Source organism: Astatotilapia calliptera, chromosome 8 (assembly GCF_900246225.1).
Source record: "Astatotilapia calliptera chromosome 8, fAstCal1.2, whole genome shotgun sequence".
Classification (NCBI taxonomy): domain Eukaryota; kingdom Metazoa; phylum Chordata; class Actinopteri; order Cichliformes; family Cichlidae; genus Astatotilapia; species Astatotilapia calliptera.
Genome location: NC_039309.1, coordinates 19,010,372 through 19,253,796, shown reverse-complemented (window position 1 = coordinate 19,253,796; position 243,425 = coordinate 19,010,372). Strand labels below are relative to the sequence as shown.

At 39.1% G+C, this 243,425-nt stretch overlaps 5 protein-coding genes across 10 annotated transcripts; 1 reads left to right on the top strand and 4 right to left on the bottom strand.

Annotated features, from left to right (window-relative positions):
- Positions 1-14,435: 14,435 nt before the first annotated feature.
- Positions 14,436-23,918, bottom strand: LOC113027646 (somatostatin receptor type 2-like). 3 transcript variants are annotated; one of them, XM_026177305.1, is made up of 4 exons: positions 23,881-23,918; positions 20,254-20,939; positions 19,522-19,847; positions 14,436-18,558 (listed from the first exon to the last, which is right to left on the bottom strand). In XM_026177305.1, exons 2-4 carry the CDS (start codon positions 20,633-20,635, stop codon positions 18,127-18,129), a joined length of 1,140 nt encoding a protein of 379 aa, XP_026033090.1. In that variant the 5' UTR covers positions 20,636-20,939; positions 23,881-23,918; the 3' UTR covers positions 14,436-18,126. The 3 variants fall into 3 exon arrangements, with proteins under 3 accessions (XP_026033090.1, XP_026033088.1, XP_026033089.1); XM_026177303.1 differs by lacking the exon at positions 23,881-23,918 and adding an exon at positions 23,223-23,640; XM_026177304.1 differs by lacking the exon at positions 23,881-23,918 and having other exon boundaries at positions 20,254-22,186.
- Positions 23,919-48,088: 24,170 nt separating this feature from the next.
- LOC113027645 (somatostatin receptor type 2) lies at positions 48,089-51,098 on the bottom strand. The gene has a single exon (XM_026177302.1). The coding sequence runs from the start codon at positions 50,663-50,665 to the stop codon at positions 49,652-49,654; it is 1,014 nt and encodes a 337-aa protein (XP_026033087.1). The 5' UTR covers positions 50,666-51,098; the 3' UTR covers positions 48,089-49,651.
- A 12,127-nt stretch (positions 51,099-63,225) lies between these two features.
- On the top strand, positions 63,226-230,812 carry slc39a11 (solute carrier family 39, member 11). Of its 2 annotated transcripts, none has more exons than XM_026177301.1 (10): positions 63,226-63,281; positions 66,067-66,184; positions 68,296-68,334; positions 98,087-98,245; positions 166,259-166,379; positions 212,754-212,921; positions 228,396-228,465; positions 229,785-229,883; positions 229,967-230,125; positions 230,232-230,812. In XM_026177301.1, the coding sequence occupies exons 2-10, from the start codon at positions 66,077-66,079 to the stop codon at positions 230,308-230,310; spliced, it is 1,002 nt and encodes a 333-aa protein (XP_026033086.1). In that variant the 5' UTR covers positions 63,226-63,281; positions 66,067-66,076; the 3' UTR covers positions 230,311-230,812. The 2 variants fall into 2 exon arrangements, with proteins under 2 accessions (XP_026033086.1, XP_026033085.1); XM_026177300.1 differs by having other exon boundaries at positions 166,259-166,400.
- A 5,386-nt stretch (positions 230,813-236,198) lies between these two features.
- Positions 236,199-239,200, bottom strand: LOC113027816 (uncharacterized). Its single transcript, XM_026177635.1, has 5 exons — positions 239,136-239,200; positions 238,253-238,367; positions 237,254-237,527; positions 236,983-237,105; positions 236,199-236,855 (listed from the first exon to the last, which is right to left on the bottom strand). The coding sequence occupies exons 2-5, from the start codon at positions 238,351-238,353 to the stop codon at positions 236,502-236,504; spliced, it is 852 nt and encodes a 283-aa protein (XP_026033420.1). The 5' UTR covers positions 238,354-238,367; positions 239,136-239,200; the 3' UTR covers positions 236,199-236,501.
- An 887-nt stretch (positions 239,201-240,087) lies between these two features.
- Positions 240,088-242,746, bottom strand: LOC113027643 (ankyrin repeat and SOCS box protein 12-like). Of its 3 annotated transcripts, none has more exons than XM_026177297.1 (3): positions 242,675-242,746; positions 241,053-241,823; positions 240,088-240,427 (listed from the first exon to the last, which is right to left on the bottom strand). In XM_026177297.1, the coding sequence occupies exons 2-3, from the start codon at positions 241,813-241,815 to the stop codon at positions 240,276-240,278; spliced, it is 915 nt and encodes a 304-aa protein (XP_026033082.1). In that variant the 5' UTR covers positions 241,816-241,823; positions 242,675-242,746; the 3' UTR covers positions 240,088-240,275. The 3 variants fall into 3 exon arrangements, with proteins under 3 accessions (XP_026033082.1, XP_026033084.1, XP_026033083.1); XM_026177299.1 differs by having other exon boundaries at positions 241,053-241,820; XM_026177298.1 differs by lacking the exon at positions 242,675-242,746 and adding an exon at positions 242,315-242,657.
- Positions 242,747-243,425: the final 679 nt, after the last annotated feature.

Sequence of the window (243,425 nt, the reverse complement as noted above, 5' to 3'; positions counted from 1 at the left end):
ACTGCAGGTGCAGAAGCTTATCCCAGTGTGCATCCCTGGTCAGACCACGCAGAGAGACAAACAAGCCTTCACACTCACATTCACATCTACGGCTGATTTAGAATCACAAATCAGCCTAACATGCATGTGTTTGATCTGTGGGAGGAAGTCAGAGCACCCAGAGAAACCCCACACAGGGACAGGGAGAACATTCAAACGCCACACAGCGAAACCCAGGACCTTCATCTATGGGCGGCGCTGCTGTATATCATGGTCATCTATCAAATAAATAAAGTCAAGAAATGACAACCACAACTTTGAACGCCATCAGCCCGTAGGAGTGCTTATTTCACTTGCAGGGTCACGGTACCACACTGGCTTCCCACTCATCGAAGCCTGAGAAACTGACTCAGTCTCTGACCCTGAGGCTCTGTAGCAGAAAAATCCAACAATCTAGAGCCAGTCCTGCACAGTTCTACCAGAAAAAGAGTGTATAAAGCACTTTATACAACATGTCTCATTCATCCAGTCAGACACAAGCATTCCCCACCCCTGCTATATCTAAGTGTTTTCTAATGTTCACTAATAAATGCCTTGGAGAATAATTTGGGGTTCAGTTCCTTGCCCAAGAGTACTTTAGCATGTAAACTGAAGCAGCTAGGGATTAAACCACCAACCTTTTAATTTCGTAGGTGCTCTACTGCTTTACTGCTCGAGCCACAACCACATAAATCTGCTGGGCCTTGAGTTAGAACCAGTAATGTGCAGGAAATAGTGCAGGAAACCTCTAATGATTTGCAGATGCAGTTTTTCATCCAATGAAATGTGTCACAGCTTCTGTTAGTCAAAATAATTCTCAAAGGCGTTCAAAAAGTGGCCTGGTTTTCAAAAGGAAACAGGCAGGACCTTTGCACCAAAGCCACACTGGTGGAAGGTGTTTGTTAAGAAAGACTGACAGAACAAAGCCAATCAATGGCTACATAAACAAAAGAGGAAACACGGCCATTAAAAATGCATATTAACAAACAAATTCATCACTGGGATTCAAACTACAGGAGCATGCTTGAGCAAGTGAGCCGTAAATAATCAACTTCCACTTTGGCTACATCTGTATGTAAAACACCTAAATGCAAGTCACCGTGTGAGAAAAAAAGAAGCAGAATTTGAGGAAGAGCTGCACATGGATGACTCGGCTCCATGTTGACTCACAGTGAAAGCAAAAGATTGGTCATCAGATTTGATCTAATCTGCACCAAAGTGTTAAATGCAAAATAATGGAGAGAAGATGTCAAAGATTTAAACAAAATCAAAACAAAACAAACAAAAAACAACAACAAAAAAAGAAGAAATAGTTTGATAGGAAATATTTTTGCATCACCAAGGTGGTTCCCATAGAGCTATTAGCAAAAAACATCCCATATAAGTGATTTACAGTAGATGAGCTGAAGTATCTGAAAGTCATGTCCCTCAAAAAAAGGAAACAAAAATCCAACAAACACCTGACAGGACCATAGAGATGGACTCTTCAGCTGATCTATCTGCAGTTCACCCAAACCTCTTAATAGAGGGGGGTCTTCTTAACGAAGAGAAACAGAGGGGGAAAGCCTCAGGTGTGCTAAAATACACAAGAATTGAACTGAAAATCAGTGGCAACCGGTCTGTTGGAGAGATGAGTCCAAATTTGAAACTTGTAGCTAAAATCAGCTTCAAGGATGGAAGTCAGGAAAGATACACAGCAGTAAGTGTCATTGTTCCATTGTTTCATGGAATTATGAACACAGAAAATTATAGTTCGATTCCGCTCCACCACACAATATGATGAAAGTCTCTGATTGGCTATAGTTTCACTCTTCACCGTGACAATTCAGTTCAGTTTCTTTTCAGTTTTAATTACACAATGCCAAATCACAATTTGCCTTAAGGTGCTTAATGTTGTTTTTATACAGAAAAAAACCAATGACATCTGGCTTAATGGATAGAGCTGGGCATCATCTGCATAGCAGTGAAAATTTATGCTATGGCTTTGAACGATAGTACCTAAAGGAAGCATGTATAATATCAACAGAATTGGTCCTGGTGAGGAACCCTGTGGAACATGTCAATGATCCCAAACATACTGGCCAAACAGAGAAACACACATTACACACTATTAGTCATGGACAAGCCTCTCCAGAGCCCGGACTTCAACATTATTGAAGCAGTCTGGGATCAAATGGACAGTGAAATGAACAAAAGGCAAGCAACATCCGAAAACTGCTATGGTGTGGGTCTAGGGACCCAGGGCTCATGTATTTTTGTATTTTGTATGTTTATTTTTCCATATGTAGGGTTTTGGTTGTTTTAAATAAATCGACTCTCCTTCACAATAAGAGTCCAGCGTTTGGGTCCTTCTTACCTCAACTCCACGGTCTGCCATTGCAATCCGTGACAGTTTAATCCCGCCATAATGGACCTGGCGGACTCAAGTGTTGCCTCAGAGAAGGAGTTGTTCTCCCAGCTCTGGGATTACTGCTGAAGCATAATCCAGACTGCGAGCAAACACCAGAGACAAATAGAGGTAGTGTTTTTTGATAACTTCCTGTCATCCTCTACCTTTTCTGTGAGCTTTTTGGATATGAGAGTAAGCTCCAGCTTTGAGCTGTTTGGTTTGGGCAGTCTGAGCAAGGAGGATTTGGCTGCCCTCCTGGGAGCCCTTGCTTCCTGTTTTTTTTCTGCATCGACGGACGGTTTTCCCACCGTCGCTTGCTGCTCACTTGTTGGAACCTCGGAAACTAAAGACTGTTTCTTCCCCGTTCACTGGCAATGCTAAGCCTGCTAAATGTGGAGAGAGAGCGGTTTTGGCTAACCTGTCCACTGTGGGTTTCTCTGAGTCAGTGGGCCTAGAGACTGTCAGTGGGCCCTGTAGCTACTAACTGTGAATCTGTTATGAGTAAACCAGGCTGAGGCTGCCACACCACCATCATCACAGATGCTCATGGCAGCTTCTCCACCATCATCTCCACCACCTGTGGCTGCCACACCACCATCGCCATCGCCTCAACCATCTGCAGCTGCCGCCCCGCTTGGGGGGACCCGCACAGCCCGAGCTGGAGGACAGCACGCCGGGGGTCTGTGGGCCGTCTGCTGTGCCTCAGGATGTCAAGGCACCTGGTTCTGCCTCGTCTGGCCATGCATGCCGGCCATCCACCAAGTTGCCCGGGCCATAGCCTGCATTACCTGAACGTCATGGAGCGTCTGCTGTGCAACGCTGCCGCCACTGGACCTGCGGACGGCCACCTGAGCCGCTAAGTTGCTGCCAAGGGATCCGCGGCCGTCCACCAGAGCTGCCATGTTACCAACACCAGGCCCGTGGCAGGCCACCTAAACTATTTTGCCACAGTCGCCGCCCACTGGGCCAACCTCCAAAACTGTCTCACTGTCGCTGCTGGACCCGTGGCATGCCACCGGAAGGATCTCACCCGCATCGCCACCGGTTTGGTGGGCCACCTGAACTGTTCTGCCGCCACCATGGAAATCATGGTTTGTGGAACTGTTATGCGGCCTCATCAAGAGCGTGCTATTTAAGAAGGTGGCAGAGCTCCAGTCAGCGCAGGATTATACTGCGACAAACCTGTAAAGTACCTCCGTTGATGAGTGTTCGTGAACAACATTGCTGCTGTGGGTGTCCTGCTGAGCTGCGTGTTTTTGTGTCACCAGGAGACAGGAGCGGAGAGCGTCGTCAGGAGGGGAACTCACGGAGCTGAATTAGGTTTTGGAGTTGTCACCTTTTTACTGTTTATGGACACGTGCACGTGCACACGTGCAAAAAAACGAGCTTTTAATGTCCTCTGAGAATGTCATTTGATACTATTGGCTGATCGTGCGAATAGGTCCCTTCAACATTAAACTCTACAGAGCTAAGATTGCCAAGAAATACTCATTGTGAAGAAAGGCCCAACGAAGAGAATTTGTGTTGCTATACTGAAGAAAGTTCAAAGTTAATTGAGTTTGTAGATTCTTGTATGCTGGATGTATACTACATGCAAATAACACCATTAGCCATGTTTTACTTTATTCTGACATTTACCATTATGTGGTCATCCTGTTAAATAGACGGTTAACAAGATTGAATATTTGTTATTTTTGCTTTGACTAAGCTGCCACATAAAAACATTAAGCGAACCCTCAATCATCGTAGTATAACACATTATTAAACATCAGGCATATCATAATAATCCACTGTGAAGGCATTTCAGCTGATTTGGTGCAAGTCAAAGGGGCAACAGGTGCAGCAGGGAGGCAACAATAAGACCAACCTCCAAGAAAGGAAATAGTTTTGCAGGTGGTGGCCACAGACGATTGCCCCTCCTATCTAATTTTTCAGCTTTCTCTTAGTTCCTGTCACAGCTGGCAGCACGTGATGGTGCATACAAGGCATTGCACAGGTAGTCCAACTCCTCCAGGAGGGGACACCCATACATACTACGACCAGAAGTAACTTCAAGCACAGTGTGGATGAGATACCAGCAGACGGGCGGTTATATGAGGATATTTGGACAGGCTGTAGAAAAGCATCAACGCAGCAGCAGGACCAGGAGGAGGGTTATCAGAGCCCTACAGGATGACCTCCAGTGGGATACTTATGTGTGTATTTCTGACCAGACTGTCCAAAAAAGGCTTATGTAATGTGTTCACCATGGTTTATGCTTCCTAGCTGGACAGATTGAGATCATTGATGTGTACTGACTTTGTTTTATACTTTGATATATTATTGCTTCATGTTTAAAAAGACCAAGAATAGTTTTAAGTGTAGGTTTTGATTAAATGAAAGCATGCTTTGCCATATATGTCCTGGGTGTGAATCTGTAGAGCCATGAAAAAGTATTTGTGTCGTTCCTGATTTCAGATTTTTTAAAAAAGTTTTTATATATTGTCACTCTTAAATGTTACAGATCATCAAACAAATTTTAATAGTAGACAAAGACAACCTCGGTAAATACAAAATGCAGTTTTTATATGATGATGTCATTTATTATGGGAAAAGTTATCCAAGCTTACCTGAACCTGCATAAAAAAGTAACTGCCCCACACTGGGAAATTACTGCACTGTACTTTCCCAGTGTGGCCCATTGCGAAACTGAATGTGACACTCCTCATTCAGAGAACTATGAAGTTACGTGTTTTTGGCAAGTCTGGTATTACCTGAGGATACAGCAGTGACATTATCTGAAACTCGAGCCACGTCTAATATGAGCACTCGGTATGTGAAGGTAAAGTATTTATTAGTATCCATGAATAAAGCCAAAAGGATTTATGGATTTAAATACATGCATTTGTTTTGATAAAAAGACTCACAGCAGGCGAGAGGAGATTTCATAAAGAGCAGTTTGTTGTTGGGGGTTTGTATTGTTGCGAAAAGTGTGCCGCAGATGGCGAACAACTGGTTCGAATTCTGAGAAAGAAAAAGGAGGTTGCTGTGCATTGTGGATCACACCTTTAACCAAATAACCCCTGTCAGAAACCTGAAGTCACCCAGAATAGATTTGCTGCAGGTGGGTAGTCAAATTCTTCAAAGGGAAAAGGAAGCCAGCTCACATGATTAAAACTGAAAACAATGAAAAATAGTCCAAACAGGACTAAATCAGCCTTGGTCTGATTTGCTGAAATATTTCATGCACAACATTTAGAAATGCTGGGTAGCAAGAAGAGTGAGTTTAGTTCTACATAGAGTGTTATCTTATTAGATATTCACTTGATTTGACTGCTTTTCACTGTTGACAATGATAGAAAATGTCGAGTTGTTGCTCCTGCGAAAGCATGGTGGTGTAATATTTTGGTGGGCACGATGAAGAAGAAATACAAATAAAGCCTGCAAAAACATCTTTGTTCCCATAAACCACTGGGATTTTTGTCATTTTATAGGGAACACAAAAAGCAGCAGACTCTGACCAGCAGATGGAGTCACGCTACAGTATATGAAAGGATAATCTGCTCTGTGCACGTTCAACAGTAACTTCCAGCCTGGTCTATGTTCTGTTCAACATGGATCGCAGTGGTTTACACGCACCATCTTTTTTCTTTCTTCATGCCACTGGAACACTTTGTTCATCAGTTGTAATCCTCTTATGAAGGTGTTGAAACTCTACTTAGGCGCAGGTTTGAAGAGGATGAAAGTAGGCTCAGTATGTGATGAAGATAGTATTGACAGGTGTATGAAGATATGTGATCAAAGGATGAGAGCTCATATGTCGAGCAGAGCTCTCCTGAAATGCCTCTTGGACCACCGAACACCCAAGAGGGGCGTCTTTGCTAGATCAAATAGACAGCGTTGCACAGTTGCACTCTCACATTTACTTTCTTCAGTGACGGTGTAGCATCTGTTTTCACTTTACCCATGCTGGGAAACACGATGTTCATTACAGAATAATGGAAAACCCAGACATCATCCTTTGCTTTGTCTATGCAGGTGAAAATTACTGTATTTACAACCAAGTGCTGTTATGAATACTAGATGGTTAAAATGCAACTATGTTTCTCTTTTCATGCATTCGTCCTGCAGAGGCTGTTATAATGAACCGACATGTTGTATTTGCACTATTTTCTACGGTGTCTTTGAAAGGTCAAACACACTGTGAAAACCATACAAAACACAACAGAAGTAGGAGAAAAAAAGCTAAAGAAAACCAAAAAAAAAATCCCAACCAAGGTAGAAAAACACTGGCTTATGATATAAATACTCATTCTCCATTTATCGCATTCAGAAGATTTTCAGAAAACTTGACCTCTGACCTTAAGGTCAAGGTCAAAGTTCAAAGTCTCTGAAATTCAAACTCATCTGAAAATCATAGTGGATGCACCTTTGGTATGAATTTGAATATGTAACATGAATGCATTCACAAAGTTGGGTATTCACGCTGTCCTGCAAGGTGACAACACCACATCACCCTTTTACCACAGTGGTTGAAGGGTGATGTGGTAGTGTTTTTAAAACCCCCAGGGTAAAAAAAAGGGTAGAAACTATTGCAGTGCAGCCCAATGTAAGTAACTGACACTGTAATTAATGAAAAAATGAAAGTAAATGAAAAAGAGGGAGGAATCATTCACGACTGCGTGACAAACAAAGTCACTTAAACTTCATTAAACTTTAATCTGCCATCAGCCATTGTCAGCCCTTATCCTTCCTGACTGATCTCCTTGTCACTTGTCACCCATTCAAATTGGCACAGGTAGTTCAACTCCTCCAGGGTGGCACAGCGTACTGCCACAACACTGTTTGCTGTGTCTCCCAGCACAGTCTCATAAGTTTGTGCCATTATACAAGGAGAGTTGGACAGGGCATCAACCAGGGAAATGGACCGGTGTCTGCTCCTTTGTGCAAGAAAAGAGAGGAGGAATGCTGCCAGATCACCACAAAATGACACTGCAGTGCAGTGCAGTGTACATGACCGGTCACTTGTAGTGACAGGAAATTGTCAAATGCCATTTGTGTCTATTTTTCTGTTTGTTTTAGTATCTTTTGGCTCTTTGTTTTCTATTTAGGAACCCTCACTTTAGCTTCTTTTTTCCCTCTCTCTGCTCTTGTGGTGTCATCACTGTAAACTACCTACAACACCAAACAGTGAGTCTAGTTAAAGCTAACAGTTAGCTGGTAAATGCAATAACACTTTTGGCCATTAAATGCTTCCTCTCAGAGTTAAGGGAGACAAAAAAGAAAGGAACAAATGCAAAATAAGACTTACTATGGGACTTATTAATCAGAAAAAATAGACAGACACATCACTTGAAAACACAAAATCTAATGGTAATTCTATCTATTGCTAACATGACAAATACGTGATGTTGGGGTTTTAATAGTGAGGTGGAATGAGTAAAACTGCATGTCTGTTATCACAGCATACCGAATAATATTTCTTTGTTTTATGCTGATTTTGTGTGTGGCCACCTCTTAAACTCATGCACCGCGGCGTTGAATATATCAGAGTACGCTGCAGGAGCCTTTGACAACATTCTGAGCAAAAATAATTTATGCATGAATTATGTAAAATGCTTGTTTGTGAGTATGATTAAAACTAAGCTGAAAGCTGGCTCTTGAATGGATGATATGGCAAACTGCAAGGGAAACTAGGGCCATAGTGTTCTTTGACTCTTCACTATGTAAACAACAAACCTTAACACAGCGATTACTTATGTATTACTCATGTAAAAGCTTCTTTTAAGAATCCTTTTATGGAGAATCTGCTTTTCTTAAGTGCTGAAGTGAAGTGATGAATGCAGTCACGACAGCTGAATCTTGGTGAAGTTACATTTGGCAGAAGAGAAAAGCACAGAGCTTTGGGTGTGTGAAAACTCAAAAACTGTGATATAAAACGTGCGCTTTGTGATTTTACATCCCAATTTAATCTATCACAGAAACCCACCAAATTTCCATTTATTTTGTCAGTACCTAATTTTGTGGCGTTTCTTATGCTGATTGCATCTCAGCCTACTTTAAATTCACATTATGCAACAGAACTTTTCAAAAGACGTACAAGGAATGGTTTGATCGGCCATTTTTCCATCTGGTTATCGAAAAGGTCAGAGAGGCGCGATTATACCCCTCTGAAGCTTTGGCACAGTGCTGACCTACAATAATAAAACCAGGGGAGCATGGTCAGCGCTCACTGACATTTTTTAGATTGGCATTCAAACCTAATTCTCATAAAGCTTCAGCTGACGAAATATGGACATGAAAAATCTCCCTCTACTCTGAGCATTTAATCCTCATTTCCATCCTCTCACCTGCCGCCACCACAATAAAACACCCCCGAGCACGACATTCATTATAGAATACATTACTTGTTTTTCGGAGTGGAACTGCAGCGCAGCCTGGCACGCCGTTCTGAGTCGTGAGTCATTCGGAGGCGACTCAGGCTGGAGAGAAAATGAGAAGTGATATGAGGGAATGGTGTTGCACGTAGGCTCACTGGTGTGTGGAAGGTAATAGATTGAGCTTTGACTGTTTCTTCTTGCCAGGGAATGTCCTCATAACCCCACATGAAACTAAATAAAACACACATTTTGACCTTGTCACAATAAACCTAATACGAAATAATAAATGAGAAGCTGTAACTCAAGTTTCCTAATTGCAATTATGTTCTTGTAGTTTGTTTGGGGTTTTGGGGGGATTTTTTTTGCAATTTTGACCTTGAACAATAGTTCTCTAGGCTTTTAAGGTCTTATAAATTTTCTTTTGGTCAGTTTTGGGTTGAATTTCAGTCAGTGGTTTTGGAGATCTTGTCAAAAGTGATGGAATGATTATATTCAGCTTTTGGTTTTCCTGTATTACCATCTGGAACGCATCAAATTGGACACTATTTCCTTATTCTACATGAAAATTATCCCAAACACACTGTCAATACAGTAAACGCATACCTGGATAGAAACAATGGAATACTATCAGTCATGGATTGTCCCCCCAGAGCCGTGACCTGAACTTTACTGAAGCAGTGCTGCATTATTTTGACAAAGAAGTGAACAAAAAGCAGCGGAGATGTCCTTCAAGAAGACTGGAGAACTATTCTGAAGTCTACATATATTCAACTTGTTTATATGTTAACAGGAAGTAGTAGGATTTTTCTATCAGGAGTAGCCCTGCTCATTTGATCTCCTTTAGAACAATAAGAAATCTTTTCGAATGTTACTCTCATGTCACAAAACCTCCCCCCGAACACACAAAAAAGACCAGATCAGCCCTGATACTGTAATTGAGTGCTAGCTCCCTCTTTACAATTAGGGCAACTTTATGATTCATAACTGGAATCAGAAGATTTTAAAGTCTTATAGAGAGCAACACCCAAATTTCCCTTTAAACAAAAGCCACACTAACAGCACTAGTACTGACCAACTGCTAATGTGAATATGCACACGTGAAGAAGTTCCAACTCAAAAAATGGAATAAATGTCAAGTTCAGAAAAGATTAACAAACAGTTACATTACATTTCATTATTTTTAGCAGTGTAGCCAGGGGCAGACTGAAACAATGCGTGAAGCCAGGAACTGGACTCCATCCACTCTGCTCACACAAACCCCAGAGTTCCCGTAATTATATTCCTGGATGTCCACTATGTGTTTTCCCTCTTTTTTGGCAAATAAATAACATTCTAAATGAAGGCGAAAGAAAATAGAAGAGTCAATAACTCTGGAAAAGCTGTCCAGAAAGATTCATTTCATTTTTAAATATTTTCCGTGCTGAAAAGAAGGACTAATGAGCCTGTCAGGCCACATAAAACAATTAGCCTATGCCTTATAGACAGAGAATGAGATGCAGATTTTACACTAATACAATGAAAAAATCTATATATTCAGTTCAGCTAAGTATCAGCTGTTTTACACACTTTAACTGAAACTGAATAAGCCCTGACAATGCAAATAAGCTTAAACGGTAAATTACATAGCTAGTATTTTTGTGTTAGTGTTTCAGCATACATTTCTTTTATTTTTCCCTCTTGCCTCCACCTTTCCTTTGACTTACTCAGCAACGTATCTAATGTTCAGTAGAATTCGGTTTGATTTATATAGTGGCAGGTCACAAAAGTGACCTCAAGGAAATTCCTATTGTAAGGTAAAGACAGCTAAAATGTTAAAAACGTTGCACCTGATGTGTGGATTGCAGAAGTTCTTATTTTGCCAGAGCTCAGGTTGAATAGCTCAGGCAGGTCCCTCACAGGTAGTTTGACAATAGGACTTGTTATTTAATCTACACACATTTTTTTATGAAATAGAAGTAGAAAAGTTAGACCACACAATTGTCTAAATTATATGAATGTAAAAATCTGTTTTCATGGCTGTTGTTTGTCATGTTTTGTTTTAAATGACTTGTGCAATTTTACTACAATATTTTTTCCTAGCTTTAGCTAGAAGATTTAAACCTAATAAAAGTTCTAAGGCTAACATGGACCTCAGTCGAACAGGGATAGAGACCTGTCAGCGACACCATGGCAACGTTGCTACCATCGCTCCATCGCTAGAGAAAAATGGTGTGAGTGGTCGCTGTGAAATCAGTAAAGAACCAGCCATGGTGGCCTGGAGAGCAGTCAGTGACCCTAAGCAAAAATGTGCAATACCTAATGGGTTGAAGAGATATTGTGGGGGGGGGTGCTCCTGTACCTGCATGAAATTGTTGCCAACAGGTTGTGCTACCTAAAAACTACATTTCCTCAGAGATTGTATGAAAAACGCTGACTTGTCTGTGTACACATTTACCAACTACTTGCCATTTTGTAGTGAAAATGTGAAGAATGTGCTACGGTTGAGATTGTTCGTTGGTGAACTCGTTGTTGTTTGTGATTAGGCGCATTTTTTACTTTTGGTAACCCCCCCCCCCCCCCCAATATCTCAGTTTTCGATTTGTGTCACCATTTTTTGAGTTTGACTTGGTGCGCAATTAGTATTTGCCAACAAGTCGGTGTCTTCCATACAAACTAGATTGATGACAGCAATCTGCTAGCACCGAAAATGTTTTTTGTTGAGTGACTTTACTCAGTGACAGCCAGGAACTTCCAGGAACATACTGCCAAGTGGTCAGTGAATCCTTTATTTTGCCTAAGTGATCGGAAATCGCCAACTGGTCTCTAGGCTCGTGTGACGGAAGCAGGATTTATGGTCCTGCGAATGTGTCGGTCTGTGTACACGTTTCCATTCAGACGGCAGGGTTTACCCACCCCAGATCTCCTAAAAGTTGCTGTCACTGGAAGCAGATGATGTAAACGACTGCGACAAATGTTGGAATGTTGGCCAGATTAGAGATGGGAGTGACAGCGCGGATCTGGGAGCTGTGAAAGAAACTTCAAAGATAAAAAAATGCATCGTGCCGTCATCTGTCACATGACCCAGCCCTTGCAAGTCATTGTTATCTGTCAATTTTAAGCTCACATTGCGACATTAACATTTAGGAAGCCTTATTTGCCATGACTACTATCGCAGAAGACGACGCTAAGGATGGGGTGAGATGGATGCAGGTAATCAGCTGTGGCTCCTGAAAGAAGCAGCGAGAAGATATGAGGACGCTAATTAGCTTAACATGTTACGGAGATCCTGGTAGTGCTTATTTGCACAAACACAAAGTTCAAAAACATAAAAGAGGAATCATAAATGTAATACCTAGTCAGACAAATACATATCAAAACACTATCTCTGAAATGCACTAAAATCAATGCTTAAATGTTATATCACAAATGCATTTTTTATTCTCAAATCAATGGTTTAGTGCTTTAAATGTTTATCTTTTTAGAAATACAGCTCATATTTTACAGTTTATAACAGCACTTACAGTAAATGCTGAGTAAATGATTATGGAAATCTCAATACGGTTGGAATCAGACATCCCCCCAGACAACAGGAATGTTAATAGCTAGGCAGTAGTCCACACTAACACATACTCACAGCCAAACGTGCATTCAGTAACTCACAAACACACCAGTTTAACCATGGCCCGCATTTTAATTGCAGAGACAAGGACACTGACCTGTCCATTACAATCATTGATCACGTTATATTCTACAGTATGCAACAACAGAGTCACAAATAAACATCAGCTTTTGACATTAAAGCACACAAACAGAAGCTTTGTACGCTGGGGAGATAGCAGTAAAAGTAATACACTCTACATCTCTGTTATGTTTTAGTTACCAACATCTAGAGTACAAAGGCCTTTGGTTGGTTGGTGTCTGGGGAGTAAGGGTGAGAATGAAGTTTTGTTGTACACTGATGTCTTTACATGATTGGGTTCAAGGCACATCAATAAAAGTAACAGCACAGAAATGTACATAATCACGTCTGCACATGGCCGGTATCAAGCAGTTTATTACTAGTTGGTGTAGTCAGGATTATAGTGTGATATTCACCCAGAATCTCCTGATTTTAACCTAAAATGACAGAAAAGTATGGCCTATTATGAGACTAGGGTGCATGTTTATGCATTTTCTTTCTGTGTATTACCAAAAACGAAAAAAGCATCACCTAGTAAAGTGTGTAACACTGGTTTTGGTTGGTACTGTGATGCAAAAAGTGGAATATTAAGCCACCATCCCCATGCAGGAACAAACAGAAGATACATACTGAATGTTTATAACGAAAGGTGCATCCTCAGGAATGCACTATTAGCCCTTCGCAAATTAACGAATGTTTCCAAGGAAAGAAACGGCATACAAGAAGCCAGAGGTCTCCCGTGCCTCTGCTTCTGCCTCTCGTCTGTACACTATACAGTGATGGGCACCGGCCTTGAAAGGCAGACGATTGCCCTTTTCACATTAGGTGCTGAATTGTACCCAGCAAGTAACTAACCAAGATACCTGCTAATTTATTTATTCATTTTTAAATTTTTTTGTGAATAAAATGACCTAATTCCAGGTCTTGACTTCACAAAATGACAAAGAAAGCAGCTACTACAAACAGCGTCTCATTCCCCCGGCTCTCCTTTGAGCACTACATTTACACTGGCTTTGGCACAAACTATCTTCACCAACATCTATTAAACACCACGATGGTCCCGTAAGTACATTTAGCGTGTCCGAGTAGCCAGTGGAAACGGTGTTTTGTGTGTTTTCTTCAGTATGGTTCAGTACATTTCGTCGTTCACTTTAGGTGGGTGTAAAAAGTGCGTCAGCTCACATTTCACTCCACCAGCCGTGAATGTGACTGAAAGACTGAGAAAGAAACAGACAGAAAAACACAGAGAGTTCAAGTAATTAACTCTGGATGATGGGAGATCAGTTCTCACACTGCAGGCTTGAAGACACTAAATACCTTAACTGCAGTGGGTGAGGATCTGAAATGAGTCTTTTCACCGCGGTGCACATGTTATTTAGTAAAGCAGAAAAAGGAAAACATACTAAAATATACTGCATGTTTCATTACGGTTCCTGTTTACTGTTCACTCTTTGATTGCTGTTACATACACAGTCCGGTCGCCATCGTCATTTCATGTATTTTTCAGACTATAGTACAAGGATGTCTGTGTGACAGAGTATGAAACAGGGCTAAAGCACATTAAATCACAGCATGCCTACAAACTTCCATAAACATGATTCATAGGGTATCTTTGTAATCCTGTTCTGACCTGTTACTGAAGGTGCGACTGACCCTGCTGGAAATACTACCTGCAGCAGTGACAACACAGACAGAATGTCACGACAAATTACTGGGTGTGTTGCCTGCTACAAACTGGGACTTGCCTCTCTGTGTGTGCAGAGCCTCACATTAATATTATTAGGAGTAGCCTCTTCTACCTCATCTCTTTTGATTGCATTGATTGCGAGCTTCCGGCCTGACTGATATACTGGAACCAACTCAATCTGACAGTGGAGCGTGTACCCAGCAATCTTGTTGTTGCTGTAGAGGCTTTGACAAATAGTCTGGGAACCAGGTGTTGTGAAGGTGTCTTGTGGAAGTGGATGTGAGTAAAATCATGATAGCTAGAACAGAACGGGATGTGTTCTGTGGACGTGGTAAGGGTTTCTAAATTCAGGCTATTGTGAAGATCTTTTTGCTGAAGCCCATACAGAATAAATTATATCTATATTGGTCATGTTTTTGCTAGCCAGTTGCTGTAGGTAAGTTAAAATTAGTAATGATGGACGATATAAACACTATCTGATATATAAGAAGACTTCCAAATCAAAGAGGCTAAACATATCCTGTAGCCCTTGTGGCTCCATGGCTTTACTTAATCTAAGCCCTGACTTTAGCATGCTAACATCTTTACATTGATAGCAGTTTATTATGCAGATATTTATTGAACATTTTTACTCCTTGCTAACATGTTAGCTTGCTAATGTTTCTGACTGAGTTGCAAATTCAAGGAAAGCTAGCATGCTAACATGCTAAACACAATGTTAAAAGGTTAACACACTCGCTAAATATCTGTATAATATAATTGTCAGGATGTCAGCATCAATGAGCGCCTACTTTTCCAAGGGCTCTAGTTCCAGAAGGGAATTTCTCCAAGAAACCTTCATATTAAATGTTTGAAGCCTTGACCCAAGCTGAGCAGCTACCAGGTGAACTGTAACATGAAAATCTGTTTATATAAATACTTTGAATGGTGAAGGAACTACTACATTCCTCAGCAAATATCTCCCAAACTTCCTGAATTTAATCCTTGACATTACTGTAGTCTTTTTGAATGAATTTTATAATTTGTGTTGTGTGTGTTTGGGATTAGGGTTTCTTACGTTTCATGCTCATTAAGTGTTAGTGGGTTTGAACATTTCCATTACAACACCAGCTTTAACTAATCAGAGGCATTGCTGTTTAAATTTTGGACATCTACTTTTGACTGATTCAGTATTATGTAGGTCATGGTCAAAATCCTGATGAAGACTATGAATGGAATTGGCACTTTTCAAAACTCACTATTTTATTTTGGGCCTTATTCTGGACAGAAAAGTCATGTTTCCCTTATACCATGCTCTCTATTCAGCTCTGTATGTTCTGGAACACAGAGTATCTAACTAAATATGTATACAGGCGTTTAAACCTGCTGAACCAATAACTTCTTTCCATTAGTTTTGCAGGTAATTGGATTTTAAACCACATTATCAAATAGTGTAAATGACAGACCTGACGATGGCAATTGATGGAATGTTAAGGGATCGCCAAAACATCTTAATTCATCAAAGAGGTCTGATCAATTTAGCAAAATAGTGAACTGACAGACCAACACTGCCGAGGCTTGAACCACCCTGCAAGCAACCCAGAGTCTCAAAATATAGATCTAAATATATATAAATGTCCGGTAATAATAGACTTGGTCGCAAATTTGAGCTATAGCTGTCTACTTATTATTTCCGCTCTTAATTCAATGCATTAAATGCAATTCAGAGATAGTGAAATACTATTCAAAATATGTTGATCATAATGCTGTTTGCCATATACCGCAACAACAAACTCTAGCGACTGTGAAGACCAACTACATGTGGTTTTAAATTTGTTTTGACCTGATATTTTCATATATCTAAACTTTGCTGAACTGTTCATTTGGACATAAAACTTGAATGTGTCCGGAAATGTGTGACATGTTCCCAGCAGCAGTGTCCTTGATTTTAAAAGAGGGGCTATTATGCTAATTTCCAACTCCATGTCATGAATTATTCTTGGGGTTTACTAGAGTAGCTTTGCGCAGTAAAAGCTCAAAATTATACCATACTGAGCATTGATGCAGCACCTCATTTCACCCTCTGTCTGAAACAAGCTCTAGTGCCAGTTTTCTTCTGATTGGCTGCCCCTCGCAAGCAGAAGGTCTGAAAAGGCAGAGCTTCGTGCTCACAGCAAGAGCTATAAGCCTGAGATGATAATTTTAGGAATATTCCGTCTCACTGACATCCTAGAGAGCCGATTCTAGAAAAAACTAATCACGAAGACCAAATGTTTGGATCTTAGATGTTACCTGTACATACACAAGCCTCATTATTTCAAACTACATGTTTAATATGGACATCCATCACACAGGAAATCAACAAAAGCACTCCATTTAATATTCCTTAAAAAAGGACTTTACGGAAGTGCAAATGCATCAATTGTTACTAGACTATGCTGCCTCTCGTGGTCGTGTTTCTTATTACCATTTAGCAAACAAGTCCACGACAAATGACTTTTTAAATGTAATACACTGTATAAACTGCATGTTTGAGCTATCCTTACATTTATTTATGAAGAAATACATCCCGGCTCTGGAAACACTGTGTCTTTGAAGAAATAATGCATTATTTTTCAAGTTGTCACCTTGATCTCTTCCTGTCAGTCATGCTAACACAGCACACTTCAGTCTTCAAAGCATTGTCCTCACGTGTGTTGTGTTCTCAGCGCATACACTGCATCCACAAGCTTTAGTTCTTTTTTTATGTCTCTGCGTCTCCTTATCCATCCATCTCTCTCTCCTTCCCTGTTCGGTTACATGACACATTTGTCCGCCTTCTGTGAAATTTCGGCATCTTTGCAGGCACACGCTGGCTGAACCAAATGTGAGTCTGAGCAGAGTGTTACGACATTAAATTGGGAACTCTTACATTGCCAAAACACAGCACTTTACACTTATGGGGGCTCTTTACAACGGCACAAAGTAATGTAAAGTTCAGGATACGGTAAAAATACTTTTGATGGGACTTTACAAACTCAGCAATACACAATGTAATAGCAGGTTTTTCCTTTAAAATTGTTTTTGATTTCAACACATCCACATTTGTGAAGTTTCCCAAGAGGTTGAGAGAAAGCCTTTTTCCTATGCACAAAGTCAAACTGTTGTAAGGGAACAAGGTTAGAGACAGACACAGTTTCCCATTCTTTCACTAAATCAATAATCCAGGATGTAATATTCAGAGGTTTGCAGATCTGTAGCTTCTTCCATCTTGATACCAGCTAGAATGGAGAGAAAATAACATCCTTTGTTTGTCGGCTTTGCCGTTTCGTTGCCCCGCTGATCATGTAAGACCAGACTAATCACCTGATATGAATAAAATATGAGCATGAACCTTCAGGTTGTAGACTCAGATTCTTATCTTCGAGGCTCTGGGGAATTACAGAGCTGGCTGTTTTCAATCAAATGTTTTGCCTACTTCTCTCCATGGTACTTCCACATCCGGAGAAATCGTTGCCTAAAGTTTTTTAGCTAACACACACACACACACACACACACACACATTTTAAAAAAGAGAAAAAAATCAGTCAACTAGAGCAAGGATGGTACTCGGTCCCCTCAGACTTCTCTCTGCCATTGGAGTACTATCCAAAATATTTCTTCGTCCTTTCCACCACGCTCCACTTTCACATCCTGCCTCCTCAAGATCATTTCGGGCAACTCCATAAAAGCTTGAAGCTGGCAAGCACAAATAGCATTCTTATAAATGTTTCATGTCACTTATCTCTGAAAAGTACTTGAGTAAAATACATATTCTTGCTCCGCCTTAGGGTTAATAAGCTCAAGTTGCTTCATTAACCCAATTAACAAGAATTTTGAGCTCGAGTCAGTGCACTTCCCCTGACCTTTAAAAAGATTAAGAAATTGTTTATTTTTCAATTCGACTTTGCTCATGCATCAGTGTCCACGAGCAGTTCTTACATCATCCGTTTTCTCATTTGTGTTTTAACTTGGGGTTACCACAGTACACTGGCAGCCTGTCAGTCTGTTACTGGCTTTAAATGCTGGTCTGCAGTTCGCCATTGAGCAGGGTAGGATTGTGAGTGTACAGGTTGGCATTAATAATCGAAGCTTCGTTAATCATCTTGCTCCTGTCTGCCCTGCTGTCGCTGCGCTCTACCTCATCCAGGCCTGCCACCTTTTTCAAGCACAGAACATTCTGAAAACTCTTCTTGAAGTTGTCTGACAGGAAGGCGTACAAGATGGGGTTGGCGCAGCTGTTAGCGTAGCCGAGCACCACCACGAAGTCGAACGTGCTCTTCACAGCAGAGGTGGGCTTGATTGAGCCGGTGACAGAGGTAACATTGAAAATGTAGAAAGGCAGCCAGCAGAGGACGAACACCGCCACCACGATGGACACCATCCGGGTCACCTTGCGCTCTGAACGCTTACGCTTTGTGGAGCCCACACGCAATCCGGATGACTTCACCTGGCAAAAGGAATGGCTGTCAGTGGCTTAAAAGTTCCCAAATAAAAAAGTACAGTGTTTCCATAGAAACATCCTAGTATTATCGGGTTTTTTCCTAGCTGGGCTAGGTAGCCTTTCAGGACTAGCTAGCCAAAATCAAAGTCCTATTACCCTGTTGTAAAAACAACAGTGATCTATGGGTTGATAAAATTGTGTCTACGGACACGTTTTATTGCAAGCCAACATTAAACTAATGACAGAAAAGTGTTTAAACAGACATTATTAACATATTTACATGTTACATGTTAGCCGCCTAGCTTAATTGATTCTGACGATTGAGGACTCTGGAATGTACTAATAAAAGTGCACACTCGGTATGCACAATGGCTGCCATCTTGGCAACGAAACAGAAAGGAAGACACTACTAATCAATTTTCAGCCACTAGCAAAAGGCTGCACTGTAACTGAAAATAGCGAGTTCAGTGCTAAATAGCTAGCTAACTACCAGGGAACATTTTCAGGTTTCAACACTCTATGTGTTGTGGCATTATTTGATGTTTATGCATGATAAAGTGATTTAGTAATATGTATCTTCAAAAGACTGTAAATATTCCCAAAATGCTGTAGCTGGGAAAAGAACCAGATTTCCCAAATGCAAATCATGTGGAAATTACTTCAATCACAAAGAAGTATTTAGTATGCATAGTGTCATAAGTGCAAGCATAGGATCAAAGGATCTGGATTAATGTTCTTTTCCTTTATGTATGTACTGCATATTAGTTGAAGCAAAAAAATCTATTTAGTTAAAAAAGAAAAGGAGACTGTTATTAGCTTTTTTTCATGAGACAGTGGCAGTGTTGTTGATTTCTGAGCTAACATTTCAAACTAATTGAAGTGGACCACCAAAACGTTGAATCTGCAATGTAACCAAATCTTGTTGGATTTTTGTTGTGTAATTTAGAGCGTGCAGTTGCGGACTCTTACCTTGACTATAATGAGCAGGTAGCACATACATATAACTGCCAGCGGCAGGAAGAACCCAATGAAGAAGGTGTAGAATATGAAGGCCGTGTAGTAGACATCCTGAGGCTCCGGCCACACAATGCCACACACTGGAACCTTGTTCAGTCCACTGAAGATCAGAGTTGGCAGGATGACTAACAACGACACACCCCATACTGTGAGGTTAATTAGCTTTGCTACACGGGGTTTCCGCCATTTTGTAGACTTAATAGGGTGAACCACAGCCAGGTATCGATCGATGCTCATTACCATGAGACAGAAGATGCTGGTGAACTGATTGAGAGAGTCTGGGATGGTGTAAAGAATAAGAAAGAGCAGAGGAGTGGAGAAAGGTAGAAGTTGAGTTTAGACTCAGTAACACTTGATTAAAAAATACATGTATGCTGCTGTGAGAACCGATGAAAAAAACGAACACAACCAGTTTTTGCTTATAGTACAGACTAGAAACAAGAAATCATGTAAATGCATCACATTGTATCTATTTCATTACCTTTCTTTAGCAAATGGAACACTTTAACACCAGGTCTGATGTGACTGAGCACCAACTACGTGTTGGCACGACTTCAGTTATTTAAAACAGTTTTTAATCACATTTTTCAACCGAGATTTGACATCTCAAATGGTTGTTCAAACAGCATCAAAATGTTTGCCGAGTTTCCGCTGTGAACCATTAACCATATGCTTTTCACCCACCTACGCTCAAGATCATTCGGCACAGAGCCTCTCCGAAGGGCCAGTGCACCAGCGCCAGCTGCAGGGCGATGAATGGCAGGCTCATCATGCACAGAACATCTGCCACTGCCAGGTTGAGGATGTAAATGTTGGTCACCGTCTTCATTTTGGCGTAACGTAGAATAACATAGATGACCAGGGTGTTACCACACAATCCCACAGCGCATACCATGAAGTAGATGAAGGTAATGACCACTGAGCTGGTCTTGTCCTGGTGATGCTCCTTGTCTTGGGAAATGTTGAAGCCCAGGTCGGAGTCATTCCCTTGGATGTCGTACCAGAAGGGCTCAGGGATGGAATTGTTAGGGGAAGTTGGGAGGAAGGGCAACTGATCCAAGGCCATGACTGCTGAGAGCAAAGTGGTCTAATTTCCTAAAGGGTTATGGGTTTCTCTAATCCAGGGTACAGTGATGATGGGAAATATTAATGAGTCAAGGGTTCAAATGACATGTTTCAAAGAACTGCTTTTACTAATAAAAGTTACAGAAATACATTTAAAAGAGGCTTTGAGTGATGGATTCAAGGATAAAGGTAAGAGCCTGGGGTCCTGGGAATATAAGACTTTGACTTCCAAGGGTGTGGGGCTCTAGGGATAAGGATGACTCAGAAATTTTCACATAGGAGGAGCATCAATTATCACATCTCAGCTGCAGAGAGACAGTAAAAGAGAAGGGTGGGTGGGGAGAGAGACAGCAGAATAGAAAGCAATAAGTTGGGTTGAAGAACAGGGACCATTTCGTTTGACAAAAAATAATAACAGTCCTCCAAGATCCATGGCAACAGTTGCAAGGTTACTTTACATAACTGCTTTCACACCTCACCAGAGCATCATGTACAATATTCTCTCTAGAGAATCCTCTAAATAGTACCTCTATATGTTGTGTGTGATTATCCTTAATGCTGCTTATTTCGCTCACAGCAACATTTTTGGCACGCAGCAGCGGAGAGGAGATAGCCAGCACTAAATTGTACATGATGTGCAGTTTCATAAATATAACATTTTTGCCACTTTCTCCTTAATTTGACACAAAAAGAAAAACAGTAAGTAAACCAACTATGGGACTGGGAATTACCTCAAACATCAAGCTGTTTACTTATTGAAAAGCCAACATTTGCATTTGCACATTTTTGCTCATATGTCAGGCAAGGGTAGCACAGCCGACAGGAAGAGATCAAGGTGACTGTGTGTTTGAATTTGATGCCTTTTTTTCTTCCTTTCTCACTCAGACCATAAATCCTGTGATGCTACAGGTCGGGGGAGTGTGCTAATATGTGTTTACGCCTCCCCCACCTATGCATACATGCAAGAAAGAAAAAAAAAAGGACGCCTGAGCAAGAGAACGCCAAGGGCATCGGGGAGCTGAAGACAAATGTTTATTCAATTGATCTCGAGGACAAACAGCTCTGACACTGGAGCGAGATCACTCACTCTTCCCCATCCAGTGACAGGTCTGGTTCAGCAAGGACAATAGTCCACTTCTTGCTTTCATTATTTACACGAGATGGGCCTGTGTAAAGCTGTTTAGATAATCCACTTTGAGTAAACAAGGTCATAAAAGATCACAGGTATTCAGGAGATGGCAAGTGAAATGCTTACATCTCTGGATCACACTAGACATCATTCCACAAACTGATTTTCTTGCAATTAACTGTTTAAGCCCTTAAAACCTTGCCTCGCCTTCCTCTCATGGACAGTTTAACATGTAAAACTTACTAATTTCAGATTAGTTTCAGTGTAGACCTTCAGTGGAATCCTTTGTTAGACTAATTATTGGTGTCTACACTGTTGTTTCATGAACATGGACTGTGCTAGGAATATAAATTTGGAATCTATTCCTGCTTAGTGGTCCTTGTTTTAGCGACACTTGTGGTTACTGGTGGTAACTGCAAGCGCCGGAACGGCGACTCAAACTGCTACCCCCCCCCAATCCCCCCCCCCCCGAAACCCCCCCAAAACTACTGAACAATAAAAAAAAATGTGTTTTACAAAAATCACGTTTGAAATTAAACACGCAAAACTGAGATATTCAGTTGAGAAAAAAATAAATAAAACAGCAATTCTCTAAAATTAATATTAGCATTTGTTAATAGATGAAGCTCTGCTCGCCACAGTTGTCTGTGAGGATGGAGTGTCAGAGAGAGATTTTATAGTGTTATTTGCTAGCAGGAGGAGGGATGCGCAATTAGTAGCTTTTTTTGTAATTTAATTATAAAGCAGGATAATCACATTTTTAACTTAAGCAGGGGGATTTGGTTTATTAAAATAATTGCAAAAGAAAAAACATCCAATAAGCTTTGCTTCCCACAAAAAATGCTGGATGGGTGTCAGGAGCTGCGTCTTGGCTCAGCTCTGGCTGTGCGAACAGTGATGCCGAGGAATCGGCAGTGGCACGGCTCAGCCTCACAGCTTACCTGCAAACTGCGCGCCCAACAGGAAACTTTCCATCACATCGGCGCGGAAAACAGCGGCTGAATAATGAGCAGGTTTGGTTTGTCTTTCATCTCAGTGACAGGGGGATGAAACACGGCACCGAACCTTTGACTTATTAACCGACAGATAGAGATATTTATTTGCCAAGCAGCTGCTGTCTCTGGATTGCACCTGTTCCAATGATTTTTGCATGATTGCCCTAATCATTAAAGAAAATCAGAAACTATATCAGAAAGAGACGCGCGGCAATTTTTTTCATTTTATTTGAACATTTTCTCTTGCCAAAGACTAAGCAAGTAGAAGTAAGTGAAATTCCTCCATTATGTGTATGCGCAACTTCATCATAGCCTGAACCTCGCCAAAAATATAACTTACATCAGACTCCCACTAAAGTGCGCACAAGCAAAGCAAAGTGCGCACATGAATGAACATGATTTTTTTTAAAGATCATAATAAAAATCGGATCAGTCTCATTGCCCCCACCAATTTCATCACTTACTTTTCCACAGAAAAATACCATCCTCATATCACGTCCAGAGTAGCAAAAGTGTCCCGAGAACCCGAGAATGCGAAGTCCTGCCGCCCCCGAAGCGGCTCTGACCTACTGGAAAGCTGCATCCCGCCAGCCTCTCCATCCACCTGCTCCTAACTTACGCACGGCGCCGGCATTCAGTCGCCCTAATCAGAGCTGCTGATCGCGCTACATCTCTCAGGCCATTGTTACCTCCGAGAAATAGTCCACGTTTGTAAAAGGAAAGACTAAAACAAAAACAAAAAAACACAAGAGAATGAAAAATAAAATAAGGTGGCGTGCGCTCGCGAGTGTGTGTCCAACAGGAAAGTCTTGGCGAGGAGTCAGACAGAGCGGCAGGACGCGCGCAGCACCGAATGGAGAGAGAGAGTGTTTCTGACAGAGAGAGAGAGAGAGAGAGAGACGGGTCGAGTGATAGATCAGCAGCAACGTGTCACTGTGCGTCGGTGTCCTACAATTTGCTGATTTCCATGCACATGAGCTGGCTCTGCTTCTGCTGTCCTTTTGAAAAACCCTGCACAACTCCCCAGCTGCACGCTGGCTTCTGTATCAGTGTGTCTAAGAGGTATATTTAAAAAAAAAAGGAAAATTAATAAACATTTGGAATATGGAAAATTGCACATACCATTTTGCAGGGAGCTTTTGTTCTCCAGCTGTGTTTCCTTTTGTGATGTGATGTACTCAAGGAAAAGGAAAAATCAACCCCAAGCTGCTCAGGAAAAAAGGAGGTAATCACGCTGTCCCTCCAAATTCATCAGGTTCAAATGAAGTGATCTCAAGAGCTTCACTGTCCCTTTCAGGCGCCCATCACAGGCACCGGTGCACCCCTCTTGTCAGCCAACAGCGATGGCACTCGGATTTGAGCACTGAAGCCAATCCAAGAGCCAATCTTATGTCTTTATATAAAGGGAGCGTTTTCGAGAGAGTGCAGATGGCGGGTATCTTCTGTGACCTCTCTCAGTGGAGAGCTCCGTGAGAAAATGTCCCGCCACTTGTCTCAACATAGCAACACAAAAGTGCAGCTATTATTACTGCTGTCCTATCAAAGATTAATAGTTCTATTTATGTCCAAATTGAGGGACTGGGGCTCCTCAAGGAGGTCACAATGTAAGAAAGTAAGTGGAAGGGGGATTTTTGAGGGGTTCCTGAGGCAGAGATAACCCATCAGTGTATCAGTATACTTTCAGACAGGCTACTGGTTCAAGTGCATGTACTTCAAAGAGTGCTGTATTCTGCTTCACCAAGGATAGCAACAACTCAGCAATATTTACAGTTCATTTTTATATCATTTGTAAGGTTGGAGTGGTTCAAGTATCCCTGTATCCTTCTAGTATGAATAGCCACAAGATACATAAAAAAAAAGATTGATACTGGTTCCACATGTAAATATTAAGCTAATAACATAAAGTTATAGTCAGCACTTGGAACAATAACAGAAACTTGTACTTGTCTTCAAACTGAATGGAAGCCAGTCTAGCACCGTGGCCAGTTGTTACTTATACACTTTTTTAGCAACACCCATTCAGCTGCCTCTTTATGCAAATATATGATCAGCCACTCACATGACAGCAATTCAACACATTTAGATGTGTAGACATGGTCAAAGTGACCTGCTGAAGTTCAAAGTGAGCATCAGAATGGGGAAGGAAGGCAATTTAAGTGACTTTGAAGCTCTTCAGAAACTAACAATGTACTGGGATTTTCTTTACACAAATATCTCTCAGGTTTACAGAGAATGGTGTGAGAAAGAGAAAATATCTAGCGAGTGGTAGTTTTCTTGGTGAACATACGTCACTGTTATCACAGGTTGTAGGAAAAAAATGCCCAGGCGACATTGAGCTGATAGGAAGGTAAAGGCAAGTCAAATAAACACTTGTTACAACCAACAAGAACAAACTCAGTCTGCAGTTGACATGACTCATTAGAGCTGGACTACAGAAGATTGGAAAAAACGTTCCCTGGTTTGATGAGTCCAATCAAACCAATCCAGTACTAAGAAGGTCATAAGGAATCGAGTGAGGGTATGTCCATATCTTAGCTATAAGCTAAGCTAGCAAATGAGTGCACATCCATAGCTTAGGTAAACCTTCTTTGGTTAAAAATTCACATTTTGTTTGATCTATCTTGTCAACAGTTTTACAGATATGGATGACCCCTGCGGAAAATGCTTTTCTGGGGTTTTAGGGGATATTTTTCCACTTTTGTTTTTGTTTGTTCTGTTTTTTGCTAAGGTTAGCTAACAAGCTCCTAGATGTGGCCTTACTGAAGAAACAGAAAAGCATGATTGTGCGGGGTTTTCTCTCTCTTAAACTTGTGACATTATAATCTCAGAATATCTCAGAATATTATTTATTTTCTCCCTAAATCCAGACTTTATTCCAAGGATTCCTTTTCTTTATAAGAATATTTCCACATTCTGTCGTAAGCAACACTTTTAGAGCTATTGGTAGCTTTTTTCCTCTTCTTCTTTTTTCTTCTCCTTCTTTTGAGTGAGTGAATACTGTTATATTTTTGTGTACAGCATATAAATAGAAGAGTAGAAACAGTTGACATTTTGGTGGCAGACAGTGAGATCCTAACGGGAATATAACTTTCTCTGCATCTTTGTCAACAGCGAATGGTGCCAGGCACAAGAGTGACGAGCTGGAGTCATTCCCTCTACAGCTTGAATCAAGAGGGTGGTTCTGAGACACAGCATCACTCAGAGCAACGCAATTATTTCCATTTCTGAGCTCTGTGTTACGACACTTTATTTAACACTGTGCAAATTAATCTAGCTATTGTTACCGATTTCCACTGCACGGCAAAAGCTAATTAGTCTGTTTGCTGTGTGTGTGATCTGCAAACCAATGCTTCTTAAAAAAAGAAGAAGAAGTTTGTTTTTAAAATTGATTGTCAGCTGCTCAATAACGCCGCCCCGAGAGGATCCTGCTGTCAGAAAATGATCAAAAGGAGTGAAAATAGTCGAAGCTGAAACTTTATTGAATGCTGTGCTGTTTGTTGAGCCATGATCTTATCTGCTAACGTCACACACAAACACACGTATGGCCTTGAACGTTCATTGGTTAACCCCTCTCTGCTCGGCCTCAAGCCCCCCGTCCAACACACGTTTGAGTCAACACGAAGCCTCGTTTGAAGTCCACTCATGATAAGGCCTAGAGATCAAATGCTGAGATCAGCTGACTTGCACAGACAGGAGAATCCACTTCTGTTCACAAAGCAGTTGCAGACAGTTTGGACTAAAATCTGTGTTTTTTCATAGAGTCCAGGATCGTCTACTTTTGGGCTGTGAGAGAATCTGAACAGATTCCAGGGCAGACACTGATGGAGGACTGTAGCTGCTGTTGTTGTGTTGCTGATGCTTTGTTTTTGCTGTTCGTACAAGGTGTTGCTGGATACACTGACGCAGCTAAAGAAAAGTATCAAAACCATATACACCTCTTTTTTTCCTTCTGCAGCCCAGCAGCTTGCGCCTGTCACCCTGCCATAAGATATTCTTTCACCTTCATCCCAGGCTCGTCGAGCACACGAACACGTGTTCAAAGTGAACGAGCGACATATACGTCTTGACGCCCTCGTGAAACTCAGCCAGAGAGAACGCAAGCATTCCCTGTGACACATTTTATCTGCTGTTCATCACCTTGACTCCTGGTGACATCTCAGTGCTCTGGCGTGTAATAGCATGTCGTTCATGTGACGTCACTGGTGCCAAGAGCAAGTGCCAAGGTGCTGAACATCGACCGGATCACGCGGCAGGGGCAAACAAAAAAACCCTGCTGGTTTCAAAGAGTTTTGATGATTCTGTGAAAATGTTTCTGCATGAATGAGTGAGTTTCTTTTCATCTATCATAACAGCAAAAAAACAAACAAAAAAAAGATACAGAAAAAAAGACTGCTTTAATTTGGCATTCATGCTAAAACCACTCCAGACCTTTTTTTTGCCCCACATGAATCTTTAAACGTTATCAATATTTTGGTGCTTTAGCACTCTGCAGAGCAGATTGTCAGTGTCACCTGAGGTCAGGGGAAGTTTTTGCATCATTTCCTTTTTTTAATATATCTTTGTGGTTTTGTTTTTTGACATATTTTCTGTTTTTAAATAGAACATTTATAAGACAGGATGATGCTATTTATCTTTTTCAACAACCCATCCATGGCTCCTCTTGAGATAGTCCCGAGAGGCCTGTTCAAGAGATTTTAAAGCTGATTTCTCAGTGCAGACATTTTATTGTCTGAGGAGTTGGAAGTTGGATGTTCAGACTTAAGATCCTATTCATTATTAAATGGAAGGCTGAGAGCAAGGCCTTGTATAGATGTGTTTTTCAGAAGTTTCCCAGGCCAGACAAAAGTGGAGAGAAATGGAGAGATGCAAGGCCCTTACATGCTACAGTGTGCTTTTTTCTGAATTGCAGGACCCCTCCCCCTGCCTTCAGTTCCCTGGAAATAAGCATGGCGGAGGACCATGGTGGTCCGCCCCAGTACCAGTTTGAGCTGCTGGCTCTACCCCAATATTGCCTGAAGCCAGAGCTTTCAAAGCAAAGGCAGTTGAGAAGCTGTCCAACCATCTGCAGCCATTCCTGAGCCATATGAGGGCCTGAAGGGTTTGGTGGTGCTTTTACAGCTGTTAAATGTAAAATACGATAACCATTGTGCCCAAATTTAAAAAAAAGTATGTTAAAGACTAGCAAAATTTAAATAAAATACTATGAAAATGGTTTCATAAACACACAATCAAGGCTCCATGTCTATCTCTTATTATGCATTAACATGGGGGAAAAAGTAAGAGGTGTGGAGGAAAGGAACAAAACCCCCAGCAAACAACAAAGCAGCCAGATACGTTAAAAAGACAAACACAGCTCAAAAGGATGAGCTGGTGTGGAGGTGGGTTGCAAAGTGGCCTGCAGATTTCAGCAATGGCTTTGGCATCTTAAACTGGGTTTTGGTATTTAAAAAAAGTACTGAGCATTTACAAAGTGAGTGTAATGGCAAGATTGTGTTTAAGAGATGGAAGTTCAGCGAGTAAGTAAGTAAGTAAGTAAAATTTTATTTATATAGCACCTTTCAAGATAAAAATCACAAAGTGCTTCACAGAAGCTAAAACCTAAAAATAACAATCAACCAAAAGCAAGGATACAGGCTTTTCCAGCGGAACATTGCCCAAAGCATCACACTGCCTCCGCCAGCTTGCTGTCTTCCCATATTGCATCATGGTGCCAGGCGTACCCCAGGTAACCAAATAACACCCACCCACCCATCAAGGTGATGTAAAAGAAAAATGATTAATCAAACCTTCTTAAATTGCTTTGTAGTCCAGCTCTGATGCTGGCACATTGACCAGTCCGCAACTATGCAGCCCTGTACACAACAAACTGTGATCCACGGCACATTTTAACACCTTTCAATCAGAACTAGAATGAACTTTTTCATCAATTTGAGCTACAGTATCTCATCTGTTGTATCGGACAACAGGCCAGCCTTTGCTCGTCACATGCATCAGTGAGCCTTGGCTCCTGAGATGCTCTGATTGAGTGGTCTAGAAATCACAATTTGGTCTTTGTTAAACTCGCTCATCCTCACATTTGCCCATTTTTCCTTTGAACGCACCAACTTTGAAAGTAAATATTCACTTGCTTCCTAATACACCCATCCACTAACACGTGCTACGATGAAGATATAATCATTGTTATTCACTTAACTGGTCAGTGGTCAGAATGTTATCCCTGATTGGTGTGACTTAAATCTGGAACAGCATTTTTTACTAAACAAAATCCAGTAGAGAAAATGTTGGTGGTAGTGTAAACACCATGAGTCACAGAGCACAGAAATAAACTGTCCATCAGGCATTTCTGGTTCATTTTATCCCTTGAAGTCATGTAAATTGCCTTTATACAAGAATGCTACACAATACAATTTCAAAATTCTATTGCACGGCTTACAGTCCGACATTGGAAGCTTGTTTCCATTATAATGACTGTTTGCCAGACTGCCACTGTAGGCCTACATTTAACGTACACATGTATGACCTACAGTGTGTTTACATGCTTTTCTGATTACAAGCTGCGCCCTGTCCTGTGAGTAAATTACCTGCAGCTAAATATCATCACTTAGCCAATCTGCCAAGAGTTTGCTGTGCAGCTCTTGGCAGATTGGCTATGTCATACTGAAATGAACAGACTTCACTTGTGTTTACAAAACTGTGCTTTTTTGACAATCACCTGCAGAAATATCCACACCTATCAGCGCTATTTGGCGATTGCGCTCATCATTATTTTGCACCCATTTAGTAAATCTGGCCGTAAAGTGTTAAAAGGTATCAGCTGAATGATTAGCTCATGTGGATCAGTGGTGCAAATGGCTGTTGGGTACAGCATGTGGAGCCATCAAATTAAGACTTTTTAGAAAGAATCTAAACATAACACGTTTCATCACAGTGCCGTTATATCGTTTAAAAGTTTGGGGTTTAAAAAAAACTATCCCAGGATTTCAAAATGTCTCTTTTGCTCTTTGTATTTCTGATTTCTCACTAAACATTCCCTTTTATTTCTGTTTTTGTTTAAAGTTCTAAAGCACTTTGCAATCACTGGATTTGCTTCAGAAATAGCATTTCCTTTTGTTGTTATCAGCCCTGAAAATTGGCTGTTGTACAGGTGAGTGCACACACAGATGAAATTTTAAATGCTTATCTTCCAGGTAAATGCCATGTGTCAGGTCAACGCTATCATGTGCCGATTTTTTTTCTTTTTTTGAGGTGCACTGATCCACTCTTTTGTGTGAGTGTACTTCTAACAATGGCACACTGTGTCTGTTACCTGATGAAGAAGTGTGGGCAGAGTGGGGCTGGAAATTTAATAGTGAATGTCATGACACTGTCTGCCCTTTTATAGCTGAAGGTTTGAGTGCAGGTTTGGCTATTGTTCAGGTCCTACTATTTTTGGAGCTCGGACAATGCGATGGCTGAATAATGGGGTAGAATAAAACAGTTGAGAGACTCACGCAAGCAGATCGAAAAAATACAGATGACTGATGCGAGAGAGTTTGCACAGTGATGTTTACATGGCTCCCGCTTCTTTTTGTGATTAGAAGAATGTATTCCGTATCATGCTGTGTGAGTATACCCGAGGAGGAAGAAAAAAAAGGCTAAAAATGTGAGTTTTCAGCATGCGGTGCGTAATTGGCAGTCTCTCTGCTATCTCCTTTACTGGAGTGTGCTGATTCTACCTCTGTGTGCAGAATAGCGAAAGTCTTGATCAAGATCAGTGACCGGGGTTTGTGGCGTAACGGAGAAGCTGAAGCCATTGTGATGGAGTGTAGGGTTTGAATTTGGTGGCAAGTGCAGTTTTTAGGAGATAAAGGAGCTTAAAAAAGACTGGCTAAAAATGGACACTATAACACTGCCACCACCTGAAAGTGAAACACTGGAATCCACCTGCACATCCTTGCAAAATAAATATTGCTAGACGTTAATGGCTAACACTTTTATAGTGTTCAATAAAAAAAGCTCCAAAAAAATGGCCATTCAGTGGGCCGTTCAGTGGGTCAGAGGCCAAAGGGGCTGGGGGGGTTGGATTCCCATTAATTTTTCACTTCACTTTTGACCTGGAACACCACAGATATAACAAAGTTGATTAAAGCACTCAAAATTCACTTTTATATGTTCAAGTGTATAGTGTGGATGCCATTAGGCCTTGAGGCAATCAGATGTAAAACAAAAATTTATGAGTTTTTAAATTTGTAAATCGGTCAGATTTGACCCGAACACCACAGGAAGGTTTTGTAGAAGCTTAAGTCGAGACTGGAAAGACTAAAATTAGCCGGTGTTGTCAAGACAACATGTGGTGAATGCACTTTATACAATTTGCATGTCACTGGTTTGTTATGGTTTATGCAAAGCATCATTCTTCTGCATGTGTTCAATCTAATTAGAAATCCACTTGGCAAAACCACATAGGAAAGCAGTTGAATGTGGCCAATAGGAATAAACAACTGAGCGTTATCTGCATAAAAATGAATGTTTAGTTTATGTAATGATGGTGGCATGTTGTCAGGATCCTGGGTCTGCTGACCCAGCGTTTTTAGTTCTTTGTGATTCATGTATTTTGTACTCGTGTGATTTATTCTGTGGTTTCTAGTTTTGATCCCTTGCCCTTCATGTTTCTCTGTGCCCCCTCTGTTCTGTGTAAGTCTGTGTTTCTTGGTCAGTGTCTTCGCATGTTTTGAGTTTCTTGTGTTTTCTGTCTCTCTGTATTGTGAATTATGTTCTCATGGTTGGTCTTTTGTTACTCCCTCGAGTCTAGTTTCTTGTGTTCCATGCTTAGTATTTCCCTCTGTGTATTTTGGTTCTAAGAGTCCTCTGCTTTATGGTTTGTCTCTGTGTTCCTTAGTTGCTCTGTCTCCCCTAGTCAAGTCTGCATCTGTGCGACTTCCTGTTTTACTTTGAAGGTCTGTGTCTCATGTGAGTGTATCCTACTTTGCTTCCTTGTCTCGTCAGTTCTGATTTCTCCCAGCTGTGCCCTCCTTCTGTGTCTCATTCCCCTCGTTACTTCCCAGTGTATTTAAACCCTGTGTTTCTCTGAGTCAGTGTCGTGTCGTCCCTTATGCTGTGTGGGTTGCCCTTTGTGTTAGTTTGTGGTTTCCCAGTTTAGTTTAGTTTAGTTTGTGTTGTATACTCATTTTCCCCTGCCAGCAATTAAAGCTGTGGTTTTGAGTTCATCCCTGGTGTCTGAGTCCTGCATTTTGGGTCCAACTCCTGCCTGCCACACAGCGCTTCATGACACATGTAGTGAGACAGCAGTAAAGTTCACATGATGAGTGTGACAACTTCACAATAAAAGTCCTTTTCTGTGCAGATATCAGGGTTAAATCTATGAGATACAGCAGAGATCAGACCCACTGTGGGAGTCAGACTCATGTTAAGTGTACACAGCCAGGAGGAACGCTCCCAGAACTTGAATTAAAGTTTAAACACTCTTGTGCTCAGTGTCTCTATAAGCAATATTTTAGAGATGCTGTGCAGAAACATTTCTCAAAATGTGAGTCATCCCTCGATACCAACTATATTGTATGCTTCTGTGGTTTTGCAGTGGCCAGCCTCTGACCTGAGTGTGTCAGTGGACACGTTTCCAGGGCCGGCACGATGCACTCATGTGAAGTGCCACTTAAATCCCTTTTATAAAGGAGCTGATGTTTTCTGCACCTGAGAGTCCCTATAGTTTTCAGTTAATTTTCACACCACTGTTATAAGTACAAATTGGGTTTTGGAATTATTTGGAACACAACAAACACAGAAACCAAAGAAACACAAATCGCTAAACCTCAGCTGAAGCAGACTGACCTGGATTATGATCAACAACAGCCAAGCATCAAGCTCAGTTTATGTTTCCTGCCCCTCTCCCACATTCAACACACATATCGCTGTATTACATTAAGTATCATATTACAACTTACTAAATGCAAAAGTTCATTTTACTATTATGTGAAATACTTCAAAAGGATCTTTCAGTTTGATGACATGTTTGCTGGAAGGAGTAAATCAACTAGAAAATGTGATTTGATGGAGCATGTGGGCAGAGGCAGGACAACAGCTGATCCTGAAAGATACCACCATCACCTCAGGGAAATGGTGGTATTCCTGTCCTGAGCTGAAGCTCGAGAGGAAAACATTTGCTGCAAAGAGCGGGATTGTTTCATGGCAGGCTCAGAAAATGTGGAGCTAAAACTACAGCTGATCAATCAACGGTTCGGAGAAGAACTAGCATCCTGGAGATAGTGTTTGAGTTATGGCTGTTCGGCTCTACATAATGCAAGTTAAAGCTCTTTGTTACAGCCATTAATCACTACTGTCTCCTTTATAGTTGTTTTGATTGTTCGGAAGGTAGAACCATTCATGCATCGGTAGGAAAAAAGTCCAATACTTGTTTTTTTTAGGGGGGGTTAAAGATGGCTGCAGCAGATTCATGGATAGACCCTGTTAAATGGTCTGTGCCTAGATTATTCTGCAGGTCACAAATACAAAAAAGTAGTAGTAGAGATTCAGCTTACTGTTTACGTTCACTGCTGTCATCTTGGACTGTTAACTTTGGTTTGGAGGGGGTGCCCAGACTATCAGAAATCCTAGCTGGAAATTGTAATTAAGGGGACATTCCAGATAAAAATTCCAACTGGGAACTCAGAAGCTTGCATCTTAACCTGGAACACATTATAATTATAGCATCTGTTTTAAAAGGCTGTCAAACTGTCACATGTGAACAGTCTGTTGCATGACTCTTTATGTCATGTAACGGCTGTGTGGCAGATGGAGTGTGGAGCCAGATGGAGGACTCGGGAGGCAGGAATGAAGTTAGAAACTCAGCTTTGTTGCCAGTAACTCAGCAGCAGCAGATCAATCTGGAAACACAGAAACAGGAAGCAGGGAGACGCATGAACATGAGGGAGGATGTGACAACTAATCACAAATCTAATCACATAAGATAACACAAGGGAAGTAGACCTAAATACAAGACCCGGTGAATAACGATCACCAAAATAAAACAGGAAGAGAGGCACGACTGAAAGGCGAGACAAGATTAACTTGGCACAACTGAACTTGGAAAGAAGAAAGACAAAGGGACAAATGCAGAGACAAGAGTAGAGGAACTGAACAGAATACATAGTCTAAGGAGCTTGGAAAGAAAAGCGTCTTGACTTCTTTGAGTTGCTTGAAGACGTTTCACCTCTCATTCGAGAAGCTTCTTCAGTTCCAGGGTCAAATGGTGGAGAGTCTCAAATTTAAGTCCTAGGGGACTTTCTCCCAATAGGGTCATGAACCCCCTGTTGATCCTCTACCTAATCACACGAGCCAAGGTGTGAAAATGGGTGTAGGTCACAATCAGCCAAGGTTTCGAGTGATCCCGCTGTGAAACCTATAGCCCCACCCTATCATGTGATTTCCTGAGGTCAAATGGTCCAGGATGTGAGTGGGAATTAAGGCGTCTGAGAAGGGATCTCAAAACTGGATTAAAGATTGCAGACAGTTGGTGTGGTAAGCCGCCGCCTCTGTTCAAAGATGGCCGTTCACAGTGGACATAGATGGCTTGGTGATGAGAACCTTCACAGACAACAGAATACATAATCAAGATACAGAGACCCAATTTAAACACAACCTAATAAGTTAGACTTGAAGGCAAAATAGAAACAGAGACTGGTGTGAGGTATATTAAATACCATCAATAAAAACAGAAACATTATAGTTGATGATTCATAAAGGAAGCCCAAATACACAGACATTTAAAACCCTCGGTCTAAGACCTAAGTCCCTGCTAGTTCTGGGCTACCTGTCGCTGGAGATTTTGTAAAAACATTAGCAATACCCAGAAAGTTGATTTTGTTCATCTGGACGTTGTGTTTTCAATGGAGAATTTTCACCCATCCAAGTGATTTCTTTAACTGGCTGCAGGTTCTTTACAGTGTGCGCTGTTGTAACTCACTCGTCTTATTCATAAATTGTATAAAACCAGGGCAGTGGGCCAGTAAAGGTTCTTTTCATCTGCACTCAACTCACTGATAGGTGCAGTCTTTTTGTAGTATTGCCGGTATCAGTCTCTTGTTTCATTTTTATTTTGTTTCTGGCTAACTGAAGCTCCAAAGTTGGCGTTGTAATGATTTACACAATTCTCACTGGCGCTTGTGCCGACTAAACCCACTTAGTGCGAGGCAGGTATTCCTTGTAGAGTAGTAATGAAAGCGCCGACCATTCTCCCTATGACAGCATTCACCTCAAAATGATTTCTGAAGCTGTAAAATTGTTTTTTTTCTCCCCTGATTCCATCTCAGCTGGGGAGTCGTTCAGTTTGGCATTGGTGCATGCACTGAAAATAAATTCACCTTTGTGGATTTAGGGAGTAATTACTGAACAGTTTTAATGCATTTTACATCTTTTCATCTTGAAGATGTGAAAGTGTAATGACTTGAGTGTCTTAATGGATTTAAATGGATGTTTGTCATTTTATGTTTTTTAACCCAGTGTTATTTATTTATCTGCAAGTTAATGCACACAGAAGAAAACAAAGTATAGCCAGCATGTAGAATTAAGCATCGACTTTGGAACAGCTGGGACTCCGTTGGACGTTCTAAGGTTTGTATGGGGCCAGCATTTGCACTATGTAGCTCGGGGCTATATCCACAGAAGTGATCATTAAAATCTTAAAATCAATTCTGAAACATACCGGGAGCCATTGGAGAGAAGCTAGTATTGGGGCTATGTGATGCTCTATGTTGAAACCAGCGAGAAGCCCAGATGCTACATTCTGAGCTAAAGACGTTAGAGTCATTTTCCATTTATGCCCAAAAGCTGGAAGCCAGATCTCAAGAAAATAAAAGCATAAATGATTTTTTCTAGGTTAGGGTGAGACAGCATTGATTTAACTCTGCAGATGTGACTTATTTAAAGGAAAGAAGAATGGAAAACATTTTCTGTGCGTGTCCTGCAAAAATTAGAGCCAAATCAAACTCCTATATTTTCAGCAACAGGCTTTAAATTAAGAGACAAGAGACTCATAATAATCTAAAGAACTGTGATGCATTTTAAGTGCTTGGAAGAAGTGCAAAGAAAAAGGCTCGGTCTGATAGATAGATACAGTGATAGTTATTTTAGCAGGTATTTCATCTATGAGTATATTGTACAGTCTGACTAACGTTGGGATGAAGGACCTGCGATAGTGCAGTAACAGTCAGGGCTCCCACTGTCTCATGCAGGGGTCCATAATGGACATCAGCCTTTTTTCACCCACGTCCTCTATAGAGCCCAGAGGAATGCACCAGACAAAGCTGGCTCTCTTCACCAGACTATTAAGAAATTTCCTGTCCCTCTCCATGCTGCCACCTCCACTGCAGACAATGGCATAAAAGATTGCAGAAGCCATCACAGTGTCATAAAAGCTCCCCAGTAATGTCCTGAACACCCCAAAAGACCTCAGCCTGCCCAGCAGATGGAGCCGACTTTAGCCCAAAGATGTCATTGGTTACCATGGGGCGTTTCTGTGCCGTATAAACTTCTGAAAATGGACTAAAGTCTCTTGAAGATGCACATGAGAGTTCACAGTGAAACTAGGAAAAATGGAAGTCTGAAATCAACCTGGAATCATTTTCAGTGGGCTTTTTTTACTTTAACAGACTGAACTAAAGCACATTTGAATCTTTTAGGATATTAGCGGAGAGTGGAAAGGCTTCTCAGGTATCTTTTCACATCTGATAGATGCACTTGATTTCTCAGCTGTCTTAAGTCATAAATCTCATGAGTAAGACACAAGTTTTGATTAAAATGTGTGAGCAGGAGGGGTCATAGATCCCTTATACACATGTCACAGATTGTAATATTTGGTAATAAATGGAGTTTAGTTTAAAAGTTACATTTAGTTGAAAGACTCTCAATAAAGTATTTGTTCACGCAAGAGATTTTCTTTAAGGTGAAGAATGTGAACCCCAAACACAAAACTATACAAACTGAATATCAAAAACAGCTACTGTCCATATACCAGTTATCCGATATTAAAAATTAAGTGAAATTAAGCTGATGACATTTGTGCCGGTCAGGCAATATTCCTTTATGACCTTTTTCAGTGGAGTCCATGCTGTGGTATGTGTCATTCTCAGGATGACGCCAGCAGCGTGACAGTGACTTTGATTCGGCCCCCATGCCCCAGAGAGCTTTTCAATGGGAGAGAAGAGCAAATATCTGCTTGAACCGAGTGACATTATCAAGGCCAACATGAGATGTTAACAGTATGTCTTTATGTTCAATTCTCAGAGAAGTTTGACAATGCAGTGGAATTAGGGTCAAGGTCAGCACTGCTTGTAATATATAACAATGTTATAATAAAGAACGACGAGACACACGAAGATTTAGAATCACATAAAAAATTCATCGAAAAAATTCAAGTATTCTGAGAACTATGTTTCGCCTAAATTAAACTTATCTCTGTTTAAAAGTTGAGCTTGGACATTAATCAGCAGATGCTTTAGAAAAATATTTCAAAGGAAAATACATTTTAGCCGGATAAAGAGAGCCCAGGGAGGACAATAGAAAAATACACTGAAAATAGATATAAATTTATTGGGCTGGCGTAGGATTTTGGAAGTTGGAACAAGTTTTGGAAATGAGGTATAAAATAGGTGAAACCTCATAATGGAAAGAAACAGCTGAGGTTCAACGTACCCTGTTTGACCCAGAAGTCCACCAGACACTGCTGACCTCAAAAGACAAGGAAATCATTGACAGCCTATTGATCACGTGAATGGTACCCGCAGAGAGAGCAGAAAGGTCAGGCTTTGTTCAGTTTGAAATACTACCTCTGAGTGCACAGTTACAGATACAAAGAAAAGTAAGAGCAAATGATTTCGACAAAACAATTTTCCGCATCTTCAAAAAAATTCCCCTGCGGGAACAACTTAACCTTCGGTGGTGGTGGAGTCCTGTCATGTAACAATTGACAAACAACCCTCCAAATAGTCTGGCTGAGAGCTATTTTTCTTTGGTGAACATACGAGTCTTTGTCCTGCTATGCTGCATTTATGCCGCTGCAATTTCAAGTTAATGAAGCTGCCAAGCTGGACTGAGTTAACAGAGAGGGGCAGGTAGGAGTTTTGGTCTCTGTCAAATCCAACTAAAGATTAAAAGATCTTGTTATTTATTTATTTATTTATTTTTTAAATAAAATTGAGAATCAAACCTTAAAACCATTAAATTAGATGTTATAAGTAAGCATTAAGAAAATAGGTGGGTAACCATGAACTGTAAATAAAAGATGGACATTGGCAACATGCGTACCATTTTGAAGCCTTGAGTTTGGCATAAAGCAGAATTCCGTTGTAGGCATTATTTCAGTGTTTGGCACTGAGCATGCCTGACATTTACGGGTATTTTTGCTGATGTAATTATCATTACAGCAACCTGTAAGCTAGCAACGCCAAGCTAAGCAGTTATCATGACTGAGCTACCTTCTTCTTCATTTTGATCTCAAATGACAAGCTGTATGACGTGGATGTGCAGATCCTGATTACTGGCTGTTGTTACCTTGGATTTTGGAGCTCAGAGTGACCATATATGAAGAAGATGGTGGTGTAAAATAGCTAATGTAAGCTATCTCTCTTAGCAAGGTTCATTTATTATATGGGCGCATTGCACAGATACCTAACAAATAGTGTTTAGACGTGAAAAAAAAAATAACACCAGTGTTTTCCATAATATAAAATTACAAGAGAGGAGTTTAAAAAAAATCTTCCATGATTGTTATCAGAAGAGAAATTAAATTGAGAAACTGAAAGTGTTTTTCTAGTACCTTATAAACATGTAGTAACTCTAACATGAAAGCCTTTAGGGACTCATTGGCTTCTGAAACCAGCCTCAAGTGGCCATTTTTAGAACTGAGGAGGTTTTTGGCATTTTCACACTGACTTCACCTTGAGTTTTGTTAACTTGTAGTTGAATTAATTGGAATTATTACTCTGGTTGCCTATCAATCCTGTTTATCGGTTTTTGCGCATGCGCTACAATCAGCTGATTTTAGTTGCCGAAGCAGGGCATTTTACAGTGTGGATATGGGCATTACTTTTAATTTTATTGCATAAAAAGACAAGAGCACAATAGTAAAATGCAAACTGCATCCAGGACAGAAACAATTGTATTATGCTGCTAAGACAATTTCACCTCTTTGCAAGCACCTGCACAGACAGCAAGCTAATGCTAAGCTAGCCAAAGCCCAGAGTTACGCTAAATCTGAGTGAATGTTGAACCCAGCCCAGGACTGTGGCCAAGAGAGCCTTCATTTGTGAGCAGTGTTGAAGCCATCTGCTGCTGAACTTTATCAGGTAACAAACACATAAGCAGTCATGCTGCAGCCTTCGTTTCTACAGAAGAATCACTGCTGCAGTGACTTTGAAGTGTCTTTGCGCTGGTTTTCATCTTTGACTTGTGCTTTTGGCTTTGTGTTCATACATTAATACTAAGAGGAAGATCATATGTGTGTCTTCATCAGGATAGGGATTTGTGTTGGCGTGTGAGATTGTAGCCTCGGGTTTATATTGTTATATTGTAATGGTAATTATGAGACAGTGTGTGTCAGGTCATTTTACACAGTACGGTGAAAACAATGTTATGTGGCATATAATGAATTCTTTTCTCCCTGGAGTAATTAAGTAACATACTGCATTACTTTTAATAAATTAGCTTTTTGTAATTTGAATAAAATATTACTTTTTTGAGTAATGACCCAACACTGATTACAACAAAGAGGAAATACATCCTACATGTGCACAAATTTGACCACACAACATGCAGTTAATTTGCACAAATGTACTGTCTTTGATATGCTGCTTAATGATGGTGGTAACTGTCAAAGCAGAGCGTGTGAGACCCCAATGAGAATCGATAAGGGAATTGATAAGAAATTCAATCGATGAGTAATATTACTAATGGAATCTGAATCGCTAAATTCTTAATGTATCCTGTCACATTTTTTTGCAACATTAATCTTTAAACCATCTCAAAAATGTCCCTCTGTCTGTATATTTTTATTCGGATCATGAACTTTCAGCAAGACAATCTGATTAAATACCAACCTTTACCACTGGGAGCTTTAAAGCCAACACTTGCTTTTAGGATATAAAACACTTGTCTCGATGAGAAGGGTTCCCTGTGACAAATACAAGATGAGAGTTCTTATCAGTGATGCTTTCGCTTTCTCATAAGAATGAAGTAATAGGTGAAAAACTATATACTCAGTCAGACAATTAGCACTAGGACTTTCTTGGATGAATACCAGTAATTCTTGGCTGTCTGACAGATTTTCTCTCAGGTACACATAAGCAATAAAGATGTCAAGTGACATTATGTAATCATGAATATATTGCCTCCAATGAGCCCTCAATAACACTTGCGCAAAGCACTCTCTGAGCCAAAACACTATAAACACCTCTGCAGTTATGTAATGTCTAGTACTACAGCATAAAGTAAAACAACTCCCTGAACTGTTAGTGAAACTCTTGTCCCTAACTTTGATTTCTGGCAATTTATCACAAATAAAACCTGTCATCAGGTATCTTTTAAATATACTATTGTATTTTTATGTAATTGCAGACAGTGGTTTATTTTAAAGGTGGGGTAAAGACAGACGAATGTTTGTTTAATTTCTTCCAGTTTTGGCTGGTAAAGAGCAAACCATTTAACCTGAAAACATGTAACAACGGTATCATTCACCAACAGCCAACATGCAGTCATTGTAAAAAGAAGGTAAACCTTCTGCCTGGTCGTTAGCAGGTCTTAAAATGAAATGTTGGTACTTATTTAACAAAAAGTTCAGGTGTGTGTTAATACAATGCCAATCAGGAAAGACATCAGCAATGCCCACAGAGAAGCCATTATTGCTGCTTAGAGTTATGAAATCTTTTCCAAGCAATCTGAGGTCCATCATTATGCAGCAAGAAAGATCATTCACAAGTACACATTCAAGGGAGTTCCCAGTCTTCCCAGAAGTGGATGTCTAAGGTCAGAATGTGCAATCCTCAGAGAAAGTGCAAAAAAAACCAAGATCAACATTTCAGCTACAGGCCTCAGTTTGCATCTTAAATGTTAAAGTTACTACAGTGCATTTAGAAAAAGACTGAACAAGTATGGCTTGCTTGCAGATGTTGCCAGGATAGAGATTCTTGCCTCGAAAAGCAACATGGCAACACAGCTTCAGTTCATAAAATTGTATCTGTATCTGGTCTTATGAGATCTCTGACTGTAATGCACAGTGCCACATTTGGCAAAAACCAAACACGGCACATCAGCACCTCATTCAATCAGTGATGATTCGGGCTTGTTTTGCAGCCACGAGAAGTGGGCACATTGTAGTCATTGAGTCGACCACGAACTGATCTGTATTCCGAAATACTCTAGAATCAAATGTAAGTTCATCTATCCGACACGCCGAAATTGGGTCATGCAATAGGAGAATGATTCGAAGCACACCAAGGTGTTGCAATGGCCCAGTCAAAGTCCAGACCTTGGTGGGACCTGAAGTGGTAAATGGACTGGTTCTGATATAGCATTTTCTAGTCAACTTGAGCACTCAAAGCACTTTACACAGAATGTGTCATTCACCGAATCACTTTTTTTTACAACAATTTTGCACTTTGATCAACACCTCACGATCAACTTGAGGTAAAGTGGACGACCCAGGGATCAAACCATCAACCTTCTGATAAAAACACGTCCTAGTCTACCTCCACAGCCACAGCCATCCCACGTCAGCTAAAGAGTTAATGCACACAAACTTCAATGAACTGAAGCATAAAGTAGAGTGAACGAAATTCTTTATATTATGCCCAGATAGATAAAAAAATTTCAGCTGGATACATTATTTCTAATAATGATTACAGAAGGTAGAGTAAACGAGGCTAACCACAGCTGCTTTTTATTTTACCTTTATCAACATTTCACTTGATTTAAGAAAAAAAATATCTTATTAGTTGTGCTGCATCAACCGCCTAGAACATCATAGTGGTGCCTTAGCTTACTGGGAAGAGATAGTAACTTACTATATTTATCATATCTGGACATCCTTATACCTTATCACTGTGGGAGTCGGAGCATGATGGGATCCCCAGCACCTAAAAACAGCTCATTGATAAGGCTCATTTCTTCCTATGCACTGCCCTTTGCATGAGGCTGGGAGTCCTTCCAGTGGGAATTCAGATTATGTTGTTTCCCTCCTGACAAGCACAGGAGCCTAATTGAGATGGATGGTTCTAGATACAGAATAGCGTGGAAAACATGTTTTTTAGATTACTGAAACAGAAAACAAAAACATTCAGGGAGGGGATGGAGAGCGGAGTACGTGCTTTCACGTAGATGCCACACACATTGTAAAATAAAAAACAGAGCCTCATTATTCTTTGAGTCTTTGTGCTGCATTTGAAGGAAAAAAAAAAAGCCGATTAGTTATTTTGCGAGTGTTTTACGCCAGAAAAATAATTTTAAGCCCAGGCTTTTACCTACTTTATACAGTCTCGTAGAAACGTGTTAAATCATTTGCTTGGTTGACGGTAAAATTCACTATGGAAATGTCTACAGTGGACTTGTTTTTGCTTTAAGAGATGAAAAACAAAAGTCAGGAGTAAATTGCAGCGAGCCTTTTTCTTTCAGTTACTACAACCCGTACACTCAAGCAAAATGTCTGTATTGTTTGTAGCCTTGCCTATACATGACAGGGCACTAATATATGTGTATTCTTTTAGGTGTACACACAGCACTGAATCTCTGTGACCTTGGACTGCTGCGAGCTTGAATCCATTTCTTGAGACAAGCCTCATTCATTGAAATCCATTCATTTGAATTATTATTCATATACAACTCAAGTTGAGGGACAAAACTGGCCTAGAGGGGAGATATGTGTGTGGCGAGTCCTGCTTATGGGTCTCTCTAGAGACACGCTTCATTTTCAGGGTATATTCAACAATATTTTTTATGTATAAAAAAATAACCTTGGATCCTTTATATGATCTACGCTCATTCTGCCATGACTTTACACACGTGAAAAAATAACACTTTTCTTTTTGTCAGAATTAAAGGAGGCGCCTGTTCAGTATTCCCATTTAAACTTTAAATTCTATCCTCATTATGTGAGGATCTTATCCTTTTTTCTTGTTGTTTTGTATCACAGTCGCACATATTTTCCCATGTAGGTCTTCACCTTTAACACTCACAACCTTAACATTCATCCAAGACCGTGCAATGTTCTCAATCTGGTTCAAATGCATTAAAAATGTTAACTGAGAAACTAGAGACGTCAGGATAATTTACGCATTTGTAAAAAGTGTTTTTGTAGCAGGAAATTGTTAAAGCACTTTTTACGTAAATCCCATTTTTGTGCTTTCCAAGAACACGGGAATGTCATAATTCTTGGCAATATCTGTTCGCTGTCTGTTCCACGAAATACTCAAACCCTGGATCAGCAGTGTCTTGTTAACATGCAAATTCTGGACAATTGTCAGTCCTGTTGCACAATCTGAATGGAATAAGAAAAAAAAGCAAGAGGAGATTTAAAGAGATAAATCCATTGTTGAGAAATGAGATGAGGTATCAACAGGAAACGGGGGAGGTGGCCGAGGATAAAGAATAACGAGGAGGCGGCAATCAAGACAAAGACATAGGAAAGTGATGAGTAAATGCCTGACAGAAATGTAAATTGCCTGATGGAACCTCTCATCGTGTCATGGAAAAATGCACACACACACACACACACACACACACACACACACACACACACACACACACACACACACACACACACACACATATATTTAGTATCTCTCAGGGGTCCCATCAATATTCTTTATTGAGAAACTGCTCTGGCAGTTTGCATCTGGTCTTAATTACACTTACAGGGTGATGGCTGGATCAGGCAGAGTGAAGAGAGCCAGTGAAAATAACTGCGGTCTGCCACTGTCTTAATCAGGACCAACACGCACACGCCGAACATGCACAAACACACACCAAACACCGCAGACCTATTAATTAGCGTGACCTTTGGTTGTGGTGAACGATGCATTGTAAATCTTGTTTCCTTCAGCACATTCAGTTTGAATGATAGGCCGATTGAACATTTCATTACATTTTGTCTGACCAATAAAAGCGTCCGGTCCTTTGGTTTGGGTCCATTGTTTTTGTTCTTCTTGCTTTTCACCATGAATGGTAAATATGAAAGTTTCAGGTTTAGTCTTGCAGAAAAACAGGAGTCTGTCTTTGTCCATAATTTGAAGCTCCCTGATTAACACTTTAATTCTGGCTTGTTTTCTGTGTCAGCTGCCATTGTATAGGCTGCTGTGGGCCAGGCTGTTACTGGCTGTGAGCGAGTGCTTGGTTTCATATTCAAGATTTAGCATGTTAATTAGTCATATTTTAGAGTTCCAACATAACGGATGGATGTGTTGGTTTCCCCATATACATCTTCTGTTATAGTCCAGATTCCCCTCTGTTCTTTAGCAGGCTGTTTACACTGAGTCTGCATTATTCATGGCCAACTGCTCCAACTGGCTGGAAGAATGCCACCGGGTTCACTGCCAGCCAATCAGACTACTACCTGGTAAATTTCCTTATGTCGTATCTTTACTTGGTGTAAGGGCAGCACCTGGAGATGTCAGCTTGTATATATGAACCAGACTCTGACTTGACTGGGAAGGCTACCTTCTGTTGCACTCCTGAGACTGAAGCAGGATGTTTGAGAACCGGAGGGTCATGAGTGCAGTCAAATAGTCACGTTTGGGCAGGGATGCTCCAAAGTAAGTGAACTGACCCAGAAGGATCTCTATGGCAACCAGTATAAGAGCTGTTTGAATTCTGTAAATACCAAGGAAAGGTGCATCAAGTGCTTCCTTTATCATCTTTACCTTTACGATTGGATACAGAAAAACAATGCGGTCCAGTAATTCATAGCAACACACTATCCAACTATCATTTTAAACAATTAACATAACAGAAGCTGTTCCCATATAAAATATTGATAATTGCTAAAAAAGTTTTTTTAGACGACGTCATGGTTCTGGGTCTAGGACCCAGGTTTCACATTTTGAGTCTTACAGTGAACACCAGTGAGTACTGGTTATTATTGTGTGTTCCAAGGTAAGGCAGTGATTTTCAAATTTAACATAATCTTAATAAACAAACAAACAAATTATTATTAACAACAACAACAATAATAATGTTAATAATAATTCTCAAAATCCATGTCACAAAGTGCTTCCTTTTTTTCACCATCTGCAGCAAATTTAGTGATTTTCTCTGCAATTTGGAGCCATGACAGCTTTCACAATAACAGGTTGACCAGAGGGAGATATTTCTGGCACAGCTGAACTTTATAAGAATATAAAAAATGAGAATAAAATAAAAAGATAGCATATCATGCTGTGTTGTTAGAGAGGAAACCATTTTCAGATTGCTTTTTTTGTTTTTCTTAACCAACGTTTGGCGAAGTCACAAAAAGATGAAGCTTTGCCTAAAAGTTGCTTTGCTACTGCAGCAAAACATACTGTATATTGTATATATATATATATATATATATAAGGCTGGGATTATATTCCCATTACAGGTGCAAGGAGACTGTGGGCACAGTTATTCACATCATAGTACTTTGTTATCTGGTCGTAGGAAGCAGGTTAAATGGAAACCTCTGGAAAATTGTGGGTGAGCTTAAAAGTCTTCCTGGTGAGCACAAACTGGAGGATACACAGATACCCACATGGAGCCTTGCCTATACTGCAGGATGATGAAATGTACTCACTGACGTAGAAAACTTAATGCTGGCATAAGGAGGTTTTTGTAACATTTTTAGGAAACAATCACAAAATGACCCAGTGGAAAAGGAAGCAGACATTAAAAAGATCAGGAAAAAGAACGAGGGAAATAAAAACCCAAGAGCCACATGGAGAAGAGTGGAACAAAGATGGTGACATAGGCGGTGCAGAAACAGGAAATTCATTCAGAGACACAAAGGAAAAGAAACAATGTTTGTGTGATTAGAAGCTTTTGTGAAATTATTTGAGTAATATCAAAGCTTGCTGTGTTTTTACTTCGGTTTTGGCAAGTTAAAATATATTATTAGTTTCTTAGCGCTAAATTAGCCTGAGTGTTCATACAGTTTATGGAAGCAGCTTGTTAGCCAAACTTGCCAGCTCCAGTTCATGACTTAGCATTCCACCTTCTAGAGTAATGCAGAAAAGCTATAATGCTCTTTTATATGACCATTATTTTAATTATTATTATTCCATAAGCAGTGTTTTTTAACTGCCTTATTGTCATCTTATGTATAAAAGTTTATATTTTGATTTATTGAGAGACAGGATTGAATTCCTATCAAAAAAGTTCATCTTACATTAGATGAAGTGCCAGCATCTAGTGGTTACTTGAAAGAACTGTAACTCAGTCTACATGGTCAGCTGTGTGACTGTTTGTGTTACAGAAATGTGTAGTGCAAACTTTTCCCCTTCATGAACTCCACCACCCCAACCCACTCCTGCCTTGGTGTTCAGTGACTCATATAACCGATCTCTCAGTGACCTCCTCAGGGCCAACCTGCAGCTACTTTCCCATCCAGCAACCCTAAAGGATACAATCCACAAGAAACAGATGTCTCGTTTATTTAGAACTTTTTCTATATTTAACAATGTTGACAGACAAAATTGACAGGAGAAAAATATTCTTTATTTATTGACCTATTTATTGACTATGCTAGAAATCATGTTAGCACATCTGAATATTTTATTTAGACAACAAAACATCCATTTCAGAAGAAAAAAGCCATCAGCTGTTTATAGTATTGCATTAAAACATTCTCTCTCTCTCTCTCTCTCTCTCTCTCTATATATATATATATATATATATATATATATATATATATATATATATATATATATATATATATATATATATACACACACACATACATTTACGGTAGCCATGCCACCAAACTAATTGAGGACTGTTTTATGCCTTTAGGCCAACTCTGACACACCACTGCTGGTCAAGTCTTTCTTTGCCTTCAGCATTTCAAACATTTTGGCAGAGGTTCATTAGTTCTTAAAACTAAGCCGGCAGATACAAGTGGGTCTCAACAAGCAGGCCTGACATTTACAGGATGCCCTTCGAGGGACGGTTTCGGAGCAGACGGTCAAGTCAAGACGCTCAGTTTGCTTCACCTTAGAGGAGATGGATGAGGCAGAGATGGTGTTTTCGGAAGTGTTTGGAAAAAGATTAATGCTGCTTTTAAAATCAAACCTCGGCGGGGTTTGAAAAATGGTTACATTAACTGGTAAGATGATCGTTACAGAAAAATGTAACAAAACTTGGTGGTGATTATTTTCTTGGCACATAAATATAGTTAAGATACAGAGACTGAAATAAGCTTAGAATCAAGAAAGTTTCAGGCTAATTTTTTTTATTCATATAATTTATTCATTTATAAAACATCAGAAACAGAATGTGTGATTTTCGACTGACATATTAATCTCATTCATACATACTGTATCATTGATGATTTTAAAATGTCTCTTTCTTTATATGTGCAAAAATGCTGCTTCTATGAATGAAGTGGTTGGCTCCTTCTGTGTATCTTCCACAATTTGTGTTTTCATGTTTTCTGGTTAAAGTTGAAGTAAAAGAGGGGGGGGAAAGCACTGTGAGCAAGAGGCGTTATTGTTGTTAACACGTGTTTTTGTTAACTCATAAAATGCATTTCACTAAGTATTCTTGGGATTGCCCAGCGGGAGTGCTTATGGAAAGATGTAGGGAGACAGTTAGCAGCTGGACGGCTTGAAATCTCCTCAGCCTTTCGTGAGCTGATTTGAATCTTTCTGCGGTGTGTTGGTGGCCGCTCTAATCTAACCGCTCTGATGACACGGCCGTGCTGGATTCCTGCACTCGAGTGCCGGGGTAACACATGTAAGCAATGTCTCAGTGTGTCACAGCTGGTGGAGGTTAATGTTAAGAATAGCTGTCAAAAAAATGAACGTTTAAAGACGCATGAAGTTTAAAAGCGGTCAAAGTGAAAGAGAGGTAAAGGGAGGGGGTGTGTGGTTAATCAAAGAATTACTGAGTGAAAGAAGCAATCAGGAAATATCACTGGTGTTCAAAGAAAATCCCCTGTTTTCATGTGTATGCATTTGCAGGATTGATTGGGATTGATAGATTATGCTGGTTTAAAAAATCCTGTTTTTGGATTACATCATAATTCAGACTGAGATGAAGAAACTCTGGAGGTTCCAGGTTTCCACCCAGGAGCGGGGTAAAGCATACATTTCCAGAATGACAAAACACAGAACAAACATTGGAAGTTTTCATATACCACACAGGCGTAATGTTGACTTTATGTAGTGATTTATGCATCTTTCACCTAGTTAAGGGTGTCTTTTTGTATGTCACCATTAAACAGAATAACATAGGTGCTTGCACACAAAAATGCAAGTGCGTGCTCGTGGCCAGCCGAGTAGAAATACATTCATCCGATGCCTTCCTGCATGCACAGCCACTGGGACATAATCCAGCTGTGGGAGATGTGGAGATGCTATTTGCTGAGTGTGTACGTGCATGTATGAGTTGGTGCTGTCAAAAGCATGTGACCCGTGTTATTCTGTTTACACTCCACCTGTCCACACTTCATCCCTGTTGTGCTACATTTTATTAGCTCTGCTGAAAAGCGCTATAGCAGGATGTGCATTAGAGCATTTCGTCTGAATTTTCTGAGCTCTCGGCTGACAAATTATACAACAGGTCTGAGTCAGACAGACACGTGATATTTAAACCAAGAGAGTGGTATGGAAATCATCTACTCACATTTAGTGACAGTGTCTGGTGTTTTCTGTTTTATCTTTATGCTTTTTAAGAAGTGTTTAAGCCTGCATTTGATATAGTGGTGAATAGAATTAACCCTTTAAAGTCGCAGCTCAATGCACAGTCAGAAAGGCATCAAATCCACACACCCAAGGCTACAAGCTTGAGCATAAAATGTACATTTCAAGTGGAGAAGATTGAACAAAAAAATAAAAAAGGGAAATTTGCCAAGCTAGGCCATGTTTGTGAAAAGTGTAAACCCGGTGTATTTTTTGTAGCTGCAATTTACATAAATGCGTCAGATGTAGGCAGTCATAAAGCTCTTGTTTTCCAACAAAGTGATGCTATTATAAAGATACACTCTCTGCACGTGTCTGTGATTGCTCCAGTTCAAACTTGGCTGTCCAGAATGGGCAAAATGGGTTGTTACAGCACATCCAAATTTGTCACAGAAAACCAAAGACGAGAAAACTACAGTGAAACTTGTCCAGTTGTCCTTGTGACGACTAACTTTTGAGTTTTGGGCCATCAGCTTAATGGAATGTTGGAAGAATTTTAACAGTTTGGATGACTGGGTTAAAGCTGTTTCAGGGTTACAGTTGTTACAGTTAGAGATTAGTTCAGCCCAGGGTAGCTGCATTAATGCATTAATGTCAATGAATGCCCACTCAAAGAAAAGCGATTAACATATCTGTGTATGTATGTATGCCTATCCCCCCTACACACAGAGTGGAGCAGTCAGCAGTCCGTCTAGTGCAAACACTGGTAGCAGAGAACAACTTTTAGTCAAAATATGAGAATCGCTCATCCAAATGATCTGAAAGTCAGCACTTCACTTACTCGGGTTGTCAGCAGAAAGCCAGCCAAGTTTAACTCGGATTAGGCAAACAATTGTGGAAATAAACAAAGAATATAGTGGCTGCACATACAGTGATTTCCTAAGTCATTGTAGGTACCTGCAATGCATTATTGGAGTAACTAAAAAGAAAGAAGTCCAAAAGTACCGTGCAGTGCATCATAATAGGAAGGGAATTAAAATGCAGCCAGTATTCGTTTGGCTTTATGGGGTACTGGTGCCATCACACACAACTGTGTCATTTAGGTTCTGCTGGTCAGTGATGCACTGCATGCTGGAAGAAGACTTGGTGATGGGGCAGAGTAGGGTGCGGAAGTGCCTCCTGAAGGTGTCAGAGAGGCAGGCGTAGAGGATGGGGTTCGCGCAGCTCCATGAGTAGGAAAGCAGGACCACAAACTCGAAAGCCCTGTAGAAGGTCACGGCGTAGCTGTTTTGGTATGGAGAACAGAAGTTGAAGGTGTAAAACGGCAGCCAGCACAAACCAAACACAACCACCACCGCGACCACCATTTTGGTGACCTGTTGCTCCAGCTGCTGGCTCTCCAGGGTCACCGCTGAGGTTCGGAGTTTCTGACCCCACAAGGCGAGCAGCATTGCCACGTAGAAACCTGTCATAACTGTAAATGGTAAAGCGAAACCCAAAATAAAGGTGTAAGAGAGGACGCCAAGCCACCGGGCGTCGGAGCCGAGATCCGGCGTACAAAAGCCGTGATCGGTCGAGAAGTGAAGCGCCATCGGGAGGATGGTGAGGAGGGAGAACAGCCAGAGGAGGGATGAAACAATCTTGGCACAGCGTGGGGTCCTCCAACGGGCAAAGCGAAGTGGCTCCACCAGCGCCATGTAGCGGTCGATGCTCATCACCGTCAGGCAGAAGACGCTGGTGAACTGATTGATGCCGTCCAGCACCATGACAGCTTTGCACGCCACATCTCCAAAAATCCAGCGGTTCATGAAATTCTGACTCGCTATAAAGGGAAGACCAACCATGAATAGTCCATCGGCCAGCGCAAGGTTGAAAATGTACACTGTGGTTGAAGAGGACAGCTTGTCAAACTTTAAAATGGCGACGATAACGAGCGCGTTTCCAGCTAGCCCCATGACCCAAACCACCAGGTAGAGAAAGGCCATCGTGATGCCGAAACCATCTAGATTTCCCTCCCAGTAAAATTCCCGATCCACTAAGGACTGATTGTAGTCATATAAAAATGAGGCATTCATTGTGACTCCAAAGGCTGATCAGAAAAGGAACACAAGGGCACAAAAGTGACACTTCGAACAGTCACTGCGGAGGGTGGATGAAAATCTCAGCTTCTGTTTAAATTCCTCTGCACGCAGTTCAAGAGTCACCTCTTGACTCTCTGCTGTGGAGGTTCTCAGAGGGCGATGAGTAAACAACTCAACCGAAAGAGAAAAAAAAAAATCAAACTTCCAGACTTGAGAAGTGCCAGGTTTCAGAAACTCATCAACTCCCCTCTTCCAGTTAGTCGTTACTTCCTTTTATCCTCTGGCACAAATAACTGAAAAAGTTTATTCCTTTGTGGTGGAGACGGCACGCGGCTCCCTCACATCACACACTAGCATGAAACAGTGGTGTGCAGCAGTGTGGAAACAAGCAGGACAGCAGCTCACACACTTGCCTGACCACTCTTTCTCCCTGGGAGCCCTTTTATATCTCTTCCACCCCTCACTGTGCTGGGAGTGTGCCACCTCCCCCCCCTTCCTCCCCTGGTTCATCACTCTCCAAAGATTGTGATAAACTCCAGCTTGGCTCTGCCTCCCCCGGTTCCTCTGCTGTAATGCTGTTTCCAAGGTAAACCCATGCTCCCATCTGCTACAATACTTTTGTTTTAATAACTTTTTTTTCTGTCTTCACTCCGTCTTCATTTCTATTTACCTCACCAACCCCTCCCCCCTTCCACCATCTATTTTATCCACCTCTCTTTTCTGCCTGCACAGTTCAGCGGGGGAGGGGGGTCACACGAGCAAAACCTAAACAAGCAAAGATAATAACAACCAGCTCGTTGCCTGCGGCCATCCACCTCTGCAACCCAGACCGAGTAAATCTGCCGACAGGAAACAGAAATCAGGGCTTTTGTTTTTTGACATTTGACACGGGATGCTGCAACTTCTTTTTTCCCTTTCTTTATCCTATTTCTATGCTCCTCCAACCCTTTTTCAAACTACGTAGAAGTGGGAAAAAGGTGACAATGAAAAAAAAGTAAGAAAAGGTGGTGAAGAGAAAGAGGTAGGAGGACAAGGCAGAGGTCGGCAGAAGAGTACTGACCTTTGTTCTGTTGTGGTTCAGCCACGCATAGCTGAAATAACCCTTTGAAATTCCTCCAGCACGTTGCGCCACCTACCATCAACACCAGAACCGGATTTCAATCAAAACTAGACAAGGACACTTATCAGCTCATCTATCAGCTCATTCGTCAGATTTCCCCTGAGATTTCTCCGAGACGTACCGCCTGTCTGTCGTTTAAACTGGTTCCAATTAACTGCAGAAAAAATGCTTTTGTTGTTTGAACTCATGATTAGGTTCTGGCTTAATGTCTCCCCAGAGACTGGCACTTCACAGAACAAAGCCTCCCTCTACGCCCCGACCAAAGCCTTCTGCCTTCTTAAAAAAACACCCCTTGTTTCAACGGTGCTAAATTTGGAGACGTTTGACAGGGTCGTATTTCACAAGCTGCGTTTCACTGACATGTTTAAGCGGACATGTTGACATCCGTGTCCACGTGCGACAGCGCTATCTACAGCAAAAGGATAAGTCACGAGGAAACAGATGAATGTCAGCCCTCGCACGGGTAAACTCGAGGTTAAAGGCCACTTCACCATTTATCAGAAAAGCTTCGAAAACTCTGTTTCGTTTTATTTTCCTCCTAAATCTTTCTTTTTCCCATCTTACACAACTGTCATGCACTTACTGTAACACATGTTACTTCCATTCTCATGTCTCACATGAATCTTCCTTCTAGGACTTACCTTTTACTGTGATATTTCAAAAAAGGAACCCTTTTCCCAGTCTTGTTTGAAAATGTGTGTGAAACTATTACTCACCCCCCACTATGACAGTGGCTTCTCACTGTGTCTTTGAGTGTAGCGTGGACCTGTAAACACTTTTGCCCTCCAACCAGGTTGAACAAACCGCCCTGTTCTGCAACACGTTCTCATCAGAACGCGTAACACACCGACCAATGTCACAAAATCGTCAGTGCGTTGCACATTCGGCAGCATGAGAGCCGGTTGGAATGAATCTCTAAATGTGTTTTATGTACAGATCCTGAATCGCTTTGGAAAACACTACGTGATAGGGTTAAGGTTAGGGTTGAGGTTGGAGTGGACGACTGGAGCCTCTGCTCTGGGAGTGTGTTATCACCGTGAACGCCTATCTTTTGGATTTAGTTGAGAAGCCAGAGGGTTTTATAAGGACATGGAAGAGTACCCTTTGCGTTATTATTGCGCCTAGGGTCGTGACAAATCATCGGTGCGTTACGCATTGGGAATGATAATGCTCTGTCTTCTGGACTTTCTTCATAGTTCACTCCAGATGCCTGATGCATAAACTCTGTGCAGAGTCACAGCTGTGTGTGTAAGCACAAACGCACACAGACACACTCACATTCTTTTCATCAAATTGATAAAAGCCTTGCATACTCATGCTCTTCATTTAAAAATCTCAGCCGCTGTAGAAAGGCACGCACTGGCAAAGACGTGATTTTTTTTTTTTTACATCCATCTTTAGCAGCAAATTAGTCTGGATCTCAGAGCAGTAAAAGACTACTGAAGCACAATTTTTTTTTTTAAATGAAAGTGAGGAAAAGAAAAAAATGTTAAATTTAGTCATCTCAGTTTAGGATGAGAGCAGAAGAAAAACTGCTGAATGGAGACAGAAAATCATTGTAGGATTACTAATGAGAAGCAAAGCACCATCCATATGTGTGACTAATCAGACAGATTTACAAAATGAAGTGGAGGATTATAATTATTTATTAAGCAGTTTGTAGATTCAAATTTTTACCTTTTAATATAGGTGAGTAATAGCAAAAAAAGTGTTCACATAATCATAATAGGCCACAAGTGATTTAGCAAGTGTCTTATTTAGTAATTGAATAGTTATGATACTCACCCCACATTTACTCCCATTGAGGGACGTCACCTTAAACAATACTTCTAATGCCTTTCAATACTAAACTTAAGATTTTTTTTTTTTAGTACCATAGGAATCATAAGCAGTGTATGTGCAGAGGTTGCAGTTCTGAACTTGATGACAACAGCATATCTCCTTACATTCTGAAGAAGAAGCATTTCTACAAGAACAGGAAAAACTACAAATGGCACACAAAACTACATGTGGAAGAAAGCAGCTAGTTCAGTCACTCATTGATTAGAATGGCAGAAAGTGTTGAATAAATACTTTACGTTGTTATCCTGAAATGCACATTCACATTTTTGAGACATTTTTCTGGCGTTGCTGATGTGAAACTAAAGTCAGAATTCTGAGATAAAAGAATTCCGAGAAAAACGTCAGAATTCTAACGCAAATATTTTGCCAGTGATATACTGATGATTGATTAGCACATATTATCAGGATATAATGAGAAGTCTGTGAAGGTTCTGAGTCATCCAGGTCATCGTAGTCAAAGGAGCTTGCAAAGAAAAGCGTCTGGACTTCTGAAGAAGAAGCTTCTCGGATGAGAGGTGAAACTTCTTCAAGCAACTTGAAGAAGTCCAGACGCTTTTCTTTGCAAGCTCCTTTGATATAATGAGAAGATAACTTTAGATTTTCAGAAATTTAATAATGAAGGAAACTGTTACACAAATCTAACTGTATGAAAGTTACCAAACTCATTCATGTTTATCACATAAATCAGGACTATCTGTAGTGATCAGTCAGGCTGAAGAAGTCACTTGGATGAGTGATGAAATGCTTTTCCCAAGTCCAAATGAAAAGAATCAGCTTTCTGGGATCCATCGGGCAGTTTGCCAAAGTAAAAGGTGAAGGTTGAGTAGTCACGGGACTACCAGCAGCTGCAGGAGTTAGCATGTGTGAATAGTGAATATGTTGCGCTAATCTGGCAGACATCAAAACATTTTATGCAATCTATGAACAGCTTGACCTGCTGTTAGCACAAAAATACATCCTCTGTGGGCTTTGTATATCTTCAGCAAATCTGATGGTAGCTCTCAGTCAAATTGGTGGCATCCATACTCTGAGTATCGTGGCTCTTTGCTCAAAATTCCATGTGGGTTCATTTTCTGTGCGCAAGCAACAGGCGGACAAATGTTCCACGGAGCCGTGCTGCTAGAGTTACTAAAAAAGACTCAAATAAAGCACAGAGACCATCTGCAGCGTGCATGCAAGATCTAATTATTCCAGTAAACTATGAGTCAGACAGTGTTACTGCATTTTTTACATTGTTATTTCATAAGACAATAAGTAAAAACTCTTACAGATGGAATAGCATGCTGCACCAAATACTTTCAGCATGCTTGGAAAAGAGAGGAAGCCAATAGAAAAATCTGGAAACTCCACATGATTTATTGTCTTGTTTATTGTTTGTGAGTACCAGGATATGTTCATCCTGCTTTTGTTTCCCAGAAACAATGACTAAACATCTAGCGTCATTGACGAGTTATGTAAATCTGTAGCTTTTGTAATTGCAACATAGAAATTTAAAATATTTGAGGGAATATTAGTCAGGGGCTTATCTTGTCTAGGGCAGCATTTTGAGAGTTCTTTCCTAAAACGTGGTGATTTGAACTATTCCCATTCCCGTTTTCACACGCAAAACTACCCTAGAAATACCTGGCATGCTGTCTCTTTGGCATGTTACCAATATGGAGTGTTTTGAAGTCATTTTAGCATAAAAACTGAAGAGATCAAACACCTCAGAAGGAAAACTGAGTATTTGATGTCAGTTCTTGAGAATCGAAGAACGATGGCTGCTTTCTTTGACAGCCATCTTGCACAACAGATGTTTGATCATCCTGAAAGAACCGAAATTAGTGGACAAGGAGTAACAAGGCCTTTAAAAAGATAACAACCCACCTGAGACACAGGACATCATGCATTTGTTTGATGAAGAGCTCATGGCCTCGACTTTCCACTACAAGCCTGTTTGCATATTAAATTATGATGTTTTGCCACATATATAGCTTTTGTAACTGGGTCTTTAGTTTGTTTCTAATAATAATGGATTATTTTTGCATTAACTAAATCATTCCACAATGCAACCACATGACAGTTAATAAGTAACAGCAGAACCCTAGACATGCACACACAGTACTAAATGTAATGTAACATACTGAAGTGAACTTTATCAGCTGATGATTTCCAACATCGCAAAGTTACTGAGTTTTATCAACTGCCAGCACTGAAAGAAAAAAATGCATCCCTCAACTAACAGGCTAATAAAACAAGATGGTTAAAGCTTTAAATGCCTGAGCCCCCACTGGGGTTGTTAAATACTGGAAAACAAAAAAAACACATAGGGTCCTCTTAATTGTCAATTTACGTGGTTTGGTGGGTATGAAACATAAAAGAGCAAGACTGATGACTGATCCGTTAATAATTCACATCACAGTGAGAAGCGTTATATGGTCAGGGATTTGGCGCTCACGGAAGATTTTAAGAAATTCTGTACTAAAAAGCACAAAAACCCCAATCAAAGGTCAGCTTACCTGGGAATTCCCAGAGATGAGAGTGGCAACTTAAAGGAAAAGCAACATCAACATAATCTGTTTCTTTTCAGAAAAGCAAAGATCCCAACATTAATTAAGGCAGAGGTAGCAAACATGAAGCCGGGTGACCAGCATTGGCTCAACAAAGACTGCAATCACATCACAATGGACGGCATTGAAAGATGTCAGGGATGGCAAAAAGTATACGACTTTTAAATGTTTTTTCATAAACACCTTTGTCCTACTGATTAAGATCTCCCCAAAGACATTTAAAGTACAATAATAAAGTAATAGAGAAACAATTAAATGACAGAAAAGCTCCTGTTTTTTCACTATCTGCTTAGAAATGTCTGTTTTTTTCACATTAATCATAATAATAAATAAAACAAATGAATAAATAAAAAATATTTAAAAATAAAATAAGTGATTTTGTATGATTTAAAAAATAACTTTCCGCTGAATACTTACAGGACAATTTGTGAGACTTTTATTTTGTAATTTTCCACATCTATTACTTACAATTTAAGCCCCAAGAGTCATGCTGGCAGATTTCTTTCAGTAACACCATTCCTTTATCATGCAGAAAAACTGAGGCACACTGTTGAAATTGCACTTCTTTTTCTTACATTTAGATATCTCTGGGATTGAATGTGCAGTTAAACTACTCTACTATGACAGAAATGGGAGTTTGGTCTGTCCCATTTAAAATGATGTGAAATTAGTTTGAAATTCATGAATTAAGACATTTGGAGCCTTCAGAAGTGACAGCACAGTACACAGTTAAAGAAAGTGTTTATTACCAGTAAACATCCTGCATCTGCAAACATTATTTTGCATATGATAGATTTTAACATTCCATTTGGTTGGATTGTTTTTAAGTTAATTCATTAAAAATTGTATCCACTTTTTGTTCCATTTACTGATGTTTTGTAGGTAGAAAGTTCATTTTTGACCCTTTTTTACAAAATATCGCTAAATGCAGAATACATGAAGCCTTTAAATTAGACCACAAACTCACCGGGAAAATGTTTACCGAGTCGAGAACTTAAGCGAGAAGTTGATTTGTTGTCTCGTGACTTTCACTTGAGCCTCTTGCAGCTAGCTTGTTACACATCTCTGACCTTTTAAGAAAGTATCAATCTTGGTCAAGCCATGACTGATGAAGATTAGAATTGTGCCATTAAGATGGACAAAAAGACCTTAGTGTGCACCTGTGCATTCAGGTGCCAAACCTCAATTCCTGAGTCCTATTCAAACCCAGGCTACAGGGTTGACATTTGAACTCTATCCAGGAAATTTTAAATAAAACCTCAGACCAAAAAATAGATGTTCCTCAAGACTTACATCCAAGGTCATATATAAAGTTTTGTTACTGATATTGTCATCTCTTTAACTTAACTATATACGTGTATTTATACACACAAGCCTGCTTAATTCACTTTCTGAACATCTTTATCTTGTTTTTTTTCTAAAAAGACTAAATTGACGGCACGTCAACAAGAAAACCAACTAGACATAACTACTTGATTCTTCCACTTTATATTTGGGTGAATGTGACAGACTGCATATCAGTTTGACATAAATACCATGATCTCACCAGCAGGTTTGCTTTGACTTTGGCATTTTGGATAAAAAAATCTATTTTTCTGAAGCCTGACATGACAAGACATGCAGTGGATTTGACTAAGAAGCTGACAACAACATGCATTTTATCAATCATATGATTGTAATTCCTTCCTCTAAATAGGACCGTGAGTTATGAGATGAACATAATGCTTGACTGAAACTTGTCATGGAGACATCAAACTCACTTTGAAAATGGTTCCTGTGGTTAGAAATCACACAAGTTCTTTTCAAACTGTCCAACTTGCATTTGTGTAGCAACTTGTTATGCAAGTTTCACTTTTCAAGGGAGCATTAATCTAATTTTAGGGCATTTCTGAGTAAGATTAGACTCAGTTTTGAATTGCACCATTGGACTAAGACACACAAAAAGTCTTCAGTGGGCAGCAGTATATTGGCATGCCATCTTTGATTCCCTAACCAGTAATTAAACCCAAGCTGATGCACTGAGTGAGCTGCATTATAGCCATTAGCCCATCAGGGACCCACTACATCAGTGCTTTGAGTACCCTAAATGACTGACTTTTCAAAAGCACTGAATCACTTGAGGAAGTGTTAAACAAAATTTGTGACCATCAAATAACTGGTTTTCAGGGTTAACATCAAGAACAATTTTAACAGATAGTTTTATCCTTGATATGTCTTTAACTTATAGTTGTTAACCTTTTGAAGAAAACATTGAATGTTGTGGAGCTGTCCAACTCACAGAAACACATGAATCCACTGTCTTACACATACTCAAGATATGAGGACTGAGGAATATTAGTCTCAGCATTAATTTCTGCCCACTCATGAGTGGGTATCAGTATAGTGCCAAGCATCACTCTCTGACTGGGAATTGAGCCTGGGCAGCAGCGATGAGAGCACCAAATCCTATTGAGTAGAGGATCAGGGACCAACTAAATAAGTGTTTTGAATATCAGAAATTGCTGATGTTTTGAATGTACTCAATCGCTGGCTGATTCCTGGGTTCTGATGATGGTTCTGAATCCCCACTTTAGCACTTTTGCTGCAGCTTTCTCCTCATTCTTAAATTGGAAAAATGCACATGGACCCATTAGCAGTACACAGCCATGCCCTAAAGTATACCCTGCTTTATTATTCACTTTGCTTGAAGTAAGGCCATGGTTTAATAAATGGGCATAATTCTTTGTTCAATAAGGCTTGAAACTAAAGACTGAGACCACAAATGCACTGGGAAACAAATCAAGTAAGAAGTTGATTCATTTCCCCAAAGACTTTTGTAATCCTATAATCTTAGGTCTTTTTGCAGCCATCCAAGCCAAAATGTCAGTGTTCTGCCAGATAAAAAGGTGCATGGAATGAAAATCTATTTAATTAACTGAAACCTCATTTGTGAAAAAGCTTTAAGAAAGAAAGAAATGATCAAAGAACTGAAGAAGGCTCCAACACTTTAATAGAAGTTAGCATGCTGCTGTCTAACTACTGCCTGTGTTCTAAATCCCCAGAAACTAAACATGTTAGACCTCTTTGACTTTACAAATGACACTTTTTGCTAAATTATTGAATCGGCCAATCACAAGGCAGAAATTTGGCTTGTTTAAGCATGTAGTCATGGATCAAGATGATTGAAGTGACTTTGAATGTGACATGGTTGTTGGTGCCAGACAGGCTAGTCTGAGTATTTGAGAAAATGACAGAGTCCACCAGTGTTGGTCAAGTTACTTGAAAAAAGTAATCAGTAACTAATTACTGATTACTTCGCTAAAAAAGTAATCCCGTTACTTTACTGATTACTTATTTTCAAAAGTAATTAATTACCTAGTTACTTAGTTACTTTTTAAAAACATGATTTACAACCTGAATAGGTGATAAAGCGATAGATCTTTCAGCCCAATTCTACTTTTTCTACATAATCCATCATACAAAATGTAATCAAATGGAAAAGTCTCTTTTTAAAACTTGTTTTATTAGTTTTCATCTTTTAACTTCATGCATCAAGCAAAAATGTAATTATATGCAACATTCGCTGACTGGAAGAAATTTGTTTAACATTTAAACCTATTTTCTGCACATTCCAGCACATAAAATAAAATATTTTTTTGTGTTTACACTCAGTCTTTCAAATAAATGCAAGTGAAACACAGCAGAAAATAAATAAAATCAAAGACTCAGCGGTCCTGTTGCTCTATTTTCACCTTTATAGCAGGTGGAGGTTTGCCCTGGTGCAGGTGAGCCGCAGCGCTCAGTAGAAGAATCCACGAGTTTGTCTGTGAATTTCACATTCCAGCGGCAGCGCACTCGGTGCTTGCTTGGAAGTTAAGGGTTTTTTTCACTGTAAAAAGAAGTTTTCTTCCCACGCAATGAACAGCGGACACTAATGTTTTTGTCACTTTTTACAGAATCAAACTCAAAGTAAGGTCAGTATTTCCACGCTTTAAACGCTGCACGCTCATACTCTCCCGCACTCGATATATTATCTTTTGTTGATCTGCACACAGCTGTTGCCACGAACGTCGCACTTGCTTACGTCATTGTTATGAGACACTCTGGCAAAAAAATCACGGTTTTAGTAACACAGTAACGCAGCGTGCTTACGGGAAAGTAACAGTAATCTAATTAACTTTTTTGCAATAGTAATCCCTTACTTTACTCGTTACTTGAAAAAAGTAATTGGATTACAGTAACGCATCACTTGTAACGCGTTACTGTAATATCTGGTGTCCACACAGCAATCTATAGAGTTTACATGGAATCTTCTGAAAAAGAGAAATTATCCAGTGAGTGGGAATTCTCTGAAGGAAAATGTCTTGTTGATGCCATAGGTCAGTGGACAATGGTCTTTGGTATCACGCCTTCCAATAAGCATTGAGCTATTAGGAACGCAAGTATACAGAACAGCATCTCACACAACACATTAAACTTAGGCTACATCAGCAGAAGACCACACCTGGTCCTAAAAAAAAAAAAGGAAAAAAAAACAAACCTGGTCCTAAGAATAGGTATTTGAGGCTATAATTCACAGTGACTCATCAAATTGGACAATAGAAGTTTGGATAAACATTGTCTGGTTTGACAAGTCTCATGTTCAGCTGTGACGCTCAGATGGTAGCTTAAGAATTTGGTGCAAACAACAAGAAGGTGTGGATCCATCCTGCCTTGTTCAGGCTGCTGCTGGTGTTGTACAGGGTGGGCCATTTATAGGGATACATGGGAATGGTTGGTGATATTAAAGTCCTGTTTGTGGCACATTAGTATACGTGAGGGGGCAAACTCCTCAAGATGGGTGGTGACCATGGTGGCCATTTAGAAGTCGGCCATCTTGGATACAACTTTTGTTTTTTCAATAGGAAGAGGGCCATGTGACACATCAAACTTATTGGTAATGTCACAAGAAAAACAATGGTGTGCTTGGTTTCAATGTAACTTTATTGTTTCATGAGTTATTTACAAGTTTCTCTTTGTTCACAGCCATTGACATGTCGAAGAGGTTAACACGTGAGGAGCGGATCGAAACTGTGTTGATATCTGGTGAACGCAGTAACCGGGTCATTGCAGCAGATTTCAATGCAAGACACCCTACGAGACCACCCATCTCCCATGCTACAGTTAGCAAACTGCTCGCTAAGTTTCGTGAAACTGGTTCAGTGTTGGATTTGCCAAAATGTGGACGCAAGAAAACTGTCACTAATGAAGAAACATCTGTGGCTGTCCTAGCTTCATTCAGCAAGAGCCCACAGCGTAGCACTCGCCACATGTCACTGGAGACTGGCATTAGTCGAACATCCCTTCGGCGGATATTAGCTACTTACAAATGGCACCCTGACAAACTCCAGCTACTGCAGCATCTCAACGAGGATGACCCAGATCGGCGCACAGAATTTGCAGAATGGGCAAAACAAAAATTGGAACAGGACCCTCAGTTCGCGCAGAAGATTTTGTTCAGTGATGAGGCAAACTTTTATGTGAATGGTGAAGTTAACAAACAAAACCACCGCTATTGGTCTGACACTAACCCACATTGGATGGATCCCTCCAAGACTGTTGGAACAACAAAAGTGATGGTTTGGTGTGGTATATGGGGTACAACGATAGTGGGTCCATTCTTCATCAATGGAAACCTCAAGGCCACTGGATATTTGAAATTGCTACATGATGATGTGTTTCCCTCTTTATGCACTGAAGCTGGCACGTTCCCTGAGTTTTTCCAGCAGGATGGTGCACCACCACATTATGGGTGCCAGGACCGAGCATTCCAAGATGAACAGTTTCCTGGAAAGTGGATTGGTCGTCGTGGGCCAGTTGAATGGCCCCCAAAGTCTCCCGATCTGACCCCCTTAGACTTTTATCTTTGGGGTCATCTGAAGGCAATTGTCTATGGTGTGAAGATACGAGATGTGCAGCACCTGAAACTACGGATACTGGATGCCTGTGCTGGCATTTCTCCTGCGGTGTTGCTATCAGTGTGTGAAGAGTGGAAGAAGAGGGTTGCATTGACAATCCAACACAATGGGCAGCACATTGAACACATTTTATAAGTGGTCAGAAACTTGTAAATAACTCATGAAAGAATAAAGTTACATTGAAACCAAGCACACCATTGTTTTTCTTGTGACATTACCAATAAGTTTGATGTGTCACATGGCCCTCTTCCTATTGAAAAAACAAAAGTTGTAACCAAGATGGCCGACTTCTAAATGGCCACCATGGTCACCACCCATCTTGAGGAGTTTGCCCCCTCACATATACTAATGTGCCACAAACAGGACTTTAATATCACCAACCATTCCCATGTTATTACGGTGTATCCATATAAATGGCCCACCCTCTACTATCGAGGTATTTTATGGCACATTCGGGGCTTTTTAGCACAAACCTAAATGCCACAGCCTACCTATTATTGCCATCTTTGAATGGTTGCTTCCAGCTGCATAATGTTGCAAAGCTCAAATCATCTCAGTGTGTTTTCTTGAACACATACGAAAGTGAGTTCATTGCACTAAAAAAACCCTCCAATAGAGAGCGTCTTCATGATGTGGTGGAATGAGTTCTCAGCAAAATCTCAGAGGAATCCAACTTCAGTGTATGCCAGGCACACACAAGGCAGTTCTGAAAACAAAAGGGGGCCAAAAGAGCGAGTGTCTATCCCACCAGTGTGAGAAAACTCCTTGCCTATATGACCTACAAAAAAGCGGATAGTTTGAATCAGTCAATTACAAACAAAAAACAATGCACAGATTACATTTGGAAGGTTAAATTTAAAATATTCTCCTGAAATATTTATATTCGTATTTTCAGCACTTAAGTCAGTGGTTTATAAATAAAGTTGGCTTAAATTTTAAATAAATTAATAAATAAATACGTAATACTACTACTAATAATAACAAAAAAAATCATAATAAAAAAATAATAATAATATTGATGATAATGAACGCTGTCTTCGATTACTACTGTTAAAGTTGATGGCCAATAGCCTGCGAGCAGAGGCGGGGCTAATAGAGTCATAGACACGTGTACTAGGAAGTAGGAAGTAAATACAGAGCACTCGGAGTGCTGCTGGAAAGAAGTGAGTAAACCTGAAAGACTTATAAAGAAATTAGCGATACAATAGATTTAGGATAAAATTGAACTGTGCCGAATTCATTACTTTCGCTTCACAATACCAGAAACAGCGTGTTTTGGAAATATGACACTGATATTTTTAAAAACAAAGCGAATATTTTAAGAGAGCCGGCTTGCTTTCATTTACCTCTGTTTTCTGTAATCTGCACCTTGTGCTCCTCACGTGTATTGGTATTTAAAACTCGATTCGCCAGAAGGTCTCCACGAAGACCGGTTATATCGCAGAACAGAGCAAAGGAAAAGGAAAAGACGAGAAAATGAAAAAATAGTTAACAGCTGTTGACAAGAGTCAGCTGTCATTTAAAGCTGATTGTATACGCACACGAAAGGAATACGTTTAACTTTACGCTCCAAAATGAATCCACCCGTACGAGGCGAATATTTTTCCTATGTGCTCCTCTCTTGTTCATTGTAACACTACCAGGGTTTTACTGCTGCAGTCTCACATAGTCTGACAGTATTGTTGGCACACCTGCCAGTTACAGAGACCTGGGCACAAATGTTTAGGAGCTCTAGCCGACATGTTTTCATGATCAGGCTTTTTTCTTTCATCCTTTCTTCAATAGTTAGATATGACAAAAAGCAACGTGTATAACACAGAGAATAGTTTTTATAGACAGCATCATACCTTTCTGGGGAAAATTTTTAAAGTAGCCATCCCAATCATTCTTTTCATTAACTCATGGGTGTCAAAAATAAGGTCCAGGGGCCAGAATCAGCCCACCAAAGACTCCAATCTACCCACTGGATGGGTTTGGAAAATATAATGGAGGGCATATGTGTTTGACTTTTAGCTGTACAGCTTTTTCTAATGATAAAGACCTCCTCCATGACCATTCACACTACACCAACGTAAACAACTAATAGGTAAACAATTGAATAACAGAAAGTTCCTGTTTTTTCACGATCTACTATAGAAATTTACGATTTCTGTTGTGGGTTCACCTTAAAAAGGAGCAAAGCAAAATAAAACAAAACACAAAAAGACATTCAATTACAAAAAAATAAAGTTTTATAATCACAGGACAGTCTGTGCAGTGAAGTAAGAACTTTTTATCTAATTCAAATATTCATTAAAAGTTCAAAGTCAAAGTAAACTTTATTGTCATCTCTGCTATATACAGTACAGTATATAGAGAGACGAGATGACGAGGCTCCAGGTCCATTCAATGCAAAAAACCCCCAACAATAAATATAGGAAGAGTAAGAAGTAAATATACACTTTAAGACTGAGGTAAGGGGAGTAAATATACACTTTAAGACTGAGGTAAGGGGAGTAAATATACACTTTAAGCAAAAAAGGATCAATAACAATCTAACTTTACAATTTGAAATTGAGATTTAAAATGACCTTGAAGACCTTAAAGTGACCTCAATTTAAGCTCAAAGCAACATTTTTTTTTATTGTTGAAATGACATATAATATTAAAATATCTCAGATATTAAACGTTTGATTAGATGTGTGCTTAAACCTATTTGCAAGAGTTTAAATTGTGTGGTCCACTTACATCTAAAGTGGGCTATATGTGGCCCACGATGTAAAACGTGTCTTATATAAAATGGAAAATGAAGAACAATTTAAAAAAATTAAGCTTTTTTTAAAAGGATAATGTGTATTTTATAATTTAATTGTGTGTCCTTTCACATACACATGCACACACGGCTCCACCTGTGTACACCCGAATTATCTTGCTTGTCATTTTGCTGAATGTTGTCTTAACAACTTTAAAGTGAACTGCAGTGTCTTCATCTTGAATTGCTTGAACAAAAAAAGAAGAAGAAAAAAGAACAAAATAGGCAGTTTCCATAAAGGTTGCATATGCCTGTTTTTTTTTACCCTCTGTTGTTTGATATTTCCCCTTCTACTTGTTTCATTCATTTTGGAAGTAGTGCAAATACAGCAGTTAGCTGTAGACTAATTTCTTTAGCAGTGGAGGTGAGAAAGGAGCAGGTAACAAAAAGGAGGACTGCATTTTACACTTTATATTATTTTGTTATGATAAATATATATATACATGTCTTGATGATCTGAAAGTTTAAGAGATCTCTTTTTCATCTGTGCCTTGGATGGGTCCCCAAATGTGGTGGGCCCTGACTGCACATTGGATAATGTGGTTTAAATTGTATTGGAAGGTAGAGACAGAGCAAAGTGCCTTGAGAAGATAAAACTAAATTGAATTGAATAAGTTGAATTGACCACAAGGGGCTGAACTTTTCAGGCAGATATTGGGCTTACCAAAAGTTAACAGGCTTATTATCAGACAGAGCTTATAGGCACTCATATTTAAATAAAAGTTTTACTAACAACTACTACTAACTGATTTCACTGGAATTTAAAAAGTGAATATTGTATATTAACATGAAAATCATTTGGTGTGTTGATGATTGAAACCCTAGGACGGCAGTGATAATAATCATAGTGCAGCAATAGAAAAAAGAAATCCAGGATGTTAAAATGCAAAGCAAACAGGATTTGAAACATCTTTTTGTTCCACTGTGTGCTGAAAAAACAAGGTGTGAGGCGTGAGTCAGTCACACGAGGGCTGTGCATTAGCATGTGTGTTGACTTAAGAGGAGTCTTGTTGCCTTGTAGGATTACCTGAAAGCAGCCTTTTTTGTTTTACTCTAGTTTTCAAAGTCTTTCTGCAGTCTTTCTGTCGCCTATCTTTTTGAATATAATGTCGATGTGCCACGGGCTAACTTTTAGTGTGGCCGTGTTGTTTGTTTAGGTCTGTCACTATGCTAGAAGGCTACAGCCCTGTGACCCAGGCCCTGCTGGGGACTCTGTTCACATGGGGTCTGACTGCTGCCGGAGCTGCTCTGGTGTTCATCTTCTCCAGCCGACAGGTAATGAGTGTCACTCTGAGCTCCAGGAATCGCTCTTCTAAAGAAATACTAGCAAATTATTTGGTGAGCTAGAGTTTTCCACTCATGAACTTAGTGTGACCTGGTCAATTTACAGTTGCCTACATTTGGTGACAAATTTTAGAATTTATAATTTTTATATATTTTTTTTAATCTGAAAGAACGGTGCTATCTCAAATGAATCTACTACTTTTCTCTTATTTTGAAAGTTTGGTTGCTGCAAGCCAGCTAGACAGGGCCCTTCCATGTCTCATGTTTTCTCTGTTTGCTGGCAGCTCCTACAAAAACAAAGAGTTCCTACCAGGGCCACTTGAGACTGGCTCTACAAGTGGGTAAATCACCATAGACTCCCATGTTGAAATGTCCAACTAAACAGCATTCAAAAGCAACACAACTAAAAAGCAACATTAAAAAACCCCCAAACACTACAAAAGCTAAAAAAAGCAGAAGTGTTTCTGGGGATACAATAATGTGACAGAACAGACATTTTTGTTCCTATTTTCATTGTATTTCATTTAATGTCCTTGTGTTTTATGTGATTCTGCAGCATTTTTCTATTTGCGGATATTTTCAGTCTGTTTGATCTCTCAGGGCCACCGTAACAATCTGCGTTTTTGAATACAGCTAGTTTTTAGGTTCCTTCTGTTTTTCTTTCTTGCTTCTGTTCTACATAACAGATCAAGTCGAGTGAATTCATTAGAATTCAAATTTAAAATGATAAACTAGCTGGTAGAAATAACCTTAAAAGTGACTTTTTATTTTTATACTTTCAGTACATTTCAAAGCCTGCACTTCAAATTTTTCTTTAACAAAAGGTTCTATACTTCTGTAGTTCTTAAGTTATGGACATGTGAAGTTTTGCTACTAGTCAGGCTTAACGTTTGCAGTGTTTCTGATAGGCAGCAATCACCTCAGCTAAATATGAGTCACTGCTGTCTCATCTATGCTTGTGCTGTTGGTGTCTTTTATAACATTTTCACTTAATTATCTTATTCAGTGTTGATTAGCGCTAATCAGCAGATATGTGTGTCTGTGGTTGGCATCCATGCTGGATTTTAACTCAGCACGCCACTCTCTCATCCACGTGTAGTAATTTATGGTGGAAAATTCAATAATGTTAAGAGTTTAAAATGAATGCATTGCAGCCAGGTCAATTTTTAATTTATTAGCGGCAGATATTCGCTGTTTGCTGAGCTATCAGTGCCAGCATTTATAGTGGTCGTCAAATGAAATAAAAAAAATTAAGACTAGATGGAGGAAGCAGTCTTAACCCATTAAATGAGTATCGATGTTGAATAGTTTGTCCATCAGAGAGAGGAAAAGCCACTCTGCTACTTCCCTGTTGACAGCACACATATTTGGAATCGCACAATTTCAAAAAACCAGCTGATCTAAGTAAAGTCAGGCAGAGCACAAGTGAGTAAATAAATAACCACAGGTAACACATTTTAGGAGAATCTGTTTATGTTTTGTATGTCAAAAAAAAAAAATGTTGGTGGATATATTCCAAGATCACATTTTTAAATCACCAAATATCTGCATGTGTATTGGTCTTAAAAACCCGATATCAGTCTTTTCTAACACACAGTCTCATACATGTGTGTTCTGCTTGGATATCAGCTGCATTCAATTACAGCACAGCTGGACTTTTTGTGACAAAATTATTTGTAGATGTGGAATGGATACACACAGTTGAATAATTTATTTATGTGTTGGTGTGTTCACCATCACCCGACAGCTCACCACATATAGAATTTAAGTCTATGTGGACACACAGTGAGAAAATCCAGAACACTTTAGCAGCTAGTGATGTCAATATTTGTTTCTGCAACCTTTAAGTGATATGATAAACCGTAAATTTATTCAGCTAAATCGCAGAGAAATGAATCAGAAAGCATGAAAACACTGTGCAAAACCTGCACACTGTTTGATGTATTTTTACCATTTCTGACTCCGGTAACACATGCCCATTTTGCCGAGTTAAGTCGATGGTGAGGAATGCACTGAACTGCTGGCTCTTCCACTGTCAGGGTTACTACGATATCGATTTCCCTGCCTCACTCACAATCTCTCTTCTTGTCTGCCCTTTTCAGAAGCGCATCTTGGATGGAAGTTTAGGCTTTGCAGCTGGGGTGAGTAAGGTTTCATTTGAGCTGAACCACATACTCACACATACATTGCTATGAGGTGATTGGCTTTTAAACGTTCCACTGCAGCAAGGCAAGTTTCCTCCTCATAGAGAGAAACTCTGACACATCCAGCTGCCATGTCGTTTCATTAAAAATCTGAGAGAAGTGTTCCCCTGCAGGTATCACCCTACAACTGAAAATGCATCCCCTTAACAGCACTGTCACTCATTCAATTACGATGTTTAAATCCCTGCAGTACGAGCAGTTTATAGATATAGATCACATATATCAGCTGGCCTTGTTGGGATGAGTGGATCGATACTATCATTAGCAGTGTTGGTGTTGGTATCAGATTTATAATAGCATGATGAGATTGATACTTTGGTTTCAGTTTCTTCTCTTTACATTTAGTACTGAGAAAATAGACGTCACTCCTTGTTTTGAGGTTTCTCACGTAATGTCATGCACACTTTGTCTAAAGCTGTCTGCCATATTGGACGTCATCTAACCAGTGGTTGCTAGGTAAATGACTGGTTGGCAGTGGTTCCTGGAGGCGGCACTCAGTCAAAGCTCTCACTCATCACATGAAATTCGAATCCCGGTGACCTCAACCTCAAGGTCAAAAGTCAGGTTTTCTGAAAATCTTGTGAATGCGATAACTTTAGAACAAGGTGATGTAGGATTTTGATACCAGAGGTGTATCTACTTGGAGGCTGACAGTTTCATTATGGCTCAGATAGCAGCTGGCCTCCGTTTGTAGACGCATTTGTTACTTCCATTCAAACTACAGCTAAATTCCTCCACCTAAAGCATTCACAAGACAATTTTTGCCAACTTGTTTGGAAATACGCATTTTCCCGTGACAGATGGTTGCTGGGGGTGGGCGGGGGGTGTCACTGACCAGTCTGTAGGCCTGTATTACTGGAGCCTTAGAAATCATCTTCTCAGCGCCTGCCATCAACCTCCAGCAACCACTCTCAACCTGTTGGGGAAAAACACATTTTTCCCTGACGACCTCTGGTTGGCAGGTGGTCATAGATTGGCCTCTGGGCCTGTGTGGCTTGGCCCTTATTCACTTGGTCTTATATTGTCACCATGATTGTTATACATCTGAAAATGGTTGAGAAGTTGATGTCACATGGCTGGTGTTCACATGTTGGCATACTTTGCTCCTCCTCCTCCCGTCCTTCACGTGAAGCAGCCGCACTGAGCAGACACATGTAGGCTGCAGTGAGAGAGAGTGATGGCAGAGAGAAAGAGGAACGTCATGTGGAGATATTTTACAGCTCTAAATGAAAACACTGCAAACTGAGATGTGTGGAGAAAGGCTATTTGCTACTGTGGCCGCACACCAGTTTACACAAACACATGAAAAACTGTGGAAAAAAGACTGCTCCAATCAGCAAATGACAAACAAAGTAAAAGGAAAATCCCTCAGACACATCCAGACCCCAGCACAGAGACAGAGGGGACAGGTACAGTCCTTTTAGAGAGGCAAAGAATATCCTCCTACAGTGATAAAGCAATGTTTCTGTAACTTTTCACCATTAGTTAATGTTCATTTTCATATTATTATTGAGAACTATAACCTACAGACAACCTATATATCCAAACAACCCCAATTCCAAAAAGTTGGGATGCTGTGTGAAAAAAAAAAAAAAAAAAAAAAAAAAAAAAAAAAAAAAAAAATATATATATATATATATATATATATATATATATATATATATATATATATATATAAAAGCAGCTGGATAGCGTAGTGGTTTGACTACACGCCTTTGGAACAGAGGATCGCAAGTTCGATTCCTGCCTGGGGCGTCTGTATCCAGTAAGGGTCCTAAGGCTAGACCCCCTATGCTAAGCAAGCCTACCGCAGACATGAGCGAGACAGATAAATATGAAGGCATGCCGGCTCGGACGTCGCCCGGATCAACAAGGTCCGCGTCAGGTGTTGAGGAACCAGGGCACCCTGACGAAAAGTGGGCTACTGGAACAAGAAGGCATCGGTGGGCAAGAGACGAAAACAGGGCGTTGTTGGAATGCTACTACGCAAGTAACCCCGGCGGAAGGGGCTACATGAATAGGATGAGGGACCTATGGATTCTTCGATACCCAACATCCACAATGACGGCGAAACAACTAGTAGCTCAGTGTTCCAACATTCGAAAGAAGGGACTGCTCTCACAGCTAGAGATTGACGAGGTACAACACAAATGCTACGGCAAGGAGGAGTCAGGACGCCAAGTCAGGGGGGAGATATCATCACCCCCACCCGAGATTGGGTACATAGCCCCAAGTGCGATAGGAGAAGGATCGTTGAGTGCGAGAGGAACTGACCTGAAAAATAGGATCATGGCCAAGCTTGAAACCTGGATCCCGCGTAGCCGGTTACCAAGATTACGTGAAGTTCCCTCAGAAGGTCTGCTAGATGATGTTAATGCAGCACTATGGGCAATACCTACAACCACGATTACCGACACTAACAAGCTGATCTACAATACGGCAACAGTGATCAGTGAGATGCTTGGCTACAAGTTGAACAGCGACAAGGGGCAGTACCCTCCATGGAGAAGGAGGCTAGAGGGCAAGATCAAAGTAGTACGGAGGGAGGTTAGCCAACTAACGGAGTTGCAGAAAGGTGCGACAAATAAGGTGCCTAAGAAATACAGCAAGCTGTCCATACCTGAGGCCTTGGAAACTGCCAAGCAAAGACTCACAGCCTTGGCCAGCCGCTTGAGGAGGTACACCAGAGAGATAGAAGGCAGGAGAATAAACCAGCTGTTCTCCACAGAACCAGCTAATGTGTAGCTTCCCCACTTCTTTTAACTACACTCCCTAAATGTCTGGGAACTGTGGAGACGAGTTTATGGTATTTATGGTATTGTTTATGCCATAAACTGTTATTTTTAGACCAGTGATTTTCAGTCAGTTATGTAATGTCATATTAGTATGCTTTATTTAGTAACTATATTGTTCAACTGCAACTTCTGTCTAATCACTTATGTTTTGATTAGTAACTGGCTACAGTGAATAATTTTATACATTTATTTTGCAATTTAATTAAATGGCTCTATTACGCGCACCTAGTCATATTACACAGTTGTTATATATTGATGAGTGGAACTTTAAATAAATTAGAACCTCACTGTTTGTTTCCACAAATTCCTTCTTGCACAAAAAGTAATGATTATACGCTGTTACTAATGGTGTCTGTGTAGACACACCACCCATTCTTTGAAAATCACTGCAGCTCCAGCTTGTTCTTTTTAACGCTGTGCACCGATGAACTTTTTAATTAAGTGCTCCAGCTTGAAAGTGTGAGGTAAAGTGCAGGATCAGATGGATGTAAGCCAAAAGAGCTGTAGTACTGGCTGCAAAAGATCTTTTATTCTTTTTTAAAATCTAACAAAACCAAAGTTAACCAAAACTAGTAACAACGTTTCTATTTTTCTTTGATTTACATGAATGTTGTGTTTCATCTCATAGTGTTTGGTCTCTTCTTTTCTTTTAAATATCTTTGTTTGAATTGTAGTCCGTCTGCTCCTCCTCTGCAAAAGTTACCTCATTACTCCACATTAAAAATTAAAAGCACATATACCATTTCAGTAGACAAGGAGCCTTCTTTTTTTTTTTTTAGGCTTTTATTGTGAAACACGCAGGAAGATGTCATGGAAAACACAAACTGTATATAAGATTTACATTCGAATTCAGATTCATCTGCCATGACAACTGGTTACTATTTGGTGTCCTTTATTTTGCCACTATAGAGAGAGAGAGCAGCCATCCTACATGTAAAGAGTGGAAAAAAGGGAAGCGTTAATTTTCAGGGAGAGCAGTGAGATGTGAGGAATATGTAGTGGACAAACAGGCATGAGACAGATGGATGTGAGGCTGGGAGACAGATGACTTTATGATCTATTCATAAAGTCATTCTAACATTTGATCTTGTGCGCAGTAATAGTTGACTAATGCATGCAAACTAGCCACTGCGGTTACGTAACGAACAACAACTCATCTGTCATCAGTGTGGTCTGATACTATTTCACCCCAAACAAGGTGAAATGATAAATTTGAGTCAAGCATTGCAAATAGCCGACACATACTTGTGGAATCTCTGTTTCTTTCTCTTTTTGAATAAGACTGGGACCTTAATTGCAATCCCTCCAACTGGTTCAGAGCTTGTTGTTAATTACGAGCTCAGATGAGTGAGCTGATAAGATGAATGCCAAATGATGAGAGATTGTCCACGCTTCTTTGAGAAAGATAGATCCAATCTTGGCCCCCACCTCCTTTATCTTCATTTTGGTCTTAACAGCTTTTCAATTACTTCGCGGGCTTAGCTGTTGCTCTTATACATTCTAATGAAATGGCTCATAAGGAGAAAAGAGCCGAGGGCTGCTTCAAACATTTGCTGAACTTCTTTGCAATTATGGGAACTGAAATCTTTTTAAAATATGTTTTTCACAGCGTAACTTTTGGCTTATTGGTGAGATAGTGTTACAATCTATCCAGTCCTCTTATTTTTCTTTGCATAATTCACATTTTTTAATAATATAGTTTTGATAAGAAACACAATTTTATTCTGGATGTGCCACACTTAGCTTAGATTTGAGGCACTGTAGCTATCTGTTTGGTTCAAATGAATACATTAGACTTTGCAGTCAACAACTTACAGAAGAAATATAAAAGTTTTTATCCCTGTTTGTATTATAAGATGAACGGATGGAGCAAGAAAGTATTTTTTTTCCACATCTTCGGATTTTGCCACGTGTGAGGTTTAGAGCTGCATTTGGCTTTTATCAGAACAAATTAAACTCTTCAGCCATTTAGAAAAGCAAAATGAGTGGAGATGGAAGGCAGGATGGGACTCTTCTCTTATGATTTTCAAAGAAGACAAGGCTTGGATTGCTTTTTGGCTGTGCAGAGAGGGAAGTAAGGTCAATCCATTTTAAAGTAGGGAAGCAGATACAGTGGGAGGGAATGTTACACAGCATTAAGTGATGGCAGTTCAGTGGAAATGAATTGTTATCTGTCTTTAAAAGTTTTCACTGACCTTTTATCAACTTAAATGGCTTGTTCAAGCTTCTACTTTGGTATTAAACATGCTACCATGGATGCTAGTAAGGCTGACTCTTGCTAGATGCTACAGTCTTCTTGAGTTCATGTTGTGTCTTTAGCACCCTGACGGTTTCCCTCTCTGTATTGTTTCAATGTCAGTTCCTTTGCCCTCCTGTGTTTTCTTTTCTCTGTAGTATTTTCTTTTCTTGTCTCGGTGTTTAGCATTTGTCTTTTGGTTACTTCCTGTTTTACTTTGAAATGTACATTTCTCTCTTGTGTTAGTCTTACTTTCCTTGATCATGTTCATCCATCAAACCTCGAGACATTCGTTGATATGCTCCAATGATCCAGTGTTTATCCCAGCAAACATTTTGATGCTGAACACTGTTGTCTTTTCTTGACATCTGTTGGTGAGATGATGCTGGAGTTTCAGCCGTATTTGCTGGGATGCACTTGTGCCCCTTTAGATTTAGTATTTTTTTTACACTTGTCATTTTTGCCAGGAACCCATAAATGCTCCAATTGTATTATTCCGACCTGCAGTTGGGTTATCTCTATACTGCAGTGTGACTATATTGAAAATACTGTGGGAAAAACTAAACTCATCCTTTTATTTCACATTAGCTGCTGTTGTATTGGGTTCTGGCAAAACAGTGCATCTAACTAGAAGAAGTGTTTTTGCAGAGCCTTTTTTCCACTGCAGGAGACACAAACATTATTAACGGTGCAGTGTAGCACTTCGCGTTTTTGTAAAATGTAACCCCATTTTCTATTAACTGAAATGAATATTGGCCTGGAACTGAAAATTGATTCTGATTTGATTCAAAAAGCTTTGCGTCTCTTTACAAAAAAAAAAAAAACTATTTAAAAGCTAAGCACATTTTTCTTGTCATCTTTCAAAAAGCACGCAGGAAAAATATAATTTTGTTACTGCTGTCAGATGTTAAAATCCCTCTTTTGTAATAAATTACTGAAACAGTTTGACATCCAGATGAATGTGCTGACGTTAAGCTCAGAACATTTTAATTTGCAGTGAAAGTTTTATACCCAAAAACTCAGTTCTTTCTGTCCTTTGCTGAAGAGGCCCTAATAAAACAAATGCTATGGCAGTTACACATCTTGAGGTGACTCGTGAACCCTCCGTAAGCTGAGAGAGTGGAATGTATATAATTAATTGTAAATTGCTAATACTGATGCTGAATGACATGGTTAAGAATTGATGAGATGAAAGCAGCTAGTCATCACCACTGCAGTTACTCCACTCTCTAATAACACATAATCTTTGTGATATTTTTTCTTCCAATATCAAAACACAAAAACACATTGTGTACTCATTTTTAAATAGAAAATACATTGCCCTGCAGAAAAGCCATGTTGAGTTGTGTGCGTCTGTCTGTGTGTGAGGCTCAGTGGGTGTTTGAAGAGCATGTGTCATGCTTTTTGTGTCTCATGATTCAGATGCCACCCTGTTTCCATGCCTAACATCTGCTGTCCTAACATGCACGCACACACACTTTGTGACAGTAGACTATCACGTCATGCTGTCTCAAAACAGCATCTTTCAGCTCTCATTGTTGGTGTAAAATCATGCAACCCTTTCCACTCAACGTCCGCCTCACAAACACATACAAATATACGTGCACAAACCCAAATCGAGTACTGTGCAAAATGCAACTTACAGCATTATGCTTTTGTTTATAAGTACATCGCTAAAACCCTACATTTGTTTGAAACATATAAACTATAATGTGGGGGGGAGGCAATCTTGTTTTGATGTTAAAGCCAGCAACCCATCTATCTCTCCATTTTCTGCCACTTATCAAGGTCTGGGTCATGGGGAGAGCAGTCTTATGCAGATACTCCCAGGCCTCCCTTTCCCGAGCCACTTCCTCGAGCTCTTCCAGGGCGGCACTGAGGCATTCCCAAGCCAGCTGAGAGGCATAATCTCTCCAGCGTGTCATGGGTCGGCCCTGGGCCCTCCTGCTTGTAGGACATGTCTGAACCAACTTACTGAGCGGGTGCCCTGGAGGCATCCCGATCAGATGCCCAAACCATTTGAACCGGCTTTTCAATGTGGGGCAGTCGTGGCGCTGTTCTTAGCCCCTGCTGAACTGAGTATGTCACCCTCGCTGTAAGTTGTAGGCCAGACACCTTATGGAGGAATGTTATTTCTGTTGCTTGTATCCACAGTCATTCTTTTGGTCACTACACCGAGCTTCTGGCTGGGAGCAAAGATTGATCTGTAAATCGACAGCTTCACGTCAAGGCTCAGCACGCTCTTTACCGCGACAGACTGGTACAGCATCTAGATCACTACTGACACAGCACCAGTTTGTTTAGGCATATGCCTCTCACCTTTGGATTCCTGCAATCTCCTGGATTGGGATTGGATATTGCCACTATCTTGTTTTTCAAAATTGGGACCAAGGAAAAGACCTGAACTTTGTCTTTGTGACTATAGTTTATTAAAAAGGCAAGATGTTTAGGAGCCAAGCTATGGAACATCTTGATTGCACCTGATTGTACCTTTAATCATTAGTTATTTTTAATCTCTGGCCCTTTGCTACACTGTATCTTTTGTCCTGTTTCCCTCCCTTCATCCCCAACCATTTGGGACCGATGGCTGTCCCTCCCCGAGCCTTGTTCTGCCGGAGGTTTCATCCTGTTAAAAAGTTTCCCTTTCAGAGTTTTTCCTTCCCACAATTGCTTGCTCATAGGGGGTCATGTTGGGGTTGGGGTTTTTTCTTTGTTATTGTAGGGTCTTTACCTATACCAGTATAAAGTGCCTCGAGGCGACTGCTGTTGTGATTTATTGCTATATAAATAACATTGAATTAAATTGCTGTCTGTTGGAGTTGCGCATACTGCCCTCCAGATGAAGACTCTTTGTGGGAAAACCTTGCTTATTTCAGCGAGACACTATCAAACCTCATTCTGAAACAACTGTAACATGGTAAATTGTTTAAGTTGAAACTGGCTGGTTTGTTAAGACATATCAGAAAAAAATGAACAAAATATACAGTTCCCCGTTGAACAGCTGAAGCAGGAATTTGAACTAAGTACCCCATTCGATGTTAACTGGTCTTTGCTTTTACCAAATGCTCACACAGTCTTGGTAAAAGAAGAGATGATGCAACACAGTGGTAAACCAATACCTTGTCCTGACCTCTCTGAAAAGTGTTCACAATGGGTGATGGCTGAATGGCATAACATTCACAGTAGTTATTTGACATGTTTTCTTTGTATTATTTTCAATTAAAAATAGACTTTAAATGGTTGTTGCAAATCATTGCATCACATTTATGAGTGTTTAACACAACTGTCTTACGTTTTGGGAAGCTGGGTGGTACAAACTTTTTTCTTTTAACAAGTCCCTCTTATTTTGGTTATGGCATATGCAAAATGTTAGAAAATGCAGATACATTACATTAATGGCCTGCAATTTACACTGAGTCATCAGTTTCTCTAAGTTAATAACCGGAACAATTTAAATAATCATTTTCCTATTCAATGCCTCGCTGATATAACAGAACAGTAGGCCAGTCTAATTAGTTCATCATGGTCGAGTTTGTTCATATATTATTAATATTCATTGGATGGTGTGTAAAAAGGTCACAGCAACTATTCCAGTGGAACAAATTGCTGCCAGTGAACAAAATCTGAGTGGTATTACATTTCCCTCAAAAAGTAAAAGCTAGTGTCAACTCATCGTACACTGGATAAACAACAATTGTGTAAGACAGGATTCTTTAGGTGTTTAATGTCCCAGTGACTGGAAGATAAAAGCAGTGCACTGCCTTTTATAGACCTACAGAATGAAACAGCCCAGAAATATACCCACGGAAAAGTAATCTCCATTTTTAGGAAAAACAAGAGAAATGAGTTCCATTACTCGTGGTTCCTGTTTATTAAGTGTTTCAGAAAGTAAAATGGGCTTAAACAGGTCCCAAATGCCTTTGAAGATTGTCAAGCTGTTTCCCCTTGAATTTAGCCCAGCATTACTCTTCTTCACAAAAGCCCTGAAAAAGAGAATTTGTAATGACACCGAGTATACAGCAATTAAAACAGCAGAGTGTCATATAGCTTGTCAGTTGAGTATGGTATTTGATATTATTATTTTTCATGTTGTAGCTATAAGGCCTGTTTGCACATGAGGCACAGGATTTTTCCAGATTTTTACAACATATCAACAGCAGTTTTAAAGAGTTGTGATACAAATAAATATACATCAGGATAAAATGAATGTATCCAGTGTAAAACAGACAGTTATGTCCGTACTTTCTCTATGTGGAAAGTGGGGTGCACCAGTGGGACTTGCACTTAATTGATATATTATATTAGGTGAGGTCCATGGGATGTGTACATGTACATGATCACACTGGAGAAAAAAAGATTATGACCGTATGCAAAAATGCTGTGACCTTGTTACATTTGATGTGGTTGCTTCAAAGATGTAGACCAGTCTCTGACCACTTGCAGTGAGTTATTGTCTTTGGTGCATGAAAATGACAGTATGATGGAAGCAGTCTATCAACTAAATATTAAATATCAAAACTGGCAATTATATGCCATCTCTGTGATAATACAGTAATTAATTGTGATAAATTGGTGAAAATCACAAATCCATTGCCGTCAACATACAAAGAAATTAACATTAGCTACTTATAGACTTAGCCTAGTCAGTATCACATAGATTTGAAAATGAAATTCTTCAGCAAATAGCAACATAGTCACTGCAGGTGTGCAATTTAACTGGAAAGTGACACAAGCACTCAGCAACCCTGTTTTTATCTAAAAATATAAGCAGAATACAACCAGTTAGCAAAACAGTAGAGTCCCCTGTTGCAAAGAGATGTGTCACAGACAAGTTGTGCTCATTTGTGCAGACTGACTCTTTCTGTGCTTGTAAGTTAGCAGATCTTTGCTACTCTCTAAATGCAGTCAGTGCACATCAGGCCAAGATGCTTCGGACACAGGTGCAGGCTCTAGTTTCAAGCCCCCTGTTCAGTTTTATTGAAGCATCAAAGATGTTGCACCATATTCAAGAAGGAACAAAGGTGTGCAGCTCATTCTGATCCTTTGAGACTGAATGCTCAATAATTTTGTCAAAAAAAGAAAAGAAAAGCATGTTTTCATGACATTTGTTAAATTTTATGGCTGAATTGGTGAATGGAGCTACTCAGTTTTCATGTAGATTGTTTAGCTGGCAACTTAAGTGTGGGATTTCTTATCATATAACATTAATCTGCTACATAAATGACAATATAACAGTCAGAGTAAGTCAACTGCGAAACCAGGAACATCAGAAGATGTAGCTCAGAATTCCTAAGACACACTGATGTAGCTTTATCCTTTGTTTATGACCAGTTGATTTGCTGATAATTTGTTGGATCCACTTGGTTAATAAAATTCATTTTATATGAAAACTCGGCTGAGAACATCCAGTCTTTTTTGAGAGAGTTTGTAATAAGTTTTGAATATAACTCATTTAATAGATAATGCACATTTCCAACATGCATCACCTTACTTTCTGTGCATTATAGTACTTTATATTCATTTTTTGTCATGCATTGTCATATCAGTGTAACTATATTGTATATCAGCTGAAAAAGATCTTTGTTGGTTACTTTGACAGTTTGCACAGTTACTTGTGACTTCCAATGAAAACATTGGTGACTTTAGTCTGTCTGAGGAATTTGAACGTGGTACCTCATCCAAAGAAACTTTCTCCCTCTTCCTGCTGTCAGCAGTCACAGTCAGACTCCACCTGACTGCCCACACATTTGGATGACGCTGAGATATTTATTGATGTAATTCATGTGTGAAACACAGTTTGTTTTTTTGTTATCTACAAAGCCTCCTGATGGAGAGGGATTTGTTGCTAAAGAACATTTATGTAATTACACCAAGTGGGGTTTCTTTGCGTGTTATGATACCCAGAAACCCCACAGTGCTTCTGAAAAGTCCTGGAGTGAAATTGTGTGTTTGCTGCGTGGAGGTTGAAAATGAGCTTGAAGTCACTTTAGGAGAGGTTTGGGCATTTGTCCATATGAGGATTAGTTGTGTTGCCATGCCGCCGCCAGATTTATGTTGTGTGTAATGTGAATTAGCACTGACATGCTGAGAGGTAGACGGCACCTCCCAGGATGCTCAACAAGCGTGGCATGTGGTTTTTGTGTTGTCTGTTACGTAGACGTGGACACACACGGGTGACAGATTTAGGAAGTACATTTTTAAATGTTTGAATGTGTTGCTGATAGCAAACATGATATATAGATAGAGAATAGATCTGATAACCGATAACTGATTTCTAAATTTAGTGAAGGACTGAAGCACCTTAAAAGTTCTTACCTAACTATGAAGGTTCTGGTATTTCCTCTGGGTGCATGTATAGAAACTAAAAAGATTATACTCTTTCAGGATGTCCTTCCAGCTTTTTACTGCAAGAGACTCTCTCTCTCTGTCACTGCATCAAAATAATTAAATTCCCCAATGTCTCATAAAACTATGTAGGGTGTAGAGCAGGGCCATGTTAACAATCGAATTTTTGGCATATATACATCAAGGTCAACATAGTTAAGTATCGGTAAAAAATTGATAAAAAGAATTCCAACTTAAATTCTATGGTTCTTACAAGTGTCGAGTGTGTTGTCAAAATATTGAAAGTACTGTATAAACATGTAAAATATGTCACAATGACCTTTGACCTGTCCTTCAAATTTAATAGATTAGAATCATTTAAAAGCATAACAATTTGAAAATATGTAAAATGCTCATGAGTAAGTATAAATTGTTTTGAAAAACAAAACAAGTTTGTGATCAAAACTTTTTTCACTTGGTATTTACTAACGATTTAAATGAATGTCGAAATTACTGTTACACATGTACAATAGCTGCATAAATAAAAATAAAAAGTAACAAAATCCTGCACTTTACACTAGTTTTTACTGCACTGCAAACTACAAAAGCACATTTGGGGAAAAAACCCCAAAGAAAACATAATGAATATATAGAAAATACAGTACTATTCCCTTAAAAGCAAATACCGTCCAGAGATGTTTTATATCTAATTCATTTATTGGAGCTTACTGACAAATTTAGTGGTTTATTATAAATACCTTTGCTATTTATTTAAAATACAGTTGTATTATGCTATAATAATAATGTAATATGAATGTCTCACAGAAAAATAATTATATTTGAGCCAAAATTCACCTTTTATCTTCACTTAAGAGTAAAAAAATGACCTTTAAGCTTGAGAGACATAGTGATTTGATATATATCTGATACAAATTTATGTTGATATTGACTGATGAAAAGAATCCCATTAAGATTTTTCAGTATTTAATGCCCTAACTCTGTGCACATGCAACAGTGAACAACTTCCATACATACTTGAGGTTTCTGCAAGAGCACGTTCTATCATTTCAGAACGTTGTGTTACGTTGCGATACTTTGGATGGGTATATTAGCATTATGGATCATGTTCAGAATTTCTATGGAGAATATGAATTGTGTTTTTACTGCTGTTGAGCTCCCAGTGACAGAACATGTCGTCCAATATGGCAACAGGTTCAGAAATTATGACACAGATGAATTTACCAAAGTGAACAAAACGTGTGAGCTATTATAATAATAATAATGGATTGGATTTATATAGCGCTTTTCAAGGCACCCAAAGCGCTTTACAATGCCACTATTCATTCACTCTCGCATTCACACACTGGTGGAGGCAGCTACAGTTGTAGCCACAGCTGCCCTGGGGCAGACTGACAGAAACGAGGCTGCCATATCGCGCCATCGGCCCCTCTGGCCAACACCAGTAGGCGGTAGGGTAAGGTGTCTTGCCCAAGGACACAACGACCAGGACAGAGAGCCCGGGGATCGAACCAGCGACCTTCCGGTTACAGATACGCTTCCCAACCCCCTGAGCCACGGTCGCCCCCACTATTCAGTACAAGAAAGTGAAAAAGAATACAATAAACAAACAATATTGTTCAGGGTAAAATGCAAACCTGCTGCTTCCAGCTTGGCAGAAAAAAAAATTGGCAAAGTTACAGGTTTCCAAACTGTTTTAGTTACAGACAAACAGTGCAGCACAGTTGGCCAGGAGAAGAAATGAAGTAAAACATTATTTTTAGACATATTTTTTTGCAGCTTATTTCCAAGTCATTTAAACGGGAACAAAATGTTAGCTTCATTTTCAAAATCAGGAGAAATTCAGCTCATGTTTTTGGACAAAATAAAGATTTCTGTAAATTTATGAGCCATTTAAAAAAAGATGAATTCATGATGATTGTTACGTCCCTCTGCAGCCCCTAATCTCCTCAATGTTTTCAGCTGGTGCTAATTGGCCACACCTAGTCAGGTGTGGATAAAAGCATACCTGAGGCAAGCTTCCAGGGAGCTCACTTGTCTTTGCCTTGGTGCCACCAGCCATTTTAGCCAACCTGGTATTCCATTCTAAGATAATACCTCTTCTCACCTATACTCTGGTATTCGTCTCCTTTTAATGTTGCGGCTTTTGAGCCGGGTCGTAACATAAGTGGGGGCTCGTCTGGGATTGTTTGGACATTTTTGTGGAGACTGAATATCTGTTTTTTGTATCGCTTTTAAGTAGGTGAGTGAAGGTGTTCACTGTGATTGAGCAGCGTCCCTTTAGTAAGTGTGTTTCAGCTGGGTGGCTGTGCTGCCCTTCCATCGAAGCACTTGTTTGTTGTTTTGCTTTCTTGTTTTAGTATATTGTGTTTGGTGGTTATCCTGGGTGGGGGTACGCTTCAGAGTTTGGTAGGAGACTATATCTCTGGTCTGCTGCCTGCTCTCGAGTTTGCGTTTAAAGTTGCCTTGAGCCCGGTACACCACTGAAGACTAGATAGGTCAAGTTTTGTTTTTAGCGTTTTAGGCTGGGAGTTGCACATAGTAAATCAGTGGCACCAAACTTGGCAAGAGGTTTGAGACCATTCATTAATTATAGTCTTGTGGCTGAGGCAGGTAGGCTGTTTTTAAGTTGGCATGGCATGTACACCTAATGTACATATTAATTAATTAATTAATGACATATTAGATGCACATGTACATGTGCATCTAATATGTCAGTGTTGATGGATACTAATGACATCCTCATGAGGTGAGTGTTTTGTGCTGTGACCTTTAGTGTTGTGGGGAATATGGCTACATTTGTTGGATCACTTGTGAGTGTTGTTGGCCAGGGGATGGCAATAACACTGTGGGGTGCTGAGCCACCCTTGATGTGATCATTGTGTGGCCATAGCTCTCCATTTTGTGATTGGTCACTAGTATGCTTGCTTACTGAACCTTGTGGATTAAAGTAACTTGTTGTGGTATAGGGCCACTTGTATGTGACCATTTGTGTGGTGGAGACAACAGATCACTTGGTTGTGATTATTTGTTGCTACTTTTGGTTTTGGGTTGTAGCAGGTCAGGTAATCATTTTGGGTTTGTGACTGTTGTGCTGCTTTGTGTTGGTCACATGCTACTTTTTGTGTGTTCAGTGTGGCAACTTCAAATCCTCATGCAGGGGCATCCATGTTTAAAATGCCAACTAAAGAATTGTGAGTATTTAGTTTTGTGTTAGAGCTGGTAATAAAGTGCTCAAGTTTGTGCTTTGGCTCAAGCTTATTTTTGAGGGATCAAGGCTTCAGACAGGCTTTTAATTTGTTTAGGGGTCCTAGAGGAACCCTTTTGAGGGAGGAGGTGTTACGTCCCTCTGCAGCCCCAATGTTTTCAACTGGTGCTAATTGGCCACACCTAGTCAGGTGTGGATAAAAGCATACCTGAGGCAAGCTTCCAGGGAGCTCACTTGTCTTTGCCTTGGTGCCACCAGCCATTTTAGCCAACCTGGTATTCCATTCTAAGATAATACCTCTTATCACCTATACTCTGGTATTCGTCTCCTTTTTTATGTTGCGGCTTTTGAGCCGGGTCGTAACAATGATATCTTTTTGGATATATGGCGCCCTTTAATGGATTACTTACCTGATGATCTGAGGGAAATTATACTGAGAGGGGCAGCCCCACTCCGATGGCAGGTTGGGTTTGTCAGGAGAAATGTGTAAATGCACAGTAGACCCAATTATTTACTATCTATCATACTGTATTAGTTTTATATGTCTCAGACTGCTTTTTGTGTTTTTTTTTGTTTTGGGTTTTTTGTTTGTTTGTTTGGTTTTTGTTTTTGTTGTTTTTTGTGTATCAAAAAATCCAAATAAAGAGATTTTTAAAAAAAAGAAGATTAATTCTGTGTTAGACTACCCTTTAAATGTGTGGCATCTGGTATCATAACATGGCACACAGACATCTACTTGTGAAGGTTAATGTCTACAGCGGACATCAATGCTCTGGTTCAGTGGTTATAATCCAGTTTGTATAGATACAGTCGACACGGAAACATGTTTTCATTTTTTGAGATGAAAATACTGCATTTTACTCCCACTTTCCACTTTGCTAAAATAATGTAGTCAAACCAGTATAGTTCTTTCCTCAACCTTTTTAACTCTGTTATCTTTCTAGAGTTTCATATTTATTCTTTATTTATGCTACTTACTACAATGTAGCTTGCTATCGCCAGTGTGTGAATGTGTGTGTGAATGGGTGGATGACTGAATGTAGTGTAAAGCGCTTTGGGGTCCTATGGACTAGAAAAGCGCTATACAAATGCAGGCCATTTACCATTTACTTTAGGTATATTTGAGGATATTTACTAAACAAGATATTTGCACCTTGCTTTGCCACTGTGCAGTAGTGTCTGTAGGCTGATGGGGAATAAATGACTTGAATCCATTGTAAAATGATTTTCTATAAATCTATCAAAACTCTAAAAGGGTCGGCAAACTTCCCAAACACACTCTGTACATTCTGCATTTACTGATACATTCTGAAATGGTTTCTTCAAGCGTTCTCACGGATGGGGATAAGTGGCAGGCTTTTCAAATACAGCGTGAATGGCACTTTCTGATTTCTCCCCCGACTCTCAATAGGAACTTGTAATGTTTGATCTTACCTCAAAAGCCAGATTGCTGCCAGGTTTTGTTGAACAGTGGGAAACTTTGGTATGTTTCTCAGATTGTTTAATGTGTTTGTTTCTTCAGTTTCTGTACTTTTTGTTTGTTTGTTTTTTTTAAACAAGAAATTTACATTGAAAGGAACACTTTGTTTGGACTGGTGTAATCAGTTCCCAAGATCAAGGCCATATGTTATGGAATATTATACAGTAGATGGCCCTGTAATGTCTGAATATCCAGCACATTGCATATAAAGCTGTGTAAGGATGGTGTTGTCTGTCACATGAAATTCTAACAACAGCCACATTAAAGTTTAAAGCTGTATATGTGATTTGTTTGTGTTTATCATCTCTCCCCCAGACTGCACTTGGTATTTCCAATAGTTTGGAGCCAAACTGGCAAAGCAGACTCCTTTCATGGTCACGTTGTTGGGGGAATGCACCAAGTGTGATGAGAGAAGGGAAGATTTGGGAGATGGATTTATTTTAAGAATTTTAGGAATCACTACAGTTGTCTTTTGGATAAGAGATAAAGCACTGCAATATGTTCATTTTGTGTGCAATTGTTAATTTCCTGCAGTTGGATGAGTTACTGTTTCAGCTCCTCTCATTGAGTGAGGCAGTTTTGTTGAAAAGGCGACAAAGCTGGACTGCTGGGGCAAAGTGGGGATGGTTGAGTTAACACTGCAATTATTTTTCATTTTTGTTTATTTATTTATTTTTGTTGCTTCAGTTTTTTCTCTATTTTAATCAGTGCACTGAAAATATACTGTACTAATCCACAAAAGCCTGGACTCTTGAACAGTTTAAAAGTCTGTCATTTCAGACTTTCACACAAATGAATAGTGATTGGATGATTTGTGAAAATAATGGAAGTTTACAGGTGAAACTTGCCTCTTATGACAGAATGTTAAAAACATTGTTATAAAATTGTGTAACAGGCTTATTTGGTTCAATCAGTTATTTGCACATGGCCTGGATCAAAACCATTAAACTACGAATATACAAATCATAGAAGTCCTTGGGGTGAAACAGAAAGGTAACACCACACATTAGAGTTTTTGTAATTTCCATGTTTTGATTTCCTTGGAATAATAGCCTGAAACTGATGACTTTCTCTGCCTCTAACGCTTCTCTCTTTGTGCATCTCATTACAAAATGCAGCACATTTTACATCCTAGTGATATCTATTTTCCTTCTCTCCTCACATATTTTGCACTTCTGAGAAGGAACACCCTAAAATACAGGGTGGGCCATTTAAATGGATACACCGTAATAACATGGGAATGGTTGGTGATATTAAAGTCCTGTTTGTGGCACATTAGTATATGTGAGGGGGCAAACTCCTCAAGATGGGTGGTGACCATGGTGGCCATTTAGCAGTCGGCCATCTTGGATACAACTTGCATTGAAATCTGCTGCAATGACCCAGTTACTGCGTTCACCAGATATCAACACAATTTCGATCCGCTCCTCATGTGTTAACCTCTTCGACATGTCAATGGCTGTGAACAAAGAGTAACTTGTAAATAACTCATGAAAGAATAAAGTTACGTTGAAACCAAGCACACCATTGTTTTCTTGTGACATTACCAATAAGTTTGATGTGTCACATGGCCCTCTTCCTATTGAAAAAAACAAAAGTTGTATCCAAGATGGCCGACTTCTAAATGGCCACCATGGTCACCACCCATCTTGAGGAGTTTACCCCTCACATATACTAATGTGCCACAAACAGGACTTTAATATCACCAACCATTCCCATTTTATTACGGTGTATCCATATAAATGGCCCATCCCGTACATCCTCTAATCTCTCCATGTAGCCCTGTGCATGGCCTCTACTGTGTTCATAAAACAAAGCACCACAGTAGGAAGGGGAGCAAGGTTAAATGCTCATTTGATCAGTGGAGCAACTGGATGCTGATCTCAAGGGACGCGCATGCACACACATTAATTTCTATAAATGCAGACCTGTTAAAGGCATTATACTAAATCAAGTAAGACTTTGAGTTCTCTTTCATCTGTCAGATTGATACAGCTTATTTTTTCAAAAATGGGATCACCATTTCTCCATAGTGCAACTCATTTGATTGCAGACGAACCTTTTGAACTAATCAATACAGCACTGATTGTCTGTAGAAAGCACTCAGAGTGAATTGATTATATGGTGACATTGGGATTGACTTCTGCAGAATATGCATGGAAGTGTTTTTTAGCCATGCGCATGGTGAGGCTTAAAAGGAAGGCTAATGCTGGCCAATCACTTGGTCAATCAGTTTGTTCCAGAGAGCGGAGTGAAATGTCTCTGATAATTTCTACTGACTTCCCTGACGTTTTCGTTTTGCTTTTAATGTCTCCAAAAGGGTTTGACAGTTTCTGATAAATTTGGCACAGGAGTTGATTCCTAGAGGAAAAATCCTTTTGACTTTGGTGATCCCTTGACTTTTTCATCTAGCCCTACAAACATGCCAAACATTTACATATCCTTTTAAATATCAGATGGACTGCTGTGAAAACTAGGCTGCGTCAAAGTATAGCCTCAAAAAACAGCAAGCGTGGCTCAGTGCCTGTCAGTGCTGTTATCTTCTCTTTCATCTTCTTATTTTATTCCTCACTGACCTGGATTTCAATGCAACATTTAAATGTTTCATGTTTAGAACGTTTTATAACAGCTTTCCTGCTACTCCATGAAAACAGGAAAAAGGGGACCCATTGAATGCCTCTCAAGCTATACTATGAAATAGTAGAGTGAAATTGCCCCATTAATATCCTCTCATTTGTTTGTGGTAGTTTCATATGATTAAGCCTAAATTACACTGCAGTGGTTATTGCATCTGCCCAGATTCTTTTTTTCAAAACATACCAAACAAACAGAACGAGGGTAAAAAATAATTCACAAACCACAGCAGTTGTTTTGTTTGCTCTCAATTTCGACAGCCCTATTAAAGATTAATATCTGTCTGTACATGCTCCGGATAGCTTTTCTTTACATTCTTTAATTCTCACTCGCTTTTGCAACTTTGTACTTTTGTGTTGCTCGAAGCAACAACTCCACCTCATTGTCAGTCCATTTCAAGACGGTCCCTTTCCTCGACATTTTGCCCCGACGTTTCCGGAAAGTAAATAAACAGCTGACAGAAATCATGCAGGTCGAATTGTCTTACGTTTCACGCGTGCGCAATACAGGAACGTAAGCGTTTTCTGTCTTTTCAGTGTGGATGAACAACTGTTCAGAAATGATTGAAAACGATAGTGTGGATGCAGAGGGCCCAGGGCCTTCTTATTGTGAGGTGACACCACCGTGCTGCCCATAGCAGTGTACGGTTTATAGGATAATGCTAACGAGATCAGAACTTGTGTTTACAAGATTGTATTTGTAATATCTAATTAAGAATGCAATATTATTTGTCTCTCACTTTAAGACAAAGATGCAGTCTAATATAATGATGCAAATGGTTGAATGCTGTTCTAACGTGCCAGAACTAAAACCCCTTTCACTTGAGTATCATTCAGCCAGGTGTGGCATTTAACATTTTATGTCTTTTACCCACATCTCTGAAAATCTCTCGACACATCGGTGGCTCCCCCTGCCCCACTTACTAAGATGAACAAAACACTTTGGAAGGTTGTGAGTCAAGAAGTTTGTGAAAATGACTCACTGCTGTAACGGTTCAGATTTGTGAGTGATGCAATGACTGATGGTCAGCCTAGGGCTGATTTTTTTTTGTCAGAGATTTGTTTCATAGCAATGAGTTTCCAGCAGGATCTCATGGACAGCAGCCATAGTGCCTAATTGCAGTTCAACAAGAGGAAATAGGAAGCTGCAGAACAGTCTGATGTGGATGATCAGGCATGAGTTTGACATTTTATGCTTTATAAAATTCCAGTTCAAACACGCACGATTTCATAAAAATTGGATGAATAGTTTAGGGAGATTGGTCTCCTGAAAATCAGCATCTACCTCTTTTTTTCTGGGATTTTGGCCAGTATTAAGGTGTTGAAGTGGATTTTAACTCATTTGGTCTGTGACCTAGTAACAAATCAGGAAAACTAGAGGCAGCCAACTTTTTTTTAAATATCATTTCCAGTTTCAGTGACCCAACATTAACCAAATCTAGCTTAATTTGTGTCAGAAGCATTTTAGAAAAGCACATTCCTTTGGCTAAACCAGTACGGTTGAATGTTCCCATGACGACTGAGGGAGACCTAAAAATAATAAGCTGAGGACTCTTGAGGACAGTGCATTTAATGATGTTTGAAGTGCAGTATGAGGAGGATAAGGTGAGAGATGATGGCAAATCAACAGTTAGGTGTGGGTACCAAGGAACAAGGTCTATTATGATTTGAAGAGAGAAAATGAAGTGGGACAAAGTGGATGGCTTTGAACATTAATAGCTGTTGGATAGACGAAAGCAGGATGGATGTGGGATGGGTGGATTTTGCCTTGAAAGGGAGTACAGGCTATTAGAATGGAATGATGACATTAGGAACATACACATAATGAGAGGAAAATCTAAGGAGAATACCCTTGAGGCTCAATTTACTATAATCCTTATCCGTAAAGCTACAGGGCTGTAGATGGTAAAGGGGTATAGACAGTAAGATGAAAACATGCACAATTTAATCTAAATGGAGGGTCTCAGATGCCAAGTACTTAACAGTGCCAGTCAATGCTCATCTTATGTGTTTTATGCCTGTCTCCATGATAATAATCAGATCTGTTTGCCACTGGCTTTGGTTAAATGAGCCTCTAAACCTTACTGGCCAAAACAATTTTTTTATTTTAGAAACTGGGATTCAGAAGAATACGTCACTGGATTTATGTTTTGCCAGATTGTGGGATGACAAGTGGAAAGTACTTACTTTGATGATGTGAATGAGCTCCATTTCCAGTTTCCATTGCACTTTTCAGTGTCACTACTGCTTGGAGATTATTCCATAAATTTTCCATGCAGACTATGGTCGACTTTTGAAATCTGCTAGTAACCAAAGCAACTGCATGGAAGTTTTCTGAGCAGGATATAGCTCTTTCCAGAGGTATACAGTGTATACAGTGCGACCGCTAGCAACCTCGAGAAAACACTGGCCAACCAGTCAAGGAATACACATTTTTCCCAAGCAAACTGAGCTATCAGCATCAACCTCAAGTAACCAGTCACCAAAAATGTGTAGGGGAATACACCTCTTTTCTTTTTCTTTTTTTCCAAGTGGCAGGTGGTTGTCATATTAACCAAGTGGTCTCTAGGTATGTGTGACTAGAGGCTTAGATAGACTTACCAATAACGTTACATTTTTTCAGTCCATGCTACAGAGCAACTCTCACAGTACTTGTCAGGACATTGTATCCCAAATCATTCTGATATTCATTGTTACTTTCTAAAATTTATGTTCACTGCGAACATGACTCAGCCCATCTCAGCAGGGTAAACTGTAATCACTGATTGCAGAATTGATTATGGTGCATCCACATATTATAAAGAGAGTCAAGCCCCTATTGTGTCTATAAAATAGACCTTAATGATGAGAGCACAGATTAAGCTACTTTGTGTTGTCTCCTTTTTTGTTTGTCATTGGTTAAATGGAAGAAAAAGTTATTAATGCTCTCTTTTGCAAGGTATTATAGCCCTTCAAGATTCGGGCAAATCAACATTCATTCTGGTGCTGTGTAAAGCATTTATTCTTTCCACCTATTTTTTCTTCCATTCAGTGTATATTAAAGTTCAACCTGCAATATAAATATAGACAGAAATTAGTAGGCTATATCTTACACTACAGCCTGTATACTAATTGTATTCCAGACTGTAAATATTTTAACACTTTAAAAAAGATTCACTCTTATGACAACTAAGACTTCAGGATAAACATTAACCTAAGATCAAAGCTTTTTAAATTCTCTTTTTCATGGATGCCTGGACATTGTGCTTCGTTGCTTCTATGCATGGAAGAATGGCTACATTGATCATTTTACTGGATTTACAATCATTTGCACTGCTGTTATTTCTTAATGGTTCCATGCTCAGTTCAAAAGTCTCCATCTGTTATGGTATGGGAGGGCATTACTGCTTATAGATTTGGCAGCTTACACATCTGGAAAGTCACCAACAATAATGAAAGGTATGTATAAGTGTTATAGCAACATAAGCTGCCATCCAGACATCCTTTTCAGGGAAGACCTTGCATATTTCAACAAGACAGGGTCAAACACCATACCACTGCTAATTAAAAGAGTTTGGGCAAGATTCTGACCTCCTCGCAGTGTGAATGTATGTGGATATTAGATAGAAAGTACTTATGCGTAGAAAAAAGTGTTTGCATGAATTTGTGTGAGGCATGTTGTATAAAGAAATTTGAGTGGTTAAGCAGAATATAAAATACCTATATAAGAATCAGTCCATTTACCAAACAAAGATCAAAAAATGAAAAACATAACAAGGAGAACTGAGGCCTGTTGAGTAGCTGAATCCTATCAGACAAGAATAGGAAACATTGTTCTCCTGAAAGTCCAGCAACTGGTCTCCGCAGTTCCCAGAGATTTCTAGACTGTTGTTAAAAGAAAGGCGGATGCTACACTTTTTTTTAGATGTGTTGCTGTCATCAAATTCAAAATGATCTTTTTCTTTAAATGGTACATTTTATCAGTTTAAACATTTGATATGCTTTTTTGACATATTGTCAAAATTGCACCTGGAGATAAAGACATTAGGGTCCAGAACAAGCAGACTACGAGTCACCAAAACCATTATGAAACATTCTCTGGAGACCATGAATGTCAGTCCAAATACTTCTGGAAAGTGATTGCTGTGTGTTACATAGATGTGTTGTGTAACATTATTAAGGCCTGAGGGAGTGAAGGTGAAAGTGGGCTTAACATACAGTTCACTCAGTTTCTTTAAAACAAGGTAAAAAGAGAAACCAAGAGAAAGTAAAAACAACATCATCTTGATTTTTAAGTAATAGTAAATGGACTGGTTCTTACATAGCACTTTTCCCCGCTGTCTGAGGATTTGAAGCTCTGTGTACAACTTACCCATTCAGGCTCATTCATACATGCACTTTTTTACAGCCAACCTTCCGATTAGTAGAGAACTTATAACTTGCTCTACCTCCTGAGCTACGGCCAGAGCGTTGTAGTCTTTTCACAATTCTCCCTTGAACAAAGTGGTCTTGAGCAATAGTTCTCCAGGCTTTCTTAAGGTCCTTTTTCTTTGTACATTGGCTGCCATTTTCAGAGGATTGTTTCTTTTTGTTTGTTTATTAAGCCACTTAACTCTGACCTATGAGTCATGAGTCATAAAAAGGCACCAAACTCAAGAATGAACCAGTGTTACACAGAACTGGAAACTTAGCAAAGAAAAAACACAGTTTGTCTCCATTTATCAAAGATAAAACAGTTTGACAAGCATAACACATTGTTTTTGCTCCAACAAGATGATTCCAAGAAGTGCTATTAGCCAAAAACTTATCATATCCCAGCATGGTGTTCAGTGTGTCATTTGAACAAAATTGAGGAACTCGATAAGTGGAGGTCCAAAGAAGAAGTGCCAGGCCTAAAAACTAGTAGATATATATATATGTGAAAGCAGCATCAATGGAAGAGTAGCTGTTAAGAAGGGACCCAAACCAGGAAAGAAGGCTGAGGTATGCAAAAATGCACAAGAGCATTTTTGGCATAAAACATTGCATGCAAACATGGCATAGAACATTATCAGCCATTGATTGGTCACCTCAGAGCATGAACCTCAACATTATTTAAGCAGAGTGGGATCATCTTGACTGAGTAGACATTCAAAGGCTGCTAACACCCCAAGAAGAGGTTTGAAACGACCTTCAGTAAGCCTGGAGAGCTATTCCTTAAGACTACTTAAAAAAATGTTGAAAAATATTTTTCCAGTGTGTTAGAATTGTACAAATCTTGTTTTACCTTGTGTACACAATTTACTTTGTCCCTTTCTGGCATATTTGTCACACTTTCAGATCATCAAATAGATTTTAATATTAGAGACAGATAACTCGAGTAGATACAAAAAGCCATTTTTAAATGATGATTTAAAATTATATCTGAACTTGTGAAAAATTATTGTCTGTCTTTATTAGCTCATGAATTAACTAAGTACAGTTAAAAAAAAATCAGTTTCACTACTGACAGCCAGGCCTGATTGCTGTCAGACTTATTGATTGAAGAAATCACCTAAACAGTTAAAGACATCATACAGCAGGATGGCAGTAGATAAAAAACTTCACCCCATCTAAAAGTAGTTAGTAATCGATAAGCTCCTGCATGATTTGGACTATGTGATGCTGAAAAGTAATGATCCTGACATTAAACCCCAAACCACTGAGATCTTAGTACTTAATGAAGTACTTGTGATACCATTGGCCTTTAGGCTAGAGTTGCTGTAGTGCACTCTACACATAAATAGCATAATAACAACGGATCCCATAACCTTCTGCTGTAAACAAAAGAAGGAACAATGATCTTTGTAACTAAACTTTGTAAACTAAAAGCAGTATTGAATCATTTTTTTAGCAACTGAATATGAAAGTTGCATGAACAATAGTATGAACACCATTATGCACGATTTCACAATCAGTGTGTTCTTTTTAAGTGGCTATGTTGAGAAGCTCGTGAAGTGATTTTTAGTATGACAATCAAAGAAAATTCATGTTTTTAGAGCATCAGTTAGATACATTACAGCAAACTCAGTTAATGATTACATTGATTATATTCTTTGTTAATTATTTTACCCCTTTCATTAATCAGTACTATTTGTTTGAGAAGTAGAATTTATAAATGTAGCTTGAAATAAAACTCGGTATCAACAGAGTAAAAACTTTCATGTCTCTGTGCTAAAAATAGCTATAAGCTATAACTATTATCCACTTAGCTCATCACTCAAAAGAATGTAAGGATATGACAAATAGTCTAAATGTGAAAAAATAAATGAATGCGAGTTAAATGGATAAATGTGAATTTATAAATATATGTGTGTGTTTTTAATTCAAGTTCTTTGCCACTAAGGTGTAGCTAACTTTAGTTTGTACTTTAAGTGTGGAAATAATTTATAATAGTTAGTAATTCTCTTTATAACACCAGTCATCTTATGCACAAGTTTGTAAATAGGTTGATTGTACATGTCCGTAGTTTGATTTCTTGCCTTTTTCTTCATTTTGTCAAAACTATTCTCAAGTCACTTCCACCTATTTAATATATTATATAGTGGTTGTTAGAGCCCAATCACAATAGGATTTTTAAGACTGATGCTGATATCAGCTGATAGTTCTTTCTTTCAGAACTTATATATAAAGATAGTCCCCTAACGTTTGTTATGAGTACTTAGTTTTTACTTACGCTGTCTAACTCAGATCAGCTAGTTGTGTTTTTGTGTGTTTCAAACACATGTTCTGGAAATTTGTAGGGGGCCTTCTGGTGGACAAACTACACAACATCAACATGGTTGAAGAGTTCTTCCATGTTTTCTTTACTTTTTACATTTTAATTTTTCGCCCATTATAAATGCAGATACTAATACATTTCAAAACAGCTAATATTGGACTATTTGTTAGGCTTCAGTGGATGTAAGATAAATAGTGGTGAACAGAGTTTGAAATGTAATTGGTTGACCGTGCTTGAATTCTCATTCACATAACAAATGCAAAGATTGTGCACCTGAGGCTTGATATCTGTGTGCAGCAAAAGCGTTTCTACTCATTGCACTTTGACTTTGGATTGCTGCTGTAATATTTAGATAGCTCACTGGGCTTAATTTAATTGGCACAAAACTATATAATGTTCTCCAGATTGCAAAATTGCATTCTTTTTACTCAGGGAATGGAAATTGAATGTGATGAAACCTAGTGTTGAAGATGAAAAAAGAAAAATGTCTGGTGTGATTATGGCTTATGCTGCTGGTGCAACTAGGCGTGAGGTCAAATTGTCAAAATGAGCCAAGCCTCTAAGAAGTTTCCAAGTTAACAGAGGAGCAAACGAAAAGGTCCTACTTTTTGAGTTATCACTAGAACCAGTTGCTTTTGCTTAGCAACCAGATTGCTTAAAACTACCAGTTATAATTGGAAAGCAATTGAAGTGGAACAGCAGAGAAAGGGAGCTTCTTTTGTAATCAGCAATCAGGCTGCTGCTGGTATAATCATACACATTTAAAACCAGTGCCCCCATTAAGTTCAGTGCCGTGGCCCCTGTAATCAGTTTCACTGGCAAAACCCTTCTTCTCATTAAGTTTTTCCAGTTAGAAGAAGAGGAAAAAACTTCAGTCATACATGTGAGTGTATCAAATTGGTCATTCTTCTTCAACCAAGAAGTCAGCCAATCATTTGCATTTTATAGGGTAACTAAAAGAAAATTCTAACATTACAATAAAAAGTTGCTGAAATGTTGCTGCCTTTTAACATTTTGAGGTCTAAGTCATCACTGGTGTTAAATCCTGATTCTAACCCTTCCCTTAGGGCTGGGATTAGTATGGAGGTCTTTGATAAACATCATCAGGATCCAACATGGCTAAAAACATGGTGTGAGTTTGGAAATGATCAGTTAGATCATGTAAAGAAGGCCTGATTGCATTAATGAATGCTGTAGATCTGCTCTTCTTCTTTTTTAAGGGTTTCTTTGGCTGTTTTTGTAATGAGTGTATTGTACTGTATTACCACTGAAATAACTTTAATTTCATTAAATGCCATATTGTTCAACTGGATTTTTAGTTTGGTTCAATTTCTCACTAGGTTTCTTTCTGGCTTCTTTTTAAACCGTAGACATAATTTTTTACTGTCATGGGCACAAAGAAATGCAATTTATATTCTTTTAAATTGATCTTTCTTTTTATATCCTCATAACTTTGTTCCCTCTCCATGGTGCTGCTGACTGGGTATTCAGTTTGAAAGCTGCTGCACTCAGAATAAATGGCATTTCTGTCATGAAAGCTTTAAAAGTAAGTGCAGGTAGTTTTTGACTGCCAATCTGAAAGTGGCAAGAAATCACATTTAGGCAAATGGATAAAATAACGTGTTTGAGTGTGTCAGACAGGTTATAGTGTAGATGGAAAATAGAATGGGATCTTTTTGATGAGTAAGAAATGATGATCATTTGTCACTTTCAGTCACTTGATTGCTGCAAAGCTCGGATAGTTCAACACAAATAAGACAAAACCTTTTATCTCCCAGGATTCTAGTCAACTTTGGCATTGTTATACAAACCTGACAATGCTTGATAAGCACCTCTACATAACTTCAACAGGGGTCTCCAAGACAAAAAAAAGTGCTTCGGCAACTTTTCAGTGATGCACAATAGAAGCTGAATATGTGTTGTGTACACACACATTAAGCTTGAAAAGCTGCACTGCTGTGTGCTGCTCTCTCTGTCTGGACTTTGACAGCTTATACAAACAGACTAAGGTACTGAATACTGGACAATTACACACAGTGACAATGGCAGCACACATATCCACACATGCACCAATAAAACTTGGGGAACTTCAAAAGAATTCAATTGCAGTTTTAAGTGCTGTTAACATTGATGTTCACTGTTAATTATTATGCACCATTTGTTACTGAAGATCTTCAGACTGGAGTGTTGTGTCTTGATGTTATGAATGATCAGAGAAATGCTTCAAATAGGCAATTCAGGTGACCTGAAAGAATTTGAAAAGATCAGTGTCGCTGCCAACAGAGTTTCATCTGCCATGCTGCGACAGAAAAGAAGCAATAAAGTGAAACCAACTAAAAAATCTCCATAAGATAAATCTGATATTAATAAATGATAGCCTCTATAGGTCACACTGTTTTGGATTTTATAAAACAGCTCTTGGGATTGAAGATTTTTAATGGAAAAATTTTGATTGATAGTTTTGTTTTATAACTTTCTATCTGCCAAGTTTAAATTTATGTCTTGATTGGCTTACACGGACAGCTTTACAGTACTGTGCAAAAGTCCTGTCATCCATTATTTCTTTAAAATGGAAAATTGGTGCATTGATTTATTAAAAACATACAAACATGATACAGGTTGTGGGAAACGAGCATTTGTACAATTCTGGTGAGTTGAAAGTCAATATTTGGCATCATCATCTTTATTTAGCATAGCCTGAACTGAACAAGCTTTCTTTTAATTTCTTTATGCAGTATTCAGGAATAGCTCTCCAGACTTCTTGAAGGATGTTGGCTGCCTTTTTTGCCATTCTCTGTCAAGATGATCTTACACTGCTTCAATAATGCTGAGGTTGTGGCTCTGGGGGCATCGCTCTATGACTGAAAGTGTTCCATTATGTGTGTTTTTCTAAAAAAAATGTTATCTAGGTATGGTTTTATCAGTTGGTGTATTGGCGTTGTTGATATGCCGATCAATTTTAACACTGTCTGAAATGCAGCTCCAAACTCTGATAGAACTTCACTGTGTTTTACAGATAGCTGTAGACACTCACTGTTGTACCCATTACATATTGACAATGATTTGAACCAAAAATGTCAAATTTAGAGTCATCACTCCATAACACCTGTTGCCACCGATTTTTCACCCCAGTCATCATGTTTGGCATACCTCAGTCTTTTCTCCCCATTTCTCTTTCTTAAGAATGCTTCTTGGAAGTCACCCTTCCACTCACAGCATTTCTGATAAGGCTTCAATGAACAGTAGATGGATCAACTGCGTTTCCTTTTGGACATTTGTTGCTTAAATATGCAGAGTTTTTGATAAGTAGTTTTTTTTGCCTGTCATCCTATGTTTAACATATTGTAACAATTTAACAGTTGGTTATTTGCTAAATCGTCAGTTACAAATATACACAACACTAGTTCATCCCTTGAGTTGAGTGCAAGGATTTACTGTTGCAAGGACTGGACTGAAAATGAGTGAAAAAGCAGCCAAAATCCAAAGAACTTTGAAAGCACTTCTGAACACCTGAAGAACTATCGCTTAAGACCACTAAAAAAAAAAAAGCTTACAATAACGTTTGGCTCCTGTGAAAAACCTTAAGAAAAAAGTCCAGACCTCAACATTAGTGAAGCAGTGTAGGATCATCTTGACAGAGAACGGGACCAAAGACAGTCAGCATCCAACAGAGCTTTGAAAGTCCTTCAAGAAGCCTGGAGAACTATTCCTGAAGACTACTTCAGGAAATGACAAGAAAACTTGCCTCGGAGTGTTCAGGCTGTGTTGAAGGATTGAATTGCCCTATATAATTTATTTCCATGGATTTCCACGTAGTATATGTTTATCATGTCCAAAGACATGCAGCTTGTGGGGATAGGTTAATTGGATAATCCAAATTGCCACTAGGTGCGAATGAATGTGAGTGCGAATGGTTGTCTGTCCCTGTGTGTTGGCCCTGTGACAGACTGGCGACCTGTCCAGGGTGTACCCCGCCTTTCGCCCTATGACAGCTGGGATAGGCTCCAGCGCCCCCCGCGACCCTGAAAAGGATAAGCGGAAGCGAATGGATGGATGGATGGATATGTTTATCATTTCATCATTTCCATTTTCCTAACAAAATATAAAGAATTGAGGGGTGACTCATGACTTTACAGCACTATAGGGCATCCTCCATCCTTTTCCCTCTAACCTGACAGCATTTTTGGATTGAAACCAAAAGTACACAAAAATCCAAGCTTCATATTCTTCTTCTTTTTTTAAATTTCCTCTTTGCCCTCTTTTTCTGTGTATTTCAGGTAATGCTGGCTGCTTCCTATTGGTCACTGCTGGCCCCAGCCATCGACATGGCGGAGGATACTGGGAAGTACGGCTCATTTGCTTTCGTGCCTGTGGCTGTAGGATTTACACTGGGGGCCGCGTTTGTTTACTTCGCTGACCTTGCCATGCCCTTCCTGGTAGGAACTCTGACACATACAGTATTCTATGTTTCCTGGAGAGCACAAAAAATAATCTTGTGGTGATGTGAATGTAGCAGGTGCTGATCAATTCTTAATGTCTGCTTATATGTATTCACGGTCACTTTTCAAAGACTTATCACCACGCACGGGAGCAAGCTATTGATAATTCATGAGGGAAAGAAGAAGAAATGGAGGACATACTGTGGTGTGAATGTGAAGAATTGAGTTCCATGCAGAAATAAACAGAAATACCCACTTAACCTAGATAGGGCATATCTGAATTTGAAACCTTGAGGACTAGGTCAGTGAGGTTAATACAGATGAAATTTCTACAAGGGGCATAGAGTAGCATGGCAGTTTTCTTATAATTAAAGTATTGAAATTTAGTACATGCATACAGATATTCTATGATACAATAGCAGAGAACAGAGCTTTCTACTCACGAAAAAGTTGAATCTTGGCACAGATTTGCCACCCATATTCCTTTGAGAGGTCTGCAGAAATGCCTAATGTTACCTGAGGCAACACATACTTGTTAAAAGGACCAAGATTGTGTTTTGTTCCACTTTGCCTGCACTGGTCTTTTGTGTGGTTTAGATAATAGCATAATTGCTGCTGAGAGCAACTGCTGGTTGAAGAATAGAAAACATGACAGAGAAAATGAGTTTGGGCCAAAGCTAGTAGAATGCATCTCGGAGGATTAATCAATATAAAGTTCTTTGTTGCCTGCTTGGGAACTTTTGTAGATGATGGCTTTTGAAATACTTCACTGTTTGCATATTGATACACTTTTTTTTGCCAAAGGCCAGCACACCTGTAAGCCTGATAGACCCAAGAAAAGAGCTTGGGTAACGTAACCATGAAAAACAAATCAAAGCAATATCATGGAACTGGTTCCATTAATGGAGACATTACCCTGACATCTATTACAGTTTCTTTCAGACTATGTTATTTGCATGCTTTTTTCCATAGACAATCAAATTATAAGCTTATTTTTTCTCTTTTTTTCTACTTCTTTCAATGGTATATAAATGACTGACACCTCAGTCAAAACAAACTTTAAGCTAACTTTTTAGCTCACTTTTAGGCTTAATAAAACTCTAAATGGGTAAATATAGAAATGGGTGATTTTAAAATGGGAGCTTAAATCATTTTTGGAGCTAGCGTCAAGTTGTCATTAAAGGAATTGGATTTTTTGGAGCTTTCAATACTGGGAGTGCACTGAGCATAGATAGAGGAGGTAGATAAAGAAGAGATGCACACCAATCAGCCACAACATTAAACCACTGACCTGTGAAGTGAATGATATTGATCATCTCGTTAAAAGCCAGTGTTCTGCTTGACAGCTTCGGGTTCTGGCATTCAAGTGATTATCGCTTTGACATGTACAGCCCACCTAAACATTGGCAAGCACTATCCCGCGTTGGATCGACTCCCCCAGATGGCAGTGGCCCCACCCGCGGCAGATCCCATCATGCTTAAAACTGCTGGAGAACAACTCGAGAAACATGGCAAAGGTGTTGACCCAGCCTAATAACTGCCCAGATTGCAGCTTGAATGAGTGTCAGCAAGACATTTGGAAACAGACTTGATCCACTTGGCTATTGTCTTTATGCTTTAGTCTTCTTTTAGTCTTCGTCCCAAGAAGAATAGATTCACAGAATAAGTTAGATTCACACGAGTGCGACGTTTAGGACAGGAAAAGGTAAATAACTTCAGTCCAACAGATTTATAATGATGGAAAGCTTAATTCTGTAGCTGGTTTGTCATTTATTACTTTGTCAACTCAGCCTGTTTCTCATCTTTCTTTAAAAGAAACAGAGAGAATATGAATATGTGTAAAACATTGACAGAGATCTGCAAACCTCTACAAATTACAACAAAGCTGATCTGTACAGCTGGACTTTTATTAACGATCCTTTAACCCTTTCCAAAAACGCCCATGTCTTGTTAATGCAGATTTTTGCAATCTCAAATGATACAAAAAACAGGTCTGAGCCTTCAGACATGCGCCAGCACAGGAATGTGGAGTGACAGTAGTGGAGTGGGGAGATGTGGGATGCGGCCACAACAGTCAGAGCAGCAGAGAACAGCTGTTGCCTTAAGCTCCTGCAGTCACACCAGGACAGAAGCAATCACTTGAATTACATATGAAGGAGTGCATAACGTCGCTGTCATGCACACTCATATAAGATGACACGCACTCGCATAAACACAGCGTTACACACATATCCCTGTGAGGATGACGAACAGTGAAAGCGAGGGTGATGAAAAGCAAAGATTTGGTTGTGCGTCTTTGATCAAATCTACGGTGCACATTTGAAAATGTAGAAAACACACAAGGGTTGTATTTTTAGGGTTTGATATTAAGACCATCAGTTAAGTTCAGATTTCATAACCTTCATTCAGTTATCAGCAGAGTTGTGTCATTGTGCAGGATAAAGCTTGACTGTTGTTGCGTGGCATATTTGAACCTCATAATCCGATATTAAAACCTGGCAACTTGATGTGAGGGAAAGGTAATGAAGTTAGGGACCGTCTCAATACTAAGAAATCAGGGAAGAGTAATAGGCTGTATATAAATGATAGACATAGCCTCTGGGTTGGAAAATGGAAGCCACTGTGGAAGCACCTTAAAAGGCTTCAAACCTTCATTCTGTCAAACGGTGGATTGTATAAACGTCTACTGCAAAACAACCCAAAGCTCCCTTGATCTATGGCATCAGTATGTTTTCCTGATGGGTTTTTGTTCTTAAGAGATAGCATACCTTGTGAATGAAAGGCCAATACTATTCTTCGTTTTCAAAGGGAGATCCACCCTCCAGTTTATGCAAAACCACTCAGGCTTCACGAGAGGATTGTGGCCAATTGTCAGCCATCTTTCAGATACAGCCTGCAGAATAAATGAGGGACATTAGAGAACAGTTTTTCTAATTTTCTTGTTTGTGCAAAAAAAAGAAAAAATGCAAATGGTCACAACAGGACAGTAGTATAACAGGGTAGTATAAAAAGGGTTTTTACTTTGAAAATTGAGCAGTTAAATGGCAGATATGACTGGACTTCCTGTTCTCCTCACCTGCTGTGTGCAGACTGACACATTGTCCCATTACTGCTACTGCAACTCCTTTTATTTTAGGATCATTTAACGGTGGTGAACGCTCCCATCCTAAATCAAATGAGATAAATGTTTCTCCTCCTGGAGGAAAAAAAATCATTTCTGTAAGACCAGGACAAAAAGCAATCTACTGCTTGGGAGAAGAGAGAAAAAAGAAACACCTAATGTTATAATTTACTGCCTGTCTTTCACTCCATCACTTCACCTCTTCGCATTTCAGCAGGGGCTAATTGGGCTGCTGACCTTCCTTTCCGTAAGCCACCCATGCAGCAGTTTAATACCTGTACTCCACTGGTAGTCTTAGTAATAGGGCAGGAGATAGCAAGTACAGCAATGGGCAAACAAAAACATTTCTCAGAGCTTCAGCAGGGACATGTTTGTGAAAAGAGTTCAGAGCTGTAAAGACTTTTTAATCTATTGTATTCTCAACACACCATAACACACAGAGTACATTGTAAACTGTAGATAGCTATCAACTAGACAACTCTTTTATGCGCTTGGAAACAACATGAAATACATCCTGGTGTTCTCCCAAGAACACTTTCATAATCTGGTCCAATTTCCTGCTGTAAGACTTATGATACATATATGTGTTCTGAGGTGGGCTCATCAAACTCTTGACAACTTTACAAACCTGCTTGTGGAAATGCAAATCCCAGAGATTTGTTAAAGCTTAAGCTTAATTTAACACTTCCTAATTACCATGTAAGACGACCTGCTGTGCTCGATTTGTGGGCGAGTTTTCTCTACAAACGTGGTCCCTAATTTCACATCATTAAATCCAGGAAATTAGCAGGTGGATACACAGCGTCCCTACCAGTGTTAGTATGAGCATCAAGGGACCCAAAATAGATAGAAAATGGTTAGTCATAGATAGGGATGGGTACCGGTGTCCGGTGCCATGATGGCACCGGTTCTGACATAAACGGTAGTAACCAGACCGAAAAGCAGCGCACATTTCGGTGCTTTATTTCGGTGCTTTTTTTTTCCTGAGCTGTGATACACTTCTAGCCAATCGTTTTACGTTTCCGAGGATAGTAGGCGGGGCCAGGTACGTACGTTCTGTTAGAGCAGAGCTACAGATTAAAAATGTCCAAGGCGAAGCGGTCAAAAGTCTGGCTGTACTTCACAGCAAAATATGCAAACTCAGCAGCAACAAGTGCTTTGAGCTGATACTGTGATACTGTCAAAGGAGGTAACACCTCAAATCCGATGAAACACCTGGCGACGCATAGCGTTTTTTTAAAAGCCGAGAAATGCGCCGTATTTGATAGCTTGCTGCGAGACCTCACACCGTGCACGTCGGGTGGGTTGCCTGTTATCGGACCCGGAGCAACATCCCCCAAAAACCCGAAGAATAGAGTCCTGGCCCCTAGCCCTGCCAGTGTAGCAGAAATGATGAGGATGATGATGCAGCAGCAGCCGTTCTTCTCTGCGTGAGTAGCTTAATGTTCGTGTGTAATTTACGTTGAGTAGGCTAACCACGTTATTACATTAATGCAGGTAAGGTGAACTAGCAAACATCATCATAGCTACATGCGGCTGTCTTCTTGTTTGATGGCAGATACTCCCTTCACCCTGGCCAAAAAGGCTAAAATGACCAAAGAAAAAGTGGGAAACAGTTAAACATGAGAGGTTTTTGGACAAAGTTTGTGTTTTTTCCATTGTTTAAGCACTGCTTCCAGCCAAGAGTGATACCATATATGCCCCATAGCTGCAGAAAAGGCTAACATTGTTATCTTTTTACAAAAACCAGCTGAACATGAGAGGTTTTTGGACCAATTTTGTGTTCTCCATTCTTTAAGCACCGGTTTGAGCACCGTTTAAGCACCGGCACCGTTTCAAAAGTACCGATTTGGCACCGGTATCGGATAAAACCTAAACGATACCCATCCCTAGTCATAGAACTATAAATACAAAAAAAAACCTTTTGCTAAAGCAAAGTGCTAGATAATTAGGTGGTGGGCATTCAAAAATCAGACACGGTGAGTGTTATTTCACATTTGAGTGGAATGGAAGACGGTGTTGAACAGCAGCTGTGATGCTGCCTGTTCTTTTTTAACTTCAGGTTTTTTTGTCAAATCTGGTCTATCGGAAAACAGATTAAATAAAAAACCTGAGTGTTGAAACCTTCAGTAAGATCTGGGGGATCATGAATGCAGTGGTTGAGTGGTTGTTTTGGATTAACTTGTCCTCTTAGATGGTGGGGCACTGATAACAAATGGAAAGTTCTTCAGCGTGATCATCCGTGATCAACGTTTGATGAAACGTCTTGATGCTGATGGGACTTGTTTTCCAGAATCCCATTCACAGGGCATGAAGGGTCAACGAGTGGTTTGATGAGTATGAAAATGATGTAACCCATATGCCCTGGCCTTTACACTCATTAGATTAGATGGTGGACAGTTGACAGCAACTTTCCCTTTCAATAAATGAGGGAATATTTTTTGGAAGAATGTTTTCATTGAATCCTTTTTTAAAACTAGAATTTGAAACTATTGAGATTAATAGTCTCCTTTGTGAGTGTCCTTCACCCAGATGGGAAGCAGTATGTAGTGTCATATTAGATGTCATTAACCCTCATAAGACTGGCAACCTGCCCAGGATGTACCCTGGCTTGTACCCTATTGTAGCTGAGAAAGGCTCCAACCCTACGTAACCCTGATAAGAATAAGTGAAAGAGGATGGATGATGGAGAAGAAACTGTAGCTGCCAGAGAAAAGAGCATGCAGGTTCAAACCTAGAATAGTGCAAGTGAGCGTTCATACTGCTTCTTTGCCTTGCTAATTGTGTTTGATAGTCTTAAGTGATGAGGCATTGAGTTGGCAGCATGTGGTGGTCCAGTACCCTAAAACATGTTTTTGAGTCTGTCAAACTGAATATTGTGAAGAGTATTGGTGTAAACTGCTCCGCATGCCTGGACTGTTATGTCTTTAGCAAGTAAAGGTTTGGAGTTTCAGTCTGCAAGTGTTTAAAGCAATGTTTTTTAGCAGTTTCTAGTAGTTAGCTCGACCATCTGTCTTGCTGTTCCTGTTGTTCAATCTTACTGTAAAATGGACAGACTGCAGGATCTTTGAATGTCTTGGCAGTCATTTGTCTTCTGTTGATCTCAGCATACATAGAACCACAAGTGGACTTTTATTACATATCCTTTTTGACTTTTGACAAAATGTAGAAATCAATCAGATTTTCAGTCATTTAAAAGCGACGCAAAGAGCCCCCAAGGATCAATGACTCAGCATGACTCCTCTGATATGCTGTGTAGTCAATGGCTTCAAAAGATGACTAAGAGAGAGGCAAAGATACTGCCTTGTATCAAATTTATATTTTAGTGTCATTTATACTATGTGATAGCCAAACGTTTCCTACATCCAGTGTGTGAAATGATATTTGTGACAGGTAAATTACCGCCAGACTCTTAAGTGTTTTCCAGCTCTGTCTAGATTTCACAAGTGTTCTTTCCAGCCGCAGCAGACAAGTGAAGAGCTCCATAAAAGCCAGTATATCCAAGAACCCATAGTAAGTCCGTGTTGTATGTATCACCTGTTTGTGGTGCTCAGTAAGAGAGTAGGTCTGTTAATGTAGGTTTGCAATTCACACACAAAATAGTTTGTGATTTAGATATGTCTGTGAAGGTTTCACCTCTCATCCGAGAGAGGTGAAACGTCTTCAAGCAACTTAAAGAAGTCCAGATGCTTTTCTTTGCAAGCTCCTTTGACTACGATGACCTGGATGACTGAGAACCTTCACAGACTTTTGTTTTCTTAAACCGTTACATTTGTCATTTTATTCTTCATGGGCATTTTTATTTCTTATTCTCCAGTTTCATAGTTTCTCCTCAGCTCCCTGAAGCTCTCCTTCATTTTCATTTTATCACATATTCGCACTGCTAGTTCAGCCCCCCTCCAACGACTGGCACCATGGTGACAGTAGTGGAAATGTTGGGCAATAGTAATAGCTTGCAGGAAATCAACTAGGAACCTGTGGGGGGCTATCCGTGTTTGGACAGCTGCTGCTGGCCTGACTTTTACTGGCTCTTCAACAAACACGGAAGCTGAATAAGAAGAACAACTGGGAAAGGGTAAGATGGACACAGAGGGGGGGTTTGGGCTGACAGGGAGAGAACGATGACGGTGATAAGGTACGAGATGGGAACAGGGTGACGATGACACAGAAAAGAAGTGATGTTGGCAGACAGCAGGAAGGACCTCACAGAGCCTTTCAGCTTGGTGATAAAACCAAATGACCAAGACAGCGTGAATCTGTTCCAGTAAGACATTTTTCTTCGCATGCATCTTTGCTTTACACCTCTTCAACTAAAGGAATATGAAGGGCATGAATAATAACTGAGTTTCTTAGAATACATTGTTTTCAGAAGCATGTAATGCAGGTTCAGTGTTTATTCATAAACCCTCTGTGGGTGGATTGTTTTTGTTCCATCAAAAAAGCACGAGCTGGAATAATGAAAGCCATAAACCTCCACACCTGCCAAGTAATTGCTGAGTAATTAGTATTAGATTAAATGAGATGGTGTTATTGTTGCAGATGTCCTGAAGACAACACATCTGCTTTCATTATTTACTGATTTATTTGACATTAAATTTCTTTCTCAGCCCGGACAATCACTGCTACAAGCACAATGCACCAGGTTAAGTGTGTCTGAGCAATGAGTGCAAACCAAAGAGCAACCGGGTCCGCCAGCTTCCTCCCACAGTAGAAAAAAAATCAGTTTTCAGTTAACTGGTGTTTCTAAACTGGATTTACTTGAATGTGAATGCAGGGAGGATGAAATAAATGTATGTGAAATGGTGAAGGTGACTTGTAGTCTAGGAATAAGTCTATCCTATTCCATGTTTTGATTAGGGATTATATACAGCTTTCATTATTCCATCCTTCCAACCATCCCTTGTGAAATAAGAATGCAGAATTGTTTTCTATTCTTTGTAGTAGCAATGACGCAAAATAATGAATACGGCAATGTATCATCCCATTATCCCTTTAGATACCTTATCAATACTCTGGTGGTACTGTTCTTGGTTGTGGTGCCAATTATGAAATACATGAGGACAACTGGAAGTTTATTAATTTGTTGTGAAGAACAAACTCACAAAGGGAAAATGACAGAAAGCTAATCACAGGGCTAATTAGGTGAACTGGCACATTATTAAATTTGAAAAACAATGATATTATGTAACCACGGTGATAAAGCACTACATTACTGTGCAAATATTTATATATTTTTCTAGGAAGCTGGGAAATGTGTGCATCAATTTATTGAAACATGTGCAAACGTACATGGGAATACAGTATCTAAGGCACAAACAGTTCTGTCGAGCTTGAAAGTCTATATTTGGTCACTATGATCCCACAATGCTTCAGTAATGTTGAGGTCTGGGCTCTGGGGAGGCCAGTCCTTGACCAATAGTGTTCTCCTGTGTGTTTTTCTGTCCAGATATGGTTTTACTGCATTGTCTGTGTGTTTAGGATCATTGTCATGTTGATGCCAATCAGACTCTTTCCAGATGGTATTGCATGGTGGATCAGATCCCTGAGATCCCCAACAGCACCGGCTGACACACTGCACACCATGCAGAGATAGGCCAGGTTTTTTGTGTTTGTAATAACTGTTAGTGAATCACATTCTTGTTGCAAAAATATGATTTTATGCCAGGAAAACTGTGTCGTCTTTTGTATTTTTCACAAATTCATCTGAAGAAATGGGAACAATGATATGTTGTTGTGACAGGCTGCTAGTAACACAAAACTGTCTAATGATACAATTTAAAATTGGTTCTTTGCTAAATTGTCTGTGTAGACACAACACTGGTTCACCCCTTGAGTTAGGTGCCTTTTTATGCTTTAATGATTCATAGTGAGTCAGTGTTAATGGACTTAAGAAACAAACAATCAAAAGCCATTCCTCTGCAAATGATCAGGTCCAATAACAGTTGCAAGAAAGCCTAGCTCCTTGAAGGAAACATGTAAAGAAATGAGGTGTGGTTCAAGACTCTTTCACTTTATTGTCTCTGTTTTTTGGGGGGTTATGTCCTCTTTTGAGTCACTCCAATATCATGACGTGTTTATGATTGTCTTGTGGTGGACTGAGTATCACTATCATGGTAATCGTACTGTGATAATATAACAGTGTTTTACTCTGTGGCCACATTATTTTGATCCAAAGGGTTCATCTCAGTAACATCACCTTACCTTGCACTATTTTTCATGGAAGTCTGACTTTGCTGTGTCGTGTCTAAAATTCTTCCACTTTTTCTCGACTCTGTGTATGAGCCTTGCTCTTCTGCCCTCAGTCTGAAACCAATGTATAGAAACTGACCTGACCTTATGTCAGTAAGAACCTATGATTACAAATCACCTGTTTTTGCTTTCTTCTGAGTTTTATTAGTAGTTGGATAAACACAGAAATGGAAGTCTTGAATTCAGTTCTACTAAAGCTCTTGTCAGTTTTTGTCCATCTTTTGTCCTTTGGTTGAAGACTAAGAGAGAAGAAATGTTATGGGAGCAAGTCATTGCAGGATTACATGGTTTTAGAAAGCAGTGGCACTTGACCTTGAAAGAATTGATGGAGTTTAAGGCAGGATCAAGAGAGCAAGAGTAATAAGAAAAGGAGCAGAGCGTCCCTGTTCCATTGTCACTCATTGGTTTTCAAACTCTCGCATGTGCTTCTCTAACAATACACGTGAAGAGACTCTGATGTGACTCCACACTTGAAGTAACACAGCGCTACTTTCATACCTCCTTGTTCTAACCTGAGCTACCCATCACCATAACAACATATAGCCCTCAGGAATAAAGGAAGTGTTGGCCAGAGGTGGGAACATTACACCACACTGTACAGTATATCACCAGAACTCGGTTTGTGTCCACAGCGTGCAGGGGGCACTTAGCCAAGAGGGGAGGATTAACAATGACCAAAGCACAGCAAACACATTTACTGGACTGGGATTTTTAGTCATGGTAACTCAACGTGAAAGTCCCAAACAATAAATCTCTTTAACAGTAAAATAACACCTCACTTTGCACAATAGTTTTAAAACTCTAGCCTTCAACTTGAGTGACTGGGTGAGAGAGTGACATGGATGCACACGAAATACCAACTGATTCAAGCAAATTTCTTCAGTCGGTCACAAGAGTTGTTTGTAGAAAACTGAACCCATGAAACGAACTTTATTGTGGTCGTCAGTCTGCTGACTTTATTATAGGATTCAGTCCATTAAGATGGACTGTATCTGCACATTTCCATTAAGGAGCCATTAAATAAAAGCCATTCCCTATTCAAATTAGGACGGTTCATTTAAGAAGCATTATCTTCTTTTGGCCTCTCTAATATCACCTACTTGCTTTTCTTCCTCCCACTCAGATGGAGCTGTCAGCAGAACTGATGACTCGTGACCAAGGGCCTTAATAAGTAGAGTGTGTTACTAATACAACCATTTATTGCTGTTAACAGGCCTGAAGGTTTACAGGGTATTCTGTGCTGTTGGTCATGGTGGAGTTAAGAGTGATAATGCCAGGTTAGTACATGTTTTTGGTAGGGCACAAACACAGTAAAAATAAACTGCTGCCACAGTACCACACGGTCTAACAGCAGAAATGTCAGTAAAAACGAACAGTAAGAGGAAATCAATGAATAAAACACCCAGCTGAGCACAGATCGATTAAGGAAAGAACTGCCACTCCTCCATTATCTATTACACCAACCCTCTCACACATTTAGTTCCTGTGAAAAAGCTAATCATCAGAATTGTCTCTGAAAATGGGAATAACAAGAGCCTTGATATTCCATCGGTGAACATGCCAGGAAAATACCTTCAAACGCCTTCAGATATGACTGCGGCAGTGGTGGGGCTTGGCCCTAATAACAGGGTCAGAATCACACAGAGCAGAGATCGTCACGCTTCAGTTCACCTAATTGTTACCGATTTAGATCTAGCAGCGTCTTTTTTTTTTTTCAAGAAGGTAGAGCAGAAAAACTAAAAACGTGTCAGTGTGGAGTATTCCTCTCTGTGAATCGATAGAAAGCAGTAGCACCTAGTCACGGTCAGCTTACCGTGTAGAGTGAAAAAGAAAGACATTATGCCCTCTGAGTGTGTCTTTAATTGGTCAAATACAGTCCAAATCACAGCACTAATGTGTGGTGATTTTGTCAGATAGCGTGTGGTTAACAAATCAGAAACGGGTTGAAGGACTCCCCGGCTGTTGCTGTGATACTAACTGAGGCTTTTTAGCTGAAAGAAGCTCTGAATGACCCAAAACATCGAAACATTTACATCCCGGAGGCTTCACACAGCTGTTTCTACTGACAAGACAAATTCAGCTCATACAAACAACAATAAATCAAGTTCATGTTTATTCCTTTCCTCGTATATATATTTATTCTGTGTTTGTATACTCTCTGGATGGGCCATCACTGACCTGGCACATTATGGGCTTGCTCTGATTCTGTTTACACGCATGACCTCACAAACACTATCCCTGCAAAAGAGGACGTCTATAATAATACGGCCATCTGGAGAAGTTCGAACGGAGCTCTTAGCTCCTTTAACTTTTCCTTGTTTTTTATACCACCCACGTTTGCTGTCAAACACTCCCCTCTGTCGTAGAAGGTCCCCGTCCTGTTCTCGTTCAGGCATCTTGCATCTTTATTAACCATCCGCACAGAAGAGCTTAGCTGGCTGTAGTACATTGTTTTGCATGCATAATGAAATGTAGCTGAAATCTGCCTTCTGCTTGTTCACACTGTACTGCATAATGAAGTAAACATGGCTGTTTGGAGAAATTCTCTCCCTGCTTTTTTTTCTTTTCTTTAAATCCTCTTTAGCTGATTTGTTGAGCTTTGATTAGCAGGGACCGTCTTAACATACCACAGGGAATAATGTGGTTAAGCTGACTTGTGATTTTCTTCTTCTCAGCTGTGGTTATTGACCAGTTTGTCATCGGTCTTTGAGCTCAAATCTCATTTGAGCTGGGTATTAGGATTCTAACATAATTAAATACTGGAGGGAATAATTTGTCAAACAGCCAGCTACTTAGATTGAATATACAAGAATGTCTTTACAGATAATAATTTTTCGTGTTCTAGAAAAAATTAAAAAAGGAAAATTCTAACAGAAAAAAACAAAGGAGATATTTTTTATGCAATTTTGAAAAATGGAGAGAAGCAAAGATGATGCATGACGAGATAAACTGCACTTATAATTTTTCAAAAACAAGCAATTAGAATGTCATTTTGTGCTCTATTAAACTGTTGACTTCTCTTGAATGTTTTCCATTATTTTCTGTCATTTATCATGATTAGGGATGGGTATTGATAAGATTTTCATGATTCCGATTCCATTTTCAATTCTGTTTTAACGATTCGATTCTTTATCGATTCTCTTATCGATTCTTCCCCCACAGCCAAATGGCTTTTAGCTAAGCTTTAGCTTCAGCCAAGTGGAAGCTAAATTGGCTAGTCATTCATATGTATATTAGGTCGTTACCTGGGAATTCTGGAGGGAGGGGAGTGGGGGTGTGTGATTGAGGGCGTGGGGGAGCTGCTAAAAGCTGTGCACATCCTTTTGTGTTTCATCTTGATGCATTCTCAATCATCCAGGGAAATAAATCTCCAAAAGTCACCAACTTGGAGTGTTTCAGTTTGCCATCTTAGGGAGAAATCAACACACATGGGTGTATGTCCTTTGTTGCTGAGATTTATTGATAAAAACAGTACAAAAAACCAACCATTTGCACACATATTTACAAATAATAATAAAAAGTGAGTGAGTACAATTCAACATTTTCAGCAATCACTCACAATCCTGGCACTGCCATGGTATCTGTAGTCTGCATTTACCACATGTGTATCTTTTGCAGTGAACACATCGCACAGTGGCATGATTGTTCTTGCATTTGTGTTTGACCTGACACATGGCTCTTTTTCCAGGGCTAGGTGTGGAGCGAACTTGTCAGTCTTTGCTCGATCACAGCGGGTGGACTTGTCATCAAAGCGTAGGTGTTGCATGATGTCTTGGAAGCGGTTTCGTGCCATAGTTCCAATTATCTGTGGGTTTCCCAGGTTTGCTGACCAGCAGTCATTTACAGATGGCACCATGTAAACCCCCCGCAAGATCACAATTGCAATAAATGCCATTAGTTCAGGGAGGTCCATGAACCAATGAACATGCTCCGTTTGCTGTGCACGTTGAATAGTCCATTCTTGAATGCTACGAAGCATGTCAAGAGTGATGAAACACAGGAAGCTCTGAAGGCGACTCGAGATACTTCTCCTGGCCTTAGCTGTTGGCTCTCCATCTGCAGCGTACGCTTCTATTGGGGTGAAAGGGAGACAGGTCCCCACATGTTCTTCACGCCACACTGTGCCATCTTTCGCTGTCTCAGTCCCCAAACAAGCTCTCTTTTTCGGTGGAGAAGCAGTCTCCTCATCTGCAGTGTGAACAAATTCAAATTGTGAGCAAAATGGGAAGGTCAAACAAAATCACAAATGCATGCATAGATACTAATTATAATTCCAGTATCTCCTCCTCTGTATCAGAATAATGTCTGAAATATCTTACTTACTAACTACATCCACTTACTTGTTTGAAATGAAAAAGGAAATAACATGAAATGAAACTAACTGGAAGACTGATCAGACAGCTCTGAGTCCGAATCCGGCTGAACTTCTAGGTCTTCTCCATCCGAGTCACAAGGGTCGACTTCCGTCAGGATCATTTCCAAGGCCTGCTGAGTGGTGAGTCTTCTCTGCATTTTCTTTCCTTGGAGAGGAGGTCCGTACACCACAGAATTCTTCAGGGCAATGAAGGATTAGGCTAAGTGCAGTGAGATTGTATCATATATATACCCTTGGTACAATAGTACCAGTGCTCTGATTGGTGCCTCTGATTGGTGCCACAAATAACAAATAACACTCCCCAATCGTCCCACTGGGGAGAGACTTTCTGAAAATGTAGTAATGAGGCTGATGGAACCATTCCTAGACAAGGGCAGAAATGTTACCACGGACAATTTTTTCACATCGCTTTCACTTGCGCAAAAACTTCTTAGACGGAAAACCACCATCCTCGGCACAGTCAACAGGATTCGCAGGGAAATTCCTCAATCCACTAGACAGACAGATCGCAATGAATTCACCACTCAGGTATGTTACAGGTCTTTTGTGGTTCTATGTTTATGTGTTTCATTGTGTGTAAAAGGGCTATGGAAATAACAATTTATCTTATTTCTTAGGTGTTTTCAACCTCTGCTGCCACGCTGACGGCGTATGCGGCCAAACGGAAGAAGACAGTCTATATTCTTAGCAGCATGCACAGCGTGGTTCAGACTGATAACACTACCAAAAGGAAGCCAAACACTGTCACCCTTTACAACAAAACAAAGTGTGGCGTGGATGTGATGGACCAGATGGTTTGGGAGTACACTGTCCGCAAAGGAACACGGCGCTGGCCAGTTGCCGTGTTTTATAACATGATTGACATGGCAGCACTGAATGCACATGTGCTGTATCAAGCATGCACCGGGACGAAGGAAAGACGGGTGGACTTCCTGGTGGAGCTTGCAAGAGAGTTGGCTCACTCTCATGTAGCTGCGAAGAAGGCAAGAAAAGAACAGTTGCTTCGGACACAACCCTCCACACCTAGCCCTGGAAAAAGAGCCACCCCATATGGAAAAGATATATATAAATCTTATAAAGTTTGTATCTGTCTTGTGTGAAACTTGTATGAAAAGCATACAAGAGTGAAAACAGATATAAGATCCCTTGAAAAATTATATAATGGAACTTGTATGTTTTGGATACTTACTAAAACAATGTATGAAAGTAATGCGAAAGTGGCCACTTTCATGAGTAAATCATGTAAGCCTTATATGATTTACTCATGAAAGTGGCCACTTTCATGAGTAATCACATATAAGTTTTTACTATTTCTTTTCCGTATGGGACGTGTCAGGTCAAACACAAATGCAAGAACAATCATGCCACTGTGCGATGTGTTCACTGCAAAAGATACACATGTGGTAAATGCAGACTACAGATACCATGGCAGTGCCAGGATTGTGAGTGATTGCTGAAAATGTTGAAATGTACTCACTCACTTTTTATTATTATTTGTAAATATGTGTACAAATGGTTGGTTTTTTGTACTGTTTTTATCAATAAATCTCAGCAACAAAGGACATACACCCATGTGTGTTGATTTCTCCCTAAGATGGCAAACTGAAACACTCCAAGTTGGTGACTTTTGGAGATTTATTTCCCTGGATGATTGAGAATGCATCAAGACGAACACAAAAGGAAGTGCACAGCTTTTAGCAGCTCCCCCACGCCCTCAATCACACACCCCCACTCCCCTCCCTCCAGAATTCCCAGGTAACGACCTAATATACATATGAATGACTAGCCAATTTAGCTTCCACTTGGCTGAAGCTAAAGCTTAGCTAAAAGCCTACCAGCCATTTGGCTGTTCTCGGGTTTTATAGGTAGAAAGGTAGAAGCCTGGGGATGCTAAGGAGAACACTGAGGCCGATTAGCTTAGAACTTTGTTTTATATCTTCTCTTTGAACAAGATAGAAATTTAGGAGTAACATGGCCTTACAAACCCAACAGTGAGATCTTAAGAGATCCAGCCTACGGCTCTTCAATGGGGTGTCACAGCGTCCCCAGGAAAAAAATTGTAAATGTAAAATAATAAAATAAATATTCTTCTGTAGCAATAACAAAGTATAACATAAATTATTCTGTAGCAATTACACAAGAATATCCAGTAATGTCCCTGCCTACAATTAAACACATTCACTTACCTAAAATCGGGGCATCTACTGTGGCAAATGGGTGCAAGCCTTTGACCACAAACTTAGTCACTGCTCGGTGACATTCGTCTATCCTGGCCTGAAAGGAGATGCTACCGGTAGACTGCAGCGAGAACTGCCAGCATCTGAGCCAGACTCTGTCTCTCTCATCATGGTCACCTAAACGCACAGTAATGGCAGGTTTTGTAATAAGGCAGATCGCGCTAACATAATATGCACTGTTAGTTGATTATTTACCTGCCGCATTAACGGGAGAGGACGTGCAAACGTTACCGCTGCTGCTGGGTTGAGATTCACGAGTCCGGAAGGGAATTAAAAACATGACATTCATTTAAGGTCATTGCGTGTTTTGTGAGCAAATGCTTTTGCATATTCGTAGTGTTTCCTCCCTTAAATGAAATATCTACTTTTCAAGTATTGCAAGTTGCCCTGTTGTCATCCGTTCTTGTAAAGTATAATCAAACTTCTGAGCCGCTTAGGTACCATGTTTCCTGCCAGGTAAATGACGCTCCACAACGTGGTGACGTCATTCGGGGCGACTGGAATCGATAAGGGAATCGTTTGCAAAAATGGCAAACAGTTCCAAGGAATTGAAACAGTGGGAACCGGTTCTCAACAAGAACCGGTTTTCGATACCCATCCCTAATCATGATGGATGTTAAAAGTTTCCAATAATGTGCTCAGCATGTTACATTAGAGTAATATGCTGCCATGATGCAGTCTCTCACCAAACCCATATTAATTTTGTTGCTGAGTAATTTTTTTTATCATTCTTTTCATCAACTAAATAAACAACTGTTGTTATTTTGTATGTGAGAGGCCCGTTACTCGTGTAAAAACTGTGTTGTTCGAAATCTGTGAATATTCGCCCCCAGCAGCCAACGCAATGGGCAGGAGTAAAAGTCCAACAATAAGCATTCAGCATTACAGGTCCACTTTAAAGGTACAGATCAGCAATATACTCTGAAAATCTTGAGGATGATGATTTCGCTGGATTTGCTTTTGCTGTGTTTATTCTTAATTGCCCCTCATCTACAACTGTGACAGATATATTATTTGTGGTTTTCAGTTCAGTACACCTACAGAGCAGCTGAACTCCCCTAACAGCCTACACTTGTAACACGACTTTCATCTAAAACGTTCTCTTAACTGATGATTTGAATTGCTCTATCTTTCTCTTTCCTCTGCTGAAGAGGCGGTTTGAGAGATATTTTCTGGTGGTAAAGTAGATAAATGACCATCTCAATAGCTAAAAAAACAACGAAAATTCAAGTTGGCCAAACTTTCGAGGCCTCTCTCACACACGCCTGGAACCAGTTAGCAACCATCTGGCAGCCACTGGTTACAATAGAAAAATGCATATTCCCCAACTTACTGGCTCATACTGGGCAAAAGAAATCGTGAGGATGATGCTATGTAAAGCCTAATGAGCCTCCTTGCAATTGCTTTGATTGCAAGAAGATTGCTACAGTTGCTCTCCAAGAGGTGAAGAAACTTTGACAAGTGCAGTACAAACTGAAAAATAATGTTACCACTTTTTCCGTGCGAGCAGTGGTTGCCAGAAGGTAACTACCCAATCTCTAACCTCCATGTGACTGAGGCCTAACATGGTGTGAAATCTTCGGTTCCTACCCAAGTAGCTTTGCTGCCTCATCTTACTCTAACAGCAATTGAAGTAGTATTAAACTAAGAATCAAAGTTGTTGATCCTTGTGATTGTTAGGTCTTTTTTTGGACTGATTTTCCCTTAAAATATTATCGAGATGGTCGTTTAGTAATTTGGGAAGCTACCTTTTAGCAGAGATCCTAAGCACAACATACAAACCATTCATGCAGCTGGTGTTGCATAGGGGTGTACCTTCCAATTCTTTGCAATAAAAGACCTGTTAGCCAGTTGCTGCTATTATTATTCTTTCATCCAACAAAACACTGGAGAAGATTTAATTTGAAATGGCTGCAGACACTGTTGGTTTTATATAAATCTTGAAAATGACCTGTTAGAATGAAAGGAGTCCCTTTTATACAAAATTGCTAAAAATAAAGGTATATTGCTTTCTGTAATAAAAGCTCCTGTCACCATATGCTGTAGAGGCAATATCTTAACTGAGGATATTCAAAGCAAGTCTGACAACCCTGTGACCAGATTTCACTGCCTGGATTTTTAACATATCTGTTCTCTTTCATCCAGACTGCAATAACCTCCTCCTGTCTCCCATTAGACTGTCAAATGGCTGACACTGGGAGTCATCCACTGTGTTAGATAGGGATGCTAAGAGACACTGCATCTAACTGAATGGCTGTGCCTGGGTTACCATTAAACCAAACTGAGCTTTGATAATGTGGCACATGCCGTTTGATGAGCTCTGTTCTTCACACGGCCTTGTAGCATTATGAGGGTATGCATATTTTACTAGTTTGACCCTGGTGGAAATAAATTCAGAATCTGTGCCGCATTAGTGCCGTCGTCTACACAGCCCTGAACAATTTCCAGTACCTGCATCCTTGTGTGTGTTTATATGTATGTCTGGTGATTGGATCATTTAAACAGTTGGTGCTTCTGGAAACCAGAAAATGTAATACGAGTAAGGGTGCAAACCAGAACAAGATAAAACAAATCGATGCACATTTTCTTGGCTTGTTCCTGGTTTTGGCTGATGTTGTTCTAATAGGAAATAAAGTGGGTTCAGGTTAGTACAGATTTAAATGAGCTTAACTTTTTCCCCCCAGACTGAGGACCTCAACAGATCGTCCCAGATATGAGATGTGAGCCGATTGCGGCGTCCACCCAGAAAGTGACAAGCAGCAATGCGGCCACCATAGAATATCAGTGACTTTCATTAACTTCAAGTGATGATGGGCAAAATAGCTGCTAGCGATGCGAAGTATATGGGTCCTGAGTTGACCCTTTCCCAACTCCAAGTGGAGCATCCGAATCACCTTTTATGGTCGTGCTCAGTACTTCGTTCATGTCGTCCACTGGCAGGAAAAGTTTCAAATAAATAGAGAGGAGCTAAAACATAGTGGAACAACTCCTGGGCAGCACCAAGGCACACTATATGATAATAGCTGTTATGATAGCTATTTTTAATACCAGACATTATACATTAAGAGGTCAAGAATAAAACCGTGCAACTAGAAGCTAGCATAATTAGGACATTTTAAACATGTTTGGTAAACGTAGCTAACTAACAAACAACTAGGGATGGACATTTTAAGCAAAATTATCATTATTATGTTCACTAAAAACTCCAAGTATTCTGTCTACATTGCACTCTCAGATATGATATACGATACAGTGCATCATTACAGTAGACCTGTGACATGTTAGCTTTACCTGGAGAAGTTTGCATTGGACCTTTTTGACTGCTCTACTTCTCTTTGGCTTTGCATGTTTCTCCTGTTTGTGCAATAGTATCTAATGTCGCTATCACAAATGATCCAGCCACTGGTTGTAATTAACATGCTCACCTTCATGGTGGTTAGCATATAGCTTCTACTTGATTTTCACTGCCACTTCCTCAAGTTAGAGGTGGATTACATTTTACCGCCTGCTGGCATAACAATCGAAAATATCAGAATCTGAATATCGAAAAAGGTGACCATCTCTAAATCTCTTGGACTTTAAGTAATACAAGGAGTTTGATGTCTCCTGTGTCGTCATGCTCACTCACAATTGTATGTCGTGATCTTTCACTTATTAATTAATTATAAGATATATGTTGCTAGAGTGGTATGATCAAAGTACATGCACAATAAAAAGATAGTCTGTTCTATTTTATTCTATTCTAAAGAAAAATGTATATTCATCTCATTTAGTTCGTGATGATTATATCAAATAGAGACTGCTGCTTAGTAAGTACTCTACTCTGAATCCCAGGCTGGAAATGTTATTTATAAATACGTTGCCCTTTTAATTTGATTTATTTTATGCTTTTGTGGACTATTGCATCTGTTACGTTGCATTCTGCCAACATAATGAGCTAACCTTATTGTGTCTTGCCTGCTTAGATACTTTTATATTTAGCGTATTTCATTAATTAATTTCGTTTTAGATAAGATCATCAGATCTGCCCAAGAACCATGAAGATGGAATTATGTGCCTCAAGGCTACATGTAGGAAGACATGAATGAACATTAATTAGGGTTTTACATCTACATTGCTGTTGCCTTGTTGATGATCCATTGTTAGAATTGACTCACTTGCAAATAGGGCTGCCACAAACGATTATTTTGATAGTCGACTAGTCACCGATTATTTTTGCGATTAGTCGACTAATCAGATCATCATCCATTGGACGTAAAACTACAGCTTATTGCACCAGCAGCATCTGCTCTTATATAACTATCATTAGCTTACAGCTTTAAGTGTTTAAGGTCTGTGCTAACTAAAAATAAAGACAAGATGATAGTTTATTAAATTTTAATGAAATTTGCAGATTGTTTCGGTGAAGTTTAATAAACTCCTTGCTATCTAAAATATAACAGGACACTGGAGTATATTCTGGAGCATCTCACACTTCTGATAATCAGTTGTCTGCTTGACGTTTATTCAGCTGTGTAAAAACTATAACTTTAATCTCAGACAAACCGATTTACTCAGGAACAAATAAAATACTAAAAAAGCCAAACAATAACATTTTAAGTTATCTAAGTGACTCATATATATTTAACCTGAGTAGCAAAAGACGGCGGTGGGTTTGAAAACGATTTGCGGGGAGTCCGGTGTTCTCACGGCGCTAGTGAGCCTAGCCCCTGGCTCGCTAACGAGCTAGTGGGTAACAGATGTCTCCGAAAACGTAGGAGCGCTTTTGAAAATATGTGGTGTCTTGATAAACTGAGCAGATATTTGAGGTTTACACAGCTACATTCTCGCCTGAAAATATGTTAAACGTTTATTTTGTGACCCAGAAAGAATAATAAGAGTAACATTAAAACTAACTAACTGCCGCCATTGTTGGAAACTGCGCTGGGCCGCGCTATGAATTCTGGGACACAGCTGCTACTTCTTCTTCTTCTTCTTCTTCTTCTTCTTCTTCAGGGTTTAACGGTAGCTGACATCCTTGTACATGCAATGCTGCCATCTTCTGTTTCAGTCCGTTATTACACTCTTAAATCCTGCCACTTATTCCTGCGTCTTTTGTGATCTTACAAAGCTTCAAACGACGCGTCGACTATTAAATCAGTCGTCGACGATTTTGATAGTCGACGTAATCGTGACTAGTCGACAAATCGTGGCAGCCCTACTTGCAAACAGCTGCAACCCACTGTCGATCTGGAAGGTTTACAAAGACTGAGGGTGATTTTATGTTTTTTTTCCCCAGTTAACCCTGTGATAGATTGTGTACCCCTCCTCTCTATGTATCTCCTATCTATCTATGACCGCTGGGATAGATTCCAACCCAGCTGCAACCCTGAATGAGGGACACATGAATGGATGGATGGATTCTCTATTTGTAACAAAGGTGTTTTTGTACCTTATTTTATGTCTTGGTTTCATCAGAGTAAAAAAAAAGACTGCAACATCCTTGAAACTAGGAAAAATTGTTGATTGCTGGGTGATTACATTACAAATTGTTGTGGCGAACATCTGGTTGCCCAGAGGTTGCAGCACCGTCCAACCTCTGCTTTCAGTCTGATTGAAAATGGTCACACATTGAAGGTTGAGTGCACAGCTCGCCTGATGGGAGGCAACCTGTCCCAAAAAATCACGGTCTAACTTGGACCATAAATTAGAGCATGCAAGTCACACTCAGACTGATTGCCAAATGTTTGTTGGGGTCATTTTGCCGTTAAACTGCTGTCCTGGAGCAACTATGTCAGTGTTTGTGGAGATATTTGAAATCTCTTTAAATCTCTGTTTGAAATCTAAGAAGTTCTGGCTGAACTCAGAATCTAAGTAGATGATAATAATTTCTGATGAATGGGAAATTCGGTATTTGTAAATAAAAATGGATGGCAACAGACACTTTTTGATTATTTATCATAGTTAACGATTATATTATCACAAACAGAATGTATGAAATTGCTAGCTTGAACCCCACTGAACTGCAAACTGCACTTAAAATGGTAAATGGTAAATGGCCTGTATTTGTATAGCGCTTTTAATAGTCCCCACTAGGGACCCCAAAGCGCTTTACACACCCAGTCATCCACCCATTCACACACACATTCACACGCTGGTGGAGGCAAGCTACAGTTGTAGCCACAGCTGCCCTGGGGCAGACTGACAGAAGCGAGGCTGCCATATTGCGCCATCGGCCCTTCTGGCCAACACCAGTAGGCGGTAGGTGAAGTGTCTTGCCCAAGGACACAACGACCGAGACTGTCCGAGCCGGGGCTCGAACCGGCAACCTTCCGATTACAAGACGAACTCTCAACTCTTGAGCCACGTTAAAATGCGCTTTTGAGGCAGGAACTTGACTGAAAGTGGTCAGAGACTTGGTCCAAAGCTGGATCTGCCATTTCATTGGCATTGAGGTGACAAGTTCGTTGCACGTGGTCGTTTAAATTGCAAAGAATAAAAGCAGCCTGCAAGTGTGTGCTTTAATGAGTGGATGTAGCGTGTAGTGTATAATCTTTAATATGAGCATCCACCAGTGTTACAGTATAGATTTGACAGAGAATAGCATCATAAATCACCCTGAACATCTTCAATTTATAATCAGAAAACTTTTACATTAGGACACGAGTCTTTGTGTGCCATTCATTTTTCAACAACAACAAACTTCTTTTTATTAACGTTTCTGTCTCCTGAAAATTAAAATGACTTTTTCAGTATTTAAAGGAAATTTCTAGTTTTTTGTTTTTTTTTTCACCAGTGCGCGCTAATGCAAAGGGCTCACACACGTACACATTTGTGTAATTCTATTAAGCACATTAATTCATTTGGACACCTTATAACCAATAAGAATGGCACCAGTTTCAAACCCTTAAGTGCACCTGTCACAAACCTGTTACCCCCCCCCCCCCACGCCCCCCAGTATTCAAATTAATCACTGTGTATTCTTAAACACGCAGCAGATGTACACACACGCATGCACAGCAACACACAACACAGAAAATTCTATCAGTGTTCATTTATTACCGTTTTATTTATTTCTTTTCATTCTTTTGTCTGTCATGGATTTGTTGAGCTTTTTTAGTTGGCCATGCATGCTTTCATCTTTTTCTCTGTGCACACGGTTTTATTAAGCACGTTTCTCTCTGGCTCTTGCCCTTTAACTCACTCTTCCACCTGCCTTTTTGAAGTAAAGCCAGCATAATTGCACATCGTATGAACACCGTTGCTCCCTTCTTCCTCGTAATACATCACCAACGTCCCGGCTTCCAGCTCTTTGCATAGTGGGGTCACAGCGGTCATTTTAATGAGTTTGCAATGTCTCACTCTGCTCCGTCCCGTTTGTTTGTTATCTCCTCTGTGTTTTCGAGATTTATGGTTGCACGTGAATAAGTGATGTCTCCCTTATCTGAGATGTATGGCTGGGCTGTGATGCCCCTCTGTGTGTGCCTTTTGTTTAATGGATTCTGGTAAAACACTGATATGCTATCTTGTGATGGTTTAGAATAAAAGGGAGACACAGAGATGCTAAATGGTCCTCAGAGGCATTTTATTAGCCCAGAAATCACAGGAAGTTTGAACAAATATTAAAAAAGTGGCGTGTGGACACTGATTTCTGCTGACTGTAGTTTTCATTTGCAAGTAGAAAGAATGTGTTGTTTTGTGCCTCCGCGTTCTCCAAGGACAGTGTGTTTTGCTCCTGAGTTCAAAATGTAGAAATCAATCAGATTTTCAGTCATTTAAAAGCGACGCAAAGAGCCCCCAAGGATCAATGACTCAGCATGACTCCTCTGATATGCTGTGTAGTCAATGGCTTCAAAAGATGACTAAGAGAGAGGCAAAGATACTGCCTTGTATCAAATTTATATTTTAGTGTCATTTATACTATGTGATAGCCAAACGTTTCCTACATCCAGTGTGTGAAATGATATTTGTGACAGGTAAATTACCGCCAGACTCTTAAGTGTTTTCCAGCTCACTGATTTGCTTCTCTGTCTAGATTTCATAAGTGTTCTTTCCAGCCGCAGCAGACAAGTGAAGAGCTCCATAAAAGCCAGTATATCCAAGAACCCATAGTAAGTCCGTGTTGTATGTATCACCTGTTTGTGGTGCTCAGTAAGAGAGTAGATCTGTTAATGTAGGTTTGCAATTCACACACAAAATAGTTTGTGATTTAGATATGTCTGTGAAGGTTTTCAGGCATCCAGGTCATCGTAGTCTAAGGAGCTTGGAAAGAAAAGCGTCTGGACTACTTTAAGTTGCTTGAAGACGTTTCGCCTCTCATCCGAGAAGCTTCAGTTCTAAGGTCAAATGGTGGAGAGTCCCAGATTTAAGCTCTGTGGGAGTAACCCACCGAGAGGGACAAAGGACCCCCTAATGATCCTCTACCTAATCACACGAGCCAAGGTGTGAAAACGGGTGTAGGTCACAATCAGCCAAGGTTTCGGGTGAGCTCATTGTGAAACCTGGCCCCACCCTATCATGTGATTTCCTGAGGTCAGATGGCCCAGGATGTGAGTGGGCGTGAAGGCGTCTGGGAAGGGATCTCAAAACTGGATTATAGATGGCAGACAGTTAGTGTCGTAAACCGACAGATTTAGACATTTTAGAAATGAACCGCTTTACCACCTAAATTAATAAACCTGATTAATCCTTGTCAGTCAGTGCTGATATCAAACTCTGCCAAAGTTTCGTTTGTGTGCGCGCGCTCGAATCTGCTTTACAAAGAAATTGGGTGCACTTAGTGTCATCATAAACCTACAACAACTACTGTCTGGTGAGCGTGATTGGTATGGGCAAGGGTTTCCCCTTCCAAAAAATGTATTCACCTTCCCTAAAATTGAAAGCATAACACAGCAGTGGATACTTTAAAATTTTTCAAATTAACAACCAAAAGCTAATGTTTATGGTCAACATTTCATAATTCAGTGGTAATTTTTGACTAGGCTAAAGCTAAAAGGCTGTTCCATGTTTAAAAGGAAATGTGGAAGAGACAGAGTAATGAGCTATATAACGCCTTGATTTTCAGCTCGTTTGAAATGTTGTTCTTGTATTGATCATCAGAATTGCTTGGCTTATTACTACAGTTAGGGTGACAATGACCACATCATTTTTTTGCACCTCAGCTAATGGTGTATTGCCACCCCAACAAGGTGGGCGGGGATGGGTGGTTGTCATTGACACCCAAATTTGTGAATTCGAATAAGAGTCGTTTCATTCGCGACCGACACATCACTTGTATAGATGCAGTTTTATTTCCATTTCCAGGCTGTCCATCCACAGAGCTGGAAATGATCCAAACAGGTTCATTTTAACCAAATTTCTGTCCAGAACCTGTAGCTCTCTGACAGTATAAAAAATTCTCAGTCATTTTTGTAGCAAGTAAATTACATTCTGAAGCCATTCAGTTCGATTGAACGACTCAGAGTCTGTGTTTGAAAAGAGGTAATTGGCTCTTTAGTTTTAATGCTTTGCTGTAAATGTCTTGGGTATTTGGATTTGCCAAAAGTTTTGCAAAGCTAGGCACAGATAAGATTAAAAACCCACGAGTTATTCTACAGTCACGCATCGACTACCTGCCTAGTTGTGGTAGGCCATCCATTATATATATATATGTGTGTGTGTGTGTCCTGCTGTTAGTCCCTTTTGCTGTGTTATTGATCAGGATGGCCCAGTGCACGTCTTACGCTTCCTCTGTAATGTTTCTATTCTGGGCCTTTTCTTTTCCCACATTTTCTCACCTTCTCTTTTTCTTGGCCTTTTCCTCTTGTTTTGTAAATATTACAAGATTTCACCATAATCTACAACAGTTTGTTTATTGATTTTGATTTAAGCCATAACTCAATCTAGATTAACCACTTAAGTAAGTAGTGATTGAAGTGATGAAAGATGTGGCAGAGGTTTACAGCACGCCAGTATGTAAAATTCACTAACTACATGTGCGGCATGATACTAGTATGAACCTGCTGTCCAGGTTGTTTAAATTATTATGCATTTTTAAACAACATGTGTTCATGTAATCCCAGCTAATCTTAATAATTTATTTAGTTTAGTCTAATTTATTCTGTATCACCACCAGTGTTGATCAAATTACTTGAAAATAGTAATTAGTTACTAATTACTGATTACTTCTCTTACTACTTCTGACTTATTTTCAAAAGTAATTAGTTACTTTAATACTTATTTACTTTTTAAAAACATGATATACAACCTGAATACTTAATAAAGACCTTTCTGTCCAATCAAATGAAAAAGTCTCTTTTTAAAACTTGTTTTATTAGTTTTAATCTTTTAACTTTATGGACACTGCATCAAGCAAAAATTAAATTATATGCAACAGTCTTTAAGAATTTTGATTAACATTTAAACCTATTTTCTTAATATTCCAGCATATAAAATAAAATAATTTTTGTGTTTACACTCTGTCAAATAGATGCAAGTAAAACACAGCAAAAAATAAATAAAATCACAGATTCAGCAGCACTAAGTCCTGTTGCTCTTAAATCTGTTTTCACCTGTTTAGCAGGAGTGGGGCCAGGTTTGCCAGGTGCTACAGTGATCATGTCAGTGGGGGGATCCGGGGGTTTCTCTGTGAGTTTCACATTCCCGTGGCAGCATGCTAGGTGCTGGCTCAGATTTGAAGTTAAATTTTTTGCTGTAGAAAGAAGTTTTCTTCCCACACAGAGTGTACAGCGGGCGCTAATATTTTTGTCACTTTTTATGGAATCAAACTTAAAGTAATGTCAGTAATGTAATGCACGCTGCATGGGCGGCAACAGACGTGTGTTGCTGCCTACGTCATTGTCATGAGACACTCTCACTGCGTTACTAAACCGTCATGATTTAGTTTGTAACGCAGCATGCTTATGGGAAAGTAACAGGTAGCGAGTAAGTACTCGTTACCTGAAAAAGTAATCTGATTACACGTTACTGCCCATTTCTGATCACCACACTAAGTGGAAGAACCTGCACATTCAGAAATATTATCGTCGCTTGGAGTTGAACACACAATCATTTTAGTTTTCTGAATTAATACAATATACAAAAACCAGTTTGTTTTCTATAGTCTTGAACTGTCAGTTATCACTTTTGCACCATCCTAAGGGCATGTGTTGAAAAATATAAGATATTTTGAGGGGCAGTGCTTATGGATATTCGCTAAATAGTTTTGTTATAATGAGATGATCTGTGTTGGTTCCATTTTAATTATAGTTAAGATGCCGGGGTCATGTTTTATTATTGTAATTTTCGATAAGTGACACTGTAATGCCATAAGTGAACCGTGTTGCTTATGTCACTTGTACATGCCTTACTTTACATATAATGTATATGCAATACAATATAATGTAAGGTAATTAATGCTACATGTAAATATCACTGCTGGATCTCACTTAAAGTAATACAAGAAAACACTTTGAACTGCTAAAATAGATCAAAAAAAAATGTGACTTTAGTTGCAATTTTGTGACATGGAAAAAATTCATACAACAACTATACAGTTAGAACTGCATAACAGTTGTCATATGCGTTAACAAAGACTAGCTTTCAGTTTATGGAGCAGTAAAATTGTGTTAGCGTGGTAAAAATGGGATCATCTCCATTCAAACATGGTGAAATTTTGAAAGATGTAAGTAATTATTGTAGAAACAATACTTCGGAGTTTTAGCACTGCACTCCTATTGTGTTATCAGCCAGAAGAACAAGAAGTAAATTCCATGCATTCCTCTAACTTGTCAAAACCTAGTGATTACATTACATGCATTGCACTGTGAGTCACGCTGTGTGTTACACTGGAAGATTTAAGTTGATGGCTTCATGCTGAGATGATAAGCGGGCAGGAGTCTTGTACGCACTCTTCCTTGAAACTCTATAGCTCCAGATTGTTTCCATTTCATTTCCAAATGTTTAGTCTTCAGACCCAGCTGACACTGACACGAGCGACACCGCATCGCTTACTCTCACTTACCGTAGACTTACAGTTCCCCCTAATGTGTTTAGAAAAATCATTCAAATCCTGCTGAAACCTGAAGCTTTAAATCTTTTTTGAATCTGCAGCCTAAAGGCTTAAATGACTTCACAAGCACAGAAGAAAACAAACAAACAAGCTTGATTTGATACTGATTAAAGTCATTTACAACTGTTTTCATATCTGCCTGTAGCTAATGTAGCAGAGGACTTTAGATTCAACTAGTGTTATTAGAAGTGTGAAGAAGTGTTTCATTAAAGTATTCAAATAATTTGATTCCCTACTATTTTGAAGTAAGCTGTTCCACAGTTGGGGACATCTAGTAAAAAGTATATGAGTACTATACCTGACTTGAGAGGAATATTAGTTTTTCTGAATCAATGGCAATAAGAACCAATGATGCTTATGTTTTTGAGACCAATTTTTACATGTTGAACCTTTTAAGGAAGTTGATTTCCAGGGGGATCTTTTATTTGTGTGTCCACCTCCCTATTTGTGTGAGCAGGTGTGTATTTGAGGATACAACCATCTGTTGGTGGTCTAGTGTTAGGAACAAGAATGCACACTGCCTTTTATTCAGTTTGCACTCCTTCTGCATGTAATTAACATCTGATTTTCTGCTGGAGCAGCTTATTATGCAATCGCCAGCAGGAACTGTCTGTGCTACAGGCTCAATACTAAGTCTTAAAATTGCAAATTTGTGATTTGCGAAAATTTGAGTTGCCAGCCTGTTCTGCAGAACAGACATTTCCCTGTTCATGACACCAAGAATAATTGGAAAAATGATGTTTTTCTAGTTGAAATATCTTAAATGTCAACACCACAGTCTTGGGACTCATCACCCACGAAAACATCAATTTCAAAGCTGTGGTAAGATCAGTGTCATAACCCAAAGCTCATTTTCTGAAACCAAACCAGTGAGTCTTGATTGCTCAACCTTACGGTGGCCCTGAGAGGTCAAATGGACTGCTACTTATGAAAACACCAGCAAATAGAAAAACACTGCAAGACCACACAAAACACAACGGTAATAGAAAAAGAACACAATGGAAAAAGAAAAAACAACATTACAAAAGTTGAATAAAACAACAGAAACAGAAAACAAAGCTGCAGAAAAAAATCATGAAAAAAAAACCATGAAAGAAAACAGAAGTGAAACAAAAACGTGACGGAACAGCCGTGGAAGTGAGAAGCTAATAGGTAACAGCTACTAGCAAACATGTATGTACGGTATTATATGAATCATGTGATTAAATCATGTGCATCTTTTCATCATCTTTCACTTTTTCTTTCACATATGTTGGTGTTTTCTTAAATTGCAGTCCGTTTGACCTCTCAGGGTCACCGAGCTAAGTGTTGGGGAAAAAAGTAAAGTATTCACCAAGTGAAACAAAATGTAAGTCTAAAGTGAAATGACAGTATGAAAAGAAATGAAACATAAAAACTCTGGTGCCGTTTCAAACAATTCAAACAAAACCATTGAAACCATTGTGACCTGTTGATCTATCACAACCTCCTGTGGTTAAAACATTTCACTTTTTCAATTTAAATGTGCCCAAGAATAATGAATAAAACATATTTCCATGAATATGACTCATTAAAGCTAAATTATGTGACTATTTTGTGCTAACTAGTGTAAAACTGTGTTGGCTCAGTAGACCATTTAGTCACATCTTGGATGCAAAGACAACTTTATTAAATTACAGTATCGATTCTCGTTTCATTTTAGGCTAAAAGTTTGGGTTGTGTTTTTTTTCTTTTAATGAAATACTGTTTTAAAGATGCCTTTTGTCTAAAATGTGGTATTTTAATCCTCAAGAAAACGCCTTCTGTAATGAATCTTAATAGTGTTAAAAAAAAACTTTAACATTAAATGGACCCCAAAGTTCAGGCAGGACTGCTCGAAACACTTGGTTTTAGTTTTTTTCAACTCTCTACGTTGTTCAAACCTTTTTTTTTAATTGGGTAAGAGATTTAGCTTAGAGTCTTTAAGACTTCCACATGATTAGTGTGACCCCCCCCCCCCAAAAAAATGCAAATTATCATTTAATGTTTTTTTTATTAGCTTTCAAGCTTCCTCTTAGCTTTATCACTAAAAAATTTGCTTCAAAGTGATTTATTTTATAAGGCTGACTTTAGTCATGTAATCAGTTATTATTATCATTCAGTTCATTTTCATAAATACGATTATAATGTTCTTTGTCCATATGATTAATTTAATATGTTGGCTGATTTTAAGCTTTGACTTAAAGTTATTTTTCATAGATGAAATAATCATTAACTGCAACCTGTAATTGTCAAATTCAGGAACGGAGTGTGACTCAAGTCCATGTCGTGTTTGACACATTAGATGTAACTAAAGGTGTGAGGTTTTTCTCTTTTCTGCTGCTTAGGTGCACTTCCGGGCTCAGCCTTTGTCTGCTAGCTTTGCTGAAAAAAAGACTTTCTCTTTCTTTTCCACTAAAGTGCACATCCTTTTTTTCCCAAAGAGAAAAATGTCATGAAAATTCTACCCTGCTTTATGGTGTGTTTTTTAACTATAGTAATTTGCTAGGTCCTTCAGGGAACGCGTAAGAACATATTGACAGGAGCTAGGTAAATTGCTGTATGTGGGCCTTGTTAACTCTCAAAAGTAGAAGAAAATAATGAAAAAGTAGAGCACTATGACTAGTGATATTTGTCCTATCGCTGTCCGGGTGAGAGGGTGCGTCAGGTGATGCATTAATAATGGTCCTTTCCCTCACATCAAGACCACCTCTGAGTGTTCCCACGTCATTGGACAGCTTCTCTTTACTCCTGCTGTGAACGAGAGCGAGAGAGAGGATCTCTGGAGAGGGGGAAAAGGGTGACTGGTACAAGGTAGTTATCTGTATGCAGTCGATTTACGAAAAAGTAAGTTATCCCACAAAATTCTGTAAAAAAAAAAAAAAAAAAAAAAAAAAAAAAAAAATATATATATATATATATATATATATATATATATATATATATATATATATATATATATATATATATCCACACCCCTCACTTACATCTTAAGACTGTACCCTGAAAATGACCACATTCCCTTTAATCACTGGCACTGCTTATTAATGTGATAATACTGTGTGGGGTAAGAATAAAATAGAAAGTTTAAGATGTGTTGTGTAAAGATGTCCTGTTTAAAGACTACAATAGGCTGGCACTTGTAGTTTGGACTTTGCCCACATCTGCATGATTTCTGTAAGCTCTGTGTAAATCTGCCACTGTATGTGGAGTTAATGTGACATTTTAGCCGTTTTAGCCTGAAATAATTGCTAAAGACACAAAGCTCGATGCCTGTTAGCCATCACATCCAGTTGTGGCTAAGTGTAGCTGCTGCTGATAGCAGCTGAGTAATGTTACATTTATTAGACCTAACACATTTCATTATCCTCATGCCATATGCTCACTTTTAAAAGCTAAAAGGTTAAACACAAAGGCTGTCAGATTTTGACTTTAAGTTTGCCATGAAGAAGCCAAAAATAACCATATTTGGAAGAAAGCAAGGAGTGCTTAATTATTGTCAGGTTATCAGCTTACGCTAGCAACTTTGGTTAGCAAGAAGCATCTGTACACAGACTTCTTAGATAGTCTCTGTGTACATTTAACCACACAGTAGGCCAAGAAATACATATAAAATATGGTTGAAATGTCCAGTTCTGTGGCTTGAATTAGCTGGATTAGCTAAGCTTAGCATCAACCAGTTACTCTTAACAGTCATACCGTTAACATTCAGAGTTTAAACAGGTGAGTTTTATATACAAGGGGCAGAAAGACTATTGCTATCATTTCTAAAGAATGCTTTAAATATGATTTTTTTTTCTGCTTTATGGTTAAATATTTTAATGTAGGAGTGTAGGGATCAAATTTAGACTGAAGCATTATTTTTAGCTTGTTAGGTTGCTGCTTGTTTAGAACTCAGATAAAAAGCAGGGAACACTTTAGCATCAGTTAAAACTTTTAATACCCTCAGATTAACTTCTGATTACTTTGGTGTACTACATTTAAATGAGCAGATGCTAACTATCAAGAGCCTTCCTCAACCTTGCAACATAAGCAACCTTCATCGATTATACAGGATGTGGATGATTTGCACTCAATAGGTGACGGTGGTGATGGCTTCAGTGGATGCATCTGTGCTGCCGTTCGTGCGCGTTTGCGTGCGTACTGATGCAGTAGTGTTTTCCCAAGGCTAGATCCTGACAGGCTTTGCAGGTTGCAAAGGCCTAGCGGAGTCCCATGATTCATGCAGCTAACAGCAGTTCTCCACCTCATTTATTCACCAAATGGACACAGAACTCATGCTCCGTGCTGAATATCACATGGCAAAAGGCACGCAAGCCAGCCTGTGTGCCCGTCTGTGGGTCTGTGTGCAGGTGTGGGTGTGTTTTTCCTACAGTGCTGTCCAGCTTACCTATGAATAATCATTCCCCTTTGAAATGTCACCTTCCAAACCCACTGGCCCCAAGTGGATCACACTGTGGTGATGGTGTGTGTGTGTGTGTGTGTGTGTGTGTGTGTGTGTGTGTGTGTGTGTGTGTTAGAGAGCGAGAAAGCAGGAGAACAATATCTGTACCAGTAGAAACTGTAATAAGGTGCTCTAAGCAGAAAACACTTGAGATATACAAATGAGACAGACTCTTAAGTGTGTGTGTGATAACAAGGTGATAGCATTAGTCAAAATCTCAGTATTCTCAGTCACGTTGCTGAGGGAATCCTATCACCATGGAAACCTCATTTAAAATCCATAGTCTTTCTCTGGTGTTTGACTGTTGGTGCAGAATTCATCCAAGTAATAATGATAATAATAAACCAAATAACCCCCCAAAACAATGCAAACAATACATTGTACTGTCCCATTAAGTCAGATTGCTGATGCAATATTATTTTCAGACAGTTTTCAATTGGTCAGCCATGAGCAGCGATCACAATAGATGTGTTTGTTGCTTGTGCAAACAATATGAACAGAGCATACTGAGCTGAACAAAAACTATTTTATTTGTGATGCTTCAGTTGTATTGCTCTGCTGCTGTGACCGTTTGATGCTAATAGTCTTACACAGCTTTGCAAATCCATTTCTAAGCTCAGCCTGTTCTTTTTTCCATTGCAGTAATTTTATTGAAAGTGAAATTGGTTGCAAAGAGGGTGCTACACCAGCAACCATTCTGGTAGCAGATTGTCATGGTCTACAGTAGTTTACATGGTGGATGCCAACATTCCTGCAAACACTGACAAACTAACCAGTGAGCCATAGTGAAACTTTGAAAAGTACAATGCCACCCAGAAAAAGAGACACTTCACCTTTAAAGATTTTCTTGGGAGACATTCTTGAGGTGTATTTTTTATAAGTAAGAAGTTACAAAACATCTGCACCCATTTCAACTGTCCTCTAATCCCTTATGGAAGCTACTTTAAGGCTACATGACCTGCAAGGGCTCTGGGCCCATGTGTTTGGGGCCTGACGTGAAATGCAAAATTGCTAATGTTTTATTAAGAATATTTAATTTAAATTTCCGTTAATGAGAAGTCAAAAAATACATTGTGTGAATTCTTAGTCCTACATTCTTAGTCCTGTTGTTCTTTAAAGCATTAGTCCATATTCAGAGAGAGTAGACTTTTGAAATATTGTAAAATCTAAATGTTGTAAATGATTTGGTGTATTTCTCAGGGTAACTGTAAAAAAGAAAAAAGAACAAAAAACACTATTAACTTGCACTGGATTCACTTTGGATATGTCCCCTTCTTTCCACACAATGCCTCTCTAAGTTCCACATCACAAAGTCTCACTCCATAGTTAAATCCATTCAATTTTGGAAAAGCTGGGCGCCAGCAGGACAGCTCTGACTCACGGTTAACCCTGATTACATACAAGGATGAATGATTTCATGTAATTGGCAAACATTTATGAATGAATACCTTATCTTTACCATTTCGACTTAAAAAACCCCCCACTTACACTAAACCTTTAAGTCACCTTTCATATGTCTTAAAGCACATAAATGACAATTTGACACATATTACTTTGCACACAGTTAGCCATTTACACAAGTAGGCTCTTTTCAGTTCCCTTCGGTGCAGAAAGGACTCTCCACTCTCCTCCACTTCTTTTTCACTCCCATCGTCAAATGCAAACACCTCCCTTAAAGTCAAGATATGCCATTATGCAACCTTTTACTGCAATTGTAGGGAGCACTGACCCCTTTCAGTAATATACATTTTTATGCAAGTGTGTTTTTTTTCTTCCATGAGTATGGAATTAATCTTATGTCCCTTTATGTATGTTAAGGAGCTAAATGCAGCAATAAAAAGTGTTAGAACTATGGAAGAGCGATTACATTTTTAGATTAAAACGTGTGTGGGAGGGAGTTAGTTAGTGTAACTTCAGTGTTCAGCAGGAGCACCTGTGACTAGAATTTCATTTAACAGTTAAGGTGTACAATGAATATTTCTATGAATACTGTGCAAAATGAACAATTTACAGATTTATTTCTGTCATTCTCTTTTGTACTGTATTTATGTAAAGTGCGGTTTTACTAGTTTTATCAGCTCTCTTGCTTCCAGTTGAGAGCATTTGAGCACTTCAGCAGTTTGAAGGTGTGTCTGGATGTGACAGTTATTTTCCGGTTATTTATTGCTGCTGGCAGTTCAGTACGCTGCTTATGCAAAAATGTTTCCTTCCGCATCGTCAGGAGATTAGGGTACAGTGACGTCTGGACAGGATTGTTTTTCCCCCACGGTTGGGTGTAGCTTCTTAGCTTAAGATGTGCCACAAATATCAGAATTGAGCAGCCAGTGGATGTTTTTACATGTAAGTAGTTGGCAGGTAGCGTGACTCAAAAGTCCTGTAAGCCAGTTTGTACGCTTTTGAGACTATTTCACAGCAGGACAGGGAATCCCTGTGGGAGATAGCCTTCCTCTTGGGCCAAGGAGTGTGCCTTTTAAGCTACACAATCGCATACTCACACACACCCACACAGATGCTCGCAGAGGATGCTCTCAGCAGCGCTTTGATGGTAAGGCAATTGTTAGATCAAAGCTGTCCTCCAGGCTTCCTGGCTCAGGGAATACTTGCCCAGTGCCCTTCTGCGAAACTTGTTATCTTTGATCAGACGAAATGGCCGGCAGGTTGCTTGAGGGGATTTGTTACCATTGAGACTCAGTGTAGGGACGCTACGTTTTACGAGACGGCTGCTAATCCTCATAAGCTCACGGTGTACTGTGAAGGTATGAATTCAGACACGGACACATCCACAAACACAGGAGCTTTCTAAGTGTTTTACACTTCTCTCCAATTGTTTTCTTCCATTCCTCTGCTGCCAGTTTTTTTTTTAAACAGAGCTTATGAATCACCAACAAGGGTGCATAATTCGGTACCACAAATTTTCAATTTAGCATTTGCTAACCGTCCAGAGTCAGGTTACAAAGGCCCTAATTTGATTGCCGCTAAACAAAGCTTGGCGCCAAGCTGTTTGAGACTTTGTGGCAGCCAGAGGAGCACAGGAAAACTGTCCCCCGCTTTTGAACTTGAGACATTACTGAAAATAAATATAACCACTGTGGGAAAATTACATTAAAAATCATGTTTCTTTTGGGTTAGAAATTTTGATGAGATCAAATTTGCTGTGATGCAGAAATAATTGTTTAGGAGACACAGATGGGTAGTATGATAAATTTATTATGGAAAGGCAAATAGACGAACACACATATTACAGCAAGCATGATCATCCAGTTCTGAAAACCCCCATCCTACGCCTGCCCCCCTGATACAGAAGTACAAGGTGGGCCATTTATATGGATACACCGTAATAACATGGGTGGTTGGTGATATTAAAGTCCTGTTTGTGGCACATTAGTATATGTGAGGGGGCAAACTCCTCAAGATGGGTGGTGACCATGGTGGCCATTTAGAAGTCGGCCATCTTGGATACAACTTTTGTTTGTTCAATAGGAAAAGGGCCATGTGACACATCAAACTTATTGGTTATGTCACAAGAAAAACAATGGTGTGCTTGGTTTCAACATAACTTTATTCTTTCATGAGTTATTTACAAGTTTCTGACCACTTATAAAATGTGTTCAATGTGCTGCCCATTGTGTTGGATTGTCAATGCAACCCTCTTCTCCCACTCTTCACACACTGATAGCAACACCGCAGGAGAAATGCCAGCACAGGCATCCAGTATCCGTAGTTTCAGGTGCTGCACATCTCGTATCTTCACACCATAGACAATTGCCTTCAGATGACCCCAAAGATAAAAGTCTAAGGGGGTCAGATCGGGAGACTTTGGGGGCCATTCAACTGGCCCACGACGACCAATCCACTTTCCAGGAAACTGTTCATCTAGGAATGCTCGGACCTGGCACCCATAATGTGGTGGTGCACCATCTTGCTGGAAAAACTCAGGGAACGTGCCAGCTTCAGTGCATAAAGAGGGAAACACATCATCATGTAGCAATTTCAAATATCCAGTGGCCTTGAGGTTTCCATTGATGAAGAATGGACCCACTATCGTTGTACCCCATATACCACACCAAACCATCACTTTTGTTGTTCCAACAGTCTTGGAGGGATCCATCCAATGTGGGTTAGTGTCAGACCAATAGCGGTGGTTTTGTTTGTTAACTTCACCATTCACATAAAAGTTTGCCTCATCACTGAACAAAATCTTCTGCGCGAACTGAGGGTCCTGTTCCAATTTTTGTTTTGCCCATTCTGCAAATTCTGTGCGCTGATCTGGGTCATCCTCGCTGAGATGCTGCAGTAGCTGGAGTTTGTAAGGGTGCCATTTGTGAGTAGCTAATATCCGCCGAAGGGATGTTCGACTAATGCCAGTCTCCAGTGACATGCGGCGAGTGCTACGCTGTGGGCTCTTGCTGAATGAAGCTAGGATGTTTCTTCATTAGTGACAGTTTTCTTGCGTCCACATTTTGGCAAATCCAACACTGAACCAGTTTCACGAAACTTAGCAAGCAGTTTGCTAACTGTAGCATGGGAGATGGGTGGTCTCGTAGGGTGTCTTACATTGAAATCTGCTGCAATGACCCGGTTACTGCGTTCACCAGATATCAACACAATTTCAATCCGCTCCTCACGTGTTAACCTCTTCGACATGTCAATGGCTGTGAACAAAGAGTAACTTGTAAATAACTCATGAAAGAATAAAGTTACGTTGAAACCAAGCACACCATTGTTTTTCTTGTGACATTACCAATAAGTTTGATGTGTCACATGGCCCTCTTCCTATTGAAAAAACAAAAGTTGTATCCAAGATGGCCGACTTCTAAATGGCCACCATGGTCACCACTCATCTTGAGGAGTTTGCCCCCTCACATATACTAATGTGCCACAAACAGGACTTTAATATCACCAACCATTCCCATGTTATTACAGTGTGCGTAATATAAATCCATATAAATGGCCCACCCTGTAGAGTCTCTGTACTGGTACACACAGCTACTGTCCTCGAGCCTCATTCCAGAGCTAAAATACGTCAAAGACAGGTCATTGTGCTCCAAAAGGCTACATCAGTCTTGACCTTTTCAGGCCTGACAAAAACAGCATAACCTCACCAAATACAAAAGTTAACTCCTAAAATCTTTGAGAGCACTGTTACTTTGTATTTTCTGAAAACAACCTTTAAAATAGGAACATTTCTCATTCTTTATGTTTTTAACTCCTGCAACAGTGAGCTGATATTTTGTCCATAGTCATGTAAACTACAGCCAGCTGAGACAAAAAGCTGATGTTATGTGTTTTACAGTAGCATGCATCTTCTATAATTGCTACGATATTCAATATTGCACTTGATAATCTAAACAAACCCTAAATACATCTAACACCACACTGTTTTACCTGTTTTTTTCCAACTAATATAACCGCTTGTCTGAGAGATTCCATGTTTCAGATAAAATTTCTTCTGCTGCTGGCAGTGAGTAAATATTCTGTCAGTAGATAAAGTAAAACACATTCATCACATTTTTAGCAATTAAAGAAGGGCAGAGGGATAGGAGACCCTGTCATAGTAGGGATTCCAGATACTGTGGTGCGGTCCTTCCTGGACTGGCTCTGGTCGATCATGTGGTTGCATTGGTCATCTAGGAAGAAAAGTTTGGAAGCTGGATCAACGCCTTAGGCTCTTTTTTTTGTCCTTTGATCTGTCTCTGTTTACGTTTAGCAGCACGGCAGCTACATTAGTATCCTATTATTGTTGTTGTTTTGGGCTCCAGTCTCACACAGGTCTAGAGACTGGTCTGCAACTGACTGGCAACCCCCAGGTAACCAGTGGTTTCTAAAGAAAATGGACAATTCAGAAAGTTAGTTGATGTACTGTCAAATTAAAAGCTGTGCCTTTGGAAATGTGGTCTGGTGGAAAGGCATGACTTTTACTTTGAAGTTAAACTGTCTTTGCAATCCGCTAGTGACCAATTTTTGGGGCAGCACACAGATTTCACCTGTGAATTGTGGTTGCTAGGGGATTGCTTAACAGTCTCTAGGTCTGTTACTAAGGCCTTAGGTGAACGCTTCTGATGTAAAGTGGTTGCTACATGTAACTCCTATTGAAGTACCAGGTTCCAGCATTTCCCATTGGCCTTTTATAAAATGGTCTTTTGAGTCTCTAGCTGTCAGTGGTTTTCATTTTGTGAGCAAACCTCCCAGTTTTTTGGTCTTTCACCTTAAATCATAGTTCTTTTGATTGATGGCAGTTATTCATGACAGGAATTTAATTCCTATTTGTTGATGTTGATTATAATCTAAGAATATGATATGATAATGAACAAGTTTCGGGGACAAGTAAAAAACACAACAAAAAACCAAATCTTTGATCACAACGTCCATCCTACAGCTCTCTTCCAAGTTACAAAATGAGTGTGGGCAAGGCTGAGCATGATGTTTATTACTGTATTGTTTCTATTACTTCTGAGATACTGATGCTGGTGAAAAGGCCAGCTGGGACTACAGATGTTATTGGTCCACCTGCGCTTCCTGTAATGCGCTAGTGCAACAGAGGTTTCATCTTGCATTAATTTTTTTCTGCAGTACACTTTCTTTTGTTCTTGCTGCCTTTTATAATCTAGTTTACATTTTCAATCATAATCCTCTCGTTCTATTCTGGTCTTAACACAAAATAAGGTTTTAAGACAACAACTAAACAAATAAGCACCCAAATGATGCAATGAGGAAACAACCTATGCAACTACTAAGAGAATGTTTTGTTAGTGCCATCCTTTAAAAATGAGGATTTATGGGCGGGTGTCATGGCGGAATGAGTGGACGCGTTTGGTGGCTGCTCCCTATAATCAGGAATAGAAAAACACCGAAAACTCGTTAACAGACAACTCAATTGAGTAAGGCGAACGTAGTCGGTGAGGAATAAGACAAAAGGAGGCCAAAATGCCAAGGGGACATGACAAAATGACAAAATGAGGATTTATGTAAATTGTAAATGATACTGAGGATGAATACTTTTCACGTATTAAAAAAATGTTGCAGTTTACATATGCACAAAAAACTCCTGTTTTAACACATTGTTTTACACATTTACACATTGTTTCTCATTGCCCAGAGTCTTAAAAGGTTCTGGTCCTAAACCATACTGCTAAATAAAGATAATTTCATACTTTCAGCATCTCCCTTCAGTACATCATCTGCTCACCCTGTTTTCTACCAACGCTCTGCATGTCCTAAATGTCCTAAATCCATGAACCCTCTCTGTGATTTCCCTCTTTTGTTCCAGCCTGGCAGCTTTATATTCAACATCTTTGTCCAGTATATCGACAATCCCTCATCTGCATCAAAGCATCTCAACCTTGCGTTTGTAACTTTGTCTCCAAACTGCTCAGCCTGAGCTTTCCTTCTGACATAATAATTTCTAATCCTGTCCATATTGGTCACTTTCAATGAAAATCTTAGCAACTTCACCTCTGTTGGCTCCGCCTATCTTCTTGTCAGCACCACGTCTTCAAATCATACAACATAGTTTCGCTGCCATCTTGTAAATCTTACCTTTCACTCGTAATATTTTCCGTCAGTCACAAATCACCCCTGACACTCATCTCCAACCACTCCACCCTGCCTGCCACCTCTCCTGTGCACTGTACATTGCTTTGGTATTTAAACACATTGACCTTCACTAACACTACTGCTTGCATCATCATTGTTACACTTGGACCGCTGTCATTCACACCCTTTGATAAACAAAGGGTAAATGAAGGTGTTACAGATAATGTTTATGGATTTACTATTTAATAATAGTGTTTTTTTATATAGTGTTACCAAAATGATTTATTAAAAGCAGTGTAAAAGAAACTAATGGAATCAAAATATCTGTCTCTCTAATTGAGTTAGAGGGCACTAGAAGAAGCCAAACCTACCTGGCGCTCTGTAAATTCGTTGTACCACTTTTGGAAGCAAGACCTGCAGTCAAAAACTAGCATTCAGTCTTTTACATGTCGTAGCCCACTCTTCTTTTTAGACTTTTCAGCCTTTTTAGAGCAAGAATGGCCTGTTTATGGTCTTTGATAGCAACAAATATTTGTGGAAGAACTTCACCTACTTCCAAGGTGCATGGAGAAGACAAAGATCTGATGATGGGAAGACTCCAGCGACACTTAATAAAGTTGTTCCCTATTACTTTAAGTGACCAACGCATTTCAGCTTGTGGCCTTCATCAGTTTGTTTTTAAATAAAAAAACAGCACACAGAAAAAAAATCCAAGTGGACCAATCACATCTTCACAAATAAACCAGCTGGCCAATTGACATTTAACGAGGTGGTATTGTCTAGTTGGTTAATTGGTTACGATTAACCATTTACGGTCTTTCCAAAGCATCTCAATCAGATTGTAGTCTAGACTTTGTCTAGACCACTCCACAATACCTTTCAGGTCCAAACTAATAAAAGTCCAAACTACTAAAACTCAGGGATGTACTTGCTGACGTGTTTTAAATCATTGACCTGCTGCATAACCCAAGTCTGCTTGAGCATCAGGGCATGAACTGATGGTTCGATATTCTCCTTCCAAAATTTTCTGATAGACGGCAGAATTCATGATTCCATCAATACGACGCTGTTAATTTCACGCCAAGTGTAACAGGACAGAAACCTTCCAGAAAGTTCAGCTTTTGTCTCAGTCCACTGAATATTTTCTTGGGGATCACTGAGATGTTTTTGGCAAATGTAAGATGAGCCAAAATATTCTTGATGCGCTCTTACAGTAATTTTGGTAGGCTGGGGACTCCTGGGAAGGTTCACCAGTGTTGCACGTTTTCTCCATTTGTTGATATTATGGTTCGCTGAAGTCCAAAAGCCTTGGAAATAACTTTAACTTTGTTTTGTCATCTCTTCATGAATTCCTTTAAATATGTTACCTTTTGGGATTTTTTTAGCCCACATCACTTTGTCGGTCTGGTTCTATTTAAGTGATCAACAGGTGCGGCAGTAACTGGCACTCTGGCTAGTGAAATTAAACTCAGTCTTCCTAAAAATACGTGGTTTCAGTTCATTCGTGATTTAACAATTGGGAGTTACTTTTCCACACAGGGCCAGGTAGCTTTTTCCTTAATAACATTAATGTTAAAATAATATTAAATAACATTTAATAGTACTAAAATGTGTCCAACGATATGAAACATGGTAAGTGTGAAAAATATGGAAAAAAGAAAGGAATCACAAAGAAGGCAGCATACTACTTTTTCACTGCACAGTAACAGTAAAATCTGTAGTGCCGTCACTCTGCCGGGTGGGTGACGTTGACGCACGTTTGTGAATGTGATCATTTTAGAATGAGGCGACGTAGATTTTTGAAATTTATACCATAGATGTATCTACTAAAAATATTAGTTAGTTAGTTTTAGATCCTTGGTTTTCTACTTACTTTTTGTTAATTCAGTTCATCCCTGTGTTCCCCCCTCTATCTCATTTCCTATTCAATTGTTAACTGGTGGTGTGTTGTTTGGGGTTTTAGTTCCCATTTCTTCATAGACCTAATTAAGCTGCCTCAATCTCTACCTCCCTAACCAGCCCTCTGTGTTTAAATAGTCTTGTCTTATTTTTTGTGTTTCATCTACCGTTTTCCTTTTGCAAGTTGTCAGTACTCGTAATCCCCCTGTTGGTGTTGTTGTTGTTTTTTTACGTTTCTGTACTTTTTTTATTAAATACTTTTTTGTTGAGACTTCTGAACTTTATTGTCAGGTTTACAATAAGGCTCAGTTTTTCTTTTACTGCAAGTACTGGTTTGCATTGATGTCCACCTTCAAGCTAAATCTTGACAAAATCGTTTGTAATAAACGGCCTCTGGTTAATTTCTGTGCTCCACCTCAGTTGTGATATAACAGCTACCTTTAAGACCCCACACAGTCCTCATCAATTCCTAACAGAAAAGCTTCCCCGCTATTTGAAAAACATATTGATTCCCCTTCAGCTCCTTCTCATCGATTTGAATTGCCACACTGGTTCTGTTCCTACGCTTACACTGTACTATTTTGGTTAACATATTAATCACTACCCTATCGATTCTGCTTGTTTTTGACCCACCCTGTTCTTGGCAGATTGTGATTGTTTTTAGTGAAAAAAATGTTTTTTGTGTGTTACTGTTTAAAAATTGGCACGTTAACAAATCTTATTCAGTTGTCAATGTGTAAATCCATGGTTGCACTAAGACAGTAAATTTCACCTCTGAGCATTTTTAGCCTACTCAGATGACTTTGGTTAGCTGTCATATTTTTGAAGTCATGTTATTTTGTTAAAACATTCCTTCTAATTGACAGAAAAAAACCGTGATATTGATGATGACAGGATAGGAAATGAGGACAGGGCTTTGACAGAATGGGATCAACTTAGAAAAGATTTATCTGGCAGAGTCAAGATCTCTCGTGGTTTTGTCTCCTCCCCTGGCTAAATAAACATCCATTATACCAAGCGTATTACCACAGAGGAACAAACAGCTGCTTCTCTACTGTGTTTTTCAGGCATTAATTAGAAAGATTAAAACAGAAAACCGCAAGCTTTTCTTTCACAATGAGCCATCACGACCCCAAATGCATTATTACATTTGGTTTGTGTTTGTTTATTTTGCAGAATTTGCACCTTTTAATGCAGCAAAACTAAAACGATGAGTGTTGATTCTTAATGGAGATTACTTGTCGCTCTTTTCGGGTGTTTTCTTTGTATGCAATTAGTTCCTTCTATTATCATTGAACTGGATGCTTCATTTTCAGAGCCATGGGCTTCAATTGTCGGCGGGATTCGTGTGCATAGGAAATTAATTACGCCTAATGTACTAGGTGTGATGGTTTAGTATGAATAAGAGGATGGAAGAAATGTCAGCAAAGGAGAAAGCTAATGGGATTCTAGAAGAATAAGGTGGGTTATGTGCACATTAGAGGAGCATTGTTGCAGATAGATGAAGGAACTTTGTGTTTCTTCAGCCTCCTCCTCAGTGATGCGAGAAGTCTCTTTCCTGAAGAGTATTTGGAGAGCGCTCAAGGATGTTTTTCTTCATCTGTGCCTTCAAATCAAAGGACCTAAAAGCAGCAGACATGCATCAGGATAATAGGCTGGAGCGAAAATAGAAACCAGTAAAAGGTTTTTAATGCCGTTGGTAAGGTGTTAGACTAAAATACATGAGACGGCTGCCACATATAAATCATCTGAAAAAGCTTTTTCTCATATTTAAGAAAAGGTTTCTCAAAAACATCTTTGTCACTCACAGGAAATGTCACATTGGAGTTTCCTATTATAATTAAATACGTTTCTGCCCACATAATATGATGTGGCACTTATATATTTTTAGTAGCAGGCTTGAAACTAGTTTCATCACAGATTACTGCTGTGCAGTTGCTGTGGCAGTTAGCGCCTTCAAAGTTTTTACTTTGACTCAGTTTTGACCCCAACTGTATATTATAAAGTTACAGTACTGTGCCAAAAGTCTCAACCCACCCGTCAGCTCTTTATATTTTGCCAGAAAAATGAGACATATGTGCAACTAATTCTTCTAACGTCTAAACATAAATGGAAATACAGAAAATAAGGCAAAAACTTGCAAGTTAATATTTGCTATGACGGTGTTCCTCTGTGTGTTTTTCTGTCTAAGTATGCTTTACTGTATTGGCAGTGTGTTTATAGTGTTCACTCAATCAAACCTGTTCCTAGTTGTTGTTTAATGTGGCATATGTCAACCTTTTCTTTTGGTTTCCCTTCCATATGAATCAATTCTTGACAGCCATCCTTCCACTTAGACCATTTCTGATCAGTCTTTTGCAAACAGTACATTGATCAGATGAAGGGCCAGATCTGTCAAGTCTTTGTTGGGCCTGCCATTTCTTTTTTTGTCCTCCACTTATCCAGTTTCATCAGAGGGAACACTTAAAGCAGGGGTGGGGGAACTCCAGGCCTCAAGGGCCGGTGTCCTACGGGTTTTAAATGTGTCCTTGATCCAACACAGCTGATTTAAATGGCTTCAAGTTCTCCAGAGGCCTGGTAATGAACTAATCATTTAATTCAGGTGTGTTGACCCAGGGTCAAACTGTCAAACTTTGTAATCTTTGGCATTATTCATAAGAAATTATGTGTTTTTTTGTGTCTAAAGGTACAATTTAAAAGTTGTTCCTCACTAAGTCGTTTTTTATGTGTAGACACAACATTGGTTCCTTCTTTGAGTTTCATGCTTGAATGAAAAAGTAGCCAAATTTTACAAAGTAAAAACTTCACCTTCACCTTCAGAAAGTTTGGAGAACTATTGATTAAGATCACTTTAAAATTGCATGAAAGCCTGACTCCTTGGAAGCAGATTACAATGAAACAAGGGGTGACTCAGTGATTTTGCTCAGTACTGTATGTGGGGTCATTTTTGACCAATACTGTATATGTGTTTTCATTGGGGTTTTCCACTCTAATTTCAATGTCTATTTTATTTATATAGCAAATTTTATTTCATCTAAATTCAGCATGCTTATCCAAAGATGGGCTGGTATTAATTTTGCACTTTTCTGGTCTTCCTCTGCTCCCAGAGTACTTTTTATGTGGCAAGCTATGTTCACACACAGATTCATGTGGCACATTTATTCCATACCTTTGAGCACTTTTTAACCACTCACAGTCTCACACCCGATATATCTTGCCCCATATCTTGCCCAAAGATACATTGAACTGCAGACTGAGATAGCCAGGGACCAAACCACTGACCTTCCAATTAATGGACAATCCGCTCTTCTTTCTGACCCAAAGCTGCCCTGAGTATCGAGATTTATTACTGCAGCTGCCTTGAGGCAGATATTTAATACTCAAAGTGACAATAAAAGCAGCTCAGCTGATGGAGATGAGTTGAGATAACTCTGTTTTATATAAAAATGACTGTATATCTTTCATGGATAAAGGAAATGGTGTAGGTACAATGTGTGAAAACAAATAGAGCCATTCGATCTGTTAAAAAGTATCCCTGCAAAAAATATAGTGTGGTTAGTTATTACAGTCACTAAAATAGCTTTCTCATTATTACAGAGCACATATCAAAAATTATGACAGAAACATCCTGAAAAAACAGACACGGAAAAAGTGCCGGGATTAGATAAAACGCAGCAGACCTTGAGATGCAAGTGTTTTAAAGTCACCCGGAAAGCTATGTGTGCGTTTCTTAATGTCTGATCATTTTGTCACTTGAGCGAGTTGATTCTGGTCTTCTCTTTGCGTGCTGTGGCTTTGCTCTCGGTGAGACACAGCCAGCATATTGGAATCATGCATAAACATGTTGAATTGCTGTGTTTCATTATCATTCAGTCTTGCTGTTTTCTTCTTAAATTTGTTTTCTCCGAGCCCACTATGCATTCCTGTTCGCTCGGATGTAAGTGACAGAATTCCTGCCCTGAGTGTTTTCCATCAGAAGAGCAAATCAATTATTGGCTTATGTTGGTTCAGCCCTTGCAAGTTGCCTAAAGCACGGCTGCCCATGATTTATTGTCTTCTATACCAATTATAAAGGCCCTAAAAGGGTTTTCTCTATTTCTTTGTGCTTGGGTTTTGCATGTGTTGTTCACTTTTTGTTCATATTTAAAAACTGACATATAATGATGGCTAAGGAAGAGCCTCAGGTAAAATTTTTGCAGTTGATAATCTTTCACAAGTTCCCGGCTTGAAATAGAAAACAAAAACAGAAGAGTCCTGCCTAAAAGAAGGTTGGCCACAGGCTGGATCAGAGGTTAAATGAGGTCAGCACCAGACCAACGTCCACCCTGACCAGCTCTCCAGTGTTGGCTGTGTACCTGAGGACTGCTGGTTTCCATCTCTCTCTGCTCCACACTGTTAAGCTCAGTGCCTGCTTGATTGTTTCCATAGCCAGAGGCAGGGAGGTAAAGGTGAACAATCTGACATATAGTAAACAGATTTTAGAATAGACTGTGAATTTTATTGACTGCACTGACAGTGATTGGTGTTTTCTCAAAGTACAAACCCCAAGTTGTAGTCCTCTGCGTATCCTTTGTTTTTCATTTTCCCCATTTTTATATATATATATATATATATATATATATATATATATATATATATATATACATACATATACGTGTATATATATGTATATGTATGTGTGTATATATATATATATATATATATATTCGTATGTGTGTGTATATATATATATATATATATATACACATACATATACGTGTATATATATGTATATGTATGTGTGTATATATATATATATATATATATATATATATATTCGTATGTGTGTGTATATATATATATATATATATATATACACATACATATACGTGTATATATATGTATATGTATGTGTGTATATATATATATTCGTATGTGTGTGTATATATATATATATATATATATACACATACATATACGTGTATATATATGTATATGTATGTGTGTATATATATATATATATATATATATATATATATATATATACACATACATATACGTGTATATATATGTATATGTATGTGTGTATATATATATATATATATATATATATATATATATATATATATTCGTATGTGTGTGTATATATATATATATATATATATATATATATACACATACATATACATATATATACACGTATATGTATGTGTGTGTGTATATATATATATATATATATATATATATATATATATATATATACACACACACACACACATATGTATATATACGTATATATACACATATGTGTGTGTGTATTAACTTACATTTAAATGATAAAAACAGGTATAGTTTAATCAACTAAGCAGTCGGTGTACGTGTAAAAGGTGAGGCACATGATCCTGAGCCAAATGCCTCCATCACATTTGAGAACATAACCAGCAGTAAATACAGTAGTAAACTTCATCCACTAAATGGAAAAATGCGTAGGATTCCCTGGACGCACATTTTCTTGTTTGTGTCTGTCTGGAAATCATATGCACATATACACAAGATGTTGAACACTGAGTGGGCTTGGATATTGGACCCTCGGGATTTGTTGTCATATACTGTACAAACAGACTTTCATTAAACTCATTAATTATTTCAGCCAGCATTCGACTAATTACCCCTGCGAGCCCTGTTCCTGGTGTGTGTTTGCCTCATTTAATTTGTGTGTTTGTTAAAAGAATTTCCTCCCTTTCAGTTCAGCGCTTTATGTTTTCTCGCGCTTCATCTTCAAACCAGTCGGCATGGTTAGTATTTCAGTAAGAAGAAAGGTTTTAAGTGTCAGATCAAAGAGATGAAGTGCTTGACAGAAGAGCAGTTTAAACATAACGTCTCCGCCATCTTTGTTTTTCCTTTTCATCGCTTTTCTGAGCACGACTACTAGCATTATTTTTCCTGACACGTATTTCCTTGAATTTTTCACAAATCCATTTTTCCTTGTTTTAGACCTATAATTTTTCTGTGTGATATGTCTGACATGAAATATTCAACCAATTGAACATGCACAGCATACTTGGCTGCAGTGAAATCTGGCTCTGAGTGTACTTGTGGCTGTTATACATAGACACTACCAGACACCTTATTGCATACACCTGCTCAACTGCCATTTATCTCAAATATCTAATCAGCTGGTTACATGACATCAACTCAATGCATTTAGGCATGTAGACATGGGCTTTACAACCTGCTGAAGTTCAATCCTAGCATTGAAATTTTGAAGAAAGGCGTTTAAGTGACTTTGAATGTGGCACTGGTGATTTACTGCCAACACTAGGGTTTATAGAGAATGATCCGAAATAGAGAAAATATCCAGTTAGCAGCAGTTTTCTGAAGAAAGATGTTTTGCTGATGACTGGTCAAACTCTTTCAATCTGGTAGAAACACAACATTAACTCAAATAACCAACTGATACAAGTGAGTCTCTGAGCACACATATCAACATGGGTCCCAATCCTGAAATTGAGGCTACAACTTGCCCGGGCTCATCAAAATTGGTCAATAGAAGATTAAAAAAATGTTGTTTGGTCTGCTGAGTCTCGATTGTTGCTGTGATATTCAGAAACTAAAGTTAAAATTTCCATTAAACGTGAAAGCACAGATCCATAACATCTTGTATCAATGGTTAAGTCTGCTAGAGGTGGTTTTATGGTGTGGGTTATATTTTCTTGTCACACTTATTACCAACTAAGTATGACTTAAACTCTCTCAAGACCACATGTGTACCCATCAAAATGTATGGAGAAGGATATTAAAAATTAACATTGAGAGATTGCTTATTTAGTAAAATCTGTATATTATAGATTTCTTGGCTGTCATTGTAACCAAAGTGACACAGGCTTAAGAACACTAATATGAAACTCTGTTGATAAATCTTTCAGAAACATAAAACAAAGACAGATGATTTTCAGCCTTCAGGATCAAAATACCATAACCAGTAATAGGCGGATGTTTTCCTGGAAGAAATATGCTGGATTTCATCTTCTTCTCTTTCTTTTCTTCTTCCTATCCAAAGGCCCTGCAGACAAAGTGGTTTTCAATGAGAAAAGTAAACTTTATAATTGCTGCAGGTCCTTACAGCCATCAAAGTCGCCATCAAACGGCCCTTTTAATGAAAGTGATGGATTGAAATGTCACTTGAACATAAGTGAGTTTACTTTGGTGCATGGCCTGATTTGAGGACTGAATGATCTGAAGCCCAGACACGACTGCCTCTGCAGATTGCTGCCACCATATTCCACACATTAGGATGTCAATCATGTAAACAGCTGCACCTTTTTCTCCCACACCTGTCAAATAATGACATTGATTCACAATGTGAATGAATAGTGGCATTGTAAAGCGCTTTGGGTGCCTTGAAAAGCGCTATATAAATCCAATCCATCATCATCATCATCATCAATACTCTTGAATCAAAAAAGTTCATGGAATATAGAGGTATGCAGAATATACTTTGTTGTAAGATATTTCCTACTGATAATGCAATTTTTTAATAGCATTGTAGAGAACAACCAAAATGAAAATGCTTATTTATAATCTTCTCATCAAGATTTCGCCAATAGAAGACATTTTTTTCTGAAGGCAGTTCCTTTGATATATCTAACAACTGTTACTTAAAGGTTTAAAAGAATAGTTCACTGACATCATACACATAGCCTGAAGGTTTAAATGTATTTTCTTTCTATTTTTATAATCATGTCTCTAGGCCTCTTTACAGGATGTCAGTTTGACTTCATGATCATCGTTATCACCATCCCCACTCAGATGTCAACAGGATCCACACCTAATTACACACAAATATGTACCTGCATGTGTGTGGTGGTTTATGTGGTGTGGTGGTGATGATGATGTCAATACTTTAGTTTCCACCACTCTAATAGCCCGTTAATTAAGAGCTAGGTGCCAGACCCCCAGACTTCATTTTATCTGACAGGATGTTGGCCCACTTGCACATATTCACACAGTTTTACACACACACAGTGTCTTGTAATCAGTGGTTGTAGGGTTTGCGTATTGTTTTATGACTATGGTACATTTTTAAAAGGTGTTGCTATAGTGTGTTTGTGTGTGCACGCATGAGCGGCTTTTGAAAGTACAATAAGCTTATATGAAGTGTCCAACACTTTCTGCCATCCCCATGAAAACTGTTCATCTGTGCGAGCTGCAGTCCCAAGGTTTATTTGCGCTTTAAAGTACAATGGTCTCTGGTGGCTGTATTCATAGCTTTAGGACTCATGAAAGGCCTAGAGACCAGTTGGCAACCAGCTGACAACCATCTGGCAACCACTAGTTGCCCTAAGTCCAGTTGCCTTCTGTTCGAGCCCTCCAGAAAACCTCTTTGTCTCCTGTAGTTTGCATGAATTATATAGACTTGTTTAATCTCCTTTATTTTATTTAACACTTTTTTTTCTATTGAACTCTGTTTATTGTTTTGTGTAGTTAGTTTTACCTTTTTGAGCTTATTTTATTTAGCTGTATTTACTTTAAATAAGAGTTTGTTATTGATGTTGCTGCCATGACATTTTCCAGCTTTTGGGATCCACAAACTGTATCGGAAATTAACCAACCTTATTTTCTTTTATCACATCTCATCATATGTTAGCTCAACTAAGCTTGGCTTGCATTTAATCTTATTCCAGTGTTTTTAATTGTAATATGACACATTGCATTTCCCACAAAAGTTTTAGTTATAAAACAAAAGTTTTTAATGATTTTGCGTGTGGAGTGGGCAGCACAGTGAGAATGGTTTAATGCTACATTAGACACTCGTCAAGCAGCTACTTTGCCAGAAATGTGTCAGAAGGGCAGCTGTTAACTTGATACAGTTGTTAATCACAGTAATAAAACGAAATATCCAATGACGTTTTTCAGCACTGGAATGGCACTCTTCCCCTACAAATAACACCATGCAGTTATTGAATGACAGTACGTTGAATCACTATTGCATAAAAGTACTGACCATAAATTGCATCTCAAATTTGATGTGAGTAAATGTAATACCCTGAGAATAAATTTAACCAAAGTCTGATCATTAAATCTTCCTTTGTGGACTTGACAATGAGTTCAAAACTTAATTTTAAGCCCATTGTGTAGTTTGGCATTTTCATTTCGCTCTTTCATAACACAGTTAGTGTGATTTGCTCAATGTGTGCAGTAATAAAGCTATTTCTAAAATAAGCTTCAGTATTAGGTGACTATTCACTGAAGTAGTTGTCTTCAGGATACACCCTGGACAGGTCCATGGTGTACATGTGTATATGAACTCAGAGCTAAAAGTAAGAAAGAACCAAGAGCCAACAATGCTTCTTGGCTCTTGGCAATAAATCTAATATTGTTACAAAACCAGTTTATTTCCCATTAAAAGGTGCCAGGTGTGTAAGGAAAATTCATTTGTGGGTTGAGCAGCAGAGCTAAGTATAAAATATATTGCCAAGAAGTATCGTTACAACAAAGCAAAAATTGACCAAACACACTTTTTTTTTTTTTGCAAAGTTTATATGCTTACGATGTTGTATGCTTACATAAGCTCACATCGTAGACTGATCGAAATATTTATGAGAGAGGATGTCTTTATTATTGTTTGTTTCAGACAGACATGAGCTGTTATACCAAAACCCTAAATCAACCAAAGCTTTTCTAGTCCAAGGCCCCAGTCACACAGGCCAAGAGACCAGTAGGCAACCGCCAGTAGCTAGGGAAAATTTGCTTTCCACGGCCGGTTGTAAGTGAATGCTGGAGGTTGCTGAAATCAATTGGTAAGCTCCAGTCATGCAGGCCAGGACTGGTCAGTGACTCCTGGATCGCTACGGAAAAATGGTTGCAGGAGGTTGCTTGCAGTAGTAAGTGAAATTGGTTACAAAGATGTGATGCTTCACTAAAACCGTCCTTTTAGTTGCTTGGCTATTAACAGATTAACACAGTCACCCGAGGCTTGGATGTCAGCTTTTCTGCAAACACTCGCCAACTACAAGTAGTTGTGAATCTCTGAAGAGTGTGATGCAAACCAAAAAAAAGACGATTTGCCTTCAGCGTTTACTTTGAATGTAAGGATTCTTTGTTGCCAGTTTGAATTGCACTTCCATGCAGACTTTGCAAACAATGTCAATCTGCTAAATTGGAGGTTACCAACTAGCCTCTGGGTCTGTGTTTAACTTGTTAACATTACAAAACTTTTAAAAAGATTCCTCTCTGACTGTTTCTGTTTTAGCAAAAGAAAAACGAAGAAAGAAAATATTTGTCTTTATTTAACGTGAGGTTACAAAACCACATTGTATAATTTATCTGGCATTTCTAATGTAAAGAAATAATAAGTCTTACCTCACCTGAACCTGGCAAAACGCACTGTGACACTTTCAACACTGAGTGACCAAGACGTTTTCAGTACTCTGAAAAGAAAAGAAAGAAAGAATGACGACGAGCGCCTGTACGCCGTCAGATTTCCCAAGGTGGGAAAACGGCGTGTGCACGTGGGTGTGAACACCGCTGATGTATAGCACAAGTGAAATGGATTATGATCAACAGTAGATTTGACTTTCTGCTCTGTCTACTTTCTCAGCGTTGCACCGCTCTATCAAGAGAGACACACTGAGATATTCAAGCACCGAGCTGCCGGAGAAGGTCATTTATCCTCCTTGTCCAGGGACTAACTGACTCTGTCTTTGTGTTAATGATATTGTAAGCCTCACTGAGTGGGCTCGCTTATCAGTTTTGAACTTTACTGAATAATTTTTCTCTCTCTGGTAACACTAAATGGACTGATGTATTATAGGCTACGGATATCTTTTAGAGTTAAATTTGTTGCAGTGTGTTGAAACAAAAATGCGTGTTTTGTATACTCCTGCTAGTTTGATGCATTTACATATTAATGCGCTAAGTGCTGCCCAAGGTATTATGGGATGTTCTGGAAAACGGCGTACTGTCTCATTGTATCTTTCCCTTGATTATTTCTAAATGCCACTCGTTCAGCCAGCCTAGAAACGGCCATTCAATGGCTGCGTCTCTGAGGCCAGCATCATTGGCTGAAATGTCTATCAGTGAAGAGGGTGACAGAGTGACTGGTAATTTGGGAAAACAAAGCATTTATTTAGATGCAAATTTGTTAAAAAGGCAAATGAAAGAGGAGAATGCATTACAGCTCCCCAGTATCAATTCATGTGTGCTATGGGCTGTATTTAATTTAATAGCTTTGTGAACGAAGAGGTTTTTTGTGGTGATTACTGTGTTGGAGCTCCACTAATCACACTTCTGGTGACCTCACTGTCAGATGAAAGGTAAAAATGTGAATTTGTGATACTTTCTTTGGACACTATCAAACATTTTGTGGGCTGTTTGTCTGTCACAGCAAATAAAATCATATGTTTTGAATAGGAAACTTTTTTCAAAAGGAGGAATGATCCAGGTCCAAGTTTTGAAATATCTTGCTATACTTTGGGGGAAATTTTATGTGTAACTTTGTACCCTGTGTGTTTATATGTGGGAGGTTTATCACTGAATACCGAGCATTATGTGTCTCAGTATATACCTAGTTGCAGCTGGTTTCAGTGCTGCTCCTGTTTGTTGCTCTGCACCTGTAAAGCATTGGATTGAAAGTAAGCATCATTACACAGAAGCCAGGAAAGTATTTCTAGTTGCCAGATTACATATTGATTGTGTTTACAGGTCATAACTAAATGAGTCCAAGCATAATCAGTGCTGCTCAATTAAACCTGTCCTGAATGATGGAAGTCTCAGCAAAATATCCTCTTAATGTATATTTGCATGGAGTACCTGTTGTTAGGTGGGGTTAGTTAGATCTTTATTATTTTGAAACTACTTTTGCTATCATTTTCTTTTCTTTAGTTATCTTACAAAAAACCTTGGCATTACCTCTAATCTGTCAAGGACCACTCAGCTGTATCATTATGTACTGAAATATAGGAGTAGTGTAGCAGAGCTGCACTGAAATAACTACTTCTGCTTTTGTGTGTGTGTGTGCGTGTGCGTGTGCGTGTGTGTGTGTGTGTGTGTGTGTGTGTGTGGTTAATCTGACAAAACAAAGGTGCATTTATAGCTTGGGCTTGTACATTTCATGATACTATGGGAAAAATATTAAATTTGGCCAGGCTTATGCTTTTATACTTTAGGGGAAATATATAGATACACGTACGATTCCACTGTTTAAACTTATTGCAACATTTGTTACCTGCTGTTTGAGCTTCATAATAATTGACCTCTTTTACTTCAGTGAAAATGTGAAACTGTTTAAAAACAACCTTAGCTTCACCTTTGTCTTTTAAGTCTCATAGCAGTCTGTTAATGTATGTTCTCCTCTCAAGCTTGTCTAATTTGAAAATCACAGTGCCTGTTTAAGGAATAACTCAGCTGTTATGATAGCACTCATACATTATATGACTAATTCAATAAAACTTAACTTCTTAAGGCTTCGCTTGAAGGAGTCTTTTATGATTTGGACTTTGAGCAGAAGTGAAACCTGACCTCTTATGGTCTGGATCTAAAGCAGATCATTAAACATTTGTTTGTAGTGTGCTAGGTTTCATTCAGATTACAGTGGATTGTAAAATACTGATGCTTTACCGAGGGTATTTCACTGAGAACAAAATCTGACACTAATTTTCTGTGTGTATAAATCCATAATTCAGTTTGATTATTCAATTTTGACAAGATCCCCGAACCATGACCCTTATGTAGACACTTATGTATATATAGTTCTGTGTGAAAGTCTTGAGCCACCTGTTATTTTCTTTAAACAAAAAAGCAATGTATTGAAAAATGGACTAAACATCGACATACAGTATATAACAAGTTGTTTTTGTACAATTGTAATGAGCTTGAAAGATAATTGCTATGGCCACCATTATTAGTCGACGTACGTCTGAAGGTTCTCAGGCATCCAGGTCATCGTAGTCAAAGGAGCTCGGAAAGAAAAGCATCTGGACTTCTTTAAGTTACTTGAAGACGTTTCACCTCTCATCCGAGAAGCTTCTTCAGTTCTAAGAGAAACTGGTGCAGAGTTCCAGATTTTAAGCCCTATGGGAGTGTCCAGCTATTAATCCTCCACAACAGCCAAGGTGTGAAAACAGGTTGTGGGTCACAATCAGCCAAGTTTTCGGGTGAACCCATTGTGAGACCTAGCCCCATCCTTTTTGCTGAGGTCAGACGGCCCAGGATGTGAGTGGACGTTAAGGCGTTTGGGAAGGGATCTCAAAACTGGATTATAGATGGCAGACAGTTGGTGTCATAAGCCCCGCCCTCTGTTCAAAGATGGTCGTTCACAGTGGACATAGGTGGTTTCTTTCACTCCTCTTTCAAACCATCTGTCTTCTCTGTCCAAAATGTGAACATTGGCATCCTCGAAAGAGTGACCTTTGTCCCTTAGATGCAGATTATTCCTCGAGTCAAGCTTTCTCCAGGCTTCTTGAAGTAGATTTCAAAGCTCTTCTTTGGATATTGAATGTCTGTCTCTGTCAAGAAGATCACACACTATTTGAGGTTGAACTCCAAGCTCTGGGCAGTGCTCCCTTGTGTTTGTGTTTTTTGTTTTTTTGTAAATCAAGGTATGCTTTTAGTGCATTGGGAGTGTGTTTGGGGTCACTGTCATGCTTAAAAATCTTGATGGTATTACATGGTAGATCAAGATCTCGTCATACTTTATTGTAATTTTCCAATGATGCAGAGCCTTGACCATGTTTTACAGATGGGCGTAAACAGTCACTATTGTATCTCTCTTCTGACCTCTTCTGTATACACTGGTGATGATTTTAACCAAAAACCTCAAATTTGAGTTAGTTAATACCTGCTGCTACTGATTTTCAGTCTATTCCTTGTGTAATTCGGCGTGCCTCAGCCTTTTTTTTCCTGCTTCTGTTCCTTAAGAAAGGCTTCTTGACGGCCACTCTTCCACTGAGACTCCACTGGATGAACAGAAGGGTCAGATGTATCTCTCAGGTCCTGTGTCAGGGTTTTGCTTTGTTCCTGTTTCTTAAAGACATCACTTTCAGTTGTTCATCTGCTGGAAAATGTTTTTACACCCTCTACTTTTTCCTATGCCCTCCACTTGTCCTTTCTTTTTTTTTTTAAGGACACACAGCATGCCTGTCAAACTGTATTATCTTTGGCATTTTTGTAGATTTATCTAAAAAAAATCAACAAAAAACCCAGAATGTTTTTATGATAGGCTGCTAGTAACAAAGTGCCAAAAGACGCGACTTAAAATTTGTTCTTTGCAAAGATGTCTTTTGTGTGTAGACACAACACTATTTCATACCTTGAGGTGCCTTTTATGTGCCTTAATGATTGAATGATTGACAGTCAGTGTTAAGTGGTTTAACAAGTAAACAAACAAAAACAAAACAATCTTTTGAAAATGGTCAGGTACACGTACTGGACTGAAAATGTGTAAAAAAAAAGAGCCAATTTCAAAAGAAAATCTTGGAAGACCTTCAGAAGACTGGAGAACTATTTCTTAAGACCACTTTAAAAATAATCTAAATATACAAAAATAAGAAGTGGCTCAAGACTAATGCACATTACTGCATCTATCTTTGTTTATTACAAGTAAAATAAAATAAAAAAAACAAGTACAGATTTTCCAGGATTTTAGAAAATATAGAAATGAATAGAAGGAGGAATATAGACAATATTTGCATATGAACCAAATAATTAAACAAATAAATCATTTAAAAATGGAACAATGGGGCGATCGTGGCTCAAGAGTTGGGCGTTCGTCTTGTAATTGGAAGATTGCCGGTTCGAGCCCCGGCTACGACAGTCTTGGTCGTTGTGTCCTTGGGCAAGACCAAGGACACTTCACCCGTTGCCTACTGGTGGTGGTCAGAGGGCCCCGGTGGGCCCCGGTGGCGCCAGTGTCCAGCAGCCTCGCCTCTGTCAGTGCGCCCCAGGGCAGCTGTGGCTACAATGTAGCTGCCATCACCAGTGTGTGAATGTGTGTGTGAATGGGTGGATGACTGGATGTAGTGTAAAGCGCTTTGGGGTCCTTAGGGACGAAGTAAAGTGCTATACAAATGCAGGCCATTTACCACACGTGTGGAAGCCCTTTTGTCACACTGCGTGTATTAATATTCACTAAGGAATTATGGTAGGAATTTCTCCCTCTAGTTTCTCAAGAAACGGGAGCTGCTACTATCCAAAGTGACAGGATAAACAAAGTGAGGCTATTCCTGTTAAAAGGGAGTTTTTCTGTCCCACTGTGGCCAAAGTGCTTGCTCATAGGGAGTTGTTTCATTGTTGGGGTGTTCTCTGTATTATTTGAGGGACTTTACCTTACTATATTACATGCCTTGAGGCAGCTGCTGTTGCGATTTGGCGCTTTTTAGATTGAATTGAATTGATTGATGGCACTGAGTATTATTCACAGAGAGTTGGGGAACGGGTGCAATTACAGCCTTGTAAAATGGCGACAAATATAATTTAAAACCCACCTCCTCAGTTCAGTGATTGTCATTCCCTTTTCCCATAATGGTTTCCTTGACTTCTTGCTCATACCAGCATCATTCCCTATCCAGGGTGTGTTGTGAGGAACGGCCAGAGGAGAGAGCGGGGAAGTGAAGACTCGAGTTAAAGATATTCTGTTCTGTTATTGTAAGCAGCCAACAAATCTTAATCCTTCTAAAGTAACCCAAACCTCTGCTCAGTTATCCTTGTGTGTGGAATGAGGCTCAGGAGACTTCTTCTACTGCTATGATTGAAATTTCCGTGGCAGAAAATAGTTTTCTTTGACAACTCCTTGAGTGAGCACCAGCTAGGTTTAGTTCTGCTTGAAAAAACTGGGTCTCCATGATCAAACACACCGAGCCCAGTGTGAAGTGGAGATAGCATGAGTGTATACTGTATTTTAGGCCACATTCATCAAGCGGGTTGTGGTGTGAGTGGGCTCCTGTGTGTAAATATGTGACAGGTTGCTGGTGTGTTTTTGATGGAAACAGGGCAGTGGCTGCTTTGACTGCCTCCCTCATCAAACTGTGTGACAAGTCCTCTGAGACAACTCTCTTGCTTCAGCTTTCACACAGAATGAATCATAAAAACATCAGATAGCTGGGGGACTTTCATATAGCCATATAGATTTTTACAGTACATGAGGATCAGCAGGCTCTTCTCAGCTCAGTGAGGAGTGGGTAGATTGACTGAGACAAGCTGGCAAGTGTTACAGTAAATTATGTTAAATGTCCAGTTATAGCCATACATTTTAATCAGTCCCCTGTCTTTTCATTTCATAATGTTTTACCTTCGAAAACCTGGATATTTGTGTCAGACAGCCCAAAGTCTGCACCTATAGCTTTGGCTTGAATCTAATCTTAAGTGAGATAAAAAAAAAAACTACTACTGCTGCTGCTCGTCACTCCTCCCAGGATATGGGCCATTCTTTAGAGTTGGGTCCAAGTGTAGCCCAACTTTTTTGCTTCTGCCTCGAGGTCTCATCGCCAGGTGTTTCATGGGCGGCCTCTCTTTTGCTTTTTTGCCTTGGGGGTTCCACCTGAGAGCCTGCCTGGTGATGTTGGTTGGCAGTTTGCGTAGAGCATGCCCTACCCAGCACCATCCTCTCTTCCTGATTTCTTTCTCTACCAAGAGTTGACAGGTTCTTTCTCATAGTTCGATGTTACTGATGGTGTCTGGCCAGCAAATGTGGAGAATCCCTCTGAGACAGCTGTTGAGGAATGTCTGGATTTTTCTACATTCATTTTCAACCCACGAACCTCCACATCTACCAGTGGAAGCGTGTCCGAAATTGTGATGTGGTTACAGAAAAGGTCTCTGGTTGTTTGCAGTGAGCTGAGAATTATCGCTAACAGCAAAGACCATTAATAAAATAATTGACTGCTTGGATCCAGCCATCAATAATGGCACCATTTCATAATTTTTTATAAAATTCATCTTGACTAAACATTCATAATTAAAGAGAAAGCTCATTTTAAAATTTTAGAGTAAACACTGTGAAAGTACAGTGTGGTGTGAAAGTAAACTAAGTAAGTTATGGGAGCAAAAGAACGATAGTCAACTTTTAGCTATTTCCATTGGCACTGGGGAGGTAAACGAAGCAAGATCAGTGAAATGAAATGATTTGAATATCGATAAAAACCTTTAAATATCACTGTGATGCTTAAAAAATACATGAACATTTTAGGTTAGTTGTTATTTTAATCTTTTACAACTAGTAAATAAAGAGAGAGTGAAAATAGTAAGAGAAGAAGATAAAAACAGTTAACTGTTTACTGAAACATATTCTTCTTCTTATCCCAGCTGACCATGCATTTCATTTTTCACAAGGCTCACAAACAGCCACTGAAAGCTGCTGCAGTAAAGGCCTTGCAGAGCATTGAAAAGGAGGAAACCGACAATCTGCCGATGTCCATGAGTTTCAGCCTTCAAGAGACTCCAGGCTGTTACTGCCAGCAAAGGGTTTTCCAACAAGTATTAGATGAATGAACATTTTATTTTCAGTGATGTCATTTGTCCAGTAACTTTTGATTCCCTGAAATGAAGCGATTGTGTTAAAAATGCTTTCTTTACATTTGTTTGCAATCTTTTTGATCACTGAATTAAAGCTGAAAGTCTGCACTTCATTTAAAATTCATTGTGGTAATGCACAGCCCCAAAATTGGGAAAACAAGTTGTCTCTGTCCAAATATTTATCGACCTAACTGTATACTCCACCAGAATAAGAATCAAAACACTTGGAAAATGTTCAGCTTTGAAAGCACAGTTTACTTTCCCCTGTCTGCATTTGCTGCTTGTCCTTGAATCCACTTAAACATCAGTCACACCACAGAAAACACAAGCCAGAAGGTCACTCACAAAGTGCTTCCTCTGCCAAAATGCTCTGTATTGAAAGTTGCCCAGAACTGAGATTTTAATGCTTTCTTTCTTTCCCCACGCTCCACATCTCAAGGAAATTCACTTCTGTAGTTTTTACCTAATCTTGCTAACAGACACTCATTTAATCAGTCGTTGGCTCAAGTTGCCTAAATTTGTTTTTTACACTTGATGAAAGATCTAAGAGGAAAGCAAGAAAATGGATTTCTTTCTTTCTTTCTGTTTTTCTGTAGTTTAGCTAAGTTCAATTGTCTGTTGAAGCGATTGGTCAGAAAGTAATCTCATGTAAGTCTGGAGAATCTGGAGCTTGATTTAAGTCTCTGCAGGTTTGTTTTAATTGGAAACTGAAATATGTGGAAAGCAATTACATCCCGGAAATTGAAAATAATCTAAAAATGTAAACACAAGCAGCAGTGTAATAAGCCATTTATTCTTTGAAGATGCTAAACCAAAGATACATTTCCCTTTTTCTTCTATTCTTGTACTGCTTCATAGTCCCTCCTCCATTCCTTGCATGTATTATATTTTTCTACAAATTGTGGTTGCAGTAATAACCACAAATAGTAATGCAGCTCTGTGTCATGCCTGTGGTGTCATCAAATATGCTCACACAGTAGAGACAGAGGAATAAGAAGAGATAGAGGGAGGGTGACTTTCTGCCACCAGCAGAGCCAGACTGCTGCCGCTACTGGAAGTGTTTTGATAGTGAACCCACATCTGCTGATGACATTGTATCATGGGTTGTCACCAAAGGCCACTGTGGGTTAATAGCATCCTCAGAGATGGTGAGTGAGTTCCTCTGTGGTGTGACACACACTTTGAACCGATTTCACACGTTTGCACTCATTCCAGCACAAAGTCCGAGGTCACAGTTACCTTATAAAGACCCCTGTAAATGTGAAAAAACACAGAAAGAACAATCACCTAATTGGAATATAAGCTTAAATTATTATGTTATTATTGGACTATAATTTTTAATGTTATGTTTTATTCTGACAATATTTAATTGCCTTTTTTAGGTTATACAATATGTGCTAATGTCCCTAATGCATATTACCAATTATTTTCCAAGCATATTGTAGGATTCATATTGATTGCTTGTTATTTCACAAAAATCTATGGATGGACTGATGGGTACACACGAACAGCAGCTGTTTGTGCCTGGCTGTTAGGCTGCAGTCAGTGTTTTCAGCCAAACAGTGACACTACGTCCCTGAATGTCATGCCCCAACTCACTCATTAGTTTATTTTTTCATTTTGTTTTCCTGACCAAACTTCCTGCCTCCCCCACCACAGGCTGTATCTTTATTTTATTGCTGCTGGGATACATAATAACCAGAGAGCAAGAATGAAAAAGACAGATTGAATTTAATTTGTAGCTCAGAGGTAAGTTTCCATAACACAGTGTTTGGTTTCTACACTGATAAGAAAATAAAATAATTAATTAGCAAGCACAAAAGTTGTTATTTGCACAGTACCTGTGATTAAATTTTCCAGTTCTTGCAGATGCTGAATAATGAACAAGAAAACAAACAAAATAATAAAATAATTGGTGCATAAAATTTTTTGACTTCAAATTCTGTAAGTTTAAAGGTTGTTTTGCTTTATGCTGTATGATAATGGTGAAAAATCTTTTGTTCTGTTGAGTGGTGTAGGTGAGGACATGGGCAAATATTTGCATAAACCATGTGTAAAAACATGTCGCACAAAACTGTGATTCATCAGTATTTTCTTACCTGATTTGTTACAATACTGCAGTTTCAAACCCAGGAAAACACTTATATGTAATACCAATAATACTAATCATACTCAATACGAACGTCATTTAAGTTAAAAACAGTAAGAGGTGCCTTTTTGGAAATAAAGATCAGAAAAATGTAAACAGTAACATCGATCACAGCACTGTTTTAAGTTGCCTGAAGTAATGCAATAAACATAGTAGCATAACTGTAAATAAGGTATATATGTGACAGATATTTAAATATAATAGGCTGCATGAGTTGGTGCTGTGCATCTGGTGCTTCTATTTTAAAAGTAGGACTTTAAGAGAAACGTGACACTCTTTAGACAAAAAGAACTTATTAACACTATTATTGTTACAGACAACAACAACATTATGGTTTTATTATTAGCCATAGTTACTAGATGCTAACTTAACGATAACTTAGCGGATGGCTAATGTGGCTCTCAAATGTGTGTGGGCTATATTTATGGTTCAGTGTTTAAATACTTCAGTGTTGTTGAAGCAGCCGCTTTACAAAATTCAATCCAAAGTACTACTTCAGCTACTAATGTAGGTACTGGCTCTATATGTATTTATTTATTTTGACAACCCTGCATTTTAAACACTTTTTAGAAGTGCCTTCGACACAGCTTCACAAACAAGTGATGAAGGCCCGCCTGTCTTAGAAACTAATAGCAAGCTAAAATTGGCCAGAATCAAAATGAAATGAACATCAGTGGAACAATAAATACATGTAATGAACGCACACTATTAACTGAAAAGGAGCACACTTTAATTCTTTTAAAAACATATGGTTATTGGCATTATTCTTTCGTATTATTTACTAAAAATGGTTTCCATTGCTGCACTTAGAGTCTAATTTCTTGGCACTGAGATTCTCATCTCAGATCGGCTGCTCCTTGTCCTCCACCTGTTCTCAGATTTTTCTTGTGGCCTGCTAGTGTTTATTTTCACATCACCTTCAGTGTCAAGCCTTTTCTCTTTGTACCTGTGGCACAGTGAGTGTCTCAGTGGAAACTACATTCAGCAACTCCATTATTTCAGCCATGCTGTAGTTTTTCTTTTTTTTTCCTTCCTAAAAAACATCATCAATCTCGAAGAAACATTCAGGAAATTCAGACACAGTGGGTTTCATGTTTTTAATCAGACTTTGTCTTTCTTTTTTTTTCCTGTAGCCGTGCAGGCGACTCTCCACCACCATGGCTGCATTTTCCATGCCACCTCAAGGCAAATCTAAAAAGAGTGTGTGACAAATTTTAACACAAAAAATGGTGGTAAATTACTGTCATTTAGCTTGCCTGGTTATTTTTTGTGATGCGCAAGAACTTTGTGATGCGCATATTAGCGAGTGAGGCCAGTTGTATCACGCATCCTGTGTTTTAAAGGAATTGGATTTGAAATAAACCATCTAGTGCTACAATCACACTAGGAAAGCAGTGGGCTGGAGACCACAGACAATCAAAACCGCTTTGAAAATGTGCAGTGAACTTGCAGTCTTGTTGCCTTTGAGATGGTTGCTTTGAAGGCGAAGACCAGGTCTGTGCACGCTCGCAATCAGCTGCTGTCTTCAAAGTGACTTTGGTGCGTCAAGACAGTGATGTAAATGGCAATAAGATGGAGTCTATTGCCATCTATTGCAAATCGTTTGCTTTCTACATTAAACAGAAATTCACTCTTACATTAAGTTCAGCAAGAACATCAGACATTTGAAAAAAAAAGTTCAAAAATCGCTCCACAAATGATGTCGTTGCTGCTTGAGGCAATTTAACTGGGAAATAGGTGCATGGCAATCTTGCGTTTATGTAAGAATGTAATCAGAATATAACCAACTGGCAACCAGCTAAGTTGAGTGCCCTTTGGCAAAGAGACACAGACTGGCTTAATATTTTGTCTTTATTTTAAAATTAGACAGCCATCATTAGCAACTCTTTGCTAATCTGTCTGACTGCAGTCAGTCTGATCCAGGAGACAACTGTTTGGAGACAGGTTGTCTCCCACTGGGTGACATGAAGGTGTTGCATGCTCAAAACTGTGGGAAACCAGTGTCTAGACCTTAAGGGGCATTTTTGTTTTCCATCTACAATTAGCAGAAAAGGCATTAGTGCATGTTATTATTTTATTTTACATTGTACTTGCTACGTTACATAATTTTTATAATTTACAGTGATAAAAACAACATTTTTTCCTAGAAAATGGGGCTCAATCAATGCAAAATTGATGCCGTGGATTACATCATGTGATCCACTTTGCTTTAACTCCATAATTTCATTCTCATCTAGTTCTTGCTTATCTTCTACTTATATTTTTGTGCCACCCATCTGGAGAATCAGCAGTGCTGGAGCAGTTTTTGGATGCAAACCGGGTTCTGGTTGTATGAATATAACATGAAGCCTTCAACAGGAAGTGAATACTTTTTGTAAGCAGCGCATGCTGGTTTTGATGTGCTTTCTTCTGGGATTGAAGAGGATTCATATATGGATTTATTCTACCAGTGGAGCTTACTTTAACACTCGACGGTGACAGGAGCTTTGTAGTCAGACTCTCTGTAGCTTTATAGGGAACGATTGACACACACATACTGGAATGTTCCGAATTTGAAAATATTATTAAGACTGATTGAAAATTCCCACATTAAAGTTTCAAATTTATCTTAAAAATATTTGTATGACATTTTACTGGTGGTTCAAGTACTAACATGTAGAGAACATAAGCGATGTACTTCATGGTGTCTATATAAGTTATCTGTGGTAGTCAGCACGGGTCATTTTTCTGTTCACTTTTGCTTGAAAACGGGGAAGGAGTAGCTGGTTTTTTTGGACATTACTCATCTAATGGTTGGCTAATGAATATATGGACTCTGTTTTCAGCAAAGTGGCCATTTTTTAAAACTACTTAATTAAGCCTCCATCTGTCTGTGGTGCTCATTCAGTGTAATGTTATTTTTGGCTTTGGATAGTGCCTGACATGGAACCCGGTTTATTTATTTTGTACTTTTACTAAGTTGGCTGTTAAAGTTTCATCCTTTTATGTTGCTTTTCTTCTGAAAGAGATTCAGACACACTTTTGAAGCATTTTTTCTTCAAAAAAGCCAGCAAAGATCACAAAAAGCTTATTTATGATTATTTATCCTTCGGAAGAATGTAGCCCTGAATGATTGTTAATTAAGTGTCTTATGCCTGTCTTATTCCTAAGTATGGCAACAGACTAACTGTGAAGGTAATGAAACTGATTAAGATGACTGATGACTGTCATTTTGCCGTTATGCTACTCTGGCTGTGTAAAACATCTCTGCATCATCATTATTCCGCTTTCCCATAAAGTTGTGTCGGTTCATGTGGACACGAGTGTTTTCAGTGGGAAAAACATTTCATAACTCATCCAAGTGGCTTCTTCAGTCTCCGCTAACTGAAGGTTTTCCCAAAAGGCTAGCGCTATTAAACTGAAGTTATCAGCAGTAATGGGGACACTTGAAAGTTGATGTATACCATAAACTAACACATAGGGATCAGTATTTAGGGTGTGATTCACATCCTCCACTGCAGCATAAATTTAGATGTCATCAGGATGCTGCAACTCCACTCTTGCATGTGCTGCTTTGGTTCTTGAATTAGTTGTGAAGAAGAGCAAAGATATAACACACAAAGAGCTCAAGTGAAAACAAGTGTTAAAGCTGGTATTCCCTAAGGCTCAGGGCCCCCGGCCAGAGTCATGTATATCGTGTATTCTTTTACCTGTGTGTTTCCTTTGCATTAGTTAACACGCTCACTTGGAAAGCTAAATGTTGCTGGTTCAATTCTAGTTGGAGATGCAAATTTTGAAAGGCTTCTGCAGTAAAACTCTGAGCTACTGACCCCTTGTGACAAAGGAATAGACGGAATTAACTGCTTCTCCCTCTGGCTAAATGGCACAGCACAAAAGAGCTGCCTCATCACGCCGGGACACTGTTCTCTATTTACAGCTACAGTCCAGTGGCCACTCTTCAACAATGAGTATATGCACATACTTAGCAGGAAGGATGATTCGAGCAGAGAGTGATGGGAAGCCATTTGGGTAAAATGGAAACAGCCATCTCTGAACTGAACAGGGACCCTAAGGGTACATCTTTCACCATCTTTACAGTGCGTGATTGCAGCCATTCCCCAGACTCTATGAATAGTACATGAATAGTACTCATGGCCATTGCTTAATGGTTGAGACAATTTGCATATCAACAATCATCAATGATCTTGTGTCTCATTATTGTACAATGATGCTGGTTTTGATCGTTATGCAACTGTAGAGTTTTTAAAGCGGGGAAACCTGCAGTCAGCTGAGACTGAAGAACTCAAGAACATTTGGATGAGCGCTGAAACAGTTCTCCCACCAAAAACTTTGCATCTAAATGAGCTGAATTAAAAGAAATCGAGTGAAAATCTAACGTTCTGTACTGCATGTAGACAAACCAAGACTACTGGTTTCATGTGCTATGCTCTCAGCACTGCTGCCATTTCTTTGGTAGCACAATGGAGCTGAACACATTTACTGTGACAGTGAAAGCAGAGGTGTTTGGGTTAATTGCAGTCAGCCGTCTCCCCTCTGACAGATGAGTCTGTCTGAACGTGAAATGTATTCAGCTGTAAAACGCTCGTCTGTTATTAATTTTAACTTGTGCATTTTGGAAAGCATAATATGGATATAGAACTTCTGATCTCCTCAGTATACAAATTTTAGCACTGAAATAAAATCCAGTTACTTGTCAATGACACCTGTCTCCTCCTAACCCTCACCTACTGCTTTCACTGACACTGGAAATGTCTGAAATAAGTTAATTGGCTAGATAATGACATGGGTTGGACTATTCATCACTCACGGATGCATAAGGACTGGACTGTAACGGAGATAAAGGATTAACTTCGTTCTCTTGCACAAACTGCTGATAACGACTAGCTTAGTGTATTCTAACTTGTGCTACTTACAGGTTTACTATTAATAACTTTTTCAAGAGTTGTGGTCATTTTGAAAAATTGTCTATCACGTAGACTATATTATGTGAACAGTGTAGACTAAGGCCTCAGTCACATTGGTCTAGAGACCAGTGGATGACTGCCTGGGAACCACCCGCCGCTAAGGAAAAATGTGCGTTCCCTGAACAGTTAGTGAGCGCGTGCAGGAGATTGCTTGTTGTTAATGGAAGATTTTCAACATGCAGCTACTTTTACGCAATTACTTTACAGTTTTCTGAGATAAAAACAGAAAGAAACAAGGAAAGGAAAGGAAGCAGGAATAAAACACAAACACCAAATCCTTATGAAGATATTCATGAAGTGTCTCTGCCTGCTTTGTGTGAGTTTTGTTGTGGGGTTTTGTTATTTTTAAGTGCCCCTACTTTTACCCCGGAATGATAGTTTTCTAAAAATATTATTTTTAATAAGCTGTGTTCCCACATTTCCAACATAACTTAGTATTTATGGAGTTTATCAGCCCCTTTAGTGTTTCTCTCTGTTAAATTCAGTTCTTGTTTTACTCTGTTAGTTGTCTCCTGTGTTTTGTGCTGTTTGAGTTCCTCCTGCGGCTGATTGTCTTGACTAAACCTGTGTGTAGTTTGCCTTAGCTGTCTCCATTTCCCTAATCACCTTGCGTGTATAAATAGTCCTGTCTTTTCCTCAGTTGTTGTTGCAGTGTCTGTTATCCTGCCCACTGTGATTTTCCTCCACGTTCTCCTGAGGTCTGTTAGATATTGTGCTTCATGGCATGGATTGTGTTTTGAGCTTTTATGGATTAGCCTAAATAAACAGCTCGTCTTTTGTTAATTTGGTCTGCCTCCTCCGTCCTGCACTTGGGTCTTAACTTCTCTATTCAACAAATCGTGACACAAGCCAGATTTGTTTTAAAAACATGCAAAGTTCATCACTGCTGTTATTTTGTTGAATAAGTTATTTCATGCTAAGCCCTTTACTTTGCACTTGAAGCATTTCTATTTCTATCCCTATTCCCTTCAGGGTCTATGTAATCTTAAGTTGAACTATTTATTCACTTGTCTCCAACCAAAGCTGAGATGTATGCTAATTTTGAGCTTCAACGGTGGTTTAATTGGAATTGCTTCCCTTTACAACAACAGTGTGACGTTTCCTATATCATTTTCAGACACAGCATTCACTGGACTTTAATCAGAGTAGAAAAACATGTCAGCTCTTTGTCAACAATGTGAAGCGATGCACTAGACAGAGTGCTAACAAGCATTTTAATGCCCTAAAAGATGGTCCTGCGATTTTATATATTCAGTTTTAATTAGGTAGGGCAAATATATTTAGAAAACATGCATCTCTAATACTTCACTGAAATCAGAAATACTAATGAAAATGTTATGGTGATGCTAAGAAAGTTCATCTACAGCTCACTGAACACTGAGTCTCTTTATATGCACTGCATTTCTGCACAATTCATTCTGTTGATTTGTCAACTTTGCAAAACATTCTAAACTCAAATGTATACAGACATTCACAGCTCTAGGCTAATCAATAACCAAAGCTAAAACCTTTTTCTGTCATCTTCAGGGTGTTGGTACGGACCCCCACAGTGCCTTGGCTCTGCCCTCTGACTCCAAGTGGCACAAAGAAAAAGCAGAGGATACCCCGTTCCAGTTCCTGGACTCTGATGATATGACCATCAGCATAGGTAGAGCTGGACATCTCTCAGGCAAGCCTCCCTTCATATACCCACATCAGCTGTTTTTTGGGCTGCAGTCTTTGTAGCTGCAACCTTTTTAGTCTCTTTGTTTCAAATGCATGATTTGGTTGCAGTTGCAAAAGAGGTTCAGGCATTAGAAAGCAAAATCGAGGAAAAACGACTGCATTTGGTTGGCTGTCTGAAACCTGACCTGGCGCTTCTATGATGGCTCTCTTTTTGCTGTCCTGTTTTTTCTGTTTCTCTTTTTCTACCTGCCTTATCTCACCACCTGTAATCCTCACTGGGTGCTCTTGTGGCTGAATGGTGTTTTCATCTTGACAGCTCTTGGGAAATTATCCTTGGCTGCAACACTAAACCTTCCTTTAAGCAATCATCTTTCCGAATGCTATTCCCTTATAACGTAATGTCCTACATACTAATTGTAAATTGTCACACTTGTCTGAATCGGTTTATAATGGGTAGGTTGTTCTGTAATTAACATAAATTATAATTTCCAACGTGCAAGACAGAGACAAGTCTAATTTTGTACTGTTTTGCAGAAAACATGAGTAAGAAACATTTTCTAACATATCAGAGTAATATTATAGCAACTGAGCAGTGACACCCCACATACAACTGCCTAACGAAGGTAGAAAATTAATGAGCAAATAAATGCAGCAAAAACATAACATAAAATAGCAAACATAAATGCTGGCTCACTTGGAGGGAAATAGACTGTCTGATATGGTTTAGTCAGACTTTTTTGCTGTTAGGTTACAACAAACACCTGGTCATCCAGAGGTGAACGTGCAACAGCCTCAACCTCTGGTGAATCGCTTTCAATTTAAAGATGATTGCACAGGTTGCCTGGTGGAGGCACCCTGGTTGTGGCTGGATCCTCAATGTAGGTGGTTAATGTGAACGTCTGTGTATTTAGATATTAGTCTGTGTATTTCGGTATTTAGCTAAATACACAATATATTTAGATATACTGGCTTTGTATAACATTTGTTACATGTACTTACCTATAAGTTCTTACTAGGATAATACAACACTAGTGCTTGTTTATACTGTGCCGACTGTGCTCAGAGCAGCTGGTTTGTTGCGTTTGTGGCGCGCTAAACATGCGTCTTGCCTTCAGGGAAACTCCATTGGTACTATTTTTGGTAATGGTAATAGTTTAGATAAGTTCGCTTTTCATTCACATGTTATGTTCTGTTTATTCCTGCACTGAAAAGCTGTTAACTGTCGCTCTGCGTTCTTATGAATTCCAAGCACAGCAGGGGCTCTGCTGAATCATACACATTGTTGATTTCGAACCAGACTACCAGAGCAAATGGTGAAAATGAAATAGAGTCATGCTGCTAATTATAAGCCTTATGTAGTTATTTTTCTTTGGTGTCACAATGAACCCAATTAAGAAATAAATCTTCACCAGCACCAATTGTCAAGACCGTAACTCATGAAAAGTAATGGTCAGGTAGAAGGAAGGAAGAAAACAAGGACTTTTTAAAAATCTTAATTATACCCAAAGTGTTGATGCTGCATTTCATTGACTTTTTAAGAGGTATTGAGTGCACAACCTCCTGTCATTTATCATAGATCACCTACAAAGGTTTTGGGGTTTTTTTAAATCATGAATTACTTGTACCCTTAAAAAAATATTGTTTGTTTTCAGCATACAGTCAAACCAGAATAGAGACAGCCTGAAAAGCAGGGTCTCTCTGCTTGAGTTATTTAGTCAGATTTTGATTGACAGCTTTTTTGCCAGCTCAAACAACCCAAATCAAATGGGAAAAAACAGCAGAGTTTGATTGAACTGGACCAAAACGTCTAGATATCCTGAGTATGAGTATAGGAAACAGAAAAATACCTTCCTTCCATGCAATATAAGGTGACCCAAAGGGCCTGACTCATTAATATGTAAAGTTTTTATTTATTTATAAGATTAAAAAAGAAATTCTGAAATAGGCAAAGTTACATTAACATAAGAATTCAACAACTTGTCAGATAAAGATAAAAATATGTATGCAGGTAATGCCAATTTTAAATTACCCAGGATAGGATGATTATTCAATTCAATTTCAATTCTTTATTTATTTGTCACATGTAGTTATAGCTGGTACAACATACAGTGAAATGTTTTTCCTGGCTAAAAAAGTACTCCCCCCGACTGTGCAGACATGCTAAAAAGGATTTTACATAAACTAAAAAAAAAAGGGAGGGGGGGGGAAACAAAAGTTAAAAAGTAAAAAATAATATAAAAAACAATGTAAAAGTCCATATGTTTGTGCTTATAAGTATATATCCATGACGTGCAGGATATTGTACTGTAATAATTTAAATGAAAAAACTATAAAAATATACATTATTTACATAGTACAGATATATATAATAAGGTACGGATAAGGTTCAGAGAGAAAAGTAAAATGCAAATTATGTACTGTGTGTGAGATTGTCCATCATGTCGTCCGGTTTGTGTTTTGGTTGAGGAGTCTCACTGTTTGTGGGTAAAAACTCCTCCTGAACCTTTCTGTTCTTGTTTTCAGGCTACAGAGGTGCTTTCCTGACCTCAGTAGCCTGAACAGTTTGTGGGCAGGATGGCTGGAGTCCCTAATGATCCTGATGGCCCTGGATCTGCACCTTTCAGCATAGATGTCCTGCAGTGCTGGTAAAGATGTTCCCATAGTGCGTTCAGCTGTGCGCACAACCCTCTGCAGGGCTTTCTGTTGCTGTACTGTGCAGTTCCCGTACCACACCATGATGTTGTTGCACAGGATGCTCTCAATTATCTCGATTATTTAAAACTGGGTTCTTCTTCTTCCAGCCCCTCTCTGACACTCATCTAATAAGGGCTGAATCTGAAAAAGAAAACACAAATCTGGGATTTTCTTAGGGTAGCACAAACTTAGCACCTCATTTTACAGTGGGGCAAAAAAGTATTTAGTCAGCCACCGATTGTGCAAGTTCCCCCACCTAAAATGATGACAGAGGTCAGTAATTTGCACCAGAGGTACACTTCAACTGTGAGAGACAGAATGTGAAAAAAAAATCCATGAATCCACATGGTAGGATTTGTAAAGAATTTATTCGTAAATCAGCGTGGAAAATAAGTATTTGGTCAATAACAAAAATACAACTCAATACTTTGTAACATAACCTTTGTTGGCAATAACAGAGGTCAAACGTTTACTATAGGTCTTTACCAGGTTTGCACACACAGTAGCTGGTATTTTGGCCCATTCCTCCATGCAGATCTTCTCGAGAGCAGTGATGTTTTGGGGCTGTCGCCGAGCAACACGGACTTTCAACTCCCGCCACAGATTTTCTATGGGGTTGAGGTCTGGAGACTGGCTAGGCCACTCCAGGACTTTCAAATGCTTCTTACGGAGCCACTCCTTTGTTGCCCGGGCGGTGTGTTTTGGATCATTGTCATGTTGGAAGACCCAGCCTCGTTTCATCTTCAAAGTTCTCACTGATGGAAGGAGGTTTTGGCTCAAAATCTCACGATACATGGCCCCATTCATTCTGTCCTTAACGCGGATCAGTCGTCCTGTCCCCTTGGCAGAAAAACAGCCCCATAGCATGATGTTTCCACCCCCATGCTTCACAGTAGGTATGGTGTTCTTGGGATGCAACTCAGTATTCTTCTTCCTCCAAACACGACGAGTTGAGTTTATACCAAAAAGTTCTACTTTGGTTTCATCTGACCACATGACATTCTCCCAATCCTCTGCTGTATCATCCATGTGCTCTCTGGCAAACTTCAGACGGGCCTGGACATGCACTGGCTTCAGCAGCGGAACACGTCTGGCACTGCGGGATTTGATTCCCTGCCGTTGTAGTGTGTTACTGATGGTGACCTTTGTTACTTTGGTCCCAGCTCTCTGCAGGTCATTCACCAGGTCCCCCCGTGTGGTTCTGGGATCTTTGCTCACCGTTCTCATGATCATTTTGACCCCACGGGATGAGATCTTGCGTGGAGCCCCAGATCGAGGGAGATTATCAGTGGTCTTGTATGTCTTCCATTTTCTGATGATTGCTCCCACAGTTGATTTTTTCACACCAAGCTGCTTGCCTATTGTAGATTCACTCTTCCCAGTCTGGTGCAGGTCTACAATACTTTTCCTGGTGTCCTTCGAAAGCTCTTTGGTCTTGGCCATGGCGGAGTTTGGAGTCTGACTGTTTGAGGCTGTGGACAGGTGTCTTTTATACAGATGATGAGTTCAAACAGGTGCCATTCATACAGGTAACGAGTGGGGGACAGAAAAGCTTCTTACAGAAGACGTTACAGGTCTGTGAGAGCCAGAGATTTTCCTTGTTTGAGGTGACCAAATACTTATTTTCCACCCTGATTTACGAATAAATTCTTTACAAATCCTACCATGTGAATTCATGGATTTTTTTTTCACATTCTGTCTCTCACAGTTGAAGTGTACCTCTGGTGCAAATTACTGACCTCTGTCATCATTTTAAGTGGGGGAACTTGCACAATCGGTGGCTGACCACATACTTTTTTGCCCCACTGTAATTGCATGCCAGCAAATCTAGCGGATTAATTAACAAGACAACAAAAATGGCAGTGCCCAAAGGCGTTGATTAAACACAAAACATTATTTCAAACTCTGAGACAGTTTTTATGGAATATTAAGTTGTGGCAGTAACCTGCATGTGCTTGCTTTAGTGCTATAGTCTTGTAAAATACAAAGCAACATACGCTTTTTTTTAGAGCACACTGCACCAGAACTATAGGTACTAAAATAAAACAAGTGCCACCTCAGTGGGTCACCATTAGCATTGGCTGGTCTTTGAAAATTGAACAGTGTAGCCTGTATTCTTATTAATTACCACACTGTTTTCCCTGCTGACATAAAACTTTGGGAAGTTTGTTCTTGCTACCAGGAACAGTTTGACTTCAACCTGGATGTTGCTGAGCGATTGCAAAGTGCTTGGAAGATGGAGTTATATTTTGAATTCCTTCGTGTTTGCGTATGCTCCTGTGAGTCACTTTCTGACTCACTCACTCCTCTTTATTTCCGTCATTGTCACAGTGACCTCCGTGTTATTCAGTTGGTTTCTTTAAAGATAAAAAGGCATTTCTATACAGTGTAAAACATGTTTCATTTTCACTGTTGTAAGGACAGCACCTAAATGGCTGCTAAATGTGTTAAGAGACAAAAAGTGACAAAAGTGATAAAACACTCAAAACTGACAGTGAATCCCTGCTTTAGTCGCCAAGTCCACCAAATGAGTAAATATATATTTCAAGCTACCTTCGGTGTGGCTTATGGATCAATTAGTTTCCCTCATGGCTTGCCTGAGGGCACTGAAGTCAGTCAGCCAATACAGTAAACAGAAAGGAGCATAAGACCAGCCCTCATCAAAAGTGCTCTAAGTCACTGCAGGCCCGACGTGCTATTCAGGATGCAACATAGCTAGTCTGCAGTAGAGAATTACAATTTCTTCGTATTTTGCTTCCAGGGACACAGACTTGTGTTAGTGAGCAGCAGGCTTTCTGAAAGTTTTCTTTTGACAGTGACTGCACTTTTTCCCACAGATTTTCCATGAATTGTTGAACATTTCCAAAAGATTTTTTAAACACTGACCTATGAATTACTCAAGCATTGAAAACAGGCATCTTACTCAATCAGGTTTAAATTATATCTTTCGGAGTTTGGTACTGCCATTCTATTTGCAAATAAATAAATATATTCTGAAATTGAATATACAAAAATACCAATTATAACACAGTTTGACAGGCATCAAATAGTTCTTTTACACCAACAAGGTATTCTTAAAGAGCTATTTGCTAAAACTTGGCATATCTCAGCATGGCGTCCACTGTGTACTTAAAATATTACAAAATAAAAAATGTTATGCCTAAAAAACTACAGAGGGTGAACTGTATATGGAAAGAAGAGAAAATCTAGCAAAGACCTGAGAGATGCATCAGGCCCTTCTGTTGATCCATCTGCTGTCTACTGAAACATCATCAGATATGGTCTCATTCAGTGGAAGGATGGCTGTCAAGAAGCTATTTTTAAGGAAGAATGACTGGGAGGAAAGGTAGAAGTATGTTACATTGCACAAGAACTAGACTGTGTCAGTGTCAACATGTTTGATGGAGGGATCAGGGCTGCAGCTAAAGATTTTGGTTGTCGACTAAACTGCCAATTTTTCGTAGTAGTCGATTAGTCTACGATTATTTCAATAACTCTTATGGTTGCTTCCTATGGGCAAACCTCCTGTTATAGGCTCCAGTAGCTCATTTGCTCAAGTCTGTGAATATCATCCTGTTGTCTCACCCCACAACAAATTAAATTCATTAAAACTAGGAGACAGTGGAGCTATTCCTGTTTAACGGTTAACTATCACATTTCACAAATGGTGCTCGCTTAGTAAGCATCATCCTGAGAAGTTTCCGACAGGTAAGCCAACATAGACATTACTGTACAAACATTACCAAAAACAAGGTATCAACACGGCGCACTAACTTAACTGAGTTTTACATTTTTATCATGGAAGGAAATCTCTGCTTTTGCACAGCCTGCATTTAACTTTGTTTGTTTTCTTTGAAATGCTTTCACATTTTTTTTAAATTTTCGTTCCCATTTTCTTCCGTCCTCCTGTTTTGCTGTTCGTGCTACGTTCTTCTTTGTTAGTACTGAGTGCAGTCTCAGCAGATGATACAGATAACAGAAAAGTACCGTTACATTTTTATCCACCGTACAATACCACCTGGAAAACATCTGTCATATTGATATTGATCCCAAATACACTGCCAAAAAAGAATTCCTGGAAAAACACACAATGGGACACTGTCAGTCATGGATTGATGTCCCCAAAACCATAACAAAGATGCCTCAAAGGTCATGATGAAAAAGACAAAAAAAAAACCTGCCAGCATCCAAAGAAAAGCTTTGAAATGAAGTCTGTAGAATTATTTCTGAAATAAATTACATAAAGCTTGCCTAAGAGAGTTCAGGCTGTGTTGAAGAATAGCAGTCATCCTGCCAAATGGTGATTTTCAAGTTCTTTAGTATGTTTTTGCCTTGAACACTATGCTTTGGGTGTTTCAATAATAAGCTGTACTTATTTCCCATTTTTCTAGCAAAATATAAAGAAACTGCAGGATTGCCCAGTACTAGTATTTCACAACAGATCAAAAGAGTAACTATGTTTTATTTTAGATTAATATCAGAATCCCTGTCTTCCTGCACAGTACAACAGCTGCAGAGGTGAAGATGATTGTAGCCTCTGGGCTCCTGGTGTCATTATAGGTTCAAATCTAAAGGCTTCTTTTGCATTCAAGGCCACTGAGTCTTCTTTAACTTCACCTTAATGGGGTTAGGAGCGGAGGAAGGTGTAAATGCTGTAGATATCAGCAAATGCTTCTGCAAGCAAGCTGTACAAAAGATGATTGACAGCTTTTTTCTTTTATACTTTAGACACCGCTCTTGGTTAGATGTCTAGAGTAATAGTGCGTTCAACTCCAAAAAACTTTCAAAGACATTTAGGGTGCCCGGTTTTAAAGATTTTCGAAAGGTTCCAGTTCATGTCTATTGAAAGATTGACCTTGTCAGGCTTTGCTTTTATTTATGATTCTTTTACAGACAAAAGCTATTGATAAATGTCTCTTTAGGTTCATGTGTAGAAACTCATGTTTAAGCTATAATCAATATTTTATTTTAGCATTACATGCATCCTCTCAATCAATGCTTCCTTTATCTTTCAGTGTCCTTTGGTGATCTGATGATTGGTGTTTGGGCTCTTGTTTTTTGGGGACCTCTTTTTTTAATTTCTTGACTAATTTATGGATATTTCCTCTTGGTTTGGGCTTTATCTTTATTTGAAATCTTACCTTTTGACTTTTTGGAAGCAGTTGTTGTTGTCCTTTTAGTCATCACAGAAGATGAACAAACCAAAAGCTCATTCCAGTCCTTTAGATGTGTGGTATATGAATGTGGAAGGTGTGCATTACATTTTTGTCTTTATTCTAATCTCCCAAGCAGGTTGATAGCTGCTTGGAAGTTTAATTATGCTTCATTTCCATTGCTGAGATGGGCATCTGTTCAGAGGTGGGAATTAATCTTCTATTTTTAGAGAAGAACTTCCTCCACAGAACAATTAAGCACAACACCAGACATTTAAATTTGCATTTCAACAACATGCTAATTATTCCTAAAGAGTAGCATAGCCACATGATTCATGAATTTGAAGTATTGTCTTTGCTAGAAGTGACTTCTGGTATTTATTTTCTGTATGACTTCATAGGTTTTTTACATCATTCTTTTCAGGATTGGTTGAGTTGATTGAGTTATGTTTTCATTCATACACAGCTCCCTAAAATACCACCACATTACTTCAGTGAGGCTGATGTCTGGATTCAGCCATGTTTTATAGATTTGCTGCTGTTCTTGGGGATCACCGTCTTCTTGCATGACCCAGTTTCAGCAGCCTTTAGCTGCTGGACAGATGTCCCCACATTTGAGTCCACAATATTTTTTATCAACAGAGGAGTTCATCATCAACTCAATGACTGTGAAGTGCTCTGGACCGGTGGCTGCAAAACTAGCTCGAATCAGCCACACCACTATCGCTGGTGCTTGGTTTGTGCTAATATGGTGCTGTGCATTATGGTCAATCATTTCTCATATGTCCAGAGGACATTGTTCCAGAAGTCGTGTGGTTTGCTCAAATGCAGCTTTTAAATTTTAGCCATGCTGCAGTAATCTTTTTAGAGAGTCTATCTTCTGGAAACCCTTCCATACAAGCCACACTTCTCAGTCTTGTTCTAATGGTGCTGTTACAAACTTTAACATTTAGGCCTGTTGACCTCGAAGTGAATTTGCTGGGACATCCACTTCTGAGAAGATTGTGGCATTGTATTACCACACATCTGAATACTCCAGACCAGAGGTGGTCCTGTAGTCATACTTGCTGATGAGTTAATCAAATAGCAGCATCTGTCTGCTACCTTTGTAATTCCCATGGACGCAGCAAGGATTTACTGCAAATGGTCTGCAAGGTGAAAACTTTCTTTTTCACATAACTGTGGGCATCTGCCAATATCAGTCTATTGGAAGTCTTGTCAAAAAAGATCTTATTTATAGCTGATAATAGCTCATTTAAAAAAAAAAAAATACTCTGTTGTGCCACATGAATTTTGCATTGGTTCATCGCGTGACAAAGGGCTGAATGAATCAAGACCTTCCGTGAATTCAACCTTGTCAAAATTCAAAGACCATACCTGATGTTTGCAGTCTCCCCTTGGAGATTATCTTCTCATGCAACTTTCTTAGGAATCCTGTTCTGCCAAGGAGAGCAAAGATCAATTTCTGTTTCAAACTGAGCGAGCCTTCATGTCAGAGCACATCACTGGGGATGAGAGCTGGGTCTCCAGCTACAACATAGTGGGTAAACAGGAGTTCAGTACACAATTTTTAACCCCAGAGAAGTGCAGCCAGGAGCATGCTCACCATTTTCTCCAGAATCACAGGTTTGTGCAACATAATTTCATTGCCCAGTACAGTACAGTTACACTGTAACAATGTCAGGCATATGAAGGAGAACGTTCAATCAAAACAGCCTGGCTTTGCTGTCAAAAGTTGTGGTCATAAAAATCAAAACAACATCGTTGCTCACCACCAACTATTTTGCTAAACAATGAACATTTTACCAGACACTGAACATTGTGAACACTCGTACACAATATAGAATGCGTAAAATTATTTTAGGCATTGCTATCATTCCACAATATCAGTATGCAAACAGACTACAGAGAACTGCTGCAGAAATCCCAGAGATGAGATAAAGGGTAAACAGTAAACCTGCGGTATAAATAATGACTGGATTAATTAAGGAAGTAGATGCAAATGTGCAGAGACACGGAGAATATCAACTGATTAATGGTTGGGAGTGGCTGACGTGACAGAAGATTTAGTGAATGGAATAAAACAAGGCAAAGAAGAATGAATGAACATGTAAAGCATAACAGAATGTGGCACATTTTGTTGTTGGTGTAATTTGATCCAGTATTGTAAATCACTTGGATTAGAATCGTTGACCATCTCTCTGAGGTTTTTAAATTATGTTTGAGATATTCAATTCAATTCAATTTATATAGCGCCAAATCACAACATAAGTCGCCTCAAGGCGCTTCATAGATACAGAGAGAAACCCAACAATCATATGACCCCCTATGAGCAAGCACTGTGGCAACAGTGGGAAGGAAAAACTCCCTTTTAACAGGAAGAAACCTCCGGCAGAACCAGGCTCAGGGAGGGGCGGCCATCTGCTGCGACCGGTTGGGGTGAGAGAAGGAAGACAGGATAAAAGACATGCTGTGGAAGAGAGACAGAGGTTAATAACAGATATGATTCAATGCAGAGAGGTCTGTTAATACATAGTGAGTGAGAAAGGTGACTGGAAAGGAAAAACTCAATGCATCATGGGAATCCCCCGGCAGCCTACGTCTATTGCAGCATAACTAAGGGAGGATTCAGGGTCACCTGGTCCAGCCCTAACTATATGCTTTAGCACAAAGGAAAGTTTTAAGCCTAATCTTAAAAGTAGAGATAGTGTCTGTCTCCCGAATCCAAACTGGAAGCTGGTTCCACGGAAGAGGGGCCTGAAAACTGAAGGCTCTGCCTCCCATTCTACTTTTAAATACTCTAGGAACAACAAGTAGGCCTGCAGATATCATTGTTTAATGTGTGCAGTGGTTTACAAGTGTGTATAATAAAGAAAGGGAATATGTGGTATGAATAGTAGTGTAATGTGAGTGCAAAAGAGCTAGTAGTGCCTGAGATGCTGAGTCAGTCAACTTTTTAATAGTTCCACTTATGAGTTGATGTTGAGTTTGTCTAAATATTTAGTTCTTGAGCCAAGACAACTTAAAGAGAGAAAGTTTGGCCATTTGGAGTAATAGCAGCTTTGCATTATTCAATATTTCAGGGTGTTTACACCTGCAGTGTTTAGTCTATTTGGTTTAAACTGCAGCTTGCACTCAGGTGTGGATCTAAACAACCACACCAAGACCCTTTGGAGGAGATGGTCTCAGTCTGGTTCTGCATACATCAGAGCACTTTGTTTATGGTCTAAACATGATCTGACCCAGCTACCAGGTGTATGCAGCTTGTTTGAGATAAATGCCTTCCGATATGCAGGCTTTGCGTTCTTGGATGCGGCAAAGGGTACCATAGGTGTGCAGAGTACACAAACTACTGGTAGAAGTTAGGTATCTATCTCTAGCCACTTCCTCCAGCTAATCCCAGGGAACGCAGAGGCATTCCCAGACCAGCCTAGAAACATAATCTGTCCAGTCTACCCTTGATCTACCTCAGGGATTCCTTTCTGTAGGACGTGCTGTCAGCTCGCCCAGTAGACATTCAAATTCAGATGCCAAAACCACCTCAATGGCCTCCTTTTGATGTGGAGGACGAGCGGCTCTTGAATGGATGAAGTCTTCATTGCATCTCTTAGGGAGAGGGCAGCCACCCTTCAGAGAAAGCTCATTTCTGCCTTGTATCTAGGCTCTTGTTCTTTGGGTCACTATTCCAAGCTCGTAGGGTAGGGATGTAGATCGGCTGATAAATCAGCAGCTCTGCTTTTATGCTAAGCTTTTTCTTCACAATGATAGACCAGCACAGTGTTCACATCAACTAATCATCAACTAAATGAACCAGCCTCTCAGTTCATTTTGTGTCTGAAACAAGACTTTCTGGCTTCTCTTAATTTGAGGCTACCCTCCCTTTATGCCAGCTTTGTTCTTATAGGCTGCCCAATTGTAAGGTGTTTTGGGCTTCTAGAGCTTTCCGGCCAAGGCCCCATCCCTGACATGGCCATATTAAAAATTTCCACTTTTACTTACATAACAGAGAGCTTTAACTTTTTTCCCCAAGGAGTAAAACCTCCATCCATGCTGGATACAACATTTATCATCTTGCAAAAATATGAAGAGATTGATGACATTTATTGTGTAATTAGTGTTCAATAAAAGTGCAGTGCAGAAGCAAGACATTGGCTTGCTTACTAATTCTTTTGATAAACAGTAGGGAATGATGGTGTCCTTACTTTAGTATACTTCCGTGTTGTCTAAAATGTAGTTGACACCGCTGATACATTTGATACATCACACAAAAATCTGTGACAATAGCACAGGAAAGAAACTGATGGCAGCTGGATTCATTGAGCTATTTGAAATATTCATACCAATGCCACACCTGTGGCTATGAATACCTAATCGTTGGTACAATTTGGATTGATCATGTTTTGTTTCTTGGTTAAAACAGAATGAGCCAATCTTTCGCTCTACTAGCTTTAGTACAGTGTTTTTCAACCTTTTTTGAGTCGCGGCACATTTTATACACCACCAACCAAACTTGCTCCAAAATGACACATTGTAGCCTAATACAGTACATATAATGGCAAGTTAGTCTCTCAGTTTGTTTATACTCACTCAGTGTGAAACCTGGGCCTGTCTAGATGAACACAAAGATGATATTCTGGCAGGAATTGAAGAAAGACATACAGGCGTTTAAGCTTGCTTGGGACCATGGCACTGTTTGAGAGCTTTTCTCCACACACCAAAGGCAAGGCAAGTTTATTTGTATAGCACAATTCAACAACAAGGTGTATCAAAGTGCTTTACAGAGACATTAGAAACAAAAACAAATAAAAAGCATGATTTAAAATTGATTAAAACAAGCAAAAAAAACAAACTAACTAATTAACAAACAAACAAACAAACAAAACAGTATATAAAATCAAAACAGATAAAATCCGAACAGTAGATAAAATCAGTAGTTAAAATGTAAGTTTTGACATTTAATCTTAAGTGCGGATTTGGTGCTTTATTCAAATGCAACTGAGAACAGGTGAGTCTTCAACCTGGATTTAAATAAACTGAGTGTTTCAGCTGATCTGAGGCTTTCTGGGAGTTTGTTCCAGATATAAGGAGCATAAAAGCTGAAACATAACGGAGTCGGTGCAGTCCGATCTCCAGTGAAAAGTAAATCCAAACAAAAGATAACTTTCACTGTATTGCCTCGAGCTCACCGTTTTTGCTGTCTTTTGACTACCACTGGTACTAGGCTCTTCTGGATTAGAATTTTGTCCAGGGCACAGTTCGTAGTCCGCAGTTTTTCCTTTGTTGTACGTCTTGCAGCTGCCATGTAAAGCGCGCATCACTAACTGTGTCTTAACTTAACAAGGTGATATTGCGCTACCCACTGCCACCCACTGACATAAAAGAGTAATTACTCTACCAGTCACTGCATTGAAAGCACAGATGCCCAACAATGATTTTATTACTTGTAGTAATTATTAAATTGTATTTTTGGACCAATTAATTAAAATTAAATGGTTGGGAAACACTGCTTTAGTAGATGCATTTCTCCAACTGCACAAGTCCTGAAACATGTTTAATAGATCAGTTCTCTGCCTCCTGCTCCTCTCCAGGCATTTGAAGTGGCAAAAAGCCCTTGGTAAGCATGTTTCGATTCAAAGATGCATGTATTCACAAATACACATTCATGCTTAATGCATAGCATCCTAAATAATTCAGTTGAGATTGGGAGGAATCAAAGTGTGCCTCTATTTTGTTAGTGCTTCAGTTTAAATTTTTAGATTTACTTTGAAATGACAAATGGGATTATGTGTGAATTCTTCAGAACACAGTATGCTGCAGGTTCCAGAATGGTATAGTTGTAGTTGTCAGGAATTGATGTCTTTCCGTAAAAAAAAACGTGTTTCATTAAATACAGACCTTAGGTTATGTCATTTGTAGCGTTTGGCCAATCTCTTATAATGAGGGGGCAGTGATGCCATAGTTGTGATCAAAGGGAAATCTTAATGCATGCTGCAGCCACATCATATACCTGTACATTACATTAAGTCACTGCTTAAGATGCAGTACCCGTTACTGAATTCTCATGAATAAAAAAAAGAAAATCCTGTCTGACCTTGTGTCTCTAATTGTTATAATAAGGGTTTTTTTAAAGAACTTATCAGTCAGCCATAATGAAATGCTCAACAAAGCAGATTTTAAGATAAGAGAGAGTTAAAAACACATTTCTAAACATTTATAATTGAAAACAGACCAAAATAAATCTATAAATAAAGGTTTTAAGAAAAGCTTATGACAAAAGTGATTTATCTTTCATCAGAAGAAACTTCAGAGAAGTTTCAATCTTTGACTTTAATTCATTGTATAATAAGTGTCTCTGACAGAAAAAGATCAATAATCTGTTATTTGTTTTTAGTGTTGGACACTAATATCAGAGTTGACATCAATCTGATTGTATTGGTACCTAACTAGTTCTAAAGAAATAAAAGGTACTTAAGATGAAGTTGAATATAATTGCATGACAGTTGGAGTCTCTCAGACAGTATGTAGATATGGGCCATTTCTTGTTCTGATGGCTCAAGGATATCACCATTATATTTGTGGCACTTTGGCAAAATGCAGTACTGTTATGACTCTAAAATGGTCCATGCGGTAAAAAAATGCATATGGACCAAATATGACAAAAAGCATGAATGGCATTTTTAGCAAAGCTTGGGCAAAGTTAATAACAGTTAAGTTGAGAATAAACTAAAAAGGTTTGGATTTACATCCAACATATGTAGGCCAGTCTTCTTAAACTTTATCCAAGCAACTTTTAGCAAAGATTAGGTAAACCGACTGCTAGTTATTCTGCGTTTGAACCTTAAGTGGCATACAAATGGCTTAGCAATTATGGCCCAAGCATTTTTGAGCAGCCCTGGACCCTTTTTTTCATTCAGTACAGATGTTAAAGACTAAACTAACTGTGCTAGATCTGTGTTTGAAAGGCCCAAAGTGTGCCAAGAAAATATCCCCAAATGATTACACCACTGCCTGAATCACTGATATGAGGTGAGACACACTTTCAAGTTGTTTACTCTACCGCCTGAATGTTGCAGAAGAAATTGAGATATTGTCCAATTTTGGAATTGCAGCCTTAGTTTCCCATTATTAGTTGACATAGGTGATACCTGGTGTGGTCATCTGCTGTTGGAACCTATCAGGATTGGATGATCTGTGCATTCATTGGATGATTTTCTGCATCCCATGGTTCTTGAGTTACTGTTGCCTTCAGCTCAAAACAGTCTGGACATCCCGTTCTCTCACCTCCAGCATCACTGAGGCATTTTCACCTAGAGAACTGTTGCTTAATGGATAGTTTTTCCTTTTTGGATCTTTCCCTTTAATCCCCAGAGATGGTGGTGCTCCATCTCATCCTAGAAAGTCAACAGTTTCTGAAATTAATTTAAATCACCTTTCTTCCATATTCAGATGCTTGGTTTGAACATCAGCAGATTGTCTTAACTGTACCTATTTCTCTAAAGGCACTGAATTACTGCCAAGAGAACAGGTGCACCTAATAAAGTGAGTGCACATTATATTCTGTTACACCAATTGCATGTTAGCCAGTGTTTAGTAATCCAGTTTTCAATACTGTGGAACTATTTTCTGTTATAATGTATCTAAATGTATGAAATTCCGTAGATTATCCTGTAGGTGTGACAAAATATTATTGAAATGCTTGTTATGGTGAGTTGGTTGATACCATAGCAGACTGAGGTTGCTCAGAGAAATATACATTCAATTTACTGGCTGATAAATATGGACAACATCCACCCACCAGCTGGTTATGTCTCTGTAAGTCCACTCGAACAATGGCACAAATTACTTTTAGAGCCCACTCACATAGAACTTCGATCTACAAGACACCACTAGTGCGCAATAATAACTAAAACTTACATGTCAGCATAAAACATAAGAACCCCCCCCCCCCCCCCCCCCCCCCAGAAGGGTACATTTCTTTTCCCGAGAGCTGTTATTGAAGTACTCTAAAAATTTCAGGTGCTCTAAATTCAAACAAACAACCTTGTGGGCAAAAGCTGCTCCTCTAATCTCATTGCTGCCGCTGAATTTCCTGCTGCTGTGTTTTGGCCCAGTTCATTTCTTTTGATGAGGGACACTAACGCTTCTTCGTCTTCTATTAAGCCTCAGAGGAAGGAATCAGGCAGGTTTTGGGAAGGTGATAGAGAAATGGATGTTCCCTGTAGAGGAAGACCAAAGGGGTAAACAGACAATCTCAGACACTGAACTTAATGTAGTGTTTCACCACATGCGCACCTCTCTTCCTGTATTATTTACTCTCATCTACCTCACTTTTTCTTCCCTGCTCAGTGTTTCACACAGAGAGTTAAAAACCAAGAGCTTGCCCTGAACTTGTTTTCCTCCTCGTACCCCTGTACTGCTGGACTGCGTCAATCCTGAGAAGTTTGGAGGGATTGCAAACTGCAGCAGTTAATTAGTTGAAGACATCTCTGTTAAATCTCCATGTCTTTATAGTTCCTCCATCTCAGCAGGGTTCTTAGCAACCACTGAATCAGCATGCTGTCCAACATGTAAAAACATGTGCATCCACAACGGGGTTTTTTCTCTCACAAACTGGCTGATTGAGCAAATCTTTCCCCTTTTTCAAACTATTCTCTGTTGTTTCTCTCTGAAGCAGCACAAATAAAGACAAATCTTATAATTAGTCTTTTTGGGCGATCGTGGCTCAAGAGTTGGGAGTTCGCCTTGTAATCGGAAGGTTGCCGGTTCGAGCCCCGGCTTGGACAGTCTTGATTGTTGTGTCCTTGGGCAAGACACTTCACCCGTTGCCTACTGGTGGTGGTCAGAGGGCCCGGTGGCGCCAGTGTCCGGCAGCCTCGCCTCTGTCAGTGCGCCCCAGGGTGGCTGTGGCTACAATGTAGCTTGCCATCACCAGTGTGTGAATGTGTGTGTGAATGGGTGGATGACTGGATGTGTAAAGCGCTTTGGGGTCCTTAGGGACTAGTAAAGCGCTATATAAATACAGGCCATTTACCAAAAGAAGCATTGTTTGTAGTAACCCTTGAGGTAACATAAGCAACACATTCACACAGGTGCCTTCATAAAAATAACAAAAACCTTTCCAGCACATTTACCTGCATTCATCTTATGTACACGGCTTTTCTGTCTGCAGCCATCTCTATGCTTTTAAATATTTCTCCATTTTTATTACCTAAAAGTCTTATAAATATCATTTTTATACAGCTTACTGGTACATTATGACACCATGTTTGTTTGTAGTCCTTCCTCACTTGTTTTGATTGGCAATTACCGGAACAGGAAAGCAAATAAATAGCAGACATTTCGTTAACATTTTGGGAAACTCGCACTGTATTGGATCTGCAGCATATTGCCAATTAGTACCATTAAAATAATAAGTTGCAGGCAGTAATGATGGGGGAAAAGATTATAGAAAGGTGAAGGTGAATTAATTGCAAGGGCACTCCATGGACCTGCACAGAGTAGTTTTAATCAATGTAAGTAGTACAAAGCCTGTTAAATAACTGTGCTGCATCAGGAGAAGCTCTGTCAAGTCTATGAAAATCACCCTACTAACATTAGTGCTTGAATATTAAATTTTAAATGACCTTCTATTAAAACACTTGTTATGCAACACTAAGTACAGCCTCACGGAGCTGCTAGCGTGACTTTAAACTTGTGTAGTAATTTTCAATAGAGGCAGTGAAATAATCGTGTGCACATAACCTTGTATTCTTGCAGGAATTTTGGGAAGAACCTGAAATCATGAACTCCAGGTACAAAAATGCCACAAACAACTAGATGCCACATGGAAGTGCACTGAACATCAGATCCTTTTGTGGAATAGCTGATATGATAATACATCATATCAGCTATCATTGAGCCTTTTTTACCTTCTTTGACGAAGCGCTGGCCTAGGCACAGGTTGAAGCAGACTGGAGTGATCTGGAACATTATTCTAAGACCTTAGTTTATTAGTTAATGAATCAGATGGCAGGTTTGTGAAAAATACTGTCAAACAAGCAAATAACACACAATAATGTGTGATAACTTCAGTCAGAGATGGAGAAAGATGTGAGAAAAGGAGGGCAGGAAAGGTAAGGAGGAAGTGACCTTTGATGACTTTTGGTTATTTAAAGCTGACATCTTCCTTTTCTTCTTGGGCTGATACCTGTAAGAGTCACAGTGGATCATCTACCTCATTGCAGCCTGTCCTCTTATTTTGACATCCATCCTCTGCATGTCTTCCTTCACTACTGTAAATCATCCAATAACCCTCCTCTGTGAACTCTTCTCTTTCTCCCTGGCACTTCCATTAATTAACATTTTTTGTCTAATATATCCACTATCCCTCCTGTGCAAATGTCCAAACCATCTCAGTATTGTCTCTCTGTGTCCATCCTGGTCTCTGCAATTTAAAATCTTAACATCATCAACTACCTTCTGTCTTTTTTCAGTACTACCATCTCCAAACCATGCATTATTAGTACATTAGCTTGTGGCCCCCTCCATGTATGGGTTCTGCATCTGCATATGTTATAGCAATGACTGGAAACTGTGTGCTTAATAGGTAGCCAATAGTATGCTGATCATGTCATGGTTTTCCGTTACTGACTGTCTATTTCTCTGCTTACTTGTTGGCCTTGTCTGCTCTGTGCCTTCTGAAAATGTTTGAAAACACAGCTACAATATAGGATTAGTGCTGGAAACAGAAACAGAGGCAGATGGACAATCAGTCTAGCAGGAATATACTATAGATGAAATCTTGAGGCGCTGTTGGAAAATAACTCTAGATTAAATCTGGTTTGATGTTTACTATAGTCTCTGGGTACCACAAGCAACAAATAGAGAGAATGTGTTGTGTACTGTTGTGCTTGATTTCCTCTTCAGTTCTTAGTATTTTTATTATAATCTGCCTCATTTAAAGCCTCTGTCCTAATTATGTTTATATGGTGGGCTCCTTGTGCCAGGAGCCAAGGTTTCCCCCTTACGCTGTTGTGGTTATTGATGATTTGAAGTTCAAGGAATAAATACTGATTTTAGGTGGGACTGATAGTAAACTGATATAAATCAATAAATAATAAATGCAAGTAAAAGTGTAATAAAATAAGTTCAGTCACCAAAGTGAAGCACAAACTGTTACAGTCCATTTGTCACGGAAGGCTAATTTTATTTTAACTCAAGTAATTAAAACACTATAAATGTAGCCAAGAGATTCAGTTCCACTGGCACACCTGTCAATAGAAGCAGGTACACCCCAACTTTAAGCCTTGTCACTATCCAAAATGTACCCACTGGATAATGGATGAGGGTACTACCAATGCACAATAGTATCACTTTTTGTATCTGGCTGTAAACATGCTGTTAAAATGGACATTTTTAACATAGTTGTCTACATGGGTGGTTTCCCGTTTGTATCTACCATCAAGAGGCCACTGTTTTTATATTGTCAGCCTTGGTTTCAGCTTTTTTAGCTCCTGAGTTTGCTGCTTGATCCTGATATCAACCCAAGCAAGTACACTTACATAGTAATCCTAAGCAGAGTCAGACCATAACTGAATCCCCAATGGGATAATGAGACGTGATTCAAAATGCATTTAACTTGACCGCAGCTGAAACACAACACAAAGCACTTGCTCTGCTGTAAGGCTGAAACTTAACCATTAGTCTTGACACACTAAATTGGAGAAATTGACATCTGTTTGTCCTGAGGTTATACCACCTGTTTAGGTTCTAAACTCCATAAGTAATGAAACAAATGCTTAAAAAATGACTAGTTCAGCATTTAAAGGTAGTGTGATTTGGCAGTCAGGTGAAAATTCTGAATTATGTATAATTGTGCTAAAGGACTTTGAAGTGATGGTAGATTAGAAAGGACAGTTCTCTATTCAAAGTGGCAATTATTTGGAAATCTCATTAATCTCAGACATAACCTGTAAATGTCATCCTCGGGAGACCATTTACAAAATTCCATGGCAACCCATCAAATGAATGTAATAGTCTCAACCTAACAGACTTTCCTTTTCCACCTTGTGAAAAGGAAAAATTCAGAGTTGGCTTCATCTGTCCCCATTGAAATACAGTGCCTAACAAGTTTATGAGAGCACCTCTCAGAAGAACAAGAAAACATATATATTTTACCGATCTGTTAGCCTAAAAACCTAAAACTGACATTGCTATTTATGGAGCAAATGACAAATTTAGATGTGCAAATTTGAGCCGGCACACTGGACTTCTCTGTGAAGTCAGAAATAATATTAAACCACTAAAGCTGTTTTTTCTGTTCAGGAAGTAAATAGCTGTCATTTTTCAAATTATAGTTCTGTACTGAAATAATTTTGATTAAACAGCGTGTGCATGCTGGTGGTTTACAGAAACATTAAACATGATTTTGGTATTACCGATACTGTTAGTTAGTGTAGCCCTGGCATAAACCTGACGTTGGACTTTGGTCTAATAAATTTGCTGAGCGCTGTAGTTGTATAAGGTTCGTGCATCAGTACAGCTTTGTTTTCTGCTCATTTGTCTCTTTATCGTTTATATTGCTCTACTGAAAGATGTGTTTTGTCCTTACAGTTTAACAAAAACAGTTAGGCTGTTAAAGAGCTAAGAAATGGGTGTATGTTAGATGGATTGCTGAAGTATCTCTGAGGAGAAGATGTCAAGCCTAATTGGATCAATAGCCTCCGCTGTGAGCTGATGCAGTGTCACACACTGTCTCCGTATTTCTTCCTCTCACTGCTTACGTAATTAGTTGTAATGAGAGAAGACAGTTTTTCTCAGTGGAGGTGTTGATGGCTTTTTCGTGATATAGTTAATTTTATGTTCCTGCGTGTGCTGGGAGTGTGCGCACACTCTCACATGATAGCCAAACAGGGTCAAACAGTTGCCTGGCAACAATGGGCAGTGAACACATGAAAGCCTGGCTCTTTAGTTCCTGCGTTCTCACAGTTTCTCTCGTTCTCCGTCATTCACCGTTATTCTTTCTTGCTCTCACAGGCTGTCACTCCATTTCTGTCCTGTTATCGTTCCCTTGCGTCCTCTTACTGTGCCTGTCTCTCACATACTGCTGTCTGTCATCCCAATCCTCTCTGCTCCACTTCTTTTTGAAATCAGTGGATGTGACAACACTTACATAAAGCACAGCGTTCATAAAATGAAGCAGCTAAAATATTGTGCATTTTGTGTCAGGAGCAGCTTTTTCTTATGCAGTAGCATCCACTGAGAGTATGGCATATAAGTGGATGTGTGAATGGGTTTTGAAAAATGTTGCACTGTTTTGACTAGTCATTACTAGTATATTGCATGATTGCCAACAGTTTGTTATCAGTGATATGCACCTTTGCATTACAGTACATCAAGTACTATACTTCAGCCCGACCATCCATATCTTTCAGATTTCAATTTGTCTGACCACAGTTTTCCACTTTGGCTCAGACCTTTTTGAATGAGCTGTGGCACAGAAAACATGGCAGAGCTTTTGGATTGTGTTCACAAATCCATGCTAGAGCTTTAACCTGGATTTGTGGGTGGCACAGTAGTCTGTGTGTGACGGTGATTTCTGGAAGTGATCCTGAGCCAGTGCAGTGATTTCCATGAGAGAATCCTGCCTGTTTTTGATTCAGTGCCACCTGAGGGCCTAGAGATCATTTTCAACGTTGTCCCTTGTGAGCAGTGATTCTCTGAATCTAATGATGCCATATACAGTAGATGATGATATTTTCAAAGTTCTCCCAGTTTCATGTTGATGAATGTTATTCTGAAATTATTCCACAATTTGTAGCTACAGTTTTTTGCAGATTGCTGAACCTCTGCCCATGTCTGAGATACTTTATTTTTGTACTCAGCAATGTTACTGACCTGTTGCTAGTAACCTAATTGGGTCCGAAGTGTTCTTCCAGCTGTGTCTTTGTAGTACCAATTACTTTTTCATGCTTTTGTTGCCTTGTCCTAACTTTTTTGAGTTGCATTACTGCCATCAAATCTATCATGAAATAATAACATATCGAAACATTTGATATGATCTCTATTTTCTATTGTTGATCAAATTTGGGATTTTGAGATTTGCACATCTTGTTTCCTCTTACCCTTTGCACAGCTTCCTAACTTTTTTGGAATTGGGTGTTTTAAATAAGAGTAATCTGTAAAGTCACAGTAAAGTTTTATCTTTATGACACATGTCTTTTTATCCCAGCTTATGTACTTTTCTTTAAAGACAGTAGAGCAGAAGGAAAACTGAAAAACCAGATCAAAGATCATTTATCTGTTGGACACTCTGGTCAAAAAGACAATTATTTGGAACACTTGCTACATGCTTGTCAGTGTGATGCAGTGTTGTTATTTTAGAGATGGTTTGTTAACTTTCTATCTGAAATGCACGTTGAATTTAGTCAATCACAAAGACATTACCTGTTGAGCTCCACTGACGACTAATGGCACCTGTGAAGCCACAGAAACACTGTCAAGCTTGACTGCTCACAGAGCAAAATAGTTTCAAAGTTCAGTAATCCTTTAATATCCCAATTAAATACGCCTTTTGCATGTAAAGTGTTATGTGTATGCTCCTGTGCTTCTATTTTCTGGACATTTTTGGATAGCATATGTATATTTGTGCCCATTATTCTCTCAAGTGAGAACACAGTGTCCTGCCAAATGATTACAGAGTGATCTTCACACGTCTGTTGGTGTCAGCGTCAGTTTATTTACCTTTTTGCTCTTACTTTCTCCAGTTGCTGTCATGAGTTTTAGAATATTTCATACTATCCATGTTGTATTTTGCCCTTTATTATTTATTTAAGTCTTCATCTATCGACACAAATACAAAATCCCTCCTACTGATAAAAACAAAATAAAGAAAATATACACTGTCATGGTAAAAAGAGCGCACACTTTACTTCAAATCTGAGGTTTTACACTTAAGGAAATAAGAAAAATGATCTAGTTCTTACCATGTTTAAATTAGCTAACAAGTTCATTAAATATATTAGATATTTACTGGACAGATGTTTAACTGTTTTTACATGACACATGACATAATACACTGTCTCATTATTTATTGAACAATTATTAAACTAATTATTTACTGAAGTCAAAGTCAAACAGCAGAAGCAGAGTGTGTCGAAAACTAAGTACACCGCATGAGCTTGTAGAACCACCATAAGTTTCTCAAAGCTAGTGGAGATATCATGGCTCACTCTTCTTTACAAGGTTGCTTCAGGTCATTAAGGTCGGCGGGCATTCAATTATGCATAGCAGACCTGGACCTTGGATGCGTCACTGCGATGCATTACACAGAGGAGCTCGTTTGCAACTCATTGACTACTACTAAGTGGTCAGGTCCTCACCCTTCTGCCACCATGTGTTGCATTATGGCCAAATAACCTTTAATGGCTAAGACTAGGATAGGTCGTGTTTTGCCCATTTTGTAGACTCTTTACGGACATCAAGTGACATTGGTGTATATTGGTGCACATGTGTATTGAGAATGGGTGTATACTTGCCTTCTGAAAGTGTTGTTTGTATTCTATCATTTTTCCCTTTTCTGTTCCTTGTTAACCACAACTACTCCTGGCTCGTTGGCCAGCCTCTGCTCATCTCACTCCCATCTATAGAAACTAAACACAAATAATAAAAGTCCACTCTGGAAACTAACTAATAGTATAACATATATACTAATAACGAAATACAAAAGCTTGAGATACTTGTTTAAAAAGAAAAAAAGCATATGTAAGCTTGTGCAGCTAACAAAAAGTAAGCAAACAATGTTGGCCTTAACAAATAAAGCCAAGTGCATGAGCCAGCACACACGATGCCAGCCACTGGAGCTGGAACACCTGCATGGACTGCAGCTGCTATCAGCTACAACTGTGTTTGCCAAGTGAGTGTGTACATCATCTAATTGGCCCTCTGTGGAGAAGCATACAAGCAATAATGTCCTCCCTGTGGAGGTGTTCCCCATTTTTTGTGTGTGTGTTTTTTTTTTGTTATTATTATTATTATTGTTTTGCTCATGGTGTGCTTTTCTGTCATGGGGCGTTGAATCAGATGACTGCTGACAGCTATCAAGTTTAATTGATTAATTCTGATTTAGTCATGCCAATATGGAGCTGTGACATTAGGAAAGGAGTTCACTGAATTAATTGCAAATTTAGACTGAGGCCTTTCAAAATTGAATATTTAGATCTATAATATAATGGGAATATAACTGATTTAAACAAATTGAAAAGTAACAGCTGGGCCACAACTATATACAAATGGCGGATTACAAGTTTAAGACAGGAATTACAAAGAGCAGCAATTTTTAAGTTCCTGAAGTACCAGCATATTCACTCTGGATACCAAGATGGAGAAAATGAAAAGAACAAGAAAGGTTTAAGGAACAATAAATGTACACAAAGTGAAGGAACAGGCCTGCTTTGTCCAGCAGACATTCCCTTCAGTGAATGCATATCGGAGTGTGTAGTAGTATGTGTGCATGTGTTCATCGTCTTCTTTCCACTGCCTCCTTTAGGGGTTGCCACAGCAAAAAATTGAAATAAATTGAAAGGCTCAAGGCAGGCTTAGTAACACAAAAATAATTAATAATTCAATTTTACTACAGCAAAAGAGACAAAAAAAAAGGGAAAAATAGAAATTGGATAAATAATGTGGTGATAAAATAAATACTATCAAAATAATTTTCTATTTAAATGAATGAATAAATAAATAAACTGTCCAAATGAAAATATAGCCTCATAATCTGTGAGTGAATTTAAACGTTGCTTCAGCAGTAAACCTTTTTTCACTGGCAGAACCAGAAGTTACTCTTTATATTTGAGACAAATTAACAACAACAAACAGTCACAACAGTCCTTTTTTTTGGCAAGCTGCATCTCCCCTTGTATGTTCACCTCTTAATGAGACACTTGAGTCTGCCTCTGAGACACGATCAGATCCACTCTGGGTGGAATTGGGGAAAGGCTTACTCTCAGAGTAGCTTCCAGTGCTGCTCTGAGTCTGTTTCAGGCTTTGGTCTTGGATGTGGCCACAATGGAAAATCCTGATTCACAGATATGAAGTTGTGAATGGAAGAAGGCCGTGGCTTGTGTTGGTAGCTCTCCACAAAACAGCGTGTCTACATGCAAACTGCTGTCCCGGCGATAACGAACAAAAACCAGCAGCAATGCACCATTCGCGACACCAGCGGACTTGTCTAGTTGCAAAAGAGAAAAATTGACTACTTTTTATTCTTTCCAGAAGCTGATGCTGTCTGTCGAGGCCGTGTCCGTGATACGGTCTCACAGTGTCGTTTGAGAGTGGGATGGTCAGTAGCTTTGCAGCAGCCTCTTCGATCATCTCACGGCACATATTTACAGCGGCAGGCAAAATCAACTCCTGTGCTAAAGTGAAAGACTTTGTGCCACAAGTCTTGGTATGACGTAGCTAGCTTTTAAAGCACGTTTTGAGTTACCAGTCAGTGGCACAGGAGACAGTTTCTGCATCAGCAAAGTGTTTTGTTTTCTCTTGAAATATTCCACCGGCTTTCTTGCAAGCATGGGATGTTTGGTTTTGAGATTCCGTTGTAATTTCAAAGGCTTCAGTGCTTCGTTGGGTAGCATGAGTCCACACTCCACACATTGGGCTCTCAGGTCCGCCTCGTTTCCTCCGTTCACAAACCCATATTTCAGGAAGTCAGGGTTGTTCTTCCGCAACAATTTTGCCTTTTGGGAGGAGGGGTTATTACTTCCATCTTCAGTTTTGTGTTTTAAGAACTTCTCCATATCTTTTGCTAACTGCAAACGGCAGGCAGCGTGTCTTCTTCTGCTTGCTTATTGAGGCTGATTAAACAACTCCCACCAAGTGGTGGGAAGCTGCATTGTAACTGAGATTTTCATGGATAACAGTAGTCTCTGGTGTCTTCAATTAATAATGCCCCGCTGCCCTCACAGCCCACAGGTGTAGAACTAAAAGTTTATTGTGGCCCCATGGTTAAAAATCACTGTCCTATACTACCTCCAATTCTCAATACTTCCTCATTCAACCACTAGGTCTCCTCTGTCCAGAGGGTTCACCAGATATCTTCTTCACAGGTTCCCTCTCCTCCACAGCTGTACCTAGTCCTCCGGTAACTCTTTCCTGCCACCAAGAGCCTGTCTCAACTCCACCCTGCAAAACATTCTTTCTTCTCCATGCTTAAATAATGAGTCCACAGGTTTATTGTGATTTAATTACTTTAGTGAAAAGACATTTTCTGCCTACAGAGCCCCATAAGACCATTCTGAGATGTCTCGAGTAACAATGCATGACTCATGTTAGGCAAAGGAACATTAGCTTCTCTCTGGCTGATAATATCTGCAATCAGTGCCATCCACTGCCAGTCTAACCATAACAGATTTCTCCTCCTTTGACATGTCATTTTTTAGGTTAGTCTCGTGTCTGGATACTGGTACAATTTTCTTGTAGTAAAACTATTTAGAGCACCATTTTTTTCAAACAGAGAGGTGAGAAGACCTGATGTGAAATAACCTTTAAACATGACTTCTTTGCCCCAGAGCTCTCAGTAGCCAGCAGTGGAGCACTCTGATTATACTGGGCAGCTCCCAGGAAGCTGGTAGTTGCTGGCAGGTAAATGCTCAGGACAGCAGGTGAAAAAGAGCAAGTGTGCGGGACATCACAATTTTGGGGGGAGGATTGGAGTTACAGCTAGGTTATATCAGATTTACCCATGCTAATTTAAAATAATTATTAAATAATACCATATAACACGTCCTCATTTGCAAATAAAATCGAGGCCTACTTGATAACAAATAAATAGAAATACAGCAATTAGCTGCCTCTTCAGAGAGTTTCCATTTCACATATTATCTTGTTAAGTAGTTAGCAATGACCTTTGCTTGACAGAGCAGCACACCAGCTTGTTCTTTACCTGCTACACTCCAATGCATAAAACATCACCAACAGCAAGATTGTGTAGTCTATCTGAACCCGGAATGAAAAACTTTGTGGAGAACCACAACAGCAACTGGTCAAGCAGAAGAAGCTGATCAGCTGTGACTGACTTTTGACAATAAGAGTGAGAAGAATGAGTGAGCAAATGCACTTGGGCAGATGCATAAATGAAGTCTATGTGTGCAAACACTTCCTCTGCTATTCTAACACAGGGACCCAGACCTCTGCAGAACTTAGAGACGCTTTACACAAACCTGGCCGGGAGACACAGTCACAGATTAGCATAGTCTTCATGTTAAAAAGTAATGTTACATTACAAGTTTTTTCAGGTTCTCCATCCAGCTTGTTAAATAATAATAATAATAATAATGGATACTTTATTGATCCCCATGGGGAAATTACTTGTTTTTTCTCTGCATTTGACCCATTCACTCAGTGAAGCAGTGGGCAGCCCACTAAGCAGGCGCCCGGGGAGCAGTGTGTAGGGACGGTACCTTGCTCAGGGGTACCTCAGGGTAGCCGTTAAGTGGATTCGAACCGCCGACCTTCCGATCATGGGGCGACCACTTTACCTACTGAGCTATCCCTGCCCAATTCTAAATTAGCATTAGCATTACTTTTTTTTTGTTGTTCTTCTCTTGATCTAACAGGGCATGACTGTTTCCCTCTATTCCATTTCAGCTTAAAAATCCATTTATTACACGTTTTGGTAACATGACTAAGGGCACCATGTGTGCTCCACTGAGTGTATAAAATATATCTGTGTACAGGTCAAGGGTCTGATATTAGGTCTTTCATTTTAGGTGGACCCATGCTGATCTTTTGTTGATTGTTCTTTGGGGAAAAAAGCCAATTATCCCAAAGTTAAAAATACTTTTAAAACTGGTCTTGTTTAAGGACTGTTTGTGGCCAAAAGAACCTTTTCAAAATGAAAGCTAAACTAACATATTCTTTTTCTTACAGACAAAAACTTCCACTCAAAATGCATTGTTGCTCCCTTTAGCATTTTAGAGCTAATGTTCCAATCGGTCTGGCTTTAAGACCATGTAGCAAAATGGTTACATTTTCATTAACATTTAATGTTTTAGTGAACAGTGAAATAAAATGATAAAAAGATACAATTTTCCAGAAACATTCAAGAGAGAGACCGACTAAACAGACCACGTGTGTTACACTGTTATTTTATTCTGATTTGGTTAGTGGATGAAATGTAATAAATCACTCACTATTACACTGCTCATTGTGTCTTAGCAGCATGACGTTGCAACGGCTGCTGAGGCAACTGTTGCTAATGACTACTCAAGGTGATGAAAGATGACAGGTGGGAATCGAGGCTGCATGATAGATGTGTGTAAGGTCTGGTGTGTTAATGTGTAAGAGAGCACGTACATGGTGCATGATGGCATATACTGTATCGTGTAAATATATATTTGATTTTTATTTACGATTTTATTTCTTTTATCAGAGATACATTTTTAAAAAATTAAGATAGAAATATAAACATTACAATAATATGTGAATTGTGATTAATCTTGACTAAATTGAGCTATTATTTACAGTCTGGCTTTATAACATCAATTCTAGTATTTCTAAGATACATACTTGATGATGTGTATTTTGTATGTGTAGCTTGTAAAATGTTATAAAATACTAGGTTAAATCACAAAGCATCACAAGGAAAGACTAACTAAAAACCAAAGCACACTGCACGGTCATATGGTAGCGACTTGTCAGTCTCAAGCTTTCATAATGGATTGAGTTAGGACCCACATACTGAACTGGACATGCAGGTTTTACAGAGTCTAAAACTGTAGCCAACAGAAATCCACAACATGGGGAGAGAACATAAAAGCTAAAAAAGTCACTAAAGTGAGATGGGACTATTTATACACAGAGAGGGTAATCAGGATAATGGATAAAAGTAGGGTGATGACACACAGCTGAACATTAACAAAATAAAGTAGTAGCTAAACACAGAACCAAAAACATGTACTGAACATGAAGCATGAGCCTAGAATAATAAACCAAAACACCATGACGACTCGAGAATTTAACTCAATTAGTAAAGTTCATATGATAAACTACAACTCAAATAAGGAAAAAGCCCAGTTTGCAAATAACTCTCAACTCTGCTGAATCCGGAGTATCCTGCACTGGTATCCAAAGTTCAGCCAGTAATTACTCTGTGGATGTGCGTTTCTGAGCCATATCCATGTCAGTCAATCATCCGCTGTCATTTTAAAAGAGTTTCTAATCTTCTGAACGAGACTTTGCCAACTTTTCAGATCAATACTCAAAACTTCTTTTCACCAGTTCCATTTAGATGAGCTCTGACAATCACATTGTTCTCGCTCTGAAAGTTTATCCAACAACAGGAAACTGTCAAAGACGTCATTGTCATTTATTATTGTTCAGATGAATGAACTGCAACTGAGCTGAGCCAAAGAAAGAGAGAAGAACCACACATTTGAATTCTAAAGTCCTGTGTTCAGATCATGAATGAGGCAGGAGGGCAGGCTACTGTGTTTCAATTCAAAAATAGTTTACAGTTTGTGAAGACTTTCTTTTATTTTTCTTTGTTTTCACAAAAAAGGAGGCTTTCCCTCAAGAGAGGCAAAGCAGTTACTGTACTAATTAGACCATGGAAATATGATGTGCAAGTTAATGTCCTTTTACCAAGGTGTCTGCAGCTGATACTATTTTATGCACGCATTTAAAGACAAAAATCCTACAAGATTAAGAACTAATGGCCTAAACGTGTGTACTGAGTCCTTGACAACAGCGTTCATTTTTCATCGTGTCTTGTCAGGTCTTTGTTTTGCATACATTATTAACGATAACCAAGGCAGAGGCAATGAAACTCACGTGTTTAGCTCACAGATACTAATTTAGTTTTTTGTAGTTACTGAATCTGGCATTGAAAATGTGATACCTAATATTATGTGGTGCACGGTAAATGATGCATGTACGATATTACTTTGTCTTGCTTTTATTCACGTTCACCTGTTGTTAAGAAAATCAGAGCCACCCAGAGCAAGGGCAGAGCTGTGTAGGTGAACCGTGACACAGAAGAAGATGAGGACTGGATAGAGGAGAAGCATGGCGATTACTGATGAGCACTGAAGTGAAGAAAGAATGATTTAGGGTCAGCAAGCCAGTCCCAAAGAGAGGGAAGAAGATGTTTGCAAGTTTTACAGCAGGGGTTCTCATATTGCAGTCCGTGGTAACATTTTATGCTTCCCTGAAGCCAAACTAGGAAAAAACGCACATATGGGAGCACAGAACAATATTAAAGGAACATTACTCTTAAAATTTAATCTCTCTGTTTCTAACACCTATAAATGGAGCATAGCGTTAGTTTAGTCACAAACAAATCCTTGACATTGTGTTATATTTTCTGATTTGTTTGTTTTTAAGCAGTGAGCCCACTATTGAAAAAATCATAAATTTCATTTAGTTTCTTACCTATTAGTTGTTTACTTTGGTGTAATATGAATTGCCATGGCGGAATTTTTTAGCAATAGGGACACTGTGAAACTTAACCTTGTAAAGGACAGGTTAAAGTCTAAAACGTATGCCCTCCTTCATACAGTGGCTTGCAAAAGTATTCGGCCCCCTTGAACTTTCCCACATTTTGTCACATTACAGCCACAAACACGAATCAACTTTATTGGAATTCCACGTGAAAGACCAACACAAAGTGGTGCACACGTGAGAAGTGGAATGAAACATTTTTTACAAATAAATAACTGCAAAGTGGGGTGTGTGTAATTATTCAGCCCCCTTTGGTCTGAGTGCAGTCAGTTGCCCATAGACATTGCCTGATGAGTGCTAATGACTAAATAGAGTCCACCTGTGTGTAATCTAATGTCAGTACAAATACAGCTGCTCTGTGACGGCCTCAGAGGTTGTCTAATGCTGGGCAGACACTGTGCGATTTTTTCAGTCGCGCGATTCAGCTCCTGCTCAAACTGTACGGTTGACTCGCAGGGGTTAGAAGTTCATAGGTCACGATGCAGGGTCTCACACTATACGGCCCGATGCTCTGATGCGACCTGAGTGCTCACACTGTGCGTCCATAAAATGAAGGTTATAACAGAAATTCTGTCGCTCGCTCTCCCTCTCTGTCTTTCACTCACACAGACACGCTTCTCTACCACCACCATCAACTTTGCTAAATTGCTAATGAAAAACATTGATCAGGCAGCTGTGATTGAGCAGCAGTGTAGATCCAACTATTTTCACGGTTGTTGTGGTCGTGATAATTTTGTGAGGCCACATCGAAAAGGCTCGGATGAGCTTTCCAAAGTTCTACAAGTTGTTCCTCCATCGCTTGTGTCCAGATCACACGCTGCACAGCCGTGCTGCTCCATCTTTTTCGCTGACATTTGTGTTTGCGCGTGCGCAGTGTGACAAACTGCGGTGACACCCTCACGACCAAGCGATTGATGATCGGGAGCTGGTCGTGAGGTGTCAATCGCTTCTCGTTACCCCACGTATACTACACGATGCACGACGCACGATGAAGGCCAAAATCTGGCCGATCGCCAAAACGGTCGCACGACTCAAAAATCGGCTCAAAATGGGCCAAAAATCGCACAGTGTAAGCCCAGCATAAGACAATATTGGGAGCAACAACACCATGAAGTCCAAAGAACACACCAGACAGGTCAGGGATAAAGTTAGTGAGAAATTTAAAGCAGGCTTAGGCTACAAAAAAGATTTCCCAAGCCTTGAACATCCCACGGAGCACTGTTCAAGTGATCATTCAGAAATGGAAGGAGTATGGCACAACTGTAAACCTACACTGAAAAAAATATGTTGTTGGATTTACTTAAGGAAGTCAGACTTGAATTTTGAAATGAAATTATGCCAAACTTTTTTTTTAGAGAATTTGGCTATATTCCATTCAACACAGTGCAAATGGCTTGTAACTGAAAAACTAAAGGGACCAAAAATGGTCCCAGGGCCTAAGAAGGGTTAATTCAATGGTGGACATTTGTTGCACACAGATGTTTTGCTTCGGCAGCAACTTAAACAATTGAGTTAAATTAACACAATTTATTCATGTTCAATAAACCTGTGCAATTTGTGTTGATAAAATGTGACTTAAACATGTTTTGATGAAGTAATTTGAGCTCTTGGAATATTTTAATCCTTCACAATTTTTTCACTTTATCCCAACACGATTCAATAACTTTTACCCAATACTACTTGGTCACTTAAATGCTACATGTTATCTTCAAATTACATTTTGCTATTATATTCTAGTATCAAATACACAATTTTCAAATGGAGGCCTTATAACAGATTGTATTGTTCTCTTCCAAGATGGTTGCTGGCATCCACCAGTAACCTTTCAAAACAAAATGTCTAATTTCACTGCATTGACAGTAGGTAAAGAATTAAACTGACATTACTCCTCCACTGAATCTATATAAATCAACAGTTAAATAATGTCAGTTCTTCCGTGTTCTCTGGAATCAATCACAGCAAAGAAATTAGACTCTTTCTTTTGAAAAATGTTGGGAAAGAACAATACAAAACATTCTAAGGCCTCTAACGTCAAGATTCAGTTAAACAACAATTATGACTAAACAATTTGAGATAATGTTAGTTTCCATTAACATTAAATTAGGTTACTGAATTGGCAAACACCTTCCTATTAACATTACCCATTTTACCCCAATAACTAAAGAAATTAGCACTTGCAGGTCAAAACCTTTATTCAAGAGACGCAAAAATAACATTGATACAGTGACTGTCAAAAATTACAGCACTGATCATACTGTGACATCTTGGTTCAAAACAGCACACTTAGAAATATTCAACGTTCTTTACTTCAACTGAATGAAACTGAAAATACCATTTCACACGACCCATATGGGATATTTAGACTGTATAACTGTTCACGCTACATCTCTTCACTAGTAAAAGAAAGAAAAAATACAAAGAGAAATTTAAAAATGCTGCCAAACAGACAAACAGAGAACTTGTACAGAGCAAAAGGAAAAACAAACAAGAACAAAAAAACAGCTTGTCCTCATGGCAGTTGCAGAGTATATAAAAATGAACCCTGCGATCTGTTCCTGGAATTGAGCTTCAAAAATGCAGCAGAACAAGTGTGAGATTTAAATGTCCTCTCACCTAGAGCTGATCACCTCACATGCATAACCGTGAGCTTTCCTTGCAGGAGCAGTTTTGTCTTAGTTGTGAGCTTTTCTTGAGAGCTGAGTTGCACCCAACTCCATTACCACCCTTTGAATCACCTCAAAAGTGTAGCAGAGTTGTGATGGGTAACTCATGTTGAAGGAATAAAAAAGGTCCAAACAGCATGGCTACTGCAAAGGTCACGTTGTCCAGATCTTGAAGAACTACTACACCCTCGATGATGATGCCAACATCAGAAAAGTCATTGCCTGCCGCATCCTCTGGAGACAGATGTTCATTGTGGTTTTCTCAATCTGTGCAGTGGCCTCAGTCAAGTCCTGGTTAAACACAAAACATTTTTTTTTAAGATTCCTTTTTAAACTCATCTCTTTTGAATCTACCAGTTCTAATGTTAGAGTAATTTAAACCAATGCAAGCAACATAGTAAATAGCTATAGCCAAAGAGTTGCCTGTCATGCTGCCATTCATGGTCTAACAGAGTTTCTAAGACAGAGTGAAAAACATAATAATTTCAAATTCTTTACATTAGTTTTTGTTAGAAAGACACCGGCCCATCAGAAATCCAGGTTATGTCACTCAGAAGATGTTAGAATTTAGACTTTCCCCACAATTTGGTTAGCTGTTGGTCAGTTGGTCATTTTTTTTCAAACAAAAGCTAATATAAATATTGGTGGGATTTTCCTTTGTTCACTAGAATGACAAATTTAAAGTTTTTTCACACTGATGTGACCCCTAATACAGGGGTGGGGGTGGGGCCTCAAGGGCCGGCGGCCGAGTTCACTACCAAGCCTCATGTGAACTTCAAATTATTAAAGAGGACTACTGGTCCTAACCAGTCCAATGAGGATCAAGTGGATAACTAAATGCATATTTAAATGTTGCAAAGCCACAATCTACTCATAAAACACTCACCATGAACTCCTGCACCAAGATGTTGCAATTGTCTTTCACACAGATGCGGAGCACTTTGATGAGGGACTCCGAGCATTAATGTCATCCTTGACTATTATAACAAAGAAAACAGAGATTTGTGAACTTTTCAGTAGCACAGAAGAAAATGATCCCAGACAAAAACTCTTGACTTTTTAAACCAGTCAACATCCAACACCAGCATCTACAAAGCAATATCAAAAATTCCTGTTTGACATCAACTTTATGGATATATAGTTTCCAGAACATATATTTTTTTAAAAAAGATAAATTTTTCTCAGTGGGCCAGTAAATGCATGACAAAAAAGAATGGCATCCTTTCAGTGGAATCAGTACTCACAGGTAATAGTTGACTGTTTCAATGGATGTAGCATAAAAATCTTTTACTGACCTAATGCAATACATATACACTTTTTAGTTAAAGAATTTTAAAGTTCTTACTGTCATCATGGCAGCTACATCCTTTAGCTTTGTGTCCTGTTCCCCCGATCACTTTGCAAACACTTGCAGCAGACTGTCAGAGAGAAACTCAGCTCCGTCAGAAACCTTAACTGTAAAGGCATGGTTGGGATGCACTGGAATGCTTCATTTTATCTGAAATGACATAAAATTATTTTGAAATAACAGCAGGCACTGTGCTTGGTTAATCAGTAATGTTTTGTTGAATAAAAACTGTGTTTCCAGATCTTATGGGATTAAAAAAATCCAAAGATGTTTGTTTCTGATTTGCAACCCAAGAACCCACAAGTTACAACCTCATTTTAGTTCAAGTGTGCATTAATGTGAGTCCAGTAATCACCTTTCTGACAATACATACAGGTATAAGTTAAACCTATGGCAGATTTTGGATTTCTCAGTTGTATTAATAGGGTGGTCTATTTGTGTATGCATGCACCTAATAATTATACAAAACCTATTATAATTAAGTTACAGAAACCTTAAGCGAAAATAGAATATACTTTCTTACCATAACACCTTGAACCCACAATCCATCAGCTGACTCCTGGTGAAATGCAGAATAGAGGTCATCTCTCAATGTGCAGCAAAAAAAACAAAAACAAAAGGACAGCAGGTGAGGGCAGGAGGGGTAGGGATGTAAGCTAGCATAATGCCGCTGATGATATTAGCTAAAGCTGTTCAATGTCCAAAATCTCACTAACACCACGGTGCAGTAAATACACAATGTAACTGAAGAGTCAGTTGACAAATCTATTCACACAGAAAACCAAATTATGTTATGAGTGCCTCATAATTAGGTTTAATGTGATATTACGGCTCTTGTGCCAAAGACAAATTCAAATGATAAAGCGCCAATTCTTTGACAACAGATAAAACAGCAAATAAGCTAACGGCTCTTTTTTAGCATGTTACAAGGCGACACTCTAGACGTTTAACTACATTTGGCTGAAATATGGTAAATATTAATTCAAAAAATCAAGAAATACCAAAAACGTAGAGTTGGCTGCTCGACTTGACTGAGATGGATGCCTTTTTGAACCACGATCGAAAGCCCGCGAGATGAAATCACGCGTGGTTTCACGAGATTTAACGTTGCTATCTTATTGACTTACTTCACCTGAACATGATATGAACAATTTAATACACCCTTTCTGCATATCATGTAGTTTTTACACTATATAGTTACATTTATCTTTAAAACATGAGGTAATTGTGTTAAATACATGCAAGATGCTTATATAAATCCAAGAGATGGCCAGTCCCTTTTTTTCAGTGTACAAAGACAAGGCCGTCCACCTAAACTCACAGGCCGAACAAGGAGGGCGCTGATCAGAAATGCAGCCAAGAGGCCCATGGTGACTCTGGACGAGCTGCAGAGATCTACAGCTCAGGTGAGGGAATCTGTCCATAGGACAACTATTAGTCGTGCACTGCACAAAGTTGGCCTTTATGGAAGAGTGGCAAGAAGAAAGGCATTGTTAACAGAAAACCAGAAGAAGTCCCGTTTGCAGTTTGCCACAAGCCATGTGGGGACACAGCAAACATGTGGAAGAAGCTGCTCTGGTCAGATGAGACCAAAATGCAAAACGCTATGTGTGGAAAACTAACACTGCACATCACTCTGAACACACCGTCCCCACTGTCAGATATGGTGGTGGCAGCATCATGCTCTGGGGGTGCTTCTCTTCAGCAGGGACAGGGAAGCTGGTCAGAGTTGATGGGAAGATGGATGGAGCCAAATACAGGGCGATCTTGGAAGAAAACCTCTTGGATTCTGCAAAAGACTTGAGACTGGGGCGGAGGTTCACCTTCCAGCAGGACAACGACCCTAAACATAAAAAGATCTGAAAACTGCTGTTCACAAACACTGTCCATCTAATCTGACTGAGCTGGAGCTGTTTTGCAAAGAAGAATGGGCAAGAATTTCAGTCTCTAGATGTGCAAAGCTGGTAGAGACATTCCCTAAAAGACTGGCAGCTGTAATTGCAGCAAAAGGTGGTTCTACAAAGTATTGACTCAGGGGGCTGAATAATTATGCACACCCCACTTTGCAGTTATTTATTTGTAAAAAATGTTTGGAATCATGTATCAAGCCACTGTATTTACCAAATCTATCTACTGCGCCAGATTGGAGTCTATATTTGTTTTAATTTGCCCCAAGTTGTTGCAATTCTGCAAGCTACTTTGTCACCCTCCTGCACCCCAACTCCACCTATCATGCTGCTTCACCCTGATTTAATCTTCTCTGTGTTGTAACTGGCTCTGGAGTGTGATGCGCAGCTGCTGCTCTTCCAGTTTCTGGCTTTTCATGTATGCACATGGACAGAGTCTGGCTTCACACTATTCAGCTTAAGCCCTTTAACCACAAGGACAACATAGCTATTTGTAGATACTGCATAGAGGACGACGCAAATCTGAATCAGAATCTGATTGCCACGTTGCAGGATGAAGAGACCGAGTCACAGCGTGTGTGTGTGTGTGAGAGAGAGAGAGAGGAAAGATGAATATGTGCTAATTAATGCATTACTGCATCTAAATAATAATAATCACAATTTGTAGGATATTCTGTTTTCTAGTGTATGTCATATGTGTATACTGTATGTCTTTGTGTGTTAATATCAGTATTTACATTGGAGTTAGTAATGCCAATAATTTAGTCTGCTGTCTCACTAATGGAAGGTTGTCAGAGACCTGTGTGAGACCTGTTAGCTTGTGTTATAGATAAGAGAAACCCAAACAGAGACACTGACTTGGTGCAAAACTCAACACATATTTTATTGAAGATGCTGATTTTACAAAAGCAAAAGGCCAAGAAGCTTAACAGTCTATATATGAAAAATGCATGAAAGACCAACAACAGAAAGCATAAATAGACAGGGGACTATAAAGCAGTGAGAGTAGCACAGGGGGCTGGGAAATGACTCAAGGTACGTAGACTATCTGACAAAGACTGAGGAAAAAAATAACAAAATAAACCAAATTTAAAAAAAAATACATGCCACAGAAAGATCCACATCTCAGAAAATTCTTAACACAAAACAACTCATCTGTGACGTTTCACTAAGAGAAATGAAGCGTGCTTTCCACACAACTAGCTAACCTGACCTGACCTCTATGTTTCTGGCCGGTTTGTCCTCCTGCTGTTTCTTTGTCTTTCTTTTACTCAGTGATATCTATACAGCATTTTTTCACACCTGCCTAAAACCTTTGCACAGCACTGTATATGTAAAACACACACACACTTTACTCATTGTGTTACAGGGAAAATAAAGAGTGGTACCTGTTAACATTTTCTTTCACGTTGGCTTCTCGTCCATGAATCACCAGTTGTTTCTACAAGCTTTAGCCTGGGAAGTAAATGGATTTCATTGTCATATGCAACTTACACAGAACAGCTAAATCTCATACAGCCCTTTAAACATTATTGTTTGTGGCTTTTGATACATTTTTACAAGTTTAACTTTAACTGCAAAAGAAATCCACAGAAGCAGACCAAAGGAAAAGTAGAAAAGTTAATTAATCTCAAAGAAGCCTGTGTGCCTTCTGTGGACATAACCTCCATAAAAACTGGAGGAAAACACATTTCAAAGCAGCACTATCATCAAAATACCAAACCAGCAAGTGTAACCAAATAGTGAAGAAAGTGTCAAGAGACTGGTCATTAAAAAAGGCCTTCAGATGGAGCCAAGGACGAACTTTATAAACAAGAAATCCAAATAAAAAGCACTTCAATCATCAGCACAACGTCAGATGTATAAAATGTGTGCAGTGCATTTGTTAACCTCCTCAAGTGACCTTCTCCATAAGAGCTTAAGCACCAGTGGATTAAAATAATACACATTTCCACCTATGTTTGCACTTAGAGACAAACACCACATTACTTGAACCACTGCAAAGTGGTCGCCTGAATGTGTATGTCATGTGTTACCATTGACCTGAAATGAAAATCAGACTCTTTCTCCTGTGGTTGAAACTAGAGATGGACCGATCCGATATTACGTATCGGTATCGGTCCGATACTGACCTAAATTACTGGATCGGATATCGGAGAAAAATAAAAAATGTAATCCGATCCATTAAATATCACGAAAGCACCTCACAAAACTTACAACACGCCGTAACTCACCTCAGAACGTTAGCACGTCGGAGCAGTATGCATCACGTGATAGAGCGGCTGTGGCATGCGGGACCTGTGGTCTGGATAGCATGTGGAGCTTCGCTAGCAACCCGGCATTTCATCTCCGACAAAGTTATCCCCGAGAGAAGTAAAGCAAGTGTGTAAGTCCATCTCTGAATGTTTGTAAAGCATTCCTGCGTTAAGCTTAACAAGTGACTGCCTCTCGCTCTCCTGCTGCTACTTCAATCCTGAAACTGCTTAAATGATCAGCTGATCGGCTTTTCTGTCGCGAGTCCGTCTCTCTTGTTTGCTTTTGGCCCACTTTGCACCAGAAAGAGGAAACCAGCGGCTGAACAACAGCAGCACATTTAAGCTTGATCAGCTGTTGTTAGAATTTATTTAATATTACTTTCTACTCAAGGATCTTTTTCTACGTAGCTGACGCTGGTAACTGTGCAGGGGCGGATCTAGCAAAGTTTAGCCAGGGGGGCCGATAGGGCATGAACAGGGAAAAGGGGGCACAAAGACATACTTTTCTTTCTTATTCTCATTTAAAATGTCTAGCTTTTAATAAATAATTATCTGACACACAAAGTTTTAATTTGATGTAAAATGAATAGAAGTCAATTACTGTATATAGTGACTATTAAGTCTAATATATACCCTAGTAAGCTATAGTACTTTTTCCTTTGGGAAGGTACCATCTGTGCAGTCTGCAATTTTGTTGAAGAAAGATGTTGAATCTATTTAATATTTCTTGAAAAATAATTGATTTCTGTGCATTTTTTTTTCACACTGCATCAAATTAAGGTTGATTACGTCGATTAAGCATCATGAGGTGGAGCGTGAGGGGTGGTTCCCTATTTTTTATTTATTTATTTTTGTTGTTGCTGGGAGTTGGAACCCTATTAGTTAGGTTGCTTAATATTTACGCTAAGTACTCTTTAAAATACCAGAATAGGGAGGATGGTGTAGGTCTAAGTTTATTAGATTGATCAGTATTGCTGAACTATGAAATATTTTTTTTGTATACAGGTATAACAGAATAGCTTTAGTGTAGTTGTTGTTTTAAACTTGAGTATGAACTTGCAGACTTGCAAAATGCAGCAAGATATTTAAAAAACAGTTTTGTTGATTAAAAAACACTATATCGGATTCATATCGGTATCGGCAGATATCCAAATTTATGATATCGGTATCGGACATAAAAAAGTGGTATCGTGCCATCTCTAGTTGAAACATTGCTTAATTCAGGATGTTTCTCAAAGGGTTTACAGTTTGTTCCCTGGAGGGAGAGCTTCATTGTGGACGCGCTCTATAAAATACACTATGAAGCAGGATTTACGGTCTTTGTGAGAAAACTGTGAGGTCAAGTTAAACCCACAAAGCTGTTTCTCTTGCTCCACCAGAGTAGGTTACCTTCAAGATTGTAGATGAACACATTTGAAATCACCCCATACTGTCCAATAAGTGTTGTGGAAAATAGAGTCATCATTCTTGGAAGACCCTAAAAGAGAGTCTATATCAAACTCATTTTATATCGCACTTTGATCTTAAGTGGGCCGGACCAGGGAAACGCCCAGTTCCATCAGTGTAAAGAAGTTTAACTACACAATTAAAAAATGCAAGAAAACATGCAATGTCAATGGCACATTTCTTTTTCTACATGATAAAGAAATGCTGCTGTAGTAATTGTAACAATCTGAGCTTAAATCATATGAAATAAATGTGTTTGCTACAATGTGCTACAAATGTACAAAGGTAGTGCATGGTCCAGAAAGTTTTGTAGTTATAAAACAGAAACATTTTGTTAATTTACAGATAATGGCATTTAAAAAATAAACATTTGAAGCCAGTGTAAAATTAAAAAAAAAACATTTCTGTAGTTGATAGTTGGAAATTAGGAACTCTCATTTCATTGTTTATCTTTTCTGTCTATATCTCTACTTCTTTATAATGTCTGTAATGTATTTAACAGTAGCCCAAAGCTATAAAACCAATGAAAATAGAGTTCAAAATCTATGTGCTGATTCACATTTTTCAAAACTGCCCAGTGTGTCAGATTGGAGTGTGTTCCAATCTGTTTTGCAAGCAATTTTAAATCCCTTTCATTGTTCTGGAAGCACAATGAAAGCATGGAAGCATATGATATAATATAATCCTAAAACAGGGCCTTGTACTCGCTGACCATATATAAGATTTACAAGATTACTAACAGATTTTAATTAGCATATGCTTTTATATTTGTTACTTGCTCTTATACCACAAAACTTTGCTGGTGTTGCTTCTTAATGAACAAGGCAATTGTAATTTCATCCACACTACATAGACTTCTAATTAAAGTTAGATCTTCTTGTATCTTAATGAAGGGGCAGCAGTGCTGATGCATCTTTCGGCATCATTTGTATAAGTAAAAGCACAGTAATGCTATCCAGCATCTTTCCTGTTACACACAGTGACACGCAGCAGCAAGGCATTATCACAGTGGTTGGTTGTACTATAGTCATGTTTATGTGACCACCTTTCATGATGGTTGATTTTATGTGAAGATGAATCAGACGATATCCTGGATATGTTGTAAGAGGTGTTACAGGCCAGTGACTTGAGCAACAATGAGCAATATTTAAATTAGTATGGAGGGTTTCCTCTAGATACTTGCAATGCACATCATTGCTTCTCTTGTGACAGTTTATCAAGCAAGCAAGTAAATGAACTATATAGTTTTCGCAGTGTTAGCAGATACATCCCGAAAAGGCCAAAAGTGTTATTCGGTAGTGCAAATGTGTGGCGTGTCCGAGTGAGAAGTAAAGAACAGCCGATGGCTAAAGCAAACCATTATGGACTGATATTCAGACAGCATGAGAGGCTGCTCACTGCCATAATGAAGACCTCTCAGGCCCTGTGTTAACCTGCCCAATTGTGTTGTCAGTTTTCTTTTGTGCCTCTTACAATGTGTTGTTATTTTGATTGGCTGTCATTGCGTTTCTTTTAATTTGATTCTCTGTGTCGCGCTCGAAGATTATTTCCACTGATCACTGTACCATTTTCAGGTTATTTCAGAGTAAAATTGTTATAAGATGTGAGACGCTGCACTATACAAAAAAAGGTTTCAATCAGGTGTGTCAGCTGCTTTTCACAAAAATGAATCATAAATAGAGCGAGAGAGAGAGAAAGAAAGTGAGCGTTCATTCAGCTTTTTATTTCCAGCAGCAAGATCAAAACCCCCGAGGAAAAACTAAGACCTTCAATGTGAGGTGCCGGTGCTTTGTTCACTTCTGCAAATTGAGGCTTCTTTTGAAATGCCACAGATTTGACAAACAGTTGCTGTCAAATTGTGTATCTTATCGATCTGATACGCTCCTCTCCCTCACCTCTCCAAACAGCTGTTTTTGTTTTCTCATCTCAGTCATCCTCTCTCCCGTCTCCCCTCCTGTCCTCGAATGATGAGAACAGCAGATATGTTTTGGAATGACTTGACTACAGTGACATGTTATGCTGTGCTAAGTTGCGCCTCAGAAATACTTGTTGCCATAACGGGTGTGACCAAAATCTTTGAAAGCCACTTAGCTAACCCAGCTTGCTCCTTGAAGACCCACACTCTTCATTAACTTGGCATGGAGCAGCAGATGAGGCTGTGGCACCGTCACGTCCTGACTCATCTGCTGCTACAGCAACAGGAGGCAACTCTTCCTACCTCCGGATGAAAACTGTGACAAACCGTGTAGTCTCTCTTTTTTTTCTCAGTCTCAGGATTCTGTCACACAACATGTGCCCAAGCCAAGTAGTCTCAGATCTGCTGCCTGAATGACAAACAGGAGACCCAAAACGTAACATTCCTGGAATATTGTATTACTTTCTGGGACTCCACGGGAGAGAAGGAGGTTTTTCCTTTCTAGCCCTAGCTGTTTATATAAATGTCAGTATTTGCAGATGTATAGCATCGATAAGTACTATCTAATTTTTATTATTGTGTTGTTTTATGATGCTGTTGTTGTCACCACACGGGGTAGCAGGCACGTGGGCAGACAGTTTGGACACCCAACTTTTGTGAACACGAGAACAAGGTGACGTGAAATTTTCAAACGGATACCGTAACATCTGTGGTATCATAGGTGTGCATCTACCAAAAATCTTGGATGAGTTTGAATCTTGCTCAAGTTTTCTGAAAATCTTGTGAATGTGGTAACTCGAGAAGTAACTCACCGAGGATTTTCACATTTATACGATGGAGTACATACATTTGCAGCAATAGGAGGCTGATGGACAGCACTGGTGGCTAAACAGCCAATTTTTAGAACATTTCCTGCTTCACTATCTCCAACTTGGCAAAAACCTTTATGGTACAGTTTGAACATATAGAATCAGTGCTGTGAAATTTTAGCTGTGTATTGTGTATCCAGCCCTTCCACTTATCCTGATAAGGATAAGTGGAAGAGGATGGATGGATATCAGTATGGTATATGGAGATTTTATAGCAGCCATTATTATGTTCAAAGTTTCCTACCATAAATGTTTTTGGAAATCGGAGATGTTCATGAAGAAGGCTTGATGGATTTAAGGCGGAATGACAAATTTGCTTCACAGTTCAAATCAGGCGTGAAAGTTTCTTTAGCATCATCATGCAAAAATGGCGCCCCCTGTCTACTTGTTAGCTGTGCAAGCAACAAGTCTAAAAACTGTGATGATTTATAGACTTTTACAACATCTGTAATGATGACTGAACATTCGTTTACTATGGCTATAATCAGGTCAGATTTTCAGTGCTGTATTTGCTTTCTTTATGAATCCTTTTGTGGCTGCAATAGTATTCAAAGTTTTGGCCTTCAGGAAACAACTGCCTCTGCTGCTACAGGCTTTTTGTGTACAATCTTGAAAAAGTGAAATGTTCACAAAATAAACTGCATTTCGTGGTTGGTTGGTGTTTTTTTTTGTTTTGTTTTTACTAGGACAGCAGGCATTTCTGTGGAGCAGCGAGTCTTTTTATTTTCACTTCATTCAAGTCCAATAATGGCAGGTCAACGTGTGTGTCCTTGTGGAGAACAGTCCTTTCTAAGGGAATACTGATGAAAAGTATATCTGCATACTCTCAGTCACCAGGCACCTTTATGCCCTTAGTTAGCAAGTAACCTTGAGAGATATTTATCCACGATGTATTCTTCCACCTGCCTCATTCTTTTTTTCTTTTTTTTTAACTCTGTCTCAAACTGTAAATAGCTAAATTTTAAAAGGGTACAATCTGACAGGATCCCTATTGAACGTACAAAGGGTCATTTCATGGTTTCTTCTTTGGTAGACCAAATGAGCTAAAAGACTGATACAAAGAGTGATTATGTTGGTCAGAATAGGTTCTGGTTAAATATTTTATTAAAGACAGTGAGCCCTATCAGTATCAAGGCCATGAATGGCAATCAGAGGGCTGATGAAAGCAGCTACTAGCAAATTTAGGGGTTCGAATGCCAGTCACATCCGTAACCATGTATTCATTCATGTTCGCCACTACCAACCCTAATAGGTTTACTCATATCTTTCTTTTTGTGTGAAGTTTAATTAATTAAATACACACACAGTCAAAAGTTTGGCCACACACATCAAGGAAGTATCTCAACTAAGGACAAAACTAGAAATGGCTTATTTAGTGTCCAAAGTGGATTTTTGGTATTTGAGTTATTTTTTTATAGATGCGATTGAGAGAAGCAGCTTCTGGCCAACAAACCAGACATAGTTGTGTTTAACAAGGAGCAGAAAAAGAAAAAAGACTTGAGTAGAAACTTTCAGAGTATACACCCTGTCTAATATACATATATGTATTGAATCATAACATTTAGAGTAGAAGAGAAGATTATCTTTATTAAGACAATTATCTTGTGGCACTTGTGCATATTTGGGTATTTGTGTTCAGCTAAAAAATGTTTTTTTTTTTAAATCATGAAAATTTCCAGTAGTCAAATAGTTTGGGAAGTTAAATGGGTGAGAAATACACAGCGAATTTCCCTTCTGCTTGGCTGAGGTTGTTACAGAGAGTGCACTGCAAGCTAAAGTCCAGATTGTTTGACCTTTACTCACCAATAATTGCAATTTACAGCCCCCTACATAGTAAGAACAAGACACTTGGAACACATTAATAGAGGTCAATTGCTTGTGTTCAGCAATGTAGGTGAAAAAAAAAAGAGACCGATGCAGGGATGGGGAGGGCGGCTGAGACTAAACACTGCAAACTGAATTATCCACTCGAGGGCATCTCTCATGGCATTTCACGAGAAGAGCAGGGAGGGGTTTTGGTAATTTAAACCATTCCTAGTGCATCTACAGCGCCTCTGCTTCTAGACAGTCTCCTTTGATTGGAAACCTATAAAATATTAAAAGCATTGCACCATTTAGTCAGCTAATCATCATTATGTTCATGCTGTACCCAACATTTTTCAGCTGTTTGATGGCGTCTGTCCATTTTGGGCTTATTTTGGTTTTTTTATAACAACATAATGTAATTTGCTCCGTCTGCGTAACCTTCATCAGGAGTTTTGTGCAAATTAAATTGTCTTGGGCCATTAACTTTGGTTTATGACACTGACAGATGTTGTATTGCTGGTAATTGGACTGATATGCGACAAATCCTGAGCATTTTTCTTTTAATGAAAGTTTTACTTTTCATCTGTCAGCCTGTAAATACAAATTTGGTGACTGACGTGCTAATCAGGCTTGAAGCAGCCAGCCAAGGCAGATGATCTTCTCTGTAATAAACCCATTTGTCATTTAAGTTGTCCTTTGATCTTGTGGGTAATTGCTTCCTATGTGTCGTGCATCACCGCAAGTTTTCGTTGAATAACAGAAAACTAAGTGCATGTTCACGTGAGTCACAATTATAAGGATTCTGTGTTTGAAACGTTGACATTCAGACTCACATAAGCGCTGATTGGCATTTCAAAGACCTTAATTAGCCTGATTAATGTAGTTCTGAGTGTCTTTATAGGATGCACCTCTTGACACCTTTGTTCTATTGCAATCAAGGATCAACTCTACAGCAGATTTGTTGTAAATCCACGCGACCATCTGAGTGTTATATAAACAAGGCTTCAACGTGTGACTGAAATCAAGAAAGAGCTGTGAATGCTGACTCCCAATCCTTCTCTACCAACCCTACCTATTCTTTATGATCGTAGTCAAAGATAGGGTTAAAATCTGCTGCCATATGCCATAATTAGGAGTATCATTTAAGCCATATCAGGAAGGATGAGGGCTGCGGTCGACCCTGCCACTATGAAATGGATGAATAATGAAAAATAAGAGGGAACAATGAAGAAGCCGAATGTTAATGAGGAAACCCTCCCTTCCTACTTTTACACGTCCTCACGCCTTGCTGATTGCTGGACAAGGTTTCCTCAAAGTTTTTTGTTTCAGGAAAAGTCACAAGAATAGCCACAGTCAAAGAGAAGGGTGTCTGGCGCTGTGGGGCAATCCACCAAGCAATTAAAGCCAGCCTGCGGTCAAAAAGTACTTAAACAAGTCTCCCAGCCATGTTTGGAAGCAACACTTGTAGGCAGGTTGAAAGATTGTAATCCCAGTGTGCATGTCGGTGTTTCTTAAAAAAGGGATTCTTTGAGTTCTTCTGAGTTTTTTATTTATTTATGTGCTAAACTTTTAATAATTGCAATTCCACCAAATTCTATTGGGTTCAGCTCTGGCTCGGGAGGTGCACCAATCTGGAGGTTGGTAGTTAGACCCTCGGCTGAAAACCAATCAGTCCATCTGTTTCTGGTAATTAAAGGGCTTTGCAGTAAACACATAGAATTCAAATGAATCCTGTGTTAATGGGTGGATGTGGCCTGCAGTGTGAAAGTACTTTGAGTGGTGAAAAAGAAGTGCTGTCTAATGTTTGTTATCCTCTGTTAAACAGATAAAATTGAGAATGGAGACGTCTACCAGAGAAGGAAAGGACTTCCTTCGAGCAACTCGGATGGACATGAAACAGGAAGTAAACAACAGGAAGTGGCTGAACAGAGAGGCAGCAGCTGGCGGCGAGTTCTTCTCCTCATCCTAGCCATCACTATCCACAACATCCCGGGTGAGTACAAACCACAGGACATGAAGTTTTGCTTAGGAACGTAAATTGAATTCAAACAATACGGCTTCTTTTTTAATGATCAAGAGTGTTTTTCTTTGTTGTGGGGCAAAAACACATTTTAGCTATAACCTTCCATCAATGTAAACAGACTGAATGCCTGCACTCACTGATAAATACTCTTCGCCTTTATTGTGGTTTATATCTGCAAAACGGTTATTTTTTTCCCTCCACAACAAAGACGACGACTATGTATCGGTTATTTCTTTTCTAGGGGTGTTAATTTGAATTAAAATAAGCAGTCTTCTTCTTTATCAGTTCGTGCCAGCACTATGTCTGTTTTTCTCTTTTTGCTACAACTGTGCATCCAATACATTGTTTAAGATCTGGAACTTAATTGAATACCCAGAATACAATCTTTGCTTTTCATTGAGTGACTGTTACAGTAATTTTTGTGGCTCTGGTTTGAGTTCCTGAATGAATATGTGCCTGCAGGAATATGTATGTGAACAACATCAGCTGTGACCTGGAAGCAAAGCTTTCTGTAACAGGCAGCGCAGCACCTAGAAGCTTCTGCTCAGGTTTTCTTGTTGACTCTAAGTGATGAAAAAATATTTTATTATGATGATGAAATGTTTTCCCAAATCATGAGCAATAGTTGCACCACAGAACTTTTACAGGGCTGACTAAGCACCCGCTAATGATGCTAATGATAAACGATCGTTAAGGGCAGTAATAAATTTGGGTTCATGTTGCTCTTGACCTTGCTGTCAACACAGCTTGAAAACTTTGTCTAAAATTCATTTGGCAGTTTGATTTAACTTGGACTTTTCAGTATGGCAACGATATTATTTGGTTGTTTCAACAGTCCACCAGTTTAGTAAAGACTGAAATAAATAAATAGTTATTGGATATGGATATTTTGGCGTGCTTTCAGAAGACTTCACTTGTAATGCCACCGGGATGGTTGAAAAACAATGCTGTTTAATTTGAAACATCTTGATCGTCGCATTCATGCCAACTTTGAATTTTAGGCGACATGATACAAAGATACTAATGTATCATGGTATTAGCCTGCTAGTAGTAGCATATGGCAGCATATAGTCCAGCTTCACTGGTTGTTGTATTAGTGGCACCATTGAGCCTTTTTTTAAGTGTAGCCAGTGACTGAAAAGTTCTTCAGTTGTTTGGGTCATGACTAAATAATTACTATATAGCAGCATGCTAATCTAAGTGGTAAACTTTATCAGCACAATTAATCATTGTCCAATACTGTGATCATCCACAGTGGATTAACGTAATCACATGACATTTTTAGCTAATACAGTAATATAATGAATTACTGGAATAAATGCAGTCATTATATACAATCATGTTACCTGCACTATAAAGTTTTTTCATTTATCTGTCAGATGATTGGACAGAAAGAAAAAAACAAAAACAAAAAGCAAACATCAAATGTGCCTTTTTCTTCTGACACTAGAAAATGTAAACTTTGAAAAGTAATTGTACTGTGCTGCTAACATCTTTTTTTTACATGCAGCTCTGTGTTAAATACAAAGCTAGCAAAGAATCCAGGGTGATGTTAAAGCTGAGTGTATGCTAACCAGAACCTGGTCAGATTTCCAAAGCAAAGCCGTTCCTTCCTTTAAAGGACCTTGAAAAGCTTATCCACGCATTTATTACATCCAGCTTGGACTACTGTAACTCCCTCTACTCGGGCCTCCAACACTCCTCTCTTTGCCGGCTCCAGTTAATTCAAAATGCAGCTGCGCGTCTTTTAACAGGTACGAGAATTCATGAACACATAACTCCAATTTTAGCCAAATTACATTGGCTCCCTGTTAAATATCGTATAGATTTTAAAATTCTTTTGTTCACTTTTAATATTTTGAATAATTTAGCGCCCAGTTATCTTTCTGATTTACTCCATTCATACAATCCCAACAGGGCACTTAGATCGTCCAACCACAGGCTCCTAGCACAACCTAGGACTCGAATGAAGTCGAGAGGCGACCGGGCCTTTGCATCCGTGGCACCCAGACTCTGGAATAACTGCTGAGTCTATCCAGTCTTTTAAATTACGTCTTAAAACTTATTTTTTTACTTTGGCTTTTGATTCTGTCTAGTTGGCTGTTTTAGCTTGTTGCGTTGTTACCTATTGTTTGTTGTCCTCTTTTATTGTTTGTTTTAACTGTCTCATGTTTTTATTGACTGTGAAGCACTATGGTCAACACTGTTGTTTTAATATGTGCTATATAAATAAATTTTGATTTGATTTGATTTGATCTTCAACAGGCAATGCTGAAGATCATTGAATAACTCGTTAGTACTTTATGTTACTGTATTGAGTAACAATGACAAGCAGTCAGGCCTGTAACACCGCAGCCTCCATTTCTACCTGCAAATGTTTCTAGAATGGCTCTGGTAACTATGAAGTGTTTTGTTCTCAAATTTGCTTTATGGTTTTGTGTTCATGCATAACAGAAAGATGTTGTGTTCCTTCTTTAGTATAGGGATTTGTGTTGGTGTGTGTGTGACTGTAACCTCGTAAGTGGTAGCATTGTGACAGTGCATTTCAGTTCACGTAACGGAGTAACATGACAGTAGTATAGGGAGTAGTGTAATGAAATATTTTCACCAGTGGGTAATTAAGTAACAAACTACATTACTTTTTACAAAAGCTAGAATAATGTGCAGTACACTGATGTATTCATTTTTGTATTGTTTTTTCTTTTTTGTAACGACCTCAGCATCGATTGTTAGGAACTCTGCTAAATATTTAAAGTTTATACTTTACATTCGATCAAGAAGAAAAAATCGCTAGTCCACGTCCACTGAGCCAACAATCCCTATTTACAGACATGATTTAACAGTCCACTCACGTGTTGCACTCTGAACATGTGTAAGTAAACTTTGGAAGAGGCACCCGGTCCATTTGTGTCAATATAACACTTATTCATTTATCTATCGGCATCTAAACTGAATAATAAACAGTTGGTGTAGGATGCACTGCTGTACAATTTATTGGCCCCTTTGTTGTTATATTAACTTACCCAAAAAACTAAAATGTCAATGAATGAAAAGGAAAGCAAATCATGGCTCTTGTGATTGATAATATCACTTCAATACACTTGTGTTGCTACTCTAGCTCGTATTGAGACATTACTGTCACTGCCTAAGAATTGATTAATGCGTTCACTGGCAAAACACTTAATTGTGTTTGTCCTAAAGGTGGAATCACTGTTCCCCCCCTTCCAGCTCTTTGTATTGAAGTAGAGACCATTGTTTGCGAGGTAGCAGAAGAAACTCCACAGACATAAGAAGATGAAGTGAATGCACTACTCAGCAGCCTTGTCAGACCAAACTCATGGTTGTCTGTTTGTGGTGTGAACTGTGCATCAATACAAATAAAAAATAAGAATAGTTCATACATCAGACACTCATTTAAACAACAACCATGTGATGATCAATATAAAGTGTGCATGTCTGTCTGTGTCAGAGAGCAGGAGAGTCGTTTAGGGATGCCAGCAAGCTGTAAATGTTACACGAGGTGTAGCAGTAAACCATGTATGTATAGTCACTCTGAATTTACAATTCACCCACCTGCTGCTGAGCTCCACAGAATACCAACAATGCAGCTTTTTTTTTAAAGCTCATTACACAAAAGCCTGTTTCCCAGCTCAGGCTGTTTTGTAGTGCGTCAGCCGGAACGCTCATTGAATGTACATATTGATTTTCTTTCTCGCTTCAAATAAGTTGTTGGAATATTAATGATGAAAAAAAATAAATCAGTCAAATAGACAGGTTTGCTCTGCAAGAGGCCTTGCACTATTAAACACTACTCAGAGGTCAACAAGTCACAGTTTTGTCAAGTCCAATAAGTTAATTAAGTTAATAACCTGTCAGTCATACATCAGAGAGAAACGGCGGTAAATGTGTGCCTTTTGTCCCCCCCCCCCCCACCCATCAGCCACTATGTAAAAACTTAAGTCAAGATAAGGTTCATACTTAAAAAGAAAAGAATGGTAAAGTAATTAACAGCAGGGTCGGTAACTGAATTAACTAAGTAATAGTTAATTCAGTTATTAATTAACTGCTGTTTGTTTATAATCTGCTTGTGAATTTTGTGTTGTCAGCATAAATAATCTTAACTCCCAGCACTCATTCCCTTTTGTTTTTCTCATAAAAGCAGAGGCCATATTTACTTTATTATTTTAATTGACTTGTGACATTGCTGAAGAGGAATGTGAGGTGCTTGCGGGGTACAATAAAGTGCCAGTAATCGTAGCACTTTTTAAGCTTCCAGAGCTGAACTATTTTGCCACAAACTGAACTCAAAACGCAAAAACTAAATACAAAAAGAATACAGCTTGTAAAACAAAATAGCTCATGCTCGTGTTTAGACTCTTCATTTCAAATTAGCTTACGCAACAGTGATTTTTATTTACACTACCGGTCCCTGAAAAAAGCCTTTTTGTATAATTCAGATTTTTTTTTTGAGGGGGAGCAGTTTGGGGGAACAACTTGAATTGCATTAAATAACTGGAAAAATTGGGGCATTTTAACATTTTGACCGGTGGTGTAAATCTCCAACTGTATTTCACATGTTTATATTTCAGTATAAGTTTGTCTGTTTTAAAGCAAAAAAAAAAAAGAAAAAGGAAAAAATCATTAGAGAAAACATTTTTTCTTATTTTGAGAGATCCAGTTCCTGGTTAGTAATGCTAACACTACCACTAATATTAAATTTCAGAAAGACCTTTATCCACATAGATTGAAATAGTAATGTGTATGTGTTAGTCCCCATGGGCACTGTGTAGGGACGGTACCTTGCTCAGGGCTACCTCAGCCGTTCAGTGGATTCAAACCCCTGACCTTCCGATCATGGGGCCACCACTCTACCCATGGAGCTATCCCTGCCCTTTATTTATTTTTTTTCATTTTTAAATAATGTATCTCTCTCAATATACGTATAGATATATGGTCATGTGACATGTGCCACTGATTTCAGGTTTACTGCTTCTTCGGGAGTTGACAATATAGAGGCAAATGTTAGATTAGGTTCTTCTTTCAAACTACTTTCCAAATATAACATTTAAAATTATAATTATAACGGCAGTACAAAGTACAAAAACAGTTTCCATGTTTGCTGATATTGGTTGAGACATCATAGCAAATAAACTCACTAAGTAGGCTACCATAATTGCAACTTTCTGGATGGATGAGACATAAAAAAAGAGCATGTGATGAATATGCAAGTTGATTTTACTTTCTAACTTGTTGAGTGAGTATCTCCATGTTATCTATAAGTAATGCAGACACATGAAAAATTGACTTTAGTGGTTTTACTATTATGTATTAAACTGCTGTCAGATTGCTGCTTCATTTTTAAAGTGACACAATATTAATTGTTTAGCGAACAGACATGAATTTGAACATTAGAACATTTGCAGTCTGAAAGTGTATTTGAGGAAAAACTCAGATCGGTTTAGATATTTGTCAGTGGTTTCGTGTCTTGAATGAACGCTTATTTCTTTTAAATGTAGGGCAGCAATAGTAAATCAAATAATTTATATTCTCTCTTTTATCTATATTTAAAGTGAAAGTAAAAATGCACTGAGTGTCAATCAGTGCTACATGCTTTTTTAAAATCAACTTTGGGGAATCATACAGCAGAGCTGACAGGTTTATTAAAATACATTTCTTTCATCACAGTTAAAACATTAATGTCTTGGAAGTCCTCAACAGAATTATAAATAAACTATAATTCAAAAGTCCATGCATATTTGCCCTTTGATGAGATATCCACTCTAACTATTAAATGTTAAAATTGCTTACCTTGGATTTGAAAGGATTTGAAAATGAGAGTTTTATATAAAAACACAGCAGAAATTCTCAAATAATGTTACTTCACCTCTTTACTGTGGTTATAACAGCCTGTTACCAAAGGTCTCAGGTGACTTCCTTGTGCTCGTCCTGTGTTTGAGAGTTCTTATATATGAAAATGTGGAAACATAGAATAGAATTGTGAGCTGAACGCTGAGATGTGGGCAAGCAATGATTTGCTCAAATTAAAGTGTGTAATTAATAAGAATGAGCTCACTTGCTTGGATGATTTTCTGCTTCAGGCTTGATTGATTTCTATTTGTCTATTTGTAACAATAATGTCACCAGTTGAACTCTGTGTGAAATGATTGTTTCTTAAATGGTTCATAAGACACAAAATTAGGAACCAGTGTGCTGTGGAGTATTTACTGCACTGGAAAAATTATGTGACGGTCCACAAGAAGGTTGCTGGTTTGAGTCCAGGGATAGATACAAACACTTTGTTACAACAAAGAAGCCAAAAGTACCTTTTTTATTAATAACATCAAAGAAAGAGCACATAAAACTAGCAATATGTACTTTGCTCCTTTTAAGATTTTTTTATTCTTATTATTATTTTTAATAAACTAGCAGTGTTTATCCTGTTTAAAAGGCCCACTGGTGTTATGGGTAATTTTGCAGTCCTAAATTGCAATAAGAGGGACCTGTTTGCTTCTTTGAAGTGCTTCTTCACCAACTAATCATGCAATTTAACATCGACTACAAACACTGAAGGCTTTGCGCTATAATAACCTCATCATTTGATTCAGACTGATGAAAGAAAACTATTTTACATAAAACTCTAATACTGAGCAGTAATTTGTCACATTTTATGTGGAAAAAAATCTGCTTTTCACTGAGTGCCTTTCTCAACGGTGCAAAAAATGTACTTATTTTTCATGTTGATGCCCGTCTTTACCTGTAGGAAGGGAGGCTATCAGTATGCGGCGTGAACCTTTCCTTGAATAACACAAACAGCAGCTGCAAAATGGAGTGTACTGATCTTCAAAGAGGCTCTGAAGACGCAGCAGAGGCTGAGTCGGAGACGTATGGCCACCTTTTCTTGCCACCATTAGCGTTCCTCCCTGTTAGTGTGATGGATGGAGCTCACTGATTGCTAGTACTAGCAGCTGGGTTAGGAAAAAATGTCAACCAGGAAAAGAAAATTGGATTAAGTGCTAACGGTGGTTAGCACTCTTGCGTCACAGGAAGAAGGTCCTGAGTTCAATTCCACCATCTTGCCGGGGTCTTTCTGGGTGGAGTTTGCATGTTCTCACTGTGTTTGTGTGGGTTCTCTCCAGGTACTCCAGCTTCCTCCCACAGTCCAATGACATGCAGTTAGTGGGGATACGTTAAATGGAAACTCTAAATTGCCCATAGGTGTGAATGTGAGTGGTTGTCTATGTCTTTGCCCTGCGACAGACTGGCGACCTGTCCAGGGTGTACCCTGCCTCTCGCTCTAAGACAGCGGGAGAAGTGGAAGAGAATGGATGGATGATTACATTCCCTATAAGGTTAACTCTTATGTTGCTTTTAGTACATTTTTACTAATGGAGATAAAGAGCCTCAACAGCCATAAGCTGTCCCTGTAATCAATAATAATCACAGCATGCAAATTTCCAAAATTAAAAAAACATATATATATCAAAACATAGGTCTGGGATTTCCTCTGTCTGCCCAGTAATTATCCATTAATTATCCATAATTACAGTAAATATACAGTATTTATCCAGGATTTGTTGGCATTCTTCTAAAGACATAAATTATGGATGTATGTACATTGTATTACTTTTTTCTCTATAATCTAGATCCAGACTAACTGATTGGCTAACATAAAATCGGTTCAAAATTTTTTGAAGGATTCATTTATCATTTAAAAAAGAAATAAAGCCACTTTTAAGCATCTCTTGGTATAGTAAGTTTCTGTGGCATAAGGATTTGCTGCTTGTGTGCATCATGGGTAATTGTAAACAGATTAGTTGTTGATTATGTCAGATAAGATGCTTTGTTGGCCTGTACTGTAATTTCTCACATGATAGATTCAGTATTTCCATCAGCACAGCTGTCATTTCACACATAAATGGGCTGCTATGAGTAACTGTTTTTCCAGTCACTTCCACATTTTGTTAACTTTAGTAACTCGCCAAAAGAAAAGGGAAAGACTGCACCGTTTGTGCTGGTTTAAGGTTTTTATATTTTAAAATGTTCAATTAAGTTTGAGTGACACTTAATATTAAAAGAACAGCCAAGCAAAAGGAAATGAAAGAAAGGTTACTCAGAGCTCTCATGTTAGACTGATTCAATGAGTGCTATGTTAATGTGCATGCTCCCTAAATTAGCAAAGCAACAGTTGAGGCAGTTTTGAGTTTATATGCTGATTCAGTGAAAAACAAAAAGAAGCTAATCAGAAGAGAGTAGCTGATGACTAATGTTTGTTCAAACATAGTCTTTCTAAACCTGTTTGAGGTAAATACAGACCCTCAGGCACTATGTGGGAATTTGTTATGCACAATCGTTTAAAGTTCAGTGCATTTTACAACAGAACTTTCATCAAGGCCGCTGTTTGTCTAGTTTCTTCCAGGCCTTTGGAGTCACTTTAAATACAAAAGTTGCCACCAATTGTGTGTCTTTTGATGCTAAGTATTACAAGGTACTAAATCATGGTTTTCATCAAGCAGTTTGCATTTTGTGATGCAGCAGGATATAGCAAATTTGAAATGTCGCTTTGTTGTTCGTGTAAAGGCGAGGATTGAAAGAAAAAAAAAAAGACGCAGCTTGACTTTGATGTCATTGGAATAAACTTCTCACCGGGAAATAATGTAAAAAAAAAAAATAGCACAGTGGGAAAAGTAGTGTGTCCGTGGGTGAGGAGTGGAGATTAAATGAAGGTGCAATGAAAGGAAGCGGCTGCTGTGACAATGGCCTGTCAGCAGCAGTATTGTCACAGTCGCTTAAAAGAGCATAAAACATTAGGTAGGAATTGGATAGAGCTGGTTGCTGAGCCAATGCAGACACACACAAACATACACAACTGCAACCCCAACCCCTGGGCCACGGACCGGTACCGGTCTGTGAGTCGTTTGGTACCGGGCCACGATAGTTGAGACTCGGGTGTGAAATTTATGGTTTTCAGGGTTTTTTTATTATATATTTTCATGTACTTTATATTTGTTTTTTTGTGTGTCTTACTTTGAAAGAAATATTTACACGTTACCATAGTGACCAGAGAGCATTAAGGGGCAGAGAGGAGGATGTTACTGTCAATGTTGTTGGTGCATTTCAGGAGGACGCTGCTAATAAAGTTACACAATTACACAGTGAATTTGGGTTTATTATTATATTTACAAAATACCACAGTTTTTTTCTTGGTCCTTTATTTTATTTTGTTGTATTTATTTCCGGTCCGTGAAAATATTGTCTGACATTAAACCGGTCCGTGGCTCGAAAAAGGTTGGGGACCGCTGCTCTAGCTACCCTAGCTACATTAACAATCTCGTCCAGTTTTTAAAGTTCTCTACTGAAGTTTGTTTAAGCTGTTAAAGTTTTTCATATTATGTTACATATTATGTTAATATACAGCACCTTATTTTATGTATAATATGTCTTATGTATACAATACTACAATGTTTTAAATAGTTTAGCATATGAACGATTAGCCCCATAAGCTAAAATCTAAGGCTTCAGATCACTTTCTCACAGTAAACATGTGTCCAACCAGCTTGGTCTTAAAACCTTCTGTTTAGAAAGGACAGCCAATCAGGTTTAACCTCCTGAGACCCGAACTCTTTCATGGCATGCATTTTAAATTTCTCTTTGCAATTTGTGCTGACTGGGACCTGATGAATGTAAAAACAAAGAATTATCTTTTTATCTGATTTTGCTCTACAAGAGCCTGATATCCACATATGAAGACATTCGTTTTAAATTTCGATAAAACAGTGGCAGTATAATGTCCTCGTAAGTGGGATATCAGGTCCTTGTAGAGCAAAGTTTAGCATTGTGGTCTAGGCAACCCAAAATGTGATGTCCATATATGTGGACACCAGGTCCTAGGAGGTTAAAGTCACTAATTTTAGCTATCAGATGACACAAATAAGTGATCCTAAAGTATAACCCCATGTCCAAAACATCTATTTAATCAATTTCTTGAATTAAAAGTGAATAATTAAACTGCACTTTGTATTGCAAAATGGGTAGCAAGTCACTGTAGTCAGGTCTACCATGAGATCAACAGGAAAGGGAAAAGAATAAGCAGTAGAGAAGCAGATGTGGGTAAGACTGTTCCAGTGAACCGGACCGCACACAATGACTAAATCACCTAGAAAATGATCTTTAGAGCCATTAGAACCAAATATAGAAGCCACATTTGACATTTTTAAAGAAAGGAACAGAATGAGTCAACATTGGACTCGCACCTATCTGTCCACTCACAAAGAAGCTAACTGTGTGGCACAAATGTATCATAGCTGCACATAATGGCTTTCCACACACATCTGTGTAAATGCAGTGGGTGAGAGGGAATGAGACTCTGGGATGTTTATTTCCAACTTCCAGCAGGAAGAGAAAGGATATATCAGCAGAGAGCCAAGAAACCAAGATATTTAAGGTCAGCGTAATGATTTATTGGTCAGTATTTAACAAAAAGCCTCAGAAATGATCATGCTTGAATGTGGTGAGTACTTTTGACATATAGAAAACAAACACATAAAAATGTAAAATATCATGTTACGTTTGACCTCTGACCTCTCCTTAGAGGTCCATAGATTGATCTGAAGGTCAACCTGATAATGCCACACAAAGCTATTTGACGCTATGTTTCTTACTGCCATCGTTTGTATTGACAACATTGAGGCATTTAGGAAATGATATATGAGGATTCTAAACATCACATTACTTTTGACCTCTGACCTCTCCTTCAAAGTCAAATAAGGTCAAACTTTCATGAAAAAAGTCTTATCTTTAAAGCCATGGTTAAAACTCTTCTGCCTTTGTATTGGCAATAAATAGCATTTTATTGATTTTATTTGACCCAATTTTTACATTTCACGTCCACCTTTCTTTAAAGTTAAACCCAGAATGTGTCTCTAAAGGAAGTGCTGTCATGAGAAAGAGAATGAGCTGCCTACATAGTGAGAAATATACTGTAGTATAATGTTATGTAATAAGCTCAAGTTATACATATCCAGTTATTTAATACCCCCATTATTCATTACCTACTCCTACATAGTGTTTGTGTAATCATAGTAAACGTATGTAAGCGTACCCTTATCTAAATTTCACTGCACTAGAAAACCTCTTCAATTATATTCTAAAAGAACAAAGCAAAAAACAAAAATAATATATTCGAAATATAATATTATTTCTTGAAAATGTAAATACATTTTAATTTTTTTTCTATTCTTTTTTTAAATGTAATTCGTTTTTTCTGTCACCAATTAACTTCAAAAAATGATTGAAGTAAAGCAGACACGTTGGGGTTTTTTAAAATGAGAGTTGGCATCTTTAAAGGAAAGAGGCAGGAAACCGAAAGGCTGAACCAAGGGCCAGTAAGAGATAAATAGGAGTCATATTAAACTGTGGATCACTCAAAGCCACTCTAACAGAGTCCAGTGATAAAATTATGGAGGTGGAAACGAGCATAGTAATGGTTTGGTTTTTAACAAAAGCTCTGTGGCACAGTAAGAACATATTGTGACTTTATGGCCTTTGTCCAGGTTCCTTGTTTAACTGTTTTTCAGCAGTATGATTGTAACACCATAGAGTGAGAAATTGTCTGTATGAACAGTTTGACTGCTCGTTCTCATAGTTTCTCCATTTAAAACTCTGTTCTCTGAATTTAAACTGAGGGGAGGAACGCCGTGTTTCCAGAAAATATTCCCTCCTTTAGTGTTCGATGGCAGTGGTGGAGAGTGTGAGCTGACACAGAATGGTGACTGTAAAGGCCATAGCATATGATTCACAATTTCCATGGTAATCGAGGTTGGTGACCTATTGTTTTCTGTGCACGGCAAAAGATTTCAATGAAGAATAAATAAAAAACTCAATAAAATAAAACAGTGCAGTTTATTCCTACTCAGCCTTTCTTCTAAGACTTGATTTGTGGAGGACGTCAGGAAGGTACAAGAATTTTTTTTCTCCTCCACAGTATTTTAACAATCCACAAGGTATGCATTTAAATGCCACAAGATGCAAGCAAAGACAGTAAAACATAGGGCTCAGGGATAAAACCTGACAGGTGTGTGAGTGTTTACCACTCCCCTGCTAGCTCTGGACTGTGCTTTGGAAGAAAAGCTTCCAGCCCAGTGGACTCTTCAGCTGTGAAGCAGGACGAGAGGTCAGCAGCTGTTGTCAGAAAACTAATTCTTCATTCAAAAGAGCAGATAAAAGTCTGGCAAATAATCAGTGTCAATGCTGAAACTCATCCTGATTATTTAGGTGTTATCCAAGTAGCTGATGTAATTTCCTTAGTATTTAAAGCAGCTCATTTTGAAAACTTCTAGTGTGCCTCTAGCCTTGCACAAGCAGCTCCAAAATGTGAAACTCTCACAGCTTATGTTTTATTCAAACACAGTTGAAGGTTTTTCAGTGCCAGATTTTTTACTGGCCCTTCAGCATTTCAGACTGTTTCCGAGGATTAAGTGAAGCAGACCCACAGCGTACCCAAAGGGTGGTTTTTTCCCCATAATGTCACTACACTGTGTCTGCCTGTAATGAGGCAGCGGGAGGTTGATAAGAACTAGTCTGTGTTGTTATGAGAGGTAATAACAGGTGTTAGATTGTGATGAAGTGGTACCTCAGCTGGAGAAGTCTGTTTTGCAGGGACACCTGGTTCCTAGAAAAACATCCTGTTACTTTTTTTGGCCTCTGTGTTAGCTTTCCCCTCTTTAGTTTATCTTCTTGTTGCTTCATTTATCTCTCTTATTCACATTCTACTTGTTTTTGTATACAAGAGGTGAAATACTTTTAGAAGAAAAAGTGTTTTAAACCCTTTGAAATTACCAAGGGAAGATCAGAAAACTATGTTCTTTCAAGATTGTTTCTACAACAGGACAAATTACTAGAAGTACCCTGTGTTGTGTCTTGAGCGCCAGTTCTCCAGGCTTTTGAGAGTTTTTCTCACTCATTTTCAGTCCTGGTTTTTAAGCCACTTAACACTGACCTATGAATCAGCTGAACATTAAAAAAAACTTGCCTAACTCGAATGACAGACAACTCGCAAACACAGTCTGACAAACATCAAACAGTATTTTGGCAGCAAAGAGGTGATCCCCAAAGAGCTGAAAATGTGTTATGTTTCATTGTATGCAGTGTGTCCTTAAAAAATCTTTAACAACTTGACAAATAGAGAACATAATAAAATGTGGCTGAGTTGATGATTATCGGTAGAACAGTATCTGACGTCAGAGGAAATCAATTCAGCTGACAGGACCTGAGTGATACACCTGGCTCTTCAGTTGATCACCATCACTCATTATCATCATCAGAAATGGTCTCAATGACTGAACGTCTGTCGTCTTTAAGATGCACTTAAAGAATGAAATCGGGTTGAATATGGGGTTTGACAGATGACACGAGAACTGGAGTGAAAATCAGCGGCAACAGGTTTTATGGAGTCAAATGTCAATTCTTGGTTTAAATGGCGGTCAATATTTAAGGAGGACGTCGAGAGAGACATGCAGTGAGTGCCTACAGTTGTCTGTAAAACGGAGCGGAGGCTTGGTCAGGATTTCTGGCTTTTAGCCAGGCGGGGGGGGGGGTTAGGTTAAAATTAAAGGAAAGTATTTTTCACCAGCAATCTAGCGGAAAGCATTGACGGCTCATTTTAGCTGATGAAGAATTTAAAAAAACACTGCAGTGCTGTAAAGCTAGAGAAATGCATAATGAACACGATGCAGTCTGGATTAGCGCCTAACTGTTAAGCAGTGTGAATGCATCTGAAAGCGACGAAAAAAGCAGCAAATCCAAGAAAGTTTTAATTCAAAAGCATACAATATTGATTTCACTCCTAAATATGTACAATTCTGGCTTATATTCTGTATTTCCATGTGTTTGTTTCAGTACATGACGCGCTTCCCATTTTCCTAACAAAATATACAGAAATGAGAAGTGACTCAAGAGTTTTGCACACAAAAAAAATTAAATATAAATGTTACCGTGGACTGTAAAAGAAAAGCGTATTTATTAGAACATGAGGTAATTTGGGCCTCCTGGAGCTCAGTCATACTTCAATTCAATTCAGTTTTATTTATACAGCACCAAATCACAACAACAGTCACCTCAAGGTGCTTTATATTGTAAAGTAGACCCTTCAATAACACATACAGAGAAAAACCCAACAATCATATGACCCCCTATGAGCAAACACTTTGGTGACAGTGAGAAGGAAAACATCTGGCAGAACCAGGCTCAGGGAGGGGCTCTATATTAATATATAAAATGTAAAGAAATGAATAGAAGTTGGCAAAAGAGCAGAAACCATGATGTTATCTTTTATTTTAATCACACCCTCTGTGACCCTCTCAAAGTACAGTTTAGGCTGAATTCTGTTAAAAAGCATTAATTTGGTTACTAACAAGCTAGTATTAAGAAGGTAACGCGCTGTGTCTGTAGATAAAAGGTTGGATTAACAAACACAGCAAAAATTAGTAAAGAAAAACATTTGTTAATGGTGCTTTAAATGTTTCTGTAATTTAATCAGTGTGTCACACGTGATTCTAAGTGCTGTGCAAACCTCCTCCAGGCACAGTTTTACCCTTGATTCTTGTTCCTGCCTTGTTTCTATAAATCCTCGCTGTGCATAAAGAAAATAAATAAATAAAGAGACTATGAATCAGCAGGTTGTAGCTTTGTAACAACATAGCTGTTAATGGCATGACAGGATGTGTTTGCTTGTCAGTGTTTGAAGCAGGCCACACACACACAAACACTCATTATAGATACCCTGTGACCTTTTCACTTTCAGTTTGAATAGTGTGTACTTTAAATATATGTGGCAGGCATGACAAATGAGACAAATGGGACATCAGAGAAGAGGGCTGCTGCTCAGAGTGTGCAGAGAGGCAGACAGACTGGCTCTACACACTGGTCCCAACTTTAAGAAGCCCTCACAGCACAGATAAAGCGGCTTTCCCATTCTATAGCCTCACTGTCTGTAGCATCTAAAGCAGACAATTCACAGCACCTTATAAGGAAAAAAACCCAAAAAAAACCCCACAAGACCTAATTTCTTATATTTACACTCAGTCACAGTTCAGCAATCATATTTCAATCTACAGTCTCCATCCCACAAGGGCTGCATATCCACGTATAGCAGGTTTCATAATAGAAATCTGTTTGTAAACAGCAAGACCATCCTTCAGACTGGGAACCTCCACAGGCGTTTTGCTGTTAATAGATCGGTTTCCTGTTTGAAAAGACAGCACCTAGTATTTTTCTTTCACAGTACACAGACTTTCTGTCCATGCTGATTTTCTTCACGTATTTTGTTATCATCTACAGTTTGCCAACATGTTCTTCTTTCATCCACCCCCTTAAACTGTTCTTATTCCTGTGTAACAGAGAAGCTGAAGGACATACACTAACAAAGATCAACTGTTTGTGTCTCTGCAGAGGGCTTGGCAGTAGGTGTTGGTTTTGGAGCTGTAGGAAAGACAACATCTGCTACCTTTGAGAGTGCCAGGTAAGACTGATGTAAAACCCGAGAAACAAATACAACACACGGCCTTTCTGAAGTTGTGAAAAATGGATTCTTGCTTTATTGATTGGTCTGTTAATTTGGCTGTTGAGCATTTTATCCGTCATTGCAGCTGGAGACAGTTATGGTTGAGGTTATCTGTTCACAAGCTCTGACTGGTTATTGTTACTACATTAAAAACTTCAGGTAGTTGAGTTAAATACTGAAGCTGATGGTTGGCTTTTCTTATGCTCGTTTTTAGCTCCATGTTTCCATTTCCCTTTACAGCGAGCTTTCTTTTGATTGGCCGCTCCTCGTAAACTCAAGATTTTAACAGCAAGCGAGGGGACTTCAGTGCTGTGTGTCTGAAATAATCACAATCAGGGTATCCTCTCATCTTGATATCACACAAAGCTGAGATGAGCGTTTAAAGAACTAACCTTAGTATTTGAAATGTTGGCTATGGCTAATGTGAGTATCCAACAATGTAATAGTATATAAATGATTGGAAATAAGTTCCACTTTGAAGATGGGTTTGATTACTTTAGTGTGTTTCCATGCAATCCCATAACTGTTCTCTGTTGTGTGCTGCTGACACCTAGTGGTTATATTCTGGTACTGGCGATACAGTTGGAGATCCCAGCAAACCTTTTCTAAGCCAGCAGCCTTGTCTCTTGAAGCAGCTGCATGTTTATCTGTGGATCTGAAAAGGCATTAAGATTGAAAACAATCAGGTCTTTAACAAATAGAAACAAGGTAACACTTTGATCTGCTAACAGCGTGATTGCAGTTTCAGTTACACACACTACCAAAAGCAGTTATAAAATAGAGTTAAACTACACGTGTAGATACTGATTAAACACAGGCTGCAGCACTTATTAAAAAATATTGTTAAACCCAGGACCCACTGCACCAGTGTAGGGTCTGACAATGAGTCCAAGGATTTCATTCCAATACGTAATAGCAGTCAGGGTGGCTTTGCCTAACCTGTGGACTTCTGGGTCCCGCTCCATGGACCTGCCTCCCCACACCATCACTGACCCATGGCAAACAAACCAAATTGGTCCCCGCTGCTTATCCAGACCCTTTCTGAAGCTTGGGAGCAAGCTCAGGGTGAACCTCCTCTGATCTGTGCGGTTGACCTTCCAATTCTGGTATTCAATGGCAAATGCCAATCGGGCTATGTGGCACTGGGCATTGAGCACAGGGCCCAGTAGAGGACGCTGGGCCCTCAGCCCACCTTCATGAAGTCTTTTTCTGATTTAATATTTCATAATATTCCTTGTAAAGAAAAGTTGGGTGACTGATTGTTTGTGTTCCATCAGAAATTTGGCCATTGGTATCGGAATCCAGAATTTCCCTGAAGGGCTAGCAGTGAGCCTGCCCCTCCGCGGGTCAGGGGTCTCAACATGGACAGCCTTCTGGTAGGGAAACCACAGGTTTCTACTCACTGTATCAATCTTCAAACAGTGTGTAGCTTCCTTCATTGTTGGTGTTCTTCCTTCAGGTATGGTCAGCTTAGCGGTATGGTGGAGCCTATTGCCGGGCTGCTCGGCGCCGTAGCTGTTGTTGTGGCAGAACCTCTATTGCCATACGCGTTGGCATTTGCTGCCGGGGCGATGGTCTATGTGGTGGTGGATGACATCATACCTGAGGCGCAAGTCAGGTAAAAGTGAAAAGGAGGAGTTACTTTTGGGGTGGGGGGGTCAAAGCTAGATTACTTGTGCAAGAGGTCTAATCTATTACCCTTTGCTTCAACTTGGCATCACCAGTGGAAACGGAAAGCTGGCATCCTGGACCTCCATCCTAGGCTTTGTAGTGATGATGTCACTAGATGTGGGTCTAGGCTGAGATCACCGTGAGGACCGGCGATCCCTCACAGGACATGATGTCGTCATCATGATGCAACTTGTATTTTAAGTAAAAGGGGGACCAAAATTAGTGTTTGATTCTCAAACACTGTTTATGCATTTAGTTTTAATTGTTGATCATAAAATTGATCAGGTTTGGAAGGATGATCATACTTGAACTTAACTTTTGTCATTCACATTTTAACAGTGATTTCCTGAGAGCAGCTGACATGTTTTTCATGTCTGATATTTCATTAAGGAATTAATTTCTGAATATTTAAATGAATATTCATATTCCAGGGCTGGAGAATGTTTTGTTGGGACTTTGTAGCTTTTAAGTTTAGAAACAATATTATAAGTACAGATAATTTCTGTTCTGTTAAGTTAAAATGAATGTGTTGGGTTTTGTTTCGTCCATTTCCCTAATGATCACGATACTTGAACTCTGGTGTTTGGCTTGCTGTTGTATGGGAGTGAAAATAAATAATTACAACATTTCTACATCAGTCGTCTTGTCATCATTAAGAAACCAGACAGTATGATTATGGTGTGTTGAATTATGGCATTTCAAATATGACACTTTGCAGCTACATGTTTAACCTAAATATTTCAAACATGCAATCTAATGTCCCAGGATTATGATGCTTTTATTTTGAGATGTGGTGTTGTCGGTATTGATTTGATTTGAACAGTAGTCTATTTTCAGACCTTTTGATTTTACCGTGTCATAAGATCTTGTATTTGTTCATCGACTAACCTTTTGTAGTCTATGAAAGTACCTCTCACAATAGTGTACAGCAAAATGGCCATAAAAAATGTAACCTATATACAGTGGTGTGAAAAAGTGTTTGCCCTCCTCCTCTTGTTTCATCCGAACCACATTAGAGAAAGATAAACAAATAATGCAGTTTCTAAATTATAGTGTTTATTATTAGGGAAGGGGAAAAAATCCAAACCTGCTCGGCCCTGTGTGAAAACGTGATTACCCCCTTAACCTAATAACTGGTTGACCCACTCTTAGCAAAAACAGCTGCAATCGAGCATTTGTGATAACTGGCAATGAGGCTTTTACAGAACTAGGAAGAATTTTGGCCGACTCATCTTTGCAGAATCATTTTATTTCAGCCACATTGGATGGTTCTCAAGCATAAACCAGCTTTTTAAGGTAATGCCACAGCATCTCAATCAGAATCCGGTCAGGATTTTGACTAAGCCAATGTCGTCCTTTGTTTTTTTTTTTTTCTTAAGCCATTCAGAGATGGACTTGCTGGTGTGTTTTTTTGATCTTCGTCCTGCTCCCAAACCCAAGTGTGCTTCAGTTTGAGGTTACAAACAGAAGGTCGAACATTCTTCTTCAGGAGTTTTTGGTAGACAGCAAAATTCATGGTTCTATTTACCATAAAGTCTTCTAGATCGCGAAGCAGCAAAACAGTCCCAAACCATCACACTACCACCACCATATTTTACTGCTGGTATGATGCGTAATGAGACACACACCCTGCAGAAACTTCAGCTTTTGTCTAGTCAGTCCACAGAGTAATTTCCCAAAAGTCTTGGGCATCATCAAGATGTTTTCACAAAGGGCTCCATAGGCTTGGATTTTTTTTTCCCTTTAATAATACACACCTTTGTTTAGAAACTCCATGTTGTGTTTACGTGTGTTATCCAATATTTAAATCTGAAACATTTAAGTATGACAAAAATACCAAAAAAATAGGAAATCAGGAAGGGGGAAAACCCTGTAAATTCACCACAGTGCAAGTCAACCTGTTTATCCTGCTATACATTTGCATAGTGACTGAAACCAGCAACACTGACTAACAATGGGCCGTGAGAACAGTTTCATGATCAATAATATGCAAATTGCCATTGTCATACAGATATTTGTATCCAAATGTAGAGACTAAAAGTAAAAAGTAAATACGTAAAGCACAGATACCTCAAAATTCTACTTAAGTACAGTACCAAATTTGTACTTACTTCCCACCTGCGGTCAAGGCACGCCTCCTGGCAGCCCTGTGAGACCAGAAACTGCAGTTTGTTCCAGACCGTTTGGCCATATCTTCCTGCAATCCTTGACTGCAAATCTGTAAAACATTGTGTAGCGACAGGGTGCGGAAACCCTTACTCTTATATTGTCCCTTTATATCTCTTCAATTTCAATTAATTGTCAGATTTTTTTCTTTTGAAATGGAACTTTCAGACAATAAATAAATAAAAATATAAATATTTCAGTATGTTTCATCAAAAAAAAATTCTTACATGCAGTATTTTGTGTAATTTATTCCTTAAAAATGTATTGTGCTATTTACAGTGGCTTGCACAAGTATTCGACCCCCTTGAACTTTTCCACATTTTGTCACATTACAGCCACAAACATGAATCAGTTTTATTGGAATTCCACGTGAAAGACCAACACAAAGTGGTGCACACGTGAGAAGTGGAATGAAAATCATACATGATTCCAAACATTTTTTTACAAATAACTGCAAAGTGGGGTGTGCGTAATTATTCAGCCCCCTGAGTCAATACTGTAGAACCACCTTTTGCTGCAATTACAGCTGCCAGTCTTTTAGGGTATGTCGCTACCAGCTTTGCACATCTAGAGACTGAAATCTTTGCCCATTCTTCTTTGCAAAACAGCTCCAGCTCAGTCAGATTAGATGGACAGCGTTTGTGAACAGCAGTTTTCAGATCTTGCCACAGATTCTAGATTGGATTTAGATCTGGACTTTGACTGGGCCGTTCTAACACATGGATATGTTTTGTTTTAAACTACTCCATTGTTGCCCTGGCTTTATGTTTAGGGTCGTTGTCCTGCTGGAAGGGGAACCTCCGCCCCAGTCTCAAGTCTTTTGCAGACTCCAAGAGGTTTTCTTCCAAGATTGCCCTGTATTTGGCTCCATCCATCTTCCCATCAACTCTGACCAGCTTCCCTGTCCCTGCTGAAGAATAGAATAGAATGGCCTTTATTGTCATTGTACAGAGTACAACGAAATTGGAGTGCCACTCCCTTGGTGCAAGTATCAATAATAAATATAAATGTAAAATATAAAAAGTACAAAAAAAACAAAAACAATCGTAAGTACTCAAACAATAGTATGTACAATATACTAAATAAAAGAGAAGCACCCCCAGAGCATGATGCTGCCACCACCATATTTGACAGTGAGGATGGTGTGTTCAGAGTGATGTGCAGTGTTAGTTTTCCACACATAGCGTTTTGCATTTTGGTCTCATCTGACCAGAGCACCTTCTTCCACATGTTTGCTGTGTGCACGACTAATAGTTGTCCTGTGGACAGATTCCTCCACCTGAGCTGTAGATCTCTGCAGCTCGTCCAGAGTCACCATGGGCCTCTTGGCTGCATTTCTGATCAGCGTTCTCCTTGTTCAGCCTGTGAGTTTAGGTGGACGGCCTTGTCTTGGTAGGTTTACAGTTGTGCCATACTCCTTCCATTTCTGAATGATCGCTTGAACAGTGCTCCGTGGGATGTTCAAGGCTTGGGAAATCTTTTTGTAGCCTAAGCCTGCTTTAAATTTCTCACTAACTTTATCCCTGACCTGTCTGGTGTGTTCTTTGGACTTCATGGTGTTGTTGCTCCCAATATTCTCTTAGACAACCTCTGAGGCCGTCACAGAGCAGCTGTATTTGTACTGACATTAGATTACACACAGGTGCACTCTATTTAGTCATTAGCACTCATCAGGCAATGTCTATGGGCAACTGACTGCACTCAGACCAAAGGGGGCTGAATAATTACGCACACCCCACTTTGCAGTTATTTATTTGTAAAAAATGTTTGAATCATGTATGATTTTTGTTCCACTTCTCACGTGTTCACCACTTTGTGTTGGTCTTTCACGTGGAATTCCAATAAAGTTGATTCGTGTTTGTGGCTGTAATGTGACAAAATGTGGAAAAGTTCAAGGGGGCCGAATACTTTTGCAAGCCACTGTATTTGGGATTTTTGGGGACGGGGGGGATATCACTCTGATGATGTAGAGGTTTTAAAAACTCACAAAACCCCAACAATCAAACGTGATCAAGTTCTTCCCCTAATCTACTAATAATGCAAGCACATTTTGTTACTCGTAATCTGAAAAAAACAAGACAGTATGAGCACATTTTGGACATGTGTCTCTCTCTGGAAACAGCATTTCAAACCAGTGTCAGTCAGAGAGACCCACAAACAAGTGACATCATAAGAAACATATAGTGACAGTCATTGACTACAAAAGATTTTCATCCATCTGTTAAAGACGGCTCTTAGGTTTAAACTTACGTTAGTTTTTCAATTTAATTTTGAGCCTGATATATATGTATTAAAAACGTCTCTGTAAATCTATTTCAAGAAAAGAACAATGAAATAATCTTCAAAATAAATGTGGTACTGTGCTCTACTTTATACTGTCCCTTCATGCTACCGAGAGACAGAACAGGTGCTGTCAGCCTGCAGCAAACTTAAGCAGTCTTTCAAATTTAAAGATTGACCTAAACAAGCAGTTCTTCTGTGTACAGACAGCTCTTACTGGGAGTGTTTTTTTATTCAGTTGCTCTGTTGCTGTGGTGATGGGTAGAAGCAGGCTAGATGGTTAGAAACTAAAACTTTTATTGACATTGACACGTTTTGGTTTTTTTAATTAAAGAATTTTGTTGTAATTTTAATGTGAAAATATTGGCTGGGTCTTACAGACAGAAGGTTTGAAGAGCAGATGGGTGTTGCTGAATAGATATAAGATTATTGATGACTAAATCTTAAGTTGATTTGACTAAAATACAAAGTGTAAAAGTCTGTCGTGTTTTTACCGGTGAAAGTTGCTTCATGCGGTTCACAAAGTGTCTTATTTTCCTTCACATAAAATGTGAAATGTGTCCATCTGTCTGCTCTCGTCTTCCTCCTAACCATTGACATTTTGCAACAGGAAGTGTCTCTTCCTTCCAACCCGTTTGTTGTGTGCAGAATCAGATCAAATTGTGTGCGTCAAACATGACTGGACAGGGAGAACTTGTCCCCCCTCTCTACATAAATTCATTAGTTCTGCTTGGAGCTCATCTCTCTGTTTTTATCTCTTTTTTATTTGTCAAAGAAGGAACAGAGACATTTCATTATAGTTTTTTTTTAAATTTATTGTTGTGTTTTCATCAGCAAAATCATGAATAAATTTTTTAGTGAATGATATTAACACTGATGAGGAACCACCATTGTGCTGTAACTCAGTCTAGCTTATTTAGCCGGCAGCATGCTCCTTCTGCGGACCCATTTAAGGAAGTAACATGATGATGAAGAGAAACAATGTATGATTATGTTGTTGCAGAGTCATTCACACACTAGGAAAAGCAGACATAAACCACACATAAACTACAGTACTTGTAAAATCTATCTTTCAAGTTTACATTTTGGTGATTCTAAAAGCATCAAATTTAGTATCCACTCTCTAATAATTATGGGCATAAATTCTGTTTTATGACTCTAATGTAGCATCAATGCAAGGGTAAAAAATGTAGATCATAAACGGGGTTGTTATACTTTCTAGAATAGGTCTGTGGGTCACTTTTTAATTTCAGGAATTCATCTAAGGAAAGCCAAGGAATATAATGCTAGACACGTTTCCCTTCCATGCAGAGCTTAAATCATGATTTTTACAAATATAGATGGGCTTTTGAATAAAACCAATTTACAAGATAGTAAACATATTATTCAAGTCCTGAGAAAGTAACAAATATAGGTGCGATGGCACAAAGGTTTAAAACCAAACTCTACCCATATTCCTTCCAATTGTATATGGCTCATCCATTTACTTTAAACAAAATCCAAATTACAAAGTGCTTCACATGAGCAACTAAAAAACAAACAAAAAAACACTAAACCAAACACACACACACACACACACACACACACACACACACACACACACACACACACACACACACAAAGCCATCAGAGAGCAGTATATTGCAGTAAAAATGAAAGAGATTTAGGACATAAGAATTGGGAAGACCAACTGACTGGCGACTGATTTTCTTGGTCGGATTGGTTTCACTGGCCAAGATAGAAATATATTTTCCTCCACTGGATTCCCAGGCCAGTAGATCAGACTGGACCCTTACATAACTGTACTGGCCACAAAAAAATTACTTGTTTCAAATATTTTAGTTTATTACTTGTGGCTCGATGCTTGACGATCAAAATCAGGTTTTGATAACAAAGTCAGCATTTTGCCTCACAAGAGCTGGAATATTTGCTTGCAGTTTTGAAAAATAATCCCTCGTCCAGGTAATCTGAGGTTTAGAAAACAGAATCTCTATTATCTTATTGGCATTTTGAGAATCATCACGATTTCTCATCAAGGTCTTGAATTTCTCCATCAGACGGTTCATGTCCTGCTGATAAATCCCTGCCGCACGCACGGCTCTGGATCCATCAGGTTCTGCTGCACTTTCTAGACGAGCCTGATGGATCAGCATCTGTGTGTGGAAGGCAGCTCCATTCACCCACTGCTTCAGAAACTGAGTGTCCATATGTTCATCTATCAGCATGGAGTTCTTAGAAAAGAAATTGGAGTACACAGCATCATAGGGTTAATTATGAACATTTCTATACATGAATACTTCTGTAAAAATCCCCTATTCAGGGATGATTCGTTACAAATGAAAGCTGGCAGCTTTGTACCTTTAGCCGTGTGAGCTGGGCACTAAGAGCAATCTCAATTTGACGGGTGTCAGAGAGTTGAAGTTGTGGGTCTCTCAGGTTGATCTGCATACGCTTCAAATACTCGTGCATCAGATCTCGCACCTGCACAGTTAAAGAGAGGAATGTTAAGGCAAATTTTGTATGTTGATCAGCAGGACTTTTTTTTTTACAAGGAAAAAAGTGAATTAGTAAGCTACATTACGCATCCAAATGAACACCACTTTTAAGTGCTAACTTCTTAAGTTCTTACCTCCTTGGCCTTCTCCTGTGCGAACACCCTCTCTAACATTTCAGCTGTGCCCATGGTTTCTTTATTTAGGCTTTTGGCCACCACGTCTAAGGCCAAGGAAATGATGAGAGCTCCCAGTCCGACAGCATGAGGCACCTTGCTGAGCCCACCTAGAACATTCCCCACCTCTCTCACAATAGATGCGACCTGATTGAGTTCTCCACTGTACAAGACGTGGTCTCTGTAATTGTTCAGCTCTTCAGCTGAGTTGAGCCCAGAGAATCTCTGCAGGGAACTGAGAGGATATTTGTTTCCCATTAGTTTAGCACTCTACAAGGAACTTAGCTCATGCTGTTATTATATTTTAATTAACTATTGATTAACTTTTACTGCCCATTTTATTTCAGTTTTTGAAAGGTTCAGTTTGCTCCTATGATCACTAACTTTGCAAATGTTTAATGCTAAACACAAAGCTCTTGGTATTAACAACAAAAGAGTGTTAAAAGAATGCTTTACATGAAAACTCAACTGATTAACAAAATGAGTGAATTTACATTGAAATCATGTATGTCTCTGCTTTGTATTTTGTTTGATGTAGAGATCTTATAGATATATCATCATGTAGCATGGAACGTCATCATATATAATGGAACTTTATCGTCTAGAATGTAACCTCATAAACTAGTATGGAATGGCACAACGTAGCATGTCAGGTAGGATGGGATGTCATTGTGTCTAATAGGATGTCATAATGCAGATGGGAATGTCATCGTTAGCATGAAATGTCAGTTTAGAATGGAACGTCATCATGTCATTATTTAAAACTGAATGAAGAATGGGATGCCATCATGTAGAACGGAATGTCCTATTTAAGAATGGAATACCGTCTTGAATGGAGTGTTATCCTGTTGATGGAACTTCATCTTGCTGAACAGAATGTCATCATTAAAACTGGAACGTAATCATGTCGAATGGAACGCTAAAGGACACTCGTTGTCTTTTGGTTGTGGAATTGCTTACCTGTCAATTTTAAGTTCATCCAGCTGTAAAACATTGCTAAGCATATCAGCAATACCTTCAAAGGCCATCTCCTCCTGCTCTGGAGATAGTGTTTGACCCATTTCCTGTTTAGTTGCTGTCATGAGAGTAACAAAGAAAAAAAGCTTTAATTTTTTTTTTACATTATCTGAGACAGAATCTTTAACAATTTTTGAAATTATAAACATGTTTTTTAAACTTATTTAAATGGACTTTCCCCCTTGTTTTTTCAATGGTTTAACAAGAAGATTTCTGTTTTTCTTTCTTTTGGCACAGCAACCTGCAGGTTTAGCACTGACTCATCGTGCCAGAGACTGAACACGAATCCTTTCACTTTTCCCACATCTACATATATATATATATATATATCTCTAGATGGTTGTGGCCACATCTTTTTCACATATTGATCTACACAGAAGATAAATCCTAACTTCAGTGCTCATCTGACTTTAGTCATGCTCCATTGAATATCACCTAATCTGAATTTCCTTGTGCTGATTATGATTGTGTAGGATTTGAGAAGCAATTTCCCCAGGTATAAAATCTTTTAACATATTCTACAAAAAATGTCATCATCTGAACATTTTGGGGAATTCTTTGACTGTCTCTTTGACTCTTTCTGATTTTGAGAAACAGCTCATGCAAATGCCTAAATAAAAGTGCTTAAAGATTTTTTGCTAGTGATCTGCTCTTTGGGACACAGTAAGTACAAATCACATCCTTCTTGCACCCTTCCTAAAAATATATCAGATATAAATATTCTTGTTTTTTTGGATGGGTGGTGCTCTTAGAAGATATTTTTGCAGAATGTCCCAGGCTAAGAAGCAACAGGATTACAAACTGAAGCTGTTAGGTATCAACTCACCTAAAGATTAGAAGTTAGCAGCAGCAGCAGTGTTGGAGGTTATTTCCTTCAATTTTTGAGGTTCATGTTTAAATGGTTGAACGGAAAAGGTAAAAGGTCACAAAGCACCAATGAAGACCTATGTCAACATACTGAATAGATGAGAGACAGGACAAAATAACCACTGACAAAATAATATTCTTGCATGGTGTTGTCACAAGAAAATGTTAGAAATCCAACTTTCTTTCCTTTCTTTTGATCTATATTTGTAAGATAATAATTAGTTTGTTTAATTTTGGAGATTAATGTCTCTCATTTTAGCCAACTTCATATAATTTTTCTTCTTGTGTCCATTTTTATGCATATGTCAGTTCCTCCCCTCTCATGTAGTATTTGTTTTCAGACCAGATGAATGGAGTAGTCTGACTCCCTTAAATTTTTTTGTCCTGGTTTTTGGCAGTTATTTATATAATATCATCACAAAGAATTGTGATAATGTGATAAGAATTGTGATAGGACTTTGCCTGTCTAAGGTCACTGTTCTTTTGGAAATATTTGAGGATCAAAGTCTTTGTTGACAGCTCAGTGGGACAGAGGCACAAACGAGGCGTTTCTTTTAGTACCACTTACTTTTACAGCCTAATCCCAACTTTGAGTGTCACGAAGCATAACAACTTTGTCTTTGGAACTGGGCTTGTACACATTTACCAACATCAGCCTCTGTGTGATGGATCTCAGAGGTGAGACTGCACGATCCTGAGGTAGATACCAGATCCTCCATCAGGTCTCGACACTCCATAACTGACGAATCGAGTGTAAAGTAAAATTTGCGTGTGAATTAGAAAATATTGTTCTGACTATAATCATTAAGGAGAAGAACATGACTGCACTGGGAACTCCAGTGCAAACAACCTTTGTAACAGTTCATTTGAGATTGGGCACACCTTGGACAGGTAAAGTGTAAGAACTACAATTCCACAACAATAATCCACCTTTATTCTTTTAGCTGAAGAATCAGTCTTAAGAGCAAGAACAATGCATACTCACACAGAAGCCATTTTAAAAAGAGGACAAAGGGGCTCAAATCCTGCAAATAAAAGCTTAAGCTAAAATAAAAAACAAAACAAAACACAGGTCATAAAATAACTTAACCTTCACTATCTACAGAACAGTGACTGGTGCTGCTTTGTGTTGCAAGAAGTTGATGAGACTTGTGGGCATTTCCAGCTGGTCGATGCAGTTGATCTTGTTGATCTTTCTGAGGTGTCTCCGCACAGCAAGTCGGCACTGTGAGGTCAAAGCTTTTGGATTTCCTGGAGACAAAACAGAAGAAAGTTATACCCACAATATATCATGAATGATAATAATATTATTTATATTTAATGAAGTTTACAGTAACTATTATTACTAAACAAGACATCCAACATATATTTAACAATCTCCCAACTGGTCGTGGCAGATGGCTGCCACTCCCTGAGCCTGGGTCTGGCAGAAGACTCTTCCTGTTAAATGGGAGTTTCCCACTGTCACCAAGTGCTTACTCAACGGTGGTTGTTTGATTGTAGGATCTCTAACTTACAATGTAAAACATATTGAGGTGACTGCTGTTGTGATTTGACACTATATAAATAAAACTGAGTGGAACATATAACTGCTGCTGTATACATATTGTAAGTACATTATTTAAGAATTTTAGCTTTTACTATGGGAAAAAAAAAAAATCACACCTACAAAGTGTGTTAATGTTAAATACAAATGCTAGTCAAACATATAGTATGTAAAGCAATAGTGAGGAGAGATGCCTGGAGGATAAATGTTAGAAGTCATATTATAAATGTATTTATTTCATAGATAAAACTTTAGCACTCCTTCAGTTACATCGTCATCAGTAGTGTTAAAGATCTGAAGTGAAAAAGCGCTGAAGAATCTGTCCGACACCTCTTTCTCGCAGCAGCAGCTCCACAGCCTCGTTCTGCTTCGTCGACTTCTCGATGATCAGCGTGGGGAGGTAGACGTTTGCACCGAAGTCGATCAGAAGCTGGATGTATTCCACGCCACAGCCGTGCCTAAGGCACATCTCCAGCACAGTTTTGGGCTGCTTGTCAGAGCTCAGCAGCTTGGCATCAGTGCAGTTGTAGTCTGGGTCTGCCCCGTAGAGGAGCAGCAGTTTGAAGCACTCCATGTGTCCATAAACAGCAGCCAAATAAAGCGGCCCACTGGAGACTCTGGCACTCGAGGTCCACAGTAAGACTTTGGCGCGGGAGTTCACCTCAGCGCCGTGTTTTAGTAGCTGCTTTAGAATCTCTGCGTCGCCTTCCCTTGCAGCAGTGAGGACCGGCGAGCAGTTGTTGGACGAGCTTCCGTTGGGGTTGGCGCCAGCTTTGAGGAGAGTTAAGACACAGTCAAGGTATTTCCCTCGAACGGCTGCGAACAGAGGCGTCTGGGCCTTGACGTCCACGCAGTCTATGATGGCACCGTGAGCTAGAAGGACCTGCAGACAGCTGAGGTGGCCTTTAGACACTGCAGCATGCAGGGGTGTGCCTGCAATGCCCCAGCCACCTCTGCAGTTGATGACTTTCTTGTAGATTTCTTGGCAGAGCATCTCATCAAGGAGTCTGTCATTGTTTTGTAACACAGCCTGCCTCAGCTGGGAAATTTCACAACTCCTTTTCTCTTCTTCAGCGGTCCTTAGCTTGAGCATAGAACCTGCTGCAAATGCAAAGACAGAGAATAAATAACACACCAAATATACAAACGTATGGTCCTCATACAAACACCGCAGTGCATTTCTGTTTGTCAACGTCATCTGTTCTCAAAACAGATTTGGTGTCCTTAGGGCACCAAATCAGCAACCAGTGTTTTGTATTAAAGAAAACAACAACAACAACAACAAAACATAGAATCCAAAGTTCAGGTGAAATATAAATAAGGCTTCAGATCTGACTCGGATAAAAGTGGCAAGATAAAGTTATTATTCTATTTCCGGAAAAAAAAATAGTATATATAGGCGTTAAAGTTTAAGCTGGTCATTAAGACTTTTTCCACCAAACTTCATTCAAAATCTTTACAATTTTATATTCGCAAAACTAATCGTCCGATCGATGCATCCAATTAATCAATCTATGCTTGTTTATGATAAATAAAACCTTCTGGAAACCTTCGGCATAAAAAGGAATAAAGGCTTTTATAATTAAACCAACCGTTTATTAGAAGTACTGCGATTTTCCCCCGTGAGGCTGTATTGTAGGAAGAAATGGGACAGATTTAGTTTAACTTTCTTACACTGTGTACATGCCGACTCATGCCTCTAATATTAAGGAAGTTACCCATCGCATCTCTACACGACATACAACATACACACACGTATAGTGTTTCTTATCAGTACTACTTCGCGGACGATAAATAGCTTCGCTAATATTCACCCTAAAACCACAGTGAAAAAACCCAAATAGATATTAAATTCCAAATATCCCGTTAGTACGCAAACATCTCCATCCTTTAACAGTGCTTATTTCAAAGAAACGAAGCTAAACCCTTATGTTTTCTTCGTTTAACATTACCTAAGATATGTCACCATCAACAGCCTCCTTCTTTGCTTCCTGTTTTCTGCTCTTCCTCGATGGTGTGTTTGTGTGACGTACCGCTGCTGCCCCCTAGTGACTTTTATTTGCAATGGCAAACTGAAGCTTAAAATAAATATAGATAGCATAATAGATATTTAACAGATGCAATAGCAAAATATATAAATAGTCTATTAAATTGTAAAAAACAAAAAAACAAAAACAAAAAACAAAACAACAGTATTATTAACTGACTTAAATCAAATCAGATTTTTTGCAAATCTGATTTTTAATGCAGATAATTATTTTGGGGAACCCTTATGAGCTGCAGTCCACAGTTTCAGGAACTTTAATTTGATTTTGAGTTGTAGTTTTATTAGTGCTGTAACTGTTTCAGTTCACAGTTACCTATAGGTCAGTCTGATGTAACTGGTAAAGCATAGGCACTTTTTTAATGGACCATTTCAATCATAACATGAAATTTTATTCACTTCATTGCTGAGTTAATATAAGGAAAATTTGTTAAAAATACATAAAGTCATGGTGAAAACTGACATTGTGAATTGAAATGGAATAAAATCCCATATTTGCCATGCTTCTTGGCTCTTGGACCCATGGTTTTCAGTGTTTTCAGTTCATTATTCCTTTTGGGTTTTGATGAGTGACTAATGTACATGTCAATAATGTTGTTTTGTAATGCCTTATGCTTATGAGTAAGCCCATCTGATTCCTGGTATTGTTATTTGTGCCT

Excerpts from the sequence above, each read along its gene's own strand:
- LOC113027646 (XM_026177305.1), bottom strand. The coding sequence starts at position 20,635 with ATGGCCTTGGATCAGTTGCCCTTCCTCCCAACTTCCCCTAACAATTCC. Across the intron at positions 19,848-20,253 it reads CCGAATGATCTTGAGCGTAG|ACTCTCTCAATCAGTTCACC; the intron begins GTGGGTGAAAAG and ends ACACCATCCCAG. Across the intron at positions 18,559-19,521 it reads ACCTGCTCATTATAGTCAAG|GTGAAGTCATCCGGATTGCG; the intron begins GTAAGAGTCCGC and ends TCCTTTTGCCAG.
- LOC113027645 (XM_026177302.1), bottom strand. The coding sequence starts at position 50,665 with ATGAATGCCTCATTTTTATATGACTACAATCAGTCCTTAGTGGATCGG.
- slc39a11 (XM_026177300.1), top strand. The coding sequence starts at position 66,077 with ATGCTAGAAGGCTACAGCCCTGTGACCCAGGCCCTGCTGGGGACTCTG. Across the intron at positions 166,401-212,753 it reads TAGAGCTGGACATCTCTCAG|ATAAAATTGAGAATGGAGAC; the intron begins GCAAGCCTCCCT and ends TCTGTTAAACAG. Across the intron at positions 229,884-229,966 it reads TCAACATGGACAGCCTTCTG|GTATGGTCAGCTTAGCGGTA; the intron begins GTAGGGAAACCA and ends TTCTTCCTTCAG.
- LOC113027816 (XM_026177635.1), bottom strand. The coding sequence starts at position 238,353 with ATGGGTCAAACACTATCTCCAGAGCAGGAGGAGATGGCCTTTGAAGGT. Across the intron at positions 237,106-237,253 it reads CACAGGAGAAGGCCAAGGAG|GTGCGAGATCTGATGCACGA; the intron begins GTAAGAACTTAA and ends TTAACTGTGCAG. Across the intron at positions 236,856-236,982 it reads CCCAGCTCACACGGCTAAAG|AACTCCATGCTGATAGATGA; the intron begins GTACAAAGCTGC and ends TTCTTTTCTAAG.
- LOC113027643 (XM_026177297.1), bottom strand. The coding sequence starts at position 241,815 with ATGCTCAAGCTAAGGACCGCTGAAGAAGAGAAAAGGAGTTGTGAAATT. Across the intron at positions 240,428-241,052 it reads GCTGCTGCTGCGAGAAAGAG|GAAATCCAAAAGCTTTGACC; the intron begins GTGTCGGACAGA and ends TTTTGTCTCCAG.